The sequence below is a fragment of the Oryctolagus cuniculus genome, chromosome 11, assembly GCF_051225735.1.
Source record: "Oryctolagus cuniculus isolate XC-2025 breed Fujian yellow rabbit chromosome 11, ASM5122573v1, whole genome shotgun sequence".
Taxonomy (NCBI): domain Eukaryota; kingdom Metazoa; phylum Chordata; class Mammalia; order Lagomorpha; family Leporidae; genus Oryctolagus; species Oryctolagus cuniculus.
Genome location: NC_142877.1, coordinates 13,516,359 through 13,788,251, shown reverse-complemented (window position 1 = coordinate 13,788,251; position 271,893 = coordinate 13,516,359). Strand labels below are relative to the sequence as shown.

The following is a 271,893-nucleotide window of genomic DNA, read 5'->3' as shown; positions in this document are numbered from 1 at the left end:
AACAGAAAAACTTGGACTCACCCTCTGCCACTCTGCTTAAAGGCTTCTCATCCTAAGGCTCCAGCTTTCAAACTGTCTCTTTCAGTTTGATTTCCTCCAAGCTGTGAATGAACCTGGACAGCTGTACCCGTGGCTTAGCAGGGCTCCTCTGCTGGGCTCTGTGCTGCTGTAGCAACCTTGAACAACAGCCCTGCCCGTTGCCTACTTCTCTCCTTGAGTTCCAAAGTGAGATCTCTGGATATCAACTGTGACAATACGTTTTCTTGGATTCAATATTACATGTAGTTCTTGCTGTCTCAGTTTTCACCATATGACTATGTTCTGAAATATTTACCCACATTCACAATCTAGAGCTTTTGAAAGTGCGCTAGGAGTGAGCATTCGGCATAGCAGTCAGGACTCTGCTTGCGACGCCCACATTCCGTGTCGGAGCGCTCTACCCCCAATTCCAGCTTCCCGCTAAAGCACACGCTGGGAGGCAGCAGGGGATGGATCAACTAGTTGGGTTCCTGCCACTCACATGGGAGACCTGGGTTGAGCTCCCAGCCCCAGACTTGATGTGGTTCATTCCCGGCTATTGCAGGCACTTGGGAGATGAACCGGGGATCTCTCTCTCTCTCTCTCTCTCTCTCTCATAAATAAATAAACCCCTAAAGAATTCTGCATGCAGAAATGTTTAAGCTGTCTGTGAACTCAGGTAAGAATACAGTCACACTTCAGCTTATTTCATGCTCATGTCAAAATGCGTTGTGAATTACTGATACCAACTTCCCCACATTACTAAGTGGAAAGGGTTCTCCCAGGAAATTAGAACAAAGGAAATCAAACCTTAGAAATGAAGTTCACTAGCCAAAATGACTCTGCTTGTCTAACAGATTTTCAGAAACAACCTCTTGCCGACCACATCCTCATTTCTACCTTCAGAAACACTGGTGACTCCGGTTGACGAGACGTTGTGTGCGTTATTGACTTAAAGCTGGGAGAAATAAACACATAAACGATGTGAGCGGGGCCACATTCATGTTTTCCTTCCCTGAGCCTGATGCGTCCATGCACAAGAAAATAAATGACCAACCTCCTGTGAGTCTGGGGATGCACTGAGATTCCCTGGAGCAGGGCGGAGGTGTGGACCTACACTGATAACCACACCACTGCGGGAGGGAACGGAGCAGCGGGCTGGGAGAGCAGGTGGTGCCAAATGTCCTCAAATACCTGAAAAGGAATTCAGGGGCGAAGGAGACGGCTATGGGAAGAAGTAGAGAACTCTGAGTAGCATCTGAGGATGCTCCGGCGACCACTGCAGCTTCTGAGCGCCTACAGCACTCTCATGATTTACCTTCCTGTGCATAGAAGGATCAAGAACAGTTCACGCAAACTTGCGTGTGGCCAACTTTGTGTCTTCTCTCCCTCTCCCTCTCTCATAGTGCAATGTATATGGGAAATAATTTCGTGAAGAAATTGAATATTGAAGGAAGCCTGGAGTAGTTCCAAGAGACTTGAGGACTGTGAAAATCTGCTTTACTTCTATATCTACACAGAAGCACGGTGTAGCTGCTTGTTTGGCAGGCTCTCAAAACGATCTCTCACGTGTCCTACCCACATCCCCACCGCAGAGACACTCAGGTCTCCAGCCGCTGACACTCGGTGGTTTATCAGCTTAAATCAGGTAATTGTCCAGTCCTCGTCGCTCCCCAGTCCAAAGGCACACAAATGCCGACATGAAACCCAGAAACCCTTTCTGGTGTCGCGGCTCACTAAGCTAATCCTCTGCCTGCGGCGCCGGCAGCCTGGGTTCTAGCCCTGGTTGAGGTGCCGGATTCTGTCCAGGTTGCCTCTCTTCCAGTCCAGCTCTCTGCTGTGGCCCGGGAGTGCAGTGGAGGATGGTCCAAGTGCTTGGGCCCTGCACCCCATGGGAGACCAGGAGAAGCACCTGGCTCCTGCCTTCGGATCAGCGTGGTGTGATCCCCACTGAGTAGCCGTTGCTTTCCAGCTTCTGCTTTCTTGAAATTGTTTATTTGCTATTTCCTCTCCTGTGCTGTTGATTCAGTGTGTAAATGGTCTTTTTACAAATCATGTTAGTGAGGTTTGAGTGTAAGCAGAGGGAAATACATTGCCATAGGAATAATGATGCCGCCTTCGAGATGGCCGTGCTCTGATCCCCCGGGTCAGGAACTGCTCACAGAGGGCACTGCAGGGACCTTGAGACAGGGAGAGCGTCCTGAAGAGTCAGGTGGCCCAGTGAAATCATTACCCCTTAAAAGCAGAGAATCTGGGGCTGGCACTATAATGCAGAAGGTTAAGCCTCTGCCTGTGGTGCCGGCATCCCATGTGGGCACCAGTTCCAGTCCCGGCTTCTCCACTTCAGATCTAGCTCTCTGCTAATAGCCTGGGAAAACCAGTAGAGAACTGACCAAGTGCTTAGGCCCTGGCACCCATGTGGGAGACCCAGAAGAATTACCAGGCTCCTGGCTTCAGCCTGGCCCAGCCCCAGCCGTTGCACCCATTTGGAGAGTGAACCTGCAGATGGAAAATCTCTCTCTCTCTCTCCCCCTCCCTCCCTCCCTCTCTCCCTGTAATTTTGACTCAAATAAACAAATCTTTAAAAAAAAAAAAAAAAGAATACTCTATTCATTTTACTTCTTGTTTTGCTGTGGTTTGAATTTCCTTTAACTTTTTTGAGAAAATGACTAATATTTTTATAGCTGTCAAAAATCATAAATTTCCCCTCTAAACAATTTTGAATGTACCGTACAGTTTATTCATAAGTATATTTGTATGAGTGTAGAACAGATCTCTAGAAATTTTTCACCTCACATGACAGAAGCGCTATACCCATTGGACAACACTTCCTCGTTCAGCATTTCCTAACACCTTGGCGGTCGCCAACCTACTACACTTTTCTCGCAAGCAGAGTCTGGCTTGCCGTGACTGGCGCATTGCACTGAGCATAATGTGCTCGACCGCGCGGTAGCCTACGGCAGGACTTAGGGTCCCCGGGTTCCCGCCACATTCTTTCTGTGCCCTCACAGAAAACCACCGAGTGCCTTGACTGCCCTGTGGCTCAGCCACCTGCAGGTGTCTCTCGGCAAGCTTGAACCCAAACCTGGACTTCGAAGGGCCCCAGGGATCTATGTTGTTACCCAAAACATGGGAAGAAACTGGCCCCGAGCCAAATCCTTGAGCGTCACTTGAGCTCCATTCCCTAACCTGCTTACAGCAGGTGCCTAGAGAGAACGCCCCCCTTCTCTGGAGCACATGGTGAAGATCCCTGAATAAGCACTCCGGGCTGATCACCCTGACGTGTCTGCTGCTTTCTTTGGAAATGCAACAAGGCTGGGGGCTCAGTCTATGCAGTCAGTACACACAATCTGTAGCCCTGTTCTGTGTTTCTACACGACCTGCAAAGGAGCAGTGCTGTCACGTGCCCATGTCTTAGTGATTCTTTTGATGTTCTTCTGCTTCTTTGTGCCAATTACCCTTTTTTTTTTTTTAGAGAGAGAGAGATTTTATTTATTTATTTGAGAGACAGAGTTACAGACACAAAGAAGAGAGAAAGTGAAAGAGGTCTTCCATCCACTGGTTCACTCCCCAAATGGTCACAATGGCAGGAGATGGGCCAGTCTGAAACCAGGGGCCGGGAGCTTCTTCTGGGTCTCCCACATGGGTGCAGGGACCCAAGGACTTGGGCCATCTTCTACTGCCTTCCCAGGCCACAGCAGAGGGCTGGATCAGAAGAGGAGCAGCCAGGACACAAGCCGGTGTGCATATGGAATGCTGGGGCTGCAGATGGAGGCTTAGCCTACTATGTCACAGCACTGGCCCTGCCAATTACTCTTTTGCTAATATTGGCAATATTCTTGCCCTACCACTCAGCAGATGAATTGTGAAAGGAATATGACATCAAAGTCAGAGGCCCAGCCTTGACTTCCCTAGTCCTTCCTCTGGAGGTGTGTAGCCTTCTGTTCCTCTCTGTTTTTCATAAGAAAAAAAATCATCTTCATTCTAGGGAGCTCCAACTCTTCTCTACCCCTGAAGGTCAAGACATAGCCCCACTCCTGAAGGGTGTTTACCTGAGCCCCGGAGCCCCTGAGCCATTTTTCTTTTCACTCCTCTGGGCTGTACGGCATTAACTGGTCTCCTATTGGGCTCCAGTCCCTTGGCTGGCCTTGATCTCTGCTATATCACATTCCCAAATGACATTCTGACCCATGCATCTAAGTGACAACATCTTGTCTTCTGGCCTGAGGGGAGGGTCACAAGACTGGATGCACAGTGGGCACTCTGTAATATCCTCATACAGGAAAAGTTACACTTGAAATAGAATCTTCAGTGACAAATGGTGGAAATTTAGGTGCGATTTATGGGAAAATATGGCAGGACAGCCCTACCTTGCATTATCTGAAATCTCAGAATATAAGCAACATTACCCAGATAAAATTACCAGGCAGCTGGTCTCACAAGAATAAAATATACCAGGGATGGTAAAAGCAGTTCATTCTAGAAGCTTCCAGTACCCACCTGGAAGACATAAATGCTTTCTCTAATGACAAGGTGCACCTGCTTCTTGCTGGTGTGTTGTGGTAGGGGGCATGGGGAGGAGTGTGTGGGCAAGGTGCCTATTCCATTGAACAGAGCAGTATGGAAGGCAGGGTCTTAGGTCTTTGTTGAGAAGTTTGGCTTTGCATGAGTAGATGCCATGAGTTCACCAAATCCCATTTTCTGTTCTTGGGAATACAGCTAGACTATGGTTCCTAGCTTCATTTGTAAGATGACGGGACTGTATGACTACATTATGGCCCATGAAGTGTAGACTGAAAATGATGAACTCTATTCCTAGACTCACCCACTAAAAACCTTCTGTGTGAGTATCCGTAAGCCTTTTTTCTCCCACCTACTGGCTAGATGGATAGGAACCAATCAAGGAGACCCTGGGAGGTGACAGAGCTACAGATGGAAGGAGGCAGGGTCCTTGAATCATGGCAAGGAGGTTTGGCTACTGACCACCCTTGGTGAAATGTATTGTGAATGAAAATAGACCCGTGCTGTGTTAACGCAATGGAATTTTTAAATATCTCTATAATCTTGCTATAACGATTAACCAGCCTGGCTAATGCTTAGGTCTAACTGGAAAGGCAGAATTGGATGCCCGCACCCACCTACGTATAGGAACAATGGCTGGGGTTGTTGAGGATTGTAATGAGAGAAATTAGGTCACAGGTACGCAGTACGAAAAATGCAGAGCCATCAGGATGATGCATCAATTTATTTAGCAGAACCTTGAACCTGCTCAGGGTGAAGAGGTCAAGGAGGGAGCAGAGGTCCTCAAGAGAAAGGAGTGTCCCAACCGGAGGCCAGGGGGCGCTCTTCTAAGACCAACAGTCATTCTCCAGCCTGCCCTGAGGGTCTCAACATTGTTCTAAAAGGCTCCCTGGAAAAGAAAAGTTAGATAGTTAAAGTCAGGGGCCCTCGGAGAAATCTAGTTCCAATCTTAATAGCACAAAAGGCTCCAGATAAGGAGCACAGAAACTATTTCTGCTAAATCAGGAGTTACCTAGTTTTAAGCAATTTCTCCCAAGATGTTTGCTGGTGGAGCAGACAGGTGGGAACCAGGATGGGGCCTAAGAAAACAGGGCCAGCGGAGAGGCCCAACTAAGGCAGCAATTAGGATCTCAGAAAGAGGAGGGATAATACAGACTGATAGGTGGTGCTTTAAGGAAAGCAAAGAGAACGGGATGAACATGAAGGGAAAAGCAGGAGCGGCCATATTAGCGTCTTGGTTTATTTGGCAATGAGTGGCGGCCCAGGTTCAGGGATAGGAGGCTGTTGCCTGATTCTGCCTCATTCTTTTATCCGAAGTGGGTGCCTGCAGGCTTCTGTTTCAGGTCTGAACAGTGGGAGAGGCGCAAGCTCAGGCCCTCAGCCCCCGCCCCGCCCGTCAGCTCACTCGTTGTCCAAGCAGATGTTCCCACAGAACGTCCAGCAGCACGTGTGGTTCAGGCGTGGGCAGCTGTGCTCCTTCGTGCACCTCTGCCTGCAGTACTTCTCCGGAGGCTGCACCCAGCACTGCTCGATCTCTGTGTCATCTGAAACCGAGATGACAGCGCTGCCAGGGCCCGTCCACAGACAACCCGAAAAAGAAACCCTGTTCTGGCCCAAGAGCCCTAAATAACAAAATATTTCTCTGTCTCCCAATAAAATCCCTTCCTCAGATTCTAACCAACGTCTCTTTACACGAGACGGTCCCTGTAGGGCGTGTGTTCTGCGACAGGACTCCGGGTGCCGGAGATGGGACCCGGGGCGCCCACGGCCCCAGCTTCATTCTCACAAATGTTCAGGTTGCAAGGCCTGGCTCCAAATCCCACACCACAGAGCAAAGGGAAAATGGGCACCTGCCGTTGCTCCCTGTTGAGACCACCCAAGCACTCGGCTCTTGGTAAATCCCACGTCTTTCCCCAGCCCAACCCATCTGCTCATTATATGACCCCAAACTTTGACCTACTGAGGACTAAGCGCCCTGTTCAGGTTTTTATGTTCTATAAGATTCTCTCCTTCCAACTAAATGCATGTGTTCGCCAGTGCCTTCTGCTCGTCGTCAAAGGCTCGCCCCAATGACGCACAGAGATTGTGCGCTCAGCAGGAAGATCTGTGCCGGTATCTCCCCTACCCACGCCGCTCTGACATTGGAAAATAACAAGCTGATAACCCACATAATGTTGACACCGCTATCTTCTCTTCCCATCGGCCCGGCATTGCTTCCAGAGCTGGGATAGGGAGTTTGACGAGAGAGCAGATTGGGAGCATCCAACATGATCTTGCTTGGCTGTCTCCACTTAGGGAGGACTCCGATTCCTTAAAGGAAGATCCTGGAAGTCTGGGCCCGGAATCAGCTCTCACAGATGTCCCGGGACCCGGCAGACCACACCTGTCCCTCGCCACACCACCTACCAACGTTACTTTTGGTCTCGTGGCCTCCCAGCATGGACAGAAGCACCATCACCTCGTGAGTGAGAACGATCAGTAGGAGAATCCAGAGCTCCATGGTCGTCTCTGTGCGCGCTCGGCTTAAATTCTGGCAGACGCAGGTCTTCCCTCAGTGCTGCTGGAGGTAGGAGACGGATTGAGAACAGGCTTGGCAAGAGAGGGGAAGTTCTGGTGAATACTATGTTACTCTTTCTTCTAGTTTTCCTTTTTACCCTCTGGTTCCCAATAACAAGTCGGCTCCCAAGCTAGCCACTGACTTCCCCAGGCTTCTTCTCATCTCATGTTACATACTCCTTCATTTTCAATAGTATTTATAGTGCAGAGACGGGAACTGCAAAAAATGGGGGGAAATACAAATTGTCAATGGCTTAGATTTTCTTGCCTCCAATGAGCCCTTGGAATCCCCCACCGAGGAGGCAGGACCAGAAGCACCAGGCCAGCTGAGGATGGCATCCCCTGGTGCTTCCTCCCGCCACTTCCCAGGAGACAGAAACTTGCCTTAACCAGGTGGAGGTGCTCTGCAACCCAGCTTCTGAGGGAGGAGGCCCTCCACAGTTGGGAACAGTGTGCCCCAGCGTGGCTACCTGCATGGGCCTGCACACTTTAATTATTAAGTTGAGAAGAGGTTTTGTGCTTGAAGAGTCACATCAGATTTGTGGGGACCTATCTAAGTTTTCCCAAACTAAAGAAACAACAAATCATTCTGAATAAAAGTATGCATACAAGAGAGAAAAAAGTGACGTCACGACACAGGTCAGACCAGCAATCCAATCATGCCCTTGTGATCACTCCCCACGTCATGAGGACGCAGATATTTCCAATTTCTTCTTGTTAGAGTAATGTCCTGATGAACCTAAAGCTTTGACACGTGGATTATTATTTTTATAGCATGAATTCATAAAAGATTTTTGGGCACCGTTGTCTGTTTCAGGCTTTGAATAATCCCGGCGTGTTTTCTCACTAAGGGTTGGGTTACATCCCACCCACTGGACGTCAGGTGCATATCCCACACTCCCTGTTCAACCCTGGCAGCACAGAGGTGGTTTCTGTGCTACGCTGCCGGCTGCCCAGTATCTCACAGAAGAAAGCCCCTGATGCCAGATCGCAGAGGCCTGGACTAGAATCCTGTTCCCACCAACTCTCAGCTGTGCAACCTGTGCCAGTTGCGTAATTCCCAGAGCCTGCTGACACATGGCGGCTGAGGGTGGGGAGTCCTGGGGCATGGGAAGAGGAGCCAGCATCCCCACCCTCTCCCATTTACCCCGTCTTCCTCTATCTGCTGCCTTACCTTCCTGAAACCAAACAGGAAAGAAACTAAAAAGTCAACCAGAAGGATAGAATTCTGCTCCTGTGAGTTACACGGTGATGGGGAGGTGAGTTCCCATCTCCCTGGAAGTCTCTGCTGCGCAATGCATAATCCCAGCTGTAAGCGGCTGTTTATGTTCATTCAATCAAATTACAAATTCAGTATCTGGTCATCTCAAGAATTCTACAGCCACAGGAATCTAGGGGCTATCATATTGGACAGTTGAGACATAGAAAATCTCTGTCATCAAAGAAAGTTCTGCTTGGGGCTGGCGCTGTGGTGTAGTGGGTAAAGCTGCCACCTGTGTGCCGGCATCCCATATGGGCGCAGGTTCAAGTCCTGGCTGCTCCACTTCCCATCCAGCTCTCTGCTGTGGCCTGGGAAAGCAGCAGAAGATGGTTCAAGTCCTTGGGCCCCTGCACCTGCGTGGGAGACCTGGAAGAAGCTCCTGGCTCCTGGCTTCAGATTGGCACAGCCCCGGCCGCTGCGGCCATCTGGGGAGTGAACCAGCAGATGGAAGATCTCTCTCTCTCTCTCTCTCTCTCTACCTGTACCTCTACCTCTACCTCTACCTCTGCCTATCTGTAACTCTGCCTTTCAAATAAATAAATAAATCTTACAAAAAAAAATAAAGGAAGAAAATTCTGCAAACAATGCTGCTCTGAATGAATTCACACAAATTTCTCTGCTCAAAAGCACACTGTAGCCCCTAACTATATACATTTATTATTAATGAAGCATGTTTAAAAACAAGAGTTAAAAAAAAATATAGGAAAATGCAAATGCAATGCTCCAGGTCATGCTTAAAAGGTGCATACTTTTCCAAAGGGGGCATTGAACACTCATTGTTAGGGCTGACACTGTGGTGTAGTATGTTAAACCTCCACCTGCAGTGCCAGCCTCCCATAGGAGTGCCGTTGGAGTCCAGTTGCTCCACTTCCAAGTCAGCTTCCTGCTAATGCACCTCAGAAAGCAGTGGAAGATGGTCCAAGTGCTTGGGCCCTGCACCCACGTGGGAGACCTGAAAGAAGCTTCTAACTTCTGGCTTCAGTCTGACCCAGCTCCAGGCATTGTGACCATTTTGGGGAATGAACCAGCAGATGGAAGACCTTGCTCTCTATCTCTCTGCCTCTCCAATAAATAAATAAGTCTTTAAAAAAAAAGAAAGAAAAGAAAAGAAAATTCATTGTTCCCCTAACAAAGGTGAAATTTAGAAGTTGGAAAAATACAAGTTTTAGGCATGTGAACCACTGAGATGCACAGAGTTTTAATTGAATTGGTTTTAGATCTAAGGAGGGGTGACAGCAAGATCAGGAGAATAAGGAGCAAAAGAGAAGAGAGAACCCTACAGAAGTAGAAGACCGGAGACCTGGGGCTTCTTAGATGCCTATACCTGCCCCCCAGACCTCTCAGTTCAGAACAGTGCCCCTTCCAGCATGACCCAGCGCGGCTTGATGGAGGAAAGTTGCCAAGTTAAGAAGCTGGACTTCATTTACCACTGAGCAATATTTATATCAAAGGAGACAGCTCAACAGGTAAGGCTCAGGCTGTAGGAGAACCATCTTTAAGCACGGTAGGCATCCAGAAATCCTGCAAACCACTCAGTCTGAGCACAGGAAAGCCCGCTGGCCGTGGCAGGGAATCCAGGCCCGGGGCTCAGGCTCAGAGAGTTCTGATGCTCTGAAGACAGCAACACATGGCAAGGCAGATGTGCAGCGCAGGTGCCCTGTTGGCCCTACAGATGGAGATGGAAGGGGTGAGCTGGCTGGGTTAATGGGCCGGATCGTAATGGGCCTGTGCATTTCTGGCACCTGCCACTTACATAGACGAGGGGATGACTGGTGCACAGTGACCGGAACACAAGCCCAAAGCAATGGGTTCTACGAGGCTATTCCGTTGTACTCAAGAACTACCATCCTCGATCCAGGTTTTCCAGTTTTGTTCATTTTTAGCCCTCGGTCTGTTTTTTAAGTCCCTTACTTGCCCTCAGGTACGTGCAGAATCATGGGAATCTCCAATCTGCTTTGCACCTCTCAGTGTACCAAATCATCCCAGAGAAGAAAAACACCACCATGCCCAGGCTGGCTATGTCTCACAGAGTTCTCAGTGAGTTCTTTGATCATCCTGAGACAGAATGTAAGACCATTTAAAAAGCCCTCAGGCACAGGAGGACACAGAACTATTGCTTCCCCCTTAATCTGGGACCCTGGGCCATCTAGATAATGTTAAAGAAGAGAGAGTACTAGATTCAGGGAGATAGGAATGCTGGTATCTGGTTTCATCTCTGTCCCTTTTACCTATGGGACCTCAAACAGGTCATGTCATTCTCTCTCTCTCTCTCTCTCTCTCTCCTCTGTCATGCCCACATCAATGTCCTTATTTGAACAAAGAGACACAAATTCACATCTTAATGAAATGATATTGATATCCTCTGGGCAGGGACCACAACCAAGGCACAATACCCTTCACCCTCCCTGCCTTCGGTGTTTGAGTTGAGAATCAGTGGTCACTTGCTGAAAACTCCATTATCTGGCCTCTTGCTACCAGGTTGAGGGTTCAGGACAGAATAGCAAGGCAATAAAGCACAAAGACATAGAACTTAATGATGGCTTGTTTTGGTAGTGGCATGTCTTTAAGTTCTTTGCGGGAGCTTCATGTTGGGTGTATTACAGAATCTTAATACTTGATTTACTTTGATGCAGGAAGTAACTCCTGAGTAGATCACCGTGTGCCACCCCAGCTGACCCAAGGCACCTGTCCCCAGCCTTCACGATGCATGTGAACTCATTCACTGGGAGGGATCGAGGACAGGGTCTGTACACCTGTCTTGGACTTGCTGTGTGCCCTCTGTTAATGTCCATTCTTCCCAGCATTGATTCTCCTTTGCCGGCGAAAGCATAACACCATCTCCCACCAAATTCCCTCTGGTTTTGAAGTAGATCACATGAAACTGAATAGGACGGATTCTACAAAAAGTAGAAGATCACCCAGACAATAGCGGAAGTGAAGGGATCAAATCCAGCACCAAGGTCATGGCTTGTTAGTTAAAGAGGTAGAGGGAATTTTTTCACCAAATATCACAGAGAGAGATCATATGGGTGCGTACACACACACACACACACACACACACGTACAATTTGGTTTGATTAGAAGAAGGAAGAGTCGGCTAGCGCCTCGGCTCACTAGGCTAATCCTCTGCCTTTGGCGCTGGTACCCCGGGTTCTAGTCCCATTTGGGGCGCCGGATTCTGTCCCGCCCGGTTGCTCCTCTTCCAGTCTGTGGCCCGGGAGTGCAGTGGAGGATGGCCCAGGTCCTTGGGCCCTGCACCCACATGGGAGACCAGGAAAAGCACCTGGCTCCTGGCTTCAAATCGGCACAGCGCACCGGCCATAGCAGCCATTTGAGGGGTGAACCAACATAAGGAAGACCTTTCTCTCTGTCTCCCTCTCTCACTGTCTAACTCTGCCTGGCAAAAAAAAAAAAAAAAAAAAAAAAAAAAAAAAAAAAAAAAAAGAAGAAGAAGAAGAAGAAGAAGAAGAAGAAGAAGAAGAAGAAGAAGAAGAAGGAAGAGTCAAGTTAGCAACAGGCAGGGACTACCAAAGAGCAGGCCTCCTCTCAGACTTCATCTACGGGAATATTTCATACAGTTCCTGGAGATGCCCCTGTATCACCAACTCTTCCCCGGATATGTTAGATGTACTGAGCAGCAGGAATTTTGTGCCAAGACTCCACAATCTTAACCAAGGAGAAAGGACCAGAACAAAGGCAAAGGCCAGAGTTTGGGGACCTTGGTACAAAAGTAAGGGGACAAACTGAAGGGAACTCAGTTAGGGACTAAGTGATGCCAGACCTAAATGACTGAATTACACATTTCCGAGTCACTGGTTTATATGGCAGGAAGGTGCTCCGTGGAAGGCAGGCGCAGGGTCTTGTCTGTGTCTGGCCCAGACACTGGCGGCTCTCAGCGTGTGATGGGGAGCACAGCCAATGATGAGTAGCTGATGGGTGCCAAGGAGGTTCCTCCCAGGACGCCTGCCACTCCGGGCCAGGCAGGTAGACCTGCAGAAAGCTGCACCGAATTTGGGACAACTTGTACATTCCTGTCTTATTTTAGTGAAGAATTTCCTGTTGTAATATCTGAAATACCATGATCTACAATTCTCTGTCTAGCAAAGCAATCCTGCCATAATGAAAGGAAAATAGACTGAGCTTGTTGCTACCAGTCCTGCATTTCCAGAAATACTAGAAGTCCTTGAAACCCCCAATGAATAGACATTAAGCAGTAATTAGAATCAATGTTAAGAAAAAAGAAGACTCACTGCTCCACTAAATAAAGAGTTCAACAAGTAAAAAGTAAGAAGACCATAGTTCAGCAGGAATTTAGGCAAAGGCTAGAAACAATAACCGCATGAAGAAGACAGGGGGCTGGCCGCCGCCCACAGTGCTGGCATCCAATATGGGTTCGAGTCCCAGATATTCACTTCTGATCCGGCTCTCTGCTATGGCCCAGGAAATCAGTGGAGGATGGCCCCTGCACCTGCATGGGAGACCTGGAGAAAGCTCCTGGCTCCTGGCTTCAGATTGGCCCAGTTCCAGCCATTGCAGCCATTTGAGGAGTGAACCAGCAGATGGAAGACCTTTCTCTCTCTCTACCTCTGCCTCTCTGTAACTCTGCCTTTCAAATAAATAAATAAATCTTTTTTTTAAATGAAGATAGGTAAAAGTAAATATCAAAATGATATAAATAATTTTACTCCTAACATATTGGCAAGATGACATGAAATAATAATTATAATCATATAACTGCATTGTTGAAGTTAAAACATAAAGGTAAAATACATATGAAAACTAGCCCCAAAGTGGGAGAAAGGAAGCTGTCCTAGAAGAAAGTGCTACGTGTTGCTAGAATCAGATGTGTGTTGGTGGAGAGTAGGTTGCTGTAATTAGCATGCACACCCTAAGCAGTGCTGGAGCACTGGGCCCAGAGGGCTACGGTGTCAGGAATGGAGATCAGCATCAGTTCAGCTGCCTTGGGTCCCTCTGCTCAGACGCTGGAGGTCCCACCCATCTGGGCCCACTTCAGACATCAGCCAGGGGCAGCTCGAGCATACGGGCATCACAGGCTTCTGGAGACTGTTGGCCCCCACTCAGGTAGGAGATAGATGCTCTGGTCACTATGTGTATCGAGGGAGGCCTGGGGGTTAGTGACCCTCTTGACCCCAGTAGGACCGGTCTGAGGTCCAATCTGCATGATTTCTCTGTCAGCTGCCCACTGGAATGAGCTCAAGCGTCTATAACACACTCATGATGAGCTCTGTGAGCCCTGCTTTCTCCTCCTATACCCGCCCCCACCCCTCCTGAGTCACCTTCCAAGGACTTGCACTCAAAGTCTTTGTCTCGTGGACTAACAGCAGGGGCGTCTAAACTAGGAAAGCTTGACCAAACAGTGGCCCCAATGAGCAGGCTTTCTTGATAAGACTTGGCAACTGGATCGTTTGCCAGTCACGTGACAACAAGGGTCCCATTCCCGCTGGGAAGCCGAGTGGTCCCCTCCATGGGATGCAGCAGCGTCTCATGCAGCTGATTGTTACCCAGGGTGGGTGGGTGGGTGGGAGGCACAGGTGGCACCGCTGGCCTGACGGTCCCATCGCACGACACGGATGGGGACAGTGGTAAGACTATTCATTGTGAAACTGGTTGGTTCATATTAAACGCTGTATAAACCTTGAATGAGAAGAAGGGCATGCACATGAGGGGCGATGACTAGGTCATGGCCTGCTGTGAAGTCCAGAAAACTGCACTGAGCCATTCCTCTTTGTAGCTGAGAAGAAGACAGGCAACACGGGCCTCTGCCGTTCTGGGGAGAGAACCAGTGCATGGATGCTCTGTCTCTCAGATAAGTGAAAAATCAAATTTGTAAAGAGGGTGTTTGTGAGACAAACCCCCTGAGACTCTGCCTCAGGTCTCCACTGCGCCTTCACATTGAAGTGGAAGTTGAGCAGAATATAAAATTTTTTTAAAGATTTATTTTATTTATTTGAAAGACAGAGTTACCGAGAGAGGTAGAGACAGAGAGAGAGAGGTCTTCCATCTGCTGGTTCACTCCCCAGATGGCCGCAACGGCCGGAGCTGCGCCAATCTGAAGCCAGGAGCCAGGTGCCTCCTCCGGTCTCCCACATGGGTGCAGGGGCCCTTCCTCCACTGCTTTCCCAGGCCACAGCAGAGAGACAGATTGGAAGAGAAGCAGCCAGGGCTAGAACCGGCACCCAGTGGGATGCCGGGATTCTTCTTTTTTATGATTTATTTATTTATTTGAAAGTCAGAGTTACACAGAGAGAGAAGGAGAGGCAGACAGAGGGAGAGAGAGGGAGAGAGAAAGAGAGGGAGAGAGAGGGAGAGAGAGGGAGAGAGAGGGAGAGAGAGGGGGAGAGAGAGAGAGAGAGAGAGAGAGAGAGAGAGAGAGAGAGAGAGAGAGAGTCTTCCATCTGCTGGTTCACTTCCCAGCTGGCTGCAATGGCTGGAGCTATGCCGATCCGAAGCCAGGAGCTAGGAGCCTCTTCTGGGTCTCCCATGTGGGTACAGGGGCCCAAGGACTCGGGCCATCTTCTGCTGCTTTCCCAGGCCACAGCAGAGAGCTGGATCTGAAGTGAAGCAGCCAGGTCCTGAACCGACACCCATATGGGATGCCGGTGCTGCAGGCCAGAGTGTTAACTCCCTGCACCACAGTGCTGGCCCCTGCAAAGATTCTTTAGTAATATAAAATCATAAAGGGCTGGCGCTGTGGCATAGAGGGTAAGGCTGCTACCTGAAGTGCTGGCATCCCATATGGCCAGTTCAAGTCCCTGCCACTCCACTTCCGAGCCAGCTCTGCTATGGCCTGGGAAAGCAGTGGAAGATGACCCAATTCCTTGGGCCCCTGCATCCATGTGGGAGACCTGGGGGAGGCTCCTGGCTCCTGGCTTCAGATCGGCACTGCTCCAGCCGTTGTGAACATCTGGGGAGTGAACCAGCAGATGGAAGACCTGTCTCTGCCTCTCCTGCTCAGTGTAACTCTGACTTTCAAATAAATAAATCTTTTAAAAAAAAGTTTAAAAAATCGGCAAAACAGACTACTTTTGAATGACTCCTGAGACCGCTGTCCATCTCCTTTACTGGAAGTGAACCCTATCTCGGCCCTGTTACACTCTATGGACCTTCTGGGGTTCCAAAGACTGGGAAATGGTCAAAGGTGGCCTGGGAACTTAGTCGTGTGAAACAGGGGGAGGGAAACTGTTAGGACTCAACAGAAGGTATTATCTTCAAATACCAAAAAATCCAACATGTTAGCCTGGAAACAGTCCATATTTAAGGTCGTTGAAGATCCAGCTTGCCTTCCCTTGGGGTTAGAGTCATTTGGCAAGGATACCATTCAACAATGCAGACTGATGTAACAGCCCAAGGTCTGGTCCTGGGCGGCTATTTGGAAAAGCAGTGAGCAGTGAGGATCCACTTCTGGCTTTTACAAAATATTGAGGTTGCTGACATCTCATACCCTCCATTATTTTCCACTTCTCTATATCCTCATCTCTCCCTACTTTGTCCCGCTAGGCAAGAAATACAATCCAGAACACTCACTCTCTCACTTTTCGTGTGTTCTCTAAGCCATCCACACTGCGAATTTCAGATAACTAGACTGTCTACTATCCTCAAAGCACCACAAATAATACCAGGATGCACAACCTTGGGTACCATGATCTTTCACTCTTCACACCCTGTCATCTTTCCCCCTCTCACCTTCTCAAAGGAAAAGTCATCCCTTTTATTGTTACGAGTCAACAAGGGAGAAGCCAGAATAGTCATAAATGTGGCTGTCTCAGCAACCAGGCCTTGTCACTCCTCCCTCCCCCGGCAGGTGGCCTGGAACTCACTCTCTGAGTACAGTCACTGGCAGCCTCTGCCTTCATACGCACAGACACCTTCCCATTTCACACACGTGGAAACTGAGGCTAAGAAATGATGGGCAGCTGAGTGACTGATTCGTGGGCAGACATCTGCTACGAGGAGCGACCAGAATTTGGAGGGTGTAGACTCGTAAACTGTTCTGCTACCTCCTGGAGCACTGAGCCTGTGCACGCCATCTGTGGGGAAAAGTCCCACTGCCCATCACGTTTACGTTATGAGCTCGTCTCAGCAGGGACCGCGTTTTCGAGGGCTCTCCAAAACGCCTCAGTTTGCTCGGTCTACGGTTGTGTTCTCTCTCAGCCCAATATAGTTTTGGGAGATCCAAGGTCTTTGGAACTTGTCATAAAGCCCGTAACTCAAAATACTTCTGCCTCTAAATCCAATACTGTTGCCTAATTCCTAAATACTTGGACCTCCTAGGAGAGGGCTCTCCATCTGGGGAGGACCACCGGCACGGCAGCTCATTTTCTTCTCGACAATTGTCCTTGAGAACTTCAGAATAAGCAAGACCCTGAGTCAGAGAACTGAGGACCCGAGAGGAACTCATCAGAAGAGAGGACTTCGTCCAGGAAGGTCTTGGAGAGGGAAACGGTTCTGCTCAGCTTCCCCAGACCATTTGAATGGCAGCTTTGTTCCAACACCTACTCTCCACTTTGACTCCCTGCCTCTCTCCCATGCTCAGGTCCCTTCCTCTATACTCAGCCCAAAGCATTCCAAAAAGGGAATGCATCCCACCCACTGCTGGAGCAGCAAGGAGGGAGACAATGGAGAGCCCTAGAATAAGCATTAGCCTATTGGGAAGATGATTAAATGGGGGGCTATTAGACTGCGATGGCTCCAGAGACCTAAGCACCCACATAAGCAGCCCAAACCCAGCTCAGGATAAGCAGTCAGATGCTAGGAAAACAAAACTTCAGCTCAACCATTCAGAAGCCACCGACTAACCTCCAACCGGGGATTTTCCACCGGGATGGTCCGGATAAGGCTGCTGATCCACTGGAAGTAATCAAGTGTTTGCTTTGCCTTGCTTCTGTTTCCACCTTTTCCAGGTCTTCCCCTGGCCCTGCTTCAGCTGAGTCCTCACTGCTTGTGGCCTGGCACTGCCAGATTCATGAATCACTGCTGGCTCAAGTAAACTCTTCAATATCTTACTGTGCCTCGGTTTGTCTTTAAATATGAGCAGGCGTTCCAGTAGGAAACAGCAGCTGGGAGAATCTTGGTGTCAGCTGAAGTTATATCCTGGGTTTGACATCTAAGAAGACCTGAGCCTACCTCCCCCAATTTTATATCCCCAGGGGCCAGGGCTGGCCTTGATGGGTGATAGTGTGTGCTTGGGTGCCCAGCCATGAAGCCAAGTGTTCTGGATTAATTAGACCCCAGACAGTGAATCCCAAGGTCAGCCAGGGACCATAGAAATATAAAGATCAGACAACTGCATAGCTTGCTCTGTTCTACCGTGGAAGGGATAACCACCAAATAAAAGGATGACTGAGGAACGATTTCTTTTTCCACCTCCAGCGTTCTACATGGAAGAAAATGATACTCGCATGCCAGAAAGAACATAACAGACACACTAGCAATAGTAACGAAAGCAGCTCTATAGTGCCTCCCTCATGCCAGGCACTATGGTAAACACCTTACGTATATTACATCCTTTAATTATCACACCTACCCCATGATGTAGGTGCAGTTATTAACCTTCTTACACGGATAAAAAAAAAAAAGCTGAGGCAAAACCTAGACATAGAGACCGTTCATCTGTGCATAGTGGAGATAAGGCTTGAATTCACTAGGTCAGCACTGGGGCACAACGGGCTAAGCCGCCGCTCTCGATGCTGGCGTCCCCGTATCAGATCCGCAGTCTGGGGCCCGGCTGCTCCGCATATGCAGTTTCCTGCATATGCACCTGGGAAGGCAGTGGTACATGGTCCAAGTGCTTGGGCCCCTCTGCTCATGTGGGAGACCAGCTCCTGGTTTGGGTCTGGGCCAGCTCTCTCCGTCTCTCTGAAACTCCATCTTCCAAATAAAAGGATCTTTAAAAAGAACCAAACAAAAGGCCAGCGCAGTGGCTCACCAGGCTAATCTTCCTCTGGTCCCGGTTGGGGCACTGGTTCTGTCCCAGTTGCCCTTCTTCCAGTCCAGCTCTCTGCTGTGGCCCAGGAGGGCAGTGGAGGATGGCCCAAGTCCACTTGGGCCCTGCACCCGCATAGGGAAACCAGGAGGAAGCACCTGGCTCCTGGCTTCGCATCAGCACAGCACCGGCCATAGAGGCCATTTGGGGGGTGAACCAACGGAAGGAAGACCTTTCTCTCTGTCTCTCTCTCTCTCTCTCTCACTGTCTAACACTATCTGACAAATAAAAAAAAAAAAAGACCCAAACAAAAAGATTTGAATTCCCTGCACTACACTACCTAGGAACATGAGGGCACGTTCATTCTGTTTTCTTTTAAATGATTTGAAATTTTGAATTTGCATTAACATCCGTAAACATCTGGAGGTGATCTTTTGAGAGGTGTGAGGCAAAGCCCTGATTTTGTTGAAGTGTGTCCCAAAGGTTAGCCTGCCAGGACCTGGGTCCCCAGTGTGTCAGGGCTGGGAGGGGGTAACACATTTAGGAGGGGACCTAGGGCCAGGTAATTAGGTCACTGGGGTACCGCCTTCAGAAAAGATTCAAGTAGTTCTTGAGGGACCCTGGTTAGGTCCCACAAGAGTGGGTTGTCCCCACTCTTAGTGAGTCTGGCCCCCAAGCCCCCCTGACTTGCTGTGACTGTGTGCTCACTCGCAGATGTACTGCCACCACTGTCATCCGCCCCGAGGCCTTCACCAGGGGCCACCTGACTATGGGCCTTCTGTCTCCAACACTAAATAAACCTCTGTAGTTTATATTTGTAACGCACTCAGCCTCAGGCATTTTGTTATAGCAACAGAAGTGGACGACTGCAGAGTTAACTTCATTTTTTCCTTCCATAGAACCAAGCGTTCAAGACCAGTTATTGAAGAGTTTCTCTTTGCTCAGCCATCTGATAACTTTCCCTATGTGTGTGGGACTGCTTCTGAGTTCGCTAGCTTACTCCTTTGGGAAATGCCAGTATCGTTTGTGTAAAACTGCACTCAATCTTTAGAATATGGTAATAAATCTTGCTGTTTGGTAGGATCTATCTAATTGTTTTTCAAAATTATCATGATATTTTGTATTTTCATATAAATGTTAGGACTTTCTCAAGATATTCTCGGGGTTTTATTCGAATCACCCTGACCCTACCGAGGAACGTGAGGATGCTATCCTTGTAACACCATCTTTTTATTGAACTTCTTGGCTCTCCATCTATTTTGGTCTTCAATAGTATCTTCTCTTAGAAAGATTTACAGTATTTCTCACATGTATCTTGCACATCTCATTTATATTACAAATGGTATATTTTACATTTATCTGTTTTTCTGATGCTAAAGATTCCCTTGAACTAGATCTCCAGTGCCAGAAAGCAATGGATGCAAAACATGGGTGTTGCAAAAGAGAAAATCTGCTCCTGTCTGGAACGTGCATCGTCAGTTAAGATTAAACCCCTAGGCCGGCGCCGCGGCTCACTAGGCTAATCCTGTGCCTGCGGCGCCGGCACACCGGGTTCTAGTCCCCGTTGGGGCGCCGGATTCCGTCCCGGTTGCCCCTCTTCCAGTCCAGCTCTCTGCTGTGGCCCGGGAGTGCAGTGGAGGATGGCCCAAGTGCGTGGGCCCTGCACCCCATGGGAGACCAGGATAAGCACCCGGCTCCTTGCTTCAGATCAGCGTGATGCGCCGGCCACAGCGTGAACCAATGGCAAAGGAAGACCTTTCTCTCTGCCTCTCTCTCTCTCACTGTCCACTCTGCCTGTCAAAAAATAAATACATTAAAAAAAAAAAAAGATTAAACCCCTTTAACAAAGAGCCGCCTTCTTTGATGACTGAAATGCCCACTAAGCAACCCACCCTGGCTAGTCTATAAAAAGAGGTGACACTTCTTCCGTGAGGTGACCCAAGGTCCCAGGCCACACCATGCTCCAGGGCCTTGCTGTCACCCACAAGGAGACAATGAAGGAGACATATTATCTATCCGTCACTATTGCTTTTAATGCCTTCACTCACAAGTGACAAGCAACTTATCCTTAATCTATCAGCCAAAAATTAGGGATCAGAAGAGGCTCCCCAGACTCAGAACTCACCTCCTACCACACAGCCCCACAGTAACTTCCCTACGCTTCGCGGCACCCCAAGAGTTAAGCAAGCTCACTGCGAATGTTTGGGGCGGCACTTTTGAGTTCTGAGTTCTAGTCCCTGTTCCTCCACCAATTCACACAGAAGCTGAGAAGCAGTCAAAAAGGTTTTCTTCCAGGATCCCTCTGCAAGTGAAGCACACCCCACGAGAGTGAAGCGATGAGATAGGTTAGCAAAATTCCTTAGAGAAAAGAGCCCAGGGGGCCGGCGCCGTGGCTCACTTGGTTTATCTTCTGCCTGCAGCACCAGCATCCCATATGGGCGCCAGGTTCTAGTCCCGGTTGCCCCTCTTCCAGGCCAGCTCTCTGCTGTGGCCCAGGAGGGCAGTGGAGGATGGCCCAAGTGCTTGGGCCCTGCACCCCATGGGAGACCAGGAGAAGCACCTGGCTCCTGGCTTTGGATCGGCGCAGCACTGGCCGTAGCGGCCATTTGGAAGGTGAACCAACGGAAGGAAGACCTTTCTCTCTCTCTCTCTCTCTCTCACTAACTCTGACAAAAAAAAAAAAAAAAGAGCCCGCAGATTCAGATTCTGGCTCAGTGTCTCCCCGTTTATTCCTTTAGTGTTTCCTGGGGTTTGAAGAAATCAGCATACTAGTCCTCAGCAGAGGAAAACGATGGCTTATTTGAAAGCCAGATAGCTTGCTCTTGCTCTTGCGTGTCCTCTCTCTGCCTCCCCCACCCCACCCTTCTCCCCTCCACCCCGCAGTGTGTGGCGGTATGTGAGATACCTTGGAGATGGGAACCAAATCTAAACACAAAATCCATTTATACACCATGCACATGCTGCACATAGCCTGAAACTAATTCCACACAGTGGTTAATGCGCCTGCATTTTGACAGCAGTACATAGAATGAGGTCAGGTGTGGAATTTTTTTTTTTTTTTTTGACAGGCAGAGTGGACAGTGAGAGAGACAGAGAGAAAGGTCTTCCTTTGCCGTTGGTTCACCCTCCAATGGCCGCTGCAGCCGGCGTACTGCGCTGATCCGTAGCCAGGAGCCAGGTGCTTCTCCTGGTCTCCCATGGGGTGCAGGGCCCAAGCACTTGGGCCATCCTCCACTGCACTCCTGGGCCACAGCAGAGAGCTGGCCTGGAAGAGGGGCAACTGGGACAGAATCCGGCGCCCCTACGGGGACTAGAACCCAGTGTGCCAGCGCTGCAGGCAGAGGATTAGCCTAGTGAGCCGCGGTGCCGGCAGGTGTGGAATTTATTAACTTCACGACAGCCACCATTTGGGATTTCAGACTTAGAGATGGGGAATGCTCAACTTGTATGCGTATTTTTATGTGCATATGCATACACGTATTTATGTACTTACACAGGAAATACCTACTGACTTTCGCCAGAAACTCTCTCTCTCTTATTTTAGAATAAAAAGACCAAGGACTTATGCATAAAAATGTCCTATATGACACTGCATAGAATATCAGAAAACAAATAGTTAACAATAGACCTTTTTTTAGGATTTTATTTATTTATTTGAGAGGTAGAGTTCAGACAGAGAGGAGAGACAGAGAGAAAGGTCTTCCATCCTCTGGTTCGCTCCCCAAATGGCCTCAAGGGCCTGGGCCGAAACCAGGAGCCAGGAGCTTCTTCTGGATCTCTCACATGGGTGCAGGGGCCCAAGCACTTGGGCCATCTTCTACTGCTTTCCCAGGCCATAGCAGGGAGCTGGATAGGAAGTGGAGCAGCCAGGACTCGAACTGGAGCCCAAATGGGATGCCAACACTGCAGGCAGAGACTTAGCCTACTATCCCACAGCGCTGGCCTCTGTAGACACTTGTATAAACTGAGAACCATGGAATTATGGAAATCCATGTCTGTGAAGCACTTATGACTATGGATGGCAGGAGATCAACGATAAAAGAAGTGAGACTGAAACATGTAAGAAGGAAAGATTGCATTAAATATACAGGGACGGTGGAAGACAATCCAATGGAACGTGGGCTCCTCCTAAGCAGTGAGGTTATCATTGCTTTTAATTATATTTTTCTCTTTTAAACGTGAAATATTTTGTAATTAGCAAATGTATGTAGACTGCATCTTTCAGAAAAGATAAAATTCGTCAGCACAAAGGGAGGGCTGGGTATATGAAAGGAGTGAAGCCCAATCCCACAGCACAGCCCAGGGCTCTCTTGCTCTGCCCTGGCTTGGCCAGTGGAGGCAGCAAGGAGCTGGGGGGTGGGGTGGGGGGGCGGGGGGATCCTCTCTCGCCCTCCCTCTCCACCTCCAGTCCTACAAGGAAGTCTGTGACATCCGGGCCAGACTTGGGCTATGGCTCTGGTCAGAGTGATGCCGCCCCAGGCTCTGCTGACCGTTCTGCTGCTTTGTATGCTGCTGCTGCAGGCCCAGGGAGGGCCTCGTGAGCGGACAAGAACGGTGGAGGGTAGGTGATGACCTGCCGGGGGCATGGCGGGGGGTGCGTGAGGAGCTGTGCCCGGCCTCAGGAGGACTTGGGAGCTGGGACCTTTCTTCACACCACCTCTGCTCACAGCACTGGGCACACGCCAGGCCATCCCGAACCATGGCCCTACAGCTGGAGGTCACGATGGGGTGGAGGTGCTATCATCCGTCTGTCTGTCTATCTGTCTGTCTATCTATCTATCCACCTGTCTATTCTAAACATCAAGAGACAAAGGATACATGTTGTGGTGAAAAGTGCAGCAGGGCTCAGAATGAGAAGGAATCCCAAGAATTATTCCTTGATCTACACACAGCACGAGGGGTAAACATTCAAAGGTCTTGAAGAGGGTAGGAGCAGGCGTAGAGATGGGGTGGGTATAGAAAGGAAAGGCATGGGACAGGCAAACTATGGGGAATACAGGGCCAAGGTGGGACCGTGCGTGAGAGGGAGCAGGAGGGTGCTGGTGGGTACTGGAGACAGTGATAGGGAGGGGTGGGTACAAGGCTACTCCATCTGCTTCTGGATCTACAAACTCTGGGACAGTGGCCGAGGGTGTGGAAAATGTCTGGTTTACTTGAGCTCTCAGGATGAGAGAACAGGCTCTATAGAAGTGACTTCACCAAAGCTGTGGCCGAGAAGGGAGGCGAGGTCCTGGCTGCAGGTGTGTGGAGAGCTGAGTTGTTCACTGCTACACGGCACGTGGGGAAGGGAGAGTGGGGAGACCTGGAATCTAAGACACTACCCAGCACCAGGGCTTGGTGACAAGCACAAAGGAAGCTCCCCAAGAAAGCCCAGGACTCCAGTGAGTGCAGCGTGGGTTCCGGGGTGCTGGAGGGTGCTGGTTCCGGGGTGCTGGAGGGTGCTGTCTAGGCACAGCTTTCCACTTGCTTGTTCCCGCTTCTTTCCAGAAGAAGAGCTCGAAGAAGAAATCAAACTGTGTAAGAGGCCGCCTCCAATGTATCTATGTCATCGTCCCTGTGAATCGCACAGAAACTGTCAAGCAAACAACAAATGCTGTGCAAGCTTCTGCGGGAACGTCTGCTTGAGCCCCCATTAAGTAGGAGACGGGGCTGTGCACCCTGCTGCCCCAGCCCGCTGTTCACATGCTGTGCCCACATCTGATTAACAAGGGCCTCCAATCACAAGCAGGGACGCTGGCCTCTCCACTGTCTGAACTCCGTGTCCCTGCTCAATAAACCGGAACCAATGCTCAGACCCAGCTCTGTTCTTCCCACTGCTTGTGGCCGTTAGGAACCCACTGCAGCTCCCACACATGCCCCGCCCCGCTGGGGCCCTGATCTCCAACCTCTCTCCCTGCCCTTCCCTTCCCCACTCCCGCTGTCTGGCCCAGGCACCCCTGCCAACCCCCAGGAGGCCTAGCCCCCTGTCGCCCTGCTCAGTGAACCAGCGCTAGGGCCTGATCAAACATGAGGTGGGTGAAGGTCAAAACCTGGGGCGTGGAGTGGGAAGCCCCAGGGGTTGCCTTCCTGCCCCTGACCTTGGTCCGTCCCCACCCCATTCCCCCCATCTCCTTGTGAGGTTCAGATTACTGTCTCCCTATGGTGAGGACAATGAGGCCCAAGGATGCCACGTGGCAAGCCCAAGGCCACGAGAGAGAGGATCTGATGCAGCCAGGGGAGGGTGTTTCCTCTGGAGTCCTTTTTTTTTTTTTTCCTGCCTTGCATTTCCTGAGACCAAAGGCAAGCTGCGAGGTGCCTACACTGACCCCAAACCTCCCCTGTCCATCACCCACCAATATGGCCTCTGCTATGCTGGAAACTAGAATGGCTGGCAGGGTCTGAGACTCTGGTGTCTCTCATTAACTGGATGGTCCCGCCTTCTCCCAGGCCTCTTCTTTATGGGATCACTCTCCTTTTGATCCAAGGGAACATCGAAAGGTTGGGGGACAGGTGGTTCATGGTGATGTTGCTAAGGATGCATCCATGCAGGGTGGCTATGGGACCTTCCATGGCCCTATTGTGAGTGCTGGAAATGGATTGCCAAGGGTACAGACTCCTCCTTACCCCGTACAATACAATCACAACTCCTCTGAAATGACCTTGGGGCTGGGTTGGGTCACTATGGGCAACTGGAGTAGATGTGAAGAGAATTCAGGCAGGAAGGCCATGCCCACAGGCCAGTGTACAGTCTTATGCTCCAGTTTAGAGCTTCTTCAGTCATCCTATAAAAGCGACATCATAGGTGGAAAACTCCTCCATCACACCAGAGCCCCTGACCACCTCAGAAGCATCGCAAGGCTCCAGGGATTTCATGTTCATGTCCATCTTTGCAAAGAGTTGTCCTTAGTCAAGGAGGCCTTGGGAAATTTCACATGATCCACCACCAACACAGACCCTTGGGGGTAGTTGTGCCTGGGAAAGCAACAGGAGATGCCTCAAGTGCTTAGGTCCCTGCCAAGTGGGAGACCTGGATGGAGTTCCTGGCTCTTGCCTTTGGCCTGTTCCAGACCTGGCTATTGTGGCCATTTGGAACGTGAACCGGCAGATGGAAGACTGACTCTCTCCCCACTCCCACCCCTTCTCTCTCTATGTAACTCTGACTTTCAAATAAATAAATAAATCTTAAAAATAAAATAAATCTTTTTAAATACCCAAAAATTATTGACCCATGCCTCTGTAAGAAACAAATTTCCAGAGACCTGCTCTCTGAAGGATGGGATGCAAGGGCTGCATGCCACTGCCGACGTGAAAACAGGAATAAACTTCCACTCTGTGAAGCTGGTGAGATTAGCCTGCCAGTTCCAAGGCTGTCAGACAGGGCAGGACGAGGCGGGGAGCTGGCGCCCACTGCAGGAAGGGAATGGCACTGCAGATGGTGGTGCGGGTGATCAAGGGTAGTGAGATGGAAAAGAAGGAGCTAAGCCCACCGGGGTTGGTAAATGCATTTATTTGTCAGAGGCTTGACCCTGTCCTGCCCTCAGGAAGAATAGACTGGGGTTCCTAAAAGCAGCCACAAAGCAGAGCTCCGAAGCCTACCTGCCGTCAGCTGGAGCAAGTTCAGGGCTTTAGCACTTAGTAGTCAGTGTCCTGAAAGAGAAGAAGGTTACACTCTTAGAAGCCAGGAACTCAAATACACAAGTGCTTGTTTGCAAGCTTTCCAGTCCCCACGTCCACCAGCTAACGGGGCGGGACTATTTAAATGTAACAACAGGAATTGTCCGCTTCCGAGCAGGTGCGGCATTGGTCCACTGAACAGAAAAACGTAGAGACTGGGCCTGGCCGTGTGACACGAACGTGTGGGAGGGTCTGACTCTGCACTCTGGGCTTAGAAATCTGGACAAAAGGCCGGCACCGCGGCTCACTAGGCTAATCCTCTGCCTGCGGCGCCGGCACACCAGGTTCTAGTCCCAGTCAGGGCGCCGGATTCTGTCCCGGTTGCCCCTCTTCCAGGCCAGCTCTCTGCTGTGGCCCGGGAGTGCAGTGGAGGATGGCCCAGGTGCTTGGGCCCTGCACCCCATGGGAGACCAGGATAAGTACCTGGCTCCTGGCTCCTGCCTTCTGACCAGCACAGCGTGCCGGCCTCAGCGGCCATTGGAAGGTGAACCAACAGCAAAGGAAGACCTTTCTCTCTGTCTCTCTCTCTCACTGTCCACTCTGCCTGTCAAAAAAATAAATAAATAAAAATAAAATTAAAAAAAAGAAATCTGGACAAAAGTCAGCCAAACGGCAAACTGCTGAGTAACATCAGAAAGACAGCACAGATGTTTAGCTGACGCTCCCCGCGCTGTCCTGGCTTGGTCGTTAGCGAATTACTGTCTGGGTTTGGGGGACATTGCCTTCTGCTACTTTCGCACCCCGGCTTTGCGGAAGCTCTGTGGTCAGTTCAGGGGGTGCGGCCTCGGGAAGAGGGCGAGAATCTCCCAGCTCACCGGCTCTCTCCAGCAGATGTCTCCACAGTAGGTCCAGCAGCACGTGTGGTTTTCCTGGAAACATTTAAAGCTCCTGGAACACTTGTTCCTGCAGTCCGAAACGGTTGGCTCTCCCCAGCATTCCACAATTAACAGTTCTTCCTCTGGAATGGAGACAAGACAGCCGGAGGTAGGCAGGGCCCTGTGGCGGGGACCCCTCTGCCGGCCCCCCACTCCGGTGGATCTCCCCAGTGCCGCAGAGCACGCCAGGGCAGGACTCGGGCACCCCAGAGCCCATGTGCCTCCTGTGCAGGCTGCATTTATGCAACAGAGCCCCTCAGAGCCAGAGAGAGCCTCCACCCTCCGCCCTGTAGGGAAGCTGGGCCAGGGGGGCAAGGAGCAGGTTCCCCTGTCCTCTCCAAATTCGTATCGCTCTGGCCCTTTCTCCTCAACACCTCCATCCATACCCTTTTCTTCTCGGATGACCCCCGACCTTGCCGCAGTAGAGACCCCTCTCACGACTTGTTTCTGTCTCTTCAGATTCTGGAAGATTCTGTCACTACCAGCATGTGCAGGTTGAGGGCCCCTTATCCAAAACGCTTGGGAACCAGATATTTTTCAGCTTTGGGATTTTTTTTTCAAATACTAGAATATTTGCATATACATAATAGGCTACCTTTGGGGATGGGACCCAAGTCTAAATACAAAATTCATTCTCATCTACATCTTATACACACAGCCTGAAGGTAATTTTATACAATATTTTTAATGCACCTGCATTTTGACAATGACCAGTATCACAGTAGATAAGGCGTGAAATTTTCTACCCACAGTGTCAGGTTAAAAAATCAAAGTTCTGGATTTTGGGGGCCAGTGCTGTGGCATAGCAGGTAAAGCCTACATCCCAAGTGCCAGCTGCTCCATCGCCGATCCAGCTCCCTGCTAATGCACCCGGGAAATGGTGGAAGACGGCACAAGTGCTTGGGCCCCTGCATCCTCGTGGGAGACCTGGAAGAGGCTCCTTCCTCCCTTGGGCTTCAGGTTGGCCCAGCTCTGACCAATGCAGCCATTTGGGGAGTGGACCAGTGGATGGAAGATCTCTCTCTCTCTCTCTCTCTCTCTCTAACTCTGCCTTTCAAATAAATAAATACATCTTTAAAAACCAGTTGTGGGTTTTGGAGCATTTTGGATTTCAAATTTCCGGATTGGGGATGCTCAGCCTGTATTAGGGAATACCCACTTGGTGCTCATCCAAGTAAGCACAGCTAGGGCGCAGCAGTTCTGAAGGGGGAGTAGGAGCGCTGTGTCGTGCCCCACCTTCTCTCCAGCCCGTGGAATGTATGTAGAACTAGGCTGATCCTCATTGCCACGCTCAAGGTTGGAACAGGAGGCAGTAAAGGACCTCAGCTTGGGAATTCCTTGGATTTCTGTGCACACAAAGGGTCTGAAGGTGGTCCTGAGCCAGATGTGCCAGCATGAAGCCCCTCACTTGTCCAGGAACAGGCATAGCCCCTTCTCCCTTGGCCGCCCACCCAGCCTCACACCTACTGCTGTATCTTTTCTTCATTTCTCCCAGCACAGTCGGCAGCACCAGGCAGAAGAATGCCAGGACGAGCGGTGTGCGGAGCTTCATGGTGCTGACCAGACGGGTCCGCATATATGTGGTCAGGGGATCCTTCCTTCCTTCTCACTTGCTGCTGGCAATCTGGACACGGAAAGCGGGGGGAGAGGTGTGAAGCAAGACGAGGGGCTTCTGAGAATTCTTCAGGGCTGCGTTGTGGTGTAATGGGTTAAGCCGCCACCTGTGTCGCTGGCATCCCATATGGGCGCCGGTTCAAGCCCTGGCTGCTCCACTTCTGATCACTCCCTACTAATGCATCAGAAGATGGCCCAAGCGCTTGGGGCCCTGTGCCCATGGCGGAGACCCAGATGAAGCTCCTGGCTCCTGGCTTCAGCTTGGCCCAGCCCCAGCCACTGTGGCCATTTGGGGAGTGACCAGCAGATGTAAGACCTCTCTCTCTCTTTCCATTTTAAATAAATAAAAATAAATCTTTTAAAAAATAAGTCTTCATACTGATCTTCTAGGTATCCCTCCTGTCCCTCTGCCCACCTGACGACAGACACATACCTAAGCTGAGCGTCTGCTTTGCTTGCATCACATTCGCTAATATCACATTCTCTTTACTGACAGACACTTAGGTGTGGAAGACGTGGAATCTTGGCTCTTGTGAGTAATGCTGCAATGAACATGGGGTGTTTCTTTGGAACTGTACCAAGAAGTGGGATTCCTAGATTGTGTGTTAGCTCTATTTACTGTTCTCCGGGGTTACATATTTTAAATACCCGCAACAATGTACGGGAGTTCCCTTTTCTCCAGATACTTTTCACAACTTTTTATCTTTTGACTTTTTGATCATAGCTATCCTAACGTGGGTGGAGAAATATCTCATTTTCTGTTTTTCGTTTGCATTTCCCCAGTGATCGATGAAGTTGAGCATCTTATAATGTTGGACATCTACATGTTTTCTTTGGAGAAATGTCTAGTCAGATTCTTCGCCCATTTCTCAATTGGATTATCGGTTCTATGCTGCTCATTTGTGTGATTTCCTTATATATTTTGGATATTAACTCTTCATCAGATAACTGTTAGAAAAATATTTTCTCCCTTGGGCTGGCATTGTGGCGAAGGGCGTTGAACCACTGCCTGTGATGCCAGCAGCCCATGTCAGAGCAAATTCCGGCTGCCCTGCTTCCCTTCCAGCTTCCTCCCAGTGCACCTGGGACAGCAGCAGAGGATGGCCCTGGTGCTTGGACCACTAACGTGGAAGACCCAGGTGGAATGTTCCAGGCTTCTGGCCTATTCCTGGTGGTTGAGGCCACTTGGGGAGTGATATAGTGGATAGAAGGTCTCTTTCAGTCTGTCTCCCTTCTCTCTATTTTTACTCTGCCTTTCAAACAAATAAATATTTTTAAAACAAAAAAGAACATATTTTCTTCCATTTTTAAAATTGTGACTTATTTTTGTTGTTTCTTTTGCTGTACAGAGCTTGTTACTTTGATGCAAGCCCACTTACTTATGTTTGATTTTTTTTTTTTTTTTGACAGGCAGAGTGGACAGTGAAAGAGAGAGACAGAGAGAAAGGTCTTCCTTTGCCGTTGGTTCACCCTCCAATGGCCGCCGCGGCCAGCGCACTGCGGCCGGCGCACCGCACTGATCCGATGGCAGGAGCCAGGTACTTCTCCTGGTCTCCCATGGGGTGCAGGGCCCAAGCACGTGGGCCATCCTCCACTGCACACTCTGGCCACAGCAGAGGGCTGGCCTGGAAGAGGGGCAACCAGGACAGAATCCGGCGCCCTGACCTGGACTAGAACCCGGTGTGCTGGCGCCGCAAGGCGGAGGATTAGCCTAGTGAGCCGCGGCGCCGGCTTATGTTTGATCTTACTTGTACTTTTGATGTCTTCTCCAGGCCATTGCCAAGGCCAATGTCAAGAAGATTTTTCCCATCGCTTCTCGGCCTTTTGGCTAAGATCAAGTGTAGTATCTGTTCTTATCAGTTTAATATCTGATACGTCCTCTATCCGAGGACAATATATTAAATGGATTTTTGGAGCCAGGAGTTGCTCTGTCCACTCCGAAAAAAAAAAAAGATTTTTCCCTACACTTTCTTTTAGTAATTTCATGATTTCAAATCATGCACTTATGACTTCAATGCATTTGAGTTGATTTTTGTGTAAGATGTAATATGGAGTCCAGCATAATCCTTGTATGTGGATATCCAGTTTCCCAACACCACTTTTTGAAGAAGCTCTCCCTCCTCCATCCCACTGCACACTCTGGCACCCTTGTCAACCATCAGGTGACCCTATGGGGGTGGAGGTGCAGTGTATGTGTTTCCGCACTCTGTATTTTGTTCCATTGGTCTGTATGTCTACTTCCATGGCAGTACCACATTGATTTGATTGCTGGAATTTGATAATGCTCATATATTTTGAATCCAGGAAGTGTGGTATCTCTAGCTTTGCCCTCCTTGGTCACGATCACTTTGATTATTCAGGGTTTTTGTGATGCCATGTGAATTTTATGACTTTTTTATTTTTGTAAAGACTATCTGAAATTACCGGAAGAAAATGTAGGGGAAACACTTCAAGACATTGGTGTAGGTGATGACTTCTTGGATAAGGTCCCCAAAGCACAGGCAACAAAAGCAAAACTAGATAAACGGGATCATATCAAACTCAGAAGCTCCTGTGTAGCAAAGGAAACTATCAATAGAGTGAAGAGACATTCAACAGAATGGGAGAAATATTTGCCAACTACTACCAACAAAGAATTAATATCCAGAGTATATCTGCAACTCAAAAAAATCGACAACAAAAAAACAACCAATTCAGTTATGAATGGCCAAAAGACCTAAATAGACTGTCTCAAAAGGAGAAATACTAATGAACAACAATTATGTGAGAAAACTGTCAATATCACTAGCCATCAGGGAAATACAATTAAAAACCACAATGAATTATCACCCCACCCTTATCATAATGGCTGTTACCATATTCCACTCTCAGTTCCTCTAAATCTGCTAATCTCTTTGTCTTCTGACACCACAAGGTTTTTGTCATCTCCTTCCTTGGCAGCTTGGGCTTCACCCAGTAACGCACAGTCCTTTTTTCTTCCAAGACTTTGGGAGCTGATTTGAGAATTTCGCTAACTCATCCATGCAGCTCACTTTAAATCTTACTCCTTTTCCCTTCTAGCTCACTCTTAGCTCTCGCTGCCTCCAGTCGGCTGTCTGTTATCTCTAACTGGTTTCACTATTCAGAGTATTTGACTGTGTTGGTCGATGCGTTTCTCATTCAGCTTTATGAATTCATTGACTGTAAAAGCATTCTGTCCACTGTCGTTAGTCATTTTTCCAAACACTCAGCCTGTAGTTTACCAGACTAAACTTCAGCTTCCAAGGACCTGGCTGTAGCCATCATCTCGGCCAACTGGTATACCCTCCAAGTAGTCTGTGGATATTTCTGTTTCTCAGCCTTTAATTCTGCTACTATAGCCTCTATATCTGTTAATTTCTGACACAAATGACATAAAGAACAAAAGGTAGTTCTTTATCTTTTTCCTGTTTTGCAATCTCTGACCCACATTTTAATTTTTTCTTCTAAAGCACTGGCAAATCCTTATTTATGGTTTTCAAGTTCTAGTTTGAGAAATCTATGTTCCTAGTGAAACTTTGTATAACCAGCTTTTTGCTTTTCTACTTCATTTAGGTTCTAAAAATGTTCTCTCACTGGAGTTTCAAATTCTTGTTGTTTTTTGTTCTTCACATAATTCCAATTGTTATGGAGTTAATACCTGCAGTCTCAACTCATTAAGTCTTTAGTTTTCTGTAGTAAATCCCCTCTTAGCTCTTCAAGCAACAGCTCGAATTTCTCTGGTGAGTTTGCTCTTAATCTAACAGGGGCTTGAGTTCATTTTGTGACTTTACGTACACATCCTGTAACCTCACATGTTCAGCTTTGATCACCAACTTTATGATGTTCATAGCCTAACTATTCCTCCATCAACACCTTTTGAAACTCGGACTGAGAACTTGACAGCCCAAGGTCCCCGCCAGGAGGAAAATTTTTGGGAAAAGTCTCCATTTTGGTAAATGATCTGACAACCATGTGTAAAGACAAATTCTGGCTTCCTTAAGGTTTTAGTTTTCTCTCCAAGAGTGTTTCCTCTTCTTTCTCGCTTTCTCAGGAAGTCAAACTGCATCAGACTCACAAACAGTATTTTTTGTTTGTTTGTTTTGTTTTGTTTTGACAGGCAGAGTGGACAGTGAGAGAGAGAGACAGAGAGAAAGGTCTTCCTCTTGCCGTTGGTTCACCCTCCAGTGGCCGCCACGGCCGGCGCGCTGCGGCCGGCCCACTGCGCTGATCCGAAGGCAGGAGCCAGGTACTTCTCCTGGTCTCCCATGGGGTGCAGAGCCCAAGCACTTGGGCCATCCTCCACTGCACTCCCTGGCCACAGCAGAGAGCTGGCCTGGAAGAGGGGCAACCGGGACAGAATCCGGCACCCCGACCGAGACTAGAACCCGTGGGTTCTAGTCTAGTCTAGCGCTGCTAGGTGGAGGATTAGCCTAGTGAGCCGCGGCGCCGGCCACACAAACAGTCTTTACAACATGCCACATAACACGTAGCAGTGACCAGTGTTCCAAGTGCACTCACCACAGGGGGCACCTCCACCAGCACCCACCCAGCTCTGCTTGCGAGGCCACTGGGCTACACCTGAGCCACCTCTACTAGAGAGGTCCCGTGACCTCTTGTGCTCCAGGCCAAAGAGGAGCAGGAGGAGCAGAGCCAAGCAAATCCTTCAGACTCCTGACCCTGGAGACATCCAAGGTCTCCTGGGAGGGCTCCAAGGCTGGAGAAAGCAGTGGCAGTGACGACAGAGAAAAGCTCGGCTCCTCCTCAGGCTCCTCCTCAACTGGCCTCAGGGGGGCAGGGTCAGCCCTGTTGCCGTCATTAGCTCAGATACGATCTCAACCCACTACCTCTCACCTCTCCAGCCAGATCCAGAACTTCTGTTTGGTTCTTTTTTATCTCTTTATTGAACTTCTCATTTTATCCTCCTTTCAGTAGTGTGATATTATCCTACTTTTCTTTTGTCTATATGCATTCTCCTTCCAGGTTTCCCACACGGGTGCAGGGGCCCAAGTACTTGGGCCATCTTCTAGTGCTTTCCCAGGCCATAGCAGGGAGCTGGATGGGAAGAGGTGCAGCCGGGACTCAAACCAGTACCCATATGGGATGCTGGCGCTGCAGGCTGGGGCTTTAACCTGCTGCGCCACAGCACCAGCCCCTATATGTGTTCTCTTAAGCTCACTGAGCTTCATTAAAATGAATATTTTGGGCCGGCGCCCCAGCTCAGCAGGCTAATCTTCCACCTGCGGTGCCGGCACACCAGGTTCCAGTCCTGGTCGGGGTGCCGGATTCTGTCCCGGTTGCCCCTCTTCCAGGCCAGCTCTCTGCTGTGGCCCGGGAGGGCAGTGGAGGATGGCCCAAGTGCTTGGGCCCTGCACCTGCATGGGAGGCCAGGGGAAGCACCTGGCTCCTGCCATCGGATCAGTGCAGTGCGCCGGCCGCAGCGCACCGGCCGTGGCGGCCATTGGAGGGTGAACCAACGGCAAAAAGGAAGACCTTTCTCTCTGTCTCTCTCTCTCACTGTTCACTCTGCCTGTCAAAAAAAAAAATGAATATTTTGACTTCTATGTCAGGCAGGTAACAGATCTCATTTTGGGGTTCAGTTATTGGAGCTTGATTTTTGTCCTTTTAGTGTTGTCATGTTTCCATGATTTTCTTAATACTTGCAGCTTTTGCACATTTGAGAAAGCAATTTTCTCTTCCAGTCTTTATTGACTTGCTCTAATAGTTCATACTTTTAGTTAGACAACCCAGATGAGGTTCTCAAAACCTACTCCACAGGGCCAGCACTGTGGCGTAGCAGGTAAAGCCACCACCTACAGTGCTGGCATCCTGTATGGCACAAGTTTGAGTCCCGGCTGCTCCACTTCTGATCCAGCTCTCTGCTATGGCCTGGGAAAGCAGTGGAAGATGGCCCAAGTGCTTGGGCCCCTGCACCCATGTGGGAGACTTGGAGGAAGCTCTTGGCTTCAAATCAGCATTGCGGCCATCTGGGGAGTGAACCAGTGGATGGAAGACTTTCTCTCTCTCTCTCTCTCTCTCTCTCTCTGTCCCACCACCACCACCACCACCACTTCTCTGTAACTCTGCCTTTCAAATAAATAAATAAATCTTCAGGAAAAAAAAAAAAACACTCCATGCTTTTCTCATTCCTTCTTGGCAGGGAAGTCTTAGGGTTGTGAGCCATCTCTCAAATGACACTGTAGGGACACATGAGGTGCTGACCTCAGGGTCCTATGAAGTGCCACCTACAAGGTGTCAGAAACACAACAGCAGGTGTCTGAGTCATACCTGAGAATGCACAAAGGCGGGAGGCTCGCTAAAGTGAAGATGACCACGGAAGACGACAGCTTGTACTATGGGGTTGGATAGAGTAAAGGATACAAGAAAGAGCAAGTGTGGCGTTGTCCTAGATGCAGTCCACACAGACGGCTGGGACCGCCATGGACCTGAGCAGCAGGAAGAAGACAGTGAATGGTCAGGTGCCTTGAGTCTGGGGACGGAGTCACAGTAGACTGACCAGACAGGAGATGGATCCAGCCAGATCAAGAGAATTACAGGTAAGAAAGTTTCATGAGTTTGGGGGGAATGGCTGTTGGAGGCACTCAAGGAACCCACGGAAGCAGCCACAGCAGAGTCTGTTTTCAGCAGTGCTAAGCCCAAATGGTGTAACAGCTCTTGTCAAAGAGAGCACCTCTGAACACTTTCATCTCTTGCTCCCCTCCCACCTCCAACTTGGCGGTGGATCAGCTAGAAGAGGAAAGCAAGCTGACCGCTCTCCTCCACAATGCCCTGTTTCCAGATTGGGGAGTCCACAGTGTTAAGTCAAGCGTAGCATTTGACTATTACCTGGGTTCAGACTTGTTATATTCTAAATTTAATTGTGTCTTGTGACCCAAGAAGAACCAGAAAGTTGAGTTCTGTACCCAAGCTCTCACACAGAGACAAAAAAAGAACCAGCTGCTTCAAATAAAACTCAAAGGGCCAAGGGACAGCCTCTGAGTGCTTTACAAGAACCTGTGGAGCATGGGCACTTCCCCAGCAGGCTAGTCACATCTACCATTAGTATTTCCTCATTTGCCCAAGACGTCTCAATATTTGTCATTTGTATGTTCCTTTCTTAATTTTTTTAAGTTTTGGATTAACATGAAATACCTGTATATTTTACGGGGTATGGTGCAATATTTCAACACATATAAACAGCATCAACCAATCATATACCATCTATTTGATGTATTTTGATTATGGTTCCCCCACCCAAATACACACACACACACACACACACACACACACACACATTGGGGCTTAATTCCTCAATGTAGCAGTGTTGGGAGGTAGGGACTAGTGGGAGATGTTTGGGTCATGAATGGATTAATGCTCTTTTTTTTTTTTTTTTTTTTTTTTTTTTTTTTTTTGACAGATAGAGTTAGACAGTGAGAGAGAGAGACAGAGGTTTTCCTTCCTTTGGTTCACCCCCCAAATGGCTGCTACAGCCAGAGCTACGCCAATCCGAAGCCAGGAGCCAGGTGCCTTTTCCTGGTCTCTCATGTGGGTGCAGGGACCCAAGCACTTGGGCCATCCTCCACTGCCTTCCCGGGCCACAGCAGAGAGCTGGACTGGAAGAGGAGCAACCAGGACTAGAACCTGGCATCCATATGGGATGCTAGTGCCGCAGGCGGAGGATTAACCAAGTGAGCCATGGCGCCGGCCCCGGATTAATGCTCTTCTCAGGGCAGTGGACTGGCTATCATGGGAGTTTGGCCCCCTTTTCTTTCTTCTGCAAATGCCCCTTGCCCTTCCACTAGGATGCAGAAGCCAACCCGATGCTGGCACCAATGTCTTGGTCTTCCCAGTCACCAGGACCATGAGTCCAAAATATAATCTCTTTTTTTTATAAATCACCCAGATCAGGGAATCTGTTATAGCAATAGAAATTGGACCAGGACACTCTTCCTTAGGAAAGAAGTGCCATCAGTAAATTTTTTGAAACTACATTTTTTTTCAAACCCACTATTAACTTAAGAGCAAAATATATATACCCAGAAATTTGTTGATCCTAGGTAGAGGATGCTCTCTGCTCCATATTCTGGGTAGTTGTTTCCAGATATTTTTTTCTCCATTAATATTGGTTTATTCTTCCAAAAGGTACATATCTTATCTTAACCATATGAGGGAAATTCTCTCCCATTTGTCACACCACAACAAGGACTGTTGGTGCAGCACAGGCCAGACAGCAAAACACACACACTGAAATCAGAGAGACTTTGGCTTGAATCCAAGCCCTACACATTTAGCTGATGTAAATTGGTTGCACACATAACTCCTCGGAGCCCTAGTTTCCTCTTCTGCTAGCACCATCATTGCAAATGTTGACTAGCTGACACTGAGCGTCAGGCCTGGAGCACGGTGCACGGAAGTACACACTGAGTGTGAGTAGTAGTCAGCACCCAGGTTATGTCTGTGTTGGTCTCTCCATTGGAACAACACAGACAATAGTTTATCCCACAAGCCAGGTGCAGTCCTGATGTGGAGGCATGACCTGGACAGGAAGCCTACCCAAGCAAGCCCAAACCAGAAATGGGACCCCGACCTGCACCTACCGCGGAAGGCACCTGAGTTGGAGTAGCTGGTGATCACTTTGCTGATGACTCTTCTGCCTCGCTGCAGGGAACTGTGGAACCCTGGACGAGGGGCAGGCAGTGAGCAGAACAAATGTAGATGACTCAGATGTTAATCGTGCTTCTAGTTGTGGTGTTCTCTGCCGGGTTCCAAGTTGAGTCCATACTGAACACTGTCTCTACACTCTGTCCACGGAGTACTTTTCTTTTTCATTTTGCTGCAGGCGATATAGATAAAAACAGAACACTGCGGACATGCAGGAGCCTCACCTCCCCCCCCACACACACACACACATGCACACACGTACACAGAGTAGTCTGGGTGATCGTAGAAGCGAGGGAAGGATCTACGTACCCATTTTTTCTTCCACATTGTATGACGATCTCTATAAAGCTCACCCATGTTTATATCATTTCTCTGTTGCAGGCATTAGTCTGACACTGCCTGTCACCAACTTCTTGTGGCTTTTGTGCCAATGAAAAGCAAGATCTCTCCCAACAGGGCTTGGAAAAGGCCTGTGTGAAGATTTAAAACGCAGACGTAAACTAGATTCAGATCCTAGCTCCCACTTATTTTGAACAAGGCGCTAAATCTCCTCGTGTGTGAGGATAGTAGCAGCACTTGTCCTCGTAGGATTGTAGGGGGGAGTCCATGAGTTTTACATGTTAAGTTCTGAACTCGTGGGGTCGGCACTGGGGCATAGCGGGTATAGCCGTCGCCTGCAGTGCTGGCATTCTATAGGGACGCCAGTTTGGGACTCAGCTGCTCCACTTCCAATCTGGCTCTCTGCTATGGCCTAGGAAAGCAGTAGAAGACGGCCCAAGTCCTTGGGCCCCTGCACTCACATGGGAGACCTGGAAGAAGCTCCTGGCTCCCAGCTTTGGGATAGATAGAAGACCTCTCTCTCTCTCTCTCTCTGCCTCTCTGCCTTTCAAATAAACTAATTAATTTTTTAAAAAGTTCTGAACTCAATGTCTGACATGTAGGTAATGCTAAATAATGTTTTTTTAGATAAATCAGTGAAACATTTACACAGGGAAGTATCCATAATCACCCAATTTAACATCAATTTCACTATCTCTCAAAAATTTAGGGGCTGGCATTGTGGCATAGTGGATAAGGCCACTGCCTGCACTGCCATCATCCAATTTGAGTGCCATTTCAAGTCCCAGCTGCTCCACTTCCATTCCAGCTCCCTGCTAATGTGCCTAGAAAAGCAATGGAAGATGGTCCAAGTGCTTGGGCCCTTGCACCCACATGGAGGACCCAGATGGAATTCCAGGTTCCTGGCTTTGCCCTGGCCAAGCTTTGGCTATTGTGGCCATTTGGGGAGTAAACCAGTGGATGGAAGACCTCTTTCTATGTCTCTTCCTCTCTATCTCTGCCTTTCAAATAAATAATAAACAAAACTTTAAAAATTTACTCATAACAAGTAGCATTCTCAATGACTCTATGAGTGTAGCATTACTATCTTCCTATTTTCCAAATGCAGGAACTTGCTCAGGGACACACAGGGTACAAGAGGAAGTGAGTCCAGAGCCAGCTGTACCAGACAGTGAAGCCTCCAGCTTCTCCGGGCCCTGGAAGTCAGGACAGACCCGGGCAAGTTCCCATCACCAAGGCAGTTTCTCCAGCTGCCTCTTCGAGACTACCAATGGGAAGGAGACACCTGGGGCCTAAGCTGGCTGTGAGTGGCTCTGGGTAAGTCCAGAGTGGGGCCTGGAGTACTTCCAGTTACTTGGGCCAGAAAATGGAGAGGGAGTAGACAAGAAAAAGAAGCCTCTAGGGCTGGCGCTGTGGCGCAGCGGGTTAAAGCCCTGGCCTGAAGCACTGGCATCCCATACAGGTGCTGGTTCTAGTACCGGATGCTCCTCTTCCGGTCCAGCACTGCTATGGCCTGGGAAAGCAGTGGAATATGGACCAAGTCCTTGGGCCCCTGCACCCATGTGGGAGACCCAGAAGAAGCTCCTGGCTCCTGGCTTCGGATCAGCACAGCTCCGGCCGTTGTGGCCACCAGGGGAGTGAACCAGCGGATGGAAGACCTCTCTCTCTGTCTCTACCTCTCTCTGTAACTCTGTCTTTCAAATAAATAAAATAAATCTTAAAAAAAAAAAAAAGAAAAAGATAGCCACTCTTGCTCATTTAAAAAAGCAGCAGAAGTAGCCTGTAGATTTCCCCCACCCTCTTGCTTCTGTGCCTTTGTCTCCTTGCCTCCTCACACCTTACACACTCTTGGCTTTGAGCTCTTCACGGGCGCCTCATCACTTCACCCCATTTGCTTTCCATGCTCTTACTTTCATTCTTTTCATACTATCACTTCATGCTTCTGTAGCAACACAAAGCACATGTATGCTTAGTGTTAGCAGTAGATTACAGGAATTATCCATTTTAGCTGAAGAATATTCCATAGGAGATATAGATATAGATATAGATATAGATATAGATATAGATATAGATATAGATAGATATCACATTTTCTTTATTCTTTCACCCATCAGCGGAAACCTTGGTTGAACCCATACCTTAGCTATTTTAATAGTGCTTTAACACTATTGGGGATGTAAACTTCTCTTTGAAATAATAATTTCATTTTCTTTAAATACATAAAAATAATCAGTGCCCGTATTCCTGGTATGGTATTTCTTTTTTTTTTTTTTAAGATTTATTTATTTACTTGAAAGGCAGAGTTACAAAGAGGCAGAGGTGCAGAGAGAGAAGTCTTCCACCCACTGGTTTACTCCCCAAATTGCCGCAACAGCCAGAGCTGTGCTGATCCGAAGCCAGGAGCCAGAGCTTCTTCCGAGTCTCCCACATGGCCCAAGCACTTGAGCCATCTTCCACTGCTTTCCCAGACCACAGCAGAGAGCTGGATTGGAAGTGGAGCAGCCAGGACTCGAACTGGTGTCCATATGGGATGCCAGCACTACAGGCAGCAGCTTTAGCCACTATGCCACAGCGCTGGCCCCATTTTTTTTTTTTTTTTTTTTTTTTTTTTTTTTTTTGCTATTTCTATTGTTAGCAATTGGGGAGCAACCATACCATTTTCTATAGTTGCTGTACAAATTTGTATTCTCACCAGCAATGTCTAAGAGTTCCCCTTTCTCCTGATCCTTGTCAACATTTGTTATTTTTTGTCTTTTTTATAACAACCATTCTTACAAGGGTGAGATGGTATGTCACTGTAGCTTGAATTTGCATTTCCCTGTTGATTATTGATATTCAGCATTTTCCCCATACATTCATTGGCCACTCCTATTTCTTTTTTTAAGAAATCTCGATTCGGGTCCTTTGCCCATCTTTAAAATATCTTCTTATTGAGTCATTTCCGTTCTTGGCATATTTTGTATATCAGCCCCTTGTCTGATGTATGATTTGCAAATACTTTCTCCGAATAAGTATGTTATGTTTCCTTTGTTATACAGAACCATTTTCATTGGATGCAATCCTATTTATTTTTATTTTACTGCCTGCACTTCTGAGGTCATACCCAAAAAATTAGTGCCCAGACCAGTGACATGGACGGTTCCCTCTATGTCTTTATAGTACCTTTCACAGTTTCAGTTCTTACATTTAAGTCCATTACCCATTTTGAGTTGATTCTTGCATAAGTGATGAGGGAAGAATCCACTTAGATTATTCTGCACGTGGATGTCTTCTTTTTAACATCACGTATTGAAGTCTCCTCTCCTCATTGCATACTCTTGGCACATTGTTGAGAATCTGTGGCTTACTTATGGGCTTTTCAATGGCTGTGTGCATTCTTATGCACTACCATGCTATTTAGATTACTATAGCTGTGTAATATATCTTGAATTCAGTCGTGTAATAACTCCAGTTTTGTCCTTTTTGCTCAAAATGGCATTGGCTATTTGGAGTCTCTTGTGGCTCAATATGAATTTTAGGACTTTTTTTTTTCTATTTCAGTGAATAATGACTTGGGAATTCTGATAGGGATTCAACCTGTATATTACTTTGGATAGTATGGACATTTTAAAAATACTAATTCTGTATCCCCAATTCAAAATAGCTCAATTCAAAATAGCTAAGATCAACCCAGATACCCATCTGGATAAAGAAAGTGTGACATATATATACTATTGAATATTACTCAGCCATAAAAAAATAAAATTCTGTCTTTCACAACAAAATGGCTGCAACTGGAAACCATTATGCTTAGTGAAATAAGCCAGTCCGAAAAGGACAAATATCATGTGTTTTCTCTGATATGTGGCAGTTAAAATGTATAGGAATGAAATGGACATCCGGTGATCTGATTGTCGCCTTTAGCCCTTGTTTAGACTCCTGTGGAACTGTGGTCTTCCTACCTTTTACTGGTTGAATATTCTGCTTAGTGACAGATGAAACCTGAGGTCATAGCGTGGACTGAAATTATGTCTTTGCAAAAGTTAAAGAAAAAGAAAAGAAAGGAAGGCGTGAGGGGGTGGGGGAAGGAGCGGGAGGGCAGGGCAGTGTCGTTGTCTGCTTGGAACTGCCCCCTGTGAAGTACATGAAATCTGTTCTCTTCATAGCAAAAACAAATGTTTTAAAGGGGGCGTGGATTTAAGAACACTGCCTGGCCCTGTAGTGGTGTGACTGGGAGGTGCTTGGGTTTCTGTCTGGTCCCTCGGGACTGGAATCCACAGGGGAAGAGCAGTCGCAGCACGCCTCCACAGCCCTCTTCCCCTCTTCTTGAAGCAGCGCCGGTTAAACCCAGCCATCCTTGGCCAAGACTCACCCATGCTGCCGGCACCATGAAGCCTGTGCTCCCTTGCCACTTCCTGCTGGTGCTCTGCCTGGCGCCGCACCTGGTGCCTGGGAGTCCCAAGGAGCGCTTAATGAGTAGGTGCGGAGTCCGGGCCCAGGGGAGGGCAGCAGCCGATGCCGAGGAGAGGATCCGAGAGCAGACAGCCTGGCACACCTCTCGAAACAGCGCAGGGTCACATTCGAGAGTCCAGGCTTCACCGTCACCAATAGCTGGGTTTGAATCTCTGCTCTGTTTTTGTATTGCGAGACCCTGGACAAAGTATCTGAGCCTCACGTTTTATCCTCACCATGGATATTAAGTACAGTGGGATAGTCGGGAGGAGAAACTCAGATGTGCAGGCAGGTCTAGGGCGCCCTTTCTAACCGCAGTAGACGCCAGTGAGTTCAAGCTCTGTAAATGCCATCAGCTTCCTCGCCAAGCGTAGTCTTCTTGCTGCCCCTCGTTCCTTCATGGATGCTTGGTCCCACTTTCCATTCATTAAAAGAGGGAAGAAAAATGAAGCTGGCAAAAATTCAAGCTGGACTCTCCATAACCTTGGCCTTGGAGGGTGTTTCTTTAAAGGAAAAGACAGGAAGCCTTACGCTTTGCTTTATTTAAAAATACAGAGGTGTTGAACAATTCACAGTGGCTATTGCCGACGGGCCGACACAGAGTGTATCTCAGCGGCCACCGCTGCCCAGCTCAGCCTAGTAAGAGCAGCAGTGTCGGCCCTGACCACCAAATGAGTCGAGAACGCCCGTTCACCAGGCACACACTTCCACAGGGACAGCATGGGAAAGGGGATATGTGCGCTAGCTCAGGGGCCCAGGAGGTGAGGTCCCGTTTCAGGAGTTTCGCGGGAGCTATGCAGCAGGTTTGTAGGAAAGAGAGGGGCTAAACAAGCTGCGAGAGAGTGAGAGCGGAGTTCAGTGGAGGACCAAGGAGTACAAGTTGAGGAGACACGAAGAGACTCTCCTTAAAAAGCAGTAACCGGGGCTGGCACTGCGGCGCTGGCATCCCATGTGGGCGCCTGTTGCGGTCCTGGCTGCTCCTCTTCCAACCCAGCTCTCTGCTGTGGCCTGGGAAAGCAGTGGAGGATGGCCCAAGTGCTTGGGCCCCTGCACCCACGTGGGAGACCTGGAGGAAGCTCCTGGCTTCGGATCGGCGCTGCTCCGGCCGTTGCAGCCAACTGAGGAGTGAACCAGCAGATGGAAGACCTCTCTCTCTGTCCTTCCCTCTAACTGTCTATAACTCTACCTCTCAAATAAATAAATAAATAAAAGCAGTAACTGCTGTGAGCGAGACCGAGGCCCAATACACAGATGGAAACAGAACTTGAGAAGGGCGCCGTCTCCGGGATTCCTGGCTTGTGGTCCCCTTCCCGTGCTGTTCCGCTGAACACCCAACTCTTCAAAGCCGGGACAGTCCCAGTTTCTGACACTGCTCCAGGAAGCACAGATGGTTGCTGGTCTCTGCCACACTGTCCATAGCTTGGACCTCAGCTTCTTTTACCCCATCTCTGGTGTCATTTGCGTGATTACAATTAGAACCCAAGCTTGTCTTTACTCATCCCTTTCAAATCATCATCGCAGCCTAAAGACTCTCTTCTCTTTTTTAAAATATTTATTTATTTATTTAAAAGGCAGAGAGAGAGAGAGAGAGAGAGAGAGAGAGAGAATCTTCCATCCACTGGTTCATTCCCCAGATGGTCACAATGGCCAGAGCTGGGCCAATCCAAAGTCAGGACCCAGGAGCTTCTTGCTGATCTCCCACGTGGGTACAGGAGCCCAAGCCGTTGGACCATCCTCCACTGCTTTCCCAGGCCACAGCAGAGAGCTGGATTGGAAGTGGCGCAGCCGGGACTCGAACCGGTGCCCATATGGGATGCCGGTGCTTCAGGCCAGGGCGTTAACCCACTGCACCACAGCACCAGCCGTCAGACTGTCCTCTAATTGCAAATACCTGCAGAGCAATGAACCAACAGATAGGCAATAGAATGCCCCATCCATGACTTTGGCTGCAAAGAAAGGGCAAGTGTTGAGGTACAAAAATTAGGGTCCCGTAAGGCCTGCAGAAGGGAGTGATGGGGCTCATCATTAAAACGCCTTAGAGTTTAGGGACAGAGAGGAGACTGGGATGGGGCTTTAGGGTAGGATCTCCCAGTGCAGGTGGGTCTTAGATTTGAACAGAAATCCTCGGAGGTGGGGGCGGAAACAGGGAGTCGAGATGCCCATTCCTCTCTAACACTAGTGGGTGGGGACGCCCTGATGCTCTGGGCTCCTAACCAGGAGGTGCCAGGGAGGAGGAAGCTGAACCTTCCCAGTTCATTTTGAAATCTTGACTTTCGCATCACAAGAGAAGTCTCTCCCAGAACTCACCCGTGAAGTGGGTCCCAGCTCTCTGATCCAGGACCTTCAGTTTGCAGTGTGATCTTTCTCCTTTATCGAAACTTACCTTCGGCTCACTCCTCCTATACAAGTGGCCCTTGTTCCACTAACCCTAGAATACACTGCACCATTGTGCTGATGAAAGGCTGTACAACTTAGGGTCTAGGGGGCCTTGACCTCTGAGCTGCAAGGACTATGAATGACTAACGCTGCACGGATCCACCAAACTCTGATCAAATATCCACGCCCTGATTTCCTGCTCAGAACTCAGAAGGAGGCAAAAGCTAAGAACAAAACCTGGTTCAGCCTCCCCAGGGCCACACAAAGGCGACGAGGGCGGCAGGTTCCCTGGCAGCCCCTTGAGCTTTCTGAGTTCTGAGTATTACTCCAGCCTGTTTGGGCCTTTCCCTTACCTGTTCTGCGTTCCAGAGTACATCTTGGAACCTCCACCCTGCAGATCGGAACCTGAGAATTGTAACAGATTCTGCACGCTGCAGGAAGACTGCCTGAACGGGCTGCAATGCTGCTCGGCCTTCTGTGGGATAGTCTGCTCACTGAACAGAACTCCAAAGCGCCGAAGGTAATGGATGGATTTCTGATGCCAGTCCTGAGCCTAGAGCCACTGGTGGGAGACCGATGGGAGATCTCTTAGCAACCACTAGGGTCAATCCCTCTCTGTTTCGTTTTGATGTTGGTGGCCAGGATGCCAAATATCCAATAATTCTCCTTCTCTTCCCCAAGGAGAGTTTCCCTGAGAGTCCTGATTGGAGGAGCACTCCCCCATTCCCAAAATACAAGGCGCTTCTCTCCGCATGACCACACCTGTGAATCGCTGACCACACCCACAAATGTCTCCTTCCACCGCCCGCCCCTGTCCCAGAACCCACTTCACTGCAGGAGCTGGGACACAGTATCTGGGGCTGCAAATGTCACCAAAACCCCAAAGCCAAACGTGTTCTCCATCTTTGCTCACCCACCTTTCTCCAGACACCATCAGTTGGCCCCCACCCTGGAAATTCAGCACAAGGGAATCTTGGGAGAAGCCCCAGGACAGAGGGAGGATTTTGGGGGGACTGAGAAGACATCGGGTTTCTAATTCTGTTTTGCAGCTGTCTTTCTACGACCTTGAATAAGACAGCTTTTCTTATCTCTTCCTCATGAGTAAAAGGGAGACCCTGGTTTTTCCTGCTTTGCAAGGCCTCGGAAGAAGCAGGAAGCTCCACCTGGGAGTTTCTTGAGGGAATCTTAATGGAATCCTTCCCTGCTGTCTTCCCCGCCCTGCACGGAAAACCCAGCACACACAACACTGGGAAGAACAGTGAAGTAGGACGGCTGAAGCCGAGTGCCTGGGATCAAATCCCAGCTCTGCCACTTGGAAACTGGGTGCCCTCACACAAGGACCTCTCTCTAAGCATCAGCTTCGTCATCTTTAAGACTGGAACAGTAATGTTGAGACTGAAATAGACAATCCATGTAACCGCTCAGTAAGCTGTAGTGAACAGGCATCCACTGGGGAGACAAGCCCCTGTAATTAAACCTCACATCCTTTGAGGCTCCTCACTGGAACGTAGGAGCGTCAGCATGAACCTCGTGGTCACTGGGTTCACTGAGGTCCCACCGTCCCTGTGACAGAACTCGGCTTCATGCTCTGGTTTCAGTGGCGACAGTCATGGTGAGCCGAACTTATCTCTGAGAATAACACTTTGCCAGGTAATACTTGAAAATATTTTTCTCCTACAGAAACAAGGCCAAGAAAGTAAAAAAAAAAAAAATACCCTGCTAACCCCTGAGGCATAGCTCCCGGAGCAATTGGTAAGTCTGGGGTCTGGCCTGGGTTCAGGGGGCTCAGGGTCTCAGGGATGCTCCTGTCCCTCCTTAACCTCCGCAGGACCACCTGTTCCCACGAGGTCAAAATAGCCTTAACGGAGGCCTCCTCCATGAATCTCCCCCCACCCAGAGGCTACCTTTGTGCTGCCGGGGGCAGGGTGCTCCTGATAGATTCTCAATGCAGAGCAACCCAAGGAGGTGGCGTCATGGCCCAAGGCGAGAACAGGACGCTCAGATCGGGGAACGAGCTATTCCAGCCTCCGGATTCAGTGCCCTGGGCAGGGAGTCAGGCTGAGCCCTTCACGCTTGGTGTGGCTTTGGCCTCGTGCTGCACCTCTCTGTGACAATCAAGATCCTCCTGTGAAAGGGGAAGAGAACACGCATGCCTTCGGGTATTGTGAGGTTAGCGTAAGGCCACACGGATGGAAGAATTTGGTCACTGCACAGGCCCTGCCAAGGCTAGAAGCTGCCAGCAACTCACTCACAACATCACCCTTTCTGGGTTTCACTTTTTCTCTCTTTTTATTATTTATTTATTTATTTGACAGGTACAGTTATAGAAAGTGAGAGATAGAGAGAAAGGTCTTCCTTCTGTTGGTTCACCCCCCAGTTGGCCACAATGGCCGGAGCTGTGCTGATCCGAAGCCAGGAGCCAGGTGCTTCCTCCCGGTCTCCCATGCGGGTGCAGGGACCCAAGCACCTGGGCCATCCTCCACTGCCCTCCCGGGCCACAGCAGAGAGCTGGACTGGAAGAGAAGCAACCAGGACTAGAACCCCGTGCCCATGTGGGATGCCGGTGCCGCAGGCGGAGGATTAACCAAGTGCGCCACGGCGCCGGCCCTCACTTTTTCTCTCTTAAAAGGAAGGGCGAGGCCCCTGTTATGACGTTGCTGATGTTACAAGAATGGTTAACTGGAGTCCTCTGGAACTCCACCACCAAAACAAAAATAGCATTCGTTATTTGGCATATCCTGCTATTCTGTTCCAGAGTGTTCGGAAGGCAGTTAGCATGGGGCCTGCTCCTGGTCCTCTGCCATTTCCAGCATCCTCGGGTCAGAATGGGGGTCTTTCAGCTTGGGCTCCTTTCACTTGCCCTGTGGAAAAGAACACGGTAAGCGGAGGCAGGTGGAAGTGGTGCAACGATGTAGGTGCGTTAACTCCGGCTTCACCCTTGCCCAGGCCCTGGTTGGTCCACCACACTCACTTCCTGCTGTGCCTTGGACATGACTGACTGCTCATGCCACACGCTGGCCGTCAATGGAGGTGTCAGCATTTAGATGACCCAGGGCCCCTGCAACAGGACACAGAACCCATGGGAAGACCCCAGCACTCAGACCCTGCTCAGAGTCTAGTTAAGGTAGTTGGTGCCACTATATTTTTATGGTAGTGTCAGAGTGTGATGGCTAAGGGGCACACAAGGCTTGGTGAGCTCCACTCCAGTGTGTTGCCCAAAGAGACAAGACTTCATCTTGGACGTGCAGAAAAACATTGTCATATAGCTGAGGCATCCTCCATGGATGGTCATCTTGTGGTTGACTTGAGACTGTACTCTTTCATGTAGCATGTTTTCTGTCATGTATGTTAGAGCCATGCGTCTAGTGTGCAGTGCATCCTCTGCCCAGTGGATCCCTTGGATGGACCTCTGGCGTGGGCTGGGAGGGTTGAGTGAGTACGGGGAGAGCCTGAGAAACCACTGACCTTGCTATCAAAAAATACAGTGTGGGCCAGCACCACGGCTCACTTGGCTAATCCTCCACCTGTGGCGCCGGCACCCCAGGTTCTAGTTCCCGGTTGGGGCGCTGGAGTCTGTCTCGGTTGCTCCTCTTCCAGGCCAGCTCTCTGCTGTGGCCAGGGAGTGCAGTGGAGGATGGCCCAAGTTCTTGGGCCCTGCACCCCATGGGAGACCAGGAGAAGCACCTGGCTCCTGGCTTCAGATCAGCGCAGCGCGCAAACCATAGCAGCCATTTGGGGGATGAACCAACGGCAAAGGAAGACCTTTCTCTCTGTCTCTCTCTCACTGTCTAAATCTGCCTGTCAAAAAAAAATTTAAAAAAAAAAAAACTGCAGCGTGGAGCTCTCCGTGACCTCCTGGCTTGAAGAACACAACATCCCAGGCAAGCTTGTCATGGTCTTCCACTAAGCCCTGGGCTCTGGAGGACGCGGTCGAGAGCTCCCAGCTTTTTAACAGGAGCTAATATTTTAGACCACAACGCCTTCCTCTCATGTAGTCCTCAGAGTGACTGTAATACCAGCGCACACACAAAGCACCTGAGGAGGGGCCGGCCCTGTGGCTCAGGGGGTTAAAGCTAAAGGTTCAAATTAAATTTAAAATTCCATGGAACCATAGCCAATTCACTCCAGACACGATCAGTCATTCTGTCTTGGCACAGAGCCCTATCTTTCCACTACCATAACCTTTATCACACTGTACTCTAATTGTTAAGTTAGTATTTTCTCTGTCTAGAGTATATGAGTTGCATAAAAGCAGAACTGGGTCTGATTCCTTTGTCATAAAATCCTAACACCTAGCACGATGCCTGTGGATACAATCCAGACTTTTCAAACAGGGACGAGAAGAGAGTGCAAGGAGTAGACTGATCCCAACGCCTAATGAGTTACTCTCCACTGAGCGGTCCCAGGCCCCTCAGATATCTGCTGCCCACTTCACTGCTGGAGTCAGCCTCATTTTATAAATTATAAAAGTTGTGATGTTAATCCTCAAAGTAGGCACTGGATTTTTTAAAGATTTATCTATTTGAAAGGCAGAGCTGCAGAGAGAGTGGGACAGACAGAGAAACAGAGAGATCGTCCATCAGTATGTTCACTGCCCAAATGGCCACAACCACCAAGTGTGGGCCAGGCCAAAGCCAGGGGCCCAGAACTCCATCTCAATCTCCCATATGGGTGGTAGGGGCTTCCCAAGTATGTCAGCAGGAAGCTGGACCAGAGGCAGAGTAGCCAAAATTCTGATACGGGATACCAGTGTAACAACTGGTGATCTAACACACTGAGCCACAATGTCAACCCCTAAATTATTTGTTAAAGCTAATTTATATTTACTTATGGAAACGTACTAAAAATGGGCAAGAGGCCAGCACTGTGGCACAACACGCTAAAGCCTATGCCTGCAGTGCTGGCATCCCATATGGGCACCAGTTCAAAGTCCCAGCTGCTCCACTTCCAATCCAGCTCCCTGCTAATGAGCCTGGGAAAGCGGTGGAAGACGGCCCAAGCACCTGGGTCCCTGCACTCATGTGGGAGACCCAGAGGATGCTCCTGGCTCCTGCTTGGGATCAGCCCAACTCCAGCAGTTGGGCCATTTGGGGAGTGAACCAGAGGATGAAAGACCTCTCTCTCTCTCTCTCTCTCTCTCTCTCTCTACCTCTACCTCTCTCCATAGCTGTCTTTCAAATAAAATAAATTTAAAAAAAAAAGCAAGTGAAAAAAAAGAAGCATGAAAGTGTCTGCTCCAATGGGGCAGCAGCGCGGAGTGAAAGCTGCAGATCGTGGCTACTCTGGGATTCCGTCCAGCTCTGCCCTACTAAACTGGTGCTGCTGGGCATTGCCTAAGCTCTCAAGGCCCCCATCTGTCTACCTGTAAAATTTAGACGAAGAACATCTAGCCCTCACCTGTGTCATACAGAGGACATGGCTGGCACATGCAAAGTGCAAATCAGGTTGCTGCCAGAGAATCTGGAAAGAATGCCATTATTATCACTACACCTTGCCAATCCTTCTTCGATCTGAAGTCCTTGTTGCATAAAGGGATCACAGTGTGCACTCCATTGCAGACTCTGGTTGGTCGGTTTGTTTTTAATTTCTCTAGGTTCCATAAAATTAACTCAAGTTAATGGAGAACACTGCATCCTTGGAAGTAATGTGACCCCACCCCATGCTGCGGAACAGCTGCCAACAGTGATTTCCAACCCCCGGCTAAGTCCCCAGCACCTTTGGAAGGCTTCGCTGCCCTCTACAATTCTCAAGTGAATGGGGCCAACCTGCAACTGTGTGGCCGCCCACTCCCACAATTCTACTTTTCTTCTACTTCCTTTCCCTCTACAAGACGTCCTGGTGACCCCTGACCCAGAGCAGGAAGTACTGGCCAGAAAAATCTGCAGGACCCTTTACTGACCAGCTGTGGTTCAAACTGACCTGGGTAAGGCAGACCTCTCACGTAGCTTAGCCACTCAAACTGCAGCTGTCACCGTCTTGATAATCCGAGCTTGATCTGTCCTATACTGGAGGCACCAGTCACAAGAAGCTATTTAAATGTAAAGTTGTGTTAATTACAATAAAATAAAATACTCAGAGGCCAGCACCATGGAGCAGCCGGTTAAGTTGCCTTTTGCAATGCCGGCATCCCATATTGGAGTGCTGACTTGAATCCAGGCTGTTCATGCTGACCTCGCTTCCTGCTAACATGCCTGGGAAAGCAGTGGAGGATGACCCAACTGCTTGGAACCCTGCCTTCCTGGCCTCAACCTGGCTCAGACCTGGCTGTTGAAGCCATTTAGGGAGTGAACCACAGATACAAGGTTTCTCTCTCTCTCTCTCTCTCTCTCTCTCTCTCTCTCTCTCTTGCTACCTTTCAAATAAATTAATCTTTTTTAAAATTTTAAAAATAAAATATCCAATTGGCTCCTCGGTCTTCCTAGTCATTTCCTATGTTCAATAACCACATGCTGCTGCCGACAGCTGCTGTTACACATCACGAACACAGAACACTTCCATCACACAGACACTCTCATACAAAGTAGCGCCGCAAGCTCTATAAAGCCGTTATCCAATTAATGACGGCTAATCAAAGACCATGATTGCATAGATTTTTAAAAAGATTTATTTATTTATTTATTCAGTTATTTGAAAGGGGGGTGAGAGAGAGGGAAAGAGAGAGAGAGAGAGACTCTTCCATCTGCTGGTTCACTCCCAAATGGTAGGCCAGGCCAAAACCAGAAGCCAGAGAACTCCAGCCTTGTCCCCCACCAAGGTGCAGGGGCCCGAGTACGTGGCCCATCTTCCACTCCCTTCGCAAGCACATTAGCAGGAATCTGGGTCAGAAGCAGAGCAGGTGGAACTTGAACCAGCACTCTGATATGGGACACTAGTATCACAAGTGGGGGCTTAACCCACTATATAACACTGGCCCCTACAGAGAACTTCACAAGGGTTTAATACTATAGAAATTTCATATATATATATATATATATATACACACTCTATTAGCGTTTAGGTCCAATTATTTGTGAAAGAAATAAAATTCATATATATATATATATGTATGAAGAATATGTTTGAAACTTGTACTATAGAGATAATACAAGAGTATAATACAGGGGGCCAGCGCTATGGCATAGCAGGAAAAGCTGCTGCCTATAGTGCTGACATCCCATATGGGCACCAGTTCAAGGCCCAGCAGCTCCACTTCTGATCCAGCTCTCTGCTATGGCCTGGGAAAGCAGAAGAAGATGGCCCAAGTCCTTAGGCCTGTGCACCCACATGGGAGACTGGGAAGAAGCTCCTGGCTCCTGGCTTCGGATCAGCACAGCTTCAGTCATTGCGGCCAATTGGGACCAGCAGATGGAAGACCTCTCTCTCTCTCTGCCTCTCCTTTTCTTTCTCTGTAACTCTTTCAAATAAATAAATATTTAAAAAAAAAAAAAGAGTATAATACAGAAACTACTTAAGGAATGAACAAGGAGTAAAGAAATTGGGGGAGGGGCCAGCATTGTGGCATAATAGGCTAAGCCCCGCCTGCAGTGCCGGCATCCCATATGGGCTCCCGTTTGTGTCCCAGCTGTTCCTCTTCCCATCCAGCTCTCTGCTGTGGCCTGGGAAAGCAATAGAAGATGGCCCAAGTCCTTGGGCCCCTGCACCCACGTGGGAGACCCAGAAGAAACTCCTGGTTCCTGGCTTCAGATCAGCCCAGCTCCGGCCATTGTGGCCATTTGGGGAGTGAACCAGCAGATGGAAGACTTTTCTTTCTGTTTCTCTCTCTCTGTCTCTGTATAATTCTACCTCTCAAGTAAATAAATACAATATTTAAAAAGAGAGAGACTGGGAAAATGGGAATCTCCTATTTTGTAGGCACTCACCATATGGATTTTCCAACAGAAGGGACAGGAATGGGCCATGCTCCTGGAGGGTCTGGTGGGGATTGGACCTGCAGGACCTGTGGGCATCACATCAAGCAAAGATCACACTGAGAGAGTATGCTGATGAAATAATTATATGGATAATCATGTTCACCAGTATTATTTTTGAATATAAAATTTTTAAAATATTTTTTAAGATTTATTTTTTGAAAGTCAGAGTTACACAGAGAGATGAGAGGCAGGCAGGCAGGGAGGGAGGAAGAAAGGGAGAGAGAGAGAGAGAAAGAGAGAGACATCTTCCATCCAATGGTTCACTCCCCAACTGGCCACAATGGCTGGAGCTATGCCAATCTGAAACCTGGAGCCAGGAGCTTCCTCCAGGTCTCCCATGCAAGTGCAGGGGCCCAAGCACTTGGGCCATCTTCCACTGCTATCCCAGGCCATAGCAGAGAACTGGATTGGAAGTAGAGCAGCCAGGTCTTGAACCAGTGCCCATACAGGATGCCGGCACTTCAGGCCAGGGCATTAACCCACTGTGCCACAGTGCCGACCCCTCAAATATTTTTTTAAGATTTATTTTATTTTATCTGAAAGGCAGAGTTACAGAGAGAGAGGGAGAGACAGAGAGACTAAGAGATCCTCTACCTGCTGGTTCACTCCCCAAATGGCCTCAGTGCTGCGGCTGGGTCAGGCCAAAGCCAGGGCCTGGAACTCCATCTGGGTCTCCCATGTGTGTGACACGGGCCCAAGTACTTGGTCCACCTTTGCTTCTTTCCCAGGTGCATTAGCAGAGAGCTGGGTACAAAGTGGAGCAGCTGGGACTCAGAATAAGTACTCATATGGGATGCTAGTATCACAGGCAGTGGCTTAACCCACTGCACCACAACACCAGCCCCATGAAACCATTTTAATATTCAGCAATAGGACACCATTGGGTGAAGAATGACATGCCCTGGGTATAAAGCATCTATGTGTGACTGCTGTGAAATGTCTCAGATTCTTGCGGAGACGTCAAAGCTAGAAACAATCTTCAATGAATGCCCATCTGTTTGAAAGAGAAGTATGGAATACACTCCAGGAGTGTTCAGCAGTGGCCGGAGTGGTGCAACAGCCATCACTTACCTCCAGTCTAAGAAAATGTTCGTGTTTTGTTTCCAGTAGGGGTACTCACGGAGATGCCTTATGGAAGGGATGCCATGGTGACAGAGTGCTTGTTCCCCTCCATAAAATCATGCAAGGGTTTTAGGAGGCTCAGCCATTCACAAGGGAGTGAGGTCCTCGGCCAAAGGGCTGGATGCCATCCCTGCCCCGTGCTCAGGACACCAGAACTGAATTAGTGCAAGGCCCCCGCCATGTTGCTGTCCAAGCAGCACGCGGAAGAGTGCTGGGAGGAGATCGAGATGTGTCCCTGAGACCAGTAATCGTGGAGACTTATCCAGAGGAAGAGGAGCAGTGGCAAACGTCTTCTCTTCCAGAATCAGGAAGGTCAAAGATGCGAGGAAATAGAGACACCTAGAGGGGACTTCTAGAAAGAATTTCAGCAAGAGAGCTGCAAGCTCTGGAGTCACTGAGTGTGCTGCCAGGGAGAGAAGGAGTTACATGAGAATACCTCACAGCCGGCGCCGTGGCTCACTAGGCTAATCCTCCACCAGCAGCGCCGGCACACCGGGTTCTAGTCCCCATCCGGGCACCGGATTCTGTCCTGGTTGCTCCTCTTCCAGTCCAGTCATAGCGGCCATTTTGGGGTGAACCAACGGAAAGGGAAGACCTTTCTCTCTGTCTCTCTCTCACTGTCTAACTCTGCCTGTCAAAGAAAAAAAAAAAAAAGAAAGAAAGAATACCACCTCACTTCATTAGGGAGTGCTGCCGCCTGGAAGAGAGAATTGTCCTTTTGGTACGTGCTTTGGCACGGATTTGCCTTGAAGAGGATACACCAAGTATCTTCCCAAGGCCCATTAGCCCAAAACTCCTAGTATACTCCATCTTTTTTTTTTCTGAAGATTTTTTTTACTTATCTGAAAGAGTTACAGAGAGAGGTAGAGACAGAAAGAGAGGTCTTCCATCTGCTGGTTCACTCCCCAGATGGCCGCAATGGCCGGAGCTGCGCCGATCCAAAGCCAGGAGTCAGGAGTTTCCTCCAGGTTTCCCACATAGGTGCAGGGGCCCAAGGACTTGGGCCATCCTCTACTGCTTTCCCAGGCCACAGCAGAGAGCTGGATCAGAAGAGGAACATCTGGAACTAGAACTGACGCCCATATAGGGATGCTGGCACTTCAGGCTTCACTGTGCCACAGCGCTGGTCCCAATACCCCATCTGTCTTAACACAGATCTTTCTTCTAATGAGCTAAGAACATTCACTACCTATAACCATATGATCAATCAGTTTGGTTTTATTAGCATTCCAAGTGGAACACCTTCACCAAACATCATGAAAATGGTTACCCGGGTTATGGGATAAGGCTTCCAGTTGGCCATTTAGGACTCTATATTTCCTTGGACAAATAGACAAAATGAATAGGCATTGTTCTGTTGGCTGTAAGGATCAATCATCATTACAAAACAGCAAAAAGCCTTCCAAACAATGGGGGAAGAAATGAGGCTACAACACAGGACCTTCAAGAGCATCAAGTCCCGCGTAACAGCAGAGTCCAGCAACCCAGAGAGGCGCGCCATTCGGAACTCACGCGGTTCATATGCCTCAGAGAGAGCACTTAGCACGGCTGGTGCGACTGCCAGTTGGTACAACCTTGATAAAAACAGCATAAAAATAGATCCGCCACAACCGAGCTACCCTGCTCCTGGGAGCACATGCAGAGGAGACGGACCGGCACGTGACCGCGTTCCCTGCACTCCCATGTTTGCAGCAGCTCAGGTCACATCAGCAAGGGTATGGGGCCAACCTGGCTGGCCATCCACTGATGACTGGATAAAGACAACGTGGGAGAAACATCACTCAGCCATAAGAAAGAATGAAATCCTGACATCTGCAACAAGGCAAACATGGTTTCCCTTATTTGTGGAAGTTAACATATATAAAGAGAGAACAAAAATTGTGTGGATGCCATATCATGTGATATAAGTTAAAAATATTACCTCACTGAAACATACCATGTAAATGGTAATATACCTTCTTTCATCATGCTATCATTATCATGAGTCCCTCACTTTGTGATATTAACATCTGTCTTAAAGAAAAATAATATATATGTGTGTGTGTAATGTCTACATTTAAGGTGAATATGGGAAATTGTTAGAAATTGTTACATTTGGGGCTGGAGCAGTGACGTATCAGGTAAAGCCGCTGCCTTCAGTGCTGGCATCCCATATGGGTGCAGATTTAAGTCCCGGCTGCTCCACTTCTGATCCAGCTCTCTCCTAATGCACCTTGGAAAGCAGTGCAGGATGGCCCAAGTGCTTGGGTCCCTGCACCCACATGGGAGACCTGGATGAAGCTCCAGGCTCCTGGCTTCAGATCAGCACGGCTCTGGCAGTTGTGGCCATATGGGGAGTGAACCAGTGCATGGAAGACCTCTCTCTGTCTAACTCTTTGTAACTCTATCTTTCAAATTAATAAATCTTTTTTAAAAAAGCATTAGAGGTATTCATTTTAAGTCAACAAGAAGTGTAGGGATGTCCACTGCTTTGTCTCTATTCTACAATATACTTGAGGTCCCAGCTACAGAGATAAGTTAGAAAACAGATTTAAAGCATTCATGACTGGAAAAAAAAAAAAAAAAAAACACACACACACACACACACACAAAATAGGCCGGCGCCATGGCTCACTTGGCTAATCCTCCGCCTGCGGCACTGGCACACCAGGTTCTAGTCCTGTTGGGGCGCTGGTTCTGTCCTGGTTGCTCCTCTTCCAGTCCAGCTCTCTGCTGTGGACTGGGAAGGCAGTGGAGGATGGCCCAAGTGCTTGGGTCCCTGCATCTGCATGGGAGACCGGGAGGAAGCACCCGGCTCCTGGCTTCGGATCGGCACAGCGCCGGCCATAGTGGTCATTTGGGGAATGAACCAACGGAAGGAAGACCTTTCTCTCTGTCTCTCTCTCACTGTCTAACTCTGCCTGTCAAAAAAAAAAAAAAAAAAACACAAAATGGTCATGAGTTACAGATGATAAATGACTACATAAAAGGCAAATGGGATCACACATAAATTATTGGAAATAATAAGAGTATAGGAGTGTGGCTGGATATAAAATTAGTACAGAACATGAATTGCTTTCTTCTATATCAGGAATATACAAAGAGAAATATAATATTTAGGGATACCAGTTACAGTAATATTAAAATATAAGCAATATTATACCACTTGCATGAAAAATATCACAAAGCTTTTTTGACAGATATTAATGAGGACCAAAAATAGAAAACTATATACCAAAGATTCTATTGTAAGAATGTTATTCTCAAATTGCTCTGTAGATGCAATGCAATTCAAATAAATATCTGGATACAGTTTTTAAAGAACTTGACACTCTAAAATTGATTTAAAAATGCAAACTCCTAAGATGATAGATAATTAAAGAGATGACACATGGCCCTGGAGCAGGGATATGCAGTGGAGTGGCTCAGAAACAATCTCACATACCACAGGCAAAGTTGTTACAGGACTGAATAAAAGAGGAGCTTATCAGTGGATGGTCTGGGACATTTGGAAAATTGTTTTACAAAAGAAAAAAATCAACATCACATGGTTTAAGGTATAAATGTGAGTCAAGGAGCCAGCATTGTGGCAGAGTGGGCTGAGCTGCTGTACCCCAAGTGAACACCAGTGCAAGTCTCAGCTGCCCCACTCCCTATCCAGCCCCCTGCTGAGGCCTGAGAAAGCAGGGGAGATGCTGCCACCCACATGAGAGACCAGGACGGAGTTCCAGGCTTCAGCCTTCAGCAGGACGCAGCCAGAGCTGCTGAGGCCACTGGGGAGTGAACCAATAGATGGAAGACCTCTCTCTCTCTGTCTCTCCTTCTCTCTCTGTAACTCTGCCTTTCAAATAAATAAATAAATTTTTTAGTGTGAATCAAAATTTTAAAACTTTTCAAGCAAAACGGAATCCAGCTGTCCCCATTTTCCTAGATGGTAGTGTAGTGACTAAGAACATAAACTCCAAATTCAAATCTTGTCTCCATTGTGAGCAACTTTGTACATACAACTAAACCTCTGCCAGTTTTTTCATCTGCAAGTAATTATCATGAAAGTACCTACCTCAGGGGTACATGTTAGAATTGAGTGAGTTAGTATATGCAAATTGCTTAAAATTCCTCCTGGCCTGAAGAAACTCTTATAGGAGTTACAGTTAACCCTGTTACTATTATTGTTAAGCTTGTGCCATTCTTCTTGATGTACCAAGATCAGTTTCTTTGCAATGGAAGGCGAGAGAAGGGAAAGGAAGCGACTATTTTGTTAATTCCTTGCTCTGTTGGTTCTAGCCTCCATGGTTAAACGTATGCAGAAACTTTGACTTATTAAGTTTCTACATTTTCTAGATGAACATGGGACTCACTATCAGGGGTCTAATCAGTTTGGGACCTTCACCTTCATGCCTGGGTACCCAAGCAGTCAGTGTTCAACTCCATGCCTAGTAATGCCCAGTCCTGGCCCTAGGGGTAGGTGGGCTCAGCCCTCTCAAGTATCAAGCCCAAAATATAACAGCAGTTGGTACCAAGACTCTCCTACCTGCTGCCTGCTGCATCATGAAGCTTGCTGCGCAGGAATGCCTGCTAGGGATCTTCATCTTCTGCTCACTGACTGCCCCGTCGTTGGGCGGTATTAAAGCAATTCTTGAGAGCATATGTGGAGAACTCAAAGGTATGAAGCTAAGGCAGAAACTAAATGCAAAGATCACTTATGATTGCGAGAGAACATGTTGGAAATGATTGCGTCATCTGGGTGGACCTGGATCACCCCCGTATCCATACTCGTGGACCCTTAGGGTATTGACTGAGGGAATTACTGACACCGGAGGTCCTCTGTATGTGTGATGTTGAAAAAATTAGATCTGATACAGATAAGTCTTTTCCAGGTAAACAGGATCTTTTGTATAGTTGAAAATACTAGGAATATTTTATAAAAATTTTTAAGGCAGAGAGACACAAAGACAGATAGACCTCTTATCTACTGGTTCACTCCCCAAAAATGTTACAACAACCAGGGCAGAGTCAGGCCAAAACTGGGGTCCAGGAATTCAGTCCAGGTCTCCCACGTGGGAGGCAGGGTCTCAGCTTCCTGAACTATCACCTGTTGCCTCCAACGGCATGCATTAACAGAAAGCTGGAATCAGGAGCAGAGCAACACTCAAATCCAAGCACTCTGATACGGACTGTGGGCATCCCAGTGGTGCTTAACCACCACACCAAATGCCCATCCCTAGTATTCTGAACTAGGAGTTTTGTGGTAAATTTCAAAGATCTAAGACTTTTCAAGACTATGTACTGGGATGAGAGAGAACATGATTGTAGACTGAGCAAACGGACTCATTTTCCGTATCTGGGCTCTGAGCACATAGAAAACACTTGTTTCTCTGTTGAGAAGCTCATAATATAAATGTGAAAGGCAATGGGACTTTCTTCCTTAGGCAGCGTGTACAGGCTCAGTGCTTCCAGTGTGGGAAGAAGCGGCACAGTCTACACCATGAATCAAATCCTCCAAACTCCAGCTGTGCCACTTAGCACATGTGTGCCCGTGAAGAAGTCACTCAATCATCTATTGTCTCTCTTCTTTTTTTTTTTTTTTTTTTTTTTTTTGACAGGCAGAGTGGACAGTGAGAGAGAGAGACAGAGAGAAAGGTCTTCCCTTGCCGTTGGTTCGCCCTTCAATGGCCGCCACGGCTGGCACACTGTGGCCAGCACACTGCACTGATCCAATGGCAGGAGCCAGGTGCTTCTCCTGGTCTCCCATGGGGTGCAGGGCCCAAGGACTTGGGCCATCCTCCACTGCACTCCTGGGCCATAGCAGAGTGCTGGCCCAGAAGAGGGGCAACCGGGACAGAATCCGGCGCCCCGACTGGGACTAGAACCTGGTACGCCAGCGCCGCAAGGCGGAGGATTAGCCTAGTGAGCCGCGGCGCCGCCTCAATCACCTATTGTCTCTTAGCCTCAGTGTCTACATGTGTAGACACATGAATTTCTGTGAGTACAAAAGAAAATTATGCATGTAACTGCACTCAAGAGAGTAAGTTTTACCAGAGAGTAAATTCCAGACTAGCTGCTTGAGTAGGGTGGGAAACATCTGTTCGCTAGGTCGCCAGTACAACCATGACTGTGGCTGTTCCAACCACATACTACTCAAGTCTCACCAATAAAAACAGAATTTGCCTCCATGAAGGCAAGATGGGAAAAGCTGACAGGATGTGGGGTGAAAGAGCATCAGCTTCATGGCGATGCTTCTTGGTATATGTCCTGCTTTGAAAGAGCGTAGGCACAGTCACCTGACTCCTGAGATACAGGCAGTAGAGTGATTGTAGGAGACCTGAGGAGTACAGATTCTGCATCCCCTGTGGGCAGTTTAAAAAGCAAGGAAGATGCTTATGTGGAGGAGCCAACTGCACTTTTGTAAGCTGTAAGACACAAAATGTGGGGAGCCTCACCCCTTTGCACAAGCTAGCAATAGAACCCCCACTTCACGGCTCTCTCCTTCTCCAAGTTACTGCCCAGGACCACAACCTGGAGGGTAATCAACTTACCTTGTACAAGGGCAACCTTGCCTAACGACTCTAATTCCAAGAGAAAAATCAGATGTCTTGCAGGGACCTTAACTTTAGGGATGTTTCCAGACTGAAGTGAGGAGTCTTTCAGGTTCCATGAAGATAAGCCTTCCTTCTCAGTCCTAACCAACTCCCCTAATGCAATGGTAACTTCTCGTGCAGACCCCTGCAGATTGGATGTGCAACATGGGAGCTGCTATGAGATGCATTTTAGATATTTCTACAACAGAACTTCCAAAAGATGTGAATTTTTTGTGTACTCTGGCTGTGACGGCAACCTTAACAACTTCCAGCTTAAAATAGAATGTGACTTAGCCTGTGTTGAAGAATACAAAAAAAAGTAAGAAATCCAGCCTGTCCTGGGTCTTTTGGGGGAGGAAAAGGAAAGATTCTAATACCTCAGAATTGATCAGGAACAAACCCAGGCTTGTGCTGGGAAGAGGAATTAAAGGATTTAATAGTTGGATTGGATCTCAGGAGCATTTACTCATTTTGCAGTTAGAAAATCAGAAGCCCAGAGAGAAAACAAGAGCTACTACCTACTGAACAATTATCATTTGCCAGGTGCTTCATGAAGCAATTAACAAATATTGATACAACTTAAAATTAAAATAACCCTAAGATACCAAACCCAGTAGACGTAAATGACCAGCCCAAATTGTTATCAAATGGCATGGCAGGTTTTGAAAACAGATGTGATGGTCACCCAGGTCTCAACCATCTTACATACACACATCACCCAAACCAGACCTTTGTACCCCTGGACCTTAAAATCTCCATCACAACATCCGGTTTTATACAGTTAGCACCAATCCCACCCTCCACCATTTACAGACACTGGAACCAGAGGTCAATGGAGCCTACCAGAGATAAGGCGTGGCTGATTTCCAGGAAAGGACGGAGAGTATCCTTGGGAGTAATTCTAAAGCAGAAATCTTGTGTTGCTCATTTGGTATTCCCACTGAACCTTTGCAATGGTTGGCACCTAATAGGCAATTACTAAGTTTTCAGTGAAGGAAGAAGTAAGAAATTAATCAATGGAACAAGGGAAACATTGTAAAAGAAGGCATCCTCTAAGCTTACCCTAAGACGTGTGTAACCTATACTAGCCCATGGAGACGTTTCGAAACCTGTAACACAGATCTGTTTTGGTTTTGCTTGTATTTTTGTTTAAACAGGAAGAAATCATGAGAGGATGTGAACTCACAGAGTTGCTTGAGCGTCTGATGATACAAGAAAACATACACCATATGGGATGCCGGCACCACAGGTGGTGCTTAGCCTACTATGCCACAGCACTGGCCTCAACAGTGGATTTTTTTTTTTTTTTAAGAAAAGAAAAAAGAGCAGATAGACAAAACTAAAAGCTAATATTTTGAAAACTTAACAATAGAGATAAACCATTGGCAAACAAATTAAGTCAAAAAGGGAAATGTTCATCAACAGACGAATAAATAAACAATTGTAATATACCCACTCAAGAATGATGATTTAAAAATGGAAGTAGGGGCCAACGCTGTAGCGTAGTGGGTAAAGCCACCACCTGCAGTGCCAGCATCCCTTATGGGCACCATGCAAGTCCTGGCTACTCCACTTCCAATCCAGCTCCCTGGTATGGCCTGGGAAAGCAGCAGAAGATGGCCTAAGTCCTTGTGCCCCTTCACACATGTGGGAGACCTGAAAGAAGCTCCTGGCTCCTGGCTTCAGATCAGCGCAGCTCTGGCCATTGCAGCCATTTAGGGAGTGAACCAGTAGATGGAAGATCTCCCTCTCTCCCTCTGCCTCTGCCTCTGTAACTCTGCCTTTCAAATAAATAAATCTTAAAAAAAAAAAAAAAAGAAATGGAAGTAAATGATCCAGAACTACTCAAAGAAACATGGATAAATATTGGAAACTTGATGTTTACTGAAAAAAGCACAAACACAAAAGCAGGATTCAGCAAACCTTCTACACAAAAGGCAGAATAGCAAACATTTTATGCTTTGCAATCCAAGAGACAAAAGCAAGGATATTATACAGGCACTTACATAAGAAGACATGAAAAAAGCTTTTCCCAAAAATTTATTAACACTTAAAAATAGTAACAGAATATTGATCATGGTAACACAAGTCTAATAATGAGTAGAAAAGAACTTACAGGTGGGGGGGGGGGTCACATTTTGCTTAATTAGGATTCAAACTTGATGTTCTTGATTGACCAAAATTGACTTCAGTTGCTGATCTGTAATGACACTTAGTGGATATTATCTTTGAAAATGTCTTTCCATACTTCCAACGATTTCTGACCCTGAGCACATTCATCACTTGGAAGGCATACGGGCGCTGGTTCTGGTCCCGGTTGCTCTTCTTCCAGCCCAGCTCTCTGCTGTGGCCCAGGAGGGCAGTGAAGGATGGCCCAGGTGCTTGGGCCCTGCACCCCATGGGAGACCAGGAGAAGCACCTGGCTCCTGGCTTTGGATCAGCACAGCTCCTTCCGTTGCAGCCATTTGGGGGGTGAACCATCAGATGGAAGACCTTTCTCTCTGTCTCTCTCTCACTGTCTGTAATTCTACCTGTCAAATAAATAAAAATAAAAATAAAAATAAAAGAAGGTTCTATTGGGTTCTCCTCTTGAAGGTGGCCTTTAACAATGTCATTATATTGCAATTTAATTACTTCTAATCTGAAGTTGGGTAGAAGTCCCTATCTTGCTTTTGGAAATATGCAAATTACATTTTTCTCCCTAACAAAACTTGGTGCTGGGGTCTGACATCACAGGGAAATCTACCTGGTGTCCTTCTATGGAATCTCTTTAGATTTTCTTTTATCTTTTATGAAACACAGTGTTGCATAAACCAAACTTCAGTGTAATTTCCTTCCTGAAAAGACATTTAGAACAATAAAGACTCTAGTGCAGCATAGTACTCTTTTATTTTTTTTGACAGGCAGAGTGGACAGTGAGAGAGAGAGACAGAGAGAAAGGTCTTCCTTTTTGCTGTTGGTTCACCCTCCAATGGCTGCCGCGGCCGCCGCGCTACAGCCGGCACACCGCACTGATCCGATGGCAGGAGCCAGGTACTTATCCTGGTCTCCCATAGGGTGCAGGGCCCAAGCACCTGGGCCATCCTCCACTGCACTCCCTGGCCACAGCAGAGAGCTGGCCTGGAAGAGGGGCAACTGGGACAGAATCCGGCACCCCGACCAGGACTAGAACCCGGTGTGCCGGTGCCGCAAGGCGGAGGATTAGCCTAGTGAGCCGCGGTGCCGGCCAGCATAGTACTTTTGAGAAACTGTCTGGAGATGAGGACTGGGAGACAATGGTTACCCAAAATCCATTCTACCCTCGGGCTCCTGGATTCCTCCTGAGATCCGAGTTATGCTCTAATGTATATCTCACTCAGTTCTTTTTTTTCTCTCTCTCTTTTTTTTTAACTTTTATTTAATGAATATAGATTTCCAAAGTACAGCTTATGGACTACATTGGCTTCTCCCCCCCACTCCCCGATGACTTCCCTCCCACCCACAACCCTCCCCTTTCCCGCTCTCTCTCCCCTTCCATTCATATCACGATTCATTTTCAATTTTCTATATATACAGAAGATCAGTTTAGTATACATTAAGTAAAGATTTCAACAGTTTGCACCCCCATAGAAACACAAAGTGAAAAATACTGTTTGAGTACTCGTTATAGCATTAAATCTCAATGTACAGCACATTAAGGACAGAGATCCTACATGAGGAGTAAGTGCACAGTGACTCCTGTTGTTGACTTTACAAATTGACACTCCTGTTTATGGCATCAGTAATCTCCCTATGCTCCAGTCATGAGTTTCCAAGGCTATGAAAGCCTTTTGAGTTCACCGACTCTTATCTTACTTAGACAAGGTCATAGTCAAAGTGAAAGTTCTCTCCTCCCTTCAGAGAAATGTACCTCCTTCTTTGAAGACCTGTTCTTTCCACTGGGATCTCACTCACAGAGATCTTTCATTTAGGTGTTTTTTTGTTTTTGTTTTTGTTTGTTTTGCCAGAGTGTCTTGGCTTTCCATGCCTTATCTCACTCAATTCTAAAAACAAGGTGTTTGCATGCTCTCTGAGGCACTGAAAGAAATTTTTCATATGTCTCCATATTACAAAAAGACCGTTGAATATGCAGGTCTTATAATAGAACTTCACACACACTGCAGATAACACGAAAACATAAATTTACATGGAACCCAACAGGATTTCTCATTGCATTGAGATAGGCTATTCTGAGGACCTGATCACTCACAAAAGGGATATCCAGATGAAGATCTGAGTGAGGCCATCCACACAACAAAGCAATATGAAAACGACTGAGAGTGCATGCCAAAAAAAAACCATAATAATACTGGGATAGACCTAATTCTGGTCTTTTTCTGATTCAGAGTTGATCATAAGAGAAACAACTGGTGGAGGGGGGTGGAGCTCTATTACAGGTGACAAAAAAAACTGATGCTGGTTTAAGAACTATCATGGTTCCAGGAAGTCCTGAGGAAAAGGATTTGAAAGGGTCGCAGCCACTGGGGCGTGAACCAGCAGACGGAAGACTTCTCTCTGTCTCTCCCTCTTTCTCTCTGTAACTCAGCGCTTCAGATAAACAGAGTAAATCTTTATATATATACATAAACATAAATAACAAATACTGATGAGGATGTGGAGAAAAGGGAGCCCTTATATAGTATTGGTGGGGATGCAAATTATTACAGCCGTTAACACAGAATGGTGTGGAGGTTCCTCAAATAACTAAAAATCATTCTATTAAGTGAAATAAGCCAGATGCAAGAAAACAAATACCACATGTTCTCTCTCACATATGGAAGCTTAAAAAATAACAATAATGATATATATCCAAATTTAAAATAGCGATTATTAGAAGCTGGGAAGGGAGGAGGGAGGAATGGAGGAGGAGTTTGGATAATGGGTGCTGAAACACACGAGGATGAACACAAGGGGCCCTGGCACTTGGCAGTACAGTGGGGTGACTGTCTTATGAGAATGTATTCTATTCTGCATAAATAACTGGAACAGAGTTGCTGACAGGCAGCAAACACAAAGAAAAGGAAACAGAAAGGCTTGTGGTCGGCTTACTCCGTGTATGTGTTGAAATGTTGCACTGTACTACTTAAAAAGGTACAAGTATTACATGTTTTTTTTATTTTTTTTGACAGGCAGAGTGGACAGTGAGAGAGAGAGATAGAGAGAAAGGTCTTCCTTTTTGCCATCGGTTCACTCTCCAATGGCCACCACGGCTGGCACGCTGCAGCCGGCGCACCGCGCTGATCCGATGGCAGGAGCCAGGTGCTTCTCTTGGTCTCCCATGGGGTGCAGGGCCCAAGGACCTGGGCCATCCTCCACTGCACTCCCTGGCCACAGCAGAGAGCTAGCCTGGAAGAGGGGCAACTGGGACAGAATCCAAAGCCCTGACCGGACCTAGAACCCGGTGTGCCGGCGCCGCAAGGCAGAGGATTAGCCTAGTAAGCCACGGCGCCGGCCAGTATTACATGTTAATCCAAAATTTTTAATAATAAAATAAACTTGTCCATTCAGGAATGAAATCCAAGGGCGCATAACGCCTGGATCCCTTGAATTTTAAACAATACCCACATCTCCCTTCCTTGGATAACTAACGACTATCCTTACAGGTAACGCAGGCGCTGGGGTTACTAACAATTTCAGTAGAGAAGGGACACACACCAAGGGAATATTAAGAGGCTATTACCAGAAGTAGGGAATTACTCTGAGGAGGCAAAAAGAATACATTGCCCTCCTTGGCTATTCAGTTTGACCACCCTGCCTTTTTGTTTAATATTTACTTATTTATTTGAAAGAGTTACACAGAGAGAGAAGAAGAGACAGAAAGAGAGGTCTTCCATCTGCTGATTCACTCCCCAGTTGGCTGCAACAGCCGGAGCTGTGCCGCTCTGAAGCCAGGAGCCAGGAGCTTCTTCTGGGTCTCCCACATGGGTGCAGGGGCCCAAGGACTTGGGCCATCTTCTACTGCTTTCCCAGGCCACAGCAGAGAGCTGGATAGGAAGTAGAGCAGCCAAGACTCGAATCAACGCCCATATGGAATGCAGGCACTGCAGTTGGCTGCTTTACCTAATACGCCACAGCGAAGGCCCCATAACCACTCTGTTTTTAATTCTCTAGTCTCTTGTAATGCCTCTGCCTCGCATTGCTCAAACCACACACCCACTTCCCAAAGAGTTCAACAAAAATTCTATGTGGCTACTTTATCTACCTTCAAATCTAGGTCTGCAGGTAATATCTCTCCTCTTCAAGTTTCATTTGAATTCTTGCAAGAAATTTTGTAACATAAGGAATACAAGGTAAAATTTATATCAAACAACACAGGCTAAATAAAAAGGAAAAACAGGAGAAATGAAAATACAAAATAGGACTTCTAAACTCAAATAACACAGCTAGGAAAGAAGATAGGTTAGCACTAGTTGTGCCAGCTATTATGAGAAAGGTGTTGTTTCTGATAACACCCATCTGCCATTATACATTCCATATGCTTTGCCTCTGGACAGCTTTTCTGCATTCTTTACACATGTAGATACCAAACCTTCATTCAAAGACACAAACGTTTATAGGAGACCTACTTGTGCCTAATAATCACTTAGGATTTTATGATTTTTAGCTTCTAGTAAACTTGTTTCCAAGTAGAGCACAGTATTGTACACTATGGGTTGACATCAATGCCCTATACATCCTCTTACGAAACATCGATCATAAATTCCTTTGATTGCTAGAGCCATGCAAAATTCTAATTCCTTTTTGCTCTATTTTTCTAGTTGCATGAAGTTCCTAAAATATCAACTATATCATCATTTCACATTCAATGCATATGCTTTGACTTGACTTGAAAGCATCCCTCTATTAGATATAAAAAATAAAATGAATCCGGAAGTTTAGGGTTATGAGGATGAGACAGAATGTTGCAAGTGCACCTTGGGATGGAATCATAGGAACTGTCAATCACTTCTACACACTCCTCAACTTCCGGACTTGTGTTATTAATGACTATGAAGAAAAGCAACCGATTCAGAAGATACACAGCACACTGCAAGAGAGATCCCAAGCCGTACAAGACATTATCTCTCAGGAGAAACATAATTTCATCTCATATGACCAGTTACCTCTAGATGTTGAAACACAGAAATGTAACTAACACTGGGAAGCATTAACTCCTGGTTTCACACGTTTCAATGTGAAGTGAGTCCCTCAGAAGAGTATTAAACCCTCCATCATGATGAAAAATAAGGCATTCATTACTTTCTTGAAGGATGGGATTGGCAACAGCCCGATGGAGAGGAAGAGAACATCTAAATCCATTAGAAGTCTTTTATACTGGAAGACTGTCAACTTGGCTGACCTACGAATTGGCTGCCTTGAAATAAGGTTAACACATCAGTGTCTTTGTAAACTAGACATTCAGAAGCTGGGAGTCCCTCTTGTTAAACTCACATATAACTTTATTACACAGGCAGAACCTGTGTAATAAATACCCACTGCCCAGGAATCTGCGACCCTTGTTCTCTGCACAGGGATTTTCTCAAATTTCCCCAAGCAGACAAGTTTCCTCTGCACAGTGAGAAAAGTTTGTTTCCCCCTCTGTCTTTCCATAAAATGGAACTATCATAACATGTTTCACTGTTACCTAAGCTCTATGATGTGAGAGAGGGCTATTTATAAAGCAGAAACCAATGTTTTCATCCCTACTCTGCTGATTCCTGGAACTCCAGATGAGAACACAAATGTGGATTTGGGGACCAGAGACAGCACCACAGAGGTAAGAAACCTGCACATTTCCAGGGCATCAGGAACTCTTCCCACCCCATCTACTAGAAACAGCTTCCTCATTACCATAGACTGCTGCTAGGTTCACTGGGTAACCAAGCCTTTCTTAGTCACCTTCCTTTGAGACGTCTCTCCCAGACCAAGCAGAGGTTTCACTAGAGAACACATTAACTAAAGTTAATGGCCTTCTCCATTTTCCACCTCATAAAGCTTTCATCCTGAATCCCACAGCTCATGCACACCCTGCAATGGAACGGTGCACCTTCTCCCATGTGCAGAGAGACCAGAACACTCGCTCCCTTATTTTCACATAACCAACGAGGCACCAAGGATATTAAAATTCATGTTATTAGCTACCCACCTCCCTAGAATACAGAAGCATCCAAGTGAAGAGGCCAGAGGCATTCAGTACTCCAGGAGTTTCTTATCCAGATGCTCTCAATCTATACCCTCTTCCATCCTGCCCTGCCACCATCTAGTCTTCTTCTTGCTGAAGCCTGGGGGATGGTTAGCAGGAGACACAGGGGTCTTGGCTCCTTTGGGGCCATGGTCCTCCAAATTCCTTCTCAACCATGGACCCTAACATCCTCACCCCCAGTAGGAATTACAGGTGCATTTATTATAAGTGGCTTAAACACAGGACCTATTACTTATATACATTTTCTACAGTGAGATTCGATTTTTCTTACAAACTCTGTCTTCTCACTAAAGTAAATATAGTCTAAGTCAGGGATATGTCAGGCAAATTCAAATATTTTCATTACAGTTCAAATCTAGTTACTTTTGCATAGATATGAAGGCACTTCAAAAAAGTTCATTGAAAAATGGAATTAGAAGTTTATTTTGGTGCAAAAAATATTTTTTAAATCCATGAAGGGTTTTTTCATAGTATGCTTTTCTGTGAGCATTTTAAAGACTCCTCATAGTTTTGACCTCTTCCATTACTGCCTTGTTTGTTTTAGGGGTTTTCAGTTTTCCATTTTCTTTTTATTGCAGTAAAATCCAGGTAAATAAAGTTGACCATCTTAACCACTGTTGAGTGTACAGTTCAGTGGCACTAAGTGCATTCACACTGGTGTGCAACTGTCACAACCAGCCATATCCAAAACTCTTTTCAGCTTGAAAAACTAAGGCTCTGTGCCCACCAAACAATAACTGCCCTTTCCCTCTTCCCCAAGCCCCTAGAAAAAACAAAGGCATTTTATTTTCTTTTTAATTATTTTATTATTCTTTTTATTATTTTATTATTTTTATTTTAAAGGAATAGCAACAGAGAAAGAGGGGAGGGGGGGTCTTCCATCTGCCAGTTTACTCCCCAAACGCATGCAGTGGCTGGGGCTGAGCCAGAATGAAACAAGGAGCCAGAACTGTATCAGTGTCTCTCGCGTGGGTGGCAGGGACCCGAGTACTTGCGCCATTACCTGCTGCCTCCCAGGGTGCACAGGGACAGAAAACCAGATCTGAAGGAGACTGGGGACTCCAACCCAGGCTTTCCCGAATGGGAGTCTTCACTGCTGCCCAAACGCTTGTCCCCACCATTTTACTTTCTGTCTCCGTTAATTTATCTACTGGGTACCTCCGTAAGTGCAATAACAGAGTGTATGTTGTCTTGCGACTGGATTATCTCACTTAGCCTCCTAGCCTCAAGGTCTATCCATGTTGTACCATGTCAGGGCTTTTTTCCTTTTTCACACTGAATAATATTCATACATATATACATATATGTGTGTATATACATGTATGTACATATATCATATTGCTTATCCATTCACTCACTGATGGATGCTTCTACCTTTTGGCTATTGCGAATATCACTGAAGTGGACACAGATGTACAAACATCTGTTTAAGGCTAAGCTTCCGGTCGGCGCCGCGGCTCACTAGGCTAATCCTCCGCCTAGCGGCGCCGGCACACCGGGTTCTAGTCCCGGTCGGGGCGCCGGATTCTGTCCTGGTTGCCCCTCTTCCAGGCCAGCTCTCTGCTGTGGCCAGGGAGTGCAGTGGAGGATGGCCCAGGTGCTTGGGCCCTGCACCCCATGGGAGACCAGGAAAAGCACCAGGCTCCTGGCTCCTGCCATCGGATCAGCGCGGTGCGCCGGCCGCAGCGCGCCGGCCGCGGCGGCCATTGGAGGGTGAACCAACGGCAAAGGAAGACCTTTCTCTTTGTCTCTCTCTCTCACTGTCCACTCTGCCTGTCAAAAAAAAAATAAATAAATAAAATAAAATAAAAAGGCTAAGCTTCCTATTCTTTTGGGCATGTACCCAGAAGTGGCATTGGTGGATCACATCGCAGATGTATCTTGGGGAAACTGCCATGCTGTTTCCATAGCAGCTGCACTATTTACATTCCCATCAACAGGGCACAAATCTTCCAGTTTCTCCACAACCTCAGAGACAGTAGTTACCTTCTGGGTTTTCTTTATATTGGCCATTCTAACAGGTGTGAAGTGGTATCTCAGTGTGGTATTCCCATTTCTCTTTTCATTCTCCTACCTGGATGTCAAAGCCTGGCCTTTGTGCAATGGAAAATTAAAATTATCCTGGCTAGGAAGAAGATGTCTGATATCCATGAGCTACCACTTATATCATTGTACACTGATCTCAGTATTTGCTGCATTTTCTCTGGGGCTGCCAGTCTCCTGGTCACTCAGTAATCACACTGCATATGTATCCACAGAGGTGTGATAAACCTCATCAAATTTGTGAGAAAATGTATGAAACCAGGGCTAATGGCTGGTCACAAACTTTACCACTAACTTTGATAGCAAGATTTCCATAGTTTGTGGTCTTTCATCTTAGACCATGCTTCACTGCTCCAAAAAAAGTCAGAATTTTTTAAGCCCTGACGTCTCATCTGGGTACTGCAGAGAATTTTATTTTGAGTGCACTCTTGCTCTCTCTCGCTCACTCGCTCTGTGTGTGTCGCTGTGTGTCTATGTGTATGTGTGCATGTCTTCCTCATGTCTGCTGCTCGAAGTTTTTCCAAACAAAACATCAGTTATATCATTCTCTCTTGCTCTGGAATCTGTTCTGTGATCAGTCGCCAAGCTTTGGCTTCAAAAAATGCACCAATCCCCCCCCCCTTTTTTTTTTCAACAAATCCTTGATTTTTGCAAGTCAAAAAATTTTAATTTCAAGGAAGTGTCAAAGACTAGTGTGATCAGGTCAAAAGCACCCAGGAACTACTCAAAGGGGTTCCCACTTGCCAAAAAGTGACAATATAACTATCAGAAAAATTAATAGCTGCAACAAATCATAACATCAAATATGCTAACATTTTAAAAATTTGATTTCACGCTTGAGTACTGAGTGATAACTTTATGTCAAACACCTATTCAGCATTCATACAAGACAATTCATCATTAATCTAAACCACCCTCTATTTCCTGTGCCTGCTGTAACAAATTACCACAAACTTGATGGCCCTAAAACAACAAAAACGTCTTCTCTCACAATCTGGGGGCCAGCAGACCAGAATCAGTACCACTAAGCCAAAATCCAGGTGTCAACAGCACTGCCCTCCTGCCAGAGGATCTGAAGAACACGAACCTGTCCCCTCCAGCTTCGGGTGCCTGCTCATTCCTTCTCCCCTCTGTGATCTGCCTCACGTATCTCTTTGCCACTCTCATACAAGGACACCTGTGATGACATGTAGGGCCCACCTGGACAAGTAAGGCTAATGTCCTCATCTCAAGATCTTTAAGGGCCGGTGCCACGGCTCACGGTCGGGGCACCGGATTCTGTCCCGGTTGCCCCTCTTCCAGGCCAGCTCTCTGCTGTGACCAGGGAGTGCAGTGGAGGATGGCCCAGGTCCTTGGGCCCTGCACCCATGAGGGAGACCAGGAGCCGCAGCGGCCACTGGGGGGTGAACCAACAGCAAAGGAAGACCTTTCTCTCTCTCTCTCTCACTGTGCACTCTGCCTGTCAAAAATAAATAAATAAATAAAAGATCCTTAAGGCGATCACACCTGCAAGGATCCTTTCCCCGAATATGGTAACGTTTACGTGTTCTGAGAAGGAGGACCAGTCTGGTACCTTTGCAGGACCACTGTTCTGCCTGCCTTCACAAGTAAGACAGGAGACACTGGGGCACACCCAATGACATGCTGGGAATGCAAGTAGCAAAATCCAGAAGGTGGGAAACTGAAAAGGATAGACTATCTGACTTAATCAAAGATGAAGTATTAACATGTGGGAAGAGGCGAAGTGTGTGCGTACTTCCTTCCTTCTTGCACTGGAAAGTAAAATTCTGAATACACAGGCACAATGTAATGTAACAATAATGACTAGAAAGAAGAAGTTTTCCTTAAAGTTAAGACTGACACGATGTGATAGGGAAAAAAGGAAATCTAATGAGTTAATTTTGAAGTCATGGAAATGGATAAGTGATGATGGACGTCCATCATCACTATGAATGTTCTTAATGCCACTGGATTATACACTTGAAAACTGTGAAAATGGTCAATTTTATCCTTTTTTTTAAAGATTTATTTTATTTATTTGAAAGAGTTACAGAGAGAGGCAGAGACAGAGAGGTCCCCCATCTACTGGTTCACTCCCCAGATGGCCGTGACAGCTGGAGCTGCACCAATCCGAAGCCAGGAGCCAGGAGCCTCCTCCGGATCCCACATATGGGCACAGGGGCACAAGGACTCGAGCCATCTTCCACTGCTATCCCAGGCCATAGCAGAGAGCTGGATCAGAAGAGGAGCAGCCGGCACCTCAGGCCAGGGGGTTAACCCGCTGTGCCATAGCGCCGGCCCCCTATATATTTTTTTTCACACACTAAAAAAAAGTATAAGCTAATTATAATGGTAAACTCATGAGAACAAATGTCCCAATAATCTACTATTTGGTCCTTTTGTAACATGAGAATAAATTGGCACCATAGAAACCAGCACACTTAAGGTTGGGAGTCACTTATGCATGGCTTCCATGTCTAAAATCATAACCACAGTTCTCAAGAGCCCACTGACCAAAGGATGGGCTGCCTCGTGTCTTTCATACTTTCTAACATTTGTGAAACTTTACCACTAGAGGATGCTAGACAATTCTCTCCATGCCCTAGGGCTACAGAGACCCTTCAGTGAAGCCTTAACCATCCATTCCTTTATAATCAGGTTCATTCGCCTTAGACAAATGTGTGTGTGTGTGTGTGTGTGTGTATACACATATATCATCAAGTACATAAGAATTATCATCAAGCTATAGTATAGGGCAAAGAAGTTGTGGCAACATCGCAAAAGATGCATAACCAAAAAAGTGCAATATAGTGAAATGAAATTGCTTGACTCAGGACTGGCATTGTGGTGCAGCAGGTTGGGCTAGAGTTAGAGTCCCGGCTGCTCCATTTCTGATCCAGCTCTCCACTTAAAAAAAATTAATTAATTTCTTGGTTCATTAAGGTCCCTTCTTCTTTCAATGGAATGCTTCTGGGTACACTGGGCCTCGAGCATTTTTTGCAAACCTTCAACTACGAGTTTTCCACTAGACAGAGCAGAAAATGAAATAGCAGAAAAATAAAGGCAGGTTCACAGCCTTCATTGTTTTCTGCCTTATATCTCTTTCATCTAACGTTTTACATTCTATGCCTTCCACCAAAACGGAACATCTCACTTTAGGACATTCACTGCGTGTTTACACATGCCTGCAGACAGGCACTCATGCAAAAATGTCAGGGTATCCAGTCCTCTGGGAGACAGTTTTTCAACTCATCATAGCCTAGGCCTTCTCCCAGGAACTTCCTCCAACACTCAGCCTCTCTTTATGAGGAGCTGGGTGGTTAGCACGAGAGACAGAAATGTTGACTCTGTCAGAACCAGGGTGCAAGGCATCTCCAGACTCCTGCCTGACTGGCCCAATAATATCCTCCAAAAAGATCTGCAACAGTTAGACTAAATGGCAAACATTACCACTCCGCAGTACACCTTAAATAAAACACTAGTGGCTTTTCTTTCCATTTTATAGCACAACTGACAAGGAAATACGGGTAGCTTTCTTTGTGCCATCGAATAAAGCCACTGCTGGTCTTCATGCCATCCTCCTTCCGTTTCAGACCACAGCTCCCTAACTTGAACCAGCACCTAACGTATCCTGGGCTTTTCAGCGCAGAGTGAACCAAGTCTTCATTCCTGAGAATAAAAAAATAGGCCTGAGTGGGCAGCTGGTGTAGAGGTTAGGATGTCACTGGGACACCCATATCCCATATTGGAGTGTCCAGACTCGAACCCTCGTTCCACTTGCACTGACAGCTTCCTTCTAAGGCACACTCCAAAAGGCAGCTAATGGCTCATATAGTTGCATCTCTGGTGCTGACATGGGAGACCCAGACTGAGTTCTTGGCTCCTGGCTTCAGCTGGGTCACCTCTGGCTGTTACAGGCAAACGAGGAGTAAACCAGCAGATGGGAGATTTATTTTTCTCTCTCTCAAATAAACAAAACAAACAAGTACATAAATTTTTAAAGTACACATGATTATTTACTTATTGTCTTCTATTAAACTCTACTATTTAATACAGTGATACAATTAGGTAGTCCGGGAACCCAATTATATCCTCCACTTTCTCTACGTGACACATTAATCCCATTTTCCTTGACAAAGTCAATCATGGCTAGTCAGATAAGACAGTTTTCACACTCAGTTCCCAAGTCAATGGATCCATGTTTCCACTGTTTGGTGAAGTACTCCTAAACGGCACATAAAAACACTATACTAATACAGGCTGAAAATCCCTAATCCAAATATCTGAAGTCTGCAATGCTCCAAAATCCAAAATTTTTAAGCACCAATATGACACCACAGGTGAAATATTTCACATCCTGAACCTTCGTTTCATGCACAAATTATTTTAAATGTTATATAAAATTACCTTCAGGCTATATGTATAGGAAATATATGAAACATAAATGAATATCACCTTTAGATTTGGCTCCCATCCACAGATATTATATTATGCATATGCAAATATTCCAAAATAAAAAAAAAATATGAAATCTGGAACTCTCCTGATCCAAGTATTTTGGATAAAAGATACTCTACCCATAGTGACCAATAGTCTCCACACTGATATCTTTCAATTCTTTGATAATAATACTAATCTCTACCATTTCTCCAGGAATGAGGCATTGTTTTTAATTTTCTTGTTTCGATGGATAGTAAGGGGATTCACATGGATTTTCCATTATCCTCATGCCAAATTTCAAAAGTCAATGCCAAAAATTCTTTTTTTTTTAAGGATTTTTATTTGCTTAAAAGGAAGAATTGCAGAGAGAGGGAGAGACAGAGAGAGAGAGAGATCTTCCATCCACTGGTTCACTCCCTGAATAGGTGCAATGGCCCGGGCTGTGCCATGCCAAAGTCAGTAGCCTGGAGCTTCTTCGTCCTGGAGCTTCTTCCAAGCCCTTAGGCCATATTCTGCTGCTTTCTCAGGTGCATTATCAGGGAGCTGGAATAGAAGCAGAGCAGCCAGGACACGAATCAGTACCCATGTGGGATGCCAGGGTTGCAGGCCGTGGCTTAACCTGCAATGCCCCAAGAATTCTTCCAGTTGCCTTTGACATTTGTAATGTACAGTCACTGTGGATAGAATCAAGAGGACCAGTTGAACCTATATGGGTGAGCAGGGGTCTCTGACCCAGAATCACATATATTTCATGCCCTACTTAATTTCTTACTCTAAACTGTTGGGCAAAGTGGTAATATGGTTCCGGGAATTTGCATCGCGTCAGTCATTCATCTCATCACACACTGTCAGTTTCAATAGTGTTGTCCCTTAGTACACATTTTCCAAGGAAAATAAGGTTTTTATTTAGCAGACATTTAGAAATCACAAGCCACCATATGCAATTTTTTTCTGTCACGCCCATTAAACACATTTCACTATCCACAAGCTAGTTTTGCGGTGACAATGTGGAAATGCTTATTTTCCTTTTTTTTTTTAAGATTTATTTCTTTATTTGAAAGTCAGTTACACAGAGAGAGGAGAGGCAGAGAGAAGGGTCTTCCATCCAATGGTTCACTCCACAGATGGCTGCAACGGCCGAAGCTGCGCCAATCCAAAGCCAGGAGCCAGGAGCTTCCTCCAGGTCTCCCATGCGGGTGCAGGGGCCCAAAGACTTGGGCCATCTTCCACTGCTTTCCCAGGCCATAGCAGAGAGCTGGATCGGAAGTAGAATAGTCGGGACTCGAACCGGTGTCCATATGGGATGCTGGCACTGCAGGTGGCGGCTTTACCCTCTACATCACAGCACTAGCACCATATTTTCCTTATTTTAACACATGTAGTGGAAGTGTTGGTATCCTTCCCAACTGGGGAAAACAAAAGCTATTTTATGAGTGAAAAATGCATAGACATGTATATCAATTACTTTTTGGAAATGTTTCTGAAATGACTTTTTGAACTTCTATGGTGACAAGAATAACAGCTGTGAAGTTTTCTTGTGCCTATATTTCAGAACATGAATCATCTCAGTAGACGCAGAAAATACTTTCATGATATTAATATCTCTTCATGATTAAAAAACCTCAGCAAACTAGGTATACAAGGAGCATACCTCAAATTATAAAGGCTATATATGACAAATCAACAGCCAATGTCACACTGAATGGGAAAAGCTGAAAGCATTTCCCCTTAGAACTGGAACAAGAGAAGGATGTCCACTTTCACCACTCTGATTCAATATAGTACTGGGAGTATTACTGAGAGCAATTATTGAAGAGAAAGAAATAAAGACATCAAAACTGGAAAGGTGGAAGTTAAAATATGCATGTTTTCAAATGACATGATATTATACATGGAAAAACCTAAACACTTCACCAAAAAGCTGTTAGAACCGAAAAGCTAGTTTGGTCAGCGCTGCGGCTTACTAGGCTAATCTTCCGCCTGCGGTGCAGGCACCCCGGGTTCTAGTCCCGGTTGGGGCACCGGATTCTGTCCCAGTTGCTCCTCCTCCAGTCCAGCTCTCTGCTGTGGCCTGGAAGGGCAGTGGAGGATGGCCAAGTCCTTGGGCCCTGCACCCCATGGGAGACCAGGAGGAAGCACCTGGCTCCTGGCTTTGGATTGGCACAGCGCCGGCCATAGAAGCCATTTGGGGAGTGAACCAACAGAAGGTTGGTTCCTTTCTCTCTGTCTCTCTCTCACTGTCTAACTCTGTCAAAAAAAGAAAAGAAAAGAAAAAAGAAAAGCTAATTTAGTAGAGTTGCAAGTTACAAAATCAACATACAAAAAATAGCAGCATTTTTATGTACCAATAATGATCTCACTGAGAGAGAAATCAAGAAATAAATCCAATTCACAATAGCTACCAAAAAATCAAATACATAGGAATAAATTTAACCCAGGAAGGGAAAGATCTCTACAATGAAAATTATAAAACATTGATGAAAAGAAATCATCAAGGACATCATAAAGATTTCATGAAGAAACCAAGAATTCATACTATTAAAAAAAACTATACTACCTAAAACAATCTACAGATTCAATGTAATCCCTTTCAAAACACCAATGACATTCTGTATATAATTATTAAAAATAATCCTAAAATTTATATGGAATTACAAAAGACTCAGAATAGCCAAAGTGATACAAACCAAAAAAAAAAAAAAAAAAAAAAAAAAAAAAACAACAACAAAAATCAAGCTGGAGACACCACAATACCTAATTTCAAAGCATATTACAAAGCTACAGTAATTGAAGCAACATGGTGCTGGCATAAAAACCAATACCTAAGCCGGCGCCATGGCTCAATAGGCTAATCCTCTGCCTGTGGCGCCCGCACCCCGGGTTCTAGTCCCGGCTGGGGCACCGGATTCTGTCCCAGTTGCTCCTCTTCCAGTCCAGCTCTCTGCTGTGGCCCGGGAAGGCAGTGGAGGATGGCCCAAATGCTTGGGCCCTGCACCCCATGGGAGACCAGGGGAAGCACCTGGCTCCTGGCTTTGGATCAGCATGGTGCGCCGGCCGCAGTGACCATTGGGGGGTGAACCAACAGAAAAGGAAGACCTTTCTCTCTGTCTCTCTCACTGTCCACTCTGCCTGTCCAAAACAAACAAACAAAACAGAGAGCCCAGAAATTACTTCACATACGTACAGCCAACTAATACTAGTTTGGTAAAGATGCCAAGAACACACACTGGAGAAAGGAAAGTCTTTTTAAGAAATGTTGTTGGCGGAGCTGGTGCTGTGGCTCAGCGGGTTAATGCCCTGGCCTGCAAAGCAGACATCCCATATGAGTGCCGGTTCTAGTCCCGGCTGCTCCTCTTCTGATCCTGCTCTCTGCTATGGCCCCTGTACCCACGTGGGAGACCCAGAAGAGGCTCCTGGCTCCTGACTTCGGATCAGCACAGCTCCAGCCATTGCAGTCATCTGGGGAGTAAACCAGCAGATAGAAGACCTCTCTCTCTGTCTCTACCTCTCTCTGTAACTCTGTCTTTCAAATAAATAAAATAAATCTTTTTAGAAAAAAAGAAAGAAAAAAATGATGCTGGCAAACTGGATTATATGTAGAAGAATGAAATTAGATCCCTGTCTCTCTCCATATACAAAAAACAACTCAATATGGATCAAACACCTACATGTAAGACCTGAAACTATGAAGTTTCTAGAAGAAAACATAGGAGAAACACTTCAAGCTAATGGTGCAGGTGAATATTTCTTGTCTATGATCTCAAAAGCGCAGGCACTTTACCAAGCTCAGAAGCTTTCTGCAAAAATCAAAACAAACAGAAGGAAGAAATCAATAAAGCTTAGAGTAAAAATAGAGATTGAGAAAATCAATAAAACCAAAATTGATCCTTTGAAAAGAACAAAACTGTAGCTCGGCTAGTACAAAAAAAAAAAAAAAGAGAGAGAGAGAGAGAGAGAAAACTTAAATTATTGAACTCAAGGATGGGACAATCAGAGAGAATACCACTGCTCTCATAGAAACAAAAATGATTAGAAAACAAATCTATGAACAAGTATATGCCAGGCCTCATTATAAAATGAGACAAAGACATCACAAAGAAAACTTAGACAAATACTGCTCATAAGTATAGGTACAAAAATGTGGAAAAAAATTAGTAAAAAGATCAACAACATAGAAAAATGATACACTATGACCAAATCTGGCGGATTTATCCCAGGAATACAAGCCTGTGTCAACATGCAGAAATCAATGCAGCATGCCACATTCACTGAACAAAGAACATCATCAAGTCAACAAACACAGAACATGCAACCGGCCAAATTTATCTCACTTTCATGATACAAATGCTTGTCTAATTAGGAACAGAAGGGGCTTCCTCAGCCTTAAAAAGGACATCTATGAAAAACTCAGGTAATTACCATCTTCATCAACTATCTTGTCTGCTTTCTCTTGATTTATTTTGTTGCTTTTGTTCCAGCCTCTCAGATTGGCTTAGCCAATTTTTTTTCAAATTCTCACATTTATATGCTAAAGCATTGATAGCAATTGATTTATAACTACTCATTATAAACATGTTGATGTTTTGAGCTATAAGTGGCTATGATCCTTAGGTGTAAGAGAGAGGGAGAGAGGGAGAGAGGGAAACAGGGAGAGGGAGAGGGGGAGGGGCGGGGGGGGGGGGGAGATTCCACAGCAGGGCTCTGAGAAACCATGGCCTTTCAATCTCCATGGCTGGGTACCCAAGCACTGACTGTCCTATTCACTAGGCTGATTTTGGGTGCACCAGAACCCTGCCCAGGCTTGAGCCCTGGGGAAACTAAATTAGAGGTATGGATTCAACCCCTCCCAGCAGAGGGAGGTCCACTCCCAGGATATAACTTCAGCCCAGCCCAGGACTCTCCTACCGACCCTCTGCAACAGCATGAAGCCCAAATGGACCCACTTTTCTCTGTGGCTCCTTGTCTTTTCCATGCTCCTCCACACACTTGCTGGGAACCTATTTCCTGAACCACTCAGGAGTCAACTGTGTGAAAGTGGGCATCTCGGAGGTAAGGCAAAAAAGACGGGGAAGCCAGGAGGAAACTGAAGGAGAAGGAAGTCTAGGCGGCCTGGGGTATGAGTGCCAACCAGCAGGATCAAGTCCTCCCTGTATCTGAAAACACAGGACTCGAGGGCTGATTAAATTACACTTGATCTTAGCCAGAAGGTTCAGAAGTTATATCATCTGATTAAATTGATTTCCCTCTATGGGTTGGAGGAGAAGGAAGACAGAAGGTAGAATCAACCTAACTTTTTCCTAGGGAATTTCAGTAAAAGAGGAATAGGGACTATGAAAATTGGACTGATGGCTGGGATATCCCAGGAAGTCCTTTGTTGTTTGTGTGTGTATATTTATTACAAGAGTTTCAATTCTATTCAGCATTGATGTACAGGAGCACTGTGTTAAATTCAACTGATACACAGACGCAGAGGTTTTTGGTGGCATGCTTAGAACACTCTCATTCTACTTGTTTAAATTAAGTTGCTCTTGATTCAAATTATAGTGGGCATGTATAAAATACTCAGAGTACAAAGGAGAAACTCCCTAGGCAGGCACTGTGGCATGGTAGGCTAAGCCTCTGCCTACAGTGCCAGCATCCTATATGGGTGCCAGTTCCTGTCCCGGCTGCTCCACTTCTGATCCAGCTCTCCACAGATGACCTGGGAAGGCAATGGAAGATAGCCCAAGTGCTTGAGCCCCTGCCCCCACATGGGAGACCCAGAGAAAGTTCCTGGCTCCTGGTTTCGGATGGGCCCAGCTCCCGCCATTGTGGCAATGTGGGGAGTGAACCAGTGGATGGAAGACCTCTCTCCATGTCTTTCCCTCTCTCTGTCTGTAACCCTGCCTCTCAAATAAATAAATATTAAGAGAAACACTCAAATGTAGATAAGAATGGTAGCTCAACTTAAAGAATGACATTAGCGAAGTATCATTATCTTCTTAGAATTATGCCTATGAAATACATGAGATCTGTTCTTTTTATATTAATAATTTAAAAAATGACTGACATTAACTCCTTTATCTCCAACGTGGTCATCATGGCTCCTGCTCTAAACACCCACCTCCCTGATCTCAGAACGGCCAGGTGAGTCTGGATGCACAAAGTGGGGAGTGGGGCTGTATGGGAATGGACAGACTTTGATGGCAAAAAAGAAGATGCACCAGATCAAGCACTTTAAGTCTCTACTTCAGGCGTAGATAGAGTAAAGGATCCTTTCAGTAGGCACGTGCAGCCTAGAGACTGATGGGTCGGAGAGTGGAAGTAGGGGCTCCGCGATGTGTGTCCTTGGGGGAGCAGATGAGATGTCCGTTTCCAGGGTCCTAGGAAGCGTGTAAAGGGTCAGGAGACGGGTAGGTTGGACATGAAGAAGGATTCCTGTCAGCAGCGGAGGACACCTCAGATCTTTCTTGCTACCAACTCCAAGGTTGCAGAGCTACCTCACTGTCCTTCCCCAGCTACTTCCGTACATCATGAACCCAGGCTATGGTCTAGAATCATCACCCTGTATCACGTATACAGAGAAATGTATGCTCAAGAAACTCCGACTGTTCCCCAGTGTTAAAACCAGGTGGACTTACATGGGTTGATGAGCATTAGTGGTCAGTCCATGAGGGAACAACACCAACAAGGTGGCAAAGACCTGACTCTGGGATTTCTACGCACAGAGTACTGCAACTACCCAGTGAAGAAGGGCAACTGTAACTTAGTCCTGACCAGATTCTACTACAACACGCTCACGTTCTTGTGTGAGCCCTTCATCTTTTCTGGCTGTAATGGCAACAGAAACAACTTCCATCAAAAGTATATCTGTGAAAAATATTGTCTTCCTGAGAGGTAAGTCTTTTGGTACCTTGCCCTGTCCCCAGTGACAATACTAGGGATCATCGTTTTTCAGGAAAAATCAAGTGAGGCCAAGGGAAAGTAGGCAAGAAATCAATTATACCTGGGTTGGGGGTAAATGACAGAGATAAATTTCACTGTCCTAGGTCACTTAGTCCAACAACATTCTTGAAACTGTGAAAACTGAAGCACAGAGAAGCTAATGATTTGTCTAAGCTAACTCAGAAAAGAGACAGGGATCCAGAGCCCCGACTCTCCTCCTAGGGCCTCACACCACCAGGATGGCCTCAGGTCTTTGAGAGCCTGTCCAACACATCACTGTTTCACAGCAGGGGAAGCAGGGATCATGGTTCACCATCTGTAGTCAACGGCTAAGCAATGGTTTTCCACTCCAGAGCAGAGATAGAACTTGATTTGCATATCCCGAGTCCAGCACTCGATTGGCTTACTAATAATTTATGGCTAGAAGCATGAGTCAGCATGAAAGACAGCAGTGAAATTCTACAGAGATGCTAAGTTCCCATTGATATGTGGTCTTCAACCATAACGATGACTATAATAATCACTAAATTTATTTACCTCATAGGGACAGAGGACAAGGAAGAATAGAAGCTTAAGATGACAGAAGCTGTCAAAGAAAAAAAGATGACAGAAGAAAAAAGGAATATTCCTCATGAAAAATTATGCCAAAATTGTTCTGGGTAAATAAATTGAATTATGTCTGGGAGTTTCCTGAATTCAAAATTCTTGCTCATTTCTTTGCCCAGCTTTGCCTTTCAGACTGATTAGATATATAAGACTTTTACTGGTCCGAATTCATTCACCACTCCCCACAGATTCTTCCAACACAAACTACAGATGACCTATCTCCAGGCACAACCTACCCTTGTAATGAGTCAATGTGTAAGAAGGCAGTCATTCTTTTTTTTTTTTTTTTATCTTTTATTTAATGAATATAAATTTCCAAAGTACGACTCATGGGTTACAATGGCTTCCCCCCCCATACCGTCCCTCCCACCAACAACCCTCCCCTTTCCCACTCCCTCTCCCCTTCCATTCACATCAAGATTCATTTTCGATTATCTTAATATACAGAAGATCAGCTTAGTATACCTTAAGTAAGTATTTCAACAGTTTGCTCCCACACAGAAACATAAAGTGAAAAATAATAGATGATTTTTTTTAAATGATGATGAAATCAGATCAGACCTATTGTCATGTTTAATCCCAGTGAGAGTCAAGTTGGGAATTGAAAATTTCTTTCTTTTTTTTTTTTTTTTTTTTTTTTTTTTTTTTTTTTTTTTTTTTACAGAAGATCAGTTTAGTGTACATTAAGTAAAGATTTCAGTCGTTTGCACCCCCATAGAAACACAAAGTGAAATATACTGTTTGAGTACTCGTTATAGCATTAAGCCTCAGTGTACAGCACGTTAAGGACCGAGATCCTACATGAGGAGTAAGTGCACAGTGACTCCTGTTGTTGACTTTACCAATTGACACTCCTGTTTATGGCATCAGTAATCTCCCTATGCACCAGTTATGAGTTTCCAAGGCTATGGAAGCCCCTTGAGTTCTCCGACTCTTATCTTGTTTAGACACGGTCATAGTCAAAGTGGAGGTTCTCTCCTCCCTTCAGAGAAAGGCACCTCCCTCTTTGAAGACCTGTTCTTTCCACTGGGATCTCACTCACAGAGATCTTTTTGCCAGAGTGTCTTGGCTTTCCATGCCTGAAATACTCTCATGGGCTTTTCAGCCAGATCCGAGTGCCTTTAGGGCTGATTCTGAGGCCAGAGTGCTATTTAGGACATCCGCCATTCTATGAGTCTGCTGAGTATCTCACTTCCCATGTTGGATCACTCTCCCCTTTATTTATTCTATCGGTTGGTGTTAGCAGATACTAGACTTGTTTATGTGCTCCCTTTGACTCTTAGTCCTTTCATTATGATCAATTGTGAACTGAAATTGATCACTTGGAGTAGTGAGATGGCATTGGCACATGCCACCTTGATGGGATTGAATTGGAATCCCCTGGTATGTTTCCAACTCTACCAATTGGGGCAAGTCAGCCCGAGCATGTCCCAAATTATACATCTCAAGAAGGCAGTCATTCTTGAGAGCTCCTTGGCATGACTTGCCAAAACTGAGTTGGTTTCTGCATTTTGTCACTGACCCCAGTGGATTTCCATGTAGGTGCAACTAAAAGAATCATTAAACTTGTTTATCTGCCACAAGTCAACAGGCATTCAACCTGCAACAACACCCACATTCTAGGGTGTGTCTCTGGCACCCCAGGTACCAGCAATATGGAAGTTAAGACTTTACAGCTGTGAGCTACAGTCTTGAACCAAAATAAACCTCCATTGTCAGAGCACAGAGGGTCGCACCCCTCTGCTCTGACTGCTCTCTTCATAACCTTGCCAAGAACCCTCACAAGCAAATCCATTAATATAAGCAGCTCACGTCAGTATTCTGAGAACCATAAAAAAATAAAAGTAACCATAGTGCAAGGTGAATCCACTTGTGGGTATTCTAGCTCACTCTCAACACTAGCAATCCAGGATTAAGGGCACAAACCTAGAGACGTCTTGGGAATTAGCAGAAAGCCTAGGTTAGAGATGTCACTAGAGCCCCTCTCCCAGGAATTACTACTATACAAAAGAAAAAAAAGGAAAAGGATAGAAATAAGAAAAGTTGGGTAATCTCTTGTTATTGGGGCAATGTCTAGGATCCTGACCATGTTGTGTCCAAACAAAACTTTGTCCCAAAGCCCAGCATCACAGTACCTGGTGCCCATTTACAGATTCTGAGGATCCTCTCCCCTTGATACATGGTGAAACACAATATTACATAAACAAGAGTCAAGTGAAATTTATTTGAAAAGTCTTTCAAAACTATGTTCTAGAGCAAAGAATTACTATAAGTAAAATACTCTCTAGAGACAAAAAATTCAAGACCCAAAGTCCATCATAGCTTCAAGTTTTCATATTTCTCTGAAATTACTCAGTTCGCTTCTCCCTTCATTCTAAAATCTGCCTGTAAGGAAAAGGTGTACCCATAGGGCTAAAGGAAAAGTTTCACAACTACCCACAAAGAACAGTAAAAAGACAGAAGTTTGGGGCCAGCATTGTGGTGCAGTGGGGTAAGCCACCGGCCACAGTGCTGGCATCCCATATGGGCCCAGGTTTGAGTGCCGGCTACTGGCCTGGGAAAAGCAGCAAAGGGCCACTCACATGCTTAGGCCCTGTCTCTCCCTATCTCACTTAAGTTTTTTTGTTAAAAGATTTTATTTATTTACTTGAAAGTCAGAATTACAGAGAAGGAGAGAGAGAGAGAGAGAGTGAGAGTCTTCCATCTGCTGGTTCACTCCCTAAATGGCTGCAACAGCCAGAGCTAAGCCATTCCGGAGCCAGGAGTTCTTCCAGTCCCCAATGCAGGTGCAGGGGCCCATCTTCTGCTGCTTTCCCAGGGACTCAAATCAGCAGCAAAATGAGATGCCAGCATAGCAGACAGTGGCTTTAGCCACTACGCCTCAGTGCCGGCCCCCAAGTGAGACATTTTGAGGGGACACACCACAGGTAGAATGAAAGGACTGTAGCCTGACTCTGATTTCTTCCCCTGAATCATAATCCAATCACTAGAAAAACTCAAAGGGGAAAACTCCATTTAAATAAGAGAAATTAAAAGTAGTTTAAGAATGATTCCAGGGGCCAGAGTTCGGCATAGCAGGTAACGCTGCTGCCTATGGCACCAGCATCCCATATGGGTGCCAGTTCGTATCCCAGCTGTTTGATTTCTAATCCAGCTCCCTGCTAATGACCTAAGAAAAGCATCAGAAGATGGCTCAAGTCCTTGAGCCCCTGCACCCACGTGGGAGATTTGGATGAAGTTCCTGGCTCCTGGCTTCAGTCTAGCCCAGTTCTGGCCTTTATAGCCATCTGGGGCATGAACTAACAGATGGAAGAGTCTCTCTCTCTCTCTCTCTCCCTCTCCCTCTCCCTCTCCCTCCCTCACTCTCTCATTTTCAAATAAATAAATAAAATCTTAAAAAAAATAGGGGCAGGGGGCAGCACTGTGGCATAGTGGGCTAAGCCTCCACCTGTGGTACCAGCATCCCATATGGGCACTGGTTCTAGTACTGGTTGCTTCTCTTCCTATCAAGCTCTCTGCCATGGCCTGGGAAAGCAGCAGAAGATGGTCCAAGTGCTTGGGCCCCTGCATGCACTTCTGGGGAGACCCAGAAGAAGCTCCTGGCTCCTGGCTTCGAATCAGCACAGCTCCAGCCATTGTGGCCAACTAGGGAATGAACCAGCAGATGGAAGACCTCTCTCTCTGCCTCTCCTTTTCTCTCTGTGTAACTCTGACTTTCAAGTAAATAAATAAATCTTTAAAAAAAAAAAGGTTCTGATCTCTTCCTCATCCAACACTCCCAGTCTATCTCCTAAAACAGAAGAGATGAGAAAACCTCCAGCCCTTCCCAAGTCTGGCCTGCAGTGGGCTTCCTCATCAGATTCATCCATGATCTGATCACTTCTGGACTTTTATAATTCTACCCACTAGTCCCAGAATAACTGTCCTCAAGTCCATTTCTACCAAGAGGCTTGATCAAGAACACATAGTGCTTATAGCTGAACATTCCAATTCCACCCAGTATTACTACCATTCGCTATACCATGATCTTGTCTCAACTTGTGGGTATCATGGATTTTGAAAGTGAAAAGTGATCTCAAAGATCATCTGGTCCAAGCCTGACCTATTAATACATCTTGGAACTAAGGGTCTGAAATGTGAGATGACTTGAGATATATCTCATAATGCCTCATAGTCTTTCTTACGGCTTTTAGTACGCTAACCCTCAACTGGAAAGTTTCTTCCACGCACAATGGAATATCCTCTACTTTTGCTTTTTTTTAAGATTTATTTATTTATTTGAAAATCAGAGTTACACAGAGAGAGGAGAGGCAGAGAGAGAGAGAGGTCTTCCATCTGATGGTTCACTCCCCAATTGGCTGCAACAGCTGGAGCTGCACCGATCCGAAGCCGGGAGCCAGGAGCCAGGAGCTTCTTCCGGGTCTCCCACACAGGTGCAGGGGCCCAAGGACTTGGGCCATCCTCTACTGCTTTCCCAGGCCATAGCAGAGAGCTGGATCGGAAGTAGAGCAGCCAGGGCTTGAACTGGTGCCCATATGGGATGCCAGTGCCTCAGGCCAGGGCATATAACCTGCTGCACCATAGCTCCGGCCCCACATCCCCTACTTTTGATTCATTTAACGTACAAAGTAAGCACCTATACGAGCCAGGAGTGGAAAGAATCAGCCTGCATGGGATTGGCATCTGAAGATGGGCAGAAACTCCTTTAATGGCCACTCAAGTATGTGAAGACAAACGCTGGGAACCTGCTCTACAAGAAAGGCACTCACTGTTATTAGCAGGTGGAAGACATGGGTTTGCTCTGTCCACAGACTGAGCAAGTCCTTTCTCGGGGAAGTGATCACTGAGCTGACATCTGAAGGGTAAGCAGGCAGAAGGAAGATAAGTATTGCCCTAAGAAGGAAAAACAGTGCAAACTTGAGGGGGCACAGAGCATGACATTGCCAAAGAACTGAATGTGCCCCATAGGACTGGGGATGCAGAAGAGATGAGCAGGATCGAGGGCACCACGGCTTTGTGTGCTGTGCTGGAGAACAACAGAGGCCTTCAAAATGCAGGGCAAAGTCTTTAAAAGAACAGTTGGTGGGGGCAGTGCTGTGGTGGAGCGGGTAAAGCCATCGCTTGCAGTGCTGGCATCCCATATGGACACTGGTTCGATTCCCAGCTGCTCCTCTTCCGATCCAGCTCTCTGCTGTGGCCTGGGAAAGCAGTAGAGGATGGCTCAAGTCCTTGGGCCCCTGCAACCACGTGGGAGACCCAAAGGAAGCTCCTGGCTCCTGGCTTCGGATTGGCACAGCTCCAGCCACTACAGCCAGTTGGGGAATGAACCAGTGGATGGAAGACCCTCCATCTCCCCCTCCCTCCCTCCTCCCCTTCCTCCTTCCCCCCATCCCATCCTCTGCCTCTCTGTAACTCTGCCTTTCAAATAAATAAATAAATCCTTTTTAAAATAAAATAAAAGATCAGTTGGGGAACTTGGGTTCTGACAACAGAATAATAGCTTGTGTCAGGCTAAGTATTCCACAGATAGAAATTACAACATCTCAACAGAATGTAAAAAGTACTTGAAAAGAAACAAGATAGGATTTAAACCTGAACAGAGAGACAGCACACACTGGGAGAGAGGCACATCCGCGTGGCTCCGGCGCTGAGGACACCGCTGAACCCCACCTGCACGTGCCATGAGACGCGCGGGCTGCAGCCCTGAGCCTTGAGAAGCAGAGAGGGTGTCTAGGGGAGACGGTCAATGTGGCCCAGTTCCTTCCTCATTGTGGCTACTCTCTAGTGCCTCAAGACAGTTACTTTTCACATTTTATTGAGATGTTATAACGTTTATCTGTGGAATGCCTAGTGTGATATAAGCTATTATGTCAAACCATATTACCAAAGAGAGTATCAGAAAAGGGTGGGGTGGGTGGGACAGGTACTATGGCATAGCAAGTTAAGCTGCTGCTTACAGTACCAGGATCCTGTATCAGAGTGCTGGTTGGAGTCCCAGCTATTCTGCTTTCCAATCCAGCTTCCTGCTACCGGCCTGGCAAAGCAGAAGATGGTCCAAGTGCTTGGATCCCTGCCATCTACAAGGGAGACCAATATGGAGTTCCTGGCTCTGGCTTTACTCTGTCCCAGACCTGGTTGCTGCTGCCATCTGGGGAGTGAACCCATAGACAGAAGATCTCTCCTCTCTCCTCCCTCCTTTCAAGTAAATAATCTTTAACAGAAAAATAAAAGAAAATGGAAGGGAGTATTTAAAATAAGTGGAGTGTGAAAGAAAGGTATGAGCCCAGAGAGTGGAAGAGCCAAACAGTGAGCAAGGGGAGAGAGATGAGGGCAGGGACCCTGGGCGACTGCTCTTTGTAGCTTCAGCATGCAGAGCCCACGGGCGTCCCATCAGGAACCGTCAAATGAAAGAACAAGAATGCATACAGATATAAAACGGGCTGGTCAAATGTCTCAGGGCACACACTGGAAGGAAAAGAGGAGATTCAGTAAGAGAAAAGATTCAAAAATAATGGAAATTAAGTCCAGTTTGAACATTTTTAGATACTTACTCTGTAGCAGTTACTGTGTTACATACGGGTTAGTTACAAAGGTAATAGAAAAAATAAAGGAAACAAGCATTTTATGGGATATTAGGAGTATATAGTTATATATTAGTTTATTTTTTTAAAGGTTTATTTTATTTATTTGAAAGACAGAGTTACAGAGAGAGGCAGAGACAGAGAGAGAGGTCTTTCATCCGCTGGTTCACTCCCCAAATGGCTGCAACAGCTGGAGCTACACCCATCCGAAGCCAGGAGTCAGGAGCCTCCTCCAGGTTTCCCAGGCAGGTGCAGAGGCCCAAGTACTTGGGCCATTCTCCACCATTCTCCCAGGTCACAGCAGAGAGCTGCATCGGAAGTAGAGCAGACAGGACCAAAACAAGCGCCCACATGGGATGCCGGCACTTCAGGCCAGGGCTTTAACCGGCTGTTCCACAGTGCTGGCCCCATATTAGTTTATTTTTTTAAAAAGATTTATTTATTTACTTGAAAGTCACAGTTACGGAGAGAGAAGAGGCAGAGAGAGAGAGGTCTTCCATCTGCTGGTTCACTCCCTAGATGGCTGCAACCGCTGAAGCTGCGCTGATCCGAAGCCAGGAGCCAGGAGCTTCTTCTGGGTCTCCCACACAGGTGTAGGGACCCAAGGACTTGGGCCATCTTCCACTGCTTTCCCAGGCCATAGCAGAGAGCTGGCTGGGAAGTGGAGTAGCCGGGACTCAAACCGGTGCCCATATGGGATGCTGGCACTGCAGGCGGCGGCTTTACTCACTATGCCACAGCTCTGGCCCCTATATATTAGTTTAAAAAGAAAACCCTTTTGAAGGACAATTTGGCTATAATTATCCAGTTTTTTCCTTTCGCTGGGCTTCTAGAATGTCATTGTTTCTCCTGCCTGGAAGTGGTCTGTGACTTGGGTTTTTGCTGCCCTCTAGTGGTACTGAGAATAAAGCACTGGTTCTGAGAATAAAACCAAGAATCTTTTCCACTTTCACCTGGGCTTCGGGCACACATGGGGATTTCTATACCCAAGGAAAGGGGTGAAGAAAGGAGGAGCTGCAAGACCCACTGATGCTGGTCAAGGGAAGGTCTGTCAGTCCACGCTTGAGGGTCAGCAAGTGTCAGCCCCAGAAATCCCTGCCCTTTGTGTGAAAGCTGAGGATCAGAGACAGGGAGGAGGGCGCCCTTCCAACCTGGTCAGAGGCTGATTTTAGGCTAGGAGGCTGGGCAGTAGGATCAGGACCAGCAGTGAGGTTGGAATGCACGTAAGCCCAGAGGAAAGAGAGGTATAAGGAAAGCTGCCCAGGAAAGCCTAGAGGAAGGGGAGAACCAGAATTTGGCCCCATCTCAGCCCTTGACCTCCAGTTCCAACACAACCCCAAGTTCAAAGTCAGCCTTTCAGTGCTCGCTCCCTTTCTCTCTCTCCCTCTCTCCTTTTCTTCTCTCTCTCTCTCCTCTTCCTCCTCCTTGTCTTCCCCTCCACCTCCCTCTCTTCTCTTTCTCCCTCCTCTCCCTCTTCCCTCTTCTCTCCTCTTCTCCTCCTCTCCCCTCTCTCCTGTCTCTCAACACTGCCACCTGTAGGTAAGGCAGCAAGCTTCCACCTAAGGGTAGGCTGCCCCAGCCTGGAAGAGCCGACCTGGAAGGGACGGCTCTCTGTTGCTCAGCCTGAGCTGCAACTGGAACTCACCCTCCCTCTCCAGTCACAGAAAATCATCCTGCAGTATTTGAAGATTCCCAAACTGTTAGTTTTCATTGAAAGGTCTCCCATACTGCCTTTATAAAACTATGTACATGTATTTTTGTGATTTTTTTTTTTTTTTTTTTGGTAAGCAGTAAAATTATAAGCAAGGGATGGGTGGTTGGTACAGCAGTTAAGTTGCCACTTGATATGCCTGCACTCCGTACCAGAGTGCCTGGTTCAAGTTCCAGCTTCCTACTAATGTACACCCTGGAGGAGACAGACAACAACTCAAGTATGGAAACCTCAATTGAGCTCAAGGTGTCTAGCTTCAATCAGATCCGGCCCTGACTGTTGAGGACAGCTGAGTAGTGAACCAATGGATGGAAGATTTCTCTGTCTCTCTTTTTCTGTCTTTCAGAGAAAAAAATGAAAATAAAGGTTTTAAAATGATAAGCAAAGCAGTGGGACCTGACAAGCCAGCCCACCACCCTGATACTAGCCCTTCCAGATTCCCTTGCAACATGAGCCTGGAGCTATAATTGTCCCTGGGATGGCCAGGGTGAGGCTCCTGTCTGCCACTCTTTGGAATCAGGCAACATTGACATATGTCTACTCCAAAAGATGAGTGTTCTGAGCCCAGCAGGAACCAGAATCTCATGTCAATGTGAAAACATAGCCAGAAATAGGGTTTGTTTGTTTGTTTCATTTCAAAGGTATACCTCACCTTTTTCCATTAAAGTTGGTTATTATCAAAGCATTTTTGTGATAGTTAAGGTTGAGTACTGGTATCTACATTTTTCTTGCTTTAAAAGCTCTGACTATTCAGCAACTTTTTAAAAAAAGTTATTTTAATTTATTTGAAACACAGAGTGACAGAGAGAGACAGGGAGGCACAGAGAATGAGACCTTCCATCTGCTGGTTTACTCCCCAAATGGCCGTAGCTGGGCCAGGCCAAAGCTAAGAGCCTGGAACTCCAACTGCGCTTCTCCCACGTGGGCGGAAGGGCCCCAAGCACTGCTTTACCAGACACATTAGCAGGGAGCCAGACTGGAAATGGAGCAGCTGGGGCTTGAACCGGCCTCTGATGGGCAGTTTAATGTGCTGCACCACAACACCAGCCCCTGCTGACTCAGCAAATTTGATCCAGCTTTCAAATCCATATGCCCTTTGAGGAATATGATACATGCAGTTTATTAACTACCTACTCAAAAGGTATTCCCTCCTTCTCCCTTACTAATAGAAACTCAATGTTTATGTCCAGGCAGGTCCCTCCCCTCGCCCCAGGCATGAAGTCTTATTAACGAAGACACTCCTGCTTGCCCATTCCCCTCTAAAGACGTTTGCTTTCCAGCCTCCCCGTGGCAACTTCTGAGGCAGAAGCTGCAGGCACCGTGAGGTAAGCAGCCCAGGTCAAAAGCCAGCACACTAAGGATGCTGGGGAAGGAAGGAAGGAGCCCGGGCACCAGTATCACAGATACTGGTGCTGGAAATGGATACAGTTACTATGGCAAATGTATACTGTGTCCCTCTGTACCCCAACAGGCGCTGTAACTAAGTCTTTGTATCTAAGCCACTGTTGGTTGGATTTCCTATTTCGGACGACCCAAAGAATTCTTAATTAATTCACTAAGGAGCTCCAATCATTCTTTCATTCATTCAAAAACATTCACTGAGCGCTTTTTTAATTGAGGGAGAAAGTATGGGTTCTACTTAAGAAATTAGAATTCTACTACAAAGAACTATCCAGATTTATCTGCAAAAATAGACTGTTATATATACGTACAAGAATATTGTTTAATGAAACGACTAGTTAAATACATTAATCATTTTGTGGAATTTTATTAAAAGAATATATATGATGACACGAAAGATTTCAAGGTATGACATTATCCACTTTGTACACATAAAAAAAGAAAAATTTTTAAAGGTTTATTTATTTGAAAGGCAGAGTTACAAAGAGGCAGAGAGAGAGAGAGAGAGGTCTTCCATCCGCTGGTTCACTCCCCAACTGGCCACAACAGCCAGAACTGCACCGATCCGAAGCCAGGAGCCAGGAGCTTCTTTTCCAGGTCTCCTATGCAGATGCAGGGGCCAAGTCTGGAAGAAGCTCCTGGCTCCTGGCTTCGGATCAGCGCAGCTACAGCCGTTGCGGCCAACTGGGTAGTGAACCTGCGGATGGAAGACTCTCTCTCTCTCTCTCTCTTTCTCTCTCTCTCAGCCTCTCTGTAACTCTGCCTTTCACATAAACAAATCTTAAAAAAAAAAAAAAAAAGAAAATATTCAAGCAACTACAATAAACCAGCTACCCAACCCTATTCTGCCTCCAAACCACAGTCTCCAATAAAAGAAAGGTCGACAGGGCCCAAAACAAGGACTGAGCCCCCCTCTCCCCTGGACTTGAGACAGACATCCACGGAGAGTCATCCTAGGTTTAGCTTCTACCCAAGTCTCCCACAGCCACACCCAACCAACACCCACGTTCTGTGTTCTCCGAGAGAATGCATCGGCCATCCTTCCTCAATGTCATTCTCACAATCTCACAGCCACACTCAGAACCCCTCGCTCTCCCCTGAGCTCTCATCTGAGCCCCCAGACAGCATACACAAGAGGGTCAGTAGCAGCCTTTATTGGGGAAGAGAAGCACCACACGGCCACCGCCTAACCACAGGGCTAGTCCCTGTTCTCCAGGCAGCAGCAGCAAGGGGAGCAGGGCAAGGAGGGCCAGGAGTGCCCTGGGATGACGACAAGCCCCAAGATGGCACCTCTTCCCAGCTGCCAGGCCACGCCCCCTAGAGTCAGCGAAAGCTCTGGACAAATCAGGACCACTAGGGCGCCAGGACCTCTGAAAGTAGAAGAAATACCAGGGCACAGCTGGGCCCTCCTGGTTCCAGCTACCCCACCTGGTTTTCTGCTCCACCAGAGAGCCTTGGCACATGTTACTCTCAAAAGCCTTAAATGGCTCCCACTTCCTGGACAACCCAATCCAAACTGGCATTGAAGACTCACTCAGATATCAATCTTGCATCTCCTCTTGCAAAAACAGAAGCTACAGCTGTTCCGTCACCCACCCCTCACCTACCCCCTCATCATGTCACATTCACTCCCACCCCTGTGCCCTTGCTAATGATCACCAGATTGCCAGCTTGCACGTCTCCGGATGCTAGCCCCACTTTGTCACATCTGCCAAGCCTTCAGGGCCTAGATCAAATCACACTTCTACCACGAAGCCCTTCCCCGGGAGCCATACCCACTCTGAACACTATGAGCCCACACTGTACACAAAGGTTCTGTCTGCAACGTAGGATCTTTCCCTCCACTGAGATTCTTCTTGGCCTTCAGAAGTTCCCTTCCTGGCATCTAAGCCAGCGTTGTACACACAGCAGCTGAGTCCATGGTTGATGCCCACGGACTGGACTCACCTGATTCAGAATCAGACCTGACTGTCCAGTTGGGGTTCATGGTCAGGTCGCAGCACTCCTGGGACACAGAAGCGGCCACAGCCTGACTTGCAGCACTTTTCCCCAGCTGGACAGTTCTCATCCACCACGCAGTTGACGATGCACAGGCCCACCAGAATGTTCGGACAAACACCACTTCGTCCTGTGGGGAAAAAGGAAGGTGGAAAAAAGACAGGATGCCAGCTCCGCTGTCTACAGGTTCCCTTCTAGAACCCAGACCCTGGAGCCCGGGGTCAATCAACCCGTGACCCAAACTAAATCAAAACCAAACTCTCTGGGAAATTGGGAGGCTGCAGGGTATCTAGAAATCTGTAAGACTCAAGGAATCTCTGAGCCAAGAGTCTTCTCGTGGTGTCCCAGAGGGAGTCCCCTAGAAGTGACTCAGGAGTTGATAGCTCTGCAGGTGTGGGGACAAAGATGGCAAGCCCCCCAGACCACCACCTCTCCTTCTGCACTTTAGCCTTGTCACTCCTCAGGGAGGCCTTCTCAGCCACCCTGGATGAATTATAGTGCCCCTGCCTTGTGCACCCACAGCATTCTCCATGAAACTTTATTACAATTCCTTATTTATCTATTAATCTTCCCTGATAGACTGTAAGCTCTACATTAACAAGTCTATCCCCAGTGCCTCGAGCTTTGCCTGGGACCCTAAAGAGACTAAGACAACATCTGCATCAAGGATTTTGAAAGGGAGCTGCCCAGTGCCTGGCACAAAAGGAACACTCAAAAGCATACTCTTTGGGGCCGGCGCTGTGGCACAGCGGGTTAACGTCCTGGCCTGAAGCGCCAGCATCCCATATGGGCACCAGTTCTGGTCCTGGCTGCTCCTCTTCCGATCCAGCTCTCTGCTGTGGCCTGGGATGGCAGTAGAAGACTGCCCAAGTCCTTGGGCCCCTGCACCCATGTGGGAAACCCAGAAGAAGCTCCTGGCTCCTGGCTTCAGATCGGCACAGCTCCGGCCATTGCGGCCATCTGGGGAGTGAAACAGCAGATGGAAGACCTCTCTCTCTGTCTCTACCTCTCTCTGTAACTCTGTCTTTCAAATAAATCTGTTAAAAAAAACATACTATTTAAAAAATATTGAAGAAACAAAGGAATAACAATCAAAATGTTTTTATTTATTGTATATATACTCATATACAAGGGTACTTCAAAAAGTTCATGGAAAATGGAATTAGAAAATAAGGTTATCTTGGTGTAAAAAAAAATGTTGAAATCTATACAAAGTTGCCTTTAAAAGTTTAAAAAAAAATGCCTATTGTAAAAAAAGCCATGAATGGACTTCAATATTTCTGCATCAAAATAAACATTGTTTTGCAAATGTTTTTATTTTCATTTACTTAAAAGGCAGAACAACAGAGAAATTCCCAAAACAGCTAGAGGTAGGCCTGGATGAAGCAGGAAACTGGAACTCCATCTGGGTCTTCCATGTGGGTAGCAGGGACCCCATATCTGAGCCATCATCTCCTCCCAGGATGCATGAGCAGGAAGCTGGACGGATCAGAAGCAGTACAGCCAAGACTCCCAGCAGTGGGCACTCCAGTATGGGAGGTAGGTGTCCCAGGCAGTAGCTTAATTCACTGTGCCATAACTCCCACCCCAGCCTATCTTGTTCTTGTGACTTTTATTTTCTTATCTTCATTTTTATTTGAAAGGCAGAAAGTCAGAGATCTTCCATTTGCTGGTTCATGCTCCAAAAACCCATAACAGCCAGGGTTACATCAGGCTGAAGTCAGGAGCACAGAACTCCAGCCAGGTCTCCCCCGTAGGTGGCACATAGGGACCCGTGTACCTAAGCTATCATCTGCTGCCTCTCGGGGTGCACATTAGCAGGAAGCTGGAACTGGGAGTGGAGTTGGGACTAAAGCCAGGCCCTGGGATGAGGCATGTGGCCCTTCCAAGTGGTGTCTGAACCACTAAGTCAAACACTCACCCTAAACTTCCCTTTTCAATCCATTTTGCTGCAAACTTTGGGAAGGACCCTCATAAGTTGCTTCCAACTAAGATTTCACCTGAGATGGAGGAAAGCTTCGTACTAAAAATTAGGTCTGAATGCCAGTGACCTTGGGAAACTCCCTCATTTGACAGATGAAGAAACGTGGGCTCAAAAAGAGGGGTTTATTGTGTGGGAGACCGGGAAGACGCACAGCTGCGGGCATTGCAGCCACCTGGGGAGTGAACCAGCGGATGAAGATGGCACTCTGCTCACTCGCGCTGTCTCCCTCTCTGTCTCTGTCTCTTTCTCTCTGCCTCTCCGTAACTCTGCCTTTCAAATAAATAAAAATTTTTTTAAAAACAGAGGGATTTGTTTGCCAACAGTCACAGAGCAAATCTGCAGCAGATCAAGACCAGAAGCTATGCTTCCAGGCTCTCTGCCTAGGGATTTTTCAGTACTGCCCCATCCCGCCTTCCCCTAGATCTGTTATTTATGTTTTTATTTTTTTTTCCCAAAAGAAACCTTTTATTTAATGAGTACAAACTTCGTAAGTACAACTTTAGGAATACAGTGATTTTTCCCACCATACCCGCCCTCCCACCCACCCCACCTCCTCTTCTCTCTCCCATTCCCTGTCCCATTTCCCATTAAGATTCATTTTGAATTAACTTTATACACAGAAGACCCAATCTATACTAAGTAAAGATTTCAACAATTTACACACACAAAAAAAACTGAGAACAAGTTTTACAGTTAATTTTCATAATACATCCCCTAGTTATTTTAGTGCCAATACTGTCTCTTTGACCCTAGAGGGAAGAGTTCCTTTATTCTGGGGGTTCTGCGGCACAAGAAAAACGATGACGCTGGGTCCTCCCAGGAAGTGAGAGAGACCACTAGTGGCTTCCCTCCCAAATCAATGCTAGGACTCACGGGAACACTCCAGTATTTCTTCCCAAAAGAACCAACTTACCTCCCTCAATGTCTCCATGGCAGGTGTGGCCACAGCCGGTGCTGCAGCATTTATGCCCCTGGGGACAGGAGTGGTCCCCATCACACAGTTCCTCACATGGAAGGGGGTCAGCAGGACACTCAGCGCCAAACTCTGTCAGAGAATCAGAACATTGGAGACCAGGGTATGAAATATTTCCTCATTGCATTCAATGTGCATATTTATGTGCGTGTATGTAAAATGTACATATTTATATGCATCATGGATATGCAGTGCTCTCTGGCATTTTATATCATTTCCATTTCTCCTTTTTTTTTTTTTTTGACAGGCAGAGTGGACAGTGAGAGAGAGAGACAGAGAGAAAGGTCTTCCTTTTGCCATTGGTTCACCCTCCAATGGCCGCCACGGCTGGCGCACCACGCCTATCCGAAAGCAGGAGCCAGGAGCCAGGTACTTCTCCTGATCTCCCATGGGGTGCAGGGCCCAAGCACTTGGGCCATCCTCCACTGCACTCCCGGGCCATAGCAGAGAGCTGGCCTGGAAGGGGGGCAACCAGGACAGAATCCGGCACCCCAACCAGGACTAGAACCCCGTGTGCCAGCGCCACTAGGTGGAGGATTAGCCTAGTGAGCCGCGGCACCGGCCTCTCCTTTTCTTTTCTTTTCTTTTTTTTTTTTTAAGTGCTGGCCATAAACTACAGAATTGATTTTAGCACTCACAGTTTGCAAACCACCACTCAGCTCTAACCCACTGCGGCAAACACACTAGCTGCCAGCCCCACATCTGTGCTCCCCTCCTTCTTATTGCAGCAGACATTTACACGGGTGGCCCTCAGTGAGCTACAGCTCCAGGGATTCACGCCTTTGTGTAGTCCTCTCTCCTGTGGACTCTGGGCTTCCCCACACGACTTCAGCATATGACGTGGACGTTAGCAAGTATGACACAGGCAGAGCTTTGATAGACACTTGCATACTGGGGCTTGTCCTCTTACAACATCCGCTGTCAGAAACCAACTGCCATGCCAGAACACAGCATGGGCTAAGACTACAGAGTGGTGAGGCCTCACAGAGAGAGGATATGGAGGAAGACAGTCCACCCTGGTCATTCCAACCTAGTAGACATCCCCAATGAGCTCCCAGCTGAATGCAACTGCCTGAGTGACCGCAGCTACACCATATGAACAGCCCTGCTAGGCCCAAGCAAACCACACAATCATGAGAAAGAATAAACCATTGTTGTTTTAAGCTACTAAGTTTGATGATGATTTGTTATGCAGCTATGGACAACTGAAACATTTATTTTTTTTAAGATTTATTTATTTATTTGAAAGTCAGAGTTACACAGAGAGAGGAGAGGCAGAGAGAGAGAGAGAGGTCTTTCATCCAATGGTTCACTCCCCAATTGGCCCCAACAGCCAGAGCTGTGCCGATCCGAAGCCAGAAACCAGGAGCTTCTTCCGGGTCTCCCATAAGGGAGCAGGGGCCCAAGGATTTGCACCATTTTCTATTGCTTTCCCAGGCCATAGCAGAGAGCTGGATCATAAGTGGAGCAGTCAGAACTAGAACCAGCGCCCATGCTGGTGCTTCAGGCCAGGGCGTTAACCAGCTGCGCCACAGCGCTGGCTCTCTGAAACATTTATTAATAGAAACCCAGGGAGTCCAGCCAAATTGAGGTCTTCTCCATAATCTGTTGCAAGTGGTTTTGACCACAAACCAAGACATCACTGGGACAACCCTTGCATTCCATACACAGGGCATCTCCCTTCCAAATTGCCCTCTCTTTCTTTCTTCTTCCAGTCCAAAGACAGACATAACACAGAGGCAGAGCAGCCTTCTACCACCAGGAAGCAAGCAGCAGGAGGACAAAGTCAAGGACTGTGAGGGAGAAAGAGAGACACAGCTTCACCCTTGTCAGCATCATGAAGCCACCTGACCAGCTCTGCCCCTACTCTGGAACTTCCTATTATCTGAGAAAACTGAATCCCTATTTGGTTAAGTTACTGTTGTGTGCAGCCCAACACATTCTTGCTCCATCCCTTCATCATCACTAAGAAGGAGATTCAAAGAAGAGAAAGGGCCTGCCCAGAAGTGCAGAATGAGTCAGGACAAAGCAGGACAAACAGCATCTTCACTGGCAGTGAGTACTTTCTACTGCCCGCCGTTCAAACACGTGGCACCAGGCCAGGTCCTCAGAAGCAGACACATCCAAAGAAGGCCACATCCAAACAAACCCACTACCATGACTCATTCGTCTCAGTGCTTGTCCAAGTTTCTGAAATGAAGGGAAAGGTGATAGGCAATTAAAGCCTTTGTAGAAAACCGAAACAGGACAGTAAGTGTGGTCGCATGTGCCTGGCTCCAGGAAGTCTGTCATGATGGAAAGGCCAGTGCTGGACTCCGGGGAGAACAAGGGAGGCATGCTAACCCTGCACTCTGAGATCCTCCTCATCGGCCCTCACTGCAAGTCTTCTCTGCCACTGTGAGATCAGTCCAGACTATATGTATTGATTTTTTATTCACAAAATATGCTCCCTGGGACCCATAGATGCACCTCCCCACACTTCCCCACCTGCTTGACAAACGCTGAAATCCATGTAACAATGAACAAAAGTCTTTTGTCCAAGAGTTGAGAAGCCAGATCATAAAAACCTGCCTGCTGGAAAAACTCAGTGTCAGAAGTTCCACACGGAGTTACACCATGTGCCCCACAAATCAGGTACGTAGAACACCACACCTCCCAGATCTGACCGCCGCACGGAGTCTGGCCCTGAAGCGACCGATCCCAGGAGCATCCTGCTATTCTCCGCCCTCAATCTCAGGACCAGAGAGATCTTGTCTTGACTCTTCCAGCCCAGACTTCCTTGTGATCCTTGGGGTTTTGCCAAACTTTACAAGCAATAAAGGGACCCTCAGAGGAGGGGCTGAGACCCACATGATCAGAAAACACCCCTGTGACCAGTACTCAGAGAGCCCACCACTCTGACAGCCGGTCTAATGTTGAATGCCTGCCAAACAACCTGTCTCTCAGCTTGCACATCTGGAATCAACGAGGCCTCACTGCCTCCTAGCCAGACTACGCCATCCTTGTCCTTACACTAGACAGTCTTTCCTTTATACTCTGAAATCCGGTTCTCTGGAAATTCTATCTTCTGAGCCTTTCCCCATCCCAAGAGACATTACAAAAACATGGCTCCTGAGATCTCCTGAGACCATATCCTCTGCCTCTCACTGCCAGCTTTGACAGGCTGGGCAAGCTCAGTTCCTCATAGGATGTGGGTCCCACAGTTACCTCACCAGGAACCAGGATGAGACAAAGGACTGAGAGCCAGGACGGGGAGAGCATCCTTACTGTCCATGTGCATGACCCAAACCCCAAGTTATCAGCAAACAAGCAGTGCGGTGGAAGCCCAGGAAGCAGCCACACCCCATCGTGACTACTGCTTTGGCTCCAGTTTCCCATGTCTGAAAGAAGAAGGCCAGTTACTGCGAGAAAAGCAGAATTCCAGAACTTCTCAAGCCAAGAAGGGCCCTTTGAGCTACCAAATCTCTTCCTGTTCTCCTGGAAATACCGAGACAGACACCCAAGCTGGGAAAGGATTTGCCTGAGACCAGTGGTGGCAAAACTGGGTCCCAACCTTCAACTCTGACATGAGCTCTTATGTCCTTTAAACCACATCTTTGTGATCCCCTACACTCCAGCAAGGGTCACCCAAAAAACACATCAGTCAGGATGGGGCCTCACTCGGCTCAGAGCTTCCAACATATAAAGCCCAGTGGTAAGGGCAGGAGTTGTACAGGGGCTGAGCCATCACTTGGGAATGCCATATCACATATCAAGAGTGCCTGGTTTGAGTGCTAGCTACTCTGCACTTCCAGTCCAGCTTCCTGCTAAATGTACCTAAGAAGGCAGTGAATAATGTCCTACTTGGGTTCCTGCCACCCACATGAGAGACCTAGATAGTTTCTGGTTCTTGGCTACTGGCTCAGGCCTGGGACTAGCCCTGACTATTGTGGACATTTAGGGAGTGAGCCAGCAGGTAGAAGAAATCTCTTGGGGCTAGCACCATGGCGCAGTGGGTTAGTCCTCCTCCTGCAGCACCAGCATCCCATATGGGCGTGGGTTCTAGTCCCGGCTGCTCCTCTTCAGATCCAGCTCTCTGCTACGGCCTGGGAAAGCAGTAGAGGATGGCCCAAGTGCTTGGGCCCCTGCTCCCCATGGGAGACCCAGAAGAAGCTCCTGGCTCCTGACTTTGGATCGGCACAGCTCCAGCCATTGCAGCAGATTGGGGAGAGAACCAGCAGATGGAAGACCTCTCTCTCTCTCTCTCTCTCTCTCTCTGCCTGTCCTTCTCTCTCTCTGTAACTCTGACTTTCAAATAAATAAATAAATCTTTAAAAAAATATCTCTCAGGCCAGCACCGCGGCTCACTAGGCTAATCCTCCGCCTACGGCGCTGGCATCCCAGGTTCTAATCCCGGTTGGGGCACCGGATTCTGTTCCGGTTGCTCCTCTTCCAGTCCAGCTCTCTGCTGTGGCCCGGGAAGGCAATGGAGGATGGCCCAAGTGCTTGGGCCCTGTACCCGCATGGGAGACTAGGAGGAGGCACCTGGCTCCTGGCTTCAGTCATTTGGGGGGTGAACCAATGGAAGGAAGACCTTTCTCTCTGTCTCTGTCTCTCTCTCTCACTAACTCCGCCTGTCAAAAAAAAATCTCTCTCTCTCTCTCTCTCTCTCTCTCCTGCCTCTCCTCTCACTGTGTAACTGTGACTTTCAAGTAACATGAATAAATCTTTTTTTTAAAAAAAAAGACCTCTCTCTCTGTCTCTCTCTCTTTCTCTCTCTCTCTCTATAACTCTGCCTTTCAAATAAATACATAAATCTTTTTTTAAAATTAAAAGAAAATCATCAAAAGGACAAAGAGGAAAACAGGTACAGTTTTCCATGAGTCCTCTTTCAGTAGAGTCACACAGAACCCACTAAATTCCTCTGGCATAGCACTGTGACAACATATGCGAGGTGTTGTCTACTAGGGAAATTCATTAAATACTCAGTGTGCAAGGTTTTAATTTGAGGCTGTTAACATAGGCACCTTCTGCCTCGCACATACCAAGATTCCAGACTCTGAGAAGGAAGGCAAAGAGGCTCAGCCAACATCACATGACTCGCACAATCAGTTTAGGTACAGCGAGGCACTCTCCTTAGTTAGGGTGATAGGAACATTCCCAAATCCACGTTCCCGGGAGCCAGCCAAGAGCCCACCTTGCCAGCAAGCCTTTCCAGGAATAGCAGCCTTGGTTCTGCTATGTTAACTCTTCTTCTGTGCAACCAGCAGTGAGTTTGTCGAAAAAGGTCAACCAGACACACAGAGAGCCTGCTCCATCAATCCATACAAAGAATGTGTTGTAGTAAGCAAAAGAGTCACAGGGGTCCAGAGCAGCCACACTTCGTAGAGTGGGGAAGCGGGCCATGGCAGGGCAGGGGGAGGGGGTAGGAGTGGGTGGCAGCCAAGAGGACAGCTCTCGGCTTAATCTGAATCTTCAAAGCTCGTCCTCCCCAAGTTCCTGTCTTCTCGGTAAGGAGCACCACCGTCATCCACAGCCCAAGCAGAGGGCTAGCATCTCTCTCTCCCTCAGCGGCTGCAGCCGCATCCGTCTTCACTCGGTCCCATGAACCCCACACTCAGAAGTACCTTGAGCCTCCCACTTCTCCACGCCTGCATTGTCGCCTCGCACCTAAGCCTCCACGTTGGCTGCTTAACCCATCTTCCACCGTCTACACTTGCCCACATCCTTTCTCCAAACATCAAAAGAGCAGTCTCTTCTAAATGAAAACTAGACCAACCCCCTGCTTTTAGAACCCCTCAAAGACTTCCTTTTGTACTTAGAATAAAGGCTAAGAGAGAAGCCCTGAACACCCCGTAAAGTCTGGGCTCTGCCTACCACTCCAAGCTCAACTAGGATCCCTCTCCCTCTCCTCTCCTCCAAACACCGGCTTCCTTCCGCTTCTCAGACCCAGCTGCAAGCTCTCCACACCTCCCAGCCTTTGCTCTCGCAGTTCCATCTTGCGGCAGCCCGTGCAATGGCCGGCTCCTTCTCATTCTCTGAGTTAAAAAAGACACAGCCTCTGCACCATTCTAAGTTTCCTTCACAGCACACACTGCAGCCTGTGGTCATTCTTCATGTGTCTACTTGCTTATTTCCTGTCTCTCCCACGGATGAGCGCTGTGAGAGCACACCGTGGCTGCCTTGCTTACCACTGGATACCCAAATGCCAAGCAGGTAGCTGCACAATGTGCACTGACTAAATGCATAAGGAAGGGAGGAAGCAAACGGACAGGCCAGACTCCAGGTAAGTGGGGAGGAGCCTGAACAGAGAGGTGCTGGGTACAACTCCACAGCTACGGAACAGAGAGGTGCTGGGTACAACTCCACAGCTACTAACACTGCTTGGCAAGTGTAGTGAAGGCTTTTACGATGCATTTCTTCTAAATTGCATCATCACTCTGTGAGGTAAATATCCTCATTCCCATTTCATAGATGACATGATTGAGGTTCAGGGACTTGCTCAGGTCTACAGAGCAAGCAAGCAGAAGAGCTAGGATTCAGTCTTATGTTCAGACCAGAATGCCCGCTACGAGCAGGTCCCAGGGTTTTCTCTGTGCCCTGGCAAACTCCCCTCCACCTTGCCAAACAGACCAGCATTGGCTGAGGCAAACCTCTGGCAGGGTCAGAGCTTAATAAAAAGCAAACATTTTTTCACAGTCCAAGAAGGACATCCTAAGGGTACAGCAAACAATCCTGCCGTGTGAAGGAACCAGCCCTGCCCCAGGACGAGAGCTTTGGAAAAGTAGATAACTACTAACAACAACAACAACAGCTACTACCACTACTACTACTCCTCCTCATACTATTGGGGCCGGCACTGTGGTGTAGCAGGTGAAGCTGCCACCTGTGATGCCAGCATCCTATATGGGCACCGGTTCAAGTTCCGGCTGCTCCACTTTTTTTTTTTTTTTTTTTTTTTTTTTTTTTTAGAGTTAGACAGTGAGAGAGAGAGAAAGAGAGAGAGAAAGGTCTTCCTTGTTCCATTGGTTCACCCCCCAAGTGGCCGCTATGGCCGGTGCGTTGCAGCCAGTGCACTGCGCCAATCCGAAGCCAGGAGCCAGGTGCTTCCTCCTGGTCTCCCATGCGGGTGCAGGGCCCAAGGACCTAGGCCATCCTCATCCTCCACTGCACTCCCGGGCCACAGCAGAGAGCTGGACTGGCAGAGGAGCAACCGGGACAGAATCCAGTGCCCCAACCGGGACTAGAACCCAGGATGCTGGCACCGCAGGCGGAGGATAAGCCTAGTGAGCCGCGGCGCCGGCCATGCTCCACTTCTGATCCGGCTCTCTGCTGTGGCTTGGGAAGACAATGGAGGATAGCCCAAGTCCTTGGGCCCCTGCACCCACATGGAAGACCCAGAGGAAGCTCCTGGCTCCTGGCTCCTGGCTTCAAATCTGTGCAGCCCCAGGAGTTGCGGCCATCTGGGAAGTGAACTGGCAGATTGAAGACCTCGCGTTCTCTCTCTCTGCCTCTCTGTGATTCTGCCTTTCAAATAAATAAATAAATCTTTAAAAAGAATATACTAGGCCGGTGCCGTGGCTCATTAGGCTAATCCTCCGCCTTGCGGCACCGGCACACCGGGTTCTAGTCCCGGTCGGGGCGCCGGGTTCTGTCCCGTTGCCCCTCTTCCAGGCCAGCTCTCTGCTGTGGCCAGGGAAGGCAGTGGAGGATGGCCCAAGTGCTTGGGCCCTGCACCTCATGGGAGACCAGGAGAAGCACCTGGCTCCTGCCATCGGATCAGTGTGGTGTGCCAGCCGCAGCGGGCCGTCTGCGGCAGCCATTGGAGGGTGAACCAACGGCAAAAAGGAAGACCTTTCTCTCTGTCTCTCTCTCTCTCTCACTGTCCACTCTGCCTGTCCAAAAAAAAAAAAAAAAAGAATATACTAACACTACTGGCAGGCAATATTGCCTCCTAGCAGGCTAGGAACACCCCCAGGCAGGCACTAGGAGACCAGCAGGAGGTCACAATTCTAGCCTGTCCGCCTAGCTCCAGGGGGAAAGGAAGCCTCATCTGGGTTGGCCATGGGCCACAGCAGTTCACAAAGCTCCTGTGCCTGGGTGCCAGCCTCACCCTTAGCCCCACAAGTTAGCCATCAGCTGCAAACACTGGGAAGATTGTACTAAGCCCTACAAGCCGGCGGTGAGTGATCCGCCTGCTACAGATTCCCAGGCTTTGGTTACAGAGCCAGGCCTCAAGAGTCCTGGCAAGGAGTACAACCTTCTATTCTCCCTTATGGGCAAGCTGCCCAAGATAGCTGCCCCAGCTGGGCAGAAACAGCCACAGTGGGTACTGGGAAAGGACATGCTACCTGGAGTGCTTTGGCTGCAAGGAAAGACGTTGTCACATGTCACGGAGTCTCAGGGTCTCAGAGAGGAAGTGAATGGGGGAAGAGAAACTGTACCCACGATGCAGTCCTCCGTAGGAGACAAGAGGAAGGAAGCTAATGTATACTGAGAGCCACTTTACACACTTGGACTCATTACAACAGCCGGCCAAGGGTTTTCCTTCATCTTACAGAGAAAGGAACAGAGGCAGAGAAGCAGAAGAGACTTTCCATGCACCTGCTGGCCGTTAACGAGTGAGCCCCAGGCTCGAACCCAGGCTTTTTTACTCTAACTGCTACATGCGCTCACATGAGAGAATTGTTCCAGGTCCTTTAGAAGACATGATGGAAGATCCCAGCTAGGACAACAGAGGAGAAGAGAAAATATTGAGGCATAAACTATTCAAGCAATGTGTTAAAGCTGTGAAACACTCTGACATACACCAAAAACACTTGAACAGTGGGAGAAGCCATAAAGACTCAACACTGTAATAATGTCAGCTCTAAGTTAATTTATATAGCGAACACCACTCCCAAAAAAGTAACCTCAATACTTGGGAAGAGAGAGAAACAGACAACATGATAAAAATAGGTATATATTTGGGTGGCCATCGTTTGGCGCAGGGTTAAGCTGCTGCTTGGGAAACCCACATCCCATACTGGAGTGCCAGGCCTGGTCCTAGCACCTCTGCTTCTGATCCAGAGTCCCACTAATGCATCCTAGGCAGCAGATTGCGGGTACATTCTTGGTTCTCTGCCACCCAATGGGACACCCAGAGAGAGTTCTGGCCTTCTGGCTTCTCCATGTTGTGGCTGGCTGTTGTGAGCAGTTGTGGGAATTTGGGGAGTGAACCAGTGGTTGGAAGATATCCCTCTCTTTCTCTCTCTCCCTCTTTCTGTCACTCTTTCAAGTAGATGAAGATAGATTATATTGCATAAATAAATATATATATATATATATTGAAATTATATGCTTAGGGGCTGGCACTGTGGCATAGCATGTAAAGCCACTATCTGTAGTGCCAGCATCCCATATGGGTGCTGGTTCTGGTCCCGGCTGCTCTAGGAAAAACCTGGAACCTCTAGTAAGCCCAACTGGAAGCCCTCACTCCGAGGTCAGGGAGGGTCAGGAAAGCCAGAAAGACTGGCTGGGCTGTCCTGAGAACCTAATTACCCAGCCCTGTCCTCCAGGACACCAGCACCGCCACAGATGAGGACCCTCCCGCTGGGAGAAGGCTGGGGCTGACTTCCCCACGAGCCCCTTTCTGTTCCTGCTCGCGGGGGGTCCCAGATCGCAGCTTACCACGCTCTCCTGCGATCAGCCAGGATGCCAGGGTCGCAAGAGCAAACGCCCTCAGAAGGAAGACGCGGCCTGACATCGTGAAGACGCTGAGAGCTGAGAGGAGAAAGCGGACAACTTGCCTGGGGAACGGGCAGTCCCAAAGTCTTGCCTGACGCAATATCCCCAGGAACGTCTCCCGACAAGAAGCCTGATTGGTGGCTTGTGTGTGGAAAATTCCTGGCACTACCAAAGGACACACAGGAGGGGTGATCCACTTCTGCAACGCAGCAGGCACAACAGCCCTGCACACTGACAAGGAATCCAGCAAGTAGATGGGGAAATGGCGGGGCGGCCAGTGGGTAGAGGATCAAAGAGAACCCCAGAGGGTTTGGGGAGGACACAGCCGCCGCTGAAACGACAGAGGGAAGGAATAGAGGCACAGCTTCACAAGAAAATTACCAACACTAAGAAAACTGGCCAAGTGTAGCAACATGGTGCCCCGTTCATCTAACAACCTAGAAAAGCCAGAATGGGAATGGCTCAAGGGCCTGGGCTCCTGCCGCCCACGTGGGAGAGCCAGATGGAACTCCAGGCTCCTGGCTTCAGCCTGGCCCAGCCAGGACTGTTGCAGCTACTTGAAGAGCAAACTAGCAGATGGAAGATTCATTCTCTCTCTCTCTCTCTCTCTCTAACTCTGCCTTTCAAATAAATCTTTTCTAAAAAAATCACTTAAAAACTATGAAAAATCAGTATTTGGGTGTTTTCAATACAAAATGCACCAATACAAATGCACCAAAAACCTGTGTCTGGGTCTCTGTATCCCACATAGGCCGGGATAGGTAGGAAGGCTGGCCGGCAGAGTCCGAGAGAGCAGACTCCGTGACTCCAACAGTCTGGTCCACAGACGCCCCTTTTATCTCTTCTTCCTCTGTCTCTGTCCATTTTCCTTTGTCCTGCTCTTCCCTCTGTCCGCTGGCACTGCTTAGCCTTGGGAACTGACAGAGCGGCAGACACCAGGCACAAGGCACAAACCTCCTTGACAGTGCCAGGAAGTTTGCCTCCAAGTTAGCAGCTGGTGTCAGAGCGCGGCGGTAAGTGCCACATGTTGATCACCTAATACTCGAATTGCTGCACACATACGTATCTCATATATCTACTGAAGAGCCAAAGTGGCTCCATTTAAAAACGTAAATAAAAAGCAGCCTCTGTTTCCCGTAGCAGACCCGAGTCCTTTGTAAAAGCAGGCATTCAGGCATTCTGGAGACATCAAAGCTTACCAAGGACAGCTCAGCAGACCAAGGGCAGCTCAGTAGAGTGCCAAATGAGGTAACTCCCTGCACCCAAGCCAAACAGAGACACCCCCCTCCGACTAAGAGCAACCGGGAACTGCCCTGCCCAATCACAAAAGGCCCGGCACCCTAAGCCCTTTAAAAGCGTCCCCGAACAAAGACCTGGGCCTTCCTCTGACCTCCGCTGGTCAGATAAGGCCCCTGCCGGGCTTGTACTTTTAAAATAAACCTTGCTTTTGCAGGTCGGTGTGATGGGGTCGCTGATAGCTTCTTGGGGATCTACTTATCTGAGCACAACATCTATGATCTACTTCAATCCTCACTATACTCTTGCAAAACCGATTCCGAGGGGCTGAGAAAAAAATGGCCAAAGGCGGTGTTTGGCCGCTAGAATTTCCTACGGGAACGACAAATGGCACCGTTTGGGGGTTTACCCGTGCCAGACTTTGGCGCGCTTAACATGAATCAACTCACTTAATTCTCACCGCGACGCTATAAACTAGGTGCTATTAACCCCATCTTACGGCCGGGGAAACTGAGGCCCGCGAATCCCACAGCTCCTAAGAGGGAGGAACAAAGGCAGGCGATCCAATTCCACAGCCAATGCCCTAACCACCACATCATAACGGATTTCAACCCATTTCTTGTTAACCGCAAAGACTCGCGCACTTGGTGCTACCCTATGGTGCGACCGGAGACTGAGGCGAGAGACGGCGGCGCGGTTCCCCTGGCAACGCCGCGGCGCTCCGCGGCGAGCTTCCGGGCCGGCGAGCGGCGCGCTCCAGTGACGTCACAGAGCCACTTTCCGGCCGGTGGCAGAGTCGGGCAGAAGTTGTGGTGGCCGGGGGCGCCATGGGGGCCACTGGCGACGCCGAGCAGCCGCGGGGACCCAGCGGGACAGAGCGGGGCGGCCCGGAGCCGGGGGATGCGAGCGCAGCTGGGCAGCTGGTTCTCACGGTGAGGACGCCCCCGCTGAGGCCTGAGCTCGGGCCGGCGGGGGCCTCGGGCTCCCGGGACCCTGGCCCGCGGGCGAGAGAACGCGGCGGCTGGTGCTGCCCGAGGGGGTTGGCGTTTTCGCAGTCCCACGACCTGGGTTCAAATTCTGGTGCCGCCCTCCCGGCGAGGTGACGTGGGCCGGTCCTGGCACCCCCCCTCTAGGCTGCTCTAACATAAAATGGAGAGGAATGGTGCCTGTCCCTTCGAAGTTGTCGGGATGGGGTGACAGGTGCAGGCAAAGCTCCCGGCACCCGAGTGGCCTTGAGCCGTTCCAGGAAAGGCGGACCTGGGACGTTTGGGACAGGAAACTTCCTCAGGCCCTCTTCCCGGGCGGGGCCTGTCCACCCGGTGGGAGACGTGGAGAGAGCAGCCGAGGTGCAGCGGGGTCCAGGCTAGTCCTCGCACGCACCCTCCCCCTCCACGCCGCGTCAGTGTCACCGGCTTCAGTGACGTTTGCTCCCTCGCTTGGTCCCCGCAGAACCCTTGGAACATTATGATAAAGCACCGTCAAGTGCAGCGAAGGGGCCGCCGCTCTCAGATGACAACAAGGTAAGGCCGGCCCTGGCTGGAACCGATCCCAGGGCTGGCTTGGACGGGCGCTGTGGGACCCCCACCGCACAAGCCTGAGAAGAGATCTGCAGCCGGGGGAAGGAGGCGCTGTGGGCACTGTGGCCGTGACCTTGAGCTGAACTCTTCTGCAAAGTGGGGGGGTGGGGGGAACGGCACCCGAAATCCCTAACATTCCCTGGCTCCGGGGTGGAGGGCGCCAGAGAGGCCGCAGAGCCTGGAGGTTGGCATCCCAGGCCCCGAGTCGGACAACCCGACCTGTATTAGCTGGGTGACTTGGACAGGCCGCCTTGCCTCCCTGAGCCTGTTTGTTCAGCGGTCCCAGGGAGCTAAGAGCAGTGTCTGTGTCAGGGAAGGGAGATGGTGCCGCCCCCTGAGCCCCCTGACCGCCTCCCTCCCTCCCTCCCGGCAGTTTCACAGACCCGGCCATCTCCATGGATCTCCTCCGGGCTGTCTTGCAGCCGAGCATCAATGAGGAGATCCAGACGGTCTTCAACAAGTACATGAAGGTGAGGAGACACGAGGGTGCGAAACTGACAGGGAGAGTCCTGGGCAGCCTCGCCCTTCCCTGCCGCACTGGTGTGTCTCTGTCTCCCTTGCCCTCACCCTGTGCCCCTAGAATGCTTTTTTTTTTTTTTTTTGCTTAAGTGTAATATGCTTAGCACCATGTTTGGAAAATAACCACTGTTTTTATTATTTGATATTAACATCGTTATTATTTAAAATTATTTCCTTGACCCCTACATAGCTCTGCCTGAGTGTCCCATGGGTGCTTCAAACTTAGCACATTCAGAACTAAACTCTTTCTTTCGAAGCCTCCTCTTCTGTGTAGTCATGTATTCAAGAAGCGTTTACCGAGCGGCCACCGAGCGGCCGCCGTGCTGCACGTGCCGTCCTCGGCATTAGCACTGTAGCTGTAAGAAAGCAGACACTGTGCTCGCCCTTTGTAAACAAGTATGTGTGTGTGACACGAGGGAATGAGAGAAGAGGGGTTGGGAAGGCCCTCCGATAGGGGGCTTTGTGTGAAGACCCAGAGAGCGTGAGGGAAGAGCAAGCCTGGCAAATGTGTGGGAGGTAAGAGTCCGGCCACAGGGAGGAAGGAACTGGCCGGTGTGACTGCAGCCCACTGTGCAAGGAGAGTGACTGGTGACCAGAGAGGCGCCCCTCCTGCTGGGAAATCCAGATCCCTTCCCATGGCGTATGTGGCCACTGTGATGAAATAGCCACCTTTCCCATGGGTCCCCATGCCCTGGGCATGTCCCACACCCCCACACCTTTACAGACCTAGAAATGTAAAAGGGAAGCCACGAGAGAAGGGTAGGCCAGACTTCACTGCAGGCCGCTTCCCTGTGGTGGATTTGCTGATTCAGTGTTTCTCTCCTGCACAAACGCTGGGTAAACACAGTCTGTGGCCATGAGCTCCTTCTGATAGCGTCTGTGAAGATGCCTTCTTACCACACTCATTTTTCTTTAAAGATTTTATTTATTTATTTGAGAGGTAAGTTACAGACAGTGAGAGGGAAGGACAGAGAGAGAGAGGTCTTCCTTCCGCTGGTTCACTCCCCAAATGGTGTCAACGGCCGGAGCTGTGCCAGTCCGAAGCCAGGAGTTTTTACCGGGTCTCCCAGGCAGGTGCAGGGCCCAAGCACTTGGGCCATCCTCCACTGCCTTCCCAGGCCACCACAGAGAGCCGGATTGGAAGTGAAGCAGCTGGGACTAGAACCGGCACCCATATGGCATGCCGGCGCTTCAGGCCAGGGCTTTAACCCACTGCACCACAGCGCCAGCCCCCACCACACTCATTTTTCAACAAGTTGCAGATGGATTGATTGCATCACAGCTTCAGATAAGTTAACACTCTTTAAAAATGTATGTATGTATGTATGTATGTATATTCATTTGAAAAATAGAGTGACAGAGCTCTTCCATGCATTGGTTCACTCCCCAGATGTCCACAACAGCCAAGTCTGGGCCAGGCCAAAGCCAGGAGCCAAGAACACCATCCAGGTTTCCCATGTGGGTGGCAAGAGCCCAAGTACTTGGACCATCATGCACAGACTCCCAGGCACATTAGCAGGAAGGTGGATCAGAAGCACAGAGTAGCTGGGACTCAAACCAGGCATTCTAGTATGGGCTGCAGGTGCCCCACACGAAGACTTACTCTGCACTGCACCACACTGCCTCCCCTAATTTCACACTCTTGATTGACCTCATCTGATGGCTTTAACGTTGTTCTCAAAGCTTAGCTGCCAATATTCTTTTATCTTTAGGATAATAATTCTAGATATGATTTAGTTTAACCAAGGTATTGTTCATCTTTATTGACTTATTTCTGTTAATGACTAAATGCACATTCCTCTTCTGTGAGCATTCTAATAACAGATTATAAAAAATAATATAGATAGGGGCTGGTACTGTGGCTCAGCAGGTTAAAACCCTGGCCTACAGTGCCGGCATCCCATATGGGCGCCGGTACAAGTCCTGGCTGCTCTACTTTTGATCCAGCTCCCTGCTAATGTGCCTGGGAAAGCAATGGAAGATGGCCCAAGTGCTTGGGCCCCTGTACCCGCGTGGGAGACTAGAAGAAGTTCCTGGCTACTGGCTTTGTATTGGCTCAGCTCTGACTGTTGTGGCCATTTGGGGAGTAAACCAGTGGATGGAAGACCTCTCTGTTTCTCTGCATCTACCTCTATCTGTAACTCTGTCTTTCAAAATAAATCTATAAAAAATAATAATACAGATTACAAAATGGATTGGTGGATGAATGGAGGAATTTAAAATGTTAATTATAGACTCTAGCAGTGGGCTTTAGATGTTTATTGACTAATTCAACTTTTCTATATTTTGAAATTTTTTTTATTTATTTATTTATTTATTTATTTATTTATTGACAGGCAGAGTTAGACAGTGAGAGAGAGAGACAGAGAGAAAGGTCTTCCTTGTTCCGTTGGTTCACCCCCCAAGTGGCCGCTATGGCTGGTGCGTTGCAGCCGGCGCGCTGTGCTGATCTGAAGCCAGGAGCCAGGTGCTTCCTCCTGGTCTCCCATGCGGGTGCAGGGCCCAAGGACCTGGGCCATCCTCCACTGCACTCCTGGGCCACAGCAGAGAGCTGGACTGGCAGAGGAGTAACTGGGACAGAACCGGCGCCCCAACCAGGACTAGAACCCGGTGTGCCGGCGCCACAGGCAGAGGATTAGCCTAGTGAGCTGCAGCGCCGGCCCTGTGTTTGAAACTTTTAATGAGAAAATACTGTGAAGCAATAATAGTTTTAGAAATAAAAGCCAAACATTTCTAAAACTCACCTCCCAGAATTACCAAACTATAAGCAGTGACTGGTCTCCCAGCTTTGTGTGTGTTGTATGCATGTGTGCACATTCACACGTTTAAAAACCAAAGGGGAGCTGGCGTTGTGCAGAGGGTTATGTCGCTGCCTTTGATGCCAGTATCGCATACAGAGCACCGATTCAAATCCCAGCTGCTCCACTTCCAGTTCAGCTCCTTGGGAATGTGCCCGGGAAAGCAGTAGAATATAGAATTGCCACCCACATGGCAGACACAGATGGAGTTCTGAGCCCTAACTTTTGGCTGATCCTGTAGATGGAATCTCTCTCTTTCTCCCTCTCCCTCTCCACCCTCTTTTTCTCCCCCATCCTTTTTTTTCCTCTCTCTTTCTCCCTCCCTCACCCCTCCTTCCCTGCCCCCCATCTCTGTCTCTCCCTCTTTCTCTCTGTCATTTTGCCTTCAAATAAATCTTTAATGAAAAAGAGGATTGGGGCCGGCACTGTGCCGCAGTGGGTTAAAGCCCTGGCCTGAAGCACCAGCATCCCATATGGGTGCCGGTTCTAGTCCCGGCTGCTTCTCTTCCTATCCAGCTCTCTGCTATGGCCTGGGAAAGCAGAAGACGACCCAAGTCCTTGGGCCCCTGCATCCACATGGGAGACCCGGAAGAAGCTCCTGGCTCCTGGCTTCGGATCAGCACAGCTCCGGCCATTGCGGCCATCTGGGGAGTGTACTAGCAAATGGAAGACCTTTCTCTCTGTCTCTACCTCTCTCTGTAACTCTCTTTCAAATAAATAAATCTTTAACAAAAAAAAGAAAAAGAGGATTGAGGTAGGCGTTTGGCATAATGATGAAGACACAGCTTGAGATGCCACACCCATATGAAGAGTCCCTGGGTTTGAGTCTCAGTCCTACTCCTGACTCCAGCTTCCTGCTAATGAATACCCTGGGAAGCAGCAGGTGGTGGCTCGAATAATTGGCTTCCTGCTACCCACATGGGAAACCCAGATTAAGTTCCAGGCTCCTAGTTTCCACCTGGCCCAGCCCCAGCTGTTGCCAGCATTTGGGGAGTGAACCAGTGGATGGAAGATCTCTGCCTTTCAAATAAATATAAATAAATTAATAAAAAAAAATTAAAAACAAAGGAATCATTTTGCATGCTATTCTGCAACTTGATTTATTGCACTTAATATGGTTTGGTCATGGTTTCAGGTTAGTACGTGCTAGCTCACCCTGCTTCTCCTGCAGTAGCTACTGACTAGTCCGTTTTCCTATGGACGTACCATAACTTACTTAGCTAGTCCCTGGGACACTCAGACTGTTTCTGGGTTTTCTTACAATGAGCACTCCCCGCACATCATTGTTCACTTGGGAGGTTATTTCTGGGGGATAAATTCCTAGAGGTGGAATTGGTGGGTAAAGGAAAAACATCTTTCCCTCAAGAAAGTTGCTCTCTAGAAAGGTTGTGCCCTTTCGCACTCCTCCCCACAGTGTTTGAGAATGCCTCATTCATGGTGTGACTTTGTTCTCAGCCCACATGCAAATATCCATTACACGGCCCACCTCACGGCTGCTTGTAAAGCATCCAGAGCATTTTAACTGGCTTTCACTTCTCCAACAATCAGTATCAAACCCCAGTGTTAATCTTTAGTTTTTAGGGTTTTTTTTTTTTTTAGTCATACTCATTTAATTTGACCCTGAAGCATTTCTCCTTAGTCTTGGGGTTTCTAATCCAGTCCTTGCACACTCTTGGTTTGATGCTAACAAGAGAAGCATTTGACTGTTAAGTAGGACATCCCACAATGTGTCCCCAGTAGGAGCACTGGTTATAACGTTCTAGAATTTTGTGCTCTACCCTAAAGAGAACTGAAATTTCTCTCCCAAGCTATGACGTGGACTCTTGTTATGAATGTGTTCACTGGGGCCTCCCTGCATCGTCCTGTGGGGTTTTCAGACCCAAGCCCTCCCTGTTACTCAGTGTAGAAACCTGCCTCCCCTTTCCCACCCAGCTGGGGCTGCTGGTACCCAGGAACCCTACCGAATCTCACCCCTACGCAACCTGCAGAAGTTTCTTTGCAGTTGAACAGTCAGAAACCTGTTGGCGCTTTATACTGTCTTGGTCTTGTCTGGCCTACCCTGCCCTTTTCATGGCAGGCACAGGCATTCTTTTATTCCAACAGAAGTAATGTGTGTATATTGTAAAAATGAAAGGATATAGATAAGCAAATAAAGATCATTCATAATCTCAACACTGATGTGTGTGTGTGTGTGTGTGTGTGTGTAAGAGGGATGTATCAGGAGTTCTTTTTGTGTTGCTTTTGCTTTTTCACATTATTAGGCTTAAACTGTGCCAAACTATTATAACCTTCTGTCACTTGGCTGTATATCATGAATACTTTTCATGTCAAAAATATATTCTGCTTACTCTCCTTACTGTGAGCTTTAGTATTTGATAATATTTTAAGGTATGGACATCCCATAATTTATTTAAGCTATACTTGGACATTTGATTATTATTTAATTTTTTTTAAAGATTTATGTATTTATTTGAAAGTCATAGTTATACAGAGAGAGAAGGAGAGGCAGAGAGAGAGAGATCTTCCATCCGCTGATTCACTCCCCAATTGGCCGCAATGGCTGGAGCTGTGCCGATCCAAAGCCAGGAGCTAGGAGCTTCTTCTGGGTCTCCGACACGGGTGCAGGGGCCCAAGCACTTGGGCCGTCTTCTACTGCTTTTCCAGGCCATAGCAGAGAGCTGGATCGGAAGTAGTACAGCTGGGACTTGAACCAGCTCCCATATGGGATGCCAGCGCTTCAAGCCAGAGTTAACCGGCTGTGCCACAGCACCAGCCCCATATTCTTTAATTTTGTACTATTTGTCCACTGATCCTTTGGGTACCTCCATGAGTATATTCTCAGGGGGGAGCATGGAAGGGGAGGTAGACTCTAGACTAAGAATCTAAATTAGCCTGATCCCAAGGCCGTGCTGGTGGTCACGTTTCTCTTTTATATGCAAGCCGGGTGAAAGCCTCTGTTTTCTGTTCAGTTTCCTTCGGAGGACTTAACCTTGTCCCGGCTTGTGCTTCCCTAGTTCTTCCAGAAGGCAGCGCTGAACGTGCGCGACAACGTCGGGGAAGAGGTGGATGCAGAGCAGCTGATCCAGGAGGCCTGTCGGAGCTGCCTGGAGCAGGTGAGGCTCGGGGGACGGTGGCCTTGGGGCTTTATTGGAGATGGGATCCTGTCATCATGGTACTTTGGAAAATGGCCGACAGCCCGCTATGTCCAGGTGGAGTTGGAACTGTTGCTGACAGAAGGGAAGGGAAGTAGTTACTGCGTGCCGAGCACCACGACAGATGGGTTATTCCATTGATGTCTCAGAAGAAAGCCTGTACAGAGGGTGTCTCCAACTCCGGTTTCATAGAAGCAGAAAGTAAAATGGTGTTACCAGGTGCCGGGCAGAGGGGACGTGGAGGGGGTCGCTCAAAGGACGCAGGCTTCTGTTTATAAGATAAATGCATTTTCCAGGAATCCAGTGGACATGGGGACTATAGTTAATACTTGAAATTGGCTAAGAGAGAGTTTGTTTTTAAGATTTATTTATTTATTTGAAAGGCAGAGTTCCAGAGAGAAAGGGAAAAACAGGGAGAGAGATCGTCCATCCCCTGGTTCACTCCCCAGATGGCCACAACAGCTGGGGCTGGGGCTGGCCAAACATGAGTGCAGTGACCCAAGCACGTGGACCACCTTCCACTGCCTCCCCAGGCGCATTAGCAGGAAACTGGATCGGAAGTGGAGCAACTGGGATTCAAACCAGCACTCATAAGGGAGGCAGCTCAAACCTCTGTGCCACACCACCAGTGCCAAAGAGTAGATCTTGTGTCCTCACACACACACACACACACACATGCACACACATACACACTCACACAAAATGGTAGCTTTGGGTGTGTTGATTACTTTAAATAATGTGGTAATCATTTCATGATTTATGAATATATACAAATTTCCTTGACTATATACAAATTTCCACCTCAGTGAAGCTGGAAAGATTAACATTGAAAAAGCAAACCAAAGAAAGAAAAAGAAACTGGCTCAAGACAAGAATTCATATAGGGACTGGCATTGTTTGATAGCAGTTAAGCTACCACCTGTGATGCTGGCATCCACTTGAGCATCTGTTGGAGTCCCAGCTGCTCCACTTCTGACCCAGTTCCCTGCTTATATGCCTGGGAATGCAGCGGACCATCGCCTGAATACTTGGGTCCCTGCCACCCACTGGGAGGACCTGGAGGAGTTCCTGGCTCCTGGCTTCAGCCTGGCCCAGCCCTAGCCATTGTAGCCATTTGGGGAGTGAACCCACCGATAGAACAGTTCTCTCTCGCTCTCGCTCTCGCTCTCTCTTGCCCTCTCACACTCTCTCACGCTGCCTTTCAAATAAATAAATACATCTTTAAAAAAAAGAAAGAATTGGTATAGTTAAGCCCTAAGCCCTATGTCACCTCCTCAAATAGTTGGAGGACCGCCTTCAAGCAGTCACACCCCGCTTTGGTGTCCTGCAGATGAGCACCCTCCTGCTTCTCTGTGTCAGGTGTGGTCAGGAGGCGTGACATCAGGGCTATAAACGGCTGTGTTCCCAAGATGGTAGAGAAGCTGTTTCCATGTATCAGCTGCTGTTATTAATAGAAGTTGTCGCATCACCCAGATTCTGTGTTTGACTGTGAAACTGGTAGCTGTCAAAGATGGAAATGTGTGCATAATCAGAACCACAAGGATTACTCTGAGTTTACTCCTCTGAGGGTATTTATAGCAAGAGGAGAGAAAAGTGTGTTCTGGAAGGTTGGCTGGTGAGCTGCTTAGCACCAGCGGGTGCAGAGTCTCAGAAGATAAGGAGCGCCGTATGTGCAAGGAGGACTAGCCAGTGAGGGAGTGGTGCATGGAGAGGCTGGCGAGGTGGGCAGGGAGCAGGTGGAGCAGGGCCCAAGCATGACAGCCAGGTGGCAGATCCGGAGCTGTAGGAACGGTGCCCGGTGAGGTTCCCACTCTGGAAAGATCACTCTGCCGCCATGAGAAATCAGTTTGGAAAAGAGTCTAGGAGACAGTTGAGGAGTCTGGGTAAAAGATGAGGCTAAAGGTAACTGGTCATGACCTGACTCTGTGGATAGCTACACTTTCCAGTCCTGGATCCCCACGTCCACATCTGGGTTGCACCTTACCGGTATGGCTATGACTAAGAAGCCACAGCCTAGAACAGCAGGTTGTGTGGTCACCGTGAAATCAGACCACGGAGGTGAAGAGCTTCCTCCTCATCCAGTGCAAGGCCAGCTGAGCCAAGGCGACTGGAGCAGGTCCTTTACCCTCTGAGCTTCGGTGTCCTCCTCTCAGCCACTGCTGCCACCAGTGATTTGCCGTGAAGATGAAGTGGGATAATATAGACTGCTGGTGCAGCATAAGTGCATGGGACACAGAACGTGCTAGACTGGAATAGTTGCCATCACACGCTTCATGCAGTGCATACTTCTGCCTCTCGACAGAGCCTGGCTTCAGGTGCACAGGAGATTGGAAGCTCTGTGAGGCCCCTTATCTAGATTGCCTATAGAACTTGCTATTACATTAAAAATTCTCCAGAAGTGGACATGACATAGTTAGAGTATGGTATTTTTTTAACAATGTTTATTTGTTTTTTGTTTTTGTTTTTTCATGTACTTCAAAGGCAGAATGACAGAGAAGGAGATCTTCCATTTGCTGTTACACTCTGCACATGCCTACAATAGCCAGGGCTGGGCCAGGCCAAAGCCAGGAGCTTAGGACTCCATCCGGGTCTCCCATGTGGGTGGCAAAGGCCCAAGCACTTGAGCCATCATCTTTGCCTCCCAGTCTGCTGAGCTGGAAGCAGAATGACCAGAGAGTGGCGCTCTCCTCATGCGGGCATCCTACGTGCAGCTGAACCTGTTGGGCCACACTCCTGTCCCTGTCCCATATCTTGACCATCTCAGTGGAGTTGTTCCCTAATCTTCCTTAGCTTTTTTTTTTAATTTATGTATGTATGTATGTATGTATTTGAAGTGCAGACCAACTGGTGGAGAGAGAGAGAGATCATTCATCTGCTGGTTTACTCTCCAAATACCTAAAACAGCCAGGACTGGGCCAGGCCAAAGACAGGAGCCAGGAACTTCATCTGGATCTCCCACGTGGGTGCCAGGAAACTAAATTCTTGGGCCTGATCCACTGCCTTCCCAGGCGCATTTGCAGGAAGGTGGATCAGAATTGGAGTAGCTGACCTGTAGTGCTGGTATCCTATATGGGCGCCAATTCAAGCTCCAGCTACTCCACTTTTGATTCAGCTCCCTGCTAATGTGCCTGGGAAAATAGCAGAAAAAGGCCCAAATACTTGGGCCCTTGTGCCCACTTGGGAGACCCAGATGGAGTTCTGAGTTCCTGGCTTCGGCCTGACACAGCCCCAACAAGTACAGCCATTTGGGGAGTGAATCAGCAGACGGAAGATCTCTCTCTGTCTCTCCATCTCTCTCTATATAACTCTACCTTTCAAATCAATCAATCTGTTTTGTTTTGTTTTCTGAAAGGAAAGTAAGAGTTGCTCAAGTTGGAAACCTCCTGCCGAGCAGCCAGGAGGGGGTTCCAAGGAAGACCGAAGGGCTGGTGGTAGTGGAGTTTTTAAGCTCAATCTTGGGGAAGAAACTCAATCAGTACAAGGCAGGGACAAATCAAAATCGAAAGAGCTGATTTATAGTATAATTCTTTGCACTGCCTGGCTTGCCCATGATAAAACATTTTGCTCTTTCTGTAACTCTGCCTTTCAAATAATTTAAAAAAAAAAGAAAGAAAGAAAGAAATGTGCACAAGGGAAAGGCAATGCCAAAAAAGTCTCATCCAGTGTGCAGTCCCATCTCTAAAAGTGGAAGCAGGGGCCGGCGCTGCGGCACAGTAGGTTAATCCTCCACCTCCGGCACCGGCATCACATGGGCACCAGTTCTAGTCCTGGCTGCTCCTCTTCCGATCCAGCTCTCTGCTGTGGCCTGGGAAAGCAGTAGCAGATGGCCCAAGTCCTTGGGCCCCTGCACCCACGTGGAAGACCTGGAGGAAGCTCCTGGCTCCTGGCTTCAGATGGGCTCAGCTCTGGCCATTTCAGCCATTTGGGGAGTGAACCAGCAGACGGAAAACCTTTCTCTCTGTCTCTCCCTCTCTCTGTCTATAATTCTATCTCGCAAATAAACAAAATCTAAAAAAAAAAAGTGGAAGCAGAGTATGCTTACCTCCCAGAAGAATGACCGTCACCACTTCCTCTTTTCCCTTCAGGCTAAACTGCTGTTTTCAGATGGAGAAAAAGTGGTACCCAGATTGACCCATGAGCTTCCAGGGATAAAGGTCAGTCACTGTGTCTTGGGGTCCCTGAACAGGAGGCAGGTGAAATGTGTGGGCCCAAAGAGGTTTCGCCTCTTCCTCCACACCATTTGTAGGGCTGCTGGGTGGGCTTCCGGGGCCTGGGTCAGGGAGTCTGGTGGGCCCCCATCAGGGGGCCTGCAGCCAGGTCCTGGCCTTCCACCAACTGCCTTCCCTTTTCCTCCAGCGTGGCCGGCAGACAGAGGAGGAGTGTGCCCATCGAGGAAGCCCCATTCCCAAAAAGGTAAGCCACTTTTCATCTCATTTCGGCCGGGAAGGGGTCCCCGGCTCCAGGTGATGGGGCTGGGCTTCCTCGGTGCACCTCCGGGCCTTTCTAGGCACGAGAGGCAGAAGCCCAGAAACTCACTTTCCCGCCCCCTTCAAGCATCGCTCGATCTCTGAGGAAAACCATCTCTACCAAGTGGTCCTTGACCTGCGGTAGGGTGGGGCTTCCCACGGGATCAGGCCACTGACAACTGTTCTTTGTGGCAGAGGAAAGGACGGCCTCCCGGACACATCCTGTCAAATGACCGGGCAGCTGGCGGCATGGTGTGAGTAGAGGCCAACGGCGTGGTGCAAGCCACAGGGAGCAGAGGGCGGGAGTGGCCTGGAAGGAAGAGGCCAGAGCTCTTCCCTGGTGAAATGGGACCCGTGTGTTTGAGTCGCGTGGGGGGTGGGACACTGAGAAGGAAGTTGTTTGATCCTGTTTCTGCCCCCGAACACTTTGGCCCAACCTGATTAAACCCCAGAGTGGTTTCACTGTTAGTGTACATTGAATGCCCATAACTGACCTGAGCGATCGAAATCCCGTATATACTTGCCTTTTCATCCTTACAGCCGCCCTCTAAAGGTATCATTTTATAATTTTGCAGATAAGAAAATGGAGAATTAATTACTCACACCCATGCAGTTAATTGGAAGCAAAACGACTACATTGTCACAGGGTGGTTATTTTCAAAGATTTCTTTTAAAGACTTCACTCCTTAGAGCAGTTTTAGGTTCACAGCAAAATGGAAAGTTACAGAGATTTCCCATTTATCCCTTGCCTCTGCACATGCACAGCCTCCCCCTGTATCCATGTCCGACATCTGTTACAAGTCAGGAGCCCACTCTGACTCTCCCTGTGCCCCCGAGGCCACAGCTGACCTCGGGCTTCACTGTTGGTTGTGTGCATTCCGTGAGTTTGGGTAAGTGCATGATGATATGTGTCCACCCTTGTAGGATCATACAGCATATTTTACTGTCCTCTGCCTGTTCCTCCCTCCCGTTCCCCTACCCCTGACCATCATCAAAGATTTTGAAAGCTGCAGAATCTTTTTTTCCAAACAGAACTTTACATGGAAGTCTGTTATATCAAGCGGATAAAGCCACACTGATCTAGTTAAAATGGAGCTACCAGCCTAGGAGATGGAATTGTATTACTTTCTCCATACTTTAAATTTGTCTCCTACCTAAAGCAATTTTGTATCTTGTAAAAGCAGGAAAGGGAGGGAGTTGTTGCTCTTGGCTCCTTTTGACAGAGAAAGCTGTACCTGGAAATGCAGGCCTTGCCCGTGGCACTGTGTGGCAGCAGAGCTAGCACTGGAGTGGCTCCTGGTCCAGAGCTTTTTCTCCTTTGTACCTCCACTAACGGTCGCCAGGAAGAAGTGAACCCAGGCCTAACGTGACGGCGTGAGGAACCCTCACTGTCACCAGTGAGCTTTCCTCCAGTTCTCGTGCTCACCTTGGAGAATTCACCTTTCCTTCTTCCTTCCAAGCAGATGGAAGCCAAAATCTTGTGAACCAATTCGCCGGGAAGGCCCCAAGGTATGATCATGTGAGCACAGCAGAGACCCCGTCCCAACACAGACCTAGCCACAGCTCTGGGCCCACCGTGAGAGAAAGAAGCTAGGGTAGCGAGGGCTGCGTGCTTGTTATTCCACAGCGATCTTACCCTCTGGTCTCCAGAGAGGATCCCACAAGGAACTGAGATTAGAGGGAAAGTAAAGAGGGCGCGAATCTTTGCTGAAGGCTTCCTTCCACCTGTACAAGCTAGTTGCTCCCAATACATACTCAGTATTTACTGCATGGCAGGCACTGCCCTAAATATTTCATGTGGGTTCTCATTTAATGTTTGGAATAAACATATAAGATAGATTCTGTAGTCAGGAGCTTCCTTTCCTGTCATCTCCCAGGTAGCTGAGATTATTTTGTCTGGTTACTTTATATACTTGATGCACTTGAGACTTGCAGGACGTCACATAGCTCATGAATGGCAGCGCCAGGTCAGACCCGAGGCCCTTGGATGGCAGAGTCTGCGCTCTGGCCGTTAGCTCCTGTTGCCCAGAAAGGTTGATGGCAGGTTCTTTCAGCAGTCGGGTCCCTTCTGCCGTGGAAGCCCCATCCACAGGTCCCAGCAGCCCATCCTCGTTCAGGCTAGATGTCCATGCCTTGTCTCCTGACCCTCTGTTTTCACACTGGTGAGGGTGCCTTCTAAGAGCTGGTCACCCTGCCTTTTCCTGAACCTCCGGTTCCTACCAAACACCCCTGCACTGTCTTGTGTGAGTTCTTATTCCTCAGCAGTGACCCATGTAAGTGAGCATTCCCCAGAATTCTCTCCTGACCAGCCTCTCCCCCTCCAGTTTCCTGTTAGGTGATTAAACCAGCCATTCTTACCGTTCAGAGACCACATGCTAAAACTCCCAAACCTCTTTGTTCATCCATGCCTCTCTCTGCTTGAAAACTTGTATATCCTACTGTCTGCAGCCCCTCTGCCTGGCAGTCCCGTAAGCATTTCAGATTCAGCATATCCAAAGTTGAAATCAGAATCTTCCTCATAGATCTATCTTTTCTTTTACTTTTTTTAAATATTTATTTATTTATTTGAAAATCAGAGTTACACAGAGAAAGAGGAGGATAGACAGAGAGAGAGAGAGAGAGGGGTCTTCCATCCACTGGTTCACACCTCAAATGGCCACAGTGGTCGGAGCTGCACCAATCTGAAGCCAGGAGTTTCTTCTGGGTCTTCTCATGTGGGTGCAGGGGCCCAAGCACTTGGGCCATCTTCCACTGCTTTCCAGGCCACAGCAGAGAGCTGATCAAAAGTGGAGCAGCCAGGACTCGAACCGGCGCCCATATGGGATGCTGCAGGCAGCATCTTTAACCTGCTACGCCACAGTGCCAGCCTCCCATAGACCTATTTTTTCATTCTTTTCCTTACCTTGGCCTCTTTCTTCCCTCCCCTCCCTACATGTAGTCAAGTCCTGCATTACAGTTCCTGCTCCCTGTGTCTCACTGTTGTATTCAGGCACTTGTCTTCCTCCAGTCCTGCTCTGTGACATCAGCCTCTAAACGGGTCCTCCCGCCTGCCTTGCCACCACACATCCGCTACCCTGAGTGAGCCGTCTTTGAAGTAAATCTAGGGAAGATGCTTGCGCAGCAGCTTGGGTTGCTGCTTCGGACATCCACATCCCGTGTCTGAGTGCCTGTTTGGGTTCCCGGCCACTCTGCTTCCAATCCAGCTTCCTGCTGATGCTTATCCTGGGAGGAGGCAGGTAGTCGCACAAGTACTGGGTCCCTGCCAACCACACGGGAGACTTGGAAGGAGTTCCAGCTCCTGATTTCAAGAAAATGAAACAGCCAATGGACAGTTTCTGTCTGTCTCAGTCTGCTTTTTTTTTTTTTTAAGATTTATTTTTATTTATTTAAAAGAATTACAGAGAGAGGTAAAGAGAGAGAGGTCTTCCATCCACTGCTTCACTCCCCAAATGGCCACAATGGCCGGAGCTGAGCCAATCCGAAGCCAGGAGCTTCTTCCAGGTCTCCCACATGAGTACAGGGGCCAAGGACTTGGGCCATCTTCTGCTTTCCCAGGTCATAGCAGAGAGCTGGATCGGAAGAGGAGCAGCCAGGACTACTGTGCCATAGCGCCAGACCACAGGCCCCCCCCCTTTTTAAAGATTTATTTATTAGAAAGGCAGAGTTACAGAGAGGCAGAGACAGAGTGAGAGAGGTCTTCCATCTGCTTATTTCACTCCCCAAATGGCTCTAGGAACCAGGAGCTTCTTCCAGGTCTCCCACATGGGTGCAGGGGCCCAAGGACTTGAGCCATCTTCTACTGCTTTCCCAGGCCATAGCAGAGAGCTGGATCATAAGTGGCCCGTATGGGATGCAGGCATTGTAGGTGGCCCCCTCTCTGTCTTTCATATAAAATGAAAATAATTTTTAAACAGGTGTTTTTAAGAGTTTTATTATTTATTTGAGAGAGAGAGTTATAGACAGAGAGAAAGAGAAAAGTCTTCCATCTGCTGGTTCACTCCCCAAATGGCCGCGACAGCCCAAGCTGGGCCCATTCAAAGCCAGGAGCCTCTTCTGGGTTTCTCACATGGGTGCAGGGGCCCAAGCGCTTGGGCCATCTTCTACTGCTTTCCCAGGCCATAGCAGAAAGCTGGATTGGAAGAAAAGCATCTGGGACTAGAACCGGCACCCATATGGGATGCCGGCACTGCAGACAGCGGCTTTGCCCAGTATGCCACAGTGCTAGCCCCTGAAAATAGCTTTAAAAAAAAAAAAACTATAGTAAATCTAACTCTCCCTGTTGAGAGGACTTCAGTGACTCCCATTGCCTGTAGAATCTAGTGCAAGCCTCCCACTCATGTTCTCTTCCCCGGTCCCGTCAGTTCTACTCCGTAACTGGCACCCTTTCTCCTTCGGCAGCACAGCATTGCCTGCTGTTTTCCTTGTGCTGAGCCAGCTCCCGCCAGCCTGTGTTGGTGCTGCCCTCTATCTGGAATGCCCTTCTTCCTCCCCTCTTCCCCATCTAAGTTGGGCTCACCCTCTCATGATTAACTTGGGAATTATCTCTTCAAGGGAGCCTTCCTGGCTACACCCTCCCCATGGCACCCTCAGCCTGCACTTCTCTGTGTCATTGCCACGCCTGACATTGTGATTATCTGTAGAGACTTCTGGGGCCTCCTGGAGGGCAGACTGTGGTGTTTTTTTTTTTGTTTTTTTTTGTTTGTTTGTTTTTTAAGATTTATTTAAAGGCAGAGTAATAGAGGGAGGGAGAGACCCAGAGAAAGATCTTCATCTGCTGGTTCACTCCCCCAAATGGCCACAATGGTCGGAGCTGGCCAGGCCAAAAACCAGAAGCTCCCACAAGGATGCAAAGGCCCAAGTCCTTGAGCCGTCTTCCACTGCCTTCCCAAGCGCATTAGCAGGGAAGTAGATCTGAAGCAGAGCCGCTGAGACTTGAACCTGTGCTCTGATGCTCACTTTAACCTGCTGTGCTACAGCACTAGCCAGCCCTAGACTGTCTTATTCTTTTCCCCAGCGTCTAGCATGAGGCCTGGGATATTGTTAAGTACTCTTTTTCTTGAGTAAGCTGCTTGTTGGGAATGGTGTATCCAGGAGAAAAGACAGGAGGCAGTGCTTTGTCCCATCACCAGATGAACCCCCCCTCACCGGCCTCTGTTTTTTGCAGTGGGACCCGGCTCGGCTGAATGAATCTACCACTTTTGTGTTGGGGTCTCGAGCCAACAAGTAAGTCTAAGAGCTTTGGCACTGATGGAGTGGCAGCTCGGGGGTCTACTACTAGAGTTGCGCCTGCTGGAATCTTTACCACTTGTCTTTCCCTTTTCAGGGCTCTAGGGATGGGGGGCACCAGAGGAAGAATCTACATCAAGCACCCACATCTCTTTAAGGTGAGTGAGTGCCGGGAAGCAGGTGGGCCGCTGCCCTGGAGTAGGTGGCAGTGGGAATTCTGCGTGCCATGGAGAAGCTCGGGACACTCGCTGGTCTGGGAGTCGGGAGTCCCTTCTGCCATTCCCCTGTACCTTTTGTAATTTACTCAACAGCTCTGTGCCCTGGTAGCAGTGGCTACTTGGCCTACATGTTTGTTGTATGGCAAACATGGTTTTAAGTACAACACATTATCTCCTGGAACTATCCCTTATCTTTATTTTACAAATTTGAAAAAAGCAGAGGTCAAGAAAGACTAAGTGATTTGCCCAGAGTTACTCAGCAAGTCAGGATTCAAATCCAGGTCTGTCTACACTGAAGCCTGAGCTCTTAACCCCTACCTTACTCAGTTGTCTGTGGCGCAAGGCAGGGCTCTACCCTTCTTCCAAGGAGGGACTCCTCTCTGGAGCAGCTGTTTGAGGAAATAACAGGAGAAATCACAAATTCACTCATTGTCTTAAATGAATGTGTATTTTATCAGCCACAAAAGTATTTAAAAGAACAGAAAAATAGAAACGCATGTGTGTTCCAGACATTTTTTGTTCCTGTCCCTAAAGTTTGGTACCCCTTGCCAGAAGCTCCCAGCCCCGTTAGGGTCCCAGAATTACTGTACCTGCCACACTCTGTGCAAATTGGCAGACTTGCTTGCTCTTCTCCAGTCTTGGATCCTAGGAGTCCCAGCATCTAGAGAGGCTGGCCAGCTTGCTGCCGCTCTCTCCTCTCGGTGTCTTCACTCCTGCTGTTCTGTTTTCCTCCCCAACCCTTGTCTGCCCAACTACTCTTTAAGACCCTGAGTAGGTACTCAGGGGCAGGCATTGTGGCGCAGGGGCTAAGCTGCTGCTTAGCCCACCAGCACACCATAACAGAGTGTCTGGTTTGACTCCCAGGTACTCCATGCTTCCAGTTGACCTTCCTGCTAATAGGCCTGGGAGGCGGTGACTGATGGCCAGAGTACTTGGGTTCCTGCCACCCACATGGGAGACCTGGATGGAGTTCCTGGCTCCTGGCTTTGGCCCAGCCTCACATTCGCTATTGCAGCCTTTTGGGGATTAAACCAACAGATGGATGATCTGTGTCTTCCTCCTCTCTTTGTTACTCTACCTTTCAAATAAATACAAATCTTTAGGGGCCGGCATGGTGGGTAAAAGCTACCACCTGTATCGCCAGTGTCCCATACAGGTGCCAGTTCGAGTCCTGACTGCTGCACTTCTGATCCAGCTCCCTGCTAATATGCCTGGGAAAGCAGTAGAAGATGGCCCAAGTGCTTGGGTCCCTGCACCCATGTGGGAGACCCAGAAAGAAGCTCCTGGCTCCTGGCTTCAGACCAGCCCAGCTTTGGTCATTGTAGCCTTTTGGGGAGTGAACCAGAGGATGGAAAGTTCTCTCTCTCTCTCTACCTTTCAAATACATAAATAAATCTTTTTAAGCTAAATAAGTAAAAATAGTTTTAAAAAAACCCACATACCCCAGGAGATTTTTTTTTGTTATCATCTATAGATAGGATCTTGGATGGTCTGAATTCCTGTTCAGTTCTGAATTGTGTAAACCGGGAGTGGCAGACCAACCTTTTAGTGTCAATTAAGAGAGAATGCAGGGAAGCACCGGCTTAAGGCCTGCCACGTGGCACGGGCTCGGTAGAGGTTGATTGTTGTTAGCATAGTTTTCCAGTTCTAAGGCCCACCATTCATACTAAACTCCCAACCCACACTCTCATTCCTGATGGATAATTATTTCTGACCTTGCCCTTGCTTGTCAGGCACACACCCTCCCCACCCCCACCCCAGTCACCACTCCCTTTCTCTTTACAGTTCTCTATTATAAGCATTCTTAACCATTTAGAATCTATTTGTATTTCTTCTGGAAACTGCCAATTACATCTTGTGCCCAATTTTTCTGTCCTTCAGAAGACATTATTTGAATTTATCTTTTCCTTTTTTAGACTTTTTGAGTTATAGAAATATGACCCCATTCTTAGTGTAAAAACCTTCAGCGAGTACACTGGAGTTACTGAGGTGAGACACACAGTGCTCCTTCACCCTTGACCCTGACTGCCCTCCACTCCAGACCACCCGCAGCCATGGCAGAGCATAAACACAGATATGGGCGTGTGTGTGTGTCCTTGTCCTGTGGGATATTTTGCTTATTTTTTTTAGCTCATACATGTTGTGGTCTGGTTTTTCTTTGGGAAGCAGTGATAATCATAATCATAGGTGTTGCAAGCCACCTCAGATGATTTATTAAAAGGGGAGGCCAGCATTGCAGTGGAGTAGGTTGCCCCCACCTGCAGTGCCAGCATCTTGTGGGTGCCAGTTTGGGTCCTGGCTGCTCCACGTCCAGTCTAGCTCCTGGCTTCTGCCTGGCCCAGCCCTGGCCATTGCAACCATTTGGGGAGTGAACCAGTGAATGGAAAGTCTCTCTGTCTCCCTCTCTCTCTCTTTCTGTAACTCTGCCTTTCAAATAGATGAAATAAAACTTTAAAAAGGAGGCTGTAGTGGCTGGTGATGTGGCATAGTGGAGTAAGCCTCTGCCCACAACACCAGCGTCCCATGGGTGCTGGTTTCAGTCCCGGCTGCTCCACTTGCGATCCAGCTCCATGCCAATGCACCGGGGAAAGCAGCAGGAGGTGGCCCAGGTGCTTGGGGCCCTGCACCCATGTTGGAGACCCAGAAAAAGCTCCTGGCTTTGGCCTGGCCCAAACCTGGAAGTTGTGGCCATTTAGGGAGTGAACCAACAGATGGAAGATCTTTCTGTCTGTGTCTCCCTCTCTCTCTGTAAATCTGACTTTGAAGTAAATAAATAAATCTTAAAAAGAGGAGGCTCTAAAGTAATGGTCACCTGTCCCACTGGTTGCCAGGGAGATGTTTCGAGAAAAGAAGCAGTAGGGGGATTAGAAGTGTACTAAGTCTCAGGGAATCGGATCCCATGCCTTGGCCTCCTGGGCTTGGCTTGGCTTGCTCTGAAGGGGTTACTGGGCCTTCTGCGTCCACCAGGCTGGGTCTTACTGATCAGAACTGCAAGGCTAATGGCTCCCCTTTCACGCTGTCCTCCACAGTATGCAGCTGACCCCCAGGACAAGCACTGGCTGGCTGAGCAACATCACATGCGGGCAACAGGAGGGAAGATGGTAAGCACTGTTCCCACGCGCCACTGCCAGAGGCCACCTTCAGGGACCAAGATTCCCGCTGTCGGCGACAGCTCCTCTCTGAATCTGGAGACCCCCAAAGCCTGATACGTGTGGGAAGGAAGACTTTAAGGCCTGTTTCTCCATGGTCCCCAGGTTCCTTTCCCTGCCACTAGGGCTCCCTTTTTCTCCCTCCACGCTTCCACCCAGCCTTCGTATTTGGACCACACATTGGATCCTATTAGCTTGCATAGGAATGACGGGTGAAAGACTCCACACCACTGTTCCCTCGTGTGCCACTGAGTGATCTTACTCATCAGTCACAACACCCTTCCCCCAAACACAGCTACAGGATCTTCTCTCAGCGCAGCGCACCAGCCAGCACCCTGTCGGTAGCTGTGTTCGCCACCCCTGGCAGCTGCTTCCAGACTCGCCTCTGATTAGAGTTCTAGGTCACAGCAAGCGACAGCCTTAGGAACGACATTGTTGTGGGGCGCTTTGTCCCTCGCATGCAGTGTTCTCCCCCTGAGGACGGACCCCTGCTGCGACTGCTCGCTGCCCTGCAAACTGAACTGCCATCTGGCCGTGGAAGCTACCTTTTATTGTATTTTGCAACTTTTTTTATAATTATGCCCACACTTTATTTCACAAAACATTTCAAGGTGCTTATCACTGATAACATAAAATGCAACCTAACCTAACAGGCCAGCGTTGTGGCGCAGTGGGTTAATCCCAACCTGCGGTGCTGGCGTCCTGGATCAGAGCGCCAGTTCCAGTCCCAGCTGCTCAGCTTCTAATCCCGCGTCCTGGTGATGCACCTGGGAAGGCAGCAGAAGATGGCCCGTGCGTTTGGGCCCCTGTCATCCACGTGAGAGATCTGGGTGGAGTTCTGGGCTCTTGGCTTCAGCCTGGCCCAGACCTGGTTATTGAAGCCATTTGGGGAGTAAACCAAATGAAAAATGGAAGATCTCTCTCCCTTTCTCTCTCTCTCTCTCTCTCTCCCCCTCTCTCTCCCCCCTCTCTCCCTCTCTCTCCCCCCTCTCTCCCTCTCTCTCCCCCCTCTCTCCCCCTCTCTCCCCCTCTCTCCCTCTCTCTCTCTCTCTCTCTCTCTCTCTCTCTCCCTCTCTCTCTCTCTCCCTCTCTCTCTCTCTCCCTCTCCCTCTCTCCCTCTCTCTCTCTCTCCCTCTCTCTCTCTCTCCCTCTCTCTCTCTCTCCCTCTCTCCCTCTCTCCCTCTCTCCCTCTCCCTCTCCCCCTCTCCCTCTCCCTCTCCCTCTCCCCCCCCCCCCCTCTCTCTCCTGCCTTTCAAATCAATAAGTAAATTTTTTTTAAACAATGCAACACGGAGGGGCTGGCACCGTGGCTCGCTTGGTTAATCTTCCGCCTGCGGCGCCGGCATCCCATATGGGCACCGGGTTCTAGTCCCGGTTGCTCCCCTTCCAGTCCAGCTCTCCGCTGTGGCCCAGGAGGGCAGTGGAGGATGGCCCAAGTGCTTGGGCCCTTGTACCTGCGTTGGAGACCAGGAGGGGCACCTGGCTCTTGGCTTTGGATCGGTGCAGCGCCAGCCATAGCGGCCATTTGGGGGCGTGAACCAACAGAAGGAAGACCTTTCTCTCTGTCTCTCTCTCACTGTCTAACTATCTGTCAAATAAAAAAAAAAAAAATGCACCACGGTCCCGGCACTGTGGCACAGTGAGCTAGGCTGCCCCCTGTAACGCCAGCGTCCTGTAGCAGAGCAATGACCAGAGCCCAGCTGCTCAGCTTCCCATCCAGCCTCTGCTGATGTCCCTGGAGGGAAGAAGCGGGCAGCCCAAGTGCTCAGGCCTCTGCCACCCGTGGGCGGGGCCCAGATGCAGCTTCAAGCTCCTGGCTTCCGCCTGGACCAGCTCTGGCTGTTGCAACCATTTGGGAAGTGAACCAGTAGATTGAAGCGCACGCTCTCTCCCTCCCCCTCTCTCTCGCTCTCACTCTCGCTCTATCTGGCTCTCTCTGCCTTTCAAATAAAAAATCATCTTAAAAAATGCAACACAATAGAAATAAGAAATAGATGAGGAGAGAAAGGAGCTAAAATTAAAATTAAACCCCCAGCAATAGTAGCTTCAGACAACGAGGTTGGTTGTGTGTACGCATATGTTTAGTTGCTGACCTAGGCTGTGTACTTCTGTAGGTGTTTGCAAAGTACAGTTCCAGGACCCTTTCAGGGACATCTGACCTGTTACATAGCTCACAGCGTCCATGAGATGGACACAGATGACTCAAAGAACGTGTGATCGTTCCTCAGACTTGATGAGGGTCTCCCACAGAAGACTTTTCTAATGTCATGAACAGTATCCCCTAGGGAAAGCTCCCACTTCAGACCACGGCTTTGCACCCATGCAGCTCTGCAGGCCTAGGACAGTACAGTTTATCATGTTTTTCCTTGCTACAAAGCTCAGAATAAAGTTACCTTAGTCCCCAGAGTTAGCATATGGCTTCCTCCTTTCGGTTTCCTATTTTCATGTGTATTTTGCTAGCTCTTGCCATTTTCCTATAAGTCACCTTGGGTCCTTTCTTTAAAAAAAAAAAAAAAAGCCATGAATCAGTTCATTACCAGCCCCTACTCTCCCACCTGTAAGGTTTCTATTTCATTGAATGATTGTCCTGGGGAACCAGTACCAGACAGTCTCTCCCAACTCACCGTCCCCCCCTCCCTGCTTAGTAGCAGCCCCTACATTAGGCAGATGTCTCATGCAGTATTGTTGAGCCGCAGTGAATGAATGGGAGGCAGTGACCACTCTCCCTTCCTGCCCCAGGCCTACCTCCTCATTGAAGAAGACATCCGAGACCTTGCTGCCAGTGACGACTACAGGTAACCCCAGCATGTCTCCTGCCCCGTTCCCTCCCCACTGCCTCCGGGCAGCCCCTGATTGGAGGCTGGGCCTGCCTGCTTCAACTTCCCTCCCAACATGTTCTAGAGGATGCCTGGACCTGAAGCTGGAGGAGCTAAAATCCTTTGTCCTGCCCTCCTGGATGGTGGAGAAGATGCGAAAGTACATGGAGACACTACGGACAGAGAACGAGCATCGCGCCGCCGAAGCCCCCCCGCAGACCTGAGGCCAGGGCCCCTGGCTCGCCAAGGCCCTCTCCCCCTGTGGCTGAGGCCGTCGCTGGGACTGCTCCTGGTTGGACCTCAGCAGCATTAAGCTGTGCCTGGGCTCGTTTGCAGTGGCTCACTGCAGAGAACCCCCGCCTGGCATGTGGTTCTGTATTTGTAAAGTTATTAGGATAAGAAGCAATAAAGTTTTTAATCAACACTGATGGTGAGCCCGCTGTGCAGTCTGCCGTGTGGGGCCGACAGAACACCAAGTGGGAAAGAGAACAGGGGCTCCTCGCCGTCCCGGGATAGACCGGCCTTCACAGGCCGAGCTGGGAACAGCACGTGTCTTGCCATCCTTCCCTGCCCCCGTTTGCCCAGCTAAGGTAAAGACGGGGCAGGATGTGAGTGCTAGTCCCGTGGGGGTTCGTGACGCGCCGACACACTGTATGAAAAGGTGTTGGCTCTGTTAGTGGAGAGGCGTGGTAAGCCACGGTGTAGCAGCGCTGCGAGTCAGTCGCCACCTGGGATGCCCACGGACCCCCGGTGGGGGGAGCGCCTGGGTGTCCTCGCTCCTCCGCCTGGCCGCGGGCCCTGTGGAGTGGAGCACCTGGAGCGCTTGGCCATGGCGCCTGGGGGTCCCGGCTCCTCCGCCTGGCCGCGGCCCCTGTGGAGTGGAGCACCTAGAGCGCTTGGCCGTGGCGCCTGGGGGTCCTCGCTCCTCCGCCTGCCGGGGCCCCTGTGGAGTGGAGCGCCTGCGGGTCCCAGCGTCCTGCGCACGCACGTGGCAGCGGCCGACGGCTCACATGCCGGGACCCCGGCCACCTGCGTGGGAGACCCCAGTGGAGGTCCTGGGTCCGGCTTCTTCCTGGCCCAGCCCCGGCCGGGCCGGGCCGGGCATCTGGGGCGTGAACCAGAGAGTGAGAACTCCGTCTCTCCTCCTCTGGGAATCGGGAGTCTGCAGTTGGCGGCCCTCCGAGACCCGCCCCGCTGAGGGGCCCGGGCCCCCGGGTCAGGGCGTGGAGCTGAGGCTTCCGGCTCGGGGCGGACGGCCGACACGCCCTGCCGGCCAGAAGGGATCGGGAGGGGCGTGCCGGGCGTTCGCCCTCGGGGGCTCCGTCCCACGTGGGCACTTGCTCGGCCCTTTAATGGTCGGCGTTTTCCAAAGGTCACCAATCCGCTGCGGAGTCGTTAGTTAATGGCAGCCTCTCCTGCCAGTCGGACGTTAGAAACAGCCGCCCCCACCGCCCAATGCCGGTACGCTTGTGGGTGGGCCTAGCAATGACAGAGCGCTTCGCCGCGCCCTATTGGCTGGATCAAACCCAAGCGAGCCTCTGATTGGTCGACGCTGCTCGAGGGTTACAATTCAAACGCGGGCGGGCGGGCCTGCAGCCTGCAGTTGCAGCCGTGTTCTCCTAGTTCCTGCTTCTCTGGCGAGTGCTGCCCGAATGGCCTCTCAAAATCGCGATCCAGCCGCCGCCAGCGTTGCCGCCGCCCGTAAAGGCGCCGAGCCGAGCGGGGGCGCCGCGCGGGGCCCCGTGGGCAAGAGGTGAGTGGTGCGGAGATGACGCTCGGCGGCCCCGGCATGCCCGGGGCATCGGGGCCCGGAGCGCGGACTCCGAGGACCCCCTTCCTCAGCGGGTGGATTTGCGGGGGCCACAGGACGCGCCAGGAACTCGAGGCCGGGCAGCCACGGGCTCTGGGGCCCCGGGTGGAGACTTCCGAGATCCCCCGCCTCCTGCAGCGGGTGAGACCTGGAGCTCGGGCAGCTGTCGGAGACTAACGACCGGGGAAGGGCGAGGGGAGCGGTCGGCGTGGAGCACCTGCCAGACTCATGCTGCGGGAGCCTGGGCTTGGGGAGCGTGAGGACTCGCCGGGGTCACCCTGGGCAGGTGGCCGGGTCTGGCCTTGGGGCTCCCGCGGGAGATAGGGAGGGAGGGGTGCATCACCTGGGCCCCGCCCGCCCGAACTCCCCGCTGACCCTGAATGCTCTTTTTCTAGGCTACAGCAGGAGCTAATGACGCTCATGGTGAGTGCCCGTGCCCAGACCCCCAGCCAGCTGGCCCCCTCCTCACTCCCACCCAACTGTCCATGGCCTGCCCCCTCCACCAGAGCCCCACTTGACACGGGGGCGAAGGCGAGGGTGTCTGTGTTTTCCGGGAAGAAGTCCCTGTCCCCACCTCGCCTTGTCTTCCGGGATTCTGTCCGACGCCGATCCTGGAGTCACCCAGCCCCTGCCCGTGGCGTCCTGGCCCTGCCAAACCTTGGAGTGCGCCTTTCTGTTTCTCTCCAACCCTTGAGCACCCACATTGCCTGTCTGGACTCCTGAGGGGCACCGGACATGGCTGCATAACCCCTCCCCGCCCAGCCTCCCCACCCTCTCTGCGGCAGCCCCGAGGCCACCTGGGGAAAGCCCGTCCCTAGGGAGTGTGACGGGATTAGGGGAAAGTCTCCGAGCTCTGCAATCCAGCAAGTGTTCTTCCTGCCCAGATGTCTGGTGACAAAGGAATCTCTGCCTTCCCCGAGTCAGACAACCTCTTCAAGTGGATAGGGACCATCCACGGGGCAGCCGGCACCGTGAGTATCGGGGTGCTGGGGGGTGGAGGTGACTCCCCGTGCCAGGGCTGCGTCAAGCCTTCAGCTCGGCAAGACAGTCGCCCGAGCCTTGTTCTGCACCTGTGCAGGCTGGGTGTGAACGGTGCTGCCTGTCTTAGATGGCTGGAGGGCTCGGGCAAAAAGGCAATGAGTGGAATAAGGACTTTGGTCAATGGAGTCAGATCAGAGACTCAGGGCAGGGCAGGCACAGCTGCTCTGTGAGAAGCTGCTGCATGGGACACCGGCATCCCTTCAGTGTCGCTTTGAGCCCCAGCTACTCTGCTTCCAGCCCAGCCTCCTGCTACTTCGTACCTGGGAGACACCAGAGGATGGCCCACGTACTTGGGTGCCTGCCACCCACATGGGAGACCCGGATGGAGTTCCAGGATCCTGTGCTCAGCCTGGCCCAGCCCAGGCTGTTGGGGCCATTTGAGGAGTGAACCAGCAAATGGAAGACAACCCCCACACACTTCAGATAAATAAATCTTTTTTTGATATATATTTGAGAGAGTTACAGAGAGAGCGAGAGAAAGAGAGGTCTTCCATCCGCTGGTTTACTTCCCAATTGGCTGCAACAGCTGGAGCTGCGCCAATCCGAAGCCAGGAGCTTCTTCCAGGTCTTCCATATGGGTGCAGGAGCCCAAAGACTTGGGCCATCTTCCACAGCTTTCCTAGGCCACAGCAGAGGGGTGGATCAAAGTGGAGCAGCCGGGACTCAAACCGGCGCCCATATGGGATGCCGGCACTGCATGTGGCAGCTTTACCTGCTACACCACAGCACCAGCCCCCTCAAATTCAATTTTTTGCATGTTAACCTACTTTTTTTTTTAAGTTTATTTATTTATTTTTTTTTTGACAGAGTTAGATGGTAAGAGAGACAAAGGTCTTCCTTTCTGTTGGTTCACCCCCCCAAATGGCTGCTATGGCTGGCGCCCTGTGCCGATCTGAGGCCAGGAGCCAGGTGCTTCCTCCTGGTCTCCGACGCCGGTGCAGGGGCCCAAGGACTTGGGCCATCCTCCACTGCCCTCCCAGGCCACAGCAGAGAGCTGGACTGGCAGAGGAGCAACCGGGACTAGAACCCGGTGCCCATATGGGATGCCGGCGCCGCAGGCAGAGGATCAACCAAGTGAGCCACGGTGCCGGCCCCTATTTATGTATTTGAAAGACAGAGTGACAGTCTGCGATTCACTGGTTCTCTCCCCCAATGGCTACAACAAGCCAGAGCTGGGCCAGGTCAAAAGCAGGAGCCCAGAAGTGCATCTCACTCCCACGCAGGCAGCAAGGGCGCGTGGCCAGGAAGCTGGGCTGGAAGCGGGGAGCAGCCGCAGCTCAAGGCGCTCTGCTGTGGGGCGCAGGTGTCTCGGGGTGTCCAACCCTGCTGCGCCGCGGCACCTGCCCCGGCCCGACACTGCAATTGGGCCAGAGCCCTGGGGGTGCCAGCGCACAGCTCAGCCCCCGGGGCCACTGACGGCCCACCTGACGAAAGCAGGGACCAGTTGAGTGCTTTGTCCGCTGTGCAGGCCCAGGTGGGCGCTCACGTGGGACCCTTGCCCCCACTGTCTCAATGCCAGGTATATGAAGACCTGAGGTACAAGCTCTCCCTGGAGTTCCCCAGTGGCTACCCTTACAACGCGCCCACGGTGAAGTTCCTCACGCCCTGCTACCACCCCAACGTGGACACGCAGGGGAACATCTGCCTGGACATCCTCAAGGACAAGTGGTCCGCCCTGTATGACGTCAGGACCATCCTGCTGTCCATCCAGAGCCTGCTGGGAGGTAACGTGTGAGCGCACCCCTTCCGTGCCGCCCGGGAGCCGCCGGTGCTGCCGGGCCGCCGCTGACTGCTCTCTCTCCACCCGCAGAGCCCAACATCGATAGCCCTTTGAACACACATGCCGCCGAGCTCTGGAAAAACCCCACAGGTGGGTCCCAGCCCTGCCCAAGGATGCTGGGTTGGGCAGGTGTGGGGTTAATAGAACCTCCTGCTTGCTGGCTCGAGGGAGCGGATATGGGAAATTAACCCCTTCCAGACTTGGTCTCCTGTGCTGTTCCCCAGTCTCCATAAAAGCAGGGGGGCGGCCACCAGCCTCCCCTGGCACTCCCCTTAGCGTCCCTGACTGCCCTCTCCCACCCTGATGGAAGGCGTCCGTGTCCATCTCTCACCATCCACCTGCCCGTTCTCTTCCAGCTTTTAAGAAGTACCTGCAAGAAACCTACTCAAAGCAGGTCTCCAGCCAAGACCCCTGACCCGGGCTGCCCAGCCTCTCCCTGTGCCGTCGCCTTTCCTGGTTCTGCCTTAGAATCTGTCCTGTCCTTGACCTCTACTGGACTGTGTCTTGAGCTGTGGTGTTATTTTTGTTTGTTTTTTAAATTAAGTCTGTTTGAGTTCTTGTGATATATATTAAATAAACACATTTTGGTTGTTTTTGTAGAAGTTGCTGTCTCGCGGTTACCCTGGGTTGGGGGTGCTCAGGGCAGGCAGGGTGGGTGGTCTCGCATCTGGGCAATTGGCCTGTTCCCCTCTTCAGCGGTGGAAGCAGGTGACAGGCTGTAAGGCCAAGCAGTGGCTTGTTCCCCTGTGGCCTTGGTTTCTCTGAAGGAGCGACTACAAGCCCCAGGAATGCTAGTAGGTACTGGAGCTGCCCCAGCTATGCGTGCTGGAGGGGAGGACCACCCACCCGCTTCCAACAGAGAAGGCTCCAGTTAGCCAGAGCAGGGCCAGGGTCTGCGGAGGCAGCAAGGGAAAGCCCCTTGCTCTGCACCAGGCCCAGTTCCCCAGGGATGGCTCCGCACCCCAAGGGGAGACACCTCCTGCCCTGGCCCTGGGACCCCTGGAGGAGACACCTGTGCAGAACTGCAGGGAGGAGAGCAGGCTGGGATGATGGGCCCTGCCTGGGCCTACAGGAAGATCTCTGAGGTAAACAAGCTACCCAGGTGCATTCCTGCACTGCCCGGCCTCGACTCAGCACCCAGGCCTGGGGGGGACACAGCCGGCAGCCCCCACCTCCAGTCACGTGTAAAGAATTGGAGCTTTCAGGTCTGGGGTTGGAACTTGAGTGTGTCATTGTGCCTGAACCGCTCTGCTCGGAGCTTCTCCATCTCGTGGGCGTACAAGTCCACTCTGAGCCTTGAGCAGATGAGACATAACACCTGCCTCCCATATCGGAGGGCCGGAGTTTAGGTCCAGGTTCCTGGCCTGCCTTCCTTTCAAGTAGATTAAAAAATATATATATATATTTGAAAAGCAGAGTTGCAGAGAGGGAGAGAGAGAGGTCTTCCATCCACTGGTTCACTCACCAGATGGTCGGAATGGCCAGAGCTGTGCCAGTCTGGAGCTCCTTCTGGGTCTCCCACGCGGATGCAGGGGACCAAAGATTTGGGCCATCTTCTACTGCTTTGCCATAGCAGAGGGCTAGATTGGATGTGGAGCAGCTGGGACTTGAACCTGCGCCCATATGGGATGCCAGCACTATAGGCGGTGGCTTTACCTGCTATGCCACAGCACCGGCCCCTCAAGTAGATTATTTACTTGAGAGTGTTACAGAGAAAGGGAGAGACAAAGAGGTCTTAAATATTCTGAGTCACTCCCCAAATGGCCACAATGACCAAGGGACCAGGGGTGGACCAGGCCAAAGCCAGGAGCTTCTTCCCGGACTCCCAAGCGGGTGCAGGGGCCCAAGCCCTTGGGCCATCTTCCACTGCTTTCCCAGACCACAAGCAGAGAGCTGGATGGGAAGAGGAGCAGGCAGGACACCAACTGGCTCCCTATGGGATGCTGACGCTGCAGGCGGAGGCTTAGCCCGCTAAGCCACAGCGCCAGATTCTGATTCAGTCAGTCTGGGCGAGGGCGTGAGGTTCCATGTCTAATCCGCTCCCAGGCGGTGTCACTGCTGTAGTCTCATTAGGAAACATGGAAGGTGGCCATCGCGGGGTGTGGTCCTCCCCCAGCACAGACTCCACCTGGAACTTGGTAGAAAGGCCACGCTCTTGGTCCCCACAAGCTCTCCAGGTTAGATGCTCTCTGGGGCTTGAAGTCATGGGGTCAGATGATGCCTGGGCAAAGCAGAGGCAGAAGCTATCACAGGATTGGTTCTTTCCGTTTGTTAAAGATTTGTTTGTTTATCTGAAGGGCAGAGAGACCCAAGTGGCGAGAGACAGATCTTCCATCTGCTGGCTCACTCCCTAAATGGCTGCAACGGCCAGGGCTGGGCCAGGCCAGAGCCAGGAGCCAGGAACTCCATCCCTGTCTCCCTCGTGTGTGGTAGAGGCCCAACTACTTGGGTCATCTTCTGCTGCCGCCCAGGTGCGTTCTCGGGGAGCAGGATTGGAAACAGCAGCCAGGACCTGAATCGGCACTCCCACATAGAATGCCAGCGTACACACGGTGGTGGCTTAGCCCGCTGTGCCACAGCGCCAGCCCCCTGGTTTTTAATAAACCTGCTAAGAGGTGAACCTATTTTGTCTGCCTTCGAGGAAATCTTTTCCCTGTGGTCCCTGATCTTGGTGTTCAGCCCACCAGGTAGTCCCGAGGCCGGCCTCGTGTCAGTCACAGGGACCCAGTCCTCACGTGTAGCTCAGAAGCCATCGGAGTGTTCTCTGGAACCCACCACTGGGAGAGTTTTACAACAGGTTGCTGAGGCCGGCGCCGCGGCTCACTAGGCTAATCCTCCACCTGCAGCGCAGGCACACCGGGTTCTAGTCCCGGTCGGGGCACCAGATTCTGTCCCAGTTGCCCCGCTTCCAGGCCAGCTCTCTGCTGTGGCCAGGGAGTGCAGTGGAGGATGGCCCAAGTGCTTGGGCCCTGCACCCCATGGGAGACCAGGAGAAGCACCTGGCTCCTGCCTTCGGATCAGCGCGGTGCGCTGGCCTCAGCGCTGCGGCCGCGGCTCCTGGCTTCGTATTGGCACAGCTGCAACCAGTTGGGGAGTAAAGACCTCTCTCTCTCTCTCTCTCTCTCTCTCTCTCTCTCTGCCTCTCCTTCTCTCTGTAACTCTGACTTTCAAATAAATTAACTAATTAACTTTAAAAAAGAAGGAAAAAGAACTCAGCCCAAGGAAGCAGAACCACTGGGTTAGAACCCTGGCTCCACCCCCTCCTTGCCTGCATGCACTTGGGCACTTAGACTTAACCTCACTATGAAACGGAATCATTGAAGGATGTGAGAACAGTGCCTGGCACATAGGAAGCGCTCATTAAGTGCTGGGCGTCTAATGAATAGGAGGGCAAGGAGGGCTTCCTGGAGAAGGAGTGAGCCATGAGGCTGGCAGAGGCAAGAAAGCGGCTTCACTGGACAGCAGGACGTGTGTGTTCATGGGTGTAGGGAGGAGGGGAGGGATGTTGGGCCTCAGTGGGCGTTTCAGGCCACATTAAAGTGCAGACACTTATCTTGAGGGCAACATTCAAAGAATGAAGCCTTGGGCAGGACAGTGATGTGACCAGAATCATTTTCAGAGCAGTCTTACTTGGGGGCCAGTGTTTGGCCTGGGGGGTGGTGGTCCGGGTGGTGGTGGTGGTCTGGGGGCTGTGGCCCGGGGGGCAGTGGCCCATGGGACAGTGGTCCGGGGGGTGGTGGTCCGGGGGCAGTGCCCAGTGGGCACAGAGAGGAGGATGAAGCAGGGTAAGGAGACAGGAAACAGAGGGTGTATGGGGGGGAGGGGTGAGCACCAGAGTCCCTGTGCTGGGCCCCATCCAGGCTGTTATCTGTGGGCTGCTCTACTTCACCTCCCTGGGCCTGAGTTCCCACAACCACAAAACGGGGATAAGAGCAGCATCTGCCTCTGGATGCGCCGTGTGGATGACCCAGACCAAGTGCATAAGGCACAAGGCACAGCCATGACGGTGCTGGAATCCCAGCACCAACCCTGGCTGGAACAGCAAACCGGGAAATCAGCAACAGGACAAAGCAGAGACTAGGACCAAGATGGAGAGAGCGGCAGGTAGCAAGCGTAAAACAGCAGGACAGGGGCCGGCCCTGTGGCACAGCACATTAACGCCCTGGCCTGAAGCGCCGGCATCCCATATGGACGCCGGTTCGAGTCCTGGCTGCTCCTCTTCCGATCCAGCTCTCTGCTATGGCCTGGGAAAGCAGTAGAAGATGGTCCAAGTCCTTGGGCCCCTGCACCCACGTAGGAGACCCGGAATAATCTCCTGGCTCCTGGCTTTGGGTCAGCGCAGCTCCGGCCATTGTGGCCCTTTGGGGAGTGAACCAACGGAGGGAAGACCTTTCTCTCTGTCTCTACCTCTCCTTCTCTCTGTGTAACTCTGACTTTCAAATAAATAAATCTTTAAAAAAAAAAAAAAAAAGGACAGAGTTTCAGGGAGGAGGAGGATAATGGTGGACAGCATTAATTAAACACTTGCTGTGTGCCTGGCACTGTTCTAAGCACCTTGCACATACCAACTTGTTCTTGAAACCCTCTAAGGTAAGTATGATCATTGCCCCATTTTACAGATAAAAATACTGAGGTCCCAAGTCGTTTACTGTCAAGCAGTGAGGATACAAATTCAGAGAGCCTGACTCTAAAGTTCAACAACTACTACACTCAATTAGCTACGACCTGATCCCTGCTATGCAGAATTGTGTGCAAAGCACCATGGGAGCCAGATCTGCAGCTTGTGGGTGCAGGGATCAAGGGGGGAGATGGTCTCCACGTTGGGCCTCGTGGGTTGAAGAATTTGCCAGGATCATAAGGGGAAGAGCATTGCAGGGAGCGGGAACAGCAGTGTGCAAGGGCCCAGAGGCCGGCAAACGCAGGAGCGGCGACGGGAGGAGTGAGGGAGCCCAGAGCGAGGCATCTGGATTGGATTCTGGAGGCCCCGAGGGGTCCTGCAGGACGTTCAGCGGGGGCGCGGCCCGGTCAGGTTCCCGGGAGCTGGTTCTCGCGGTCGGCGGTCGGCCCGTGGCGGGGGGCCCCGGGGAGGAGCTGCTGCCGCTGCTGCCCCCTCTCCGCTGCCAGCGCCGGGTGCCCCACAAGCGCTGGAAGAACGGACCAGACCGAGCGGGCTCGCAGAAAACGCTGCCGTCGCCCCGCTCCCGGCCCGGGAGCCGGCCCACGGCGGCGAGCCTGACACCCACGCTCAGAGGCTCGGGAACGCATGGGCGATGGGGCAGGCAGGGGGCTCCACCCCCTCTCCCTCGGCCCGAAGCCCCCCGTGGCCCTCCCCCGCCCCCCGCATCCCGCTCCCCGCAGCCCCGGCCCGCCCCTCACTCAGGCCATGAGCTTGGCAACGTTTGCTTTTATTCCTTCCAGACACGGAGCCAGAAGGGGCCGCGCCCCCTGCGCGGGGCAGGGAACGAGCCGGCGGGGCCGAGGCTGAGACCCCAGCCTTACTGCACGCCCTCCATCATCTTCAGGAACTCTGCAGGAAAGCAAGGGCGAGGCTCAGCGCCAGCACTGCCCACCCGCCCGCCCGCGGGGGCTGGGGGCGGCCCCGCTCGGGCCACGCCCAGCCCCACCCGCGGGGCCGAGGCCTGCCGCGCCCCCGACGCCCGCCCGCGACTGCCGGCGCTCACCGTCGAAGTCAATGCGGCCGTCGTTGTTCTTGTCCCCGTCCTTCATCAGGGATTCGATCTCCTCGTCCGTCACGTGCTCCCCAGAGGCCCTGAAAATCTCAGCCAGCTCCTCGGCGTCGATGTAGCCGTCTGCGTTCCTTCGGGGCCGAGGGCCGGGACAGGGCTCAGCAGCTGCCCGGGCGTCGCTGCACGTGCCCCTCGCGCACCCGCACCCCGGGCACTCCCGTGCTGTGCCCGTGGGAGAGCCCCCCCCGCCCCGCGCGCCCCGCGCTCCCCCACCCCGCGCACCTGTCGAAGATGCGGAAGCACTCGGCCAGCTCCTCCTCGCTCTTGCCCTTGGCGTCCTCTTTCATCTGGCGCACCATCATGACCAAGAACTCCTCGAAGTCGATGGTGCCGCTGCCTGCGGGCGCAGGGCAGGCACTGAGCGCCGCCCCGGGCCCACCTCGCGCCCCCGCGGCCCTGACCTGGGCGGGGCTGCCCGCTCACCATCCTCATCCACCTCCTCGATGATGGCGTCCAGCTCCTCTTTGGTGGGTGTCTGGCCCAGCATCCTCATGACTGTGCCCAACTCCTTGACGCTGATGTCACCACCGCCATCAGCATCAAACATGTCGAAGGCGGCCTTGAACTCTGCAGGGGGGTGGAGGGGAGAGCTGAGGTGAGGTGGGCTGGCCTGCCAGGCTCACACCCACCCCCACTGCTGCCCAGACCCCACACATGTGCCCTGGCACATGTCACCCTCCCACACGCCCCCTTGCACACACACCCTCACCCCACCCTGCACTCACCAGCGATCATCTCCTCGCTGAGGTAGGACCGGGCCTCAGCCTGCTGGTCCGTCTGCAGGAGACACAGGGTCAGAGCACAGGAGGACCACCCTGCTCACCCAGTCCCACCTCGACCCCGCCCTGCGTAGCGCCCTCCTCCGTCAGGAAACCTGTCCCACCTGTGTGTCCCCACGGCACCTGACAAGAGCGGAGACCCAGATTAGGTCAGAGGTCCTCATTCGGCAATACTTGTAGGGCCAAGTCAGGCACAACCCAGCCCCCCAACACACACCCTGCCCCCTGGGGACTTTGGGGAAGCCGCAGGTCACGCCCTGGTCTCCTCTCGGTGGCTTTTCGGGGCTGAGATGAAATCGGAGGCGGGAAAGGGGCTTTGCAAGGTACCTGCACCGCTCCAGGGTGCAGTAATGACACAACCCAGAGTACTGAGCACTAGCTAAGTGTCGGGCCACAGCCCAGACACGGGGACCCCCGGCTGACAGGGGCACATGCGTGGAGGTGCCAAGCAGGCATTGGAGTGCACGGCCCTCAGGCTAGGCGGAGGGTGGCGTGAAAATGAGCCGTCCACGACCCATCCGGGCCAGGCCATCCGGGTTGGGGGCTCTAGTCTGGGGCTGGCAGTGAGGCAGGGGTGAGATGGACAAGCAGTTCTGGGCCCTGGCCCTGGGCCTCCTGTTTCTCCCCCTCTTTCTTGCCCTCCTCTCCGCCTGTGCCAGGAGGGCAGGCTATTTTTAGCAGGGCATGGGCAGCAGCAGCTGGCCTCTGGGGTCCAGTTACTCCTTGAAGTGATCTCTGGAGGGGGAACCTCAGTCCCAAATCAAAACCCCTCCCGGGGAGGTGGGGGTCCCTCCGACTGCTGTCTCCTGCCCCTTCCGTCATCCTCAGGGCTCTTGGAGTTGGCGTGGGGCCCTGTGGGCCTCCCATCTTCCTAGGAGCTGGCTTTCTTCTCTCACTGACAGCAGGAGGGTTTGGCCAGGCTTCCAGCCCATCCCCCACCCCCCACCACTGGCTCCCTGGGGAACTCACTGCAGCCCCTGGGGGTCTGTCACCACCATAAAGGAGATGGGATAAGACCTCCCGGAGCTCTGTGCCTAGCACTGCTGGAAGCCTCCGCAGTGGGCAGCACAGTGGCCGCAGGACCAATCCCTGGGACATCCAGCCCTCCCCAACCAAGAGAAGTCAAAGGACTTCCCAGGCTTCCTCTGAACACCTGTGTTCCACAACCTTCTCGTCCCCCATCAAGCATCTAAGTTCCCACCCCACAGAACACCCAGATCTGCTTGAAAGAGGTCTAGAAGTGCCCCCAGCCAGCAGAGCAGAGTCCCTTCATGTCCTTACCATGGTTGCTGGTCACTGGGCCACCCCTGCCGTGAGCCGCCTCCCCTGAACTCCACCACGCACAGACGCAGTGGCCCACTCCAGCCCCCGGGATTTGTAGGGGCATCCTGTCCTCCCACCCCCCTGCTCCCCAGGAATGGATACCCTGCCCAATCAGATCCTGGGGTCAGCAAGCCCCACCCCTCCCAGAGTCCTAGCCCATTACCTAATTTAGCCAAGGGCCCTTGCAGAGAAATTTAAGCCCCTGAGCAGGTGGCAAGCCTTGACGTCCCAGATTCTTGGGAGGAGGCCCCACCCTGCTCCGCCGCCTTAGAGCCCCACCCCCCACCCCAGGAAGCACACTGGCTCCAAGATGGAGGAGGAGGATCGGAACAGTGACAAGTGACGCAGCATGGTGGAACGGGAACAGCACAAGCCTTGAAGTCCCAGGGTCCAGGTCCCTGCCTCGGCAAGGTGTGTGACCTTGGGCAGGTAAAGCAGCCGCTCTGAGCCCAGTATCCTCATTGGTGACATGGGCACAGTCAGACCATGGCAGAAGGATGCTCAGGTCTCTAAGTCATCTAGCTTGTGCCAGACCCACAGGGTGGGTGCTTGGCAAGTACAATGTCCTGTCTCCGAACTACAGTGAGGGGCAGGGCTCAGGAGGGGAAAGCGGTACTTAGGCACCACTGGTTGAACCTCCAGGATGGGCCACACTGGGCCAGACATTTCAACCACAGGATCTCACCTGGTGTGCGTCCTATGAGGTAGCAGCTATTATTATCCCCATTTCACTGGGGCTAATTTTTGTGAATCATAAAAGCCGTAGTCCTGTTGATGATTCCTGTTGATCCCGACTTGGGGGAGCCCACCCAGGAGAACTGTCCAGAGGAATAGAGGAGCCCTCGGAGGAGGAGGAGGCATCCAAAGCAGAGTGCTCTCTCAGAGACCCCGCCCCAGGAAAAGGGTGTCTGTGATCCGCTGACTTGGGCAGTGGGTTAGGCAGAAGGCAAAGGGGCAGTGAAGTCTGGTCCCCGGCAGGTGAAGTCCAAGGCAAGCCCACCCACTCTGAGAGGCCAGAGCCTAGGCTGGGTGCTGGGGAGCAGACAAGGCTCACGGTCATATGGCCATGGGACCAGAAATCACCAGAAAGCACTAGGACAACCGAGGGCGGTGTGGGAGCCAGGCAATGGGGGCTGGACACCAAGGAGGGCAGATGGACAGTGGCAACTGGGCCGCCCCTCCCCCTACACATAGACATTCCCAAGGAAAGCTCAGCAGCGCCAGGCCGGGCTAAATAAGGCTTCCCCCAGCCAGGCAGAGGGCCGAGGGGTGATAGCCAGGGGATCCCAGTCGGGACACACGGGAAGCACTTGGTCCTCTTAGAACAGAGAGTCGAACAGCAATCACTTGTTCATAATTTGTTCCTCCATTTCTTCAGGGAAATAGACAAAGTGCAGACTCCTTAGCGTGGAAGCTCCTATCCGCCCCTCTAATCGCAACTCGTCCCCCCTCCCCACCCTTAAGTGCTCAAACACTGCCCCAAACACCATCCTTGATAAACCAGCAGCCCTGGCCATGCTGGTTTTTTTTGTTTTTGTTTTTGTTTTTCCTGCCAGAAGCTCTCATTTTTCCCTCTCTTCATCTGTCCGCTTGGCTGTTGCTGCTCTTGGCCTTGACAAAACTTCCTGCAGGGTTCTTCTTCCCCTACAGCCTGGCTCCGAGAGTCTACAGTGGTCTCCAGTCATTTCCTAATCATAGCACAGAACATGCTTGGTAATCACCACCTGTCCTGAGTTCCACAGACCAGAGACCCTGGCTGATCACCATCACTTGCCCAGCACTCAACTGTAGGCACTTAGCAGGTGTTCAATAAAAATGGACTTTACATAGGAGTAAGTGAGCCGAAAGGCATCTGATTCAATATGAGGAAACTTCCAAGCAGTCACGGTTGACCATTAATGGACAAAGATGGCCTCAAGAGGTATTGAGCTTCCTGCCAGCAAGGCTACCCACACAGAAGGTAGGCGGTCATCTCTCGGGGAGAAACATGCACCCAGAGTCCAAGAATGCTGGAGAACACAGCGCATCAGGAGACGGCCTAGAGGGGAGGCCTGCGGTTAAGTCACCGCTTGCCCGCCGGCATCCATAGCCAGTGCCTGTTCCAGCCCTCGCTTCTCCACTTCTGATCCAGTTTCCTACTAATGCACCCAGGAAAGCAGCGGAAGATGGCCCAAGTGCTTGGGGTCCTGTCATCCAGGTGGGAGACAGAGATGGAGTTCCTGGCTTCTGCTTGGCCCTGGGAACCAGTGGAAAGATTCTCTCTCTCTCTCTCTCTCTCCCCCCTTCCCCTCCCTCCCTTTCAAATAAGTAAATAAATTCATTAATCTTTTTTTTTTTTAATTTAAAAAGAGGGGTCGGCGCTGTGGCTCACTTGGTTAATCCTCCGCCTGTGGCACCAGCATCCCATATGGGCGCCAGGTTCTAGTCCCAGTTGCTCCTCTTCCAGTCCAGCTCTCTGCTGTGGCCCGGGAGTGCAGTGGAGGATGACCCAAGTGCTAGGGCCCGGCACCCACATGGGAGACCAGGAGAAAGCACCTGGCTCCTGGCCAGCCTTAGCAGCCATTTAGGGAGTGAACCAATGGAAGGAAGACCTATCTCTCTGTCTCTCTCTCATTGTCTATAACTCTACCTGTCAAATTAATAAAAATAAAAATAAAAATAAAGAGAGTGAGAGAGACTCAGATTTGCCTTGCTGAGGCTTGAGTCTAGCACTTAAAAAAATTTAAAAAAAAAAAAAAAAGAGAGAGAGAGAGAGAAAGAGAAGCTCTCCTAGTTCTGACGCTGTGGCCTGGCACAGGCCTCAGGTTCCTGAGGCTCCCTCCTGCTCTAACAATCCAGGACTTCATTCACTCTCTCCAACTGAAAGGCAGAATGACGCAGAGAGACAGAGATCTCCATCTGCTGGTTCCTTCCCCAAACGCTCACCACAGCCAGGCCTGGGCCGGGCTGAAGCCAGCAGCCTGGAACTCCACGCGGGTCTCCCCCGGTGGGTGGCAGGGGCCCGAGCACTGGAGCCACCATCTGCCGCCTTCCAGGTCGCTCTAGCAGGAACCAGGATCGGAACCGGCACTCGGTAAGGGATCGCGGGCACCTGCAGTGGTGACTTCTCCAGCTGCACCACGGCCCCTGCCCCAGCCCATGGCTCAGACCCCGGCTGTGCACCCAGCCTTGACAGGCACACAACAAAGGACTGCTCAGTCAGCGGTTGGTCAATGAGAGCGAATGAGTGAAGCTGTCTTTTTGCCCCAGCACCCTGACTCCAAGCTGCGCATAGTTAGCGCTTTGACGTTTCTCAAGCTTAACTCCAGCTCCCCTATTTCCGAGCTGTGGCTCTTGGGGAAGTCAGTGGGCCTGTTTCCTCCCCTTGAAAATGGACTATTATCAGCCAAGAAAAGCCCCTCCCTAGGAGGCTGTGAGGGCAGGGGCTGCGGCAGCACAGAAAGTGCTTAGAGGGGACCGGCGCTGTGGCATAGCGGGTAAAGCCACCTGCAGTGCCGCCATCCCATATAGGCACCGGTTCAAGTCCCGGCTGCTCCTCTTCCGATCCAGCTCTCTGCTGTGGCCTGGGAAAGCAGTAGAAGATGGCCCTAGTCCTTGGGCCCCTGCACCCACATGGGAGAGCCGGAAGAAGCTCCTGGCTCCTGGCTTCAGCCATTGCTGTCATTTGGGGAGTGAATCAGCAGATGGAAGATCTCTCTCTATATAACTCCTCCTTTCAAATAAATAAGTAAATCTTAAAAATAATAGTTTGTGGGCCCGACGCCGTGGCTCACATGGCTAATCCTCCGCCTTGCGGCGCCGGCATCCCATATGGGCGCCGGGTTCTAGTCCCAGTTGCTCCTCTTCCAGTCCAGCTCTCTGCTGTGGCCCAGGAAGGCAGTGGAGGATGGCCCAAGCGCGTGGGCCCTGCACCCGCATGGGAGACCAGGAGGAAGCACCTGGCTCCTGGCTTGGGATCAACGCAGTGCCAGCCGTAGCAGCCATTAGGGGGCTGAACCAACGGAGGGGAGGACCTTTCTCTCTGTCTGTCTCTCTAACTCTACCTGTCAAATAAATAAATCTTTAAAAAAAATAGTTTGTGGGAAGATGGAATTCAAAGAGAAGCTTGTTTTGGTATGAAAAATTTTTAATCCATACCTAGTGGTTTCATAATATGCATTTTCCATGAACTTTTTGAAGACGCCTTGTGTTTGTTTCACCACAAAACTAACAAAATCCGCCCTGCTAGGGACTGACATCCAGGCCCGCCAACAGGAAAACTGAGAGCGAATTTTTTCTTGACTGGCTGTCCGGTGATAAAAGAGAAACCAAGGCCAGGTCGCGGGGTGGGAAAAGCAGAGCGGGCAGAACTCGGGGGCTCTGGGCTCGGCGCTCAGGCGCCTGTGGCCGGCAGCGCGACCCCGGATCAGCACGGCGGCCTCTCCGGGTCTCAGTTTCCCCGTCCGCCTCTTTCCCACGTGTGAGGCTCGGGGAGAGACCGGGAAAGCCGCGAAGGCCGAGAACCAGCCTTATGTAACAGATGGCTTCGTCAGCTGTGTCCTGCGCCAGCCACTGCTCCAGGGTTCCTGCCCCAGCTGCACAATTAGGAGTCTGGGTCCTGATTTCCAGGAGGAAACCCGGGCTCCCAGAGGTCGGCCTCCTCCAACCCAGATCCCGCATCTTCTCCTGGCCTCGGCCTCATCCCCGGAGAACGGGCTCCCCGAGGTGGCACAATCACTTTACGCAGAGTTCCAAGCGCGCCGGGGGCACCCAGGGAATGGGGGTGGGCGGCGGCCCCGAGCTAACCCGAGGCTGCGACAGGGGTGGGACGATTCGGGGAGCGACAGGGGTGGGACGATTCGGGGAGCGAGCGCGCCCGGCGGCGCTGGGGGGTGACTCCGCGGCGAGGCCCGGGGCTCCCTCGGGCGGACCCAGGATTCCTTGGTCCCTCCTGGAGCCGGGATTCTCGGGGCGGCTCCGGGGAGCGGGCGGGGCCGGAGGCGGGGCGGCGGCAGGAAGCGGCCGGAGCGGCGCTCGGAGCGGCCTGGGCCCGGCGGAGCCCGGGGAGGCCCGGCCGCCTCGCTCAGCCGCGGGGTGCTGCACCGGGGACCCCAGGGACCGGCGCGCCCCCGAGTGCAGCGCGCGACGCGGGAGGTAGAAGCGCGCAAAAGGGCCCGAAGAGCCGGGTCCCGCCCCCGGCCCGCCGGGAGGACAGCGGCCCTGCGCTGCGTGGGTGGAGGAAGGCAACCCCGGGTGGGCCGCGGGGCTCGCCAGACCCCCCGAGGGTGGGGGTGTGGCCTCCGCGCGCCCCTCCCGCCCTGGGCCCCGCCCCCTTCTCCCGCCCGGGCCGGGGCCCCAGCCTCGCGCGCTCCCCCCAGGTGCCATGGCCTCGCGGCTCCTGCACCGGCTGCGGCACGTCCTGGCCGGCGATGGCCCCGGGGAGGCAGTGGCCGGTGCCGAGCCCGAGCAGTTCCCGGAGAGCTCGGAGCTGGAGGACGACGACGCCGAGGGCCTGTCCTCCCGCCTCAGCGGCACCCTTAGCTTCACCAGCGCCGAGGACGACGAGGACGAGGACGAGGACGACGCCGAGGAGGCCGGACCCGACCCGCTGGCCCCCGGGGGCGAGGCCTCGGGCGAAGACGCAGGCGAGTGCGCGAGGGCTGCGGCGAGACCCCGGGCCTCCCCAGGCCTCCCCCATCACAGCCGCCGCCCCGCGGGCACCGGGGCGCTGAGTTGGCCCCGGCTGAGCTCCTGCGCTTCGCTCAGCAAACCCCTGCCACTCGTCGGCTGTGTGACCTTAGGAGTCACAAGACCTCTCTGAACCAAGTTTTCCCGTCTCCCAGGTTGTGGGCCTTAGGGATACAAATGGTAGTGCGGGGCTGCTGAGGTTTCGGGGGCGGAGACACTTGGCGCCTCCTGTCTGCTGTCACCCGGTGCCTCTCTGACCCTCAGTTTCCATCTGTGAATAAGGATGAGTGAGGTCACGGGCCCTGGCGGCTTACGGGCTCCTGGCTCCAGGCCAGCTGACAAGACCCTTCCTTGTGCGTGCGCAGATCAGAGCCCCCCACCTGACGGGCAGCGGAGCAGTCAGCTCCTGGCCAAGCAGCTGCAGGATTTCTGGAAGAAGTCTCGGAACACCCTGGTTCCCCAGCGGCTGCTCTTCGAGGTGACCAGCGCCAACGTTGTCAAGGACCCGCCCTCCAAGTACGTGGTGAGTGAGGGTCCAGGAACCCCTGCGCTGTGAGTCTGGAAGTCTGGCTGGGAGACAGTAAGGAACAGTCCATCATGGTGGTGGCGGCTGTCCCATTTTACAGATGGAGAAAACGAGGCCAGGAGGAGGATGTGATTTGAGCCAGTCTTCAGACGAATGAATGGGTTTTTCAAGCTCTGAAGCTTGGCCCATCCCAGTTCTGAGACTGAACAAGTCAACTGGTGTGTGCTCCTGCCTCCCAGGCTTTTTGCCAAGGTGCAAGATACCAAGGGGAAGAACCCCTACCTGGGTCAGACTTGAGACCCGAGTTGCATGGGTGAGTGGTTAAGGACCTGGGAGTCACATCCCACTTACTGCCGTTTGTTTGGCCTGGGATGAGCTGTGTAGCCTCGATGACCCGTGGTGTCCGCACCTGAGCGACGGGGAGTCCGGTGAGCCAGCGCACAGAAAGCCCCCAGCACCACCGCTGCAGCTGGCACCGTGAAGTTCTCAGTGAAATGGCAGTCACGTTATTTAACGTGGGGTTTAAAATGTCTGGTGTCTAGGGAGAGTCAGTTCTTCAACACCTACCCTGGACAGAATGCTCTTGTTCCAAGGGCTCCACTAGGAGGCTGGTGGGGATTAGGGTGAAGAGCGGGGTGGGGGAGGGCCTTCGGGTCCCTGTTTCCTTGCTGCGGACTCGTAGGCAAAGGCCTGCTCCCAGCCAGGCCTGAAACAGCTAAGCTGCCTCACTCCCTTCCTCTCCGCTTACGATGCAGCAGGAAGGGTTCTGGAGCCCTGACCCTCAAGTGGCCTCTCCACCCTTCTCTGTCGCTGGTAGTCAGCAGGGCCACGCCCACGGGGTGACGGAGCAGGCTCCAAATCCCACAGAGGCTGGCTGTCGTGGCCGAGTCTGAAGTGGCAGAGGGCCCAGAGCCGCGCTCAGGGAGGGACACCGAGGAGCGGCCGCTTAGAGGCCGGAAGGAACGGGGCTGACCCTGGGTACACAGATGGGACACAGCAGGACAGCCACGCGTGCCCCAGCCTGCTAACCTCTGGGGAGGAAGAGCACGGGTTCTGGAATCAGATCAACCTGGGTTTGCAGCCCAGCTGGGCGCCTCCCAGCTGTGTGAGCGAGGGCTCTCCGGAGTCCTTTACCCGTCCTTGAGCCTGCTTCCTTGAGCCTGCTTCCTCAGCCGTCTGATAAGGACAGCACCCCGCAGAGCTGCCATGATGGCTAATGGAAGCAGGCGCAGGGCAAGTGCAGTTGGTGGAAGTGCTGTTACTTATCTTGGAGGGGGCATTCGAGGATCAGATGATCTAACATGGGTTTTGGCACCAAGAAAATGAAGAGTGAAAATATAAACGACGCGGTATTTAGCCTCATGGTTAAAACACCAACTGGGATGCCGTGTCCCACACTGTCCTGCCTGGTTGGAGTCTCTGCTCCGTCTCTGAACTCCAGCTTTCTGACGGTGTGGCCCTGGGAGGCAGCAGTGACGGCTCAAGTGACTGGTTCTTGCCACCCACGTGGGAGACAGGGATTGGGTTCTTGGCTGCTGACTTCTAAGGAGTGAACCAGCAATGGGCTCTCAAATGAATAAATAAAAAATAAATAAATAAAAGCTAAATGAACATAAGGGGTTATTATAGACCGGTGCCTCCTGAAGTGAATGCTGAAGAAAACTGGTTTCCAGTGATGTTAAAAAAGTTTTGCAGACTATATGCTTTGGGAATGAAGAGCTAAATAAGCGTCTTTAAACTTTTTAATCCTATATTAAAATGTACATTGCAAATCTTCAGGCACAGTACAGAACAGGCTATTCTAATTGGAAGAATATTAGCCATTTCATAGAAAAAAGTCCAACAGAAAAATCTGGGTTTGGTGTTCGTGTGCCTGTAACAACCAGTGCTTGCTCACGCCCCTTTACAGCCTGCTGACTCAGCATTTCACAGCCTAATCCCTGTTCAGGTTCTCAGACCTGGGAGAAGCTGAGTGGTCATCTTGAGTGTTTCTCAAACCTGTCGCTCCAGATGAGGTAGGGGATGTCCGGCCTGCAGGCTGCACAAGGCCCGTGGAATCACTTGGCTTGGCCCTGCCAAGGCCGACACAGGCAAGACTCGAAATTCAGTCCATCCATCTGTAGCAGGCTCATTTTTAACTTGATTGTTTTGTACGGCCCGCGAGTGATGCTGTAAATAGCCATATGGCCCTTGGCAGAAAAAAAAGGTTCCCCCCCCCCCCATCCTTCGCTTGCCACCTTTCCTTACCTCGGTTTTTTCTTGAGTAAGTTTAAAAGGCAACTCGGTAGCAGGACTGTCATTAGGAGTCATGTCCTTGCCATTAGGAGAAGTTACCCATGAAAGTAAGAGTGGAAATGAAACAGTGCCAGTGCGGGCTGCCTGGGGGCTGTCCTCTGAAGAAGGCTGTGGCCCGAGATGCTCTTTCTGGCTCTTTTCTAAATATGGAGATGAGAAGTGGTAGAGAAGTGCTTTTTATTGAAACCAAACTGAGATCTTCTCACTCCAGAGGGAGAGCTGCCTGCTGTCCGCGGTGGTGGTGCTCCGTGTGCACCAGCAACAGCCTTAGCGGCCAGCGCTCGCACCTGGTCCACGCTGGGGTCAACACTCACCCGGCCCAACACCGCATTCGCTGGAGCGGGAAGCAGACCTGGGGAGGGACTGCCTCCCCCGAGACCACACAGGGAGGGAATGGCCGACCCTGGGTTAGAACTTGACTCTCAGCCCAGGGAACTTCTTGCTGTTACGGCTGTCTGAAGACCTGCCCTCTAGCCTGGCTTGGAATAGCCTGGCCAGGGATGTGGGGGCTGTGTCCAGCATGGGACACAGCTCCAGGCTGGTCCTAAGGGCTGGCTCAGAGGCCTGAGGCTGGTTGTCCGGGGGGGTTGTCAGGACCGACCCATGGGAAAAGATTGCTCCCCAGAAGGGTCCAAAGGGCCAGCAGCCCCAGGCTCTGAAGTTCATCTCTGTCTTTCTCTCCCTGTGCTGCCTTGAGCCTGGGTCATTTCAGACGAGTCTCAGGTAAGACAGGGGTGGGCTCCCACTCTCCTGGGTCCAGTGGCAGGGGTGAAGGGAAGAGGTGGGTAGGGAAGGGGCCCGTGGACAAGCTGCTCCTTCCCTGACTCCCACCCTCCATGCAGCTCTACACCCTCGCCGTGACGGGCCCAGGGCTGCCAGCCCATCAACCAGCCCACATCTCTCGCCGCTACTCGGACTTCGAGCGACTCCACCGAAACCTGCAGCGTCAGTTCCGGGGCCCCATGGCTGCCATCTCCTTCCCCCGTAAGCGCCTGCGCCGGAATTTTACTGCAGAGACCATCGCCCGCCGCAGCCGGGCCTTTGAGCAGTTTTTGGGCCATCTGCAGGCAGTGCCTGAGCTGCGTCACGCCCCAGACCTACAGGACTTCTTCGTGCTGCCGGAGCTGCGACGGGCGCAGAGCCTCACCTGCACTGGCCTCTACCGGGAGGCTCTGGCGCTCTGGACCAACGCCTGGCAGCTGCAGGCCCAGCTAGGCAACCCCTCTGGCCCAGACCGCCCCCTGCTGACCCTGGCTGGACTGGCTGTGTGCCACCAGGAGCTGGAGGACCCTGGAGAGGCCCGCGCCTGTTGTGAGAAGGCCCTGCAGCTGCTGGGGGACAAGAGCCCCCACCCTTTCCTGGCACCCTTTCTGGAGGCCCACGTTCGGCTCTCCTGGCGCCTGGGCCTGGACAAACGTCACTCAGAGGCCCGACTCCAGGCCCTGCAGGAGGCAGGCCTTACGCCCATGCCACCCCCCAGTCTCAAAGAACTGCTCATCAAGGAGGTGCTGGACTAATCCTTGCTTAGACTGAGGGTCACTGCCCCAAACGGGGGCAAGACCCTGCTGAGGACATGGAGAGCAGCTGGGGCCCCTGAAATGTCCACAGAGAGGATCTGTAGCAGAGTGAGGAGACTGAATTCTGGTGAGCAGCGCTCAGGACGCCCCGGAATGGTGCAGGGAGGAAACTGGACGCAGCCTCTCTCTGGCTTATAAACAGTCAGGGGCTAGGGCCAACTCAGGGCCAGCGTTTCGTTTCCCACAGACCTCCGAGCCAGCCAGGCAGCCTGGCTGAAGAGCGAGGGACTCTGCCCTGGAGTCCTGAAGTTGAGGGATGGAGGGAGGGCTGCAGGTCTGGCCCGGGGGAATTAAAGGCCACTCCAGCGGTATGAGTCTCTTTATTGGATGGGGGCGGGAGGGGGGGAGGGGGGCAGGGGACAGAAGGCTCAGCCCTCAACTGTAACTCTGCCTCAGGAATGGTGGGAGAAAGGAGTTTCTGGAAGGCCCAGGCCAAGCTGGTACCTCTGGCTACAGCTTGCTTTCTGAGACCCGGGGCTTCACTCGGATCACGCCCTCCTGGGCACAGGTCACGGCTAGGACCCCGTCCCGACGCCACAGCCGCCCATGGACCAGCCCCCGAGAACCACCTGCGGGTGAGAAGGGTGAGACAGGCCTTCCCTGTGCTGTGCTTCAGCATGCCCAGCTGTGCTGCTTCGGAAGGGTCTGGCCCCGGCCAGGGCTGCCCACACAGGACATAGTGTTCTGGCTGCTCCAAATCTCCTGGTGGCCCTTTATGGGCCTCTTGTGGACAGTCACTGGGGGGAACTCCTCCCACAGAAACTCCACTTAACGGTTGAAAAGCACATTCAAGCACCGGCTCACTTCCTCAAAAACATCACAGAGGGAGGAGCTCCGAGAACCGTGCCCTCCAATAGGTTGACCCAGCAGTTGTGCTGTACCCCTGGCTGCCTGGGTTGGGAAGCCCAGCAGTTCCCCTGTAATAATCAAGCCAAGGCCTCCAGGCTGGAAGTTCATGAGGGCTCGGAGGGGCTCTGGGGAGGGCCCCCGAGGCCGTGCGACCTGGCCTCCCTCTCCACCTGGACATTCTTCCTCGCTGGACTTGGACCTGAGTGTGAGGTTTCTTATAGAGAACTGGTGGTTTCCCCAAACATGGCAGAGCCCACCTAGTTCTCACAGAAGCCAAATGCAGTCGGCTTCATTTCTTGTCCTGTTTTCTAGATGACGACATCACAGTCCAGAGAGGCTGAGGAACTCGGCCCCAAGAGGCAGGCCAAACCTGACCCAAGTGCCCTGCCTTCGGGATCGCTCGTCTTGTCTTTGACCCTACTGGCACCTGAGAGTGCCCCTCCCCTGAGGATAAACAGTCCCTTAAGTTCTGTCCCAGTTTTCGAAAGCAAGGTGTTTCATTACTGGAAATGTACTTCCTGTGAAACAGAGCAGGATTCTGGAACGGGGTGATACCTGAGTCTAGATTTCTCTCTCCCTGACACGCAGGGCGCAGGGAGTGAGGCCCTTAGGGACAAGAGCCTGGGGGACAAGAGCCCCCACCCTTTCCTGGCACCCTTTCTGGAGGCCCACGTTCGGCTCTCCTGGCGCCTGGGCCTGGACAAACGTCACTCAGAGGCCCGACTCCAGGCCCTGCAGGACCCCCAGCCACGTCAATCAGCAGAATCACTTAGGGAACTTCTCCTGAGTAGCTTCCTGGACCTTGTCCAAGACCAGCTGAATCACCATCCGGGGAGTGGAGTCAGAATCGAGTTGGGAAAAGCTCCCTCAAGTGGCAGTCCAGTGAATTGCCAAGTTTAGGCAACACTGCTCTGAGGTCACCCTACTTGGGAAAAGGCAGAGGGGAGACAGGATTTGCCACGTGGAGAATGAAGTACTTCCGGACTAGACCTGGGTCTCTAAAAAAGTGAGTCATCTTCTCGGAATGTCAGAGAAACAGAGCTGAGCGGGTGTCCCCTCCTCACCCTGTTCTAAAGAGGAGAACGCCAAAGCCGGGCAGGAGAGGACGCGAACCGTGCAGTGCCCCCGAGGAAGTGGGGGAGACAGCATCACCCAAGGCAGCAGGCTCCCTCCACCCCGGGTCAGTGCCCTCGTCCCCTGCGGCCCCAAACTCACCAGCCCAAGGGCTCTCGCACTCATAGAGCATCCAGTGGTCAGAGCGGAACGGAGCATGGAACCACATAGAGTGGTCCAGGGAGACCATGAAGTGCACCTTATGCTGCCGGTGGTGGGGCAGCAGTGCCGTGCCCAGGAAGGCATAGTCCGAGATGTAGGCGGCCACGCAGCAGTGCATCTTGATGTCGCCCTCCCCTGGAACAGGTCCCAGCGCGTCAGCCCTGGGCTCCTGGGCGTCACAGCTCAGGACCTCCAGGGAGGTGGGGAGAAAGGGACCTCCACGCACGGTGTATAGGCCAGCTGCTGCCGGAGGTATGTGTGTGTGTGTGACAGGACAAAGGAGTGGGAATGGACAAGGGTGGGGTAACTGAGGACTAAAATCCAGTCTTCACCCCCAAGTCTCCCACCCCAGGCCCTGGCCGGTGTATCTTCCTCTGACTGCAGAGGTAGAGGTTCCCTCAGCGAGGCACCTTACTTCCCCCGAAGAGTCCTCCGCTGGGATTAGTCACCTCCCCTTTCTCCCTATGCAAAGGGCTGAGAGGGCCCTGGTGAGAAGCTCCGCCAACTTCCCCATCATGCAGGTAACAAAAAAAGACAGCAGATGCAGCGTGCCCCAGGCCACCCTGGGCAAGCGAGTGGCAGGCCTAGACCTCTGCAGCAGTTCCTCCAATCTTTGGGGTCCTCTTACCAATATAGCCCCGGGCTCGCACCCAGAACATCTGTTTGGGCTCCGTCCTTTGTAGCTGGCTCAGGGAGGAGGGTGGGTTGACCAGCTTGATCTCAATGGGCACCTCCTTGGCAGCAATTCGGTTCAGCCCCACTCGGTACTTCTTCTGGAGGTTAGGGTCCCTGAAAGTGAAGAGGAAAGGGTCAGGAGACCCCAAAGATGGGGAGCCTCTTGTAATCCCCTCCTCATTCCTCCAGACCTCCCTCCCCTCGAGGCAGGCAGGAGGGCACAGTGTGTGAATCCTTAGGAGCCACGTGGTCTTGCGTATGTCAGCAGTCTCTCAGCCTGCTTTCCCATCTGCCCTGCTTGGGAAATGAGAGTACCCTACCTCCTAGCAAACGCTGTGAGAAGACAAGATAAGGCAAACAAGCCCAGCATGCCCTAGTGATAAGCACACACTACCATACGCAGCTCCCAAGTGCTGCACATACAACTCACTCTTCACAGCAACCCTGTGAGAGGAATCGTTAGCATGCCCGTTTGATAACTGTAACTCGGGCTGCCCAGTTCCATATGTTTAACCATGACATTATTCCAAACATGCAAGCCACAGGCTGCGTGATCTGCATGGAGCTACCAGCAGAGGACACCATGAACCCCTGCATGTCCAGGAAGGCGCCCTCAGCACAGTCCCCACCACCCACAGTGCTCTTCCCAGGTCCTGCCATTTTCACTCCATCCATCCATGTGAACAGAAGAGTCAGGCTGATGGGATGTGGCAGAATAACTGAGAAACAAGTGTGAATTCTATTTCATTTATTTAAAAAAAATTTATTTGGGGCCAGCACTGTGGCACAGCGAGTTAAGCCGCCACCTACAAGGCTGGCATCCCCTATAAGCACCTTTGAGTCCTGGCTGTTCCACTTCTGATCCAGCTCTCTGCTAATGTACCTGGGAAAGCAGCAGATGGCCCAAGTGCTTGGGAGCCCTTGCCACCCATGTGGAAGACCCGGATAGAGTTCTGGGCTCCTGACTTCAGCTTGGCCCAGCCCTGGCCATTGCAGCCATTTCAGGAGTAAACCACTGGGTGAGAGATCTGTCTCTCTCCCTCTCTGCCTTTCAAGTAAATCTTAAAAAAAAAAAAAAAAAAAAAAACCAGACATTTATTTGCTTGAAAGGCAGAGTGACAGAGAGGAAGAAAGAGACATCTCTCAGCACCAGTTAAGTCCCAGCGGCTCCACTTCTGATCTAGCTCTCTACTATGGCCTGGGAAAGCAGTAGAGGATGGCCCAAGTTCTTGGGCCCCTGCAGCCACATGGGAGAGCCAGAAGAAGCTCCTGGCTCCTGGCTTTGGATTGGCTCAGCTCCAGCTGTTACAGCCATTTGGGGAGTGAACCAGCAAATGGAAGACCCCTCTCTCTCTGCCTCTCTCTAACTCTGCCTTTCAAATAAATAAATGAATCTTTTTAAAAAAATGAGCCTGCTACAGATTTTGTGAATTTCGAGCCCTGCCTGCGGTTGCCTTGGCAGGCCAGACCTAAGGGTTTTGCTGGCCTTATATGGCCCCGCCCCTGCACTAAAGGATTCCAGCAGCCACTAAACCCTGTGAAAGCCCTGCCCTGGAGCCATCGCTCTCTCACCTCAAATACTGGTCAATCAGGGCCTCGTGGTCCAGCAGCTCTTCCGGTGGGGGCACAGAGGGCATGGAGAACTGGTGCTGCACAGGGCTGGGCTGGGTCTGCTGGAAGGAGGCCTGGCAGGTGAAGATGGGCTTCCCATGCTGCACCGCCTTCACGGAGCGCACCGAAAAGCTTGCACCTGTCCGCGTCCGCTCCACCTGGTACAGCACTGGCACCTTTGGGTCCCCTGCGTCGGGCACAAGGGGCCTGGTGAGCCAGAGTCGGCCCCACAGGCCCTGTCATCACCACAGTGACTGCACAAGCACCTCTCCTCCACCTGTCCTCCCTTTCATTCCTGCTTCCTAGCTACTGACTGAGGCCCGCGAGGGCCTGGGTCCTGTCATCACGCAGCTCCGAGCAGGTGGCGCACGGACATGGCCAGATCCTCAGCATTCACACCCTACCTGTGCCCCTCATCAGTGGGGGATCCTGGGAAAATCACTTTTTTTTTTTTTTTTTTTTTTTGACAGGCAGAGTGGACAGTGAGAGAGAGAGACAGAAAGGTCTTCCTTTGCCGTTGGTTCACCCTCCAATGGCCGCCGCGGCCGGCGCACCGCGCTGATCCGATGGCAGGAGCCAGGAGCCAGGTGCTTCTCCTGGTCTCCCATGGGGTGCAGGGCCCAAGCACCTGGGCCATCCTCCACTGCACTCCCTGGCCACAGCAGAGAGCTGGCCTGGAAGAGGGGCAACCGGGACAGAATCCAGCGCCCCGACCGGGACTAGAACCCGGTGCGCCGGCGCCGCAAGGCAGAGGATTAGCCTAGTGAGCCGCGGCGCCGGCCCATCACCTCATTTTTCTGAGCAGCATACTCATTTGTAAAACGGTGGCCAGAGTGGGGATACCTCACAATATTTTAGTGAGAATCAAGTGAGCTCCCAGTAGTAAAGTTTAGAACAATATCTGGCACACAGTATAGCTTTCTTGTTCCATCCGTGCCTGGGATCTTGTCATGAGGCCTAACCCATTCCATTCTTTTAGATCAAAAGTCAGCAACGCTGGCCTACTGCCTGTTTCCCTTCTTGGGTCTTGTCTTTTTTTTTTTTTTTTTTTTGGAACAAAGGCTATTTATTCAGAACTTGCTCCAGCAGAGAACCAACCACCGTCACGTGCTTTTGGCAGAGACCCAAAGGCAGGCAGAGGAGCAGAGAGGTCTGGAGAAGGAAGGTTCAGGTGTGCCCTGTTGCTGGCACGGGGAAGCAGGCGAACAAGACACAGGGTATTCCAAGCACAGGGTGACGAACGCAGATTCCGCTTTCTCTAGTTGGCCCTAAGTTGGAAGCGGGGCCACGAATGAGGGAAGCTGTCAGTTATTAACTGAGTCCTGGCTGGGGTTGTTGTCTGGCTGCCTGAACTGCTCGCTGGAGACGGCGGTCTGATCGCCTACAAGGCTGACATGGAGAAAGGTTGGCTTCCTGTTGGATTACTGCTACCTATGGATCAGAGATGAAGGTTTTTTTCAAATTTTTATTTAGTATTTTTACTTTTTATTTGAAAGGTACAGAGACAGAGAGAGAAGGCAAAGAGATCTGCCTGCATTGGCCAGAGCTGGGCCAGGCTGAAGTAAGCAGCCTGGAACCCCACCCAGAACCCCCATGTGGGTGGCAGGGACCCAAGTACTCGAGCCACTGTCTGCTGCCTTCCAGGGTGCACAATAGCGGGAAACCGGATCAGAAGCAGGGAGCCCAGACTCAGATCAGGCACCCTAATATGGCACGTGGGAGTCCCAGTTGGCATCTGCGGTCCCATTGTGCCAAATATCCAAACCCATTTCTGTAAGTGGTCTGGCCAGGCTATTATCTCTTTGTACACTCAGTCTCTCTCCGGAAGGCTGTCAGCCAGGCTCTTCATGTGTGAATGGTCCTTCCCCAGCCAGTGCCTGTGCGCCAATGCTGCGTGGACGCACTGACTTCGATTAGAAGGTCAGGGAGCATCGTTAGAGGCCCAGCCCCCCAGTGTCCCTGAAGCGCCTTGCTGTCAGGTTGACTATGGAAAGCTCTGACACCTGAGCTGTGAGGTATTTAGGGGATGATCTTCAACTTGCAGTTGAAAGCAGCAGACTAGAAGTGTTGCCTCCTCTACTGGGATCCAAATCCTAGGGGCACTAACTTGTACCAGGGGCTTTTCAGTAAACACCAATGTCTGAAGCCCAGCTGGTACTGGGATCGCCATAAAGAGCACTTTGAGGGGCCGGCACTGTAGCGTAGAAGGTTAAATGTCTGCCCGCAGTGCAGGCATCCCATATGGGTGCTGGTTCAAATCCCGGCTGCTCCACTTCCAATTTGGCTCCCTGCTAATGCTCCTGGGAAAGTATCAAAAGACGGCCCAAGCGCATGGGCCCTGCCACTCATGTGGGAGAGCCAGAAGAAGCTCCTGGCTTCAGCCTGGCCCAGTCCTGGCCATTGTGGCCATTTGGGGAGTGAACCAATGGATGGAAGATCTCTCTCTCTCTCTCAGTATCTCTGCCTTTCAAATAAATAAAGAAATCTTAAAAAATAAAAAAAGAGCTCTTTATCAGAATGGGAGGTATTCAAAGTCAAAGGCTTTTAAGGAAGGCTTACAAAGAGTGGAGGCACTGGAGACAGCTACTGTGCTGTCTGATTTCAGGGTCTGGGAAGGAAGCCTGCCCTCTATAACACTGAAGTTTTACACTTTACAAAGAAAAGGGTGGGCCAGGCGCTGTGGCGTAGTGGATAAGGCCGCCGGCTGCAGTGCCGGCATCCCATATGAGTGTCGGTTCGAGACCCGGCTGCTCCACTTCCAATCCAGCTCTCTGTTATGGCCTGGGAAAGCAGCAGAAGATGGCCCAACTCCTTAGGCTCCTGCACCCATGTGGGAGACCCAGAAGAAGCTCCTGGCTCCTGGCTTCAGATCGGCACAGTTACAGCCATTATGGCCATCTGGGGGAGTGAACCAGAGGATGGAAGACCTCTCTCTCTCTCTCTCTGTAACTCCGCTCTTCAAATAAATAATTTTTTTAAAAAAAAGAAAGCTCTAAAGGAATCCTCAGGCAGCAGCTAACACGCAAATTCCCAGAGGAGGATCGCAGCCTTGCAGTGTGACTGGGTTCCCAGTCTCCTGCCTACTTCCACGAGGGCAGAGCAGGCAGGCCCTAGAGCACCCTGAAGGAAGGCGGTAACGGTTCTGGAGCAAGTGCCGGCTGCCAGGCGGCACCAGGCCCTGGGGAATGTCTCCTCGTGCTGGTCTCACAGGAGCTGCGCAGGGTGGGGAGAAAACGGATGCTTTAAGATAAACATTTTCGGAATACAGTCGTGCTCACTTACATATTGTGGACAGCTCCACAGTATTTACTATCTGACCCTGGACGCAATGTTTGCAGATCCATTAGGGATTCTCCAGACTCTATCAGAACCCACACCGAGTTACATTAGATTACTCCCATACACTTAGTACCTCTGTAGAGGAAACCTGAAAATAAAACTCCAGCTGATCACCATTTTTTCCTGGGCTTTTGGAGAAAGAAATGAAATGATACGACAAACGGCCAAGCCCTGCCCCTTGCATATTTTATTTAAAATGTCGTTGAAACATCATCACTGGTTATCTTTAATGTATCTGAATCACATCACAAACTGGTAAGAAAGCTTCCATTTTGCCTTGTGCCAAGAAGCTCAGAACTAAGTTTTGTGCAAAACTGATCCAGTGTTTTAGCTTAGTTTCTTGACACGATCATTTCCCCCAAGCCTGTTCTTTGACTCTTATTTTGATAGTCCTTTAACAGGTGCTAATTATTTTAAGCTGTCTTGCCTTTCAAGAGGCAGACAGAGGCACAAATAATTAATGATTAAGTCTGAAATGGTAGCTTGGGCATGGTTCATTTTATGCTGCCCTTGGGTGGAGAACTTCCAAAGAAGAGGACCTTTCCCCCAGAACCTGGGAATGGCACCCTGGCAGCTCTCTCACGGCTTGGAATTACATCCCAAGGATGAAACAGAAAGGCAAAGCAGCAGCAAAGAGCTTGGCCTTGGAAACACCCAAACCAGGTTCAAATCCAGAGCACCGCAGGAACTGGTTGAAAACCCTCAAGCCTAGCTTCCTTAAGTAAGAATGGTGGGGGGAATACCCACAGCTCCACTTCCTGCTAAATCAACATTACAAAGGAGCGGCCATAGCTTTGGAATAAGCTCCTGCCCTAGGCCCCAACTGGCCCCAACTGACCAGACTGAAAACCGGAATGCAGTCACCTACGCTTAAGCTCCAACGCATCCACCTGAAACTGTTTATCTGATACTTCACTACACTAGGGAAGGGTCAGACATTTGGCACTGTGTCAAGGTGTTGGTTGGGGCCGTTGCAGCCCACATAAAAAGAGTGCCCAGGTTCAAGTCCTGGCTCCACTTCCAATACTTCTGATGCCAGCTTCCTGCACCCTGAGAGGGAGCAGATGATGGCTCTCTGCCACTACATAACAGACCCAGAATGAGCTCTGAGGTCCTGGCTTCAGCTTGACCCAGCCCCAGCTCTTGCAGGCATTTGGGGAGTGAAACAGCAGATAGGAGATCTCTGTCTTTCTCACTTGCAAACAAATAAAAATAAAAATTTTAAAATATCAGGAGACATCATCACTGGGGTTTGCTTAATGCAAATCACATATTGCAGAGTTGCACAAAATCTTCTCAGCCAGTGGGCCAGGCCAGGGCCAAAGACAAATCACCGGCATCTGCCTTAGAGACAAGGCGGAGGAGGGGAAGCAAGTGAGGATTTTGTTTCTTTTTTCAAAAGAGAGCATCTGTTTTATATTATTACTCTTTTATTTGATTCCAGAGCTATAATAACCTGTATAGGACATATATAAAATACCTCTGGTCCTGCCTCTCTTCCATTTTTATTATTTTAATTTTTAAAAAATATTTTATTTATTTTTCATTTAAGAAGTAGTTACAAACAGAGCGAGGTAGAGACACAGAGAAATGTCTTCCACCTGTTAGGTAGGAAGTCGGAAATTGAGCCTGTGTGTCTGTGTCTGTGTGTGTGTGTGTGTGCAAGGCCTGAAGACTAGCACCTACTGCGGAAGCTCCAGAAGCCCCGCATCTTGCACTTCAAAGTCCTGCTCAGACCCTGAAGACCTCCCAGAATTCCTCCTCAGGACCAAAGGGGTTACCTGATAACATGGGGCAATAAAACCTTCTCAGCCGCCCTAAGGGAAGCCCCCCTACTCTGCCAGCAAATCTGGGAGGAATTTGCTAATTTTCACCCCATAAACCCTTCCGCCAGGACTCTCCTTCCTTTGTCCTGGAGGAGAGAGGGCGGTGGGTAAACAGACTCCCTTAAAAACCTAGGGAATCCAAACGCACTGCGCGCTCAGCCCTCTGCCTCTCTGCTGAGCGGCCCACCTGGCCTGCCCAGGTGTATTCTCTCCACTCAACCATGTAACCTCGCTCTCCGCAGTCCGAGTGACTGGGTGCTCTCTGTCCCTTCCGTTCTGTCGGAGGCCCTATCCCCAATAAAGCCTTTTCACTCCGCTCTCTGTCTCACGCCTGAATTCTTTCTTGCACGAAGAACCCCACGAAGACAAGAACCCCATGGCTTCCACAGCCTTCCCTCCAGTATCACATCCGTTGGTTCACTCCCCAAAAGGCAGCAATGGCTGGAGCTGAACAGATCAAAGCCAGGAGCCAGGAGCTTCTTCCAGGTCTCCCACACGGGTGCAGGAGCCCAAGCACCTGGGCCATCTTCCACTGCTTTCCCAGGCCACGGCAGAGAGCTAGATTGGAGGAGGGGCAGCCAGGGTTTGAACAGACACCCATATGGGATGCCGGTGCTGCAGGCGAGGCTTATCCTACTATGCCACAGCATCTGCCCCTGTTATTTTTAATTTTTAACAATTTACTTGAGAAACAGGGATCTCTTAAATGCTGGCTCACTAACCAAATGCTACTAATAGTCAGGGCATGCCAGGCTGAAGTTGAGAGTCAGGGACTCAATTTGGACCTTCTAAGTGGGCTGTAGGGATCCATGAACTTGGGCCATCAGCCGGTGCCTCCCAGGGTGTGCATTAGCAGGAAGCTGAAATTGAGCAGAGCCCAGGCACCCTGATACGGGACTGTGGGTGTCCCAAGTGGCATCTTAACTGCTGTCCCAAACACCTGCCCCCTCCCTCCATGTTACAGATGAGGTCAACCAAGGCTCAAGGCTGTCTGCCCGATTCCGGGCATTGCTGAAACTAGGCCCTAGAGCCACAGATTCTGCGCTCTCGCCCACCTCCAGACCCCTAGCAGAGGATAAGTGCGGTGCTAAGCCCCAGAGGGCATGTGAAGAAGGAAGGACAAAAGGCACACAGGAAGCAGTTAGGCCACCATTTGCATCTTCAGGGATCAAGAAGACTAGTGCGCAGTGAGCCTCAGGGGGTGTGAGCTCTACCCAAGGCCTCCTAGGGAGGTGTCTCCCGCTCCCTCCCTGCTCTTCCTTCCAGCCCTATTCTCTCCCTTTCTCCTAGTGGCTCCCGGGTCACTAGGGCTGCCTGGGGATTAGGGAAGGGGGTTTACCTGCCCGAACAAAGTAGCAGTGCAAAGAGTGCACGTGGACGTCTTCACTCACAGACTTGGCTGCGGCCACCAGGGCCTGGCCCACGATCTGACCTCCAAACAGCCGCTGGGTGGTGGGTACCCAGTAATGCCTTCCTCTGTGGGGAGAGGAGAAAAGCAAGACAGACGGAGGGGGGGCTGGGCTCAACTTCCCGGCCTCCCCAGCCCCTCCGTGCCGGATCTCAAAACCACATCTGGGTCTGGGATGTTTTTCTGAATCTAGGAAAATCTAGTAAAATTTGCTTTCCAGGCAAATATCCTTACGTCCGTCACTCTGCGGGAGACTCCACAGCCTCTGTGACCACGAAGGCGTTGCGCATAATGAACGAACCTCCATATTTTACACTCGGAACAGGGCTTAGGGAGGGAAAGTAACTCAAGCAAGCTCACACAGCTTCAACACTGCCAGTCTTGGGCGGCACCTGGACTTTGACTGCCAAGTCCAGTGTTCCCTCCGCTCCCCGTCACAGGGGGAGGCACAAGCCTCCCAAGGCCTTGCGTGGACCAGAATGAAGCCCGAGAGCGGAGCTGCAGGTGGGCTGGATTAAGGCCTGTCCCTCACACCTCTCACCCACAGCAGCCCAATCCTTCCAACGGGATTCGGAACTACAAGGGTCTCTGATGTCAAATCTAACTCCTTCCGGCTGTGCCATCTTACACAGCCGAGCCAACTGCGGCCAGGCCAGGCCCGGGGGTGACCGGAATCTCCCACCACCCAGCCTGGAGCTTAGCATTTTCCCTAACAATGTGCTGCAAACAGCCCCCCGGGAAGGGATTTGTAATTAGCTCGAGCAGGGGAGGTCTAGGCGAGGTAGCCTCCAACAAGGCCAACCTGCGCGCCTGGGAAGTAAACAGACCCAGGCTTCAAGGTGCGAGATGAGCTGCCAGCCCCCACAGGGGGCCGGCGACGGGGTGCGGGAGGGGCTGCGTCTAAGTTTTCAACCTGGTCCGCTTGTGCCCTTGGGCAAACCCCAGGGCAGCCGCCCCCCGGGGAGGGCAGCTCTGTCGGGCGCAGGTCCGTTCCTAAGTGCACAGAGCTTGAATCTCGCGCACGGCTCCTCCTCGCCCGGGTGGCGAGGGCCAGGGGACGGCGGCAGCCGAGATCAGCGGGCTCTGGCGTCAGGCGGGGTGCGGGCCAGGCGCCGCCGGCTACCTGAAGAGATCCTCGTCTAGCGGCTCGAGGTTGAGCACGCTGGTGACCAGGACGCTACGAAGGTCCCGGGGGGGATCGTCGCGGCCGTCGCCGCCCTGTCCTTCCTCCCGGGTCTGAGGAGACGACATCTTCTCGCTCACGCGCTGCCAGCCCGGTGCACTGCCCAGGGCGGGACACGCGGAGACCTACCCGGCACCCTGCGCTTCCGGTAGACGCTCTTAGCAGCCGGAAATCCCCTGTGGCTCCAGGGCGAGAGGGCTGCAGGTTACAATTGGTTGGTGCTCCTGTCAGTCCGACGCTGGGCGTGGCCCTCTTTCTCGGGCGTTTGGAGAAAATGAGTGCCAGTCTGGGAACTCTGTGTGTGATTGGCTGTGACATGAGTGGGCGGAGCCTTTGGCCTGGATAATAAGGACCGAGTGTCATCTTTTTTTTTCTTCCTCTCTGTCAGAAAGCTAAGACGCCCCCAGCCTCATAACCTTGTCAGATCTAGAATTCCTCCTGAGCTCCATAGTCGGCCACCCAATTGTGGCTGCCCCTTAAGGCGTCCTGGGCCCACGCCAGGCTGGGAACCCTCATGGTGTGACCTCTGACCCCTGGTGAGGTGTTGGGCCCGGGTTGGGGCCAGGCCGTGGCGTGGGCTGCGTGGGCGGCCATGGAGCTGGGCAGCTGCTTCAAGACCTACGAGGACTTCAAGGAGTGCTTCAGCGCCTACAAAAAGGAGAACAGGTGCTCCTTCATCCTCAGGGACTGCGTCTCCGTCCGCTTCCACAACCTCAACCACGGCACCTCCATCCGCGAGGACGTCCTGTAAGGGCGGGGCGGGGCGGGGCGGGAGGGCGGCCGCGGGCCGAGGGCGGCCCTGGGCCCTGCGCCGCGGCCGGGGCCGCCCCTGGTGCGGGCGCGCGGAGCACCTGCTGCACGCCGCGCCTCGCCTCGCGAACCCTCCGCAGGCATCGCTCGCTTGACCACCGGATCGCTTCCACGCCTCCGTTCACGAATTCTCGGAATTCGTAACTGACATGTCGCCCCTCCCCTCCCCCCTTTTTATTTATTATTTATTTATTTTTGAGCACCTGCAGCACCCCAGGCACACAGAGTGCGACTTTCACGGAGGGGTGCAAACGCCTCTCCTCCATCATTCTCCCCTTGCCGGAGCAGGGACGTGGTCATTGGTTGGGTTGTCCATTCATTCATCCGCTCCCCTGTGCACGGGTCTCCTGGCATTAACAGTCGTTTTCAAGCACTTCCCATGTCCCCGGCTTTATGTCTGCTTCAACCTGCCCTCCGTTTCCAGAGTTATAGGTAAATGCTAATTTTTCCCCCGTGGACAGATGAGAGTAGGCTTAGAGGCTCAGATGCCTTCAGGGCTCGAGTGTAAGGAAGTGTGACTTGTGATTTTACAGTTGGAATAAGGAGTAACACACTCACCAGTCTTTGTGGTAAGGACCACAGGAGTGTGAACAGGAAAGCAGGCTTCCTGTCCCAGCTCCAGCGGATGGTGCCGTGGGAAAGTGGTCTCGTGCCAGAAACCAGACTTCATGTGAGCGTGTCCAGCTTTTAAAGGTGGAAAATCCATTTTTTAAAAAGATTTATTTATTTATTTGAAAGAGTTACACACAGAGAGAGAGAGAGGTCTTCCATCCATTGGTTCACTCTCCAGCTGGCTGCAGTGCCCAGAGCTGCCCCGATCAGGAGCCAGGAGCTGCTTCCATGTCTCCCATGTGGGTGCAGGGGCCCAAGGACTTGGGCCATCTTGCACTGCTTTCCCAGGCCACAGCAGAGAGCTGGATCAGAAGTGGAGCAGCCGGGTCATGAACCGGTGCCTGTGTGGGATATTGGCACTGCAGGCGGCGGCTTTACCGCTACACCACAGTGCCGGCCCCTATATAGCATTTTCATCTTTAACACACATCCTGTAGGCCAACTCTGAGGGTCAAAGTGTATCTGAGTTTGACATCTAGATTGAGATGTTTGGCTCATAACTAGAAAGCCAACCTACATTCTTCCCAGACTGCCCTCAGAGAGCTTAAGGTGGGACAGACTTGGGCTCAGATAAGCTAACTGGTATAGTCAGCTCCCTGACATCCATGGATTCAACCAACCACAGATCAAAAGTGTGTGTTTAAAAAATTTGTCTGCACTGAAAATGTGCAGGCTTTTTAAAAGCACTCCCTAAGCAATACAGTATGATAACCATAGCGTGTATATCTGGTTGGGTATTACAGGTAACCTGGAGATGATTTGAAGTATGCGGAACCACAGTCCCATTTTATATAAAGGGCTTGATCATTAGCAGGTTTTGGCCTGGGGGTGGGGGGAGGGGTATCCTGTAGCCGATCCCCTGAGGGTACCAAGGCCACTGTATTGTATGTGATGGTAAATGCCTGGGAGGTGGGGGAAGGCTTCCCACTGGAATGCATGCTTTCTCTGGGCTGTGAATACATGTGAAAGGCTGGAGAAGATTTGTGATCAATTACTGGGCAGCACCGAGTAGTTTGATCAAAAGAAGCTGTGCAGAAGGCCTTTGGGAGCAAAGACTCAGCTGTCAAAGAAACAGGGTGGGGTGCTGTGCTTGGCGGGAGATGAAGCCAGATGCAGTCTATCTGAAGGGCCTTTGGGTGCCGTTTCGAGGTACTCGGACTTCACACTGCGTGGGTATCCCCTTGCTAAGCAGCGAGAGGAATACGAAACACTCACAGCTGCCCTTAATCCTCTTAGGTGTGTAGCACAGGGCTTGGCGCAAAGCAGGCATGGAATAATTGTTGAATGGAAGAGTGGTCGATGCTAAACATGATCTGGGGAAATGGTGCTGCAGGAACTCGGGAAAGAGGACAACCACTATGGGCTAGAGGAGAGAGAGGGAGGCTTGAGACGGACGCCGGAGATGCGCAGGCGCAGGAGGCACAGCCATTGTCTAGGTGCTCGGCTTTTTTTTTTTTCAAGATTTATTTATTTATTTGTAAGTCAGAGTTACACAGAGAGGTCTTCCTTCTATTTTCCACTCCCCAACTGACTGCAACAGCCAGAGCTGCACCAATCTGAAGCCAGGAGCTTCTTCCAGGTCTCCCATATGGGTGCAGGGGCCCAAGGACTTGGGCCATCTCCCACTGCTTTCCCAGACCACAGCAGAGAGCTGGATCGGAAGTGGAGCAGCCAGGACTAGAACCAGCGCCCATATGGGATGCTGGCACTGCAACCAGGGCTTTAACCCACTGCGCCACAGCACCGGCCCCATGATTGTTATTTTGTAGATGGAAGGCAGAGCCAGAAGTCAATGTTAAGAGATCAGCAGTTTCTACTTCTCTGCTTTATGTACTTTGACGGCTCAGATCCCCAGAGTTGTCCATGCTTAAGAAAAAGGGAGGAGGAGAGGAGAGATACAGGGACTGGGATGGACAGTCCCTGCAGGAACAGGGACCGAGACAGGGCCCTGCAGAGGCAGGCAGTGCCAGGCAGTGCCGAGAACCTGGGACAAGAAGCACCTGCCCCTCGAAACCACCTGGGAGGTGGTCAACAGTGTGAAATGGGAGGGGTGAAAGGCAGGGAGCAAATCAGAGCAGAGAGTAAGAGAAGGCTTCAAAAAGCTGTAAGAAAGCGTTTACATGTCAGAACTCGGTCAGGGGGGCTGGCGCTGTGGTGCAGTGGGTTAACACCCTGGCCTGAAGTGCCGGCATCCCATATGGGTGCCAGTTTGAGTCCCGGCTGCTCCTCTTCCAATCCAGCTCTCTGCTATGGCCTGGGAAAGCAGTGCAAGATGGCCCAAGTCCTTGGGCCCCTGCACCCGTGTGGGAGACTTGGAGGAAGCTCCTGGCTTCGGATCAGCTCAGCTCTGGCCGTTGCAGCCATCTGGGGAGTGAACCATCAGATGGAAGACCTCTCCTCACTCTGTGTAACTCTTTTGAATAAATAAATCTTAAAAAAAAAAAAAAAAGAAGAAGAAGAAGAAGAACTGAGGCCAGGTCAGGTCAGCCTGTGTAGTGCCGGGCTTGTTAACTTCTGTATTTAGCCACCAGACTGTAGTAGCTCTCTACCAGCACTTGTTCACTCACAAATATTCCTTCAACAAACTGTAGTAAAAGGCCAAGTGTTTGCTATTGGCCAGGCATTGAGCTCAGATACAAAGATGAGTAAATTAGGGACAAGAGTGGACTGTGTTAGCTTAGAGGTGGTGAGTTCATGAGCAGCCCTGGCCTTCAACGGAGACAAGTTGACCTGCTGGCCAGGATGTTGGAAAGGGGATTCTGGGATCGCTAATTGCACAGTGGCTGTCTGCAAAGCTTACTGTGTTAGGCTTCTCGAGTGACAGGTGAGGTTTGGGGAGGAATGCTGCTTTGGAGGGGACGGGTAGAAGGGAGAGCTCTTTCTAGGAGGTGGTTTTTTGTTTTTGAAAGGTAGAGAGACAGCTCCCAACTGCTGATTCACTACACAAATGCTTGCAGTGGTTGGGGCCTGAAGCCAGGAGCCGGAGCTGGGAATTCAGTTCAGGCCTCCCATGGGAGTGGCAGGAACCCAAGTACTTGGGCCGTTACTGCTGCCTCCAGGGGTGTGCATAGCCGGAAGCTGAAGTCGGGCTGGAAGTGATGGTCTAACCTGGTTGCTCTGATGGAACCAGTGTCTCAGTGGCTCGGCCAAACACCTACCCCTTTGGGAGATAATTTAGCACAGGTTTCCACAGCCAAATATTCATACCACTAGGTGGTCAAGTGAGGTGACTTTAATAGTAATTTATCTGGCCGGCGCCTCGGCTCACTAGGCTAATCCTCCGCCTTGCGGCACCAGCACACCAGGTTCTAGTCCCGGTTGGGGCGCCGGATTCTGTCCCAGTTGCCCCTCTTCCAGGCCAGCTCTCTGCTGTGGCCAAGGAGTGCAGTGGAGGATGGCCCAACTGCTTGGGCTCTGCACCCACATGGGAGACCAGGAGAAGCACCTGGCTCCTGCCATCGGATCAGTGCGGTGCGCCGGCCGCGGCGGCCATTGGAGGGTGAATCAACGGCAAAAGAAAGACCTTTCTCTCTGTCTCTCTCTCACACTGTCCACTCTGCCTGTCAAAAAAAAAAAATAGTAATTTATCTAACATATAGACATAAAGTTCCTTGTTAAAGCAAAGCAAGTAAGTTAAATTTAAAAAAAGAAATAAGAGTGCCAGTGTTATAAGGAAGGCATGGGAGACGTCACGGTAGCTTGCAGTTCTCGGAAGTTCAGGAAGAGCTCTTGAGTTGGACACAGCCTTTGTCCTCAACCTCTGATAGTTCATCCTTTCTGGAACATCATGATGGCAGTTGAAGAAGAAGGTGGGTGTTGCACCTGAAACAGTGCTCAGTAGATATTTGTCGAGGTCATAAGTACAGAATGAGGAAGGGGACCTCAAAGTCTATGGAGAGGCCGGCACTGTGGCTACAAGGTTAAGCCACCACCTGCGATGCTGGCATCCCATATGGGCGCTGGTTCGAGTCCTGAGTACTCCACTTCTGATCCAGCTCCCTGCTAATACACCTGGGAAAGTAGAAGATGGCCCAGCTGTGTGGGCCCCTGCACCCACCTGGGAGACCTAAAGGAAGCTCCTGGATCCTGGCTTTGGCCTGGCCCAGCCCTGGCTGTGGCAGCCATCTGGGAAGTAAACCAGCAAATAGACAATCTCTCTCTGCCTTTCTAATTAATTAATTAATTAATTAATTAAAAAACAGAGACCAAAAAGTCCTATGCAAAGCAATTACAGCAGTTTATAAAGCATACGGGAGGAAGTGTTTTGACCTTTTTCATAATCGACTGTTATACATTAACATTCTTTTTACATCAAGCCAAGCTGTTTATACTGTTCTGTTTGATTTCACATGCTGAGTTGTGTGACAAAGACATGATGCTTAGGTTGTGTTCCGTTTGTAATTAGAGCTAGCATTTCAGGGAAATCGAGCTACGTGCCTGTTGAGGGGCTGGCCTTGGAGAAGTGTGATAACGGAGGAATTAAACAAACTCAAACTCAGTTTCTCATCCTCACATTCTCACGACACATTTCTAATACCAGACGTGTGGCAGTTTTTCCTCTGCTCACCAAGCAAGCAATGCCATGGCAGGGAACACCCGACAAATGTCCTCTAAATCAATTTAATTCTGACACTTTCTACCTGGAGGTAGCATTAGCTCCTCCAGGCTGAGGGCTCAGTCCCACGAGGCTGCATCCCTTCACATGCCAGTCACAAGTCCAGGCTTCCGGGATTTCTGACTGGCCATAAATTGGGGCTCCCATGACCCCTTTCTTGAGTTCAGTTAATCTATTGTAATGGAGTCAGCATCGTGGTGTGGTGGATTAAACTGCCACTTACAATGGCAGTTCAAGTCCTGGCTGTTTCGTTTCCAATCCAGCTCCCTGCCAGTGAGCCTGGGAAGGCAGCAGAGAATGGCTCAAGTACTTGGGCCCCCTCCACCCACATGGGAAATCCAGAGAGTTCTGGGCTCCTGGCTTTGGCCTGGCCCAGCCCCAGCCATTGGAGCCATTTGAGAATGAACCGATGGATGGTTTACTTCTCCCTTTCTGTCACTCTTCTTTCAAATTTATTTATTTCAAATTTCAAACTTATTTATTTATTTACTTGAAAGGCAGTTACGCAGAGGCAGAGAGGTCTTCCCTTCGCAAGTTCACTCCCCAGATGGCCACAATTGCTGGAGCTGAGCTGATCAGGAGCCAGGAGCTTCCTCTGGGTTTTCCACGTGGGTGCAGGAGCCCAAAGACTTGGGCCAACTTCACTGCTTTCCCAGGCCATAGCAGAGAGCTCGATCAGAAGTGGAGCAGCCAGGACTGGAAGCGGTGCCCATATGGGATGCTGGCACTGCAGGCGGCAGCTTTACCTGCTATGCCACAGCGCCGGCCCCAGAATCTATTATTTTATGTTCAGTTTCTCTCTCTCTCTCTCTCTCTCTCTCTCTCTCTCTTTTTTTTTTTTTTTTTTTTTTGCCTCTTTGTTTTGACTTGTGGGTGACTGATACTCAAACAGTGCACAAAGTATTCTGGTGTCTCGCTCCACTGCTGTCCAGTTTGATAGCCACCGTCTTTTAACACCTTGCTGGAATGCATTCCCGGTAACTCTGCAGGCATTGTCCTTACCACACCCTTTAAATTAGACCCTTGTTATCAGAGTTTTCATTATCCATGTGTCTGTGGTCACAAGGCCGTTTAGGAAAACAAAGGTCATGACATAAAAATCTTGCTAAGAAATCAGCTGCTTAGAAAATTAGTCACCACTCAACCATTCCTTCCTGCTTATCCTTACCATCCCTATCAACATCTGCAGTATCTGGCTGATGAACAGAAGTGACAAACATCAGGATAGTGTAGCGCAGATAATATTGTACACACTGAAACGGCGCATCCCCCAATATGCAAGTCCCAGTCCTGCAGGACAGGATGACATAAAGAACCTTCAGCTTTATACCAGTTAGCAAGTGGAGAAGGGATCTCAGGAAGGCTGACTGAAGAACAAACTGGGAAAGCACAGGATTTGCCTAGCAAATAATTAAATTATGCCCTTGGGAAGCTTGATAAAGCCCAGAAATATTTTGGCATAATTAACTTTTGTATGTGTAAAAGTGAGACAGGAAATGAAGTATTCATAGTGTTTGAAGAAACTGTGTAGGGGAGCAAGGGGAAATGAATTGATGCTTTTAATCAGAACCTAAGAATTGGCATATCCAGGCAGCATTTTATAGTACAGTGTGGTCAAGCCACCACTCGGGACGCTCCCATCCCATATCTGAGTGCCTAGATTCAAGTTCCACTCCACTTCAGATCCAGCTTTCTGGTAATGTACACACTGGGAAGCAGTAGGTAAAGGTTCAAGTGCTTGGGTTCCTGCTACCCACATGGGAGACTCAGATGGAGTTCCTGGCTCCTGGCTTCTGCCTGGCCCAGCCCCAGCTGTTGGGGGGCTTTTGGGGAGTGAACCAATGGATGGAAGGCCTTTCTCTCTCTCCCCCCACCACACACACTGTGTGTGTGGGTGTCACTCTGCCTTTCAAATAAATAAATATTTTTTAAAGAATTGGCATGTATTGCCATTATAAACCAATTTTGTGAAATATATTAACTTCATACTTTCAGTCCCAATTTTCTTCTTAATTTATTTATTTGACAGAGTTAGACAGTGAGAGAAAGAGACAGAGAAAAAGGTCTTCATTCCGTTGGCTCACCCCCCAAAAATGGCCGCCATGGCCGGAGCTACACCGCCGATCCGAAGCCAGGAGCCAGGTACCTCCTCCTGGTCTTCGACGCGGGTGCAGGCGCCCAAGCACTTGGGCTATCCTCCACTGCCCTTCCGGGCCACAGCAGAGAGCTGGACTGGAAGAGGAGCAACCAGGACTAGAACCTGACGCCCATATGGAATGCCGGCGCCGCAGGCAGAGGATTAATCAAGTGAGCCACGGTGCCAGCCTCTTCAGTCCCAATTTTAAAAGTAAAATTTTACTCAAATATTTTTTCCACTGGTCTCTGAAATGTTTCTGGGGATGTTTGTGGGTTCAGCCTCTGCTGTGATACCCACATTAGCGTGCCTGGCAGCTCCACTTCAAATCCAGCTTTCGGCTCATGGGTACCCTGGGACAGCAGATGACTGCCCAAGTACTTGGGTCCCTGCCACCCACGTGAGAGACCCAGATAGCGCTCCCGGCATTTGGGGAGTGAACCAGCAGGTAGGATAGCTTTCTCTGTTTCTGCTCTCTGTCACTCCACCTCTCAAATAAAAAAGGTAAAAATGAAGCAAGTCTAGGATGGGCCTCCCAAGGTGATATTTTCAGTGGCCCAGGCTATACACATCTTTCCACACTACCAATATCAGGTTTCAGCTTTGCCCTGGAGGAGGCTCCCAGGAGGCACAAATGCAGGGGCCGCATTTAGAAGATTCCTGCAGATTTTCTGTTTTTTTCCTTCTCCAAAATTGGGCCGGTACCCATGCCCATTTCTAATGAGATTACCTTGGTTGGCTTAGACTAACCCCAAAGCACGTAGCTCTGTGGGAGAGAAATGGCAACCTGAATAAAATCGGAAGAAAGGAACTAAAGGATGCTGGGTGGGCAGCCAGCAGCTTCTGTCACAGCCTTTTAAATGATTTCATTTTAAATAGTACTGATCATTCTTTTTTTTTTTTTTTTTTGGGGGGGGGGGACATATAAAGTTATAGAGAGAGAGACAGAGAGAAAGGTCTTCCTTCCGTTGGTTCACTCCCCTAATGGCCGCTATGGCTGGCACTGCGCGGATCCCAAGCCAAGAGCCAGGTGCTTCCTCCTGGTCTCCCATGCGGGTGCAGGGGCTCAAGCACTTGGGCCATCCTCCACTGCCCTCCTGGGCCACAGCAGAGAGCTGGACTGGAAGAGAAGCAACCGGGACCAGAACCCGGTGCCCATATGGGATGCTGGCGCCGCAGGCGGAGGATTAACCAAGTGAGACATGGCGCTGGCCCAGTACTCATCATTCTTAGATCAAGTACTGATTTTTTCCAAGACGCCCCACGGATACCAAACCTTGTAGGTGGTCAAGACCTTTTTATACAGTGGCCTAGTACTTGCTTGCATATAACCTAAGTACCTCCTTCCACACACTAAGTCACATGAGATTATTTTAAATGCTTAGTAAGTACTAAGTAAGCATTTTAAATACTTAGTAAGTTCATGAGAAATAATATTATGACAAAATTAGGCATGAATTTCAGTTTTCTGCACAAAAGATGTATCCTTTAATTCCTTTTTTCCATGAGCCTTTTAAAGTACCCTCATACAATGTAAATGCTGTATTATTATACTATATTATTTAAGGACTAGTGACAAGAAAAAAGTCTATATATGTTCAGTACAGATGCAGTCTTTTTCCACATATTTCCATCTTCAGTTGGTTGAATCCACAGATTTGGGAACCCCCAAATTAGTCACATAGCTAATAAGTGGAATTTAAACTCACATCTTCTGACCCTGGAGGTCTTGTTCCTACTTCATGTTGTATTGTCTAAAATGACTATCCATTCATCACCTTTAAAAATCTATTCAGTATTCAAGGTGCAATTTGCAATCAAGGACACAAATCTACGTGAAAGAAGTAAAAAGCCTTGTTAATCTGTGCTAATCCCTATAGTTGCAGTGTACGTCTGTTTAACTGTTCGCTTCATTTACTGGCCCTCTATGTAATAATCTCTCTCCTTACAAGACTTTGAAAAGAGAGACTACCTAGTTTGTCTCTGTAGACCTTGCAATTCCTGGAGTGTTTCATACATAGTAGAACTTAGTACATGTTTGAAAGTCAATAAAAGATTTAGCCAAAGTTACTAAGAGTAATAGTGCTAGGACTAGAAGCCAAGTCTTCTAAACTCTCTCCCAGTGATTTTTCTGGTCTACTACCTGTGGATAGGAAGAACTTTCCATGCCCACATCATCCATTGAACATTTACTCAGTGTATGTATATAAACCACTAGTATGTGCTGGGCACTGGGGCACCATGGGCTCTCTGCCCTCTGAAGCAAACACCTGCACAGTAGATGGGAAGAGAGCAGAACTGGCTGACTTCCCCCAGGCCCCGGTCCTGTGCTGTTACATAAGCACTAACAGAGATTCCGAGAAACGTGAGACCATGTTCTTGTCCTGAAACAAGTTTCTGCTTTTACCAAAGACAGAAATAAGTACAGATGAAAATGACTAATGGTCAACAGATTTTTACAAAAGATTTATGTATTTCACTGCAAATTATAGGTTAACAAGAAAGATTAAAATAATCAGAAAAGAGAAACTTCAAGCTAGCACATAGAAAGTTTGAAATTCATGACCCCAGCAAGCACAGTTGTTTAGAGATGTTTCAGAAAGTCATGGAGCCGGTGCCACGGCTCACTAGACTAATCCTCCACCTCGCGGTGCCTGCACATTGGGTTCTAGTCCCAGTCGGGGTGCCGGATTCTGTCCCAGTTGCCCCTCTTCCAGGCCAGCTCTCTGCTGTGGCCAGGGAGTGCAGTGGAGGATGGCCCAAGTGCTTGGGCCCTGCACCCCATGGGAGACCAGGAGAAGCACCTGGCTCCTGCCTTCGGATCAGCGCGGTGCGTCGGCCGCAGCGGCCATTGGAGAGTGAACCAGCGGCAAAGGAAGACCTTTCTCTCTCTCTCTCTCTCACTATCCACTCTGCCTGTCAAAAAAAAAAAAAAAAAAAAAAAAAAAAAAAAAAAAAGAAAGAAAGTAAGTAAGTAAGTCATGGACCCGAACTGATGTGCTGAGGGTCAGTCTGAACAGGTAAAAATAGCAGCCCAGAGAAAGGAAATAATTTGAAGACAGCCAGGCAACGTAACAGTTAGCTAGCTGACTACAGGCAAGCAAATTTAGTCTAAATCCCAGATTTTCATCTGTGAGAACCTCCTTAAGCCTGTTTCGCCATCTCCAAAATGTAAATAATAGAACTTTTCCCGGTACAAAATGGTGTGTATTAGGGGCTTACTATACCCTGGCATATAATGAATCCTCAGTACATGTAGCAGTGGTAGGGAAGAATTAGAAAGACTTGTTGATAACAATGGTCATAGGTGAGAAGGGGAACTTGAAAAGGATGCCCACACTGCCACCCTGGAAGGTGGACATTAACGGAGCCTGGGGTTGACGGTCACCAGGATCTTTCTGGGAGGAGTTCCACAGACATTGACTAAGTGCCCGTAAAGTCAGCTTCGGTTGATGAGCTGGAGTTGGTCCAAGATGAGCCAGCGGGATGGTGGTGCTCAGCCAAAGGGCTTGAGGGAGGCTTCCTAGAGAAGACGATGGTGGCGCGTAGTTCTGAAAGACGGCTAAGCTCTGAGATGAAGAAAGCTGGGAAGGGCATTCTGGACAAAAGACAGACATGAGCGAAGGCCCAGAGCGAGACGCAGCTTGGACGCAGGAAGCTGTCGGTAGTTTGTCTTTCTGTGATGTGAAAAACAAGGTAGTGGAGGGCAGAGGACAAGGCAGAGGCCCCACAGCGGCTGCCGCGCACTGGCCTTGCCACACCCACTGGCCGGCTCCAGCACTCCCTGATCCACAGCTAGCGGTGGTGCTGCCTGACACCGTGCACACAGCAGGTGCAGACATTCTCAGACCCAGGCCCCTCCGCCCTGTTGTTATGGGACTGACATCCTGTTTTCCTTAACTCGCCCCACAGGATGGGCAAACAGGACCAGCTGGACGGGCGTGTTTGGAGGAGTGTGGGTGGGACTCCCAGGCTGTGCCGGGTCATGCCAGGGACTGAGATTTTTTTTCCACCCCCTACTCTTTGGGATGAGATACTCCCTGGGGATACGAGGGTGTGACCCATCCCACCCACTGGTGGTGCCTGAATCATTCACCTGGTGCGTCATCGATAAGTAGCTGATGAAGGAATTGCTTGTGTTAGGTGCTTGGAATAAAATAAGGCCTAACTTAGTCTTGCCGCTGGAAGACATCCCAATCCAATTGGGCAAGCACTGCATAAACATTCAAGAGAATGTCCCAAGGTATAGGAGTTGTAACAGAAGGAGTAGCTACATTTTATTTAGCATGAATAGAAGGCTGAACCAATATTTTGCCTGTGGTTCGTTTAATCCTCGTAACAACCCTAGTGAGGTCATCTCATTTTATGACCAGGAAACTGCACACCGAGAGGTAAAGTGAGTTGCCCAAAGAAACAGCTTCTGAATGGCAGAGGGGGTGCAAATCCAGACAGCCTTCCTCCAGGGTCTTTGTTCTGCTGGTAGGTGTACTGTTACCCAGAAAGTCTGCCGAGCCTTTTAGATAAATGCTATGAAGCAGTTACTGTGGGTTGGGGACACCCATAAAGGCTTCCCAGAGAATGTAGAACCCTAACTTGGGCCTCAGAGCATGGATTAAATAGGGATAGCTGGGGCAGGCGCCATGGCATAGTGGGTAAAGCCACCACCCACAGTGCCAGCATCCCATGTGGGCGCCGGTTCGAGTCCCAGCTGTTCTACTTCTGATCCAGCTCTCTGCTATGGCCTGGGAAAGCAGTGGAAGATGGCCCAGGTCCTTGGGCTCCGGAGGAGGCTCCTGGCTCCTGGCTTTGGATCGGCCCAGCTCTGGCTGTTGCCGCCAATTGGGGAATGAACCAGTGGATGGAAGACTTCTCTCTCTCTGCCTCTCCTTCTCTCTCTGTGTAACTCTGACTTTCAAATACATAAATCTTTTTTAAAAAATGAGGATAGCTGAGTAGAAAGGTTGACTATGCAATTTATTACCACTGTCCTTTGAATCAATACTTTCAGCCTAGAATAGACAATGCTAAAAGGACCCCAAAGAGAACCCAATGCTTATCAAACTTTCTTTCTTTCTTTTTTTTTTTAGGATTGTTTTATTTATTTGATTGCTTCTCAGCCTTTGGCTAAGATCAAGTCTAGGATTTATTTATTTATTTGAAAGGCAGAGTTACAGAGAGAGAGAGGCAGAGAGAGAGATTTTTCCATCCTCTGGTTCACTTCCCAAATTGCCACAATCTGAGTCTTCCACATGAGTAGCAGGGGCCCAAGTACTCAGGCCATCTTCCACGGCTTTTCCAGGTGCATTAGCAGGAAGTTAGATGGGAAACAGAGTAGCTGTGACTCAAACCAGTGCTCATATGGGATGCTAGCGTTGCAGGTAGTGGTCCAACCCTGTGTACCACAATGTCAGTTCCTGGTTATCAGACTTTCTTAGGATGCTATTTGTTTTTCATTAGAAAAAAGGTAAGCAAAGAACCCTTTTTTGAGAGCAAGCCCAGACACACTGTAACCCCAGAAGGCCTTGAAGAGTTCACTTGATAACCACTGATCTCCTCCTGCATCCTTAGAACATCTTTTTTTTTTTTTTTTTTTTTAGATTTATTTATATGTTTAAAAGGCAGAGTTAGAGAGAGAGGATGCGCTGGCTTCCATCTGCTAGTTCACTCCTCAAATGGCTGCAACAGGGGGACCTGGGCCAATCCAATGCCAGGAGCCAGGAGATTCTTACAGTTCTCCCACTTGCCCCCACAAGTACTTGGGCCATCTTCCACTGCTTTCCCAGTCGCGTTAGCAGGGAGCTGGATGGAAAGTGGAAGCAGCCAAGACTTGAACCAGCATCCAAATGGAATGCTGACACCACAGGTGGTGGCTTAACCTGTTGCACCACAGAGCTGGCACCAGAACTTCACTTTTTATCACCAGTATCTGAGGGAGGAGAAAGAAGTAGCATCCTAAGGATAGGGATAAGGGGGACACTTCAACCAGGGAGTAACCAGCCAGGCACTCTGCAGCTGCCACTTGTCTATTTTCCCTTGTATCCTGCTGCATCAGGTTGAGTTGGTGATAGCTATATATAGCAACAGAGGAAAAGGAGAGTTGGCATTAGAGCTACCATAGAGGAACCTGAAGGGAGTTGACATTGGTGAGGTCTTAAAGAGCTGAATGTTTTGGGACTGTAGAGTTCATGTGAATCTTTCTTTTTACATTCTATGCTACGTGGTGGTCTCCAGGAAATCTCTCAGCCAATATGAATCCCTGTAGTGCCTTATCTTATAAGAGAGAGGGGGTGGTCAGCACCTTTCTTACTATTCCCTCTACCTTCCCTAGATATATGCAGGTGAAATTTGTCTGTATTCGGACCCAATCAAACAGGAAGAGAACACGGAAGGCGGACACGTGCCCGGCCTACTTGCTCCTGCGGTACAACGAGAGTCTAGATAGACTGTTTATCAGTGAATTGAACACCCATCACATCCATGTTGACTCCAAAGCCGCTGGTCATGGAGCAGATAGCACAAGCAAGCCGCAGAAGACGATATGCATGCAGAAACTCCAACCCGTGCAGCCTGCAGCCGAGGCAGACCCTGCCACGGCAGAGAAGTTGCCAGTCGAACCATCATTTTGCCTGGAAAAGGTGCAAGTGCCCTCAAAAGCAGAGCAGGAGGGCATCACTCCTTCTGACCTGGCCAAGATAGCAAAAGTGATGAAGAACTTTCTTAAGGTAGATGAGGGTTCCATGGCCTCCTTCAGCGTGGGCAACAACCAGGACCTCGACCGGCTCAGCTTCCAGAGCAGCAAGATGAGCGACCTGTTCACCCGCTTCCCCGAGAATCTCCTGCTGCACCGAGTGGAGAACACCCGGGGCCACATCCTCTACGCCTTCCTGGTGGAGAACAAGGAGCGCGAGGGCCGGGTGGTGCACTTCGCCATGCTCAAGGCGGAGACGGCCACCTCTGTGGCCAAGATGCTGAGCATCTTCACGGAGTTCAACGCTGACTGGCCCAAGGTCAAGGTGGTCTTTGTGGACCCCTCGTTCCCTTACCGGGCCGTCCTCCAGGAGATCTTCCCTGCTGCCCGCATCCTCCTCTCCATCTACCACACAACCCGCCTCTTGGAGAAGAAGTTGCAGCGCAGCCCGGCAAATCCGTCCTTCAAAAGGCTCATGAAGGAAGCCCTGCGGGAGGCTGTGTTTGTCACGTCCGACGCCAGCCTGAAAAATCTCTGTCAGATGTCCCAAGCCCTCCTAGATGAGGATCTCTTTAGCTTTCTGCAGGCCCACTGGTTCTCTTGTGAGCTGCTGTGGTACATGCATGTACGGAAGGGCCTGCACGCGTGCAGCACCTACATGGACAGCCTGGACATCGTCACCAGCAAGGTGTCCAGCCTCTTCCGGGAGCAGCAGTCCCTGCTGGACTGCATCCTTCGCTTTGTGGATTACATAGACTTCTTTAACACCAAAGGCTTGAAGAACCTGCCCACGGCTCCTCCCAAGTTAAAGAGACCGCGGCCTGCCAGCATGCCGCCCAGGTCCAAGAAGGCCTTCAGAGTCTGTGGAGGGGGCCTCGACAGGCTCCCCGGGGAGGAGGCGGAGGCGGAGCCGCAGCAGGCGCAGGCGCAGCCCTCCCAGGGCGGCATGCTGGACACTCTGCACCAGAGCGGCTCTGAGCTGGCCTACAGGCTGTGTCACAACGAGTGGGAGGTGGTGCAGAACTCCACCCACCTGGTGGGCGTGGCCGGCTCCTCGGTGGACGTGCAGCTGCTCGAGGACTCTCACCAGGTCAGCAAAGACGGCTGTAGCTGCAGTTGTTCCTTTCAGCAGTGGTACCACCTGCCGTGCCGGCACATCTTGGCCCTCCTGCACACCAGCCAGCAGCCAGTGGGCGAAGCCATGGTGTGCCGCCGGTGGCAGAAGAAATACCAGCACCTTCTTGGGCCCAACGGGGAGCTCCAGGACCGGGGAGGGCTCCCGAGCACAGGCCAGCCCGAGAGGCAGGGGCGGAACAGCACGATTCAGGACCTAAGCAGGGAGCTAGCGAACCTGCTGATGCAGACTGAGGGCCCAGAGCTCGAGGAGCGCTACTCTACCCTGCGCAAGATTGCCGACATCTGGGCAGACCCCTGCCAGCCGCCCGAGTCCACGCAGCCGCAGCCGCCGGGGGACTTCCGGGACGTGGGGTGCCTCCCCTTCCTCTGGGGAAAGCTGGAGGAGGGGGAGGGGCTCCCTCCTGCTGAAGCCGTGATCCACGATTGAAGCACTTGCATGGCGTGTTGGACCACAGACTCCTCTCCTCAGAGACGTGAGGCTTCAAAGAGGGCGACCGCGCTGGGGAGCAGCATTTGACCAGTGTCTCCCTGGCTGCGGCAGCGGGGAGGAGCGCCCCACCGTGTGATAGTCCTTCGGCTGTGTCCCCCTGCAGCCCTCCCTTTGGCATTCCGTGGGCACCTCATTCATTGTTCAAGGCCAAAGTTTTCTCTGTGTTGAAAGGTCACCGCTCGTCCCCCTCAACCGCTGCCATCAGATCTCAGCTGCCCCCTAGGGATGAACCCCGCCCCAGGACAGGGCAAGACAGATGGGCCTGGAGAAGGGGCTTATCTGCCGGACAGAGGGAAAGAGGGTGGTCCTTGACTGTTGCTGCTGTTTATGAAGAATCTGTTATTTGTATCTATTTTTATTCATATTAAATAAAGTTTTACTACTAAAATCAAAGGAGCAGGGAAAATGCGTTCTGCTTGATTGATAGGGAAGGAAGGGGGTTTGCACAGCAGTGGGACTCCTGGCTTGATGGCCATGGAGTGGGCACGACAGAGTGGATTTATTAATTTTAAAGGACTTTCAGTGTTATCAGTCTAATGGAGTTGTGGAGCCAAATAGAACCTGAAGCTTCCAGTGCAAACCTCAGCAGTCGCTTGCCCTCTTCTCCAGGCAGCAGGAGGAGGCCAGAGAGACCGGGAGGGGAGAAACCTGAATCCGACTCGACTGCAACTGGCAGGGGCTGTAGGCAAGTGGCTCACGTGTAAAAATCGGCATGCTGGCCTGTTCTCACCTCACATTTTTCCTCCAGATTTGTATAAATCTGGAACATTTTTGACACAGTGACTTTTGACAAACTGACCTTTGGCGTTGCTAGTTGGTGAGCCTACTTGTCACCTGTTACCCACCCAGCTTTCTCAGACTGCCGTCTTCAGTAGGAGCCGAGGACAAAAAATGGCGGTCAGTTGGCTCTTGCACCAGTTCACCAGGATCTTAAACAGGCCTGGGTGCCAGGCTGGGCTTGTCCTGTAAAATTCTGGAAGGCGTTGAGCTGGACTAGACCAAGGTCTGGCTCCAGGGGCTGGGCTCCTGAACGCTGAGGCAGCAGCAGAGGCTGAGATCCGGGCCTCAGTGTCTCCAGGAGGTAGACTACACCTGCATATGCTCCTTTTTCTCACCCCCTGAGACTGGAGTTTGACCAAAAAAAGAAAAATAGGATTTCTATAAAACTTGTTCTTTATTTTTTCTTTGCATTTTCGGCCATCCAGGGAGTTCCATAGTAACGTGCTCATCCCTGAGTCTACCAGAAGGGGGAGCTCCAGAGTTCAGCCACAGAGCTCCGATGCCTCCATTGGTTGCTGCCAGACGAGCCTCTCGTAACCTTGGTAACAGCAGCCGCCTACAAACTGCCAGGTTACGATTGGTCCGTGGCGCCGAGGACCGAGCGCGAGCTCCTCAGACCATTGGCCCGAGTCGCTGCGAAGCTGGCGCCGTGATTGGTGAGCGTAGAGGTCGGTCAGATCGGAGGCAGGGTCAAATAGGGAGAAATGGCGGCGGAGCCAGGCTGGGGGTGAGTGATTCTGGAGGGTGGAAGTGTGAGGCGACTGAACACAGTTGGCTATCACGCAGCTCCCAGAGCGTGGGAGAGCGGGCTCCGGCCCCGCCGGACTCGGAACGGGAGCGTCAGATTCCCGGGTCTCCCGCCGGGTCAGAGGTGAGAGGTCAAAGGCGGCGTTCCCTCCCCGTCCCTGACTTCCACCGGTCCTGCAGGCAGCAGTCAGGATCCCGAGCCAAAGACTCGGCTTCCTGCTACATACAGAATAACGGCGGGCAGTTCTCATAACCTTCACGCCTCTATTTCTCATCCGTAGAATGGGGACAGTAGCCCACCTTGGGGCCAGTGTGAGAGGAGACGCTTGACCAGGGAGCTACGCGGGGGCTGGAGAGGCAGCGCCTCGCTGGTAGCGCATTTGGCGGTGGAAGGGATTGAGGCTCAGAGAGGGCGACCGGCTTGCTCAGGGTTACACAGCAAGTGTGGGCCCCTTGCAGCTCTCTTGTACTCCTGCAGACCGGGACCAAAGCAAAGAACGGATGGCAGGGGGTCATCCGTGAGTATAAAGTGCTGTACAAATCCTTGGGGCGGGGCATATGCAGCTCTAGCCTTCACATCCGTGTAAATCCCCTGGAGCCACATCTTCCCGTGGCTGGCATCTTAGCCTCTGGGCTCACATTCAGTGTGGCCCCCCAGAGACGCCTCCCCGGGCCACCTGAGCTAAAGGAACCACCCCACCCCCCCGTTTTGTTCTCCCTCGCTCAGGTTGGTGGCCATGGGAACCCACATTATTTCAGACTTGCTTGTTTGTGGACGTGGCCATTGTGTGTCTGCCCCCCGACGGTGCTGATGCACAGTTAAGTGTCCAGTAAACACGGGGTCAGTAGCGAGGAGCCACGTCCCTGCTGTCTCCTTCAGCCTCTGTTCCTCTCCGTAGGCCCGTCTTGGGGAGACAGCCTGGAAGCCACAGTCCAGCCGGGAGCCTCCACTGACTCGGAGCCCGACAGACGCCCGGCCTCCCGGACAGCAGCCGTCCGGAGAGAGTGTGCTGCGCCCGGCGGCCGGTTTCTGCCATCGTTCCCCATGGCCTTCACGGTGCTGAATGGACTCTTGCTTAAGGACCTGAGCCAGCCGGTGCTGCTGCAGCAGGTGGGCAAGACTCCTCAGCTGGACAGCTTCAGCTACCAGAGCCGCTTCATGCACGACGTCTTTGCCCATTTCCCGGAGGTCTTGTTCATCCACCGGACCTACAACCCCCGGGGCAAGGTGCTCTATACCTTCCTCGTGGACGGGCCCCGGGTGCAGCTGGAGGGCCGCCTGGCCCGGGCCGTCTACTTTGCTATCCCCACCCGGGAGGATGCCGAAGGCCTGGCCCAGGTGTTCCAGGTGTTCAAGACGTTTAACCCAGCGTGGGAGAGGGTCTGTACCATCCTGGTGGACCCCCACTTCCTCCCGCTGCCCACCCTAGCCATGGAGTTCCCCACAGCCGAGATCCTGCTCTCGGCCTTCCACGTTTGCAAGTTCCTGCAGGGCAAGTTCTACCAGCTGTGCCTGGAGCGGCCCGTGGAGACGCTGCTCCTGACTTCCCTGCAGAGCACCATGTGCGCAGCCACAGCCGGCAACCTGAGGAAGCTCTACGCCCTCCTGAGCACCTGCGTGCCGCCCGCCCGGCTGCCCGAGCTCCACCCTCACTGGCTGCTCAACGATCGCATCTGGCTGGCCCACCGCTGGCGGAGCCGGGCCGAGAGCAGCCGCTACTTCCAGGGCCTCGAGGTCACCACCCGCGTCCTCAGCCAGTTCTTCGGCACCACCGCATCCGAGAAACAAGGCATGGCCTCCTTGTTCCGCTACATGCAGAACTCCGAAAACAAGGCAGGCCTCCCCCTGGGCCTGGGCCCCCAGGACAGCGGTGCCCTCTCGGACGCTAGCGCGCAGAGCCCCAAAGTGGAGCAGCTGGTCGAAGCCCGCATCCAGCACTCCCTCAACACCATCTGCACGGGGCCAGCGGCCCAGCTCTGCCTGGGCGAGCTCGCCGTGGTCCAGAAGTCCATGCACCTCATCGGCTCCGGCTCGGAGAAGATGAACATTCAGATCCTGGAGGACACCCACAGGGTGCAGCCCCAGCCGCCGGCCAGCTGCAGCTGCTACTTCAACCAGGCCTTCCACCTGCCCTGCCGCCACATCCTCGCCGTGCTCAGCGCCCGCCGCCAGGTGCTGCAGCCTGACATGCTGCCGGCTCAGTGGGCAGCCGGCTGCGCCACCAGCCTCGGCGGCATCCTGGGCAGCAAGTGGAGCGAGACCCTGGACAAGCGCCTGGCCGTGACCCTCCTCACCGAGGAGGTGGGGCGGCTCCTGCAGCAGTGCAGCAAGGAGGAGTTCGAGCTGCGGTACAGCACCCTGCGGGAACTGGCCGACAGCTGGATCGGGCCCTACGAGCAGGTGCAGCTCTGACCGCCCTCGGCGCCCAGGGCCGGCCCCGGCACGTGTGCACACTCACAGCGACCCCCCACACGCCGCTGGGCTTTTCACGAGCCCTGCTTCCAGAATAAGGAGGACAAGGCTCTTAGGTGTCTATCTCCGTGAGACAGAATCCACAAGTCTTTTCTGCCCAGGGCCCCACAGTAAATATTTGAGACCCTGCTGGCCACAGCCCAAACCAGAGCGCCTCTGTGTTCTTGGTTTGGTTTCCTTAGTTCAAGGATCTTCACAGATCCAGGTGAGCCCAGGTCTGAGATAAGAGAAAAAAAAAACAGGCCATAAGATTGAGGGCTGGGCTTGCTGGCAGCTGCTGTGGTCATGAGACATCATCTGCCCCATGTCCCCTGAGTGAGGTGGCCAGGAGCCCTCCCACAGAGGAAGAGGCCCCTCAGGGCGGGTGGCTCGGCCGGGCTCCCAGCATTTTTGCCCCTGCCCTACGCTGGGGTCCATAAAGGTGAATGTTGCGTATTGCTCCACTTGTCCAGTGTTTCGTTTTGTAGAAGCCAGGTTAGAGTAATGCCAGGGGAAAGAAAAAAGCCCGGGGGGTGACCCCACACGTGAATCATGGTTCTTTCCCACCCTCATGTTTGATGCCACCTTCTGCCTTTACGGACTCTGGGAACTTTGGCCAGGTCCCCTCGCTAGGCCCCAGTTTGTTTATCTCGGGAAACGGGGTCCCCACGGAGCGGGTAAGATGAAAGAATCAGACGCCACTTGACCCGCAGCCCCAGCCAGAGCGCCTGGGCTTTCAGGCCTCAGCTCCCATTCTGAGCTCAGCTTTCTACTCACATACACCTTGGGGGGCAGCAGGGAGTGGCCCCAGTACACCCATATTGGAGGCCTGGATTGAGTTCCAGGCTCCTGGCTTCTGCCTGGCCGTTGCTGACTGCTGTGGGCATCTGGGGAATGATGGGAGAGCTCTGTCTCGGTGTGTCTGCCTCACAAGTAAATAAAATATATAATGGGTTGAACACCCAGTGGGTGCACAACTGAGTTCTCATTTTCCTTGTCTTCCATCCCACCGCATGCCTTCAACAGGCGAGGGGATTTAAGGTAGGAGGAAAATTCACCTTGTCTAGGACTTCCTGCAGATCAGACACCTCTCCTTGGTGTTACCAGGAGAAACCTCACGCAGTCCGGGCCCTAGTGAAAGACTGGATTTGTCAGAGTGGTTCAGCCTTTTCCCATCCCTGCCATAGGCCCCCAAGCCCCAGGTGCCCAAAAACCATACGGAGAAGCCACCCTGTGTGTCTGGTGCTATTTCATCCAGCTACAAGCAGAAGCCGGAGGCTGGCTCTTCCCGGCTCTCCCTAGAGGCATCTGGCCAAAGGCTGGGTGGAAACGCATCTGCTCCTGCCACGCCCCTCCACGGCCCCCTCTGGCTCCGGGTGGGCCATCATGAAAGCCTGGGCCGCCCGGATCAGGTCCTCTTCCCGCAGGCCCGGGACGGGCACAGTGGGGATGCCAGCGATCATCATGGCCAGGGTAAGGATGCAGATGTCCGGCTGGGAGCCAGCCTCCTTCCCCCCTGCCTCGGAGGGCATGGGCAGAACCCCCGGTGACAGCCCACACAGCAGTAGGGGCCTCGGCCTGCTGGGGCCACGCAGCTGGGAAGTTCTAGAGCCGCCATCCTCCCAGCCCAAGCTCTCGGGCTGCCTCGAGGGAGGGAATTTGTGGCAGTATCGGGCATGGCTGTACTCCTTCCTTGCCAGAGTCTCCCAGCCAGTGCCCCCAGGGCAGCCTCTGGCTTCGGAGGAGCCAGCCAGGGCTGGGCCCCAGGCCTGGGCAGCAGGTGTCACCTGCTCGGCCCTCTGGCTCAGTAGGCCTAGTCTGCCGGAGGCCATGACCATCGGCTCTGCAGGACTATAGAGCCGGAGGGATGAGCCGGGCGAAGGAGAAGCGGCCCCACCTGCAGAGAGGAATGAGATGGAGTGTTATTCTTGGCCTCCTTCAGCAGGAAGCCCTGCAGGGAACGCGTGGGGAGCAGAGTTTGGGAGGGCCAAATAAGACCCAGCCCGAGAGGACCCTGCAGGGGTTAACAACTCAGACTTGCTCACATCCACACCCCTAGTCCCAGCACTGCAGCTGACAGAGGAGTGTTTGTTGAGTGAATGAATGAGTAACTAGTTACTGACTGAGCAGGACCTGGGGAGAATGGCCGGGGTGAGCAGGCAGCCGCCTTCCCCGCTGTGGGCAGCACCCCGGATCCAGAAGCCCCCTGCAGTTCCAGGAGCTCGTTGCTCACCTTGGCCAGGAGGCAGAAGACCTAGCTGAGTTTGTGGAGACATGAAGTAGGACATGACTGCCCCAAAGCCCTTCTTTGTGAGGAAATAGTTCTCTGCCTCCTGTGCCACTTCTCCACCCTTCTAGAATGCCACCTCATAGTCCCTCCCCTTTACACCTGGAACCTGCCTCATGGCATTGAGCTGTGTGTTCTAGAACCTGCACATGACAATGACATGAGAGTAAAGCACCCCGGCCCAGAGTCGGGGTGCTCCAGGCTCTTGGCTCTCACGGACTGGGTCAAGTCACGTGGGCGCTTGCAGCCTTGACAGCTCATCTGTAAGGGGTGGGGGGTGAGTGCCCAGTACTCCGTGAGGAGTTGTGAGGATGAAATGAGCTCATTTCTGTGGTCAGAGACCCAAGAAAGGCAGGGCAGTGCCCTGTGCCCTACAGGAGATGAGAGGACTCTGCGCTCTGCCATCTGCTGTGTGGCCTCTCTGGGTCCGCGTTTCTCTCCTGCAGAACGAAACAGCCGGTCTAGAGCACTGCTCTCGGCCCAGGCAGCTTTAAGAAATCCTGATGCGGGTCGGCGCTGTGGCGTAGCAGGTTAAGTCTTCACCAGCAGCGCCGGCATCACACAGGGCACGGGGCCAAGTCCAGGCTGCTCCATTTCCCATCCAGCTCCCTGCTAATGCACTCAGGAAAGAAGCAGAAGATGGCCCAAGTGCTTGGGCCCCTGCGCCCACATAGGAGACCTGGAAGAAGCTTCTGGCTCTTGGCTTCAGATCAGCGCAGCTCTGGCCATTGTAGCCATTTGGGGAGTGAACCAGCAGATGGAAGACCTCTCTCTCTCCCTCCCTCTCCGTGTGTGTTGCTCTGCCTTTCAAATAAATAAATGAATACGTATTTTAAAAAGAAAGAAATCCAGGGGTGGGTGTTTGGCACAGCAGTCAAGTTGCCACGTGCAACACCTGCATCCCATAACAGAGTGCCTGCTTCAACTCCAGCTCCTCTGCTTCCAATCCAGCTTCCTGGGAGCCACCAGGTAATAGTTCAAGCACTTGGGGCCCTGCCACTCACATAAGAGCAGAAAGAAAGCAAGAGAGAGCCGGCGCCGTGGCTCAATAGGCTAATCCTCCACCTTGCGGCGCCGGCACACCGGGTTCTAGTCCCGGTTGGGGCACCGGATTCTGTCCCGGTTGCCCCTCTTCCAGGCCAGCTCTCTGCTATGGCCAGGGAGTGCAGTGGAGGATGGCCCAGGTGCTTGGGCCCTGCACCCCATGGGAGACCAGGAAAAGCACCTGGCTCCTGGCTCCTGCCATCGGATCAGCACGGTGCACCGGCTGCAGCGGCGGCCATTGGAGGGTGAACCAACGGCAAAGGAAGACCTTTCTCTCTCTGTCTCTCTCTCTCACTGTCCACTCTGCCTGTCAAAAATAAAAAAAAAAAAAAAGCAAGAGAGAAAGAGAGAGAGAGAGAGAGAGGAAAAAAGCAAGCAAGCAGGGCCAGCATTGTGGCATAATGGGTTAAGCTACCGCCAGCAATGCTGGCATCTCACATGGGTGCCAGTTTGAGTCCCGGGTGCAGCACTTCCAATCCAGCTCCCTGATAATGCGTCTGGGGAAGCAGCAGAAGCTGGCCCAAGTGCTTGGGCCCTCCATCCACGTGGAAGGCCCCGATGAAGCTCCTGGCTCCTGGCTCCTGGCTCCTGGCTCCTAGCTTCAGCCAGGCCCAGCCCAGTTCCAGCTGCTGTGGCCATTTGGGGAGTGAACCAGCAGATGGAAGATCTCTCTCTCTCTCTCTCTCTCTCTCTCTCTCTCTCTCTCTGTCTCTCCCTCTTTCTTCTGTAATCCCACCTTTCAAATAAATAAGTAAATAAATAAATAAAAAGACAGCCTGATACCCAGCCTCATCCCACACCAATTATATCAGAATCCAGGTATAACTATTAATTTTTTTTTAAGATTTGTTTTTATTTGAGAGTTACAGGGGCCATCCTCTGCTGATTTCCCAGGCACATTAGCAGGGAGCTGGATTGGAAATGGAGCAGCCAGGATTCAACCCAGCGCCCGTATGGGATACTGGCACTGCAGGCTGTGGCTTAACCTGCTGTGCCACAGCGCCGGCCCCAAGGTATGACTATTTTTCAAAATTCTTCAGCTGATGACCGTGTGTGCTGTAACAGAAGCCTCTATTCCCAGCACACACTACTCAACCCTAAACCCAATCCTCCAACAAGTGTAAAGAGAATCTTAGATAGGGCCTGGGACTAGACATTCTAAGTATCCCACAATGCCAGCCAGTGGCCAGGCCAGGAACCACTGGTCTGCACAATGTCTGAGATGCTCTCTAGCTCTGACCTGCTGACCCACAATGATTCTAGAAGCGTCTCTCACAGGTTCCAGGGGCAAGGAGATCCTACAAGGATCAGAGTGTCAGCACTGGCTGCGTTTATTTCCGGTCCTGGCTGGCAGCACCGTGGCCAGCTTCCGACCAGCCCGCAGCTCTGGGGCCAGGGTGTGCTCCTGTGGCCCTGCCCCGGGGTGGGGGCTGCAGGCCATCACTCATACTTGCAGAAATCCTTGAGCCCTTTGGGTAGATGGAGCCCGTCGATGGCCAGCCGGTGCACCACGCTCCTCTGGATGACCAAGCGGCACAGAGTCTGAAGGGAGGGCACTGCGGAGAGAAGGGTGGAGTGGCACCGATCGGGGAGGGGCGGTCAGAGTGGGTCAGCATCGGGGTCTCGGCACCCACTCTGCCATTCCCCGGGGCGGGTCTGTATCAGCTCTCAGGCCCCGCTGTCTCACCGGGGTGCCCACGGGGATGAGGTCTTTCACAGCGCCCCCGCCCCGTCTCTATCCTAAACTCAGCACACTCCCTCTCCCCCGATTCCTGGCAGCTTCTGGGGCCGGAGGTGGTGTCTACACGGCCTATGCTGGAGGCTGCGGCCCGGAGCGGGCTCTACTTCCCTGAATTCATGAAACACCATCAGGGGTATAAACTCGATTTCGGGGGGCTCTAACGAGCCTCAGGCCAAAGAAGCCCCGAGTCGGGTGTGGGATGTTCCTCCAGCTGAGATGCCCGACCTCTGAGCGTTTTCCTAAGGAGGAAGCACCCAACTCTCAAAGAGGCCCAAGATCTAAAACCATTTTGAAATCCCCACACTAGGTTGACACAGAAGGCAGCGCCACAACAAAGCGGGAGCCCTAATCCATCTGCCCACGCGGGTGTGCTGTGGCCCAGAGCCAGGAGGGACTTTGTGCAGAATCACAAGGAGAGGGACAACCTGTGGCCAGTGCTGGACAGAGGGGCCTCGGCCTAGCCCGCTGGCCGGGAAGTCCCTGCGCCTGGCCAGGAGGGGTCGCTGCTGCCCAGGGCGGGTGGGATACCTACAGCCATACTCGAGCTGGACCAGGCGCACGCTCTTGGTGGAGGCAAACACGTCCACCACCGCGTAGAGGGGCTGGGCAGCGGGCAGCCCCCGGGCGCTGGGGCCCATGTCCTCGCCGTTGATGAGGATGTGCATGTCGGCGGTGCCGTCCCGGCGCGGGCAGAAGAGGACGCCCAGGCGGCTCCGGCGCGCGGTCGGAGGCAGCACGTTCAGCTCGTAGAGCTGGTCCAAGAGGTGGCTGTAGAGGCCCGGCCGGCTGCGGCCCACCAGGCGGTCCCGCGGGATGCGGAACTGCTCGACGCACAGATAGGGTTCCACCAGGAGCGCCGGGGGCCGGCTGGGGGCCAGTGCCTCAGCCGCTGGCTGGCCCTCCCGGGGCACGCGGTTGTGGTGGCGCGTGATGGCGAAGACCCAGGTGTGGCCGAGGCTGACCAGGTCCGGCAGCGAGAACTCGGGCACGACGGCCAGGCTGGCGGGGTCCAGCGCGGTCAGGCCGAGGCGCAAGTGCCCGCACCAGCCCAGCTCCTTCTCCTCGATCTCCACCAGGAACACCTGGCCCGGCGCCAGCGGCTCGCGACTGAAGCACACGCCGTGGGCGAAGCTCTCCACGCGCGTGGCCCGTGTTCCGGAGAGGTCCACGCGGATGTTAGCGCCGTGCACAGGGTGGAAGCGGGTGGGAGGGGGCTCCGGGCGTGCGGGTCCCCAGGATGCGGCCAACGGCACGGGCTCGGAGGCAGCAGCCATGTCCCGGCCATGAGGCAGGGGGACAGGCGCCAGGGGCTATTTTGGGCGGCGGGAGGACGTGGTGACCGCGGAGAAACCATGTAAGGCATTCCCCCTCAGCCCGAGGCTCTGCCCGGGGGTCCTAGCGCCGCTTGCCCAGCCATCCAGCTTGGAACTGAGCCCCGGGAGGCTGGAACACCTGACTGGTCCACACCCAGGTCATCTGATCGCAGGCGCCCGGGCTTCGACCTTAGGCGCCGGAGGACCTTGACCCAACGTGGCCCGCCCCCGCCCCCGCCCCCCACCCCATCCCCAGGGACCAAAGCGGGGGCCGAGAAAGGCTGTCACGTGAGGCCGGCGCCCACGTGACTCGGAGTACACATGACTGCCTGTCTCCCGGCGCCTCCTGGAGAGCAGAGACGCGAGGGAGCAGAGGTGAGGGGGCTCCGGAGCTGGAAGTGGTCCCCGAGCCCCTGGGTCGGGGGCGGCGGAGGCTCGGCGGGCGGAAGCTTCCCGGGCCCGGGCGCCGCCCTGTGCTCCCCAGGGGCGGCGGCGCGGAAGTGCAGAGCAGCCGGGGCGCGAGTCCGCGACCGGCGCCCGCGCCTTGCTCCCGCAGATGGCCCGCGCCGCGCTGTCGCCGCTGTTCCTGCTGCTCGTCGCGTCCTGTGCGCCCCGGAGCCAGGCAGCCCCGGAGCAGGACGAGATCCAGTGCCTCCCGGGGCTGGCCAAGCAGCCGTCTTTCCGCCAGTACTCGGGCTACCTGCGAGCCTCCGACTCCAAGCACTTCCACTACTGGTCTGCCGCCCGGCGCCCAGGACGGGCTGGGGAGGAGGGGAGGCGGTGCGAAGCCCACCCGGGGGAGGGGGAGGGGAGGGACGGGGCTCTAGGGGCGCCTGGGAGCCCCTGCGCCGGGTCCAGTCCTGCCCTGCCCTCCACTCCGCCAGGTTTGTGGAGTCCCAGAAGGACCCCAAGAGCAGCCCTGTGGTGCTCTGGCTCAACGGGGGTCCGGGCTGCAGCTCTCTGGACGGGCTGCTGACCGAGCACGGCCCCTTCCTGGTGAGTAGGCGGCGCCGGGGAAGAGGGAGAGGAAGACTCCGGTCTCCTTGTCCTTGGGCCTCCTTGTTTGCCTCTGCTGACTCGGCCTCCCCGGACGAGGGGAGGGGTCCCACACTGAAAGGGACTTCTGGGACCTCCTCAGCCACCTCTCTCCCTTCTCAGATCCAGCCGGACGGTGTCACTCTGCAGTACAACCCCTATTCTTGGAATCTGGTATAGCCGGAGCCCGGGGCTTGGTGGGCAGCGGGCGGCACCTGGGCGCTGGGATGGGCTCGGGGACCCTGTCACCTCTTGCCTCCTCCCCTCTAGATTGCCAACGTGTTGTACATCGAGTCCCCGGCTGGGGTGGGCTTCTCCTACTCCAATGACAAGGTTTATGTAACCAATGACACTGAGGTGAGACTGGCAGCAGCTTTCTGGCCCAGCCCCGTGGGTGGTCCAAACTGTCATGGAGCAGGTGCAGAGAGCTGGGCCTTGGAGTCCCGGGCCTGGCTCGGCCCCGGGCTGTGTGGCGCAGTCAGGGCCCAGTCACTTCCTCTTGCACACACGGGGCGGGGGTTGTGGTCATGACCTCCGAGGTCTGTTACAGCCAAAGCCCTGCTGACTGCCTGCCTGCCTCCTGCCACCCCCAGGTTGCCCAGAACAATTACGAGGCCCTCAAAGATTTCTTCCGCCTCTTTCCGGAGTACAAGGACAACAAACTTTTCCTGACAGGAGAGAGCTATGCCGGCATCTACATCCCCACCCTGGCCGTGCTGGTCATGGAGGATCCCAGCATGAACTTGCAGGTGCGGGGCAGCGGCAGGAGGCAAGGGGAGCTGCGACCTTGGCATTGGCCGGATCACACGGGCTGGCGCCCCACCCAGCCCGGCCTCCGCCGTGCTCTGCCTGCCACCAGATTCCCTATCTCTGCATGGGGCGCTCAGCTCCCAGGCTGCCCACTCCCTTCCTGACGCTGCGTGGATTTTCCCACCCTTCCACCCCCACAATCCAGCTGGGGTTTCAACATCTGGATTGCAGCAGGGCTGGGTACGTGTCAGGCACAGCCCTGCCCACTGTGCAGATGAGCTGAGCGCCCTGCCTGTTCCACAGGGGCTGGCTGTGGGCAATGGCCTCTCCTCCTACGAGCAGAATGACAACTCGCTGGTCTATTTTGCCTACTACCACGGCCTTCTGGGGAACCGGTATGGAAGGAGGGGGATTGGGCAATCTCTCGGGCGGGGTGGGTCAGGATCGCAGCCCTCGTGCCAAATGTGTGACAACCCCAGCCCTGCCCTGGTTTGTGGGTGGGGGGTGGGGTTGTGGGCAGGGCTGGATGCCACAAGGCTAGCCTGCAGGTCACTTCACAGGGGCGCAGGAGTGCTGGCCGGCCCCCGGGCAGCTTGCTTGGAGACCTGCCTGTCACGCCTGTGATGGTCTTCCTCAGTCCCCCAGATCAGACCTGATGGGGCTTGGCAGGGAGACGGTGGGTGGCCGCCGCCCCCTCCCCTGCCCACTGGGCCTGAGCGCTTCTCTCTGGTCTGCCACAGGCTCTGGTCTTCCCTGCAGACCCACTGCTGCTCCCAGAACAAGTGCAACTTCTACGACAACAAAGACCCAGAATGCGTGACCAGCGTGAGCCTCCCCCCCACCCCGCACCGGCCCTGCCCTGACAATGGGGCCACGTCCCCTCCCTGGGGGACTCTCAACCCCTCGTCCCCTGTCACCTTTCAGAAGCTTCTGTGTGTGTGTGTGGGGGGGTTCCTGTTTCTCAGATCCCTGTGCTGTGCCAGGTACTGAGCTGAACCACGGCTCCTTCATGGGAGATAGTTGTGTCTCCCCATTTTCCAGATGGAGAAACTGAGGCCCAGAATGTGGAAGTCACCTGCCTGGAAAAACAATGGTGCTTCCGGGTTTGGAAGATTGCTTCCGCCAAACCTGTTTTCCTACCCCTGTTCAGAGCGGGTGGAGAGTGATGACAGAAGTGGAGTCGGAGAGCCCTGAGGGGTGCGAGGGCTGGAGTCTGGAAAGCTCAGGGGCTGGGTGTGTCATTGCAGCTTCAGGAGGTGTCTCGTATCGTGGGCAACTCGGGCCTCAACATCTACAACCTGTACGCCCCGTGTGCTGGGGGCGTGCCCGGCCATGTGAGGTGGGTGTGGCCCCACGCCACTCAGGCCCAACCCCAGTCCCAGCTGGAGGCCCGGCCCCCTTGCACCCATTTCCCTTGCAGGTATGAGAAGGACACTCTGGTGGTTCAGGATTTAGGCAACCTCTTCACGCGCCTGCCGCTCAAGCGGACGTGGCATCAGGTGGGCGAGGGCCTGGGCCTCGTCCCCGTGGGGTCGGGGCCGGGGGAGGCAGGGAGGCAGAGCCTGATGTCCCTCTCTGTGCCCCCAGCTGCTGCTGCGTACTGGGGATAAGGTGCACATGGACCCCCCCTGCACCAACACCACGGCCGCCTCCACCTACCTCAACAACCCTTACGTGCGCAAGGCCCTGCACATCCCCGAGCAGCTGCCCAGCTGGGACATGTGCAAGTGAGGGCCCTGTGGGGGCCTGGGGCTCAGGGCCGCAGGCCGCCGGGGGCCCTCTGGCTCGGGTTTCTCCCAGGGGACGCTGTGGGCGTTCAGGACAAGACACTTCCTGGTCATGCAGGGTGTTTCCCACCCATTGTGAGCAGGGGGTGGGGGCTGGAGTTGGGGGCCCATTGCCGTTCAGCCCATTCATCCTTCAGGGCCGCACTGCTTGTCAGTGTCCGTTACTCCATGGTAGTCAGTTAACGGACACCGTCCCCAGCTGCCCAGATCTCCTGTGACCCCACCCCAGGTAAAAGGTGGCGCCTGGCACGGCGGGGGCCCCTGAGGTCCATTCTGACTGCTCAGTACGCACGCTGCACTGCCTGCTGGCCCCCAGGCATGGAATGCCAGCTGCATCCTGGTCGCCATAGCAACCAGAGTGCCTGTGCACTTCTGAATGGGGGTGGGCTCAGCATCCGAATTCCAGAAGCCCTGGACAGGTGACACCCACGGAGGGGGCTGGAACCCAGCCGTCTGCCACCTAGGGCAGGAGAGGTCTGACCTGTCGTCTCTCTTCTCCCCCTCCCTGGCCATCCTGGGGCCTGCCCACCTACTCCCGGCAGCTTCTTGGTGAACATTCAGTACCGCCGTCTCTACCAAAGCATGAACTCCCAGTACCTGAAGCTGCTCAACTCACAGGTGCCGGGGCAGCACTGCTGGGGACCCCCTGAGAGCACCCCTCAGGCTGAGGAAGCTGCAGCCCCAAGTGGTGAAGTCATGTGCCCAAGGCCCTGGGGTCAGTGGGGTCAGGATTTGAACTGAGGTCTGTCCCCACCCCGTCGTACTCTGCTGGAGGAGGCCCGGGGTCTGCCTCGGCCCAGGAGCCTTTAGGGTGAGAAGAAGTTGGGGTATCTTGTCACAGAAGGGCAGAGGTCCAGGGTGGGGACACAGCCTTGCCCCAGGTCACACAGGACCGGCACAATGGTTAACAGCATTGTCCCTCTACAAGGTATGTGATCCTGGGCAAGTTTCTTAAATGGCCGCTGCCTCAGTTTCCCCAGCTATAAAATGGGGATAATCTCAACATCTACTTTCATGGCCAAAGTGTTTAGTTCAGGCTCACCAGACACGTGGTAAGGATGTCAGCAAAGAGGAGAATATCCGGGTTCAGGCGATCTCGCTGGGCCCCTTGAACTCCGGGAGGTCGGGGGTTGACCCAGGCAAGAGCTGCGGCCTTGGCTCATTCCGGACCCCTCGTGTTCCCCTGCCCCATTCCAGAAGTATCAGATCCTGTTGTACAATGGAGATGTGGACATGGCCTGCAACTTCTTGGGCGATGAGTGGTTTGTGGACTCTCTGAACCAGAAGGTGAGGCAGGTGCAGACGGGGAGCGGCGGGTGTGCGTGTGCGCATGCGTGGCTCCGGCCGCCGGAGGACAAACCCAGCCAGGAGCTGCGGGCTCCCGAGGCCCGGCCGGCGCTGTGAGCGGGGCGGAGGGGCCACCGCGGGCTGATTGATGTCTTTCCTGGCGGGGCAGATGGAGGTGCAGCGCCGGCCCTGGCTGGTGGACTACGGGGACAGCGGAGAGCAGATCGCCGGCTTCGTGAAGGAGTTCTCCCACATTGCCTTTCTCACCATCAAGGTAGGGCGGGGCCTGGGCGGCACCACGGGGGGAGGGGCGGGGCTTCCCGTGGCGCGGGCGGGGGGGGGGGGGTCGGGGACGGGAAGCACAAAGGGCTTAGGGTGAAGGAAGCATCTCACGAGCCGCTGCTCCCCAGGGCGCCGGACACATGGTCCCCACCGACAAGCCTCAGGCTGCCTTCACCATGTTCTCCCGCTTCCTGAACAGAGAGCCCTACTGACACCACGGGACGCCCCCCCACTCCCGCCTGGTCCAGCCCCGCACGGGCTGGGACCGAGCTCTGCCCCTGTGGGGCAGGCCCCTGCCTCCAGAAACTGCCCCAGCCCCCGGCTTCCCTCCGCCTCACGCACCCCACACTGCCCCGGGGTGGCCGGCCCGGCCCCGCCCTGCTTCCACGGCGCCCTTGACTGCACCCCAGGAATCACGCGGAGCTCAGGACAGCCCGCCGCCGAGGCGTGGGCAGACTGTAATCGAGGGACTGACCGATCACGGAATTAAATTGGGTGCAGCTTCACACCCTTCTCTGCGGCCCTGGGGGTTAGCGGGGACACCAGGGAGGAGAGGGGCTGTGTCGGGGAGTGGGGGGCTGAGTCCTGAATGGCAGCTTTCGGGCAGGGGGGTGCGGGGGGCTCAGTCAGCTGCGGGGGCAGGCAGGGGAGCCTCGGATGCCTGTGGCTGCCTGGTGGCCGCGGGCGGGTTCTTGTCGATCACCTCAATGTTCTTGTTGATCACCTCACGCAGGCCTTTGGCAAAGTGGAGGTCAGCACCGATGGTGAGGAAGCCCTGTGTGGGGAGGGAGAGAGAGAGGGAGCTCGTGGGTATGCGTGGTGGCTCGGAGCCACGGAACAGCTCATGGCCTTAAGGGTTTCTCAAATCTGGAGGGAGACAGAGGGCTTCCTGGAGGAGGTGACTTCCTAGCTAAAATCTGGGAGATCAGTAGGTGTCGGGGTGGGCTGGGAGAAGTGTCCTAAGGAGAGACATGGCCTGTGCAAAGGACCGGGGGAGCCTCATATGATTAGGACGGGAGTGTTGGTCAGTAAAAGGGGAACTAGCGTTGGGTCATGGAGGGCACGGGGAAGCTGCGGGGCGGGAGGGGGGCCGGCCCCATTGCGCCCACACTCACCGCGTGGTTCGTCACCACCTCACGCACAAAGTTGATGCCCTCGGGGAGGGGGATCTGCACTCCACGCCAGGTCCGCTCTGTGGGTGGGAGCCACTGGCTCAGCCTGGGCCCGCCCTGCCCACCCCTCCCGGCCTCCTCCGCCCCCAGCCCTACCATTGAGCATGGGCATCACCCCGATCTGCAGCAAGGTCTTCAGGGGGGCCTGGAGCGGGATCAACTGCAGGGAGGGGAGACAGGGCCGCCGCGGCGGGGGGCTTGCCTCGGCCGCCCACCCCGGCCCTCGGCCCGGCCCGCCCCCCGACATTGCCAACTCACAGCCAGTGACTCGATGGCAGACTGGTTCGAGTAGATTCGGAATCTGTGGGAGAGACGCAAGGCTGGTGGGCAGGCAGCCTGCAAGCCCACCTTCCCCGGGCTGCCCGGGCCTAGCGGGCCCCTGTCTGCCACCCCCACGCCCTGCCAGGCAGCACTGCGGGTTCCAGAGGCAGATCCTAGTGCGGGTCCTTCGTCGCCCCCTCCCTGGGTCTCCCGTCCCCCAGGTCTGCTGCTTGGCCTCCACTGAGCACGTCTACACAGCAGGCTTCAGTGCACAGCTCGGCAGGTGGTGTTCATTTTAGTCAACAAAAACCACAAGGCCGACTTCCTGGCAGATACTAAGCACATGAAAAAAAAAAGGCTGAATATCATCAAAGTAATTTTAGAAACCAGTTGATGTAGTACTCATAGCAACTCTAAAAAGCAGGCAGGCGTTCGGCCTAGCAGGTAAGATGCCCGCATGCCCTATCAGGGTACCTGAAGATCCCCGGCTGCAGCTCCTGACTCCCAACGCACACCCTGGGGGGCCGCAGTCATGGCTCAAGTGCTCAGGTTCCTGCCGCCCATGTGGGGGACCTGGATTGGGTTCTTGACTCCCGCTTTAGCCCAGGGCATTGTAGTGTTCAAGGAGTAAATTCGTGGATGGAACCGCCTCTCTCTCTCTCTTTCTGGGTGTGTGTGTGTCTTTCTCTGCCTCTCAAATAACGTGTTTAAAGCAGGCACTATGATTTGCACTTTGTGCGTGAGGACGGAGGGGCCCAGAGAGGTTCCGTCAGTGGCTGGAAGCTGGCAGAGCCTGCCTCTAGGACCCAGGCTCTCGCCATCACCACCCTTGCATTTTCTCCTGAAGTCCTTAGCGCAGCGCCGTGCGTGGCACTTCGTGGGTAACGTTCTGGTCTGCGCTGTCTGCCGGGAGCTCACTGGCCCCGCGTGTCTGCTGAAACGCGAGGGATTCGTTGATTTGATGACTCTGGATGCAGGCGGTCACCTGTGGCCGCAGTTCCGGTTCGGACAGCGCAGCCCCAGGAAGGAAGCGCCACGGTCACCTGTGCTGTGGTACGCACCTCAAGGAGGCTTAGGAAGATACAAATGGCGCTCCTGTGACATCAGGTCACAGGGCTGTGCTGTGCTGTTTCTACCAAAACCCAGGCTCTCATCCTCTCGGCTGCCAGGCCGTGGGCCCCTCCCTTAACCTGGTGGGATACACGCCCCGCCCTGCCCTGCGCGGAGGAGCTAGGCTTTTGGAAAAGCACTTGGACGCAGTAACAAAGACAGTGCCCAGCCCAGGAGTGCCTTCTAGGATGTCGGCCGTCAGCCCTGGGAGACGGCTGTGCCTCCAGCCCTGACAGCGAGGGGCCTGCCCGGCCCCCGGCACGGCACGGCTGCTCACTTGCGCAGGTCCAGCTGTGTGCGCAGCGCCTTCCCCCGGAGAGCCATCTTGGCGCTGAAGCGGGCGTCCTGCAGACACGTCGGGGAGGGGGCTGTCACCGGCCGCAGAGGGCCACAGCCCACTTCCCCCTGACCCCTGGCTGCCCCCACTCTGGGGCCCGCACCATGACCATGCTGGACAGCTGGACCTCGGGCTGCATGGGCGGGACCAGGGCGATGGTGACGGTGGCGGTGACAGAGATGGTGGTGCCCGAGGGCTTGATGGTGCAGCGGGGAGGCGCCGTGACCTGAAGCTCCAGCTTCAGCGGGGAGTCGATCACCGCAGGGCTCTGCGGACAGACGGCAGGGAGGGCCGGTCGGGTCCTGCTCGGTGCCCTGGCCAGCCCCCTGGCACGGGAAGACTGACACAGACTCGGCCCTTGGGGACCAGAGGTGGCAGAGGCCATGGCCTGCCTCCACGTGGTTCCCTGCTTGTTTTCCGAAATTCCCTCCATAATTAGGGGCCATGGCCAACCCCGATCCCAAGAGACAGGCCTTTATGTTAACATCCCGGCCCCTGGTACACCTTCCTCTAAGCCGCTAGGCTACGTTGGAGCCAAGGCTTAGTCCCCACCATCCCCAGCTGTGTGGCTGTGCCCTTCAACCTCCCAGTGAGCATGCGCACCAGGGACACTGCTCCTCAGTGTCCAGAGGGGAGACTGAGGCAGGGAGGCAGCAAGTAATCGCGCAGAACGGGGACTGGAAGCCGGGCGGTCTGACAGCAGAGCGCACGCCCTTCACTCCGTGGCCAGGGATCTGCCGGTGGCGAGAGCAGTGGCAGCAGTCCACAGAGCACTCACTGTGCCCCGGGTGCTGTTCTGTTCGAAGGAGTTAATCCAGTGAAGCCCCAGGCCAACCTTGAGCGTTTGCATTGTGAACTCAGAGACTCAAATCCAGGTGCAAAGTCCAGCTCCACCATTTACAACATTACACCAAGGGCACACCCTTTGACATAACTGAAGGGTTTCTTTCAGCGTTCTTAGCTCCCACTGCCTGCCTTGTTAAATAAGGGGAACCAGACAAAGAGACAGATTCACTGTTAGAGCCCCTGTACCTGCCCAGCATGGGTTCGCACCCACCCGTCCTGCCAAGAACTCCGTGAAAAGGGAGCAACCCCGTTCACTGCTGGGGCCGGCGTGGCAAGGTGAAGGGCACAGCCACAGGCCAGGGGCCAGGCCTCTGTCTCATCCACGGCTGCTGCACACACCTGCTGGCGGGCGGGCGCCGTGCCCTCCAGCCCTGGCCACCTGCCTGCCTCCCGCCAGTGCTCACCAGCAACACGATGCTCCCAAAGTAGGTAGCTCGCAGCAGGATGTCCAGATCGTGGGGCACCTGCACGGGGGAGTTGGGAGCAAAGAAAGATCACCGGGAGCTCTGTGCCCGGTCCCCTGTCGCCTGTCCCCCAGTCAGGCCCCAGCATACCTTGTCCCCCACCAGCGACAGCTTCAGGGCCCCTGCCCGAAAGTAGCTCTCCATGGCCGAGTCGAAGAAGAACTCCGAGAAGGCCACATACACCATGCGCTCCTCCTCCTGCAGCTGGGGCTCCACCGCCCGGTTGAGGAAGCTCCAGTTTCCCTCCGCCAGGGGGAAGAAGGCTCCCTGGAGTTGAGGGATCGGAGTCGTGTCAAGGCAGTCTGGCCCCGCACCCAGACTGACAGCTGTCACTCAGGCACAGCCGTCTCCCAGCACAATGGCGCTGACGGCCGCCATCCTTGAAAGCACTCATGGGGATGGCGGCGAGCAGGACCCAGCCGCTGTTCTCAGGGACTTAGGGCACAGCTCTTAAAAGTGGGAGGAAGCAGGCTGGCCGGGGACTGCAAGGGAGCACCCTCGTCAGACTGGAGAAGGGAGGATCAGGAAAGGCTGGTGGAAGAGGCGGCACTGGGGTGATCAGAGCCAGGACTTGAACTTCAGACATTCTAGCTCTGGAATTTGTGCTCTCAAACTCTGCCGTACTCCCCAGAGGGGAGCCGAGCTGCTGCCTGCCAATGAGCTGTGTGGCCTTGGGCAGGTGAAGCTACCTCTCTGAGCAAGGCTTTGCATCCTTGAAAGGAGGATGGTGTTAGCACCTGACTCCCAGGGTTGTGGGGGGATGAAGTGGGTTTATGTGCACAGAGGTTCCTGTCCAGCTCCTTCGAGGAAGATGGGGAGAGGCTGTGCCTGGGCAAAGGCCCTGGGGTGGGAAGCAAGGGCCATATTTGCAAGAGAGGAGCTGCAGAGACACAGGATGGAGTGAGAAAGGTGGAGCCAGGTAAGGCTAACAAAGCGCCAGCGCCAGACCCTGGAGGTCAAAGTCAGTGTTTTGTGGCGCTGGAGAGCCATGCAGCCTTGGAGGTGAAAGTGGCCTCGGCAGAGCCGGGCTTTGGGAAGGTAAAGATCAATGCATTAGAAGAAGAAGGAATCTGGCGAGGGGGTCGGAGGGCTCACCCGCACACCCCACCCCTGGGCAGCTCACCCGGAACTCCATGTCCAGGTAGCTGTTGGACACCACGGGGTCCTTCAGGAGGGAGTAGTCAATGCCCACGAGCTCATCCACGGCACTGCGCACTGCAGGGAGGCCGAAGTCACCCGCAGCCTTGGCGTCCCCGGGCCTCGGCCACCAAGCGGGGACTTTTCCCTCATGGCGTGGTCAGGGGATCGAATTCGTTTTAACAGGAAGACACTGAGTGCATAGTGTGTGGCAGGTGCGCCCTGATGTCACCTGTTATTATTATTATCACTACTTCAGGAGTTTCAGGAAATCCCTAAGCAAGATGGCAAAGGGTTCTTTCCAATCCTCGGCATCCCCTGCCCCCGCCTTCCCTTCCCACGCCCTGCGACTTTTGCCAGAGGTCACGGCTGAGAACAGGCCATTCCTGCTAGGCGGTCAAGGCAAAGGCAAGGACAATTCTCACAGCTGCCTCCAGGGGGAGCCATTGCCAACCACAAGAGGAATCCAAGGGGCAGAAGTACTCACCTGAGGTCACAGGGCAAGCCAGCAGCAGAGGCCACATTGGGACCCGGGACTGCTCCACGCTGCGGGCCCCTGTGCCCCCAGCCTGCTCCTCACCCCACACCTACTCCAGGAACTTGGCCCAGAGCTCCCAGCCCCGCTAGTGCCAACTCACCGGGTACAGTGTCCAAGAGGGAGTTAAGCAGAACCATGCCTGCGTGGTAGAGCACCGGGCAGATCTGGGAGGTGGGGCCAGGGTCAGGGCCCGCTCCGGAGAGGGCACGCCCCCCCGCTGCCCCCTCTCCCCCCCACCACTGCCCACACCTGCAGGTTGAGGAGGAAACGCATCCCGGAAGTGATGAACGTGGAGAGAAACTCGTACACTTTCCTGCCAGCAGATGAGAGATCGGGTGAGCCCAGACCCTGCTCCTACCCAGCCCAAGTCCAGGAGAAGCCACACTGTCCAGGGACGCAGCGGGGGTGGGGTCGCCTCCGCTCCAGCCTGAATTACCAGCTCCACGGTGGCCGTTTCCCACGCGGGAGGCCCGATCCCCTCGCTAACCTGATTCTCAAGACCCCCTCGCCATGCCTTTCCCAGCAGCCCAGTGAATCCACGCAGGGCTCCTGAAACCTGCTCAGAGCGCCCTCCACCTCAGTGCTCCCACCCTGCGTTTCCCCATCTCAGAGGCTTCCTCTTCCAGGCAGTCTTCCCAGATCATTCTCCCCTGAACCCCAACACTGCTTTCTTGGTTCCTCGCCCAAGGCCCTGAGGACAAATGTTCTGTCCCTTCGGCCAGGCTCTGAGGTCCTTTCGGAATCCTTAAGGGCCTCATAGACTCTTTGCTGCACAAACACGAACTGACTATACCGACACCAGACGGTCAATCCACCATCTTTTCTCCCCTACGCCCTCTTAGAACCAGCACAAAGTCCCTTTCTGAACCCAGCTGTGCGTACCAGGCCTCACAATTACTCTGACCTAAGGAGCTAGCATGGAGATAAGCATGCGTCACACGCCAGGAACTGTTCTAAACACTTCTCCAGTCCTCTCGCTGACTTTATAAACTAGGTTCTGACATCATCCCCGTGTCACCTGCGAGGGAGCCGGGGCACTGAACCTGAGGGACTTGCTGAAGCTCATGCAGCCACGGCTTGGCGGAGCCGAGACTGGGAGCAGCTGCTCTGCCTCTCCAGCCGTCACCCCACACTGGGCAGACGGGCTGGGGGGCTCCCCGGGGGCCCTGGCTGCAGCTCACCTGAATGTTCCCCCAAACGCCGCGTGCATCCTGGAGACAGAGGCCAGGCAGGAAACGTTGGACACTCTCATCTGGCCGGCGGGACCCTGGGAGAGCTGCAGAGCCGTCCGGATGGACACCCCCTCGGCCGAGGCGTTGATGTAGCCCCCGTCATAGCTGCCGAAGGCGGTGACCGGTCACCCCCGCAGGGAGCCTCGCTCTTCGCTGCCCCCTCCCCGCTCCCACGCATCCCGATCTCTCTAAAGCTCACTTCTGCAGTTCATCAGGCAGTGACTGTACCCATGACACAGATGGAGAAATGGAAACTCAGCAAAGCCGTGGGGTCGCCCCCAGCCCCCAGCCTCGCTGGCCCTCCTGCCCCGCCCTCCGCTCCCCTGGGGGTGCTGGGTGCTCACAAGAACCAGTAGAGGAGCTGCCGTCGGAAGCGCAGCCCCAAGGAGGCGTTGGTGATCTGCAGCGCGAGCTCCTGCTCCGGCTGGAAGTGGAGCTCAGACCCCGTCAACTGCAGCTCCGTGACCTTCACGCTGTGCAAGGCAGGGTCAGACCCTGGGGCACAAAGAGGGACCCCCCCACCCACACACAGGAAATCCGCTCCCGCCTCCTCCACCCCAGGCCTGGGGAAGCTGGGCTGGGTGGAACGAATTCTTCCATGGCCTTTAGGGACCCAACTTGGACTTGGGGAGCTCGGGGCGGGGGTGCCCCTGACCCAAGTGTGGATAGTGAGCTTCACTCCATCTCTTGGAAGTTTTGTTGCTTGCATACCCTCCACTCCCTCTTCTTGGGGCTGCTACCCCTGGTCATTTAACCAAATCCTATCACCTAAGGTCCGCCCCCTATCGCAGTTCCCCTCCCGCCCCTGCTCCTAAACCACTCCTCCCATGAGCTCCAGCGCTGCCCTAGACTCCACTCCCATCCACTGGCCAGTCCCTGCCACCCTTCCGTGCTCTCTGGCCATTTGTCATCCACTGGTCCTGGCCTCTTCTAGTCTGGGCCACGCCCATCTTCCTGGCCCCGCCTATGCTGGCTGGCTGGGTCTTTCTAAGTCCCGCCTCCGGGCCGCCCAGCCTCTCCTGCGGCCCCGCCTCCGAGGCCCACTCACTCAGAGATGTTGTAGTAGAAGTGGCCCTCCCGTCCTCGCAGGTCGGGGATGGTGATGGCCTCCAGCTCTTGCTCCAAAAAGCGCAGCCCCTCCTGCTTCACTGAGGCGGCAGGAGACCCTTAGCTGGGGACGGCGACCCCACGCCCGGCCGCCCCCGCCTGCACCCGCGCCTTACCCAGCGCCAGCGCCTCGGAGGTGACGCGGATCTTGCAGCCGGGGATCTCCGCGTGAGCGCCAGCCAGCAGCGCTAGGAAGACGGCCCCGAAGAGGGCCATGGCGAGCGGGCCTGCGGGTGGGGTGGGGTCGCTAGAATCCATTCCTTGGACGTCCGACCATTAGAAGGGTCTAGCCCGAGGTGTTACCTTCCAGGTAACTTCCGGGAATTCGGGACCGATAATCCTGCCTCCATTTGGCAAAGGTAGACTGAGGCTCAGAGAGGCCACGCGACCTGCGCTCTGGTCCCAAAGGACTCGGGGCCCGGGGAGGAGGTGGTCTCGGTTCCCGAGTGCAACCGCCGCGTGACGAGTCCCGACCTCCGGGGGTCCGCCCCCCCCCCCCCCAGCGCCTCCGCGCGCCTCTAGCTGCAGGCGGGTGCAGGCTTGCACGTTGCCATGGCAACAGCTGCACGCGCATTCCTGGGGGGTGGCTCGCGGTCTCCCAGGGCCCACGCCGAGGGGGGAGAGGAGCTGCCGCCGGACGGAGGACTCCCGGGTCCTAAGTCCTCCCCTTGGGGATCTGTGCCCCCCCCCCCAGCTCTCCCGACCCTTCCCACCCCGAGGTCAGTGCACCGCAGGCTTGGCTCAGCGAGGGTCGGGGATGGGACAGGGACGCGCCCCAACTCACTTAGCCGTGGAGCTGGGGGCGGCGGGCTGCGCAGCGGATCCGGGCGGCGGGGTCTGGCGGGCAGCGGTGTCCCTGCCGGCTTTATAAAGCCGGGCCTCCGCGACCCCCCTCCCCTCTCCGCTCTCCCCTCCTCCCTCAGGGGCTGGGAGGGGATGAGGCGGGACGCTGGCAGCCGGGAGAGTGGAGAGGGCTGTTCGAGCCCCGTGACAAGCCCGACCGCTGTCGAGACAAGTGGGGGACCCAAGTGAGCAAGAGGGAGGGAAGTGCGGGGGTGGGTGTGTGGGCCCGCCCGCCACCGCCACCACCACCGCCCAGCCCCAGCAGGGCTGCTTTCCGGGGACAGCCACCCATCTCCCTACGTGATCGTGTGCAAGTCCCTTCATGGGGTTACTGAGTCGGTTCCCCCTCCAGCAAAATGAGCAGGGGCATAGGAACTTTCATGGTAGCCCAGGGTTGGACACGAAGTCACCGCGGAGGCAGCGGTCTCTCTCTTCCCTCCCTGGCCATCATCTCCAGCCCTCTCCTTGCCCGGCCTTTGTCTCTGTGTCACTCCCTGGGGAACCTAAGGACCCAGGGACCTTTCCCACTTGGAAAAAGCAAGTGCAAGGGAGGGCTGTGGGCCCAGGAAGATACCCCCGGGGGACTGGAATTCTCCCAGGAGCGCTTGGCTCTTTCTGCAGGATTGTGGATGTTTTGGTTAACGCTTGGAGCTAGGTGCTCCTTCTCAGCTGCCCCCGGGACAGGGCACTAAAAGACCAAAGAGGAAGCAATCCCAACGCGCCCTGAGCGTGGCTTCTGCACCACGCCGCCAGCTGGGTAGGGACCCGCTCCTCATTCACCCAGGGCCTTCCGATTAGGAAACTCTTCCCAGGAACCCACTGAGCCCCGGGGAAGCCGGGCATGCTTGGTCGCCCAGACCTAGGGGAGCTCATTTACCTTTTAAACAACCTGCTGCGGACGCCACGCGCAGGCGGGAAATGAGAGGCTGAGGCAGCCCCGGGGTCCAACAGCAGCCAGTGGGTTTTACAGTCCAGAGAGTAAGAGCTTGCTGGACTCTGGCGCCTTAGGGACCACGTGCGCGTCCTGGGCTGCCGGTTCTTAGGTGTGCAGGAGCCACCATAGTGCCGGCACGTCATTGGTGTCAAGTAAATGCTGGCTGTTACGGTTAGGGGCAAGAAGCACAAGCAAGCAAGGCACAGAGGGTGGCTGTGGGGGCAGAGAAAGTGCTGGAGCGCTGAGGGCGGCCAGAGGAGGAAGTGCCTTTGTGCCTTTGAACTTGAGTAACCTTCCTAGAGCCTGGCTGGGCGGTGGCTTCATCTCATTCCCCGCACTGAAGTGAAACCTCTGTCTTTGTATCACTTTTGTCTCTTCCAGGGTGCCCAGCGAGCTCTACGTGCTGCTGTGGACCACTGACTTAACTCTTGGGCCTCAGTTTCCCCAACTGTGAAATGAACACCATCAAAGCGTTGCTGTGAGGATCCAATGAGTTCATTCACTGAGACAGTTTAGTGTGTACTTGGCGTTTGGTGGGGCTCAGAAAAATGTTGCTACAATCATTAGCATTATCAACCATTGGTAGCTTTTTTTTTTTTTGTAAAGATTTATTTTATTTATGTGAAAGACAGACTGAGAGAGAGAGATATATATATTCCATCTTCCGGTTCACTCTCCAAATGGCCAAAGCCAGGAATCTGGGCCTCCCATGCGGGGACAGTGGGATTCGAACTGGTGTTCCAGCATGGGACACTGGCATCACACGCAGCAGCGGAACCCACTATGCCACAACGCCGCCCCCGGGAGTGGCTTTTTGTTTTACTGAGAAGAGACTCCTGCCTCCATGCCTTGGCTTCCAGGCATGGTTTAGGGCCCCCCGGTCCCTATCACAGAGGCTCAACCCTGCCACCAAAGCATGAAAGTCACCATCAACAGTGTCTAAAGGAAACACAGACTATACGGAGCTTACCAATTGCAGAAGAAACCATTCCTTTCTAAGGCTCAGTGTTCACATCTGTAGAATGGGGCTGTTGTGGTACCTGCCTACCTCCCTGGCAGTGAGGAGGGTTTGATGTGACTTAAGGACATGTAGTGTAGCACCTAGCTTACGGCACACCAAAGGGCTGCAGAAATTCCTCTTAGCTGGTTGTTCAACAGGAAGTGCTTGGGGCCTGTGCTGTGGCACAGCCGGTTAAGCTGCCGCCCGCAACACTGGCATCCCACATTGGCGTGCTGGCTGCTCCACTTCTGACCCGGCTCCCTGCTCGTGTATGTGGGAAAGCAATGACAATGACCCCAGCACTTGGGCTCCTGCACCCACGTGGGAGGCCTGGATGGAGTTTCTGGCTTTGGACCAGCCCAGCCCTGGTCACACTTTTTTTTTTTTTAATAGGATTTATTTGTTTATTTGAAAGGCAGAGTTCCAGAGAGAAAGAGATAGATCTTCCATCTGCTGCTTTACTTGCCAAATGGCTAGGGCTGGGCCTGGCAGAAGCCAGGAGCCCAGAGCCCCATCCAAGCACTTGGGCCAACTTCTGCTTCCCAGGCAGAGTAGCAAGGAGCTCAATGGGAAGTAGAGCAACTGGGACTCAAATCGGTGCTCATGTGGGATCTCTTTGTAGGCTGTGGCTTAACCCACTGCACACAACGTTGGTCCCTTTGTATTTTATTATTTTAAATATTCATTTATTTGAAAGGCAGAGTTACGGAGAAGGGGGAGAGGGAACCATCTACTGCTTCATTGCGGCCACGTGGGGAGTGAACCAGCAGATGGACGGTCTTGTCTGTGGCACCATCTCAGGCTCTGGCCTGTCACCATTTTGTACAATAAGTTCCATTCTAAGCCCAGCCTGGCTCACTAGAAGTCAGGTGACCAAACGGCCCAACCACAAGTGTCAGCCCCCACCCTAACGGGATTCACTGCTCCCACTTCCTGACCTCCGCAAAGCTGTATCAGACCTGTTCTCCCAGCACAGGCCGCTGCGCTCTCCTGCACAGGGAGGCAGCCTGTCCAGTTTCCCCCACTCGACAGTAAAGCCTTCCGTTAACTATGGCATTTGGTGTATTTTGTGGTTCCCTTTTTTTTTTCTTTTTGGACAGGCAGAGTGGACAGTGAGAGAGAGAGACAGAGAGAAAGGTCTTCTTTTGCCGTTGGTTCACCCTCCAATGGCCGCCGCAGCTGGTGTACCGCGCTGATCCGAAGCCAGGAGCCAGGTGCTTCTCCTGGTCTCCCATGGGGTGCAGGACCCAAGCACTTGGGCCATCCTCCACTGCCTTTCCGGGCCACAGCAGAGAGCTGGCCTGGAAGAGGGGCAACCGAGACAGAATCCGGCGCCCCGACTGGGGCTAGAACCCGGTGTGCCGGCGCCGCAAGGTGGAGGATTAGTCTAGTGAGCCGCGGCGCCAGCCTCGTGGTTCCCTTTTTAAATTATTTTCTAAAAATTTATTTTTATTTATTTGAAAGAGTTATAGAGAGAGGCAGAGAGAGAGAGAGGTCTTCCATCTGCTGGTTCACTCCCCAGATGGCTGCAACGGCCAGAGCTGCGCCGATCCGAAGCCAGGAGCTCCCATTGGATCTTCCCATGTGGGTGCAGGGGCCCAAGGGCTTTTTTTTTTTTTTTTAAAGATTTATTTTATGTGAAAGACTGAAAGAGAGAGAGAGATTTTCTATCTGCTGGTTCACTCTCCAAATGGCCAAAGCAGAGAGCTGGATGGGAAGTGGAGCAGCAGGACTGGAACCAGCGCCCACGTGGGATGCCGGCACTGCAGGCAGCAGCTTTACCCGCTTTGCCACAGCACTGACCCCACATGGCTGCCTTCAGTCCTCTGTTTCTCCCTCCTCTCTGTAACTGTGCTTTTCAAATGAATACGTACACCTGAAAAGGAAGGAAGGAAGGAAGGAAGGAAGGAAGGAAGGAAGGAAGGAAGGAAGGAAGGAAGGAAGGAAGGAAGGAAGGAAGGGAGTCAACTTAAACCTCACAGCATCCTGTGAGACAAATATCACCCCCATTTTACAGAGGAGCAAACAAGGCCCAGAGAAGTTAAATAATGAGCTCAAGTCAGTCTGGCTCCAGACCCCATGTTTTAACTACTGCATTCTGTTTCGTTTTGTTTTCTATCATCCCATTTAGTCATAGAAATCTCTTGAGACCCCTACTGTTGCCCAACAGACTGGGAACCGGAGGCGCAGCAGGAGGAAGTAACGTCCAAGTGGGTGAACACAGGTTCCAGGATTTCTGCCCAAGAGGTCGACAGGCACAGTCTGGCCGCCCTCACACACACACACACACATACACACATGCACACACGCACACCACACACACGCACACACACACACACGCACACACACGCCGTCTCCAGTTGTGTTTTCTTTGGATCCCTGCATGGCTTGGAGAAGCTGCGTCAGCCCACCTCCTCTGCTGACCCAAGGCCCGCGCAGCTACCCCTGGGGAAGCGGCCCCTCCTCGTGCAGCCTGATGTGTCAGCAGTGTGGCTCCTGTGCCTGTGCCAGCAAGTGCGGCTGTGCCAGGAACGAGTGCTGGGAGACACAGCAGGAACAAGCAGTGGAGGTGGGAGGGGACAGATGTCAGAGCAGCAAGGGCTGATGACATCGCCCCAAACAGGCAAGTGGCCATCTGTTTCCAGGATGCAGCTGGACAAAATCGTCCCCGTGGGGTTGGCCCCTTACCAGCCCCAGGACTTCAGCGATCGGCCAGGACAGAGCTGGTGGCTGACCGCCTGCCTTCCAGAGCTTGGAGGCCTGGTCCTCAGGGATGTCCGTTTCCTTCCCGTTTCTTTCTTGCAGATCGGTCCCTTTCTCGGGGGAAGGAGCTGGTCCCAGGAGGCCCTTCCAGGTTGGAACCCCAGGGTGCTAAGGTTTGCTACCAGGTGCTGCTTCTCCAGGGCCCCAAATCATTCGCACCGTCATCTGCTGCCTCCCTATCTCTGCGCTGGTGTCTCCCCCTCTGAATTCCCCCTCCCCCTCCCCTCCTCCTCTCCCTCCCCCTTCTCCCTCCTCCCCTCCTCCTCTCCCTCCCCCTTCTCCCTCCTCCCCTCCTCCTCTCCCTCCCCCTTCTCCCTCCTCCCCTCCTCCTCTCCCTCCCCCTTCTCCCTCCTCCCCTCCTCCTCTCCCTCCCCCTTCTCCCTCCTCCCCTCCTCCTCTCCCTTCCCCTTCTCCCTCCCTCCCTCTCCTCCCCCTCCTCCTCCCCCTTCTCTTCTCCCTCCCCCTCCTCCTCCCCCTTCTCTTCTCCCTCCCCCTCCTCCCTATCTTCCTCCTCCCCTCTTCCCCCTCCCCTCCCCCCTCCACGTTCCAGCTTCCTTTCAGGTTTCTACACCTCTTTCGGCCTGCTGGTTGACTGACTCATGGGCGCCCCCTTCCCTGTGGTCCCCTGGGTCTCAGAACCCTCCGCGTTGTGTTTTCCTTATACTGGCCGGAGCTTTCCAGCTTCGCACAGTTCTGAGGGAGCCTGGTGGGGGGGGAGGCAGTGGCGTCTTGGCAGTGGCGTCCAGACGGTTGGATTTCCTAAGCCAGTAGTGTCATTTCAAAGTGACTGAAGGGAGGAGCAACAAGAGACAGGGACTTTTTCTTTTGATGACGAGAGGCCGCCATCTTCAGCCGGAGAGAGATTTCCTATCCACCAGTTCACCCAAATGCCAGCAACAGCCTGGTCTGGGCCAGTCTGAAGCCTGGAGCCCAGTGCTCGCTCCAGGTCTTCCTCCCACTGGGTGGCAGGGGCCTGAGGACTTGGGCCACGACCTGCTGCCTTCGGGGTGTGCATTGGCAGGAAGCTGGACTAGAAAGTGGAGCCCAGAAACTCCCCTAAGGGATTGCAGGTGTCGCGTCTGCCCCATAAACAATGGGTGAATTCAAGAACGGTGGTCATGCAGCGGGCGTCGTGGGCAGCTGGAGCGCCTGCTGGCGCCTGGCCACTCTTCTTCCCACCCAGCTTCCTGCCAATGCGTCTGAGAGGCAGCAGGCGATGGCTCAAGTGTCTGGGTCCCTGTCACTCACGTGGGAAACCTGGATAGAGTTCCAGGCTCCTGGCTGTAGTCTGGCCGAGCTCAGGCTGTTGTGGGCATTTGGGGAGTGAGCCAGCAGATGGAAAAATCTCTCTCTCTCTCTGTAACTCTGCTTTTCAAATAAATAAATGTCTTTAAAAAGGAAAAAGAACAGGTGGCCATTACGGTTTGCAGACCCTTCAGAAGGAGGGCGGATTGGGTGGCCCTGGCCTAGTGCCCGGCTGAGCCTCTAAGCTGTCTTTGCTTCCTGCTGCTACCAATCATCTTGCATTTCTCCTGGGTTATCTGGAGCCAGTCTGCAGCCAAGAATGTCCTATTTTTCTAATCTCTTCAGAGGCCTGGATCCCTGAGGTTATGGGAGGCGTTTCTCAGGCTCTCAGCCGGCCGAACAGAAATCAAGGCCACGGCCAGGCCCCTTCCCTCTCCTTCCCACAGGCGGCTCCGTCCTGGGACTGAGCTCCTGAGCTCGTGACTGTGACTTCTCGGCAGGCATGGGGTTGGGGGATGTCTGCCTCCCACCCCGAGCCTGTGGGCTTCTGGGTATGTGAGAGGCCGCTGGCCAGCGTGAGGTCCTTCCCGGGGTCCCGCAGAGCAGGCCTGGAGTCAGGTCACCAGTTCTCAACCCTTCTGCACAGAAGCAGCTTTTAAAGTAGGGATATCTTTGTTTTGTTTTATTCTGAACACCTATGCCTGGGTCCCAACCCCAGGGTTGATTGGTTTGGGATGGAACCAGGTGTCAATGGTGTTTTTTTTTTTTTTTCTTCAAAGTTCTGCAGAAGGATTTTTTTTAAAAAAGAAGACGGGGCCGGTGTTGTGCCTCAGCCAGTCAGGTGGCCTCTTGCGAGGCCAGCATCACACGTGAGCACCTGGTCAAGTCCCATCCACTCATCTTCCCATCCAGCTCCCTGCTAATGCGCTTGGAAAGCAGCAGATGATGGCCTGAGGGCTTGGGCCCCTGCCACTCACCTGGGAGACCCGGATGGAGTTGCAGCCTCCTGGCCTCGGCCATTGTGGCAACTTGGGAAGTGAACCAGAGGATGGAAGATCTCTCTCAGTCTCTGTAACTCTGCCTTGCAAATAAATAAATCAATCTTAAAAATAAAAAAGAAATAATGAGTGTTGGCAAGGACATAGAGACACTAGAACTTTCATACGTCACTGGTGGGAGTGTAAAAAGTCAGAGCTACCTTGGAAAACAATCGGTCAATGTCGCTTGGTGCAGCGGTTAAGCCCCGGCTTGGGACGCCTGCCTCCATACTGGAGTGCCTGGGTTCAGGTCCTACTTCTGCTCTCCATTCCACCTTCCTATTAATGCACATTTTAAAAATATGTATTTATTTATTTGGAGAGTTACAGAGGGAGAGAATTAGAGAAAGAGATCCACTCCCCCAAAGGCTGCAACGGCCAGGGCTGGGCCAGGCTGAAGCCAGGAGTCGGGAGCTTCCTCCAGTCTCCCACAGGGGTGGCAGAAGTCCAAGGACATGGGCTCTTTCTGCTCTTGCCCAGGCCCATCAGCAGGGAGCTGGATCAGAAGTGGAGCAGCTGGGACGTGAACCAACACTCATACGGGATGCCGGCCCGCAGGCAGAGGTTTCACCCACTGTGCCACAGTGTCGGCCCTTTAATCACATCTTGGGAGGCAAAGGTGATGCCTCAAGAACTTGGAAGACGGGTGGAGCGCCAGGTCCTGGCTTTGGCCTGGCCCAGCGCTGGCTGTTACAGGCATCTGGGGACTGACCCAGTGGGTGAAGATCTCCGTCTGCATCTGTCTCTTCCTCTCTGCCTTTCAAATAAACTAAAATAAAGAAAAATATCTGAAGTTAAACATAAATGTATCATACAGCAATTCCACTCCTAAGCATCTACTCATTAAAGAGGAGAATGTGTGTTCACCCAGACACGTGGCTGTGGCTGTTCATAGCAGCACCATTCACAATGGCCAGAAAGTGGATGCAATCCAAACGTCTACCAGTTGGTAAGCAGAGGAACACAGTGTGAATGTGGTCTATCCGTGCAACGGAGCCCTCTAATCAGCAATGGACACCTACACGGCGGCACCTCGGGAACACGGTGCAGAGCGGGAGACGCACGCTTTCCCACGCGCTGCGTGACTCCACTTACGTGAGATGTCTGCACAGGCCGATCTCTAGCGACAGAAGGCGGATCGGTGAGCCCGGGGTGCAGACACAAGAGAGCTTTGTTTACTAAGGATCGTTGATTTGCGTACCTGAGACAGGCGAACCTCATGCCGTGTGAGTTACACCACAAGCACCCTTCCCAGACAGGGTTGAGGGACCCAGGCCCAGTTGGGTGTCTTCCCCTCCCTCCTTTCAAGGTCAAAAGTCCTCCTGATCTCAGACTTCCGGCTTCCGGGAAGCCGCCAGCTGGCACCCTGGAGGCGGCTGCTGCTACTGTTGCTGCTTCTCCCTTTTTTTTTTTTTTTTTTGAGAAGTCTGGAATTTAGTTCTGCAGACTCAGCTCATCTGGATGTAGACAGCCTGGCCCTTGGCCATTCTGTCTGAAGTACAAAAATGGGCACAGCTGTGAGAGACCCAGATGGAGTTCTGGGCTCTTGACCTTGACCTGGTCCAGCACTGGTTGGCATGGCCATTTGGAGAGTGAATCAATGATGGGAGATCTCTCTGTCTCTGTTTCTCTTTGTCACCCTTCCTTTCAAATAGATGGCAATAAAACAACATTGACATTTGAAATGGGCACAGCAGGGGCCAGCATTGTGGCACAGCAGGTTATTCTGCCACCTGCAACACCGGGTTCTGTAGTGCAGCGCCAGTTCAAGTCCTGGCTGCTCTGCCTCTGACCCAGCTCCCTGCTCACGTCCCTGGGAAAAGCAGCAGAAGATGGCCCCAGGGCTTGGGCCCCTGCCACCCACAAGACAGAACTGGATGGACTTCCAGGCTCTTGGCTTCAGCCTAATCCATCCTTGGCCTGCCCTTGTGGCCGTCGGACTGAACCAGCAGACTGAAGAGCTCTCTCTCCTGACTCTGTCTCTATCACTTTGCCTTTCAAATAGATAAATAAATCCTTTTCTCTTAAGATTTATTTATTTATTTATTTTTTGACAGGCAGAGTTAGAAAGTGAGAGAGAGAGAGAGAGACAGAGACAGAGAGAGAAAGGTCTTCCTTCCATTGGTTCACCCCCCAGATGGCCGCTACGGCTGGCGCTGCACCGATCCAAAGCCAGAAGCCAGGTGCTTCTCCTGGTCTCCCATGTGGGTGCAGGGCCCAAGGACCTGGGCCATCCTCCACTGCCTTCCTGGGCCACAGCAGAGAGCTGGACTGGAAGAGGAGCAACCAGGACAGAACCGGCACCCCAACTGCAACTAGAACCCGGGATACCAGTGCCGCGGGCAGAGGATTAGCCTAGTGAGCCGCTGCACTCGCCTATTTATCTATTTGAAAGTCCAGGGGTCGGCCGGCGCCGTGGCTCACTAGGCTAATCCTCCACCTTGCGGCGCCGGCACACGGGTTCTAGTTCCAGTTGGGGCGCCGGTTCTGTCCTGGTTGCTCCTCTTCCAGTCCAGCTCTCTGCTGTGGCCCAGGAAGGCAGTGGAGGATGGCCCAGGTCCTTGGGCCCTGCACCCCATGGGAGACCAGGAGAAGCACCTGGCTCCTGCCATTGGATCAGCGAGGTGCGCCAGCCGCAGCGCGCCGGCCGTGGTGGCCATTGGAGAGTGAACCAACGGCAAAAGGAAGACCTTTCTCTCTGTCTCTCTCTCACTGTCCACTCTGCCTGTCAAAAATTAAAAAAAAATTTTTTTCAAAAAAAAAAAAAAGAAAGAAAGAAAGAAAGAAAGTCCAGGGGTCAGCGCTGTGGCGCAGTGGGTTAAAGCCCTGGCCTGAAGCGCCAGCATCCCATATGGGTGCTGGTTCTAGTCCTGGCTGCTCCTCTTCTGATCCAGCTCTCTGCTATGGCCTGGGAAAGCAGTGGAAGATGGGTCAAGTCCTTGGGCCCTTGGACCCTCATCTTGTGGGAGATCTGGAAGAAGCTCCTGGCTCCTGGCTTCGGATCAGCACAGCTCCAGCCTTGTGGCCATCTGGGGAGTGAACCAGCAGATAGAAGATCTCTCGATCTCTCTCTCTCTCTCTCTCTCTCTCTGCCTCTCTCTGTAACTCAGTTTCTCTAATAAATAAAATAAATCTTTAAAAATAAAAAGATAAACTTTCCCTTAAAAAAAAAAAGAATGTCCAAGTTACACAGAGAGAAGGAGAGGCAGAGAGAGAGAGAGAGAGAGGTCTTCCATCCACTGGTTCACTCTCCAGTTAGCCATAATGGCTGGGGCTGTGCCAATCTGAAGCCAGGAGCCAGGAGCTTCTTCTGGGTCTCCCACGAGGGTCCAAGGGCCCAAGGACTTGACCCATCTTCCACTGCTTTCCCAGGCCATAGCAGAGAGCTGGATCGGAAGTGGAGCATCTGGGACTTGAACTGGCGCCCACATAGGATGCTGGCTCTACAGGCAGTGGCTTTACCAGTTATGCTACAGCGCTGGCCCCAATAAATAAATCGTAAAAAAAAAAATTTAAAAAGGTGGAGAGGACCACCACAGGTGCCCTCACCCTCCTACCCTGATAACACCAACCACTACCTGGGCTGCTGAAACCCAACCCAGGACCAGGACTGCATCTGAATTCCAAGGTCATCACAAGACCTGAACTTGCCTTGTTTCACAGCAGAGCTCTGGTCGACCAGTTATCCAAACACACCAGGCTTTTCCATGCTTCTGGACCTAGCACAGGCTGCACCCTTTCACTTCCCTTGCCTGCCTTGAAAATCCTATTCTTCCTACCAGATTCAGTCCATTGCTATCTCCTTCTTTGTATACCCCCACCCTACCCCACGATCCCATTAAAGCCCGTCCCTTCCTGTGGCAGAGGGTTTGGTTATGGGTCTGCCTCCCGCACTACTTTGGGGGTGCCCTAAAGACAAAACCTGTCTCATCTACCGCTTGTTCTCAAGGTTCTAGGATAGGCCTCAGCATGTGTCAGGTGGGGGAGGGCACCTGGCTTAAGACGCCTGCATTCCAGACGGGGGCCCTGGGTGTGAGTCCGCTCTGCTTCTGATCCAGCTCCCTGCTCATGTGCACCCTGGAGGCAGCAGGGGACGGCTCCAGTACCTGAGTCTCCACCACCCACGTGGGCCAGCCAGACTGGATTCCTCCTGGCTTTCTCCTGGCTCTGGCCGGCATTTGGGAAGTGAACCAGTGGAAGGGAGATCTCCCTCTCTCTCCTCTTCTGTCTCCCTCTCTCTGCTTTTCCAGTGAATAAGTACATAAAAAAAGAGAAATAAACGGAGGGAACATCATACCACAAGAGAAACGTCCAGGGCCAGGAGACCAATGGAGACGCCCCGGACTCCTCAGCTATTCTTGGTCTAAATGGCTCCTCTCATCTGCTCCCAGAACGGCCAGAGCCGCTCCCTGTGGGAACCACAGCGTGGTGCGGAAACCTCCCTTCCACAGCCTTCCTGGGGCCTGGCCTGTTTGCCTTGGGAAGGGCCCTCGTGCAATTTAAACTGCAGAGTGGGGTCTGCAGCCCAGCTGGGCGGGGGCCTCCCTGCCTCTACCGCCAGGACCTCGGGGGACGAGATGTGCATGGTGGCGGAGGGCGAGGGCGTTCAATAGATGGCCCTCGGAGACAGCAAGCTCCTGTTTCTGTTGGCGCGTGGAGCCCGGGCCTCAGCCTGGCTTCAGACGGGGTCCTCGGAGGCCTCGGCACAGGTCCCAGCCGGGAGCAGCTACATGACTCCTGGGGCTCAGCGCAGAAGGGAGATGCGGGGTCTTTGTTAAAAGTTTTTAGGGTTTTAGGGGCCAGTGCTGTGGTGCAGTCGGGCTAAGCCACCGCCTGTGACACAGTCATCCCATACCAGAGTACAAGTTCGAGTCCCAGCTGCTCCACTTCCAATTCAGCTCCCTGTTTAGGAGTCTGGGAAGGTACTCTTGCCACCCAAGTGGGAGACCCGGATAGATTTCCTGGCTCCTGGCTCTGGCCTGGCTCAGCCCCAACCATCACAGAATTGGGGACTGAACCAGTAGATGCAAACTCACTTGCCCTCTCTCTCTGCTTCTTCTGTCAGTTCGCCTTTCAAACTAATAAATATTTTTAAAAAAATTACTAGGAATATTGGGGCTGGCGCTGTAGCGCTGTGTCACAGTAGGTCAATCCTCTGGCTGCAGTGCCAGCATCCCACATGGGTGCCAGTTCAAGTCCTGGCTGCTCCTCTTCCAATCCAGCTCTCTGCTATGGCCTGGGAAAGCAGTAGAAGATGGCCTAAGTCCTTGGGCTCCTGCACCCACGTGGGAGACCCAGAAGAAGCTCCTGGCTACTGGCTTCAGACCTGCTGAGCTCCAGCCATCGCAGCCATCTGGGGAGTAAACCAACAGAAGAAAGACCTCTCTCTCTGTCTCTCCCTCTCACTCTCTGTAACTCTACCTCTCAAATAAATGATAAATCTTTAAAAAATTACTAGGATTTTTAAGATTTCTGCCTTCAGCAGAAACATGAAAGCAAGCACAAGGCCTTTCTAACCCACGAAGCCAGCTAACAATCTGCTTATGCCAGCGACTCTCCCAGCCAGACCAGCCATCTGGCAAGGCTTCCTCGCCCAGAGAAGTTGCCGGAGCACTTGACAGCCCAGGACCCTCGCTCACCGGGCCATCCTCATCTTGCGAGTCGGGGACTCCAAGCCACTGACAGATTCTGCCCCAGCAGGCAGCTTTTGCTTTCCTTGGCAACCCCGGAGGGCGCTGGCCTGCTGTTCCCACCACAGAAACCAGAGCCTAGAATAGAAACGGGGTACCTGAAAGTTGCCCACGGTCAGCAAATAATTAGAGTGTTTCACATCATTGCGCCTCACACGGGGGCTGTGGGGGAACCAGCCCCACGCTGGCCTGCAGCAGCCTGCAGCCTGCAGAGAGTGGGCACTGTAAGCACAGGCCACTGTGGGGAGGGAGTCAGGGAAGGCTGACTGGCAGAGGTGACGTATAGGCTAAGAAGTGAAGGCTGGAGGCTGGCATCGTGGCGCAGCAGGCTAAGCCATCTCCCGCAACGCCGGCGTCCCATATGGGTGCTGGTTTGTGTCTCAGCTGCTCCACTTCTGACCCAGCTTCCTGCTGACATCTGGGAAGCAGCAGATCGCTCAGGGGCTCGGGCTCCTGCACCCACGTTGGAGATGTGGCTGCAGCTCCTGGCCCCCGGCTTGGGCCTGGCCCCAAAGCTATTGCAACCACTCGGGGAGAGAACTAGCGGATGGAAGAGTGATCTCCTCTCTCTCTCTCCCTCTGTAACTCTGTTTCTCTATAACTCTGTCTTTCGAATAAATAAATCATTTAATTTTTTTTTTAAAGATTTGAAGGCTGAATTAGGCAAAGAGGGGAGCAAGAGCAACCACATACACAAAAGGCCAAAGGTCAAGAAAGAAGCTGGCACAATTAAGGAAATTACAAGTAGTTCAAACTGACCGGGAGCAGGTTGAGAAGGGACGCTACTGTCAGGATCCCGAGTAAGACAGATATATGTAAAGGGTGTGGCACAGGGGCCGGCGCTGTGGCGTAGCAGGTAAAGCCACCGCCTGCAGTGCCAGCATCCCATATGGGTGCCAGTTCTAGTCCTGGCTGCTCCACTTCCAATCCAGCTCTCTGCTATGGCCTGGGAAAGCAGAAGATGGCCCTAGTCCTTGGGCCCCTGCACTCTCCTGGGAGACCCAAAAGAAGCTCTTGGCTCCTGGCTTCAGATCAGCCCAGCTCCGGTTGTTGTGACCAATCGGAGAGTGAACCAGTGGATGGAAGACCTCTCTCTGTCTCTGCTTCTCTGTGACTCTGCCTTTCAAATCAGTCAATCAATCTTAAAAAAAAAAAAAAAAAAAAAAAAAAAAAGGAGTGTGGCACACAGCGACCAGCAGGGCGCAGTGGGTTGAGCTGCTGCCTGGGACACGCGTATTCCACATCGGAGTCTGGTTCCAGTCACTGCTGCTCCACTTCCTATGCAGCTCCCTGCTCATCACCTGGGAAAGCAGTGGAAGATGCCCCAGTGTCTGGGCTCCTGCACCCACATGGGAGACGCAGAGGGAGCTCCAGGTTCCTGACTGGGCCTGGCCAAGCCTTGGTTGTTGCAAACACGTGGGGAGTGAACCATGGATGGAAGATATGTCATTCCGCCTTTCAGATGAATAAACGCTTAAAAGGATGGAGACCGTGGGGCTGTAGACTGGATGAAGGGCCAGAGGAGAAGCAAGGGTGGAGGGCAGAGGCCCGGTTGGAGACTGGAGTTACGGTGGACAGGGGGCCCATATGTCCTCAACAACAGAATACACAGTGAGACAAAACACGGTGCTGGAGACAGCTCACCACAGCTACATCTGACAACACTCACGAGTCTTGCAAGTGCAAGTTAAACACAAAAAGCTGGACACAAAGTAGTGCACAACTCCATTTATGTAACGTTCAAGGAACAGGCAAAAGCAAACCCTGGCGATGACCACGCAGGTGGCACCATTATTAAAGCAAGGAAGCTGGGATCGCCAAAGGAGTCAAACAGCAATTACCCTGCAGGCGGCGTGCACTGGACTCTAGTACCTTGGCCAGGGTGATGTGGACTCACCTGACCACTTGGTCATAAACCCTAACATTTCACATGCATGTTTTGTGTGTTTTCCTGTATGTGTACTTTTAAAAAAAAATTTTTTTTTTTTTTTAATTTGAAAGGCACAGAGAAAGAGGGACAGGGAGCGGAGAGATAGAGAGAAAGAGAGCTAGCTAGCTAGCTAGCTAGCTTCATCTGCTGGTTCACTCCCCAAATGGCTACAATGGCCAAAGCTGAGCCGATCTGAAGCCAGGAACCAGGAGTTTCTTCCAGGTCTCCCACATGGGTGCAGGGGTCCAAGCACTTGGGCCATCCTCTGCTGCCTTCCCAGAGCATAGCAGAGAGCTGGATCGGAAGTGAAGCAGCCAGGACTTGAGCTGGCGCCCATACGGGATGCTGGCCCCACAGGCTGTGGCTTTACCTGCTATGCCACGGCCCTGGTCCCATAGGTGCTGTACTTAATAAATGATTTAAAAAATAATGGGGCTTCAAGCCGGTGCAGCAGCTTTAGTCGTAGCGTCCTTCTGGGCACCAGTTCAAGTCTCATCTGCTCCACCTCAGATCCAGCTCCCTAATGCGCCTGGGGAAGCAGCGGAAGACAGGCCAAGTGCTGGGGCCCTGCACCCTCGTGGGAGATCGGGATGGAGCTCCTGGCTCCTGGCTTCAGCCTGGCTCTGCCCTGGGTGTGGTGGTGCCCTCGGGAGTGAGCTAACGAAGGGAAGATGACTATTTTTCACATAAATAGAAGTTCAAAGGTGAGGAGCAGTGTTGACCACCTGGCTAGAAAAGCCTGCAAGATCCGGCCACGGAGACGCCCAGGGCCCCCGCGTGGAGGCAGACAAGCTTCCCTCCTTGTCCCGTTTCCTCTCTCTCCGAGAGAACAGGGTGTTTAATGGAACTGGCGCTGGGCACCCCGGGCACGCGGCCCCAGTCCTGCTGCTGGATTGTGTATTTCTTCACCCGAGCCTTGCTCCCAGCGTGTCTCCCTGGGGCAGATCTGAGGCAGGAAATGCGTCTCTCAGGGCTCCCTGGCAGAACTGGCATAGGCACGGGGCGGGCGGGCAGGGGGCAGTTGGCACCCTGATGATCAATTTGAAAACACAACAGGACAGGTAAGCATCCATCACTGTGGGCGTTCACACGTCAGTGACTCAGGACGGGCTGGGAGTTGTGTCCCGTCGGTCTCCAGTGGGAGCGGTACACGTGACTGATGCCACCGGTGCATTTCTGAGGAGGCACTGTCGGTGTTTATCCCAGGCCCACGGGAACCAAGCAGGGCTGTCCTAGCTGAAGCTGGACAAGGCCGGCTCCCTGGGTGGGCCCAAGGTATCTGGTTTCCAAAAAAAAAAAAAATTTTTTTTTTTCATTTTATTCGAAAGGCAGAGACACAGAGGTCTTCTACCTGGGTTCACTCTCCAAATGCTCCCAACAGCTCAGGGCTGGGCCAGGAGCGTGGGACTCCATGCGGGTCTCCCATGTGGGTGACAGGGACCCAAGCGCCTGCACCTGCTGCCTCCCAGAGTAGCACTTCGGCAGGAAGCTGGAATTGGAAATGGAATGGGAGGCAGGACTCGAACCCAGGCACTCCGATACAGGGTGGGGACATGTTCAGCAGCGACCCAGCGCTGTGCAGGCCCGGGAACCCGGTTTCCAGGCCTCCCACCTGTGCCGTGAGCTCAGGGCGGGGCTTCCGCGGGGCTCAGGTGCGCCCGCACCTCCATCAATCGGCACTTAGGCATGCCAGGCAGCGGGCAGAGATCTTTGGCAAAGATCACCTCCGCTAATTCTCACCAAACCTTTCCGAGGCCGGCGGATGGCTCTTCCACGGCGCAAGTTTGCAGAGGTGGACTCCTTCAAGGCCACAGGTGTAGGGTGGAGCGGCGGGGGCTCGACAGCTCTAGTTCTGTCACCGTCCATACCTCTGCCTCCGTGGCTGAGCACCCCCGCCCCCCCCCCAGCTGCACAGAGACCCCCCCCCACCCGGGGGCACCTGCAGCCTGCGACTCCACAGAGGCCATCCGACGGCAGGTGGCACGCCTGTCCTCAGCTGGCACTGGGCGGTCGCATTACCACGGAGGTCAGAAGTGTGTGAAGCTACTCCTCTGCCTCCCACTGGCCCCTACCAAAGAATCCCTGCAGGGAGGCGGGCAAGTCGCACCCAGCCGCTGTCTCCGTCCAGGCCTAACCTCTGCACGGGTCCCAGCGAGGCTCTGCGCTGTAATAGCAGCTACAGATGGGTCAGTGTCCAAGTGCAATGATGCACTTCGCTTAGAACTTTCCGTCTTCATCACACGCCCTCCCCCTCGCCCCAGCTGTCTTGTTTCTCCTACGGGAGAGCATTTATTGCTTGTGCGGGATCATTCAGGGAGAAGGTTCGCTTTGCACGCAGCTTGGCTATGTGGCGGAGCTGGAAGATACTGTGGCACCACGGAAGACAGGTCCGGACCGGCAGGAAGTAGCAAAGCCTCGCGGAAGCTAGGACCCAGGTCCCCGTTACGTCCAGGGCCCACGTCACCGGCCCCACCCCCAAGCCGGCGGCGGAACCCAAGCCCCCAGCCGATCCTGAGCTAGCCCCGCGCCTCCTAGTGCACCCACCCAGATGCTCCGGCCCGCGCAGGAGTGCTTTGGGGGGTTCCCTAAGATAGGCAGCGTGCCCGCTAGGTCGTTCTTTCCTTAGCTCACATCCCGGGCCCAGCAAAGCTGTCTCCCTGCCACCAGAGCCGCAGGGAACCGCAGGCAAGGAGAGGAAGGGGAGGGGATCGAAAGCAAGCAGGGCTTGGAAGCCAGCCGATCCTGCCACACTCAAGATGGCGGCGCGGCCGCGGCGAGGTCCCTCAGAGGCGGTACCAGCGCATGCGCAGCGCGCAGTCCCGGCCCGGGACACAAGATGGCGGCAGCGGCGCTGGGGAGGGCGAGGCGGAGGCGGCAAAACGGGCGGTCGAGCAGAACGTGTAGCCGCGTCCCCTCGAGTCCGCTGCGGGCAGGTAAGAGCCCCAAGAAGCCATGGTCCCGCAGCAAGTCGTGCCAGGGTCCGGGGATCCGAAGCCGGGCGGAGATGGCTCCGCCGGCGCTTCCCGCTCGGGGTTGCCGCTTGCCCCGGTCTCAGTCGCCGCCGCCATCTTAGGCCCGCGGGTGGGCAGCCGGGCCGGTGGCCGGGGTGAGGGAGGTGGGGCCCGGAGAGCGCGGGCGGAGCGGCCTCTGGGGCCCCTCCGCTGCTGCCGCCGCCACCGCCTTTGTGTCGGGCTCCGACTCTGAGTCGCCTCAGCCCGGGGGCGGGAGCGCGCGGCGGGGCGGGGGGCGGAGCCCGGGAGAGGGGTTGGCGCGCGCGCGCCAAACAGCCCGCCCCCGCTGAGCCTGGGGTGAGTGGTAGGCGCGCGCGCGCCAGGCTTCACCCCGCCTCCCTGTGCGCGCCCCCGCGCCTGCGCACTTTGCAAGCCTTTGGACTCCGCCCTCCAGGGCCGGAGAGTTCTCATTGGTGCGTTCCTGACGTGCTCCCGCCCCGCCGTCCTCCAATCCCGGAACCGGAGTTGCTTCCTTCTGGCGGGTTCGGCGGGTTGCGCAGATAGAGTTGTTTCCCCTTAAGCTTCGCCGCGCTCCTCGAACTGCGGTATGCGTGGGGGTCGGGAAGCCCCAGGAGAAAGACAGACGGTGTTTTAGCAGGAGCCGCTGCTTCCTAAGAGGGCTGCGCGTAGAGGCTAAGGGGTCCCGGCAAGTGGGGGCCGTGCGCCCCACGAGGCCGTCCCTCGCCGGCCGAGCTGCCGCACCCCGTACCCGTGGGACGCCCACAAAACCATTACAAGTGATAGGATTTCAAATGGTGTAAAGTGAAAAACGGACCCCGGCCTGCCCCTGGGGCCTCCGCGCCCCGTCTCTGGGTGTGGAGTGAGGTAGAGGAGTGCGGTTTTTTATCGATGGGCCCCCAGCGGGTTCTGACCGCAGCCGGCTCCCTGCGGTTCCCGTGCCTGTCCTGCGAGGCTCATCCGCGTCCAGGGCGCTGCCGGGGAAGTGCCTCTCAATAAAGACGAGCTGTGTGGTGTAACGCGTTTGCATGTTTATTTTTATCAAGACATCAGGGTGTCCCCAGCCCTCGGCCATGTTTGTACCGCCGCCTCTGCTCTGAGCGGACTTGGGTTGGACGGGCCTGCTCTGGAGGTGGTGGGGCCTAACACGCGCCGCTTGTTAAATCGTGAGAAGTTTCAAGCCTGGGACAGAAGCGCAGGCAGCTATGCTGGGGCCCTGCACCCCCCGGCAGTCCGCCTGCCCACGCAGGGGGCGCCTGTTGGTGGGAGAGCCTGGGTGCTCCCAGCCTGCCGTGTCCAGCCGCCGTCCGTGCGGGGCAGCCTCGCAGGCCCGTGACTCTCTCGTTCTGTTTACTCTCCAGCTGCTGACGCAAGGAGGAGTCCCCTGGGCCCCTGTCCACGCCACTGCTGACCAGCCCCCCACCTGCTGAACCGGCCGCAGGCTTCCCCTGCCTCTGTGGGACCCCGTGGCGGGGGTCCATCCGGCTGGCGAAGAAAGCCCTCTCATGCTAGCGTTGCAGACCCCAGAGGGTGAGAGAAGGGGGGCCTCATTCAGCCTTGAAGCACACGGGGAATTCCTGCTCCCCAGAGCCGGGGCAGCGCCAGACCCTCTTGCCGTTCTATGTCCTGTTGCCCCACGTTTTACCTGCTAAGCTGTCCTGATGGAGTAACCGTTCAGTTTGCGCTTCCCAAATTAACAAGACGTCTACGACTGAGTGTGCAATAAAACCCATCCCAGTGAGTCCCACGGTGCTGTCAACAGCCAGTCAGCTCCTGATGCGCCGGAGATGACCATGGTGACCACAGTGCATTGATAGAATGTCAGCGTGCAAAGATAACTGATGCTTAAGCCGGCCTCTGTGGTCTGATTGTGGGAGGGGTTGGCTTTGTTCTGGGTGTGTGGCATTGGAAACAACTCCAGCCTCACCGGCCCCATCTCAGTGGACCCCCAGGAGCCTGGCAGCCGCAGGCGCTGAGGCTTGGGCTGGCTTTGGTGGTAGAGAAGAGGCTGCAACTCTGCCGCAGCTGGCCTCCCCGCTGGCCTTGGAGACGTGCGCCCGTGAGTCAGGGCTGACTCGTCCTTCCGCTTGCACCGAGTCTTAGCAACAGGTGCTTCCTGCCCTGAGTGTGAAGGGAGAGGCCGCTCAGAGGCCGCACTCCCTCCCAGCTGTGCCTTGTTCCAGCCAGTTCCTGCTGGATGAGAAGAGAAAATCCCGTCTCCTAGGAGGAGCTACTCTTCCTCCTTACAGGAATGCTTCTCACGGGCAGGCCCGTTCTGTCTTGTCACTGCTGGCGCTTTGTAAATGTTTGTAGGACTGAGAGCACTCCTGTTGGGTGCTGTGCAGAGCGCTGGAGAGATGAGTTGGACCCAATTCCTATCCCTCACCGTTAAATGGGGAGACAAACCTAGACGACAGCCCAAACCATCTAAGCGCCATGACAGGGGTGCTCAGAGCCTTGAGGGAAAGCTCTGACCCCAGCCCAGGGAGAGGCCTGTGGGGTGTGAGCCCCGGGGGCAGCCAGGCAGAGACCTGGGGACAGGGCTGGACTGGATTTCTCTGTATCTGAGGGTCGTAGTAGGGGGGTGGGGTGGGGGTGGAGCTGACACTCTGGTCCCGTGTGTGGCAGGTCCCTTGTGGGTGCTGAGATGGCCAATGAGAACCACGGCAGCCCCCGGGAGGAAGCGTCCCTGCTGAGTCACTCCCCGGGCACCTCCAACCAGAGCCAGCCCTGCTCTCCAAAGCCAATCCGCCTGGTGCAGGACCTCCCAGGTACTGGCAGGGAGCGGTGGCGGGGTGGCGGGGCGGCAGGGGCTCCAGGAGCAGCCCGGACACGGCTGGCTCCGTGCTTGTTTGCAGAGGAGCTGGTGCACGCGGGCTGGGAGAAGTGCTGGAGCCGGAGGGAGAACCGTCCCTACTACTTCAACCGATTCACCAACCAGTCCCTGTGGGAGATGCCCGTGCTGGGCCAGCACGACGTGATTGTGAGTGCCTGGGGCAGGGCTGCTGCAGCCTCTGGCACGCGGGTCTTCCCCGAGTACACGGTGTTCACCTGCAGCTGCCGTGCCAGATGACACAGGGCACACTGGCGGCACAGGGTGTCACCACCACCGTGCCAGGGTGCAGGCGGGAACCTGGCAGACGCACTCCCTGCCTGCGCTGCCGGCTCTCAGCGCCTCCTCAAGGGGGGCCGACAGGAGTACACCTGGGGACTCGCACGTACGACGGTATTAAGTGCGTTGAAAGGGGAGGGCGCGGGCAGAGCCCGGTCCAGGGAGGTGGTTGGCTAAGTGCACGTGGCGAGAGGGGTGGACGCCGTTCCAGGACCTGAGGTGACAGCTGAGGACGGCCAGGCGGGCTGGGCTGTCTGGCAGGAGCGTGGTTTTGGGTCCCTGTAAGTTGGGGCAGTCTGTCTGCAGATGGCATCCCATTTTGCAGGTGAAGAAACTGAGGTGCAGGTGGGAAACAGCTGGTCCAAGGCCCCACGGCTAGTGCCACACAGAGCAGGGCTCACACCCTGCGACGATCTCAGGGCCACACTCTCGGTGTTGCCAGAGGAGGTCCACCCACAGGGCCTTGCTTTCGTTTGGTTTTTAAATAGAATTTCTTGAGTTCTCCCTTGACTGCTGATTGACTTTGTTCTTAAGGAAGTAAGTCACATAGCGAGTGCTGACCTCCTGCCAGGCACCACGTTAAGTCGGTGGCGAAGCGTGGCTGGGGCAAAGGTGAGGGCGTTAGGACGGGCAGCGACTCACCCAGGGTCACAGTTGCCAGCGGCAGGCAGGCAGCAGGGGTGGAGCCCAGCGCTCGGCCCGCGTCCCAGCCCCCTCTGCTCTGCTTACAGAGTAGGAGCAGGGGTGGGAGGGCGTGAGGTTTCCAAAGTCCTGGGGCTCTTAAGCTGCTGGCCCTGGTTGCAACTCTGCTGGTCTCCCTCCACCAGTCGGACCCTTTGGGGCTGAATGCGACCCCACTGCCCCAAGACTCGAGCTTGGTGGAAACCCCCCCGGCTGAGAACAAGCCCAGAAAGCGGCAGCTCTCGGAAGAGCAGCCGAGCGGCAACGGCGTGAAGAAGCCCAAGGTGAGTGCGCGCCCGCCCACTGCTCCGAGGGGCTCCGGCGGCCAGGCGCACGCGGCGGCGCAGCCCGCCTGCGACAGCGCCCCGACTCCATGCCTGTGCGACTCTTCCTCCAGATTGAAATCCCCGTGACGCCCGTGAGCCAGTCAGTGCCCAGCTCCCCGAGCGTTCCAGGAACCCCAACACTGAAGATCTGGGGCGCATCCCCTGAAGATAAGCAGCAGGCAGCTCTCCTTCGACCCACTGAGTGAGTCCCCGCAGACGGCCAACCTGCCTGGGCCGTGGTGTGGCCTGGCCGCGGCGGGCAGGGCCCCTCACCGCTGCCGTCTGTGCCCCAAGGGTGTACTGGGACCTGGACATCCAGACCAACGCCGTCATCAAGCACCGAGGGCCTTCGGAGGTGCTGCCCCCGCACCCCGAGGTGGAGCTGCTGCGCTCCCAGCTGATCCTGAAGCTTCGGCAGCACTACCGGGAGCTGTGCCAGCAGCGCGAGGGTAACTGGCGCCCGGGCCCTGGGCTTTGTTTCCGTTCTCCTTTAGAAGAGCCGGGCTTGGGCGCGGGGCAGCGGAGCCCTGTGGTTCAGAACCGGTGCTGTGGAGGGCTCCTGCGGGCACCCTGCATTGGCTGCTGCCTCTGCAAGCTTGGGCACACTGCCCAAGACCTGGGCACCCCGCTGTCCTTGTCCTGACACAGGCACCGTGTCAGTGGCTGTGAACACGTTAGAGCACTCACGGCCTGCCTCAGTGCCTGCGTACACGTCTGTAAAAGCTTCAAATCCAGGGCGCCTGCCCTCCCGGGTCGGTGCACACTGTGGAAGTGGGCGCCTGCGCAGTGACCGCCGTGTCCATCAGCTTGCTGAAACACACGGTTCTCTCCCCTTTTTACTGTGTGAAGTTAACACTGAAACAGCGATCCTCAGAATGTGCTGGGGGGAACGTGGCCTGGAACGTCGGCCTCCTGTTTCCTGCCGACGGTGGCTCCTGGGCGCTGCCCCAGGGGAGCGTGCTGCCAGCCCACGCCCTCAGCAACCCTCTGGCCCCACAGGCATCGAGCCTCCCCGGGAGTCCTTCAATCGCTGGATGCTGGAGCGCAAGGTGGTGGACAAAGGGTCTGATCCTCTGTTGCCAAGCAACTGTGAGCCGGTTGTGTCGCCTTCCATGTTCCGGGAAATCATGAACGACATTCCCATCAGGTACAGCCCCAGTGCTGGGCCCGCCCTCCGAGCTGGCGGGAGTGGCGGGGCTCCTCACCATGCGCTCTCTCCTAGGTTATCCCGAATCAAGTTCCGGGAGGAAGCCAAGCGCCTGCTCTTTAAATACGCGGAGGCTGCCCGGCGGCTCATCGAGTCCAGGTTTGGCTCTCCGGTACCCCACGGTCATAGGCCATCTGCCCCCACGCTCCCACAGGGCGCTGTCATTGGTCCTGGCGGCAGAAGTGGGCCGGCTCCCAAAGGCAGACCAAGGGCTGCAGTGGCCAAGAAGCCGATGGAGTGGGATGGGGAGTGGTGGGGGTGCAGCGGCCCTGGCACCCAGCTAAGCCGGCTCTCCCGACTGGCAGGAGTACGTCCCCCGACAGCAGGAAGGTGGTCAAGTGGAACGTAGAAGACACCTTCAGCTGGCTTCGGAAAGACCACTCGGCCTCCAAGGAGGACTACATGGTGAGCGGGCCCTTCCTCCAGGAAGCCTATTCTGCCTGTCCAGGCCGGGCGGGGCTCCCACAGCGGCCAGCTCTTGTGCAACTTGGCAGGCCTTGACATTCGTCTGTCCCCAAACTCATGACCATGGAGATGTTTTTCTGGGCTCCTGGCACTCTCCCAAAGAACATTTCCGTTAACATTCTTAACGGGAATCCTGTGCTTGGCCACACATCACAAGTAGCTGCCTTTTCGACTTCGTGAACGGTCCCCGTCCCCCCGAGTAGATGTCTGGAAACAGGTCGACAGACTGCTTTGCTTGGGTGTGTGTGTTCTCTTGTAGTTAAGATGTGCTCGTTGTTTCCGAAACAGTTCTGTTTTCTGGCCAAAGCCGGCTCCACCCTATCCGCCAGCACTAGCAATGGGCTTTCTTTTCAGGAGCATTTTTCACAAGAGACAAGGTTTCGCACTTCACGATAGTAACTGTGTACTTGACACGTAGAGAGTGACAAAGGTAGGTGTGCTCACTAGCCAGAATGACCCATTTCCACTCTTCAGTTCACACGTGTGATTCAGCAGAATGACAAATGCCGACAGCCATCCTTACAAGTAGCTAAGAGCTCAACCTAGATCCACCTCCACCAAGCACCCTGTTCTGTAACTGTGCCCACTAGACTGCAGACAGCACGAGCCGGGACCAGGCCTGGTTTCTTCCCCCAGTAGCACCCGACCAACTGCTGGCATGTATCGCACACTGACTTGCCAGGGGCTTGGGCAGCCCCCCGGGGAGTGACCACACCTCAGTCAGCCTGCCCTGTGAGGTGTCCTGTGTTCCCTGGACAGTGGAGTGAGAGTCAGACGCCCAGGGATCTATCCAAAGCACACAGCTAGCCGAGTAGCGGCCAGCTTCTAAACGAGGCCTGCTGGAATCCGACTGCCCCGCGAGGCCCTGGGGCCTTGCCAGCACCCTGATCGCGAGCGTCCCCTCCAGGACCGCCTGGAGCACCTGCGGAGGCAGTGCGGCCCCCACGTCTCGGCCGCGGCCAAGGACTCCGTGGAGGGCATCTGCAGTAAGGTCTACCACATCTCCCTGGAGTACGTCAAACGGATCCGAGAGAAGCACCTCGCCATCCTCAAGGAAAACAACATCCCAGGTGGGTGCCCACCTCTGCGGCCCAGGCCCTGACGGGGGGAACAGTAAGGCTGAGCCTCAAGGTCAGGGGCTGGTTGAGGGGAGCCCATTTCTCCCAGCAGTGTTTGCGGCAGAACCTGTGTGTCCTTTGGGTAGGGGGTGTCAGCCTTGCTCTGAGCACTGGAGAGGTGATGCGCAGGGGGGAGTCGGAAGTTAGCAGAGGAAGACGGGGCCTTCCAGGAGTGGGACTCCCTCCCTTGGTGTAAGGCGTCCAGCACGCAGTAGGCAGGGAGGCTGCTGGGCTGCGAATCCAGTCCTCAGTGCGCTCCCTGCCCACAGAGGAGGCGGAGGCCTCTGAGCTGGAGCCCCGCCTGGTGTACTGCTACCCAGTCCGGCTGGCCGTGTCTGCGCCCCCCATGCCCAGCGTGGAGATGCACGTGGAGAATAACGTGGTCTGCATCCGGTACAAGGGAGAGATGGTCAAGGTCAGCCGCAACTACTTCAGCAAGCTGGTAAGAGTGGGGCCCTCGGACGGCACCCGGCGCGCCCAGCAGGAGGCCCAGGACTGAAGCCCACTGCTCTCCGTCCCACAGTGGCTCCTCTATCGCTACAGCTGCATTGATGACTCTGCCTTTGAGAGGTTCCTCCCCCGGGTCTGGTGTCTTCTCCGGCGGTATCAGGTACAGGCCGGCCGGCAGAGGCGGGAGGCCTACCTTGGAGGGGGCAGGGCGGCTGGGTGCAGCTGCTGACCATGGCTACTCTGCAGATGATGTTTGGCGTGGGCCTCTACGAGGGGACTGGCCTGCAGGGGTCGCTGCCTGTGCACGTCTTCGAGGCCCTCCACCGACTCTTTGGCGTAAGCTTCGAGTGCTTTGCCTCACCACTCAACTGCTACTTCCGCCAGTACTGCTCTGCCTTCCCCGACACAGATGGCTACTTTGGCTCCCGCGGGTGAGAGCAAGGGGCTGCTGGGCCCCCTTCCGCCCAGCCAGACAAAGCTGCTTCCCAGTGCTGCAGGGCTCGAGCCAGCCGTCCTGGAGGCTGTCCCTGCCTCCAGCAGACCAGCTCTGCGACCGTGGGCAGGTGCCAACCTCTGGGAGCCTCAGCTTCTCTGGCCCCGTGGGCAGGCACCTGTACCCTGTAACCTGGCCTGTGGGTGTCTCAGTGATGTCCCAGGTTTGGAACCCCTGGCTCCAGGCACTGAGAGCGGTGAGAAGCAGGGCACAGAATTCAGGGAGCTTTCAGACTCGTGGGGGCCAGAGCTCACGGCTGGGAAGTTGCTGCGTGTGGCTCATGCTGGGGGGTGTGGGGCAGGGGGCCCAGGATGGGACTTGAGCGCCAGCTAGGTGGCCATGGGCACCCAAGCCTGTGGCCTGAGCAGCACCACCTCTACCGTGTGGGGACCTGGCTGGGGGTGGGGGAGCAGCACTCGGTTTCAGTTGTGGAACTGGGCGCTGATGGGACTGTGGATGCTCACCTCTCTCCCCAGGCCCTGCCTGGACTTCGCCCCGCTGAGCGGTTCCTTTGAGGCCAACCCTCCATTCTGCGAGGAGCTCATGGACGCCATGGTTTCTCACTTCGAGGTGAGGGCACTGCTGCTGCCAGGGAGCAGGCGGGCGGGCGCCACTGCCAGCCGCCTTGGGGGCAGCGCCTGACGCCCGCCCTGGGCCCCTCCCACAGAAACTGCTGGAAAGCTCGCCGGAGCCCCTGTCCTTCATCGTGTTCATCCCCGAGTGGCGGGAGCCCCCCACGCCAGCGCTCACCCGCATGGAGCAGAGCCGCTTCCGACGCCACCAGCTGGTCCTGCCCGCCTTCGAGCACGAGTACCGCAGCGGCTCCCAGCACATCTGCAAGAAGTGGGTGCCCAGGGAGGGCAGGGCGAGGCGGGCTTGGCCAGGCCAAGCGCCGCCCTGAGCAGCTGTTCTGTCCACAGGGAGGAGATGCACTACAAGGCTGTCCACAACACGGCCGTGCTCTTCCTGCAAAACGACCCTGGCTTTGCCAAGTGGGGGCCGACGCCCGAGCGGCTGCAGGAGCTGAGCGCCGCCTACCGGCAGTCGGGCCGCAGCCACGGCTCCAGCTCCTCCTCCTCCTCCTCAGAGGCCAAGGACCGGGACTCAGGCCGCGAGCAGGGCCCTAGCCGTGAGCCTCACCCCACTTAGCACATCCTGCGGGGAGGAGGAGCTAGGGCTGCTGTTTGGACTGCGGGGAATGGGACCTGTGCGGGCGGAGCAGACCCAGGGCCTTCCCCCCCGACGGGGTGGCAGCAGGACCCAGGCTGCAGCGACATAGGAAGATGATGGCTCTGCCCGGGCTCCCCTCCCTGCCCCATCTCCCAGCTCCCACCCTGAACTCCAGAGTCCCCTGTAAATAGGCCCGATGCCTTCCCTCCCCTTCCCGCCCCCCCCCCCCCCCCCCGTTGCATTTGTAAAAGAAAATACAGAGACCTCCTCCCAAGAATGTGTGAGGGTCTCGGGAGGAAAGGTCTACCTCAGGGACCACACCCTCTCCGGCCAGGTTCCCCTTCTAGGGCCCCTGGTCTCACACCCGGTCCAGGGCCCCACATGGCTGGCTCCCTGGGGCCCAGCCTGAGCGCAGCAGACGGGAAGGACCTGGGGGCCTGCCCCGCAGAATCCCAGGCTCCCACAGCCGCGCCTGCCCGCGGACCTCTGGGGAGCAGAGGACGCCTCCTGCTGGCCCTGGCTTCCCGGCGGAGGCGCAGTGGTGCAGGGTGCTCGGCGAGGCATCTCCACCCTCCGGCCCTGCGGCTGGGCAGCCTGCACCTTATGACCCCACTGGAGTGGCCTTTGCTTGGGCAGGCTGTAGCAATAAGAGGACACAGCAAGCTGGCCAGGCCTGGACTCTGGTCCCTTTATTGAGACTGAGGGCCCAGTGGGTCCATGCAAACAAAAATAAATTTCTCTCCTAAAGCCTGCCTGCAGGCTAGGGCCCCCAGCGTGTCCTGGCGAGGCCCATGGCTGCCCCCAACCCCAGCAGCACACGTCTGGCTCCCTTGGAGTGAGTGGATGCTGCTGCCCAGGATCTGGGGACCCCGAGGGGAAAGAGAGGTACACCCAGGCGGGTCCTCCTGCCCCCAGAAGGGCTGGCCCTGACTCCATGGTCTGCGCGGGCCCGTGGGGCTCATTCGTCCGTCAGGGTGATGACATCGTACTCAATGCCCTGGTGCTGCAGCTGTTGAATGTGCTCAGGCACTGTCTCCTCTGTGCCATACAGGCCCTGGGCTTGAGCCATGGCAGCGTCGGCCACCGCTGCCGGGGGAGGGGGGAGAGGGGAAAGCAGGGTGAGCCTGAGGCCCTGGGAGCTAGGCCTGGGGCCCAGCCCCCACGGCCCTCAGGGTCCAGCTCCCTACCTGTGACAGCCGAGTGTGCGGCAGCCTCAAGTTGTGCCTGTGTGACAAGCTGCTGGCCTGGGGACACAGGCACATACTGGATCTAGGGGGGAGAAGCTGGTGAGAGCCGGCCCTGCAGGGCCACGCCCTTGCCCGGCTCTGCCTGAACCCAGGGCCTACCTGGGGCTCCTGAAGGAATGGGGTCCCTTGTTCATACTGGATGTGCGTGATCTGACCCTCCTGCACCTGCAGAGGGAGCCAGCCGGTGACCCCAGGGAGGAGGCTGCGTAGCTGCCCCAGGCTCGCCCCGCGACCCAGGCCTGGCCCACCTGGATATGATGGCCTTCAGGCACCACGACGTATTCCTGAGGGAGCAAGTGCTGGACCCCATCCTGGGAGATGATGTACTGCACCTGAGGGGGAGGCAGGTGCTAGGGCCTTGCTCACTAGGAGTGTGGCTGGGAAGGCTCAGGGCTACCCAGCAAGCCTGGACCCGGGGAGGGGCGGTTTGGGAAGAACTGTTCCTTCCCAGGCCCGTGGGCGGCTCACCTGGTTGTCGGAGGTCACCAGATGCTGCACCGTCTGGCCGTCAGCCGTGGTGATCTCCTGGATGTATGTTGCTTCCTCCTGCCGGGGCCAAGCCAGCTCTAGCCTCGGTGCTCCACCACCAGCCCTGCCCGTGACTCGCCAGCGGGGCCTCCAGTCCCGGCTCTTACCTGATTGGTCACCGTCTGTTCTTGGGCCACGATGATGTGTTCCTGGCCTAGTGCCTGCTGTAGCCGCTCTGGGCCCAGGACTCCGTGACCCGACTGCAGGGCCGCTGGACAGAGAGGGGAGGATGCTCGCTGAAGGCCCTAAGCCTAGAAGAGGCTTCTGGGGCAGTGGCTCAAGTCTGGACCCACGCTGTGCCCCCCCCCCATCCCAGGGCAGCTCACTGCAGTGTGGCCAGTGCCACGCTGTGCCCCCCGCATCCCAGGGCAGCTCACTGCAGTGTGGCCAGTGCCACGCTGTGCCCCCCCATGCCCTCCCTGTCCCAGTGCCACGCTGTGCCCCCCCATGCTCTCCCTGTCCCAGGGCAGCTCACTGTGCAGTGTGGCCAGTGTCTCCTCATCACTGTTTAGGATGATGGTCTGTGTTGGGGTCCGCGTGGGGGTCCTGGCTGTTGGGGTCCCTGATTTCCTCCCATCAGGACTGTGCAGCCGCTGGATGTGAAACTTAAGGTGCCCATTACGGTTGAAGCTGACAGGGAGAAGGCAGGAAGCTCCAGCGGCTGCAGCAGGTGCGCCCGGCAGCCCCCTGCCGGCACCCCCGCCTCACCGCTGTCCACACAGGTGGCAGGCGAAAGGCTTCTCGTTGGTGTGGGTGAGCACGTGCCGCCGCAGGTCCTTCTTGTTCTTGGAAGCGAAGCTGCACTGGCTGCACTGGTGGGGCCGCAGGCTGGAGTGCTGCGCCATGTGGGCCTGCGGGAGGGCGGAGTTGGGCAGGTGCAGTGCGTCCCCGGCCCCCACAGGGAGCTGGTGACAGTGCCTGGAAGCAAGCAAGGGGCTGGGCACGCACACACAGCACATGGAGGACAAGAACGCAGCAGGCCAGAGGCTGGCTCCCCACAGTCCCCCGGAAAACGCGGGCCTGGCTCGTCTGTTCAGCCAGAGGAGCGCAGGTGCTGAAGGAGGAACAGTGGTCTGACACTGGGCTTGGTCCTGCCTCGCTGGCCTGCTCCCCATCTGGAGGGCTGGCTCGAGGCCGGGCCCTCACTGAGCTCTGAGGACAAGGTGCACTAGGAGCCCACCTCCCTGCCCTGCACCCCTGTGCCCTCAGTGACCGGCAGTGCCAGTCCCTGACCGGCCGCCTGCCGTCACGCCTCAGTGCCCGAGTCCAGTGACCTGTGCTAGGCTCTGCGCCCGCACGCCTGCATCACACTGGAGACCCTGGCGTCAACGTCTTGTCTCCTGACCAGGGTGAGCTCTCCCAGGACTGGCTGAGTGGCGTCTGGCCCTGGTGGGCGGAGCTGCCTGATAGGTGGCCCAGTGAGTGACGGGGGAGGGGGGTGCTGCACCTACCCGGACCTCGGGCCACTGGCGGGCACTGAAGGGGCAGTCCGGACACTTGAAGGCACTGGGCCCGGCGTGGGCCCGTTTGTGACTCTCCATCTCAGCCCGGCCCGGGAAGGCCTCAGCACAGATCTTGCAGGAAAACTTCTTTGACGCCGTGGCGGCTGCAGACGGGGGCGAGGGGGGCACCGCCAGGCCCAGGGCTTTACTGGCTGCAGGAGGAGGGGAGGCAGAGCTCTCAGAGTCCCCCGCCTGGTGGGTCTTGGCCGGAGAAGGGGGCTCAGGGCCGTCTCTGGGAAGACCCCCACACTGTAGCAGGGGCCACTTGGCTCCAGAGGCCAGGGCATCCGGACTTGGGAAGGAGATGGAGCCATCTGCAGTCAGCTGTGGAGAGACCAGAGGGCATGAGGGGCTGGGGAGGCAGGGAAGAGCAAGGACTTGGCCAGGGCTCAGCACCCCAAGCCCCACCTCGATGTGGTGCAGCTGGGTGCCGTCGGCGGCCATGATGTAGTGGGTGCTGGCTTCTTTCAGGGTGTCGCTCACAACCACAGCCTGGGCTGCCTCCCCTGCAGGCTCCTCGCTGTGGGCAGAGAAGGGGAGGGGTAAGGCCAGGTCCTAGGAGGCTGGAGACCCCAGAGGGAGTCAAGTCGGAGGGCCTGGCCTTGCCCTGTCCCAGACTGATCCTCTGCCATCTTGTGTGATGGCGTATCAGGCACCCAGCATAACCCCTGCTCAAAAGGTAGTGACCCCTGTCCCCTTGCTGGGCACGGCAGGGGGCACGGCCAGCCAGGCAAAGGGCCCCAGGGGGTCTGAACGAGGTGTGGCCAAGCACAGCATGAGCACAGGGCAGGGCCAGGCCAAGAGGGTGCGAGGAAGGTGACTGCCACCATGAGGCTGGCCCCATGGAGGACCCCGCTGATGAAGGACACAGGGCTGACAGGCTCCCCTAGCCCGAGAGCAGATGGCAGACGCTGACGGGCCCGTTCGGGTGCTGGTCCAGGGATCCTGATCCCATCCCAGCTGAAGTGTTGCACAGGGACTCAGGGCTCCCTCACGTGGCCCAAGGGTTCAGTGAACTCCCAGCACTTCTGCCCCAGGCCACCCACTGCAGGGAAGCCGAGGGCAGCCACTGAAAGTCTGAGATGGGAGGTGCCTGGATCCCCAAGGCAAAGAGCATATAGGCTCGGGAACCAAAGAGACCAGGGTTCAGATGCCCTTGGCTCCTACGTGTCTCATCTCTGGCCAGTCACTTAACCTCCTGGGCCTGGCTTGTAAAACAGGAAACGTGGGTCTCACGGAGTGCGTTAGGTAAATCACAGTGCCGAGTGCTGGAGCCCCCAGGCATCAGGAAATAGTGGTGCCTGATTCCGCAGGACAAACAGCCCCGCTCCACCTCGGCTTGGGGGGGGGGGGGCCCGCATCTGACTGCCCCAGCACGCCTATAAGAGGCTGCGAGGGGGCAGGTCTCACCTGTAGGGTGTACCAGGAGCTGATGTCCCCTCCTCCATAGGGGGAGCTGTGATGACACTGTAGCCAGCCCCACCAAAGGGACCGGAGGCCAGGGTGATCTGCTGCAGGTCAGGGGAGCCCAGCTGGCTCTCAGCTGCCACGCCAGTCCCCCGCTCTGCCACGTGGAGGGTGACCACATGTGGAGCGGTGCCTTCGGGGGAGGGCTCCCCACCAGGGGATGCCAGCCCTGCTCCCACATCCTCCGATTTCACCACGGCCACCTGCAATGGCACCACAGGGCACGATGGGCAGGACCCGAGACAAAGGAGCTGATGTTCCAGACCCTTCTCTGGTCCTTGGGGCGCAGCCATATTCCAGTGAGGCCCCGGGCCCCTGCCACTCATCGGCACAATCCAGGCTCCTGCTCCTCGTTTATAACCACACCAGGACACGTGGAGAGCATGCAACGCCCCTCTCCCAGGCTGGCACAAGATGCGTGAGTGACGACACCCGACGTGGGTGAGGGTGCAAACTGGCACCCCTCCCACCAGGGCCCACGCCTCTGGCCCACCTATTCTACTTCCAGGAGGCTTCAGAAAAGCAGTTGAAAATACGGAAATATGAATCGCTGCCTAAACCAACGAAAGACTGCAAACGCAGGCCGGCGCCGCGGTGTAGCAGGCTGAGCTGCCGCCTGCGATGCCGGCGCCCCGCAGGTGCTGAGTCAAGTCCCGGCTGCTCCACTTCCCCTCTGGGTCCCTGCTAATGCACCTGGCAAAGCAGACGATGGCTCAAGCACCGGGACCCCTGCCACCCACACAGAGCCCTGGATGGAGCTCCAGGCTCCAGACTTCAGCCTGACCCAGCCCTGGCCTTTGTGGCCATTTGGGGAGAGAACCAGCAGATGGAAGATCTCTGTCTATCTCTGTAACTCTTTCAAAATAAATAAATCCTTAAAAAAATAGGATGCTGATCTCTTAGGAACGAAACAAGGATGGCTACCTTTTTGTAGACACCCAAGGTAAACTCTTCATGGAGTAAGGACTCAAGTGTGAAAAATGGATCCGGAGGGAAAAACCACAAATGAACGTCTCCACAGTCTTGGGGTAAAGGCTGGGGGGGGGACCTCTCCAGGAAGGGGGGCACCAAAGGCCAAGGCTAACAGACGGACGTGAGCATTCCCTCCTGCGTGGAGTGGGTTCTGCCCCACCCTGGCTGCAGGGTCCGGGGATTTCTGCCCTTACGCATCCTACCCTCTCCACCTTCTCAGGCGGCTGGGCCAGGGGAGGCACTAAGGGACTTGCCCCGCCTCGGAGAAGGACTGGCTGAGCAGGGGCAGGGAGGGCGGTGCGGTGGCGACCGCAGGCAGCTGGGCGGGCCGGGGGGAGAGACGAGCTCGAGGAGGCACGCTGGCCGGACGGGACACGACCACGAGCGGGCTGAGCTAGACAGGGCCCTGCGAGTCTGAGGCTGCACAAGGACCCGGCGAGATGGGAGGCCAGCGCAGGCGCTGGGGAGCACCCACGGGTGGGGTGGCCACAGCGGAAGAACAGCACACGCTGCTGTGGCAGCCAGCACCGGGCCTTGGGAGCTCCTGACCTCCGGGGGCTCCCGGGGCTGCCCATGGGTTTCAGTGGTCTGTCCTGCCCCCCCCGCAGTGCTCCTGGCGGCTCACCTGCAGGGCCGCGCCCCCCAGCTCCCGCTGAGCGCTCATGTTCAGCAGCAGATCCAAGGCTGTCTGTGTGGCCATCGCAGTGGACTCCTCGGCTCCTGCGCGGGGAGGGGCCCACGTCTGAGACAGGGCACCCCGTCCTCTAGACCCCCAGGGGCACCCCCAGCCGGTGCGGCTCCTAGGGCTCTCAGCACCCCCAGAGCTCACCTTGCTGGTAGATGATGGTGGCGCCACCCAGGGTGTCGGAGCAGAGCAGGGGTGGGGTCTCCGGGGACTGCAGAGGTGCTGCCTCTGGAGCGATCTGTGGGGCGGGGGGCACGGCCAAACCTGAGAAGGGGCGGCCCAGACTCCAGCCCACTTCTCAAGCCCCTCCCACCTCCCACGGGTCAGGCATCCCCCACGGGTCGGCTTGTCTAAAATCACCTTGCGAGGTATTTACCAGCGCCACGCTCCGGACAGACCAGCCGAGGCTGGGAGGGTGACGTGACTCTCATCGGAAGCAGGGCAAGGACCCGAACCCAGGGCGCTCTGCCAGCTCCCCGTGGGGGCCACCCTTCTGGGGCTGCGAGCAGCTGGCCCTGGACCCAGCCTCCCCTCCTCCTTGGTAACAGAACTCTGAGGTTCACGGGGGAGGGCCACATATCCAGCTCCAAGACCACACTTCTCCCCTCCCTCGCAGCTCAGCCAAGAGTGGCCAGGTAGCTAAGCAGGGAACTTCTGGTATAGTTCGTGAGGACAGCAGGCATCCTCTCCACCCTTTCCTCCTTCTTCTTGCTTGGGATGTGGCTAGAATGGCTGGTGCCCCTGCAACGCACCTGCACTGCGAAGCTATTACAAAGGGGGAGGTCATATGCCTAGACTGACAGAGCCTGGTCCCTGATGGCTCTCAGGGGCCGTGCCAGCCCCGTGGCTGCCTGTGGGATCCTCTGTGCGCGAGAATAAGCCATCTACTTCCATTCCTCCTACTGGCCCAGGAAGCCATGCGAGGCTAAGCTCAGGGCAGCAGCGCGTGGAACCCAGCCCCCTCTAGCCAGTCCAGGGAAGTGGGAATCGCTTTGCTGTCACCCACGGGAGGCCGCTGCAGCCCGGCGTGGCGGCGCCCTGCTCTGGGAGCCTACCTCGGCAGGTCCCGGGGGGCTGGGGGGCGGCGCGGGGGCTGCACGGTGCTGCTGCTTCAGCTCCTCAATCTGCTGCAGAGAGAAGAAGGGGCGCCGGCGGGACGGGGGCTCCTCGGGGTGGCGCCGCCCCCACTCCTCGAAGCTGCTCGCGTGCCGGCACCGCACGTGGAGACGCAGGTTCTTCTTGTGCCGCGTGCTGAAGTGGCAGTACTCACAGGCGAAGGGCTTGGCCCCTGCTGGCACAGGTCCGGGCTGCTGTGTTCACCCCTCCTCCCAGCCCTCCTCTTCCAGGAAGTCTGCCCTGACCGCAGAGGCCTCGCCAGCTGACTCTCCCAGCAGTCTCTCTGTCCACCCCGGTGCGCAGGACAGAGCGGATCAGAGCCGCCCTCCACACCACACGCGCCTTCTCCCTGCAGGCTCCTGTCTTCCAGCCCCATGACCGCACCGCCCTCAGTCGCCTCCCCCGGGTGGACAGGAATCTGGCAACAGGAGGCCCCGCTCCCCTTCCCCGGCTCAAATCAGCTTCGCCTGTCCATCTCTGTGGGCCACGCACGTGCCGCCGCCGCCGCTCCCCTGGCAGCGTGCCCCGGCTCTGGCCTAGCGCCCAGGGCTCACAGGACCCCGGGCACCAACAGAACTCACTTTCCCGACAACTGCCCGGCAGGCACTTCTGACTCTCCATTTCACAAGTGAGCAAGGCCCAGAGAGGGCAAGCAACTGGGCCAGGGCTGTCCAGACAGCAGCCAGGGGAGCTCAGCGGAGAGCGAGCACGACCCAGGAACTAACTCACTCCCCGAACACGGTGGGAGCCGGCTGTTCCCACGGACGGACGAGGACGAGAGCCGAGCCTCTGACCACGGGCACAGGGGACACCAGGCTGACCTGTGTGCTTGACCGCCACGTGGGACAGCAGGAAGTCCTCGCGGAAGGTGCGGTAGGGACAGAAGCTGCACTTGAAGGGCTTGTCGCTGACGTGTGACAGCTGGTGGTTCAGCAGCACCTTCTTGTCCTCGCAGACGAACTCGCAGAACTCACACTTGAACCTGCGGGCGGGGAGCCAGAGAGAAGGTGAGCGACGCGCTGGGGCCCTCCCAGCCCTGGGCCGCCGGGGGAAGTACCTGCGGTTGGCGACCGCCTGGATGTGCGTGAGCAGGTGCATCTTGAAGGTGTAGCGCTTCTTAAAGGACTTGCCACACTGTGAGGGGTGGGGGGAGTCAGACGCAGGGTGCCGGCGCCCTCCCCTCCGCCCCCGGCTCGCCCGCCCGCGCCCACCTTGTCGCACATGTGGGGCTTCTCCGTGCTGTGTGTCTTCAGGTGCTGCGTGAGTCTCTTCTGCATGGGGTACACCCGGCCACACACGGGGCAGGGGAAGGAGCTCAGCTTCGGGGTCTGAGGACACCAGGAAGGGGCGCGGTGGAGAGAGGGAGAGGAGGGAGGGGTGAGACCTCTTTCCCTCCTCCCCCATCAGCCCCCAGGCAGGCTCCCCTCCCAGCCCACTGCCCTAGACTCACCGGATCCGGCCTCTTCTTCCTGGGGAAGAAAGGCCTAGGAGTTAGACCACAGCTCTCCCAGGCACACCCCAGAACCCCCGCTCCCTGTGCCAGCCTGAGGACACTGCTCCTGCCGAAGCCCTCCCCCCGGGTTCCCTGGGAGGGGCCGGGCGCAGGGACACTTCCTGTCCCCATCAGGAAGCCCACTTGCACGTTAAAGACCCGAGGCAGGATCGCGGCAGCACAGGTGTGTGCCTGTGTGCGTGTGTGTGTGTGTGTGTGTGTGTACTTGGGTGACTGAGAATATCTGGTCACAGACCTCCTCTTTCACTGTTTTTAAAAGCGGGAAGCCCTGCGAGCACCCAGGAGAGCCGGCTTCCGCACAGAGACAGGCTGGGTCCCAGGCCCAGCGCCTCTGTGCCGGGTGTGGCTCATGCACTGTGAGCCGGTCGGAGGCCACGCCCTCACTCAGCGGGCAGCCTGCACCCCAGGCCTCCCAGGGGGCGAGAGCGGGGAGGAATCCCCTCCAGCCCTCAACAGCTGTCCTCACTTTGCAGATGAGGCTGAAGCTCACAGAAGGGAAGGCTGCACTGGGGAGCCCAGGGGAGCTCAGGGGGAACACTGGGGAGCTCGGGGCCTACGGGTCACCCTGTTCTCAGCCACAGCACCCAGGATGAGTGGCTGTGCCTTTCTCATCACACGTGCATCGGGCCACAAACCAGGCTGGCTCAGCAGGCACTCGGGAAGTGGGACCATGGTTAGCCTGGGCCTCCCCTCTCCCACCACCTGGTAGCCCCACCCCCACGCCCACGCACCGGTCCCGGCTGTGCACGGCCGCGTGCCGGATGACGTCCTTCCGGTAGACACTGGTGTAGCTGCACTCGTCACACTTGTAGGGTTTGCTGCCCACGTGGTTGAACATGTGCTCCTGGGAGAGGCAGGGAGATGGGGCTGGGGCCCGGCCTCCCTGGCTGTGCCCACAGCCTGGTGGTGGCCACGGGATCAGGCTCCCGGAGTGAGGGGAGGCAAACAGACACTGTGACAAGGGGCAAGGCCTCCAAAGGCTGGGGACCACCCTGGCCAGGGACCCTCTCTGTGCCAGGCCCCATGCCGGCTCACCATCTGACGAAGGAGGGAACCGAGGCTCGGGGTGAAGGGACCTTTGGTCACAGGGCTTGGGACTGAACCCAGGCCGCACGGCTCCCCAATGAACTCCCTTCCCACTGTGCTATGTATGTGGCATCGCCCCTGTGGAGCCCGTGGCCACCACCCTGTGTGCACGGGATGAAGCACCACACAGGGAGCCCCCGCCACGCCTGCCGGCTGTGGCGCCCTGGTCAGGCCTCCTGCACCTCCTGGGGCGGCCGCGCGCAGTGCTGGCACCCCAGATCAGAGCGCTGGTCCGGCTCCCAGCGACTCTGCCCCCGATCCAGCTCCCTGCTAACGCGCCCAAGAAAGCTGCCTGCCACCCGTGTGGGAGCCCTGGGACGAGTTCTGGGATCCAGCCTGCCCAGGCCCAGCCCTGTGGTCACTGGGAAGTGAAGTCAGCAGATAGCATCTCTCTCTCTCTGCCTTTCAAACAAATAAATAAATATTCTGGAAATAAGCAAACTGGGACTGTGGACCTACGGCTCACTGGGCCGCGCGACGATGGAGTTCCAGGTGCTGGGTAAAAGGCTCAGGGCTGCTCTGGGCTGCAGGAGCCCCTCTCCCGAGGCTCGCTGCCGCCCTCTGCTGGACGGCCTTCTAACACACGAATCAGAGGACCAGCCCGAGGTGCGACACCAGCAAACTGGGATGCCCACCGTGGGAACGGCTCCCCGGAAAACGCGAGGCCACTGAACCCCGCACAACCCGCTCCCCACATCCCGCAGGGCTGGAAGAGCTGGCAGCCCTCGTGCCCCGGCAACCCCACCCCCGGCAGCGCCATGGGGCGGACCCCCACCGCTCCCTCCGCCTCCCGGGCCCGAAGGCGGCTGCACCTTGAGCGAGGACCAGCGGCGGGAGCGGTAGCTGCACTGCAGGCACTTGAAGAGCTGGGGGTCGCCGGACTCGTGGGAGTTGACGTGGAAGCGCAGGTCGTCGTGCGACAGGAAGCGAGAGCCGCAGATGCGGCACAGGTAGGGCCTTAGGAGCGGCTTGGGCGACTTGTAGTAGTACCTGCCGGGTGGGGGGGAGCGGCCTGGCTGGGCGGGGCCTGTCCACCCCCAGCCCTGGCCCCGGCCCACCCTGGCCCGCGCTCCTCCTCCTTACTTGCGGTACTTCTTGCCCAGGAAGCGCCTGGAGGGCCGCCCCCGGCGGCGGGGCGGGGCGTCGGGCTCGTCGGGGCAGCCGGGCGCCGCGTTCTCGGCGTCCGACTGGCTCACCCCCGGCTCCAGGAGGGCCCGGCCGCCCAGGTGTCCGGGGCCCGAGGAGCTGGGAGCCTCGGGGTCCTGTGGCGCCAGCGGGCTCTGTCCACTCTGGGAGCTCACCAGAGGCTCTGCGTCCACACCTGCCGAGGGTGCCGGGGCACAAATCCGTCAAGACCCTGCCAGCCGCAGGGCAACGCAGCGAGCCTGGGTCACAGGGCAGCCCTGCTGGACACCTCGCAGTCGGGAGACCTGCATTCGAGGCTCGGCTCTGTCCCGGGCTTGCTGTGCCAAACCCCTCCCAGCCGTCGCGTGGGGACCGGCATCGCGGCTCTGGCAACCCCCCAGGACAGCCCTAGCAGTTCTCCCGAGGGCGCATGCGTCGTGGGGAGGTGGCCTCGCTGCAGCTGATGGCATAGCTTCTGAAGCCAGAGTGATGGGAGTGTGTCACCTCTACAGCCTGCAAAGGACTTCGACAGAGCCCCCAAACCAGCAGGGCTACAGATGCCGGCGCGGGGGGGCGGGGGCTGGCTACCCAGGCGTGTTCACCTGTGCAGGGTGCGTGAGTGCATGCGCACACGTACTGTGGTATAGAAGTTATTTGGAAAAGAGGCTAACGAACAGTTCTCCCACGCTGCCCGTACCCAGCAGCCACCGGGTCCTCCTGTGTGCATGTTTAGGCTGAAAGCGGTCTTGAAGGGCAGGTGCTGCTGTCACCTCCGTTCACTCACATGGAACAGGAGGTCCCGGGGCCACGTCACGAGCTCGCAGCCACAGAGCAGGTGCACACGCCCCGACTGGCTCCTCCCCTCCCCCCGCCCGCAGGCTTCAAGCCAGGGCTCCTGGCCGCTGCCTCAGCCTCATGCGTTTTCCTCCACTGTCATTTTGGTAGTGATATTTCGGTCCTATCTCATCGGTTCAGCCACAAGGACCGAACTTCGGTTTTGCCGTGAGACTTACCGCTGGAAGCTACTTCCGGAAAGCTGAACTACAGGGCCGGCTCTGCAAGGCCCCTCCCCTCCCAGGAGGCTGCGGCCGGCCTGGGGGAGGGGCTGCTCTGCACCACGCACTCGGAGACCCCTCCCACGACCCAGTCTCACCGTCCGGCAGGTCCGACGTCTCCAGGCGGGGCACCTTCCGGGGCCTGCCGGGTCTCCTTCGGGTTCTGGGGGTGCTGGGGCTGGGGCGCTGGGGCCGCAGCTGCCGCCCTCGGGGCTCGTCCTCGGCTGGGTTGTAGTCGCTGTCCTCTGGGGACAGTGAAGGCAGGCAGAGGCTTACTCCACTTCTCCGGGAAGAGGCCCATTTCTCCACCCTTGCCTGCTCTCCAAGCCCACCCGTGACGCCCCCTCCATAAGCCCTCCTGGAAGCCCCTGCCTGACCGTGAGCACTCTCCCTATACAAGTTCATGTGGCCCTTCACGTGAGTTAGAAAAAGGCACCTTGGGGCTGGCACTGTGGCAAAGCACTCTGGGCCTCCACCTGCACTACTGGCATCCCACATGGGCACTGGTTTGAGTCCCGGCTGCCCCACTTCCGATCCAGCTCTCTGCTATGGCCTGGGAAAGCAGTGGAAGATGGCTGAAGTGCTTGGGCCCCTGCACCTGCATGGAAGACCCGGAAGAAGCTCCTGGCTCCTGGCTTCAGATTGGCCTAGCTCTGGCTCTGGCCATTGCGGCCATTTGAGGAGTAAATCAGCAGATAAAAGATCTTTCTTCTCTCTCTTTGGCTCTGCCTTTCAAATAAATAAATAAATAAATCTTTTTAAAAAAATGTCTAGAAAAGTAAAATGATTCACTCATGACTTGTTAATGACTGCATGCTGAAAGAACATTTTAGATATATTAAATAAATATACGATTAAACTCAGCTTTCCCTCAGTCTTTTTATAACCATGGCTCCTGGGCCAGCGTTATGGTGCGTGGGTTAAACCACCACCTGCGATGCCCAATCCTGAATCGGAGCTCCACTTCCCATCCAGCTCCGACTGATGCACCTGGGAGAGCAGCAGCAGGAGGCCCAAGTACTTAGGCTTCGGCACCCACGCGGGAGGCCTGGATGGAGCTCCTGGCTCCTGGCTTCAACCTAGCCCAGGCTTGACCATGGCAGCCACTTGGGGAGTGAACCAACAGATGGGAGATCTCTCTGTCTCTGCCTCACTCTGTCACTCTGCCTTTCGAATAAATAAAATAAATCTTGAAAAAAATAAAAACCAAAAACATGGTTCTCCAAACAACGGCAAGTACGCAGGTGTCTGCCCGTGTCACAGGTCTGCAGGGCGAGCGCGACCTTCCCAGCATGCCGCCTGCACAGCTGCACAGACCAGTCCTGGAGCGGAGTGAGCGCCTCTCCCGGGGCACCCACGGCTGTGTCCGCGCCTGTTTCTCCTGGCACTCCCGTGAGCCGCAGGGGCTCCATGACTATGGGCGGGGCGCCCACGGCTGTGTCCGCGCCCACTCCTCCCCCCCAGTCCTCCCGTGAGCCGCAGGGGCTCCGTGACTATGGGCGGGGCGCCCACGGCTGTGTCCGCGCCCACCCCTCTCCCCCAGTCCTCCCGTGAGCCGCAGGGGCTCCGTGACTATGGGCGGGGCGCCCACGGCTGTGTCCGCGCCCACTCCTCTCCCTCAGTCCTCCCGTGAGCCGCAGGGGCTCCGTGACTATGGGCGGGGCGCCCACGGCTGTGTCCGCGCCCACTCCTCTCCCCCAGTCCTCCCGTGAGCCGCAGGGGCTCCGTGACTATGGGCGGGGCGCCCACGGCTGTGTCCGCGCCCACTCCTCTCCCCCAGTCCTCCTGTGAACCGCAGGGGCTCCGTGACTGTGGGTGGGTAGGGAGCCCACGGCTGTGTCCACGCCCACTGCTCTCTCCTGGCCTTCCCGTGAGCCACAGGGGCTCCCTGACTGTGGGTGGGGAGCCCATGACTGTGCCCATGCCCGTTCCTTTCCCCCAGCCCTCCTGTGAGCCACAGGGGCTCCGTGACTGTGGGTGGGTGGGTGGGAGCCCACGGTGGCCTACCCTCTAGGTCGTCAATGGCGCCAGCGTCTACTATGTCGTCGTCCTCCTCCTCCTCCGGCCCCTCCTCCTCCTGGGTCCTGGTCACAGCGCCCCACTTCCGCACACGGCCCTTCTTGCCGGCTGCGGCTGTGGCTGCGGATGGCGAGACGAGCTTGCCAGGGCCAGTCCCCGGCTCCCCAGCCCTGTGTAGCCCCCGGCGGGCAGCCGCCGCGCACGCACCTGGCCGGAAGTGGCGCTCGCGCATGTGGCGCAGCAGCGTGGCCTTGGTGCTGCTCCGGTACTGGCACATCTTGCACTTGAACTGCTGCACCACCACCACCTCCATCATGGCCTCCAGGCTCTGCAGGTCTGGCTCCTCCGCGCCAGAGGCCGGGGGTGGCTGTGCTGGCGAGCTGGGCCCGCCCCGCACCTCCTCAGGTGGCTCGAGGCAGGTGGACGTGGACGTGGGGCCGTCGGCCAGGGCCTCGATGGCTGCCAGGCTGTGGGCCAGGGTGGAAGTCGACATCGGTGATGTCATGGGGGCTCCTGCAGAGGGGAGGTAAACGGAAGACAAGGCTGGCCACGAGCGCCACCAGCCGCCCCGCCATCAGCTGGTCTGTGATCTCCGAACAAAATTTTCCTCCAAAAGCCAATTTGCCAGTAGGGAAACTGAGGCCCAGAGCAGAGCCAACCTGCCACGGAAGTGCGTGGCAGACCCTTCTCCCCAACTCCCCCCAGGGCTGCGGGGTCTCACCATCGTCTGGGCCCTGCAGGAGCAGGTACCGGGTGGTCTCAGCCCCCCCATCTTCTGCACTGGTCACAGTGATGCAGCCTGGACAAAGGTGGAGTGGGGAGGGGAGGGGAGGGGTGGGTCACAAGGCTGGGGGAGGCACCGAACCCACGGCGCCACTCTGGGCTGTGAGTGGGCCTGGCCTAACGTGAGACCACAAGCCAGCCACGCGGCCCCTCTGAGCCCGGGGCCTCCGTGGTGTCTGTGGCCCCCGGCCACGCTTACAGGAGGTTGGTGTGGGTCCCGTGTTGTGCGCACAGCAATCCAGTGGTCACGCAGGACCCCAGGCCCACAAAGTCCTCCTCCTTCCTCTCCAAGGCTTCCCCAGGTAGAGGCCCAACTCCCATGCCACGCTCTCGGGAATGGGCTGGGGACCCTCCCTCGGCGTTTGAGGGGCTACGCCCAGAGGTTTGCTGTGCCCCCGTGCCTGTCATGGGCAGGCTCCGTGGGCCCCTCACAGCAAGAGCCCCGAGGGGAGAGTCCAGGAGCACCCGGCCCAGGCCAGCACGGTGCCTGCAGGACCCAGGCAGTGCTGGACAAGTAGTGTTTAGAACAGCCCCCGCCCCGTGCGCGCATGCGCGTGCACACAGATGTGTCCCCTGTCCCCTCCCTCTGCCACCCTCGTCGCCCCCACCTGACTCACCCTGGATCACGTCGGGCCCGAGCGTGGACTCGATGATCCTGTCGATGGCCGAGCCCAGATCCGAGGAGGAGGCCGTGCAATCGGAGGCCAGCGCGCTGGGGTCCGGGAGCGCGCTGGAGTGCACCAGCGCCGGGGGGCCGCCCGCCACGCCTGCCACAGGCTCCCGGGACACAGAGGAGGAGTCGGGGAGGTAGCCGTGGGGCAGAGGGTCAGCGCTGCAGCTGCTTTCCGATACCTCCTCCTGGGGGGAGGGGGGGGGCAGGGAACAGGGCGGGAGGAGGTTCCATGAGGCAGGGCGGCTCCTGCTTGCTGGACAGGTGAGCGGACCCCCAGCCCCAGTGAGGACCAGCCGGAGAAGCCTCCAGAGACCCCAGGAGCAGCTTGCGGGGTCCCTGGCTCTGGTCAGGGGCTACCCCAGAGTGAGGGGCGGGGTGCCCCGCCCACAGGCGGGCGGAGCTATTTCCACGGGGCTCCTGCCTCCTGCAGTGTCCCCCGGTGGACTCCCCAGCCTTCTCACAGCTGCTACCTCTTCTCCGACGCTCACCCCGCCCCAAGGCCAAGGGCAGACCTCTGTCCTCCGTGGTGCAGCCGCCCGGGACCCTGCACCACACCATGCTCGCGGCATGGTGACGCCCCCTGCTCTATGCCCAGGGCCCAGCACATGCCGGGCACGTGCAGACCCATCTCTGCTGAACTAATGAACCCCGGGACGCACGGTGAGGGCCATCGCCGGGCACCCCTACCAGCTGACGCCCGGGACACCACCGCTACGTGGCAGGTGCGTGCTGTGCGCTGGGCACCTAGTCACCCGTCCCGTCCTCGCGGAGAGGCTGCCACGCCCACCTACAGGTGTGGAAACCCGGCTAGAAGCTGGGCGCCCAAGAGGACAAGGCGCTCTGGACCCACGCACAGACAGACTCTAACAGGCCGCCCGCCAGGGGAGGCAGGGCCCGCACTCGCCTGGGACACCTGCGCACGCAGGGAGCCCACAGCCAAGACCTGACCCTGGCCCTGGCCGCACGCTGTGGTTCCTGTGAGATGCGGGGCATGTGGCTCCGTGCCATATAAGGCCTGAAGTTTGCCCGAGCAACACCCACCCCCCCGGGGGGTTGGCACGGAGCCTGGCTCCCCCGAAAGCGGCAACGACCAACATCAGCCACCAGTTGAGCTTGCTGGCCGGCCAGGCACCGCTGCCCGCGTCCCCGCCTCCACCCACGCGGCCACGCCGCGGCGTACCAGACAGCTGCCGCGGTCCGAGCTCTGTCCCACGCCAGAGTCGTCGGCCTCCGCCGGCCCCGGGCCGGCCGCCGCGTCGCTGCTGTCCGCGGACACGGCTTCCGAGGTGCCCACTCCCAGGCCGCTCTCGGAGGGCTCCTCCGGCCCGCCGGGCCGAGGGGCCGCGTCGCTACTGCTCTCCACCTCGTTCTCCTCCATCGGCTCGGGGAGCTGCCTGACAGGAGGGCGCGGGATCTGGGGCTTTCACTCTGCGAGGAGAGGTGGCCGGAGTTGGAGCGCGCGGGCCACCTTCCCGCCGTGGGCAGCCACAGCCCACCCAGCTGCACCCCTGCGCCCATTTCGCAGAGGCAAAGACTGAGTCTCCGGCGAGGCACGGCTTCCTCGTGTACGGCGAGGGACGCTCCCAGAAGAGGACGAGGAAGCCCAGCCTCCCAGGCTAGGAGCCTCCGCCGGGCGGGGTGGTCACTGGTCGGTCACCGTGACCCTTTCCCCGCCCCTGCACGGTGGCCCGCTCGGTGAGCCCCGTCCGGGCTCAGCGGTTCAGCCCCGCGGGCCCCCCGAGTCCCCCCGGTGCAGGGTCGGTGGTACAGCCCGCAGGCCCCCCGGGTCAGTGGTTCGCTCCCCCCGCCCCTGGCTCCCCGGCAGAGGGGGCTGACAGCGACGGTCTCGGGGCCTGGCGACGCGGGGCTGTCCCCGGCGCTGCCTGCGCTCCAGGCCCGGCGCCATCTTGTGGCGGCGCCGGGTTTCCGCTCAGGCAAGTACGAGAGCGACTAAAGGGCCTGGGACCCCGGGGCCCTGTTCGGACAGCCCCGCCGGGCCCGGGACCTGGCCGCCGGGTGCTCGCGCAGTGGGGCCCCCCTCCCGGGCAGGGTGCAGTGGGGCGGCCGCACTCGACCCGACGCTCACCTGAGGCCTCCGGCGCCGCGTTCCTCTCCGGCTCCGGCATCGACGGGGTCGCCATCCTCTTTCCCCCGCCGCGGAGGGACCCATCGGCCTTCGGAAGCCGGAACTACTTCCACCGCCGGCTCCGGGCAAGGACAGATATGCGGCGTCCGGGAGGCCGCTCCGTGGCCTCGGAACTACAGCCGGGCTCGGAAGGACCCCAGAATTTCTTTGTGCTGCCCAGCACGGGCGACGCGGGCCCGCCGGGGGCCGGGGACTACCTTTTCTCCTGGCGGAGGGTTACAGAGGAAGTGAGCCGTGACGTCACGCTGGGTCCCTTCCCGGGGCCGCAGGGGTGGGCGCGGCGAGAGCGGGGAGCAGCCGTGGGCGGGCGCGGTGGTGGGCGTGGCCGTGGGCGTGGCTCCTGCCGGTGGGTGGTGGCGGGAGCTTAGGTTTGGCGGGCGGGGAGCAAATGTCACCGTCGTTTTCTCGGGCTGTGGGTCGGTTCCAGAACGCTCTCCTGGAGAGTGGTCGAATCCCGCGGGTTAGGTTTGGCGGGGCGGGCGCGGGGACGCGGGGGTCCGGGCGCGGAGGCGGGGCGGGGGGCGCGGGGAGCCCGTGCCTGGCCCGAGCCTTGCTGAGTTAACGGGCAGAGACGGCTGTGCGGCGCTCGCGGGAGGAGTCGGGCGCCGCGGGTTCCGTCCCCGCATCAACTTGTTTCCCACGTTATTATCAGTCGGCAGACACTAGGGGAGAAGACTCAAGCCGGAGACATGGTGTATTGAAAAGCGGGCGGCGGGCTGAGCCGCCGGCGTCCCGTGTGCGCGCAGGTTCGAGTCCGGGCTGATGCGCCTGGGAAAGCAGCAGAGGGTGACCCAGGTGCTTGGGCCCCTCACCCACGTGGGAGACCCAGAACAAGAGCTCGGCCTCGGCCTGGCCCGGTGCCAGCCGGTGTGGGGAGTGAACCGAGGGCAGGAAGATCTCTGGGTCTCTCCTTTGTAACTTTCAAATAAATGAATAATCTTTTAAAAAATGAGACAGCCGGCGCCGCTGCTGTAAGCGCTGGGTCCTCGTGACGCCCCCGGGGCGCAGTTGCCAGTGTTGTCTGCATTTTGCTGGGAGGGGGCGGAAGCTGGCCTGGTGCAGCAGCCGCAATCCTTGGTTCTCAAGCAAGGTGGCATGGCCGCTGTTTTCCCGTTTCACAGATGGGGAAACTGAGGCCTAGCAGGAGGAAGGGACTTGCTGTCTGAGAGTCCATGCCGGATCCACAGGGCGGAGTGGTCCCCCAGGGATGTCGGTTGCGGGCTTGCCAGGTGCTGTGTCCGGTGACTCACAGCTGCAGCAACCAGAGAGGGCTCAAGGCCGCTCCCATGTCACAGGCGAGGAGAATCCTGCGGTGGGGTCGGCAGAGCTGGGCCTCAGACGCCCGGTCCAGTGCTCCTTCCAGGAGGGCAGCAGGCGGGTGCTCAGGGGCCATCCCTGCCTTCTGTCTCCTTGGCATTGCCCTCTCAGGCCTTAGTCAAACCTGTTTTAAAAACCTATTTATAGGTTAAAGCTACTGCCACTTAGGATAATGAGCCCCTGGAGTTCCTTCCCCATGGTGCAAATGAAGGCTTCCTGTTGGTTATCCTAAATCTTTCAGGGCTGGAGCAGGGTGGGTTCGGAGAGAAAGACCCCAGGACCAGAACACCTGGTCTCAGAAAACAAATTGGCCAGGCAGCAGGTGACGGGGCGGCATCGTTTGAGCTGATAGTGGAGACTGGGGTAGGCTGGCCTGGGACCGGGGACAGTGGGCTGCTCCGTCCGCTCCTTTGAGGGGCGTCCCCAGCATTCAGCCCAGTTTGACCGATGCAGGTCGACGTCATGCACCTGTTGGTTGTAGGAATGAACCCGCATTTTATGGATGAAGCCCGGCTATCGGGTAGCCAGGAGAACCAGACCTGTGCCAGATGATTCAAAAGAGGGAATTTAATGCGGGGAAGTAGGACAAAGTTGTCTGACGGAGAGAAGTGACAACCAGGGGAGGCTGAGGCAAACCTGAGGCTGACGACATTGAGAAGCCGCTGTCTCCCGTAGGGCTGGAGGCATACAGGCAGGAGAGGGAGGGCTCCAGGGACACTAGAGGCCAGGGCTGGGGCTGCAGAGTCACCAGTGCACCTGCTGGCACACATGCCCAAGGTCACTACATGGGGAACAGAGACGCGGGCCGAGCCCTTCCTCTTCCTCTGAACCCAGCCAGAGGCCAGTTGGTAGGAGAACCCGGGACACCTGGTCCTAAGGGCCAGCCCCTGCCTGTTGGAGCAGAGCCAGAGAGTAGATTTGCCACAAAACAGAAAACTTGGCCTGAATAATCCCATTCCCAGGAACGGGCTATGCTCCTCCTCCCCTCTGAGGCCAGTGCTGTTTCTAGGCTCTTTTTTTTTTTTTTTTTAAGATTTATTTTATTTGTTTGAAAGATAAAGTTATAGAGAGAGGTAGAGCCAGAGAGAGGTATTCCATTTGTTGGTTCACTCCCCAAAAGACCACAATGGCCGGAGCTGAGCTGATCGAAAGCCAGGAGCCAGGAGCTTCCTCTGGGTCTCCCACGTGGGTGCAGGAGCCCAAGGACTTGGACCATCTTGTACTGCTTTCCCAGGCCACAGTAGAGAGCTGGATTGGAAGTGGAGCAGCCGGGACTTGAACCAGCACCCACAAGGGATGCCGGCGCTGCAGGCTGGGGCTTTAGCTCACTGTACCACAGTGCCGGCCCCTCTAGGTTCCAGTTTAAGCATCACCTCTTCCAGGAGGCTTTCTGGGACTCCTCCCCAGAGAACTGCTATCTGCCACCAGTGAGTTCTGCCCGCCTCTCCTAACATGCACCACAGCGTGGTGGTGCTGGGAGGCAGCCGTAGCCTCTGCTGTGCTGCGCCTCCCACGGCCAGGCTGAGTCTGATTTATATCTCTGCTGGGCAGAAGATGGTTTGTGCAGTGAGTCAGCTGTGCTAGTGTAACACAGGCAGAGAACTCAACGGCGATCAAGCTGAGCGCCCACATCGTCATGCTGGGTGACCTTGGACAGGCTGGTTCTCTGTGTGTCAGTGTCAGATGGCACAGCAGGTGCACCCACAGGGAGCCAGGAGGACTGAGGGGACCGCGTGGGTCTGTGGGTGCACTTGTGGGCTCCGGGCTCAGCCCCCAGCCTCACTTTGAGGCTCCACACTTCTCCTCCTGTGTCCTCATCTGTTTATTATTATTATTACTTTTTAAAAGATTTATTTATTTGGAAGGCAGAGTGATGGGAGTGGGAGAAAAGATTTTCCGTCTGCGGGTTCACTCCTCGAAATGGCCACAACGGCAGGACTGGGCCTGGCCGAAGCCAGGAGTCTGAAATTCCATCTGGGTCTCCCATGGGGGAGCAGGGGCTCCCAAGCACTTGGGCCATCTGCTGCTGCTCTCCCGGGCACATCAACAGGGAGCTGGATCAGAAGTGGAGTAGCCGGAACTCGAACCACCACCCATGTGGTATGCCGGTGCTTCAGGCCAGGGCTTTAACCCGCTGCAGCACACGCCGGCCCCTGGGTGCCATCTCTATGTACATTCTGTTGTGACTCATTCTCACAGCCTGCAAAGCACAGACTGTTAACCCCCTTTTCATTTATTTTTTAAAGATTTATTTATTATTTGAACGTCAGAGTTACCCAGAGAAAGGGAGAGGTCTTCCATCCACTGGTTCACTCCCCAGATGGCCGCAATGGCTGGGGCTGGGCCAGGCTGAAGCCAGGAGCTTCTTCCAGGTCTCCCTTGTGGGTGGCAGGGGTTCAAGGAGTTGGGCCATCTTCCACCGCTTTCCCAAGCTGTTAGCGGGGAGCTGAATGGGAACTGGAGCAACCGGGATTCGAACTGGCATCCACATGGGATGCCGGCGTCAGGCGGCGGGTTTACCTACTGTGCCACAGTGCCAGCCCCCATCACCCTCATTTCAGAGGTGATGAGATAGGAGTTCCAGGGGGTGAGGAAATTCAACCAAGGTCGTTCCGACATGAAGGCGCACAGCTGGATTTGAACTCTGCCCCATTCGGCTCCCTTCCTCTGCACAGCTGCCTCCCGCAGGGCAGGGAATGCTGGAGGCTGAGCCCCACGCCATTCCGGAAGCCCCAAGAGCCAGTGCAGAGCCAGGCCCGGGCTGAGTGACAGCTGGAGACCGCGACTCTGACAGCTGTGCTGAGGCTGGCCCCGAAGCAAGCCGTGCTAAACGGGGCTGCCGGGAAGATGAGCTGCGATCCTGAGGACGGGCGGTGGCCGGGCGCCGAGGAGGTGCCGGGGCCTGAGCGGCGTGGCCTGGGGCCCCGCCCCTGAGCAGAAGCAGCTGCTACTTACTTCTCTGTGACCTTGAGCAAGTCAGCGTCCTCGCTTGTCACACCCGGTCCCTGGCCATGCTGGGTTGCCCTGGCCTTACATGAGATGACACAAGAGGACAGAACTGGGTCAACCCAGGCCGGAGCTCCAGGACTCATTAGTTATAGGATCTGAGGCCACTCAGTTTGCCTCTCTGAGCCTTAGTCTCCCCATCTGTATAATGGGGACTGTCCCTGTCTCACCAGATGACTTTGAGGATATAGTCATTGAAGTCTGTGCCCCAGAATACACTTGTGGGAGAGCGGAGTTCAAATCCTGCTGCACCACCTCAAGTTGCGTGGTCTCAAAGCCTGTTTTCTCCTCTGTAAAATAGGGGTGCACCTCATGGGACTGTGATACTGAGTGATCCATGGAACTGCATCTGATGCAAGCAGTCCCTCTGCGCTGGGAGCTCATTAGCCCTGGCCTAGCCCCCATGGTAACCAGTGCCTGCTGCCTGCTGGGACCACGTCACACGCTCAAAGCAGCCCTCTGAGGCAGGTGACACCACGCCCCCATTTCTCTCGGGAGGAAATGAGTTACTCAGGTCGCCGCGATCCGTGCACGCATCAGGATTTGAGCCGCACAGACTCCCAGCCACGCCATCCCTAAGGGCTCCGTGAATGGAAACTACTAGAATGCCTAGGCCAGAGGGATAGCGGTGACTCATGCCCAGCTGGAGTGGTCCTTCAGCGGGCCCCACGGCTGGGTGCCCACGGCAGGGCACAGGGAGTCCAGGACTGGTCTGCTCAGTTCCAATTTGCTTCCAGCAGGGGGCACCCACGCCTCTGCCAGACTCCCAGGCCTGACCCAGGAGGCTGGGCTGGAGACCACTGGAGAGGCTCATCCAGGCAGACCCTGGGCACCGCTTTGGGGGGCAGCGAGAGAGGCAGCAGTAGCCTGCGCACAGCCAGGGCGCGCCAAGAGCGGCTCATCTGTCCGTGTTCCCCACGCCAGGCTGAGGAGCTGCTCCCAGACTTTCCAAAAGAGGCGAGACCCAGTCCCGTCTCGCCCCTGCCTCCATCAGAATCTTGGGGGCTTAACAGAATCCTGGGCGGGAGGGAAGATCAGCCCACGGGGGCCGTAGGCATTCACGTGGGTAACACGCCAATGTGTCATGGGAGGACAAGCAAGTTGCCAGGTGCAGAGAGCTTAAGTTTGGGTGTGGGGGGGGGGGCAAGGCAGGAAAGCAAATGGAGGCCCATCCCACCCCCAAGCCAGACAGTAGCCCCTGGGCCCCCTGCTTGCCTGGAGGTGCTGGAGGTCTGGGCGGGGCGCCCTGCGGTCCCAGGTGCCCTGAGTGTGGACTGAGAGGCTCGCAGGCCCCACGGGCGCTCCTTCCTCCGGCCTCCAGCGCTCCCTGCTCCCTGGGTCAGCCACGGGGAGGCCCCTCTCAAACTTGGGGCCCAGGGCCCGACTGGTCCGGGTTCTGTGATGCACGTGACAGTAATAACGGGTGTTTGAAATGCGTGGGAACAGAGCTGTGCTTATCTGAGTCCACCCAATGCAGAATGGCATCGCCTGCCGGGGGGGGGGGGGGGTCGCAGGAAAGTGCTCGAGAGTCCGTCGTATTCAGTGACAATCCCGTGACGGGAGCCTGGGCTTGCTTCACTCTTACCCGCACTTTTCCTATGCCTGAGCTATTACATAATATTAACAAAATTTATCTTGATGCAAAAAGTAATATGTGTGTAGGGTTTTTAAAAGCTCAAGATTGAGGCCAGCGCCATGGCTCACTTGGCTAATCCTCCGCCTGCCTGCGGTGCCAGCACCCTGGGTTCTAGTCCCGGGTGGGGCACTGGATTCTGTCCCGGTTGCCCTGCTTCCAGTCCAGCTCTCTGCTGTGGCCCGGGATGGCAGTGGAAGATGGCCCAAGTGCTTGGGCCCTGCACCCGCACAGGAGACCAGGAGAAGCACCTGGCTCCTGGCTTTGGGTCGGTGCAGCACACCGGCTGCAGCGTGCCGACTATAGCACCCATTTGGGGGGTGAACCAATGGAAAAGGAAGACCTTTCTCTCTGTCTCTCTCTCTCTCTTACTGTCTAACTCTGCCTGCCAAAAAAAAAAAAAAAAAAAAAAAAAAAAAAAAAGGAAAAGAAAAGCTCAAGATTGGGGTCAGGGTTGCGCCCAGCAAGTTAAGCCGCCACCTGTATCCCCTGTGGGCAACCAGTGCAAGTCCTGGTCCTGGCTGTTCCACTTCCAAGGCAGCTCCCTGCTAATGTACCTGGGCAGGCAGAGGAAGATGACCAGATACTGCACTCACATGCAAGATCAGGAAGAGGCTCCTGGCTCCTGGCTCCAGTCTGGCCCAGCCCTGGCTGCTGCAGCCATTTAGGGAGCGAACGAGTAAATGGAAGATCTCTCTCTTTCTCTTTCTGCCTTTCAAATAAATAAAATATAACATTTTTGAACTGTATGTTTTGGTTGAAATTCACATAACATAAATTTAACCTTTTTAAAGCTTACAATTCAGTGGTATGTGAGAGATTCCTCCTCTATCTAGGTCCTAAGCATTTTTGTCACCCCCCAGAACCTCACGTCCGTCACGCAGTGTATCTCCGTTCCCGGCTCCCACCAGCCCCATTTGTTCGGTTTCGTTTCTGTCATCAGACTTACTGCTGCTTTCCGCAAGAGCTTTGAGACGCTGTGCTGGCCGTAGGATGCGTTCCACGCCCTACGGTGATCTTTACAAGCGAAGGACCTGACAGGTGTTTATCAGTGGTCGGGGGCATCTTACCACGTGGAGCCACGTCCTGGTTGCTTGGCTCATCCCCACCCACAGCCTGAATGCACAGTTAGCTGGAGAGCAAGCACTCGTAAATGTTGGCTAAAGGCACTTCCTCCTCAAGATTTTAAAAAGAAAACATCTCAATACGCTTGTCATCCTTTTAGTGTTTTTTTTTTCTCCCCTCTTAATTACGTTTTCCCATCCATCTGGAATTTATTTTGGTGGCTGGAGTGCGGTGGAGTACAGCTCTATTTTTTTTCCGAATGGCTAGCCAGAGGAGCCAACACCGTGCTGAATGCTCTGTGTCCCCCCCTGATTGGAAGCGCTGCCTTTGGTGAGGACCAGGTCCCACGGGGATTCGGGGCTGTTTCCGGGCTCCCTGTCCACGATCCGTCTGGGGGTCTATATTCTGCGCTCCCGGGGGGACTCCGACGCAGCCAGTCTGCCAATGCGGCTTCTCCACAGCGAGATATTCTTGTGGATCCTTAGCCGTGAAGGAAAAAAATAGTATCGTAAAATTAAATTCCCTGCTAAGGGCTCCCTTTTATTCTGAGGTTATATATTGACTACTCTTTTTATTTGAAATGTTTTTAAAAAATTAATGGGGGCCCTAGACAGTCATTCTGATTTATTTTTAAGTACATTTAAAATACTTATGTATTTATTTGAAAGGCAGAGTTACAGAGAGAGAGAGAGGGAGAGATAGAGAGAATCTTCCATCCACTGGTTTGACCCCCCAATGGCCGCAATGACCAGGGTGGGCCCAGGCTGGAGTCAGGAGCCTGGAACTCCTCTCTGGTCTCCCCTGGGGGTGGCAGGAGTCCAAGCACTTGCTCCATCTTCTGTTGCCTTCCTGGGCGCATTATCAGGGAGCTGGATGGGGGACGGAGCAGCCAGGACTTGACTGGACGCCCATCATCCGGGATGCCAGTGCTGCAGGTGGCAGCCTAACCCGCAGCGCCACAGTGCCGGCCCTGAGGTCCGTTTCCTTAAAGGGAGCTGGACGGTCCTGAGCCCGAGGCAGCTGCTGGGGTCTGGGGGCCGGGCTGAGTGTGGCCTGAGTGGGTTGAGGGGTGTTTCATGGGGGAGGGGAAACGTGCCAGGGCTGCACCGCCTACACCTGCCTGGCTGTGGGCTTGCAGCGGTGTAGTGAGCCCAGCAAGAAAGGAAGGGCCTGAACCTTGGGGCAAGAGGGGAAGCCCGAGTACTTCTCAGCCCCGGGTGTGATGCGCCCTGCCGCTCCCTTCCCCTCCCCTCCCCTCCCGGCATGACTCAGGATGAAACTGGACCTGGCCTTTGCCTGCCTGCGGTGTTCACTCCCGAGGGCATCTGGCCCGTCTCAGCCTCCGGGGCCTGAGCCTGCTCTGCCGTCAGTTGTCTGACATCTGCCCCTCCCTGACAGGTGGGGTCCGGAGGAGCAGTTTTTGGGTCTGCAAAGCAAACTCCTATTCATGCTTCAAAGCCTGGCTCAGGTGTTGCTCCCACTCAAGCTTCCGTGACTTCTGGCCTCAACCCCATGGGGCTAATCACCCCCTCTTGCGGTAGGCACCATGGAGCGCACACCCTCAGTCTGAATCCTTACTCTGCCATTGCTGGCTGTGTGGCCTTGTGGGTTGCTTCCACTTGTACATTTGGGATGTACTCACCTCACTCGTGAGTCGTGAGGATTAAATGAATTATTACATTACAGTAAATACCTTGGAAAGAGCCTGCCCCATAGAATGAACTCAAAACACACTGACTAGTATGACTGTTTTTAAAAAGGATTTATTTATTTATTTGAAAGGCAGAGAGAGAGATTCCATTCACTGATTCACTCATCAAATGCCTGCAACAGCCAAGGCTGGGCCAGCAGAAGCTAGGAGCCAGGGGCGCTGTCTGGGTCTCCCAGGTGGGTGGCAGGGGCTCAGGTACTTGAGCTGCCACCTGCTGCTTCCCAGGTGTACTGGCAGGGAGCTGGATTAGAGGCAGAGCGGCCTGGACTCCAACCGCACTCCGATACAGGATGCAGGTGTCCCAAGTGCTGGCCTAACACCACCTGCTCTGTTAGTATCATGTTTTATTTTAGCAAAATAATTTCTTTTTATTCTGTAGAATGTCACCACCATAAAGAGACATGTGCATGATTTATGTAAATTTATACATAAGGATAGGAGTTAAGGCTCAAGGAAGGCTTCCAGAGAAACTGGCGCTGTGTATTCTGGGCTATGATGTTTATATATATATATAAAACATACATATTATATATATATAAATTTATATATAATTTTCAAGATTTATTTATTTATTTGAAAGGCAGAATTACAGAGAAGCAGAGGCAGAGAAAGGTCCTCCATATGCTGGTTCACTCCTCAGATAGCCACAATGGACGGAGCTGCGCCGATGTGAAGCCGGGAGCCAGGAACTTCCTCCAGGTCTTCCATGCAGGTGCAGAGGCCCAAGGACTTGGGCCATCTTCCACTGTTTTCCCAGGCCAGAGCAGAGAGCTTGATCGGAAGTGGAGCAGCCGGGACTCTAACCGGCATCCCATACGGGATGTTTTTCTGTTTAAGAAATACCTGAGGGACTGGCATGGTGGCATAGTGGGTAAAGCTGCCACCTGTGATGGCCACATCCCACGTGGATGCGGGTTCATATCCCAGCCGCTCCACTTCCCATCCAGCTCCCTGCTAATGAATGACCTGGGAAAGCAGTGGAGGACGGCTCAAGTGTTTGGGCCCCTGCCGCCCGCCTACGTGGGAGATCTGGATGAAGTTCTTGGCTCCCAGCTTTGGCCTGGCCCAGCCCTGGCTGTTGCAGCCATCTGGACAGTGAACCAGCAGATGGAGGACCTCTCTTTCTCTCTCTCTGTAACTCTGTCTTTCAAATAAATTAATAACAATCACAAAAAGAACTACACGCGAATACAGCAGACACAGCAGCTAAGTCCTAAGGATGGCCGCAGCTTGCAGGGAGGGGTGGACAGATAAACAGGAAATCCACTCTGGATAATTGCAACTGCCACAAGAGGGGAAGTGGTGGGTTGAGAGGAGTCATGGGAGCGTGGAAGAGGCCCCCTTCCCAGGTTGGGTGGTCAGTAGCATTTTCCTGGAAGAAATGACATTTTAGCTGAAGTCTCCAAGATGAGTAAGATTCTGCCTAGCCAGGGCGGAGGACAGGGAGGGAGATGCAGGGAGGTTTTCAAGGAAGCGGATGGCCTTGGGGGCCAGAGTTCTCTGTGAGCTCCGGGAGGTGCAGTTTGGGGGGACGTGCGGTAGGTGGGCACCCGAGGCATGCGCACCAGTTATTCCACGCTTCGCTCTGTGGCCGCCTACCTTCCCGGCTGGCGAGCTCCTGCAGGACAAAGCTCCCATCGCCTTTGAATGCCTTGACGCCCAGCACCCTGCATCCAGCCCCGCACTCCACAGGGGTTCAAGAAATGTCTGCTGAATGGAAAGGAGAAGAGAAAACCTTGCCTTTCCCCCCAGGGAGCCCTCTCAGGCAAGTCTTTCATTTGCTTACACCTGTGAGTTAGAATTCTTAATAGCTTTGGGAAGTCAAGTTCATTTGTTTGTTCAGAATATTCATCTGCAGTGTATCCCACACTCCCACAAATCCCATGGTGGCTTCCGGGCAAAGCTAAGTTCCTGGACCAGCAAGGACAAAGCCCTCTCTGGACACCAGCTGTGCCTGTGAACTTTCAGACTTCAGGGTGCGGATGGATTCCCTTGTACAGGCGACCCAGATCCTGAGCCCGCAGGTGTGGGGACTGGCCCGAGATCCTGGGTGTCTAACAAGATGCCAGCCAGTGCTGCAGGCCCATGACCTTGCTTGGAGCAGCAAGGCACCACACAACACTCCCCCTGGCCCTGATGGCAATGAGGATTGCAAAAACAGTCTGCGGTCAGCCCCTGAGGACCTCGGATGCCGGGCTAAGGAGTTCAGACTTCCTCCTGGAGGCATCAGGGTGCCCCGGCAGCTTTCAGACCAAGTTCAAGGAGAGCTGATTGTGGGGGGTGGGCGAGTGCTGGGGACGACAGGGGCTAGGCTGTCACAACACCAAGCAGGAGGTGTTGGGGCTGAAGCCCAGACAGGCCCCTGAGACTGCAGAGTGTGTAGCATGTCACTGGTGACATGTGTGCCCCAAATCCATGTTAAAGGCTTAGCCCCGGGGCAGGCATTTGGCACAGTGGGTAAGCCACGGCTTAGGCTGCCGGGGTTCAAGTGCTGGCTTAGCTGTAGATTCCAGCCTACCGTTAACGCACGCCTGGGAGGCAACAGGTGATGGATGACACAAATATTTAGGTTCCTGCCACCCATGTGGGAGACTCAAGTTCAGTTCCAGGCTCCTGGGTTCAGCCTGGTACAGTCTTGGCTAATGCAGGCATTTGGGAATTGAACCAGCAGATTCCTGTCTGTCTGCTTGACTCTCTGCCTCTGAAATATATAAAAGAATAAGTAAAAACAACCTTAGAAGTAAAACTTGGGGCTGGCATTGTGGTACCACGGGTTGCAACACCAGCATCCCATGTCAGAGTGTCAGTTCGAGTCCCGGCTGCTCTGCTTCCAATCCAACTCATTGCTAACACACCTGGGAAGGCAGTGGAAGGTGACACAAGTTCTTGGGCCCTTGCCAGCCAAGTGGGAGACCCAGATGGAGTTCCAGGCTCCTGGCTTCATCCTGGCCCAGCCTCAGCAGTTGCAGCCATTTGGGGAGTGAACCAGAAAATGGAAGGTCTTTCTCTCTGTTTCTCCCTCTCTCTCCCTCTCTCTCTCTCTCTGAAACAAACAAAAAATCTTAAAAAAAAAAAAAAAAGATACTTAACCCTTAGCACCTCAGAACATGGCTGTATTTGGAGATAGGGTCTTTAAAGAAGTAATGGACTTACGGGCCAGCGCTGTGTCCAAGTAGGTTAATCCTCCACCTGCGGTGCCGGCATCCCATATGGGCACCGGTTCTTGTCCTGGCTGCTCCTCTGCCCATCCAGCTCTCTGGCTATGGTTTGGGATGGCAGTTGAAGATGGCCCAGGTCTTTGGGACCTGTACCCACGTGGGAGACCCGGAGGAAGCTCCTGGCTCCTGGCTTTGGATTGGCGCAGCTCCAGCTGTTGCGGCCGTTTGGGGAGTGAACCAGCAGAAGGAAGACCTCTCTCTCTGTCTCTACCTCTCACTGTCTGTAACTCTACCTCTCAAATAAATAAATACAAATATTAAAAAAAAAGTAATGAACTTAAAATGAGGTCACAAGAGCGGGCCCTAGTGCAATATGGCTGGTGTCTAAGGAAAGAAGGTCATGGACAGAAGTGCAGAGGGAGGACAAGGTGGAGACACGGGCAGCAGACAGCCGTCTACAAAGGAGGGAGGAGGCCGCAGAAGAAACCGGCGCAGTGGGCACCTTGATCTTGCACCGTGAGACGGTAGCTTCCTTGTTTAAGCCTCCTGCCTGCGGGATTCTGCCACTGCAGCCCTAGCAGAGTGGTCAGTCCAGAGAGGTGGATTTAAAAGGGTTACCCAAGTTCCCAACTGGACGATGGAGCTGAGGGTGGGCTGGACTGGGTGCTGTAAGGTTACATACAGACAACTTGGAAAATAGGAAGGGGCAGGCGCTGTGGCACTGCCTGCAACACCGGCATCCCATTATGAGCTCCGGTTTGAGCCCTGGCTGCTCCACTTCCAGTTCAGCGCCCTGCTAATGTGCCTGGGAAAGGAGCAGAAGATGGCCCAAGTGCTTGAGCTTCAGCCGCCCTCGTGGAAGACCTGAATGGAGTTCCAGGCTCCTGGCGTCAGCCTGGCCCAGCTCTGGCTGCCAAATGGAAAGCAGGAGGGGAGCCCAGGAGGAAGGAGGAGCAGGGCGGGGGGGGGGGTGGATTAGGATCATGTTCCGTTGGAGGGGACCTTCAGGAAGAGCTGCCAGGAATGACGCAGGAAGTGCTTGCCATCAAAGCCAGGGCAGGTGTTCAGCCTAGCAGGTGCCCACTGGGACTGTCACAGTCGCGTAGCGGGTAAAGCTGCCATCTGCAGTGCCGGCATCCCATATAGGGGCCAGGTCAAGTCCTGGCTGCTCCACTTCTGATCCAGCTCCCTGCTGATATGCCTGGGAAAGCATCGGAAGATGGCCAAAGTCCGTGGGCCTTTGCACCCATTTGGAAGACCCAGGTGAAGCTCCTGGCTCCTGGCTTCAGCCTGGCCCAGTTCTGGCTGTTGCAGTCATTTGGGGAGTGAACCAGTGGATGGAAGACCTCTCTCTCTCTTACTCTCTCTGCCTCTCCCTCTCTGTAACTCTGACTTTCAAATAAATAAATAAATCTTAGAAAAGAAAAAATAGAAGGTACCTGCATCCCACATTGGAGTACCTGGGTTCGATACCCATCCTGGCTCCTGACTCCAGATTCCTATTGAGGCACACTCTGGGAGGTGTGTTGGCACTTGGGTCCCTGCCACCACATTGGAGCCCCAGATTGCGTTCCCAGTGAAGAACCTTAAAAATCAAACCAAGATGGAGTGACTTAAGCTAACACTATTAAAAACAAGAAGTCACCTTTGCCCCAAATAAAATTAAAGTTTAAAAATTATAGCCCTAAACTTCTTCCCCCAAAGCTAAAATTAGGTGCAGCTATAAAAATAAGGGATCCTATGCTTAGCTAGCTGCGACACTTGTGCCTGACTATGCTAAGACCTAACCCAGTTTGTATGCCTCCTAATACTCAGATAACGGTGTGGGAAGTGGGATGCTGCTCTCCCTCCAGGGGAATGAAGGGAGCGAGACGTCGTCCCCCTCAGGGTGAACAAGGTGGCGCTGACAGGGAAAGGAACTGCTAAAGAAGTAAACAACAAAATGGCGACGAGGTGCATGCCTCCCATGTGATCCCGTAGCTGATTGGATAGAAGACTCATGCCCTTCACATGATCAGCTCGCGGATTGGACTGCTGTGTGCATGGCCTCCCATGTGATCCCGTAGCTGATTGGATAGAAGACGCATGCCCTTCACATGATCAGCTCACGGATTGGACTGCTGTGTGCATGGACTCTATAGTACTTTTGATTGGTCGCTGCGGGTATATAAACCGTGTGGCTTTGTGCTGGGGGCGCTCTCTGGACTCCCGAGTTCAGGAGGCCCGTCTGCGCAGACGCCGAATAAATCCTCTTGCTTTTGCATCAGCTGGTCTGAACTCTGAGTCTTTGGGGTGTGCCTCTCGACGTGTTAGCATCCTCACTCCGAGGGTCTAACACCAGCTCCTGACTTCAGTCTTGCCCAGCTTGGTCTTTGCAGGCAGTTGGGGAGGACACCAGCAGACAGAAATCCCCTCTGTCTGTCTCTTATGTAAAACAAACAAAAGAGGAATGGATCGAAGAGATTTCTGGAGGCTTACAGCAGTGATGTGAAGGCTCAGTGCCAGGTCTGGAAAGTGAGCTGGAGCCAAGGGAGACCGGCCGCTGTGAGCCTGCTCGGCCACAGGCTACAGGGACAGCCTGCTGGGCTTTTAAAGCCTCCTCCGGCCGGTGCATCTGTGCAGCATCCCCCGGACTTAAAGGAGAGCATGCTATAGGCCGAGCCCAGTGACAGGTCTGCATGCTTCATGCCGAAGTTGTACTTCCTACCCCTCAAACAGCTGGCCTGTGACTGCTTTGGCCAGTAGACAGTGGTGGTGACTCTATGCCTGCTCCAGGTGGCATGGTGTCTCTGGAGTCCCGAGCTGTCCCTTCAGAAAAGTGACTGGAGAGGCCCTAAGATTACGTGAAAGAGGGAGAAGGGCACAGCTGAGCCCAGCTTTCCAGCTGGCCCTGCCAAGAAGCCAGAGTTTTGTTTTAGTCCAGGCATGGAGAGACAATGCCTCCGTGGAGATGATTGGTTGCTCACAGCTCCTGAGAGAAGAGGGCATGCCAGGCAGGCAGAGCTGTGGGGAGAGGCAGGGGTGGGGCGGAGGGTGGGTGGGGGGGAGCAGGAGAAAGCTTGGAGTAGCCCATGGCCTGGGCGGGAGGGGACAGGCAGGGCAGGTGACAAGCTGGGCAGGTTTAGGCTCAACCAGTTCCAATGACTTCACTGGGCTCTGGGCTGTATGTAGCACAGCCGCTCATTACGCAGTACCTGGGCGGGGGTGACTTAAGAGGAAGGATGCTTTTCCTGTCTGCAGGAGCCTGGTAGAGGAGACAGCCCTGTCCACGGCACCAGCTGCCACCTGTCTGGCCTCTTAAGCCAACCTCTCTCACACCCTTGAAAGAAGAAGCCCCCACACCCCTTCCCTGGTGCTCCCCATCTTTTCCCACTGGAGAAACCCTGCATTGCTTCTCATCAGGAGCTGGGCCCGAGCTGTTGCGGGTGCCGCCCTCCGCCCACCTTCCTGCCGCCTGCCTCCTGTGCCATCTTCCCTTCCTCCCAGCGCCCCCGGCGTCAGGTGTATCTGAGTTCCTGCGCTGCGTGAAGTTCAGGTTCGAACACATCCCAGCAGGCTTTGTGAATACATTAGTTTTATTTTCCCCTAACATGCCACAGGGGCGGGGATGGGGGAAAGGAAGGAGCACTGCACTTAATATGCAAATGTATGCAGATCGCATCTCTTTGAGGGTGTCCCAGGATTAATGGGCAGAGCAGGCAATCAGAGCAGACCCAGCCCGGCCTGCAGCCCTGGGGCTCTGCGGCAGCACAGTCGGAAATGACTCTCTCGGGAGGGTGTCTTAGGCTGCTTTCAGAGCCAGTTCTTTGCAACAATGTCTCCCCAGCACAGGGGAAGGAAGAGCCGCAGAAATGGGTTCTGGTTCCTTCCTGGCAGCCTCCTCAGTTGCTTCAACGGCATTGGGGGTGGGGTGGGGGAGAGGGGATAAAATCTCAGCCTCTCTCCTTACCGCGGCAGCTAGCAGGGCTGTTCGCGTTCAGGACTCCCCAGCCAGGGGATCTGACCAGCATCCACTTCCGGACCCGCCGTGTGTGTTCAAGTCCCCAGGCTCCAGAAGCAGACTAAGGCAACCAGGGGGTCTTAAACTGAGTCTCCCGCAGGGGGTCTTAAACTGAGTCTCCCGTATGATCCGATCCAGAGGAGCTGCATTTTACAATCAATGGGGCTGAAAAAAAAACCCCAATGCATCCCAGAACAATTAAATCAGAATCTAAAGGGGAGATGCATCATGAAACCCAGGCATCAGGATTAAAAAAGAAAGAAGAGGCTGGGCACTGCTGCTCAATAGGCTAATCCTCTGCCTGTGGCGCCGACACACAGGGTTCTAGTCCCAGTCGGGGTGCCGGATTCTGTCTCGGTTGCCCCTCTTCCAGGCCAGCTCTCTGCTGTGGCCCGGGAGTGCAGTGGAGGATGGCCCAGGTCCTTGGGCCCTGCACCCGCACAGGAGACCAGGAGAAGCACTTGGCTCCTGGCTTCAGATCAGCGCGGTGCACTGGCCACGGTGGCCATTGGAGGGTGAACCAATGGCAAAAGGAAGACCTTTCTCTCTGTCTCTCTCTCACTGTCCACTCTGCCTGTCAAATAAATAAATAAATAAAAATTAAAAAAAGGAAAGAAGAAAAAAGGGCTGGGATGTGGCCCTGTGGGTTAAGCTATCGCCTGCAGCCCCCTGCAACGCAGGCATCCCACACCAGCACCGGTTCGAGTCCCCACTGCTCTGCTTCTGATCCAGCTCCCTGCTAATGTACCTGGGAAAGCAATGGGAGATGGCGCAAGTACTTAGGCCCCTGCCACCCACATAGGAAGTCTGAATGGAGTTCCTGGCCCCTGGGCTTGGCCTGGCCCAGCCCTGGCTACTGCGGCCATTTGAGGAATGGAAGAACTGCTCTCTCTCCCCCAATCTCTCTGTCACGCTGCCTTTTAAAGGAAATAAGTGAAGGAAGGAAGGAAAGAAGACAGACAGACAGACATGAATCAATCAATCCTAGGTGCTTCCAATGTGCGGCCAAACGTGAGAGGCACTGCTGAACAGGGGTTCTATAGGACGCCTGCTACCCCTGCGCTCTCTTTGGGGCTATATTTAGCTCAGGCCACCATCTGGTACAAGCTCCGGGGAGGGGGGGGTCCCCCTTCCAGGAAGGGCAGTAGTGAGGGCTGAAGTCCAGCTGGATGGACTGGGACAGCAGCGGCTACTAAAAATGCTGAACTGTTTCCCTGCCTATTTATAACAGGTGCTGCTTTGTACTTTCAAAGTGCCCCAGTGCCCTTGCACAACCACCGCCAGGTCCGTGGACCAAGTCAGCTCTGCATGGCCAGGGCTCGTGAGGTCCTGATTGGTGACTATGTGAGGTCACCCCAGCTCTAATGTCGTGGAGATGAGTGGCAGCGTTCTGGTCAGACGGGCCCAAGCACCTACCTGATTTCAGTACTGGCTGAGTGACTTTGGGCACGCGGCTCTGGCTCTGAGCCTCAGTTTCCCTCTCTGTGTGGAGCTGAAGCTGTAGTAAGCAGAGACCTCACACTGGAGCATGCCGCAGAGCCATCTGGTGGACTTGTTACAAGGAAGGGCACCGGGCGCCACCCCAGCGTGGCCTGGGGTGGGGGCATCACGAGGGGGATTCGCACCTTGGTCTGGGGGCTACACTTTGTGAACCAGAGAACTGGGAGATGAGAAAGTGCACCGAACTGCGAGTGGGGGCTGACCCCAGGCTCGAGGAAGGAGCAGAGTTCCTCCAGGGCTCTCTGCATTCACCCGGCCAGCAAGGACGGAGCCCCACTGAATATTCCGCCCTGGGTTTCCCGAGGGCCCAGGCCTCCGCTCTGACCCCATTGAGACCTTCGGGGGCTTTGACGCCGGCGAGCCCTCCCCCATGGCCTGCGCAGGGGAGTCCCACAGGAGCTGAGTTCTCAGTCTGGCCACGTTGAGGATTTTTCCCAAATGCCAGAGACAGCATTTTGAGCGTGTATTTTGGAACTGCGCTTGCTTTTCTGGGACCCAAGCATAGTCCTACCTGCCAGGGGCAACTTGATGCCCAAGAAACAGGCCCCAGACCCGCCCTCTGTGCCCCTCTGTGCCCCTCTGGTCCCACTTCACTTCACTGCACACCTCTCGCCTTTTTTTTAATGTTGCCTTTATATGTTTTTCTTTTCTTTTCTTTTTTTTTTTTTTAAACTTTAGGGGCTGGTGCTGAATGCAGCAGGTTATTCCTCCTGAGGTAAGCTGGCCCCCCAGCAGTGCTGGCATCCCATACGGGCGCCAGTTCTAATCTCAGCTTCCCCCTTCCGATCCAGCTCTCTGCTGTGGCCTGGGAAAGCAGTAGAAAATGGCCCAAGTCCTTGGGCCCCTGCACCCATGTGGGAGACCCGGAAGAAGCACCTGGCTCCTGACTTCTGATTGGCACAGCCCCGGCTGTTGTGGCCATTTGGGGGTGAACCAACAGAAGGAAGGCCTTTCTCTGTCTCTCCCTCTCACTGTCTGTAACTCTACCTCTCGAATAAATAAATAAAATCTTTTTAAAAAACCTTTAAATTTTTTTTGAAGAGTTATTTTTATTTATTTGAAAGAGTTAAGAGAGAGGTAGAGAGAGAGAGAGAGAGGTCTTCCATCCACTGGTTCACTCCCCAAATGGCTGCAACAGCCGGAGCTGGGCTGATCCAAAGCCAGGAGCCAGGAGCTTCTTCTGGGTCTCCCACGTGGGTGCAGGGGCCCAAGGACTTGGGCCATTTTTTACTGCTTTCCCAGGCCATAGCAGAGAGCTGGATCAGAAGTGGAGCAGCCAGGACTTGAACCGGTGCCCACATGGGATGCCAGCGTTTCAGACCAGGGCTTTAACCCTCTATGCCACAGCGCCGGCCCCGCTGCTTTTTTTTTTTTTTTTAAGTGGGCTAAGCCTCCAACTGTGGTATCAGCATCCCATATGGGCCCCAGTTTGTGTCATGGCTGCTCACCTTCCAATCCAGCTCTCTACTTTGGCCTGGGAAGGTAGTAGAAGATGGCCCAAGTGCTTGAACCTGGGCACCCACATGGGAGACCCGGAAGAAACTCCTGGCTCTGGATCAACTCAGCTTGGCCATTTGGGGAGTCAACCAGTGGATGGAAGATCTTTCTCTCTGTCCCTCCGCCTCTCTGTCTGTCACTCTGCCTCTCAAATAAATAAATAAATAAATGTAAATTTTATTTATTTACTTAGAGAGGCAAAGACCTTCTATCTGCTGGTTCACTCTCCAAATGCCTGCAGCAACCAGTGTTGGACCAGGCTAAAACCCAAAGACCCAAGCCCACAACTCCATCCGGGTCTCCCACATGACTGGCAGGGACTCAAGGACATTCGCTCTCAGCTGCCGCCTCCCAAGGATGCACATTAGCAGGAAACGGGATCAGAAGCAGAGAAGCTGGGACTGAAACAAGTGCTCAGATGTGGGATACTGGTATCCCAAGCGGCCACTTAACCCAGTGAACCACAATGCCCACTCCGCTTTGGTTTTATTTATTTATTTTTTGACAAGCAGAGTGGACAGTGAGAGAGAGAGACAGAAAGGTCTTCCTTTTCCGTTGGTTCAATCTCTAATGGCCGCTGCAGCTGGCGCACCGCGCTGATCCGAAGCCAGGAGCCAGGTGCTTCCTCCTGGTCTCCCATGGGGTGCAGGGCCCAAGCACTTGGGCCATCCTCCACTGCACTCCTGGGCCACAGCAGCTGGACTGGAAGAGGAGAAACCGGGACAGAATCCGGTGCCCCGACTGGGACTAGAACCCGGTGTGCCGGCGCTGCAGGTGGAGGATTAGCCTATTGAGCCGCAGCGCCGGCCCGCTTTTATTTTTTAAGAACTTTTTGAATTTGATAGGTGAAAAGAGAGAGAGAGCGCTTCCATCTTCTGGGTCACTCCCCAAATGTTTGCAATAGCTAGGGCTGGGCCAGATTAAAGCCAGGAGCCTGGAACAGCATCCAGGTCTCCCATGTGGGTACAGGGGCCCAAGCACCTGGGCCATCCTCTGCTGCCTTCCCAGGTGCATTAGCAGGGAGCTGGATTGGAAGCAGAGCAGCCGGGACTGGGACTGGGACTGGCGCTCAGCCATGGGACGCTGGCGTTGTAAGCAGCAGCCTCACCGCTGTGCCACAGCGCGGGCCCCAAGGTCCTCTCACTACGAAGGAAACGCACTTGACTTTCCTCTGCCCCATCCAGGTGCCTTAC

The 271,893-nt window shown here is 53.5% G+C and overlaps 20 protein-coding genes, 4 long non-coding RNA genes and 1 other non-coding gene across 43 annotated transcripts; 14 read left to right on the top strand and 11 right to left on the bottom strand.

Annotated features, from left to right (window-relative positions):
• Positions 1 to 5,244: 5,244 nt before the first annotated feature.
• On the bottom strand, positions 5,245 to 17,489 carry WFDC9 (WAP four-disulfide core domain 9). Of its 3 annotated transcripts, none has more exons than XM_089307919.1 (4): positions 17,174 to 17,489; positions 6,946 to 7,128; positions 5,945 to 6,083; positions 5,245 to 5,428 (listed from the first exon to the last, which is right to left on the bottom strand). In XM_089307919.1, the coding sequence occupies exons 2-4, from the start codon at positions 7,037 to 7,039 to the stop codon at positions 5,380 to 5,382; spliced, it is 282 nt and encodes a 93-aa protein (XP_089164045.1). In that variant the 5' UTR covers positions 7,040 to 7,128; positions 17,174 to 17,489; the 3' UTR covers positions 5,245 to 5,379. The 3 variants fall into 3 exon arrangements, with proteins under 3 accessions (XP_089164045.1, XP_089164044.1, XP_051700955.3); XM_089307918.1 differs by having other exon boundaries at positions 6,946 to 7,099; XM_051844995.3 differs by having other exon boundaries at positions 6,946 to 7,096.
• Positions 17,490 to 22,693: 5,204 nt separating this feature from the next.
• On the top strand, positions 22,694 to 24,097 carry WFDC10A (WAP four-disulfide core domain 10A). Its single transcript, XM_008274767.5, has 2 exons — positions 22,694 to 22,860; positions 23,787 to 24,097. The coding sequence occupies exons 1-2, from the start codon at positions 22,749 to 22,751 to the stop codon at positions 23,933 to 23,935; spliced, it is 261 nt and encodes an 86-aa protein (XP_008272989.3). The 5' UTR covers positions 22,694 to 22,748; the 3' UTR covers positions 23,936 to 24,097.
• A 1,134-nt stretch (positions 24,098 to 25,231) lies between these two features.
• Positions 25,232 to 37,228, bottom strand: WFDC11 (WAP four-disulfide core domain 11). 3 transcript variants are annotated; one of them, XM_089307921.1, is made up of 5 exons: positions 37,036 to 37,228; positions 28,295 to 28,451; positions 26,768 to 26,910; positions 25,875 to 25,925; positions 25,232 to 25,250 (listed from the first exon to the last, which is right to left on the bottom strand). In XM_089307921.1, the coding sequence occupies exons 2-4, from the start codon at positions 28,401 to 28,403 to the stop codon at positions 25,911 to 25,913; spliced, it is 267 nt and encodes an 88-aa protein (XP_089164047.1). In that variant the 5' UTR covers positions 28,404 to 28,451; positions 37,036 to 37,228; the 3' UTR covers positions 25,232 to 25,250; positions 25,875 to 25,910. The 3 variants fall into 3 exon arrangements, with proteins under 3 accessions (XP_089164047.1, XP_017206216.1, XP_089164046.1); XM_017350727.4 differs by lacking the exon at positions 25,232 to 25,250 and having other exon boundaries at positions 25,767 to 25,925; positions 37,036 to 37,219; XM_089307920.1 differs by lacking the exons at positions 25,232 to 25,250; positions 37,036 to 37,228 and adding an exon at positions 34,727 to 34,860 and having other exon boundaries at positions 25,767 to 25,925.
• LOC127491255 (U2 spliceosomal RNA) lies at positions 30,250 to 30,431 on the top strand. The gene has a single exon (XR_016217183.1). It is a non-coding gene; the product is annotated as a U2 spliceosomal RNA (small nuclear RNA).
• A 4,457-nt stretch (positions 37,229 to 41,685) lies between the features above and the next one.
• On the top strand, positions 41,686 to 44,834 carry WFDC13 (WAP four-disulfide core domain 13). Its single transcript, XM_070051776.2, has 2 exons — positions 41,686 to 41,893; positions 44,615 to 44,834. Exons 1-2 carry the CDS (start codon positions 41,806 to 41,808, stop codon positions 44,767 to 44,769), a joined length of 243 nt encoding a protein of 80 aa, XP_069907877.1. The 5' UTR covers positions 41,686 to 41,805; the 3' UTR covers positions 44,770 to 44,834.
• Positions 44,835 to 57,804: 12,970 nt separating this feature from the next.
• On the top strand, positions 57,805 to 61,603 carry LOC127490933 (kunitz-type protease inhibitor 4-like). The gene is made up of 3 exons (XM_051844931.3): positions 57,805 to 57,919; positions 59,976 to 60,153; positions 60,992 to 61,603. The coding sequence occupies exons 1-3, from the start codon at positions 57,805 to 57,807 to the stop codon at positions 61,002 to 61,004; spliced, it is 306 nt and encodes a 101-aa protein (XP_051700891.2). The 3' UTR covers positions 61,005 to 61,603.
• A 258-nt stretch (positions 61,604 to 61,861) lies between these two features.
• On the bottom strand, positions 61,862 to 108,391 carry WFDC3 (WAP four-disulfide core domain 3). 5 transcript variants are annotated; one of them, XM_089307917.1, is made up of 5 exons: positions 108,281 to 108,391; positions 106,344 to 106,436; positions 96,636 to 96,767; positions 93,688 to 93,868; positions 61,862 to 62,365 (listed from the first exon to the last, which is right to left on the bottom strand). In XM_089307917.1, exons 2-4 carry the CDS (start codon positions 106,417 to 106,419, stop codon positions 93,699 to 93,701), a joined length of 378 nt encoding a protein of 125 aa, XP_089164043.1. In that variant the 5' UTR covers positions 106,420 to 106,436; positions 108,281 to 108,391; the 3' UTR covers positions 61,862 to 62,365; positions 93,688 to 93,698. The 5 variants fall into 5 exon arrangements, with proteins under 5 accessions (XP_089164043.1, XP_089164040.1, XP_089164041.1 ...); XM_089307914.1 differs by lacking the exon at positions 108,281 to 108,391 and adding an exon at positions 108,136 to 108,267 and having other exon boundaries at positions 62,256 to 62,365; XM_089307916.1 differs by lacking the exon at positions 61,862 to 62,365 and adding an exon at positions 74,835 to 75,060.
• On the top strand, positions 79,357 to 82,144 carry LOC103352382 (kappaPI-actitoxin-Ael3a). Its single transcript, XM_089309037.1, has 3 exons — positions 79,357 to 79,566; positions 81,225 to 81,393; positions 81,986 to 82,144. The coding sequence occupies exons 1-3, from the start codon at positions 79,440 to 79,442 to the stop codon at positions 82,014 to 82,016; spliced, it is 327 nt and encodes a 108-aa protein (XP_089165163.1). The 5' UTR covers positions 79,357 to 79,439; the 3' UTR covers positions 82,017 to 82,144.
• DNTTIP1 (deoxynucleotidyltransferase terminal interacting protein 1) lies at positions 108,377 to 131,985 on the top strand. 2 transcript variants are annotated; one of them, XM_008274770.5, is made up of 13 exons: positions 108,377 to 108,568; positions 109,086 to 109,156; positions 109,587 to 109,683; positions 115,545 to 115,643; positions 119,768 to 119,836; positions 120,039 to 120,095; positions 120,344 to 120,402; positions 121,609 to 121,657; positions 125,313 to 125,371; positions 125,472 to 125,532; positions 128,622 to 128,693; positions 131,481 to 131,536; positions 131,643 to 131,985. In XM_008274770.5, the coding sequence occupies exons 1-13, from the start codon at positions 108,464 to 108,466 to the stop codon at positions 131,779 to 131,781; spliced, it is 993 nt and encodes a 330-aa protein (XP_008272992.1). In that variant the 5' UTR covers positions 108,377 to 108,463; the 3' UTR covers positions 131,782 to 131,985. The 2 variants fall into 2 exon arrangements, with proteins under 2 accessions (XP_008272992.1, XP_002721278.1); XM_002721232.6 differs by having other exon boundaries at positions 108,378 to 108,568; positions 121,612 to 121,657.
• LOC149123342 (uncharacterized) lies at positions 124,064 to 126,323 on the bottom strand. The gene is made up of 3 exons (XR_016216525.1): positions 126,183 to 126,323; positions 125,911 to 125,981; positions 124,064 to 124,277 (listed from the first exon to the last, which is right to left on the bottom strand). It is a non-coding gene; the product is annotated as an uncharacterized LOC149123342 (long non-coding RNA).
• A 1,171-nt stretch (positions 131,986 to 133,156) lies between the features above and the next one.
• Positions 133,157 to 136,790, top strand: UBE2C (ubiquitin conjugating enzyme E2 C). The gene is made up of 6 exons (XM_002721233.6): positions 133,157 to 133,310; positions 133,763 to 133,790; positions 134,252 to 134,338; positions 135,928 to 136,132; positions 136,219 to 136,278; positions 136,545 to 136,790. The coding sequence occupies exons 1-6, from the start codon at positions 133,210 to 133,212 to the stop codon at positions 136,601 to 136,603; spliced, it is 540 nt and encodes a 179-aa protein (XP_002721279.1). The 5' UTR covers positions 133,157 to 133,209; the 3' UTR covers positions 136,604 to 136,790.
• Positions 136,791 to 141,579: 4,789 nt separating this feature from the next.
• On the bottom strand, positions 141,580 to 144,053 carry TNNC2 (troponin C2, fast skeletal type). Its single transcript, NM_001082645.1, is given in 6 exon segments — positions 141,580 to 141,715; positions 141,870 to 142,006; positions 142,158 to 142,272; positions 142,359 to 142,502; positions 142,661 to 142,712; positions 143,996 to 144,053. Coding segments are annotated over 6 exon segments (483 nt in total). The 5' UTR covers positions 143,999 to 144,053; the 3' UTR covers positions 141,580 to 141,683.
• Positions 144,054 to 144,259: 206 nt separating this feature from the next.
• Positions 144,260 to 145,873, top strand: LOC149123341 (uncharacterized). Its single transcript, XR_016216524.1, has 2 exons — positions 144,260 to 144,489; positions 145,669 to 145,873. It is a non-coding gene; the product is annotated as an uncharacterized LOC149123341 (long non-coding RNA).
• Positions 145,874 to 148,364: 2,491 nt separating this feature from the next.
• SNX21 (sorting nexin family member 21) lies at positions 148,365 to 154,411 on the top strand. Of its 4 annotated transcripts, none has more exons than XM_070051773.2 (4): positions 148,365 to 148,741; positions 149,395 to 149,661; positions 150,070 to 150,227; positions 153,368 to 154,411. In XM_070051773.2, exons 2-4 carry the CDS (start codon positions 149,400 to 149,402, stop codon positions 154,040 to 154,042), a joined length of 1,095 nt encoding a protein of 364 aa, XP_069907874.1. In that variant the 5' UTR covers positions 148,365 to 148,741; positions 149,395 to 149,399; the 3' UTR covers positions 154,043 to 154,411. The 4 variants fall into 4 exon arrangements, with proteins under 4 accessions (XP_069907874.1, XP_089164037.1, XP_051700952.1 ...); XM_089307911.1 differs by lacking the exon at positions 148,365 to 148,741 and adding an exon at positions 148,892 to 149,170 and having other exon boundaries at positions 150,070 to 150,220; XM_051844992.3 differs by lacking the exon at positions 148,365 to 148,741 and adding an exon at positions 148,900 to 149,170.
• ACOT8 (acyl-CoA thioesterase 8) lies at positions 154,407 to 166,528 on the bottom strand. Of its 2 annotated transcripts, none has more exons than XM_089307912.1 (6): positions 166,398 to 166,528; positions 165,017 to 165,153; positions 158,474 to 158,699; positions 156,855 to 157,015; positions 156,167 to 156,361; positions 154,407 to 154,671 (listed from the first exon to the last, which is right to left on the bottom strand). In XM_089307912.1, exons 3-6 carry the CDS (start codon positions 158,536 to 158,538, stop codon positions 154,553 to 154,555), a joined length of 540 nt encoding a protein of 179 aa, XP_089164038.1. In that variant the 5' UTR covers positions 158,539 to 158,699; positions 165,017 to 165,153; positions 166,398 to 166,528; the 3' UTR covers positions 154,407 to 154,552. The 2 variants fall into 2 exon arrangements, with proteins under 2 accessions (XP_089164038.1, XP_002721281.3); XM_002721235.5 differs by having other exon boundaries at positions 166,209 to 166,435.
• Positions 166,529 to 166,800: 272 nt separating this feature from the next.
• Positions 166,801 to 187,710, top strand: ZSWIM1 (zinc finger SWIM-type containing 1). 3 transcript variants are annotated; one of them, XM_089307909.1, is made up of 2 exons: positions 166,801 to 166,934; positions 185,181 to 187,710. In XM_089307909.1, the coding sequence occupies exon 2, from the start codon at positions 185,327 to 185,329 to the stop codon at positions 186,692 to 186,694; it is 1,368 nt and encodes a 455-aa protein (XP_089164035.1). In that variant the 5' UTR covers positions 166,801 to 166,934; positions 185,181 to 185,326; the 3' UTR covers positions 186,695 to 187,710. The 3 variants fall into 3 exon arrangements, with proteins under 3 accessions (XP_089164035.1, XP_069907873.1, XP_008272998.1); XM_070051772.2 differs by lacking the exon at positions 166,801 to 166,934 and adding an exon at positions 184,178 to 184,261; XM_008274776.4 differs by lacking the exon at positions 166,801 to 166,934 and adding an exon at positions 184,215 to 184,405.
• ZSWIM3 (zinc finger SWIM-type containing 3) lies at positions 166,861 to 183,147 on the top strand. Its single transcript, XM_002721236.6, has 2 exons — positions 166,861 to 167,015; positions 180,768 to 183,147. Exons 1-2 carry the CDS (start codon positions 166,861 to 166,863, stop codon positions 182,689 to 182,691), a joined length of 2,079 nt encoding a protein of 692 aa, XP_002721282.1. The 3' UTR covers positions 182,692 to 183,147.
• A 257-nt stretch (positions 187,711 to 187,967) lies between the features above and the next one.
• On the bottom strand, positions 187,968 to 191,290 carry SPATA25 (spermatogenesis associated 25). The gene is given in 3 exon segments (XM_008274775.5): positions 187,968 to 188,082; positions 188,085 to 188,630; positions 188,967 to 191,290. Coding segments are annotated over 3 exon segments (705 nt in total). The 5' UTR covers positions 189,022 to 191,290; the 3' UTR covers positions 187,968 to 187,978.
• Positions 191,291 to 191,371: 81 nt separating this feature from the next.
• Positions 191,372 to 193,366, bottom strand: NEURL2 (neuralized E3 ubiquitin protein ligase 2). The gene is made up of 2 exons (XM_051844991.3): positions 192,338 to 193,366; positions 191,372 to 191,620 (listed from the first exon to the last, which is right to left on the bottom strand). Exons 1-2 carry the CDS (start codon positions 193,077 to 193,079, stop codon positions 191,505 to 191,507), a joined length of 858 nt encoding a protein of 285 aa, XP_051700951.1. The 5' UTR covers positions 193,080 to 193,366; the 3' UTR covers positions 191,372 to 191,504.
• Positions 193,367 to 193,430: 64 nt separating this feature from the next.
• On the top strand, positions 193,431 to 198,765 carry CTSA (cathepsin A). The gene is made up of 15 exons (XM_051844989.3): positions 193,431 to 193,493; positions 193,675 to 193,853; positions 194,003 to 194,114; positions 194,277 to 194,327; positions 194,424 to 194,510; positions 194,747 to 194,902; positions 195,207 to 195,298; positions 195,644 to 195,728; positions 196,151 to 196,242; positions 196,324 to 196,402; positions 196,491 to 196,630; positions 197,233 to 197,308; positions 197,888 to 197,977; positions 198,147 to 198,251; positions 198,388 to 198,765. The coding sequence occupies exons 1-15, from the start codon at positions 193,440 to 193,442 to the stop codon at positions 198,469 to 198,471; spliced, it is 1,482 nt and encodes a 493-aa protein (XP_051700949.3). The 5' UTR covers positions 193,431 to 193,439; the 3' UTR covers positions 198,472 to 198,765.
• On the bottom strand, positions 198,684 to 207,305 carry PLTP (phospholipid transfer protein). Of its 2 annotated transcripts, none has more exons than XM_089306777.1 (16): positions 206,767 to 207,305; positions 206,580 to 206,690; positions 206,405 to 206,504; positions 205,701 to 205,829; positions 205,306 to 205,461; positions 204,374 to 204,437; positions 204,225 to 204,288; positions 203,573 to 203,664; positions 202,540 to 202,716; positions 202,390 to 202,449; positions 201,243 to 201,407; positions 201,080 to 201,147; positions 199,690 to 199,732; positions 199,528 to 199,591; positions 199,375 to 199,451; positions 198,684 to 199,034 (listed from the first exon to the last, which is right to left on the bottom strand). In XM_089306777.1, exons 1-16 carry the CDS (start codon positions 207,035 to 207,037, stop codon positions 198,882 to 198,884), a joined length of 1,794 nt encoding a protein of 597 aa, XP_089162903.1. In that variant the 5' UTR covers positions 207,038 to 207,305; the 3' UTR covers positions 198,684 to 198,881.
• Positions 207,306 to 211,956: 4,651 nt separating this feature from the next.
• LOC149123340 (uncharacterized) lies at positions 211,957 to 215,084 on the top strand. 2 transcript variants are annotated; one of them, XR_016216522.1, is made up of 2 exons: positions 211,957 to 212,094; positions 214,766 to 215,084. It is a non-coding gene; the product is annotated as an uncharacterized LOC149123340 (long non-coding RNA). The 2 variants fall into 2 exon arrangements; XR_016216523.1 differs by lacking the exon at positions 214,766 to 215,084 and adding an exon at positions 214,161 to 214,369 and having other exon boundaries at positions 211,975 to 212,094.
• Positions 213,918 to 215,120, bottom strand: LOC138844283 (uncharacterized). Its single transcript, XR_016216521.1, has 3 exons — positions 214,998 to 215,120; positions 214,447 to 214,564; positions 213,918 to 214,350 (listed from the first exon to the last, which is right to left on the bottom strand). It is a non-coding gene; the product is annotated as an uncharacterized LOC138844283 (long non-coding RNA).
• A 9,578-nt stretch (positions 215,121 to 224,698) lies between these two features.
• On the top strand, positions 224,699 to 234,170 carry PCIF1 (phosphorylated CTD interacting factor 1). Of its 2 annotated transcripts, none has more exons than XM_051844987.3 (17): positions 224,699 to 224,838; positions 226,236 to 226,404; positions 227,503 to 227,645; positions 227,733 to 227,857; positions 228,814 to 228,951; positions 229,065 to 229,195; positions 229,288 to 229,442; positions 229,993 to 230,140; positions 230,216 to 230,299; positions 230,506 to 230,605; positions 231,573 to 231,735; positions 232,053 to 232,225; positions 232,307 to 232,393; positions 232,480 to 232,664; positions 233,203 to 233,296; positions 233,394 to 233,569; positions 233,647 to 234,170. In XM_051844987.3, the coding sequence occupies exons 3-17, from the start codon at positions 227,522 to 227,524 to the stop codon at positions 233,873 to 233,875; spliced, it is 2,112 nt and encodes a 703-aa protein (XP_051700947.1). In that variant the 5' UTR covers positions 224,699 to 224,838; positions 226,236 to 226,404; positions 227,503 to 227,521; the 3' UTR covers positions 233,876 to 234,170. The 2 variants fall into 2 exon arrangements, with proteins under 2 accessions (XP_051700947.1, XP_002721243.1); XM_002721197.6 differs by lacking the exon at positions 224,699 to 224,838 and adding an exon at positions 225,325 to 225,461.
• Positions 234,171 to 234,560: 390 nt separating this feature from the next.
• Positions 234,561 to 251,892, bottom strand: ZNF335 (zinc finger protein 335). Its single transcript, XM_051844986.3, has 28 exons — positions 251,754 to 251,892; positions 250,848 to 251,095; positions 249,612 to 249,852; positions 248,933 to 249,010; positions 248,419 to 248,724; positions 248,200 to 248,331; positions 246,291 to 246,437; positions 245,096 to 245,333; positions 244,825 to 245,002; positions 243,658 to 243,770; positions 242,864 to 242,882; positions 242,625 to 242,741; positions 242,471 to 242,547; positions 242,235 to 242,395; positions 241,353 to 241,585; positions 240,442 to 240,535; positions 240,238 to 240,332; positions 238,584 to 238,843; positions 237,582 to 237,693; positions 237,123 to 237,497; positions 236,380 to 236,522; positions 236,147 to 236,301; positions 235,779 to 235,882; positions 235,612 to 235,689; positions 235,392 to 235,475; positions 235,243 to 235,308; positions 235,084 to 235,165; positions 234,561 to 234,982 (listed from the first exon to the last, which is right to left on the bottom strand). Exons 2-28 carry the CDS (start codon positions 251,043 to 251,045, stop codon positions 234,855 to 234,857), a joined length of 4,014 nt encoding a protein of 1,337 aa, XP_051700946.3. The 5' UTR covers positions 251,046 to 251,095; positions 251,754 to 251,892; the 3' UTR covers positions 234,561 to 234,854.
• Positions 251,893 to 271,893: the final 20,001 nt, after the last annotated feature.

Bases quoted from the DNA above. Each gene is read 5' to 3' on its own strand.
- WFDC9 (XM_089307919.1), bottom strand. From the start codon at position 7,039: ATGGAGCTCTGGATTCTCCTACTGATCGTTCTCACTCACGAGGTGATG. The intron at 6,084-6,945 runs GTAGGTGGTGTG...TCTCGGTTTCAG, and splicing joins CGAGACCAAAAGTAACGTTG to ATGACACAGAGATCGAGCAG. The intron at 5,429-5,944 runs GTGAGCTGACGG...TTTCTTTTCCAG, and splicing joins AACATCTGCTTGGACAACGA to GGAGCCTTTTAGAACAATGT.
- WFDC10A (XM_008274767.5), top strand. From the start codon at position 22,749: ATGGCTCTGGTCAGAGTGATGCCGCCCCAGGCTCTGCTGACCGTTCTG. The intron at 22,861-23,786 runs GTAGGTGATGAC...GCTTCTTTCCAG, and splicing joins GCGGACAAGAACGGTGGAGG to AAGAAGAGCTCGAAGAAGAA.
- WFDC11 (XM_089307921.1), bottom strand. From the start codon at position 28,403: ATGCGGACCCGTCTGGTCAGCACCATGAAGCTCCGCACACCGCTCGTC. The intron at 26,911-28,294 runs GTAGGTGTGAGG...TCTCCATTCCAG, and splicing joins AATGAAGAAAAGATACAGCA to AGGAAGAACTGTTAATTGTG.
- WFDC13 (XM_070051776.2), top strand. From the start codon at position 41,806: ATGAAGCCTGTGCTCCCTTGCCACTTCCTGCTGGTGCTCTGCCTGGCG. The intron at 41,894-44,614 runs GTAGGTGCGGAG...TCTGCGTTCCAG, and splicing joins TCCCAAGGAGCGCTTAATGA to AGTACATCTTGGAACCTCCA.
- LOC127490933 (XM_051844931.3), top strand. From the start codon at position 57,805: ATGAAGCTTGCTGCGCAGGAATGCCTGCTAGGGATCTTCATCTTCTGC. The intron at 57,920-59,975 runs GTATGAAGCTAA...CTTCTCGTGCAG, and splicing joins CATATGTGGAGAACTCAAAG to ACCCCTGCAGATTGGATGTG.
- LOC103352382 (XM_089309037.1), top strand. From the start codon at position 79,440: ATGAAGCCCAAATGGACCCACTTTTCTCTGTGGCTCCTTGTCTTTTCC. The intron at 79,567-81,224 runs GTAAGGCAAAAA...TTCTACGCACAG, and splicing joins TGAAAGTGGGCATCTCGGAG to AGTACTGCAACTACCCAGTG. The intron at 81,394-81,985 runs GTAAGTCTTTTG...TTTACCTCATAG, and splicing joins AAATATTGTCTTCCTGAGAG to GGACAGAGGACAAGGAAGAA.
- WFDC3 (XM_089307914.1), bottom strand. From the start codon at position 108,235: ATGATGTGGTGGTTAGGGCATTGGCTGTGGAATTGGATCGCCTGCCTT. The intron at 96,768-106,343 runs GTAAGCTGCGAT...ATTCTCTGACAG, and splicing joins GCTGATCGCAGGAGAGCGTG to AGTTTGGCGCTGAGTGTCCT. The intron at 93,869-96,635 runs GTAAGTTGGTTC...TTTTCCCCACAG, and splicing joins CCATGGAGACATTGAGGGAG to GACGAAGTGGTGTTTGTCCG.
- DNTTIP1 (XM_008274770.5), top strand. From the start codon at position 108,464: ATGGGGGCCACTGGCGACGCCGAGCAGCCGCGGGGACCCAGCGGGACA. The intron at 120,096-120,343 runs GTAAGCCACTTT...TCTTTGTGGCAG, and splicing joins GAAGCCCCATTCCCAAAAAG to AGGAAAGGACGGCCTCCCGG. The intron at 128,694-131,480 runs GTAAGCACTGTT...TTCCTGCCCCAG, and splicing joins GGGCAACAGGAGGGAAGATG to GCCTACCTCCTCATTGAAGA.
- UBE2C (XM_002721233.6), top strand. From the start codon at position 133,210: ATGGCCTCTCAAAATCGCGATCCAGCCGCCGCCAGCGTTGCCGCCGCC. The intron at 133,791-134,251 runs GTGAGTGCCCGT...CTTCCTGCCCAG, and splicing joins AGGAGCTAATGACGCTCATG to ATGTCTGGTGACAAAGGAAT. The intron at 136,279-136,544 runs GTGGGTCCCAGC...GTTCTCTTCCAG, and splicing joins GCTCTGGAAAAACCCCACAG to CTTTTAAGAAGTACCTGCAA.
- SNX21 (XM_070051773.2), top strand. From the start codon at position 149,400: ATGGCCTCGCGGCTCCTGCACCGGCTGCGGCACGTCCTGGCCGGCGAT. The intron at 149,662-150,069 runs GCGAGTGCGCGA...GTGCGTGCGCAG, and splicing joins GGCCTCGGGCGAAGACGCAG to ATCAGAGCCCCCCACCTGAC. The intron at 150,228-153,367 runs GTGAGTGAGGGT...CCCTCCATGCAG, and splicing joins ACCCGCCCTCCAAGTACGTG to CTCTACACCCTCGCCGTGAC.
- ACOT8 (XM_002721235.5), bottom strand. From the start codon at position 166,336: ATGTCGTCTCCTCAGACCCGGGAGGAAGGACAGGGCGGCGACGGCCGC. The intron at 158,700-165,016 runs GTAAACCCCCTT...TGCCCGACGCAG, and splicing joins CTGCTACTTTGTTCGGGCAG to GGGACCCAAAGGTGCCAGTG. The intron at 154,672-156,166 runs GTGAGTTTGGGG...TCTCACCCGCAG, and splicing joins GTGCGAGAGCCCTTGGGCTG to GTGGTTCTCGGGGGCTGGTC.
- ZSWIM3 (XM_002721236.6), top strand. From the start codon at position 166,861: ATGGAGCTGGGCAGCTGCTTCAAGACCTACGAGGACTTCAAGGAGTGC. The intron at 167,016-180,767 runs GTAAGGGCGGGG...TACCTTCCCTAG, and splicing joins TCCATCCGCGAGGACGTCCT to ATATATGCAGGTGAAATTTG.
- ZSWIM1 (XM_089307909.1), top strand. From the start codon at position 185,327: ATGGCCTTCACGGTGCTGAATGGACTCTTGCTTAAGGACCTGAGCCAG.
- NEURL2 (XM_051844991.3), bottom strand. From the start codon at position 193,079: ATGGCTGCTGCCTCCGAGCCCGTGCCGTTGGCCGCATCCTGGGGACCC. The intron at 191,621-192,337 runs GTAGGTATCCCA...TTCTCTCCGCAG, and splicing joins GGTCCAGCTCGAGTATGGCT to TGCCCTCCCTTCAGACTCTG.
- CTSA (XM_051844989.3), top strand. From the start codon at position 193,440: ATGACTGCCTGTCTCCCGGCGCCTCCTGGAGAGCAGAGACGCGAGGGA. The intron at 196,403-196,490 runs GTGGGCGAGGGC...CTGTGCCCCCAG, and splicing joins TCAAGCGGACGTGGCATCAG to CTGCTGCTGCGTACTGGGGA. The intron at 197,309-197,887 runs GTGCCGGGGCAG...GCCCCATTCCAG, and splicing joins TGAAGCTGCTCAACTCACAG to AAGTATCAGATCCTGTTGTA.
- PLTP (XM_089306777.1), bottom strand. From the start codon at position 207,037: ATGCGCGTGCAGCTGTTGCCATGGCAACGTGCAAGCCTGCACCCGCCT. The intron at 203,665-204,224 runs GTGAGTTGGCAC...GCCTCCCTGCAG, and splicing joins CCTCTTGGACACTGTACCCG to TGCGCAGTGCCGTGGATGAG. The intron at 202,717-203,572 runs GTGAGCTGCCCA...CCTCAACTCCAG, and splicing joins ACCTGGACATGGAGTTCCGG to GGAGCCTTCTTCCCCCTGGC.
- PCIF1 (XM_051844987.3), top strand. From the start codon at position 227,522: ATGGCCAATGAGAACCACGGCAGCCCCCGGGAGGAAGCGTCCCTGCTG. The intron at 228,952-229,064 runs GTGAGTGCGCGC...CTCTTCCTCCAG, and splicing joins ACGGCGTGAAGAAGCCCAAG to ATTGAAATCCCCGTGACGCC. The intron at 229,196-229,287 runs GTGAGTCCCCGC...CTGTGCCCCAAG, and splicing joins GCTCTCCTTCGACCCACTGA to GGTGTACTGGGACCTGGACA.
- ZNF335 (XM_051844986.3), bottom strand. From the start codon at position 251,045: ATGGAGGAGAACGAGGTGGAGAGCAGTAGCGACGCGGCCCCTCGGCCC. The intron at 240,536-241,352 runs GTAGGCTCCCAG...CCCGCCCCACAG, and splicing joins GCCCCCCGGGACCTGCCGAG to ATCGCTCCAGAGGCAGCACC. The intron at 235,166-235,242 runs GTAGGCCCTGGG...TCTCCCCCCTAG, and splicing joins CATTCCTTCAGGAGCCCCAG to ATCCAGTATGTGCCTGTGTC.